The sequence below is a fragment of the Copadichromis virginalis genome, linkage group LG7 (genome assembly GCF_057382275.1).
Source record: "Copadichromis virginalis isolate Kocher_CV1m ecotype Utaka linkage group LG7, C_Virginalis_male_GT1.1, whole genome shotgun sequence".
Classification (NCBI taxonomy): domain Eukaryota; kingdom Metazoa; phylum Chordata; class Actinopteri; order Cichliformes; family Cichlidae; genus Copadichromis; species Copadichromis virginalis.
In genome coordinates, this window is record NC_140624.1 from 17,406,141 (window position 1) to 17,649,670 (window position 243,530).

The 243,530-nt window shown below is 40.3% G+C and overlaps 9 protein-coding genes and 1 long non-coding RNA gene across 15 annotated transcripts; 3 read left to right on the forward strand and 7 right to left on the reverse strand.

Moving 5' to 3' along the window:
- The first annotated feature begins 4,835 nt into the window (after positions 1–4,835).
- Positions 4,836–14,173, forward strand: ucmab (upper zone of growth plate and cartilage matrix associated b). The gene is made up of 5 exons (XM_085465149.1): positions 4,836–4,983; positions 5,107–5,169; positions 5,264–5,359; positions 13,236–13,334; positions 13,411–14,173. Exons 1-5 carry the CDS (start codon positions 4,926–4,928, stop codon positions 13,506–13,508), a joined length of 414 nt encoding a protein of 137 aa, XP_085321275.1. The 5' UTR covers positions 4,836–4,925; the 3' UTR covers positions 13,509–14,173.
- Positions 14,174–14,354: 181 nt separating this feature from the next.
- On the reverse strand, positions 14,355–41,153 carry camk1db (calcium/calmodulin-dependent protein kinase 1Db). The gene is made up of 11 exons (XM_085462250.1): positions 40,377–41,153; positions 28,787–28,918; positions 26,529–26,603; positions 23,609–23,747; positions 22,907–23,033; positions 22,575–22,650; positions 21,053–21,165; positions 18,983–19,061; positions 18,170–18,257; positions 17,897–18,059; positions 14,355–16,339 (listed from the first exon to the last, which is right to left on the reverse strand). The coding sequence occupies exons 1-11, from the start codon at positions 40,469–40,471 to the stop codon at positions 16,188–16,190; spliced, it is 1,239 nt and encodes a 412-aa protein (XP_085318376.1). The 5' UTR covers positions 40,472–41,153; the 3' UTR covers positions 14,355–16,187.
- A 5,525-nt stretch (positions 41,154–46,678) lies between these two features.
- On the reverse strand, positions 46,679–71,098 carry dhtkd1 (dehydrogenase E1 and transketolase domain containing 1). The gene is made up of 17 exons (XM_085462251.1): positions 70,614–71,098; positions 70,198–70,350; positions 62,707–62,918; positions 62,426–62,620; positions 61,997–62,266; positions 59,585–59,756; positions 57,542–57,740; positions 55,270–55,582; positions 55,096–55,180; positions 54,851–54,990; positions 54,623–54,773; positions 54,414–54,520; positions 52,490–52,654; positions 51,826–51,908; positions 51,499–51,665; positions 47,567–47,652; positions 46,679–47,478 (listed from the first exon to the last, which is right to left on the reverse strand). Exons 1-17 carry the CDS (start codon positions 70,783–70,785, stop codon positions 47,377–47,379), a joined length of 2,772 nt encoding a protein of 923 aa, XP_085318377.1. The 5' UTR covers positions 70,786–71,098; the 3' UTR covers positions 46,679–47,376.
- On the forward strand, positions 65,239–67,034 carry LOC146704836 (uncharacterized). The gene is made up of 3 exons (XM_085465083.1): positions 65,239–65,822; positions 65,947–66,229; positions 66,363–67,034. The coding sequence occupies exons 1-3, from the start codon at positions 65,491–65,493 to the stop codon at positions 67,032–67,034; spliced, it is 1,287 nt and encodes a 428-aa protein (XP_085321209.1). The 5' UTR covers positions 65,239–65,490.
- Positions 71,099–77,341: 6,243 nt separating the features above from the next.
- LOC146704837 (CUGBP Elav-like family member 2) lies at positions 77,342–108,804 on the reverse strand. 4 transcript variants are annotated; one of them, XM_085462254.1, is made up of 14 exons: positions 108,579–108,804; positions 94,625–94,821; positions 91,158–91,240; positions 89,379–89,427; positions 88,823–88,957; positions 87,817–87,896; positions 86,431–86,592; positions 84,435–84,498; positions 81,764–81,901; positions 81,053–81,181; positions 80,767–80,943; positions 80,473–80,616; positions 79,050–79,229; positions 77,342–78,105 (listed from the first exon to the last, which is right to left on the reverse strand). In XM_085462254.1, the coding sequence occupies exons 1-13, from the start codon at positions 108,689–108,691 to the stop codon at positions 79,102–79,104; spliced, it is 1,599 nt and encodes a 532-aa protein (XP_085318380.1). In that variant the 5' UTR covers positions 108,692–108,804; the 3' UTR covers positions 77,342–78,105; positions 79,050–79,101. The 4 variants fall into 4 exon arrangements, with proteins under 4 accessions (XP_085318380.1, XP_085318379.1, XP_085318381.1 ...); XM_085462253.1 differs by having other exon boundaries at positions 80,473–80,619; XM_085462255.1 differs by lacking the exon at positions 108,579–108,804 and adding an exon at positions 105,983–106,300 and having other exon boundaries at positions 80,473–80,619.
- Positions 108,805–113,289: 4,485 nt separating this feature from the next.
- On the reverse strand, positions 113,290–122,016 carry taf3 (TAF3 RNA polymerase II, TATA box binding protein (TBP)-associated facto). Its single transcript, XM_085462257.1, has 7 exons — positions 121,645–122,016; positions 121,047–121,289; positions 118,791–120,625; positions 118,605–118,687; positions 117,496–117,769; positions 115,272–115,378; positions 113,290–113,925 (listed from the first exon to the last, which is right to left on the reverse strand). The coding sequence occupies exons 1-7, from the start codon at positions 121,808–121,810 to the stop codon at positions 113,811–113,813; spliced, it is 2,823 nt and encodes a 940-aa protein (XP_085318383.1). The 5' UTR covers positions 121,811–122,016; the 3' UTR covers positions 113,290–113,810.
- Positions 122,017–127,850: 5,834 nt separating this feature from the next.
- Positions 127,851–160,868, reverse strand: tasor2 (transcription activation suppressor family member 2). 3 transcript variants are annotated; one of them, XM_085462259.1, is made up of 22 exons: positions 160,309–160,868; positions 159,859–160,007; positions 159,473–159,568; positions 159,310–159,382; positions 157,947–158,038; positions 157,723–157,860; positions 151,819–151,952; positions 151,682–151,698; positions 150,245–150,344; positions 150,042–150,136; positions 149,848–149,954; positions 149,520–149,592; positions 149,342–149,413; positions 147,095–149,191; positions 145,657–146,383; positions 145,050–145,509; positions 133,723–138,801; positions 131,667–131,789; positions 131,435–131,588; positions 131,233–131,338; positions 128,824–129,005; positions 127,851–128,620 (listed from the first exon to the last, which is right to left on the reverse strand). In XM_085462259.1, the coding sequence occupies exons 1-22, from the start codon at positions 160,340–160,342 to the stop codon at positions 128,523–128,525; spliced, it is 10,206 nt and encodes a 3,401-aa protein (XP_085318385.1). In that variant the 5' UTR covers positions 160,343–160,868; the 3' UTR covers positions 127,851–128,522. The 3 variants fall into 3 exon arrangements, with proteins under 3 accessions (XP_085318385.1, XP_085318384.1, XP_085318386.1); XM_085462258.1 differs by having other exon boundaries at positions 145,035–145,509; XM_085462260.1 differs by having other exon boundaries at positions 145,035–145,509; positions 145,657–145,951; positions 160,309–160,867.
- asb13b (ankyrin repeat and SOCS box containing 13b) lies at positions 159,058–185,270 on the forward strand. Its single transcript, XM_085462261.1, has 7 exons — positions 159,058–159,136; positions 175,199–178,459; positions 179,117–179,316; positions 179,439–179,589; positions 181,400–181,534; positions 183,732–183,923; positions 184,013–185,270. Exons 2-7 carry the CDS (start codon positions 178,417–178,419, stop codon positions 184,159–184,161), a joined length of 870 nt encoding a protein of 289 aa, XP_085318387.1. The 5' UTR covers positions 159,058–159,136; positions 175,199–178,416; the 3' UTR covers positions 184,162–185,270.
- A 6,466-nt stretch (positions 185,271–191,736) lies between these two features.
- LOC146704841 (neuroepithelial cell-transforming gene 1 protein-like) lies at positions 191,737–200,130 on the reverse strand. The gene is made up of 12 exons (XM_085462262.1): positions 199,808–200,130; positions 198,231–198,297; positions 197,325–197,384; positions 196,527–196,634; positions 196,282–196,446; positions 196,129–196,191; positions 195,954–196,050; positions 195,779–195,855; positions 194,222–194,479; positions 193,959–194,129; positions 193,681–193,867; positions 191,737–192,663 (listed from the first exon to the last, which is right to left on the reverse strand). Exons 1-12 carry the CDS (start codon positions 199,969–199,971, stop codon positions 192,329–192,331), a joined length of 1,752 nt encoding a protein of 583 aa, XP_085318388.1. The 5' UTR covers positions 199,972–200,130; the 3' UTR covers positions 191,737–192,328.
- A 1,595-nt stretch (positions 200,131–201,725) lies between these two features.
- On the reverse strand, positions 201,726–203,722 carry LOC146704842 (uncharacterized). The gene is made up of 2 exons (XR_014921222.1): positions 202,003–203,722; positions 201,726–201,909 (listed from the first exon to the last, which is right to left on the reverse strand). It is a non-coding gene; the product is annotated as an uncharacterized LOC146704842 (long non-coding RNA).
- Positions 203,723–243,530: the final 39,808 nt, after the last annotated feature.

Consider the following 243,530-nt stretch of genomic DNA (forward strand, 5'->3'; position numbering starts at 1 on the left):
TTACTAGTTGATCTGAGTGTGTCCTCTGCCAGCTGACGCTGCCTGCCTGCCACCACACTGCCGTGCTGTCGAGGTGTCAGCGGGGAAACAGCGACACTCGATGGTTGTGCACAGGAGAGACCGAAAGGCGGCCAGTGCAGAGCTACAGCGGCCCCTACTGGAGAATGTTTGTATAGCAGGCTACCTAAAGTAAGGGGGTGTCAAACACAAGGCCCGGGAGTCACGGATCGGCCCGAGAAAGAACCCAATCAGATCCACTGGACAGCTTTGGAAAAGGGCGTAATTCCTACTGATAAAGACCTTCGCCACTGCCATTCATAAAACATCATTGTAATTAAGCAATAGATAAGCAATAACAACTAAAGTTCAAAAAGTTCCTGTTTGTTCACTATCTATTGTAGAATTTATATTTTTTTATAAAAGGTCCATGGGGAGGAAGGGACATTTTCTGAGCAGTGAGCTACCAGAAGTTTATCTGTTATTATTTATTTTTCCTGACATATTTACTGCATTTACTACAGCAGCATTTCTGTATTGTACAAGGGGAAAACCAGATTTACTCATTTAATTGCACTTTTTTATTATAATCAGTTGGATTAAATATGTTAAACATCTTTACCCTGACAAAAAAAGGAGTTTTGCTTGTTCTGCATACTTAAAATCAAAGTGAGCTGTATGTAGCCCATATTGTAAAATGAGTTTTAAATCCCTGACCTAATCCATTAAAGATGCTTATTTCAAATTTGTTTATATAAAAATAATGGAAAAACTCAATCATAGATGTACTGCTGCAGGAATAAACCAGATCCTGCAAATTAAATGTGGAACAAAGAGTGAAAGGAGTTTAATAAATATATTTTTATTTGATTAAGACCTTCCATACCCCTGCAATAATCAAATACAGTGAGCATAAAGGGAAGCTAAAGTTCAGTAACCCAGTCATTCCAGTAACAAAAACTGCTGTTGCTGGTTTTTCTAATAGCCATTTGGTTTCCTCAACCTCAGTCTGCGACTGGGGAGAGTGCCCGCCCTATGGAAGACATCCTGCATCGTCCCGGTCCCCAAAAAGAACCGGCCCAATGAGCTGAACGACTTCCGACCGGTGGCACTGACGTCACATCTTATGAAGACTCTAGAGCGGCTCTTCCTCAACTTCCTCCGACCACAGGTACAACATGCCCAGGACCCACTACAGTTTGCATACAAGGCGGGTGTCGGAGTGGAGGATGCCATCCTGTACCTCCTACACAGAGCCCACTCACACCTGGATGGGGGAAAAGGCACGGTCAGGATACTGTTTCTTGACTTTTCCAGTGCCTTTAATACCATCCGGCCCTGTATGCTTCAGGAAAAACTGAACAGGATGGAGGTGGACCCCTGCCTGGTGGCTTGGATCTCCGACTACCTCACGGACAGACCACAGTACGTCAGGCTGAAGGACATCACGTCTGACACTGTGGTCAGCAGCACAGGAGCACCACAGGGAACTGTGCTGTCCCCTCTTCTCTTCACCCTGTACACCTCTGACTTCTGCTACAACTCTGAATTATGCCATATTCAGAAGTTTGCAGATGACACGGCCATCATGGGGTGTATCTGGGATGATCAGGAAGAGGAGTACAGAAGTCTGGTGAGGAACTTTGTCGCATGGAGTCACACAAACCACCTGCAACTCAACACCTCAAAGACTAAGGAACTGGTTGTGGACTTCGGGAGGTCCAGAGAAGGTCCACTGCCGGTTCAGATAGAGGGGGAGGAGGTGGAGGTGGTCAACAAGTACAAGTACCTCGGGCTGTGGGTGGACAATAAACTGGACTGGTCATGCAACACAGAGCACCTGTATAAAAAAGCCCAAAGCCGACTGTACTTCCTCAGGAGGCTGAGGTCTTTTAACATCTGCAGGAAGCTCCTGAGGATGTTTTACCAGTCAGTGGTTGCTGGAGTACTTTTCTATGCTGTGGTGTGCTGGGGGAGCAGCACCGCAAAGGAGGACTCATCCAGGCTGGAGAAACTGATCAGGAAGGCTAGCTCTGTGGTCGGCATGAAGCTGGACACTCTGGTGACAGTGGCAGAGAAAAGGACATTAAAGAAACTGATGGACATTATGGACAATGCTGGGCATCCTCTGCACACGGCCATAAACAACCAGAAGAGTCTGTTCAGTGACAGGTTGCTTCTCCCCAAGACAAGAACTAACAGACTTAAAAACTCCTTTGTCCCACACGCCATCAAACTGTTTAACTCCTCTCTGGAGGGGAGAGGGAGGGAAAACAGGAGGACAAAGGAGGGGGGAACAACTAAGCTGTAGTGCCTCTTCACCTCACTGTACAATACCTTGTGCAATACTTTTTGTAAATAGTCAACAGTGCAATAGACTCAATACTTGAAATGTGCAATTCACTTGTATTTTTATTTTTTATTCCTATTTATTCTATTTATCCCCTTTGTATATTTTATTTATATTTGTCTCTGTATTTATATATATGTGTGTGTGTGTGTGTGTGTGTGTGTGTGTGTGTGTGTGTGTGTATTTATATATATATATATATATATATATAACAATTCTGTAACTGTAACTTCGGTCGTTGCTGTGCTTTTTGGAAGTCGAATTTCCCAGAGGAACCCACCCGAGGGATTAATAAAGTTCTATCTTATCTTATCTTATCTTATCTTATCTTTCCTCCATCAACTGGCTCATCTCTTTTTGATCCACAGGTTTCTTGCATTATTTAAGAGAAAAAACAGACAAAATGATAAGCTCAGCGAGTAATCCTCCACCAGGTTCAATCAGTTGTTAAAAGTTTATAATGTCGCTGAAGTTCCTTTTATTTGCTGCAATTTTCATCATAATTCGCAGAAAACAGCTGTTAAATTGACATTCAAAGTGTTCACTGACTCAGGACTGAAGCTCCTGCATTAAGTAACTTCAATAAAAGAAAAAAAAAACACCCCACCTTTCAAACTGCACGTAGCTGCCGGTGTCAACATTAATGAGTACAAATAAAATGCTTTTATTTCAACCATTTTTTCATTTAGAGGAATAATTAGGAATAGTGTTGCTTTTTTCACATGGACACTTTATTTTATCCAGTGGTCACTGACCTGTATCTCACTCATCTGCTAAGGCTTTTCTTTCTTCCTGTTTGATATAAAACAGAGTAAATAAGAAATCCTCAGATATGTTTTCTTTTGATCTGCTTCCACGCTATTAAATTTACTGCATTATGCTCTTTATGGACATTCGGCACTGCTTATATCTATTTCAAATTAAAAGCCTTTAGTCTTTTACTGCACAGAAACACTTCATTTCTTAACTAGGCTCTGCATCAGGCTAGATCAACAGTTGAAAAAAAGAAGTGCCAGCATGGCTGCAAAGGCTCAACTATGTGCATGGAAGTGGGTGAACATGTGATCACACATAGCACTACATACCTGGACTTGATGTACAAAATGTGTGTGTTGTAATGAAGTGACATCTACTGAAGCAGAGCTGGAGCCAGGCTGTACTTTCATGCAATTCCACCCCGCACCACAAGATGGTGCAGTGAGATTTTTATTTTTGTATTTTTCTTAACCAGGCATGACATTATGACCATATTCGTATTTACAATAACAGCCCAGGAGCAGGAAGCATATAACTGAAAACATCTAAACACACATACTGGTAAAATTCTGCCTCCTGCTGGTGACAGCTTTAGTTACGGTCTGCAGAGAGTAATTAGAGAAAGTACCTATAATGAAATGAATGAAAATTGCCCTATGAAGTAATATCTTTTCACAGTTGCTCAGATATTGTAAAGGAAGGCGTGGAAAGAAACACAGACACATGTTTTTTTTTTTTTTTTTTTGAAAATATATTTATTTATTTAACAGGGGCGGTGCATGGTAATAAACATGAGTATAAAAATATAATGTAAACGTGCCAGATTGTTGCAAAATTAATTGTTTGCAGCTGTAGCCCCTGAGCAGGTCACAGAAAACTTTAAATTATTCAAGTCACAGTCTAGAAATATATAATCCAAATGCATGTATTATCAGCACACTGGGTTTTTTTCCCCTTATGCACTCACAGACATTGTTGTTGCTGTTTAATGTTGCAGTTTTCTTCAGTCCCTATGTTGTTCTGTTTCACACCTACCTGAATAAAATACACTCACCACATATCTTCTCAAAACCCTCACTCCAGAATCTCCGTATCTCTCTGAGCACCAGTCCCCCGACTCCTGGATTTTCCCTCAAAACAATTTAAACATTCACTCTTTTCTGGGGCCCGGCCAGAGTACAGGTTGGAAGAAATTCAAGCAAACAGAGGGCTGCATACTTTCCTGCACAACTCTTTGCCTAGCAGAGAGAGCGGCCTTGTTGAGGGGGCCCGTTTCAAAGGAGACATTTGGCAAGGAGTCCCTGCTCCGGCTCCCGGCCTCAACTGTTTTCTGTCACGTTTTAAAAAAAAAGAAACATCAGTATTTTTGTTGTCTCCCATCCATCGTCTCTGGAACAAATATTATCCAGGAAGCCAGAGCATAAGCAGCCCAGACTATAATTTTTCTGGTTACACCTACAGTATGTTTTCTCTTCTTTATTAATGAAACAGTTGCAAGTGTCACTGATGCAATAGTTCCATAGATTGTGTCATTTCAGGTCATTTTAATTTCAACTAAAATTCATAGAAAAAAAAGAGAGAAGCAGCATGTTTGCTGAGCTGAAATGAAACCCTCGGCACCTTCTTGTGACTTGGAAGCCCTCTGGCATGTTTGTTGGTTTCAGCCCCTTATCAGATCTGCACGATCACTCCCTCCCTGCACTGAGAAGCAGTCGATATCGCCCCAGGCGCCCCATCCCACCTCTCACATACGTCTTACTCCCCTCTCTCCCTCCTGCTCTTCTTCATCACTCACATCTCTCAGTATTTCAGAGTTTAAAAGATGTCCTGGACGTATGCAACCCTCTTGGCTCTCCTCACTGTGCTTTTTGCACTTTCATGTGAGTATGATGCAGGAGTGAGATTTTTTACCAAAAAAAATTGTCTTATTAGTTGGTTGCAGGCATGAGAAAAACTGGAGTCCTTTTGAATTTAGACCTTTCATGTTTTGTGCTTCGACACAGGGTCTCCGGAGGCCAGCTCTGCAGCTGTGCCCGGTAGCACAGGCAGCACCAAAGATCCTCAAGGTCAGGGGCTGCATCAGCTGCGTTTCTTTCCCTGCGTATCGCCCTGTGTATCACTTTACACTGTGAACTAAACTCCCTCCCGCTTCCACTGCAGGTCCACTGAAAAGGGTCTTTATGAAGCAGGCCGATGCCTCAAACTTCTTCAGAAGACGCAGCAGACGTGGTGTGAAGTCCCAGGATGAGCTGGACGGTGAGTTCACTTTGAGTCAGTTTGCAGTCATTTGGAGTCTGACATGGTCAGCCAGACTGTGTTTGCACGGTGAAGTCTGTTTGTGGTCAATTCTGGCATAAAATGCTAGAAAATGCTAGCTTTTACCTGTAAAAACAAGAAAAAATTACTTCTGCTAATGTTCTGCTAAATGTGCTTTAGGGCTGTACCTTTAATACCCACACACAATTCAAGATGTGACAGAAATAAGCTACAGTGTCATATGCTGTAATCAGATCTAAGAGGACGTGGACAGACAAATTACCGGCATCAACAGGTCCTTAAAGACTCTCAGAAGAGCTGTTTATGTGTTATGTCATGATTTAAAATCACGTTGGAACTTCTCAGAGAAGTTTAAATCTAGATGTGAGGGACCAAGCAGTGAAGGCATAGAGGACACAGGAAATACAACCTGAAGGTGGGTTCTATTTTATTTTACCCCAATAAAAGAGCTAAACTAAATATGATTCTACTCAAAAAATGACTTACAGAAAATTCACTAGGCAAAAAAAGTATACACAACTTAAACACAAAGACACAAGAGGGTAACTTGGATAGTGGTTTGGCCAAACTGTTAACATACAATAAGGGAAACAGAAATAAACACTAACTAAGCACAAAATAACCTAACTAGCCCTAAAACACCCCCTTGCTGACACGCACATAGTTGGTCCTGCTGAGCTGGCGTTGTACTTTCAAAGTCATGCCTTTTGCTTAGGCAGGAAACAGCCAAACCAGGTTGAACAAAAGAAAGAGAACCATGATATAATATACATTTAATTTGACAAAATACATTTTAGAAACCACACAGCGCTACTATGTGCGGACTTCATAATATCACTGTTAGGTTTAAGTGAAGAAATGAATGAATGACATTACTGAAATACATTTTTAACTGCAAAACCAAACCAATGAGGTGAGTGGACTGGTTTTTTACCAATGTGTGGCTGAGGCCATCACACCAGGTGTGACTGTAGTTGGTTATAAACAGAAAAATGAGCCTAGAAATGGGCTTTTTGTAAAGCTTTGAATATCTGATTGTTTAAAAGATGGTTTAATTGTCAAAAAGACAGCATGGGTGAAGTACAGGAACATGCAGAAGACTAAAAAGAGCAGGAGGAAATCTTCACTGTTACTTGAAGATTTTTATTTTTTTTTTTGGCACTGAAAGAAAGCCTGATACGTCAGGCAGATAAAATATCTCTGAGATCCACAAGCCTCAACATTCATCATGTGCAGAAGTGAAAAATGTAGTGGTGCCGAGGCAAAGATAATAACGTTTTACACATTTGTCATCCTCATCCTGAACATAAAGATGTTTGATACTGTGATGGGAACAAGTGTCAGAGTAAGATAAGATAAGATAAGATAAGATAACCTTTATTTGTCCCACACGTGGGAAATTTGTTTTGTCACAGCAGGAAGTGGACAGTGCAAAAGTTATGAGGCAAAAATTAGAATACAATAAGAATAAATACAGTACACAACTGTACAGAATAGAATAAAATAAAATACTATGTACAGTAGAATAAAATAAAATAAATATACAATAAGATAAAAATAGAATACAAATACAAATACTATATACAACTGAGTAAAAATACAACGATGACAGAAAGGATTATTGCACTTAGTATTATTGCATATGTATGGATGTGTGTGCTTGATCAGTTAAAGTCTTTATTATGGAGTCTGACAGCAGTGGGGAGGAAAGAGTATTGCTGAACCCCAGTGATGAATGTATTGAAATAGTTTTATTGTATTACTTGTTTTATTAAAAATGCACTTCTGGTGTCTGTATTAATGATGAGATGACTCATAGAGATGCAGCCCTTTTGTTTCCTGACTCTGCTGTGAGGGAACATGTTTATGGCAGCCTGAAGGATTTTATAGTCATGGCAGCCAGCAGCTGTTAACCTTATTGTGGACCTGGCATGAACTTAGACCATCCCAGACCTCAGTTTCCTGTCCTGGCGCTGCAGCAGGACACACGGGGCGGGACACACCAGTTTGCTCCTGTCAACGTATTCGCATTACTGAACAATGTGTGGCATTCTTGAGCGTTTTACCGCCGGCTGTTATGCACAGTTTTACCAGCAGGAAGGTGAGAGCGCACAACAATGTTGCTGTTCTGAACTGCAGTTGCATAATGTGCCGTACGTGTGATAACAGCGAGACACTTTGTGCAAAAAACCCCAGAAAAAACAGGAGGAATAAAATGAGCACAAAGCAGAGAACAGACTGAAAAGACAGAGATGGATGAGTGAGTGGGTGAGTGGTTGTGAGTTGAATGTGGAATGTGCCAACACACAGGCAGAAAGGGGTCAGAGGGGAAAAAAAGCAAGTACCAAGTGAGAAAAACAAGCTGCTCACTTTGAAGAGCCTCTCGTGCTGCATTAAGGCATTTACCTGTCCTGCAGTTGGATGAAATTTTGAAGGGAAGTATTTGATAGAGGCAGCTGTTTCAGCTGGCAGATATGATGACATATAGTTTCTAGACAGAGTTTTAATATCCAAAGATGGACATCGCAGTCCAACAAATGATGCTGTTTGGCTTTTGTGGGAGTAGGTCAGCAGTAATGTGCAGGGTGGATAAAATGATGGATGATTAGCTCTGCTGTGCAATTTCAATGGGGCGATCGTGGCTCAAGAGTTGGCAGTTCGTCTTCTAATCGGAAGGTTGCCGGTTTGAGCCCCGGCTTGGTCAGCAGAGATGGGCAGTAACGCGTTACTGTAATCTGATTACTTTTTTCAGGTAACGAGTAAAGTAAGGGATTACTATTGCAAAAACGGTAATTAGATTACCGTTACTTTCCCGTAGGAACGCTGCATTACTGCGTTACTAAAACCGTGATTTTTTTTGCGAGAATGTTTCATGACAGTGACGTAAGCGAGTGCGCCGTTAGTGACAACGGCTGTGTGCAGATCAACAATGGATCACATATCGATTGTGGGAGAGAGTATGAGCGTGCAGCGTTTAAAGCGTGGAAGTACTGACCTTACTTTGAGTTTGATTCCATAAAAAGTGACAAAAACATTAGCGTCCGTTGTGCGTGGGAAGAAAACTTCTTTTTACAGCGAAAAAAACCCTAAACAAGCACCGAGTGCGCAACGACGTAATGGAAAACTCACAGAGAAACTCGTGGATTCTTCCACTGACCGCTGCGGCACACCTGCACCAGGGTAAACCTCCGCCTACCGTAGTCCTGCTTTACAGGTGAAAATAGAGCAACAGGACCGCTGAGTCTTTGACTTTATTTATTTTCTGCTGTGTTTTACTTGCATCTATTTGAAAGACTGAGTGTAAACACAAAAATATTTTATTTTATGTGCTGGAATGTGCAGAAAATAGGTTTAAATATTAAACAAATTTCTTCCAGTCAGAGAATGTTGCATATAATTACATTTTTGCTTGATGCATAAAATTAAAAGGTTAAAACTAATAAAACAAGTTTAAAAAATTTGAATTTGATTACATTTTGTATGATGGATTATGCAGAAAAAGTAGAATTGGGCTGAAAGATCTATTGCTTTATTACCTACTCAGGTTGTAAATCGTGTTTTTAAAAAGTAACTAAGTAACTAAGTAATTAATTACTTTTGAAAATAAGTAATCAGTAAAGTAACGGGATTACTTTTTTAGGGAAGTAATTGGTAATTAGTTACTGATTACTTTTTTCAAGTAACTTGACCAACACTGTTGGTCAGTCTCGGTTGTTGTGTCCTTGGGCAAGACACTTCACCCATTGCCTACTGGTGGTGGTCAGAGGGCCCTGTGGCGCCAGTGTCCGGCAGCCTCGCCTCTGTCAGTGCGCCCCATGGTGGCTGTGGCTACAACGTAGCTTGCCATCACCAGTGTGTGAATGTGTGGATGACTGGATGTATAAAGCGCTTTGAGGTCCTTAGGGACTAGTAAAAGCACTATACAAATACAGGCCATTTACCATTCTGAAAGAGATAAAATATAAAACTAAAGTCAGATGACCTCAGTACTAACTGTGCTGAATAAACTTTCACATGCTGGTGACAGATACTGCTCTGTAAATTAATCTCTAAATCTTTTTCAGTTTGGTAATTTACAACTTGAATTCCAAGCAGCCGCACGTGTGCATGCCAACTTAAGCTGGGAATTCTGATGAAAGGTGAAAGGCTGTTCAACTTTTCCAGTGTGAGTGGTTCGTCTTTGCTGAAATTGTGGTTAGGGTGTGGTCATTTGTTTGTTGTCTGTCTACTTGCAGCGAGCAGACAGCTGTCGATGGAAACGGCGTACAAAGTATGCGGTATAACCGGTCTGACAATAGACGTCACAGCTAACTCTGCTGTCACCCCTTGTGGTTCAAAGTGGTATTACATGCAGGTCAGGCCATAGTTCTACTTCAGCTGATACCTCTTTAACACAATACCTAGATATTTTTGGACATAACGTCTTATTACAGCTCGCTTATCAACCAATCAGCTTTCAGCCAACACACAGTATCATCCACGTCCAGCAACATGCAGTTGTGATTGTGCAGGACTGCACAGAAATATGTCTGTGTTGGGTGAAAACCCTCCTCCTCTCTGAAGCCTTGCTTTGAGTGCTCAAGCAGGGCAGAAAAGCACTATAAAAGAACCAGTCCATTTACACTGTCTGCAGGAAAATACATACAATATGTCAACAGACACAGTCGTGGTATAAAATCCACATTACTTGCCCTACAGGAGTGTTTTCTTCATTGTCTACCTGCTGATCAAGGATCCAAGGAGGATCTCTTTGTATACTATTAGGAGACGTCAGTGAAAGTTTTAATTCTTCTAACTATCCATCTATTGTCTTCGACTTATACAATTCATACACAGTGTTTGCCTCACACTTCACAGGTCCTAGCTTCAAACACAGGCGTTTGACCTTTTCTGTGTGGACTTTGCATTTTCTCTTTCTTGTGCTTGATTTCTCCTGTTTGTCCTTCCATTAAAACACAATAGGTTAAAGGTACTTATTAGGTAATTATACTTGTCAGAATTTCAAGCGGTTCTTTTGTGGTTACGCATTTGTCTAACAAGTGGAAGATCCTTGTTTAGTCCCAAAAGGAGACACATATCTCTTTAGGGCATGCACAATCACACTGGATGGAAGGCCATCCAGTGTAAAAAATCCACCAAAGCAAACATGTGGAGCTATCTGCTGTGACAACCCTTGTAAATAAGGGAGCAGTTGAAAGTAACATTCAGTACTTGGCAGAATTTCACTAAAACATTTACCAGTAGGGGGCAGCATTTTACCCACAAAAGGGGTGTTTTGTTTTGTTTTCTTCTGATATGCACTGATATATTTTTTTTTTATTATTCTCATTTATTTTCTGATTTGTTTTAGCTACACCTAGGGTGCTTTCTGAAGGTAACTCCTATCTCCTATTCCTAACCTCTTTTCCTTGACTTGACTATAAACATCATCGAGATCAAGGGAAAGTGGGTAAGAGAACTGCTAAGGACTTAGGAAAAGAGAAACACCGTGAGAATTGGAACACTCTCACACTCGTCTCTCCTAACAATATGACATTGTGTTAAAACTACAATGTACAGAAGATGAACTACAAAACCCGCATCATATTTTGCCACAGTGTGTTCAAACGCTGTTGTTTTATGGGCGTCATATAAACGAGAACAGCCTGTGAAAAACAGGAGTGTTTTTGTGGTCTGCCTTATGGAATACGTATTTGTAAGAGGAGGAGAGAATATTCTCCTCATCACTTTCAGGAGGAGAATATTCAAATGTGTCACGCAAACGTGTCTGTGGCACACAATTTCTTGCAAATTGCACGCTGAAAAAAAATCCTGTCTTATGCCTGTTGTGGTTGTGATAGCTGCTACTAGGAGAGTTCATTTTTAGGAGGGCGAGATGTTATCAGAAGGAGTGTGTAATCAGCACTTTGCATGGATGGCTCAAAGCTCTTATCGCAGTGCCAAAATTTTGTCTCTGTCCTAAAACTCTTCACGCAGTCGTCACGCTGAGTGTTTAGAGGTGAACGCCACATATTGTGCCTCATGCAAATGCGCCTCATGCAAATGTACTGTTTATAAGATTGAGGAAACCTGCAGTCAGCTGAGACTGAATCACTTGGATGAGTGACAAAACGTTTTTCCCACGTAAAACGCTACATCCAGATGAACAGAATCAACTTTTGGGGATTTACTTACCTGGATGATTGAGCATGCATCAAGACATATTGTGCTTCAGTCACATGGGATTTTACTGAAACTGAGCAGAAAATAGGTTCTTTTTCTTAGCACTGCACACACAGCGAACAAATTTCCTCTGCTGCATCTGTAAAGAATGAAAGTGTTAGTGTATTAGATTATTGTTTGAGGAATCGGTCAATGACACACCTGCACCATCTTGTGGTTCTAAGTGGTATTACGTGAAAGTACAGTAAGGCCACAGTTTTCCTTCAGTTGACATCTCTTCAGCACAGTACCTAGATCTTTGTGGACATAAAGTCTTGGGTGATGGTTTGCTCACGTTAAACTGATAGCTTATATAATTTTGGCTTGCTTGAAAAGATTTGCTGGTTAAACAAAGGTTAAAAATGATGATTTATATGCCCAAGTAGGTTAAAATGTAAAACTGAATCGCTGCCACAAATCTTCATCCCCTGGATGAAGGAACAGCCCATTCCTCAAGTGATGCCAGTGTGAGAGCAGGCGATCGCATTTCACAGTCTTTGTTACAGAAATCAAACACAGCAGTTACATTCCAAGTCTTATTATTATTATGAAATTTCCTCTTTGTGCTTTTTTTCAAAGCTTCTTCTTCTTCATCTTTCTTTTTTGGAACATTGTAATGTGTGAATAGCGAGTCAGCGTGAGACTTTTAGAAGTCAGTTGGGGGCCTGAAATACAATACAGAAGTCTTCTGTCTCCTCTTCAGTGCTTTAGGCGTCTATAGCTCGTCCGTGTTTTCAAAGTGTCCCTGGACGCAGTGATTCAGTTCTGTGGATTTGTTTGAGGGAGCAGTTTTGTGATGTTTAACAGCTTGTGTGAGTGCGTGTAAAAGTATGTGAGCATTAAATTTAAACTGGTTCTCTTTTGTAGCTGCTGTATTTTTCTGCACTTGTACGCAGTGTACAACTTCATGCCTCTACTCTTCTACTTCCTAGCAGCTCCATCTTTCCAGCTGATAGGAAGGCATTAGTGACTCAAATCACCACTTGTTACAACAAAGGTATGCAGAAGAACATCTCTGAACACACACTACACTGTAACTTGAAGCAGGTTACAAGCTACAGCAGCACAAGACCAAACCGAGTCTACAATTTACACATACTCATCAAAATTGGACAAAAGAAAATTGAAAAAAAAAATGTTCAGTCTTGATTTCTGCTGTGATGTTCATCAAACAACATGAAGACAGCCTACATGAGTGTGGCTGTTGACTGCCTCCATCCTTTTATGACCCAGTTTGGGCCGACTTTTGTTTTTGTTCTTTAATATCACAATAATCGTCTCACTAACCTGCAGATTCATTTCTTTATCCAACTAGATGACTGGTGAGACACAACTGGACTAAAGTACCTAAATAAAACCAGCTCAAACCTCGACAAACGACATCATGCATCAACTGGGATTATTGACTCTTCTCAAGAATAAATACTTGTCCTTCTGACATTTTTGTACTTTGAAGTCACGCATTAAATGCAGCTCGTATTTCAAAGGAAACAGTCCAGATAGTCACACTGAAAACTGGACTCAAGTAAATGAGTGCTTCAGTAATTTTCCTACCAATTAATCATTTCCTTTTACATCACCTTAAACAAGATTTTGGCGTTCGTGCTTCTTACGCCTTGAAAACCTGACCATTTCATACTTGCTGTGCTTGCAGCTGAGCAGAGGCAGATTTTGGCTGCAGATGAGCGGAAGAGAGAGTTTCACGAGGAGAAGCGGAACGAGTTTGAGAGCTACGCTGAGGAGGAACATGACGGTACGTGGAGCATTTTCATCGGACGCAGGTGAAAAAGAAGAGTTCGTTCACTGAAATTCTCCTCCTCTACTTTCAGAGCAAAACGAGAGGAGCAGAGAGAGCACCGAGCAGTGGAGGGAGTTCCACTATGACGGGATGCATCCTGCCTACGAGTACAACCGTCACTCCACCTAAGAGTGATAAGAGGAGACGTGCGACTGCTACATAGCGATGCTTTTCCACACAAAATGTGACCGCTAACATAGTAAAGGCAACGACTATGCAATGTATTTTTCATTTTTAACTAGATTAATTATTAATCGATTAATCACGTGGTGTAGAAAATGTTAGAGAAGTGTTTAAAAATGGTCTGACAAAGTGGACAATGAAAACCAGCATAACAAGTTAACATCAATCGAAATGAAGAGCTTTTGGAAACTCATTTACCCCAATTTACAGCTGAGATCTCCTAGATCAGGGATGTCCAACTCATTCTACATCTAACCCTAACCCTGAGTAGGCTGCACAAACTAAACTCCCTTTTCTGTCACTGTAAAAAAGTTTAACTACCATTTAATCCTCAAGATTTCTTAACACAGGAAAGAAAGGTGTGTGATCTCAACAGTGCATCTTAGTTTTTCTACATGATAAAGACATGCTCTTTTAGTAAACTAAAGAAATCTGTCATTGGGCTAAAATTGTAAGAAATAAATAAAATCCAGTTAAAAGCCCAAATGTTTATTCTTTACTTCGCATTTCCCAGACCTGTCCCATGGGCCACATTCCTACAGCCCTATTCTGGCCCCTGTGCCTTATGTTTGACACCCCTGTTTTACATAAATAAAATAAATGTGCTGTACTGTGAAGAAATGTGAAGTGTTTTATTCAAAGTGTTCAACTTTTCTGGATGCCCCGGACTCCTGGATTATAGATAATGCAGTTGGGGGGGGGGGGGGGGGGGGGTATTTGCAGTATGCCATATAAACTGTACAGGCAATGGGTACAAAATCTAACTTAAAGAAAAATGACAACCACCACACATGCAAACAAGCTTCTTTTTAATGCACAAATCTCTACAACTCCAAAGCACATTTCAGTAATAATATGTAATACATGCATACTGAGGGACTTCCAGTGCTTTATAATTTGCTTTCTTTTGCCGATCCAGGAGAGGTGGTGGGAAATATAGGGAAGACCAAAATAAACACAACCCAAAGCTTGTTGAGATTTGTATTTACAGTAAGTAAAAGCTCAAAGTCCATTTTGATATTCACCACATTTTCTTCTCTTTTTTGGGGATAATTCAAGATTGCAAAACCCTCAAAACTGGAGATGCCGTCGTGAAGGGTTTCTTTCTTTTCTCCTTTCATATTGAGCTGGTAAAAATCCAGTGGTTATCACAGAGAAAAATACAAAGACAGATGCCTTCACTGCTCTGTGTGAAAGTCTGCAGAGAGCGAGCGGTAAGGGAGAGAAGGAGAAAGAGTCTTTCTGCTAAATTCAACAGGCTGGTATGAAAGCACAGTGATTAAACACAGAGTGAGTGAGCCGTTTTCAGACCAGCCACTTCACGAGCGGAAGCAGAGCACGATATTTCAACTACTCAACTGGACACCACTGATTGGATTGGTCTCGACTCCTGAATACATTCGCATTCATTTGTAATTTTTTTCATTTTTTTTAAAAACTACAGACATAAATTCACACGTCACTGGTCAACACTTTCTTTACATCCAAATATGATTCCAGGTTTTTAAAGGGAGAAAAAAAAAAAAAAACTATTTAGCAAGACTGCTTTAAAAGAAAGGAAACATCTCTGGCACATCAGAACAATATGCAGTATTTTAAAGGAATAACCTCACCATGTTCACCGAAACAGCAGAGCTTGATCACTTGGAGTTTGGTCAGCTTCACCTTCACGTCCCTGCAGATCCCTGAGAACTGGTCACAGAGCAACAACGTGTGGTCGCCCTCGTGTGGTTAAAGAGGACTTCACAGTCACGTCAATCAAGTCATCAAATAAAACAGCAATTACAAACTAACAACTAGTAGATACTGTATCGTACAATTCGGCAACTTCAGTTTGATTTAATAACACATTTACATGATTCTGCGACTGGTATTCTTACAAAAATTCATAACGTATTATAAGAAAATAAATATTCCAATACATTAGTGCAACGCAGTAGTCCCCTCAGCGATCGCCGCCATGATTGAAAACACACCGTCCTGCTTCACGTCCACTCACTGAAAAGCTAAAAAGGAACAACATCACTACCGTCAGGAGTTTACGATGCCGTGAGCCAGAAAAAAAACGAGAAAGTTCAGAGTGCAGATGATGTCACAATTAGTAACCACAGCTTGAAGCTTATATTTCACTTGCATAACACAACTCCACTCAGCAGCTCCAGGCAGGACATCGACACAAGGCATACAGTGGAAGGTCCCGTCCCAAAACAACAGAAAAGACAGCAGCTTCAATAAAGAGTTTCCTTTAGTGTGGCACTTCGAGACCAGACACTCTTTTATCTGCCAGGCAGCCCTGATCCAGGCTGAGCACGGCCTCCACACAGTAACACCTTCGGTCGAGAGGCTCCCTTCACCCCACCTCTGTGCTTCCAGGTCTAAATGACAATGTGAAGGGAAGCAGAGGGGGAAGCTGTGCTGATCCAAATGGAGCTGAGCCAGCGCTCCTTAAATTCCTCCCGTTTCTTGTTTTTCGTTTTGGCAGAAACTGATGGGAGGTGGCGGGACGGGCAAACTGGGTAACGACACTGAATCACGAGGCCTGGGATGGGTTTTTTTTTTTCTTCTTTACCCACCCAAGTCTCAAAGCTCCGTGGTCTCCCAGCTCACCTCCCGCGGAACCTGGCGTCATTTAGTCCCCGTGTGGATGACGGTAACAGTGGAGGGTCGTGGCCTGGGTGGCTCGGCCGACGCTGGTGGCTCCTCTCGAGTGGGAGAGGGGGCATCTGAGTCCTGATGGTACGCTTTAGCAGCACATGGCAGAGGATCTATAGGGTGACCTGTGGGAGAAAAAGATTTCCTTCAGCAATGAATCACATGCCATTAACTCTAAGATAAAGAAAGTTGCCAACAAATAATAATGAGCACGACCACAACTGCTTGCTAGATCTCCTGTAACAATTGAACCCTGTAGTTGTAAGTTAAACGAATAAATACTAAAATATTGTAAATACTGGATTATTTAGTCATCTATACATGTTAATCACAACCCACAGTGCAGCTGATTTTTGCGTAAACAGCCCTTGAAAAACAGATCTACAGATGCTTCAGAGAAACAGTGTTTGTGAGCCTCTCTGTACGCCAATAAGAACCCATCATTTTATTCAGCTTCTGCCTTTTTATGGCTACTTGAGCCTTTATTTGATCCTGGATCACATAAATGGTAAAACCATTGATAACACTTTCATGTTGTGCATTACAGCAGAGTGATTCAACTGACAGCGTTCCTGCTGGTTATTTTTATTAGCTTTTAATTTAAAAAAAAATAAAATCCTCACATTTGAGAAGCCGCATTGATTTTTTTCCCCTTTGTCAAAGATGTGTTTTTGTAAAAGTGGATCATTTTTATAATAACATGCAAAAGTCTTAAGACAATCTGGATTTCTCTATAATTTTCTACTTTTGGTAGCCATCAGCCAGCTTGTGGTACAAGCTGGCTGGACGCTGAACCACTCTTCTTTGCACAATTTAGATCATTTAAATGGGTTGGTTTCCTTAGTCCACAAATTTTCAATATGATTGAGGTCGAGGATTCAGGAAAGCCATTCTAGAAGGTAAACATTAGCTGTCTTTATGCATTACTACACTAGTTTTGATGCGTGTTTAGGCTCATTGTCCTGTTGGAACACCCAGTTGTGTCTAAGTTTCAAATAACTAGCTGGTGATTTGAGGTGAAGTTGAAGAATTTGGAGGAACCATACTGTTGTACCTCTAATTACTGATGACCATTTGAACCAAAAATTTTAAATTTGGATTAATCTGACCTGTTGCCACTGATTTTCAGTCCAGTACTTGTATAATGTGGAATACATCAGCCTTTTCTGTCCGTTTCCCTCCCTTAGATATGGTTTCTTAACAGTCACTCTTCTACTGAGACCATTTCTGATGCTTCAGCGAGCACTGGGCTGATCAACCGAAGCTTTGGTGGATTTTTTTTTTCAGTTTCTTAAGAACGTGCCTTTCAGACTGAGTAAAGAGCAGCCAATGTCCAAATAAAAACTCTGAAAGGCTTTCAGAAAGCCTGGAGAGCTAATGCTCACGACCACTTTCAAAATCACTCCTTGTTAGGAAAATAGAAAGAAATAGGGGGGTGGTGGCTCAAGACTTTTGCACAGTGTTGTAAGCGCTGACATCAAACTAAATTCAACAAAAAATTAAATTAGGACCACATTTCACATGTTAAACTCCATTTAGACTGTTTAATTTGAAAAAACTCACAGCTCGAGAGCTTGTTAAACAGTTGTCATTTAGCTTAATGAAGTGGGCAGGAGAGTGAAAAGGCTGCGCTGAGCGTGGCGCTAAAACTGAGACGTGGTCGTGTGTGAAATGTCACTCACAGTCCTTCAGGGAGAGCGGGGCGCAGTCCACAGACTGGCTCTTGGCTGGACCTCGGCTCTGAGAGCTGGACACGGAGCTGGAGCTGGAGATGCTGCTGCCAAAGCTGGTGCCCAGCTGCAGGCGTCTCATGTGGCGGATCACAGCGGTGGCGTTAAAGGCTTGCTGTGAAGAGATGTTGTAAACAGACAAGAGTAACCAAGACAGAGAAAATATTAGAATATAGTGTTTTTTTCTTTTGTGATATTGAACAACTGAGAAAAACGAAGTCTCACCCTCCATTTGCTTTTGGCAAAGTTTTTCCTCATCTGTCGACTCACTGACTCGTGTATGTTCTTACACAGAGCAGTGTCTCCAGCAATCCTGAAAACAAAACAAAAAAACAGATCAAATATAAAAGACAATACACACAAACCAAAACAGCATTACCCAGAGGACTTATATTTGTATGTGTAAAATCCTCATGCTGTTTTCCAATTTGCTGCCGTGATTTTTTTTCCCCATTCAGCGAAAACGTCTTTGATTGATGGGGCGATGTTTCAGCAGGTGCTCGCACACCGTATCACGTTCTGCCTCATTCATCACAATATCTCGGCATGAAATATCGTCAATGAAAGTCATTTCTCTCGGTTACGACACCTGTTACCGGTGTCACAAGCCACATATTTATATCAGAGGGACCACCTGCCCGAAACCTCGAAAATATGCATCGCTGGCTAAAGGACTTATTGGCCACCTCAGCTGGAGACAGCAGCCCACGCCATTTTTCTCGTTAAGCTCTGATGCAGGCCTGGGAAGACATCCCAATTGTTCATCAGAGTCCACATTCTTCGAGGATCCTTCACGACACCAGCCACTAATTGGCAGCCATTTATTCAGCAGATTTCTCTCCGAGGGCCGGCGATGCAGAGCAGAGGTGGACTCGCGGCTCGAAGCCATGGTGACAGATGACAGTGGGAGGACGAGCACCCCGTGATAAATGCGTAAGCCCGGCAATCTGCGTAACACTGCTGTGTAATCGCACCGAGATGTGTGGTTCCCTGTGATTGTCTGGATGGGACGCAGTGTGGCGACGGTCAGTTTCTCACCAGGGGTGCTGAAGGGCCTGATCGCAAGTAAATCTCTTCTCTGGATCCTTCTCCATTAGGCAGCTGATGAAGTCTTTGGCTGAGGAGGGAATTAAAAAACAAAAAGTCAAAAGTTCATCCAGATGAGAAAAAAAACTATATCATTCAGTAACAGGCTCCCACTCCTCCTGCGACCCTGAACTGGATAAGTGAATTTATATGATATTAATACAATTCTAGACAAAACGCATGTAATTAAATAGATAAAGAGAAACCAAAACTGCACAATAAATTCAGAGTTGAAGTCTCCAATTAAGTATTATTATTAGTCGACAACCATTAGAGTATTAATAGCGAATTGGTCCCAAGCCTGCATTCTTTCTAATGCCCAGCAGGTGGCAGTGAAAAGAAGTCTAAATATATGGAGGTCTATAGGAAAAATGAACTTCTGTCTCACTTGGTTTATGACCTCAGTAAACACTACCCTCATCAGTCTATGGTCTCATTCAGTAGTTTTAAGTCTTACTGAACTCAACGTGATGTTCATTTAGTAAATAATGACCCACATTAGAGTCAAAAGAGATGATGATGCAAAGTATGCTTTAAGCCGGGCCGGCATGAACATGCAGTGTCTTTAGGTTTCTTAGTTATTTCTGCCCTTTGCTCAGCAGCCTCCTTTTTTTTCCTCATGATTTAAGCCCTCATTAAACGCTTTCCTAATGAGTCTCTTGTCTCAATCCCTACTTTCATGCCGTCCATAGAGACTGATCATTTATGTCCCATTTAGAGTAAAATAAAGTAAACAATAACAAGCAGGGTATTCTTTATTATCTGGCTACCCAGATGGCTACCCCGTGGCTAACATGCTGCGACCATACGAGTGTGCAGCAATGTGGGTGTCTCTGTCAGATCCACATATTGCTTGTTCAGAGATAAGATGCAATAAGGTATGCAAGGGAAGCATTTCCAAAATTATGTGCTGTGGCCCCCTGGAGAGCTGTGAAGTTACTGCAAGGTGGCTGCAAGAAGTCACTTAATGACAAAAAGCTTTTAATTTGTTTTATACGTCTTCTCTATAGAGGAAGTAAAGCTTCTACAAATTTACAATGTACATGTACAAAGCAAAGAGTCTGTAGATTAAAGTGAATCAATGAAAACACAAAGATGGAGATCCTTCATAGTCTCACATGATGATCAGAGCTGGTATTATAGGTTTGGACAGATGGCAGAAGATTTTGAGAGATTTCAGTTCGGGAATGGGCCCATGAAAGTACAGTTCTTAGAGTAGATTCCTTTTTGTTCTAAGGCTGTCGCTAGCATCCCAGCTGATTTCACAAATACACCTTGGCAAGGAAACTAGCCAGCTTGTGCTAACATTAGCTAACAAGCTCAACACACCTTTCAAATTATCATTACACCCAGTTTCAACAGACAAAAATATCAAAACTGAAAACTCTGGACTTCAAAACACACACAGAACCTAAAGGTGGCCAATTTTGATATATACACTTAGTGGCCACTTTCTTAGGTATCTGGTTGGACGCCCTTTTGCCTTCAGAATTGCTTTAAGTCTTTGCAGCACAGATTCATCAAGGTGCTGGAGACATCTCTCAGAGATTTTGATTCATATTGACATGATAGCATCACACAGCTGCTCCAGATTGGTCAGCTGTACATCTATGATGTGAATCTATTCCACTGCACCCCAAACGTCCTCTGCTGCACATATATACAGTGACTGTGAAGACCGTTTGAGTACAGTGAACTCACTGTACTGTGCTTTGAGGGAAGGAAACAGCAACTGAAATGACCCGTTGTTACAACCAAGGTGCGCACAAGAGCATCTCTGAACTGAGCATCTTGTAGCAGATGAGCTACAGCAGCAGTAGACCACAGCAGTCAGCTAAGAACAGGAAACTGAGGTGATGCTATCATTTCTTCTATTTAGTGACACAATTTACATTTTTGGATTTGGCTAACCATGGTCTAGTTATTTCTTCTACATAAAATTTCTAAGTAAAGTACAGAATTCATGAAATAGAAATGTTACCATATTTCCCTCCAACACAAAGACTGACAGCTAAAACTCACCAGAGTCAGATATGTCGTCCCAATACGGCGCGTCAAACTCATAGTCTGCCTTGAGGATCTGCTCAAACAGCTTCGAATCGTTCTCATCGTAGAAAGGAGGATAACCACAAAGCCTGAAAAGATGAAGAGGGTGCGATTACACAACGACGGCCAGTGTGAAAGCCATCATCAAACTTTAACCCAAATCTAAAAGGATTTGCTGTGGTCCAATCTCATTTACAAGCAGTTTGATTTTTCGCATAGCACGCAACAAGAGGCGCCTCCGAGGGATTATGGCGAGCACATGAATACAGAGAGAGAACAGTCAGAGGCATTCAAATTACACATGTGCAACATGATTGGGAATTTTTGCATTATTATTATTATTATTATTATTACTAAACTTTTTTCTACAGCAAACATCAGGCAGAAGTGTCTTTTGTTAACATCAGAAACACTTAATGACCTTAAAATTCGCTGCACTTAAGGAAAAGATCATTACACCAGGGATCGACACCACTTTGCATAATTAGGTTGGCGGCTTTGTGTAACACTTTCTACTGAAAGCCTTCCAGGCTTTGAATTATAGGAAGAGCAGCTGTTTAGACTGCTTTTATATACTGCACTTTATTACTTTTCTTAAGATATGAAATCCTAATTGTCCCCAATTGCACTTATTTTATAATTTTATATACACAAGGTCAAGAAATGGCACCAATAGTCAGCCTGCAACCACTTCAGAGATCCGGGCAGTACAGGGGTGATTCCTAATAACTTAGTTGAATCACTTAACCGCTTTTCATCTTTGTCCAATTCTTGATCTGCTCAAAAATACCGGCTTCCTAGCATTTAGCTCGTAGCATTACTGCGCACAGTGCATCCTAATAGATCAGCTGACTGCATGACTAGAGAGACCGCCGTTTATCTTTCATTTTCAATCTCATTATCTATTTCATTGTGTTTGCTCACTAATATATCTCCCTTTCTTAATCAGGACACTTTGAGCAAAGAGGTTTTTAATCTCACTGAGGTTTTCCGCTCAGTTTCTGATCTGAATAAAGAGTTTCTGTTTAAATGGGGGCCTATTATGCTTATTTACAGCTCAAAGCTTCTTCTTCTTTTTAATTTAGGAACTTCACTAGAGGGGCTTTGTTTGCAAAAATCCCTACAGATTTTATGCTGGCAGTAAATAATCATTTTTAGCCATTTCGTCCCATTCACTCCTAATTGTCAAGGAATCCCCATGAGCACACTTTAGGGGAGATGCAGCTGGTTTTGGTGTTGTGGTCCATAAATAGGCTCTGTCTACTTGCTGGGTATCCCATGACTGTTGCAGATTTCCCTACATAAAAATGATAAATAAATAAATTTAAAAAAGTAGGAAGTAGAAAAACAACAAAGCTGTGAATCACAAGCTGATTCACTTTCTCATACTTTTACCTCTTTATTTGGAAGTTTGACCGTCTGTATAATAGGACAGAAACAAAGGAAAAGCATGCTCCCTGTATGAGAACTAAGGCAGAATTTTAAAATGATTACTCACAGAATATAAGCGATGACCCCAATAGACCAGCAGTCCACAGCTTTACTGTAAGGTTTCTGTGCTAAAACTTCAGGAGCTGCAACAACAAAATGTTCTTTTTTAAAAACATCATATATATTTATGCAGTAAAGCAATGCTAGCAGTTTTCTGCATGCACGACGCCACAGAGGCTGGAGGACAATGTGAATATTTGGTGGAGTGCCTGAAGCAGATGGCTAAGGTTAACCTGCAGCTACTGGCAGATTAAATTAGGTCACGTTCAGCCAGCGAGACCATCTAATTGTCTCTGAGTAAGTTTTCAGCAAAGCCAGGGCGTCAGAGGGCATCCTCACCGACGTATCCTGGCGTCCCACAGGCGGTGGCCATCACGCCACCTGTTCCCTCCATCTTTGACAGGCCAAAGTCACTGATCATGATCTTTGAATCGTCGTGAGGACTGAAATACAGCAAGTTCTCAGGCTGAAAGCATAAAAGAAGACAAAAGCTGAAACCTATGCATTTGCATGTCTGTCTGCGTTTAGTTAGAAGTCATGTCATGTGTGCGCTGGCAGCAGTTGTGGCAGTTCTTTGTCTACATTTTGCTACGAAAGACATTACTTAAGCTATTTTTAACAACTTTTTACACAGTCTCTAATTGGATTAAATCATAAAGCCGCAACATTTTACATCTAAAAGGTCAAGTCTGGACACACATGGCTGTAAACGTTAACTTGAGTGGTTGGTGGAAGGCAGCCACCAGATGATAATCAGATTCTTCCGATTAGACTGATGTTAGTCACCAAGACATTAAGATGTCAGGCAAAATGTGACATCCAGGAAGCTCTGACGGTTTTTCAGAAAAGGAAAATCCCTGACATTTAACCTTTGCGGGTCATGAGTACTGAGTATAATGGCACTCGCACAGGTTGAACAGCGGGGATTTCCTCCTTACAGGGTGACTGAAGAGGTTTCCTGGTTAAGCACTAAAAGTGCAGTCAGCTCATCAACACCAACAAAAAAAGAAGTTTGACTATGAATATCAAATACCGCAATACCTTTAGATCTCTGTGTACTATGCCCATGGAGTGCAAATAGTTGACTGCGTCCAAAACTTGCCGAATAAGCCGACTGGCATCCATCTCTGTGTAGAAGCCCTTTTCTACAATGCGGTCAAACAGCTCGCCTCCAGACACCCTGTCAGTCCACGCACACAACAGCAGAGGGAAAGGTTACATAAAACTGTATTTGCAGTGCTTTACAAAAAGCAGGCGTAAGGCAAAGAACGATTAAACGCATTACTGTTTTTCATTTTATGTATCACTGTTTGCTCTTTCTAATTTGATATTTCATTTTAACACCACAAATTCTTGCCTGCTTGCATTTTCCCCTTGAAGCTGCTGCACGCCTTACATGCAGCAGTGAATGAAAGGGCCCTTGCACAGGAAAAGTGTGGGCTTCTTTACTTATTTGTACCTGCACGAAAATCTCCAAACCAACACTCCGGATCGCTCAAACAGCCTTCCTGTTGAAGTTCACCCTCAGGGATTTCCTCTAAATCTCTACTGAAGCTCCTTGCATGCATTTCTATAGTTTAGTCACTTCTTGTATAATCCAATTTATGCCTGCAGTTTAAATTTGTTTAGCTTTTAGTCACTTCCCAATGTAATAGTTTTTTTTATTTGATTAAAATAAACAACTTATAAAACACAACAACCTGTAAGAAGGAAGGAAAGGAAGCTAAAAATAGGCATCTTCTTGTTTGCTTCATCTGTATGAAATGATCTACTTTGCGGCTATGAAATATTGCTAAAGCTCTAAAATACCTTCTTTTTTAATTCCATCTATGATGACTCATTATGCAGCAGTCGTTTATTATTGTTTGAAACTGATGAACCAGCTATTTTCAATGACTTTAAACTGCAGCTACAAAAGGCAAAACTCCCACCAAAAACACTGACTCATATTAAGTTAAGAATATGCGCTTTCATATAGTGCTACCAATAAGATTTACGTAAGTGAGACTTCGGAAACACTAAGCACCTTTGAGAGATACAAAGAGGCCGGGTAATGGATGGCTAAATTGCTGGTGCATCACTCACAAATGCTGTGAAATTATCCGGGGAGGGAAAAAGGTGTCAGAAATCATGAAGACGTGCAGTTTGCAGGAAAACGGCATAATGGCAAAGAAGAATTTCTGCAGAGTGCCTTTTATCCCACAACTTCACTCCACAGACAGCTATGCATGTGCTCCTCATTGTTGCTATAAGGATAAATTGATCATCTTTCTTGTAGACAATCGGATAAGAAGACTGATACCATCCTCCCATCTGTCCCCTAAAAGTGATTCTTAGCTGCACAGTGAGCTTAAACAACCGTGGAAACAGCCATACCCGACAATAAACACGAAAAATCTTATTAAGTAATTCATTCATGACAACAACGTGGAAAAATGGAAAAAAAAGTGCAGCTTAAAGGTCTGAGAAGTGATGGCAGAAGTGCCTTAAACCTGCTATTTTTTTGAGGAGGCTAGCAGTTAGCAACTTCTTTGGTTAGAAGTCTGCATAAATGTCTATGAGAAAATAAGCCTACTGTTCATTTGATCTACAGCCCCAGTAAACCTTTTCCTGGTGAGTCTGGCATCTCAGTAGCAAGTTTCACATGTTCATTCTGAAAATTACTTGTCCCTGTTACTCCTTGTCCCTGTTAGAGACAAGGAGGACAATATAGCAGGCTGTGCTACAATGTAAACATGAGTTATCCCTTGTTTGTTATACCCTCAGAAGCTACTGCTAAAATGCCCGAAACTTCACTTGAGGCTGGATCCAAAAGTCAAGTCAGTGGGCCCAGTTTTGGTGAATAAAACAGTAATAGCTTATCAGTCCACTACTTAGCATTTGTTAGCAAGTATCTCCTGCTGTGAGATGCACCCACCAAACCTGCTTCCCTTACTTCAGGGGTGTCCAACTCCAGGCCTCAAGAGCAGGTGTCCTGCAGGTTTTAGAGGTGTCCTTAATCCAACACAGCTGATTTAAATGGCTAAATTACCTCCTCAACATGTCCTGCAGTTCTCCAGAGGCCTGTTAATGCAATAATCATTTGAGTCAGGTGTGCTGACCCAGGTTGATATCTAAAGCCTGCAGCACACTGGTCCTTGAGGCCTGGAGTTGGAGACCCCTGCCTTACATGATACCGCTGCACTCTCATTCAAATATCGTATCGTTTAGCTCCAAAATAAATAAATCAATAGCCCGCAAGTATCCCATATGGCAATGCTGATGTTACAAAACAGTGACTATGTCCATCTTTTATATACAGTCTATAGCCACCATCCGATTTCAAAAACACTAATATGGCAACAAGGTCGATCCTCAGCACAAGGTCTGAAAAAGGCACTTCACTGACCAGCAGATCAGCTGTCACTGTGGTTACGTCCATCTTTTATATATAGCCTGTGGATCTATGCACATCTATCACATTATCTGTGATATTTGTTTCTTTCTTAAAAATAAAATTCAGTAGTGTCCATTATAAGCATGTAGCTCCTTGTAAAATCTTTGTAAAAGCTCATGCTTTTTTTTGCCTCTAAAGTTAAGCCAAGCTAGCTGTTCCCAAGTGTTTCCAGTCTTTATGCCAAGCCAAGATAACTCGTGGGCTCAGCTTCATGTTTACTGAACATATAAGGGAATGTCAACAATATACTGATTATTATCTCTGCAAGAAACACAAATGTGACCTAAAGTACTGCATGGAAACATACTCGTTAGTTGTTGTTGTTTTTTTTAAATTGCACTACTCTTACAGAAATGGACTCCTGTCTCTTTAAAGCATTGCTGCATTTACTTCAGCAAAGATGTCTCAAGGATATTAAAGACACTTACTCAAGCAAAAAAAACAAAGCAACAAAAAACCACATTATCAAAATGACAAGCCAAATGGGAAGCAAAGAGCTGACCAGTGGTGGCTTGATGTACTTACAGCTGCATTATGAGGTACAGGTGGTTTGAGCTCTCATAGATGTCCTCCAGAGCCACTATATTCTCATGCTTTATCCTGCAGAAGGAGAAAAGAAAATTCACTTTTCTTGCTGTCAGCTTCTGTTCATTTCAGCACAGGCTACAAATGAGGTCTAATTAGACTTTTCTTTGGTTAAAATGATGCCCTGTCGACTGAAAGCCCTTTTTGCTTTCCATTATAGAATGTGTGCACGTCCACAGTTACGAAAAATGAACCTAGTGTAATGTATTGTTCATACAGGGTGGGGGAAATTAAAAAAAAGCTTTTGTAAATGGCAGCGAGTGTGGGGATTCTTAGATGACACGGAGCGATGAGTCATGAACGGCAACCCCTGTTAGCAGGAGCACCTGAAGAAAATAACACAGATGCTGGGAGAGCCTGTGTCCAGGTAACCAAGATAGGGGAAAAAAAAGTGTGCAAAGGCAAGGTGATACACAGATGACAGAGCATCTTCAGAAGGGCCAGTGTGGGGGTGGAAAAAGAGGAGGCGGGGAGAGTCTCAAAGGACCAAACAATCTTCACAACTTCTCTCCTTTTCAAAGTCCAGAATGAAAATGAGGTTTCGGTCTGAGGCCTGTTAGACTAACACAGACGAGTAAAGGGTAAGAGGACGAGAAGGAAAATGGATGCGTAACCATGACAGGGAGGGGGGGAAAAAAGAGAGGAAGTCAAAGGATAGCAACTGTAACCAGGCACTCACTTCAAGAGTGAGTGATAACTGAGCTTCTTGCAGCAATTACCCATCAGGCCCTGGAGGAGGATGGAGTGTCACCTGGTGTCAGAGCAATCCTATCATACCCTGTAGGTGTGTGGGTGTGTGTCTATGTGTGTACACGTAAAATAAATCGATAGATGGGATTAGGTGAGGAAGTCACTTAAGCCCGACAATGACTGTTAAATAAACTGAGACTAAATAAACCAGCTCAGGGTTGCAGAGAAAGAGAAACAAGTTTCCCCAGAGGATGACACGAACCTTGCTAAACAACCCTGCAGCTGGGTCAACAAAGTTCCTCGAAAGGCCACTTGAGTCTCGCTTCATCATTCAGTGAAGTTAAAATACCAAACTTTAAATCAGAGATAAACATGTCACAGTAAAAACAATTTAACAGAGATTCTGCCAGGCTTCACTGACTTGGAGTTCAGCAATGTTAGCTTGAGATAAAAGGGTTTTTGTTTATTAAGGGCACCATCTGTCAAATATTTTTTTGTGTGTGGATTGTAAGCATAGACTGTATATAAAAGATGACCACAGTCATAATTAAATTACCCACTAGTGACTGCTTAACATTTTATGAACACCATCTTGGTGTTTTGAAACTTGATGGCATTAGCGCGAGGCAGCTCTAGCTGAGATTTTTATGGGGACAGAGCAAGTTCGTAGAGGGCCGTGAAGACCTGGTTTGGTAGCCCCTACTGTTCATTCAGCTGAATTCTATTATTATGCTTGCACTAAGCAATGCAGTTCGGTAATAATGAAAAACTTAAACATCCATCGCCTGATAAGTTACTGCAGTGCAAGTTTAATTTAATTATTTGGTTAACAGTAGCAATGTGCAGCAATCATGGTAACAAGCATGACGGAGCTGATGGGCCTGTGCAGCTTCAGCTTCTACAGCTACTTTTAAACCGCTGAAAATTGCAAAACAAATTAAATGTGTTGAGGACGTTGTGCGCTCACAGTCAGCTGTTCTAGTGTGTGGTGAGCTCATTAATTCACTTCTGCACCTAAACAACATCTCTCTCCTGTTCGCCCCCTGCTTTGCCTCTGCAATCTAGAAGATATTTTTGCACTTTTATGACTGCTACATTTCTTTATGAGTCCACTGAGCGTGTATGGTTGTAATTATGTTTAGCATGTCTGAATGGAAGTGCATTTTTCAGCTTTGTGGAATAGCAAAGTGTCTTGAGTCAAATGTCCCCCCCTGTCATAGCTAGCTGTTCGCCCTCTGTATACGCTCTGCTCCCAACCCTGAACCCAAGTCTGCTGTCTTTTTTATACAGTCTCAGTGATTGCACTGTCCTGAGGTCTGTGCTCCAGTTCTGGTGCATGAAATTCTACTTTATGAGTCAGGTTCTTTTCCAGATTAGCAAGTCTCTGTATCTGTGCAATGTGCAGTCTTCTCACGAGCTTGGAAGCATTAGCTGATAACTAGGGCACCGCATCATCCAAATAGGGTCACTTCTGGCACTTTTACATGCAGCCTATGTGAGGTACCTACTTCCTTAGGACAGCAATTTCGTTTTCAATGCTCGTCTCCTTCCCCTTGAGCGCTTTTTTCGGGATACACTTGATTGCAACCATCTTCCCCGTGGCCTTCTCCCGCGCCATCACCACTTCAGAAAACGCACCGCTGGAAGAAAGCAAGACAGAAAAAGAGAAAGAGTCCTGCTTTATATGCGCTCAGACAATATTGACACATCATCAGTGAGTAGATAGGGGGCACTCAGAGGCACACAGGCCAGAGTACACAAACGGCATATTGGGAATATTTACTGAGAACTGGCCAAGTCCCCGACTATGGCCAGCAGCCTTCTGTGCTGGCGTACGCTTGACGCTTGCGCGCAGCCAAAAGCACAGCAAACACTTTTAAAACCTCGAAAAACACCCATTTAGGATGGCAGATAGCGTGTCTTCCTCTGCCATCTGCTTCCATACGTGAGCGCCTTTAAAAACAAATACCAAATTAGGGGAATATTTGCTCAAGCAATCTGTATCTGTTGCCATGATACCACATAGATAATAAAGCTTGCTGAGCAGGAAGCGTGGTGACTTTTTTCCTTGTTTTTATTGCACACCTTCAGGATGGTTCGATGTCAAGCTCTTAAAGATTTACTGGGTCACGTGAGCTGGGCTTATTATGATCTAAAAGGCAGATTATTGATTAGCACACAGTCTTACAACTCTAATGTCTTTCATTAGGATTAAAGGATAACACAGAGGAATTATTATTCAAAAAGGTGGTGCTATAATATATCATGTAATTATTATAAGAAGACTCCTTATGACAAAATTACCGAGTTTCTTTTACTCAAGTTGCAAAATCAACCATCACATTTAAGCCCAAAATAGTTTGAAATATTTAGGTTACTTCCTGTATGTTCCTTTTACATCTGAAGGAGCAGACATTAGGGCTTCCTCTTGCAAGTATATCTATATTATCCACTTTTCCGGTTTCTACGTGCTTTTACATGTTGTTCTTATTGTAATGTTAGAGTATTGGTCGGTTCTCGGTTGGTGAGAACGGGTCTCCACCGGAAGATTCTGGCAGCAGATCCAGAGCACAGTAAAGACCACAGACACCAGCTGCAATTCAAGATAAAGGAACTGGAGTCTGTGCAACCTGCAGGATGAGCTCCTTCCTGGAGAGGCATCTGAATGATAAATGACTACTACTAAAGTACCACGGCCAGTAGGGCTGTGCCACATCATGTTACTGAATTTCCCGGAGGAACCCACCCGAGGGATTAATAAAGTTTCATCTATGTTGTCTGCAACAATACCAAGTTTAGCAACAAAATCCATCTACATGCAGGCTATAACGAAACAAGCCCAGGCATGTCTGAGACGGAGAGTCCATGTCCGCCTGACAACAGTTTAGTTCTTCAAGTACTAAATTGTTGTCACAGCTGCTCCAACAAAGCATAGTATGTTTCAAAATATGCAAGAAAACAGTTCCAGCTAAAGATGGAAACAAAAAAATGCTTCACAGAAAGAAAAATATCCACATCATTTATTACAACCAGGCTACCGAGGAAGAGCTGCTACAGCTGGCGACGCGTCACCCCAGGAAATAAATGTTTCTCTCGTGCATAGATGATGAGTATAGGCAGTAGGTTAAACTCCCTTCAACCCAACGCCATAACCTGATGTGCACCTCTCAAGAAAAGTAACTGCACATCGGGTTATGTGGACACAGCACGCTGAAGTGGTTTAGATTTCCCGCTGAAGCATATTTTTTTTCAGTTTTATTAGGTGACAGTACTGACAAGTTTTTTTTAACTATTGTCAAAACTGGAAACTTGTTTCAATAGAGTCACACTACTAATTGGGAAGTACGTGATATTAATGGCAGCTCATTGGAAAAGAAGGAAAATGCCCTTCGTTTATTACATTACTGGATCAAAATTAAAGTCTATGTGTGGATATACAGAAAGTGAAGATCTACAGTGTTCCCAAACCCAGTGCGACTAACATCAAAGGCTCCATTATGTTTTCATAGTGTAATCACCACCTCCCAACAGGCTGTAAACTCAGCGCCACTGGCTGCAGTAAGTCCCACCATGGCCATCAAATCCACGCTAATCCCCCATCCCTCCCTCTTACAGAGGGGGGAGGGTCAGTCAGTATCGTGGTACACAAACAGAGGCCTGTGTGGGCAAACGCACACTACTTTGTTGCAAAGCCATGCTCCAGGTGTGATGAGGTGGAGTGCACTCACCGCAAACAGAACGGTGAAGGCTGGAAGCGTGCGCCCTTCTGACTTGACCTCATTCTGACATATGATGTGGGACCATATGCAAATTCAAGGGCTTGTGCAGGTGAATGAGTTGGTGCACTACTTGCTGGCCTGTTACAGCACTATCTTCCCACCACAGCTGCTGCTGCCATTAAGGCAATGGGCGTCATTCTTATTCAGCACACGCCACCAATTTCCACAGCTGTACGGACATTCGAAGTGCAAAATTCCTCCGCCATCAGCACGCGCCGCCTGACAAGCAACTCTCGAGCGTGGTTTTTCAGAGCATGTGTTCTGCTTTCTGCAGCAAAGGAAACACAATGAAGAAAACCACAGGAAGCCTATGAACTCACTGAGAGAGCATGGTTAAGGGTGTATAACACGGTTTCGGTCCCCCTTGCTCACTAGACTGACAGGCAGCAACATCACTTCCTGTGAATGACAACTTACAATGTCAATGCATGAAGCATGACAAACTGTGCTGCAAGCTCTGACTCAATTAATTCTATTAGTTCATCATTCACAGGAAATAATACGTGTGATCTCTGCTAGAAGCATGCATATGGCAATGCTGCTGCCCACACACTGCGTGTGCACATGCATACACATGGATGCAGTTATGCAAGAATTAAACTGATCAGACAAAAACTAAGTTTGCCAAGTAAAAAACTATTAAAGCAAAAGTGATGAATATTTTCAAGCTCCATGTTTCAGATTTGAGAATTGACCTACTCCAATCTAGCAAGTGGAATTAGTTTAGTATTTTATAAGCTGCATAATTAACTGAGGAGTGACAATAATCATTAGCGAAAGTGCAACTTAACTAAACAGCCATTTGGGAGCAGCACTAAGTGATGAGAGAAAGAGTCATCGAAATTGGACCCTTTATTGAACCTTATCTCAATATATTACGCACAATGAAAATGACTGTATGCCTGCAAACTGTTCCTGACCCAGTGTCAAAGACTGCACAATCAAGTCAGCACACTGACTCAATAATGTCTGAATTTTAAGTTCCTCCCAGAGCCACAGAGCTCCCCGTTTCGCTGCTCTTGGATGACAGAACGAGCTGTGTGTGACAGTCTGCAGTCACACAACACCACCATGTGCAGATATCCAACTCAAACTGGCTGACTAATGCGAAATGTGGGCTGCTCTCTGTATGAAACCAGAGGCTGATGCTGCAGATGCAGATGCAAAGCGAGCCTCCTATCTCTCATCTAGAAGAAAAAATAAATAAATTCTAGGCCACGACCTCAGCTGGTTGTTCTTGGCGATTATAAAAATGCGGGGCAATTTTGACAGAGGAAGTACGTTCATGGAGGAGGTGGCGGGCTTTGACAACAGAGCCTTGCTTACTGATATTCACAGACGGTGCCTGCATTGTGTTACTGCGGGGTAATCACACTGATTCATCTTGTGTAAGATGCATTAGAGCGGGCAGTTACGCAACATATGGGATGGAAGAGTCGGAAGTCGATAATCCAGGTAAGGTAATACCTAAAGTCATTCCTGAAAAGTGAGGCGACACCTTTAAATCAGACACAGAAGCGATGATGAAACCTGAGTCGAGTTCGAAATCAGTTCAGGGAAACCTTGTGGGCTCCCTCATTAAGACTGGAAACCAAAATCTAAAGTCAGGCTTGTAGGATACAACATTTTCTCGCAGAAGGCTAAACTGCTACGATGGTGGCTTAATTTTACAAATTTTCAGCCACGATCCCTCAAAATCTGCTATCATCAGTGTGCAGTCTTTTATTGTCTATGTGGAACACATAAAGTAGTGCCCTTCAGCCATAAATGAAACCATAGAAAGTCTGGTGATTACGCTTCTCCACAAAGATGAGTCAGGCCTTGAGCACACAAACTTTCACAGGACCTGAAAATGCATTACAGAGAATGAACACACTACACAAGAATTTCTAAAGCCTAAATTGTTCATCAGTCCACAATAAGGCAACGTGTCCACAATGGAAATTCAGGAGTGTTACTCCTCTCCCTAGGAGTGGGTGTCCTGCAAAGCTCGCACCAAGAGAACAGCGTGTAATCCTGAACGAGGTGATAAAGAACCCGAAGTAACAGCTAAGCACCTGCAAAAATCTCTACAACTTGTTAAAAATCCCATTATTAGGGGGAAAAATAAAATTCTGAATAGAAATGATGTTAATGGAAGGACATGAATGTTCCACCAAACTTCTGGGATGTTCTGCAGGCAAGGTGAGTTAGAAGCTGAATATGGTACACTATGTTTGAAGCTTAGTTGAGGGAACAATGAAAAAGCAAGAACTTTTAGAGGAAAGTGCGATGTGAGGAGAGGTTGGCAGATGCAGATATGACAAAAATGACCTGAAGCAAACCACTGAACGGTCAAAAGAAAAAGACAAAGATTCAACATCATTGCCCTGATGTTAACCAATATGGGATGCTGTGGCAAGACCTGAAATAAGAGAAATTTTGATGATATCTGACTGTTGTCCAAGTCTCGTCAGCAGCTGTAGGACTCATCTAATGGAGGTTGGTGCTACTAATGGAGCATAAGCTGCATCTGTGAGCTTGCAAAATACATCCAGTCCCTTTAAAACTTCAAACTTCTGGGACTGATCTGGTCAGTTAAGCAGAGGGGTTTGTTAATCAGTTTCAGCTGCTTTGGTGTTATTAGGTAGTTCGGCTCCACCCGGATGGCATATCAATATGTGCCATCGCCAGAAGGTCTGCTGTGTCTCTCAGCACAGTCTCAAGAGCATGCAGGAGATTTCAGGAGAGGTAGTTACTCCAGGAGAGCTGAAAAGGGCCGAAGGTACTTAACCCATCACCAGGAACGGTATTTACTCGGTTATGGAAAGAGAAACTGGATCAGTACTGCCAGAGAACTACAAAATGACCTCCAGCAGGCCACTGATGTCAGAAACAGAGTTCATGAGGGTTGTCTGAAGGCCGACGTCCACCACTGTGGAACCCAACTGGCATTTACCATAGATTACCACAACTGGCAGGTCGACCTGTGAATAAACTAGAAATTAACAGTTTTTCAACAAAAATGAATCTGGCTGAATCAACTGACACAAGAGTTTGCCACTTACTGAATGAAGAGATTTAGCACTTTAGTAATAGAAAAGAAAAATGCAAAATATTGTCTGTAGTAGAGTAGGCTGAATATTTTAATGTTGGGTTCTGGTTTAAGAAATGCCAGTTTGCAGAAAAATAAATCAAACATTCCCTGCAGGAGGGGGATTTCTCTCCAACCAGCCAAAAATGGCTTTCTGCCTGTTAAACGAACTCGACTAATACATCCAGTGAAATCCAGCAGCTGTTAAGGTCCCTACAAGTGGAGCTGGGAGCCATTATTCTAATACCCTGTGGACCTCAGGCTACTTTCCAGTAATGTGCAATTTGAGGTCACTGGACTGATGATGAAAAAGAGAGCGATGGTCAGTTTACAGGCTGTTAAGAGCTACTGGTGCCCACAAAGAGCTGAAAAAAAAAAGGTTTCTGCCAAATATTTCCCAAGAGCACAAGATAATCTTCTCTGAAACCACAGATCAGTCTGTCAGATAGCAGCTGAATTATTTTAATAAGTGCAATTACATTTCCTGTGCTCTGATACAGGGCAGCTTTGTATCCTTCCAACTCTCCGAGTACACTGGATAACACAACATGGCTGTGCAGGCATTCACTGCGGTCAGAGGTGCCACGGATGCAAATGGAAATGTCTGTGCACAGTCAGTGTAGATGGAGAACAGCAGTGATGGTGGGAAGTGGTAAACAGTCTTCTTCAGGCAGAGCAACCAAGGTCCTCTATCATCCTAGTTGCCTAGCTTCCACTTTCACGGCATTCATGCAGCTTTCAAGGACCCAACTTGTTTCAGAGAATTATCAATGCACAGAGGCAACAACAGTCACTTCAAAACCAACAAGTGGGGCTCTGTGAGAGGACAGCTCAGTTTAATATTGGTATTTATTTATGAATGTCAAACTTAGAGAAAAAAAGATAATTTTCCTAAACTGGAAGCTAAGTGAGGACAACTTTGACACTGCAATTTCAGAATGTGGGATGTAGAACACATCACAAAACACTCAAAGCAGATGTAGTTGGAAAGCATTTTGGACTGCATTTGAGCCACAAAATGTAGGGAAATAAATAATGTTTTAGAAGATTTGCTTTAGTGAAGTACAGGTGTGCAGTGCTCTATGCAGTCCTGTGAAAGTGCTAGGCACACCATTACTGCTTCCACGGGAACTGATAGGGTAAGTAGCAGCCAAGAGCTGATAATCAAATACACTTGATTAACTGATCATCAGCAAGCGGGAGAACCTCTATAAAAGGAGAAGTTCTGGCAGTTTGCTGATCTGGAGCATTAAGGTGTGCATTAACACAATCCAAAGTCTTCCCAGGAGTGGACGTCCCAGCAAATTCACCCAAAAATCAGACCATGCAATGCTCAAAAAACTGCAAAAAAGCCAAATATCTGCAGGTCTCAGTTAGCATGGAAAATGTTAAAGTTTATGACAATATGATTACAAAAAGACAGAACAAGTCTGGCTTGACAGGACAAAGCTTCTTCTCTCAGAAGAACCTGGTAACACAAGTTAGCTTAGCAAAGTTACATCTGAACCAATCACTTCTGCAACAACGTCCTTTGGACAGATGAGACCAAACAGGAGATCTTTGCTCATAATGAAGATCAAAGCAAAGCATATCAGCACAAACACCTCATATGAACTGTCAAACACGGTGGTGGAGGGGTGATGATTTGGGTTTCTTTTACAAACACAGGACCAGAGGCATGTACGACAAAGCAGAATTATATCTTATCCAGGTAACTTTGTGGTTACCGGGGTTTTCTGTACTTACAAAGAACAATCATTTCTTACTAGGGTGCATCCCCCATAGTAACTTATTCTGCAAACCTAGCCTGCTCAAGGAGTTGAAAATCAACAGGTATGAAATCACCGACTATTGACCAATCAATTCTCTGGAAATCAGCATCACTAATCAGCAGCAAGATCGATTTTTATTAGTGTCTAAAGTTTTTGTGTTTCCCAAATGAACATCAGTAATAAATACAGATTCTTAGATGCTGTTTTCTTTCTTGACTTTTTCAACTTTTTTTTTTTTTTTTTTTTTACCAATAGGCTGTAAACAGTCTTGCTATTCAATATGCATCAATAGATGAATCAAGTCACCTATTTGTTCCTTTGGACTTTATATCAATCACAGGTAGACTAAGCCTACATTTGAATTCTGTTTTTGTATTTACATGCCATTAGAACATTAAACATCATTGGGGCTTTCGATGAAAGAATAAAAACTAATGGTCCAACGAGATCATAATCCATCAGATTTTCCCACAGTTGGCAAACAGAATAAATTTTATTAATATAAAAGTTCTTTTCCACTTTTACTGACCACAAAAGGAGATCGATCAAAACAAATAAATGTGATTGGTCAGATGATGCCAGCACCACCCCTTTCATGTGAACTTGCTCGTATCTAGATCAGGACAACCAGGGTTAACATAGCGAGTTGATAACACTGGCTTCACACAAAGCTGGTTAAGGTAAGTGGATCCAGGTAACTGGAAAAATACCCTCTGCATGTCGGGTTTTCCTTCATTGTACCTGGGCACGTTGCAGTCACCGAGTTAACCATGAACTCATCTGCATCCTAAAGTACTGTAAAGTGAAATGTGAAGCCATGTTTTCAAAGCTTGACTGAAAAACTGCTGAAAACAAAAAGAATCAAGGTGGTGCAATGGTCCAGTCCAAGCCCAGACCTCAAGCCCATTGAAATGCAGTGACAGGACATTAAGATAGCTGTGCATAAATAAATGCCAACAAACCTCAATGAACTGAAGCAGACAAGGGGGACAAAACTCCAAAATTCCTGCACAATGATCTGAGAAGCTGATGACGCCCCATGGAAAACAATTACTAAACATGCAAGCTCTAAGGAGCCTGAAAAGAAAGTGACTGGACTAATTTAAATTTCTTGAAGACATTTCATCTTTTATCCAAGAGACTTTTTCCAGTTCTAAAACCAAACGCTGGAGAGTCCCAGGTATTTAAACCTTATCGGCATTTAAGAACCTGTTCCTTAGACCACCATGACCTGGATGACTGAGAACCTACAGATTTACTAAACATGCAGTTTTTATATCCCATTGACCTCCGACAGCTATGGTTCACCCCTATTCATTTAGAAAGGGGTCCTCAAATAACTCCTAATAAGCATTACCAAAATGGCTTGCTTTAAAAGAACGGGTTCATTCTCAAGTCTCTCATAAAGTCGGGAGGAAGCTGCTGGTGGAGACCAAAACAGAACAATTAAACTGGGGTTAATATTAAGCCTCTGTTCATCAAGTGGACACAAACGTAACTCAACCTGAAGAGAAATGTGGCCAGTGTGTTAACAGTAAGTTCAAAATTTTAAGCTTTAAAGATAATAAACTATGTAACAGACACATTATCTATATCAAACTCATCTGTGGCATTAAATACAATCCAATTATCGGGTTGCTGAAGTGTCTCACCTCACTGCATCTTACATAAGACTCACTTATACAAGAAATCTTGCATAATGGACTTAAAATGTTTACACAATGGGGAAAATAGCGTGCTGACAGTCAGACTCTAGTATGTTAGTAATATCTCAGTCAAATACTTCAAAATCTCACAACTCTTCGCCCACTGGGATGTCTGAAGCTGCACTCGGGTAACGTCAGCTTACTTAACTTGCTCCAACAGGCTATCAAGCAGCTTAGGGGCCTAAAATTAGGCCAAAGTCGAGCAGAGCTGAAGTGATGAGGACTACCTTTCAGTGGTGAAGATCTCATTAAATCAACAACAACAAAAGAGCTGGGAGAGAAGAGCGGCCAAGACCATTATAGTGTCACGGCCACAAGCTTCCTGTTCTAAAAGTCCTATCAGTTTCTGATCAGCCGCTCTGGCCTCCAGCTACTGTTCGGATCTCATCTCTTTGTTCTCGTCTTGTTCGCACCGATGTGAACTTTCTTTGCAAGAGGGCATCCAAGCATCTCAGAAACAATGCGGGCAGTCGTTGCAAAGAAACATTCATCTCCTTTATCTCAGGAGGTGTGATCATTGCGGTGTGCGTTTGAGAACGATAACACATTCAGAGCGTTTCGAAGAATAAAGGTGACAAGGTTAAAATGCAAAGATCCACTCCAAGCATGAAATGCATGATTAAAGATCAGTAAAATTAACTTTAACAGGCAGAATAGCCATTAGTCCAATGTTACTATGCATCAGGTTCTTAGGTTTGCCATTGTAACATAAGAAGGAAACACTTGTGAAAAGCACATCAGAACAAGAGCACAGTAAATTTTTTAATGAGCTTTCCATGTTTTCTTTGGCAGCAGGACACTTCCAGAGGGATGATCCCTCTCGGACAGCGATTTGGAAGCCTGACAACTGAACCAACAGTTGAAAGGTGGAGCAAGAGGAAGAAGAGGAAGACAATCTGTCCCCTCCTTCGACCAGCAGCACTTCCTCTTCCATTTTAATCCCCAGCGAAAGCTGCGAGCTCGCTGGGCTTTTGTGCCCCAGGTGGCCTGTTGTGAACCCGGGAGTGCAACAACAAGCCACTTCCTGATTAAGACGCGTAGGAACAAGTAAAAATGGCCCTCACTCGAATTCAGCCAGCCAGGCAAGAGGAGTACACGCTGTACGGTGTGTGCCATTACAACCGAGTGCTGACGAACCAGCCCCGCAGATGTGTGCTGGGTCGTGGGCGGAGGGTTGTGTGTTCCTCCAACCTGGCCATTGTGTGGACAGTAAGTCTCAGTGAAGATGATGATGATGATGATGATGATGATGATGATGATGATGATGATGATTCACTGGTCTTATTCAGAGGCTCTTCACACACAAATGAAAGCCTTGCGGGGGGGGGGGGGGTGAAAAAAAACAGAAAAATCAGAATTGCCTCTAGGCAGGAATGTCTGACTGTTTAGTCCAGCAGCTGAAGTGTTGAGTGCGCTTTATGAATCACCAATCTCAGAGAATTTTATGATGCTGCTAGAAAAAAACCAAAAACAAAAGAAAGCACAGCAGTTTACACAAGGGGACGATGCTCCGAAGAACAAGCCACATAACCATAGTGACCAGAGACCTGTCTTTTTGTTTTTTTTACTGTGCTTCACACCAGTTTCAGCTAAATTAAAGAAAACAAACACGTTTCCTTGGGGAGACTCCATCCCTCAGCATCTCATAACAACATCAACACCACAATGACTACTTCTCAGGAAAGAGGAGGGGGAAACCATCTCTCTGGGGGGGGGGGGGAGCAGAGCAGCGAGAACTGCACTCTGTTAAACGTGTGATAACACCTAGCAGTCTATCACAAGGCTGCTTGGATCGTGTGAGCACGACCTGCTCTGGCTGTCTCCTGTCGCTCATTCACTCAGGCTCTTCTGTCTGTGCTGCATGACTTATTCAAAGAAGAAAAAGGCATGAAGTCAGGCAGCACTAACAGCAGACCAAAATAAACTGTGGAATTCGCCTGCTCTGTGGTCCAAGGGCAAGGGACTAAGTTCAGCCAAAGATGAGGGGAGTGGAGGAGTGGAGGGTGGGGAGGGGAGGGGAGGTTTCCCTAAAAACAAGTCCACACAAACCAGAGCACAGCAGTTTACTGTACAAACAAGAATCTGCCACAGTGACACAGATCCATAAAACCCCAGACGTGATCTTTCTCAGCTCAAATACATCCCTCTGTTTGGAGAAGAGAGTCAAGAGGCCGACAGAACAAGGCACAACACCCACTGAAGTCCTCACAGATGGCCCCCTTAATTTGGGGGAGCTGATTTCTTCATCATCATCATCATCATGTAATGCAAAAGAGGCCCCCGCTGTCTTTGTCACAGTTGTGCCGATAAATAAATGTCAGCCTTAACAAAGCTCTGGATACACGCGTCAGTCCTGGGAAAAAACATAAAAGCAGAAACATGCCGCAGTAGTTTCTGAATGAACCATGACATAACGGGGAGGGGGGGCATCACGCGAGTCTGACTTCACACATGATTAAGATCCCCTTCTCCCCCCCCCCCCCCACACACACACACACACACACACTGAACAATAAACTCATCAGGCTCCAGGTCTGGGTTTAAAACGCCTCTATCAGCGGGCTGTAAGTTTCTGCCTGCGTCTGTCACCGTCAACCAGTTAATTCAGCACACATTCAACAGCTGTCAGTCAGCGCTCATTTCCGCCAAAACCGCTACACTGTGGCATTGTTGTCTTGACACCAATTTGCACAAGTGGACACAAAGTTGTTGGTTTTCTGTTGTTGTTTTTATCCGCCCGCAAAGCCTGCGTGTATCGCGTTACTCACGTCCCAAGGACTTCCTTGAAGTCAAAGATTTTCTTGATGTCATCGACATGCTTTTTCCAAGATCCATCGCTGGACTCGCCGTTTTCTTTCGCCATTTCGCGCAGGGGTGGGGGGAGGAGAAGAAGAAGAGAGAGAGACAGAGAGAAAGAGAGAAAGAGGCTGCCGGAGGATCACCAGTCGTCTCACCCAACCCAGGAAAAAAAAAAGAAAAGAAAAGTAATGCACTTCTCTATTTCGCCAAGGGCTTCCTGGCTTTCTGTCAGCACAGTCTATCTTGCCTCCTGAGCCCTTGCATGCAGTCAGGCAAACCCAAAGGGGGTGTGGGGGGAGGTATGTCCTACTCCGAGAGGTTATGTCACTAATCTGTTTGACGTAGCGGATCCCAAGCCTGAGCTTCCCCGGTGCTCAGATCACTGTGACGGGGGAAACACAGGCTCTCCCCCTCCTCCTACCCCGGGCGGGATTCAGTCAGTGTTCATGCGGCGATGCTTTGAGCAGAGGACGGGCTACTTGCAGGAGGATGACACTTGGCAGTCGCATCCGAGCTGCTGTGCCATCGAGTCACACCGACCGCCCTGTGGTTGTTATAGCAATAGGAGGAGTGGGAGGTTGCTGCTCCCGCCTATCTATCTGACAGCGCAGGCAGCGATTTAAGTGTTCGCATTGCAGCAAATCACCGGCCCGCTGGAAAGTCCTGGAGTCATCGGTGTCAGCGTCCGTCTGTGCGGCAAAAATAGATTGTCACAGTTAACACAAGTCTGTGTTTCTGCGTCTGGGTGTTGCACATGTGCGTTGGATTTAGAGGCAGGTGCGTAGCTAGGAGCAATAAGGGTTCATGAGCAGCAGGGGATCCTTGTTTCCACCCACACCCCCATTTCGATTTTCTGCAGGGGTTTTTTTTTTTTGTCTTAACTTTTTTAAAAACCTAAACTCTTTTATAATGTCAATTGTTGGTGTCTCTACTGAAAGTAATTCACAACTTTTTTTGTATTCTTAATTGTTGAGGAAAGGTTGAAATAGTCGTCTGCAAGCAGAACTGCACCATGAAAAGATAAATATTTATGCTGTTTCCAAGTACACTAGCAGTCCAATCAGATCGTCTTTTACAAAGCAGGAAATGTCCTTTCTGTGTGGACTTTGCATGTTCTCCCTGTGTTTGTGTGGGTATTCCAGCTTCTTCCCAAAGTCCAAAGACATGCATTTAGTGGAGTTATGTTAATTAATTATTCTAAATTACCCATAGCTGTGAATGTGAGTGTGAAAGGCTGCCTGTCTCTCTGTGTTGGCCCCGTGACAAGCTGGTGACCTGTCCAAGGTGTACCCTGCCTCTTGTCTTATGGTCACTGGGATAGGCTCCAAACAGCCAGAAGACATTTTTAAACCATTTAACTTTTATCTGTAAATTCTATTACAGGTGTTGCCTCTTTGCCCCCGACATCAGCTTTATAACCTGCAATGCAATGGGCTCAGTGTCTGGATTAGTTGGCTCAGAAGGATAAGAATTAAACTCCAGAGCAAGAGGTCAGGAGTTTGAGAAGTGTCTCCTTCTTTGGGCCAGTATGATTTGTGTTTACAAATCAACAATTTTACAAACACAAAAGTAGTAGTTAACTAGGGCTGAGCTAAGACCAAAATAACAAACACCTCGACAACAGAGCTAGCCTAACCAAAAGCTTCCCCCCCCCCATCTTCCAAAACAAAAGGCATCTCAGCTCTACTTACTCCTTCAACCATGCACACAATTATAATTGATGTTACAAAAAATACTGGATTTGGAAAACAAACAAGTGAATGATCCTCTCTACAGACCGTGGCTATCTTGACTCCTTATGTAAGGTGTGGTCACCAGCCTCGAGCCAATCGTGTTTGAGCTGCACCTCCACATTTCAGCATATTCTACCTCTTCATAGAGGAAGGAACACAGCAGTTGCACACAATGACACAAAAATAACACAGCAGTCATAACAGTTCTAATCAATAAGACCATAATATAGATGAATTCTTGAAATTCAAGAAAGTCCTATAAGGATGTCCGGGCAACAGCGAGGTTACGTCTCTGATATCGGCACAGCTTTAATGTCGGAACTATTAGCACAACTTTTGGAACCATTGAACCAAGACATGAAGAAAAGAAGGTCAGCTGACGGTTAATCAATTTCTAAATGTTCGCCTGGTGGCCTGACATTGGCCTGTTGTTGTACATTTCCTGTTGTCAAGACAACCGTTCTCATTTGGCTCAACATAAGCACCATCTAACGCCATCCCTCAATTCAGACAAAGAAAAATATTTTTTTTAAATAACACTGACCTTTTATTTAAGTAAAGTAAAGTTTGGATCTTCAGTCATTAATTAATGATTTAGGAAAAAATAAATAAATACAAAAAATTTCTGGCTTTTGAAGTAGAGCATGCTCCACATCAGCAATCATTGTGGCCTTTTTTTCATCTTCACTAAACACAGAAACAGAGTTTCAAAATGACAGTTTACAACAACAGTCATCTTTGGACTCTCTACATTGAAGGGTGGGGATCTTAAAGTGTAATAGAGAGAACCTGGAGAATCCTCTGTGAACAAGAAAACAAAAAAGGGAAATCGTCCAGCAGAACCAGGCTCAGACAGGGTCAGCTTTCTCCCATGACCAGCTGGGGGTGAGAGGAAAAAGAAGAAAGAAAAGTGAAGCATAGAGAAAGAAGACAAAAAACAAAACTACAGGAGGAAAAAAGTTAAAAGCAAAAGCTGCATATAAAGACATCAGAAGTGAAAGAGAGGACAGTGGGGGAAACACCTCAGGGCATTGTGGGAAGTCCCCCAGCAGTCTGACCCTCTGCTAAGTGATGTTTCACGCTCGACTGATCCTGCCCTAACTAAGCATGAAATCACAAGCTTAAAAAAACCTTCCTTTAATGATGTCACACCCTCTATCACATTGCATCATATCCTGTCTATCTGGTAGTGTGTGTTAGTGTGTGCCACCCTTCTGGTCTGTGTGACAAAACCATTTAATCTTTCACTTACTGTATGTGATCAAGATTTCTTGTAAAGAAACATTTCATGATCATCTGAACGTGTATTAATTATGTTAGATTCTTGCATCCTTTCACCTTCAACACAATAAAAAAAAAAAAAAAAAAAAAAACCCCACCAAATTATGTCATCCTGGTTTATTTAATCCTGAACCCAAAATGGGAGATTGGCGGCCAGGACAGGGTACTGATAGCTGAAGGCTCCGCCTCCCATTCTAGTTTTGAAACCCCAAAATGCCTTTTGTTAGGATAACATTGTACTATGAGGTATTTAAGATCGATGGGGCATTGATGGAGTTTGTGTGTAGAGAGAAGGATTTGATTCTGGATTTGACAGGAAGCTAATAAGAAGTTGAAGTGGGAGAAATATGATTTTATGGCTCCTATTAATGCTCTTGCTGTTGTATTTTGGATCAAATGAAGGTTTTTCAGGAAGTTATTCGGAAAACCCGATGACATGGATTTACAATAATCCAGCCTAGAATTTATTCTGGAATAGCCAGACCTAATATACCTCCATTATGAAGTTTTTCAGATATACTGTAGCTTAGTCACTGAGAACTTTGTATGGGAAGAAAATCACTTTAAATTGTTCCCTGTTTTCAGTTGAACTGTTGAATACTGTAATTTTTTTTGAAGGATTCCTCCTCTGATCAATTGCGTAACTTGTTTGGGAGGACATTGTCGTTTTATTTAACTGAATGAACAATCAAGCAGAATAAACACAACTAATTAAATCAAGGTCATGACTTAAAGCTAATTTTCCTCATTGCTTTACACAGAGGTGTTGTTCCTTCAGTCTGCAGAAAAATCATCCACCCACTTTGTTTTTGGATTTTTGAATCCAGCCTCCAAAAGTATCGATTATCTCATGTCTTTCTTTAACTGGAAAACAGCCATTTAAGAGTGCGTCAGCCTTTATTGAAATCTCATGTAAAAAAATACGAGAAAAATATGAATGCAGGACCCAACAACTCTGGGTCCACTCTAACAATATCCTGTCTTAAGCTGAAGTATGGTTACGCAACTGTAAAATGGTAAATGGCCTGTATTTGTGTAGCGCTTTACTAGTCCCTAAGGACCCCAAAGCGCTTTACACATCCAGTCATCCACCCATTCACACACACATTCACACACTGGTGATGGCAGCTACATTGTAGCCACAGCCACCCTGGGGCGCACTGACAGAGGCAAGGCTGCCGGACACTGGCGCCACCGGGCTCTCTGACCACCGCACCACTGACAGAGGCGCCCCAGGGTGGCTGTGGGTAAAGGGATCTATTATACTCCTTTACAACTGTGCATTTTTACTGTTGCTGAGCATTATCATGCTGAGCCTTGGTGATGCCCCTCAGTTGAACCTCTGTCTGAAAAAATCTGCGTCACTTCTTTTCCCTTTAAGCCAGCTTTCATCTAATTTGCTCTCCGTCACATAATGGTTAGAACCTGTGTGCCAGATATGACCACATAAGTAATATTCACTGTCAATGACATCATACAGAAATAAGAGAAGGAAAAAAAATGGACATTTGTGAAGCCTAAAGTTACTGGCTCACAGTAATTCCCTGTACATATGTTAATTTATTTGAAACTATGCCTGCAGATGAAGTTCATCAGACCAAAGATATGTTGGAGTTATCTGGCTTCACTCACCAGAACATCATCAGGTTACAGGAAGGTGGTTATAAACTTGGTAAGTCAATCACAGGATTTCCCCAGTCTTATTACAAGCCATTCTCATTAGAGGGGTAACACTGACCAATCACAAACAGCAGTATTTGAAGCAAGGAAGGACAGGGTGTTTACACTGTGAGGATTATTTGACATCACCGTCACAGCTTTATCAGTAAGAAACTGGAGAACCACATAGATTACAAGTGTTATCCTTTTAATGTTTAGTTAATGTGCATAAAGACAGTTCATCCTTCCATCCGTTTGCTTGCACTTATCCACTTCAGGGTAGCAGGGGAGCTGTAGTCCCTGCAAGGAAGCGGGATTACCTGGTGAGAACCCATGCAGACTCAGGACCTGCTGCGAGGTAACGGTGTTAACCAGCATGCCCCCTGCATAAGGACAGTTTTAGTTTTTATTCCTTCCAGCTGCAGTCTTGGTGGCGTTTGCAACCAAGAGGGAAAAAGATATCCAGAAATAGGGCTGCATTATTAAGTTCTCTTTGATATTTGGTCTGATTGGGACCTGATGAATGTAAAAACAAAAAAATACCTGATTTTTTTTAACCTAAATTTTGTTTCTAAGAAAAATCAGAGCCATATATGAGGATATTCATTTTCGATACAAATTTCAATAGAACAGTAGCAGTAGAGTGTCCTCGTAAGTGGATATTAGGCCCCTGTACAGCAAAATTTAGTATTTTGGTCTAAATAACCCAAAATGTGATGTCCACATATGTGGATGCCAGGTCCTAGGAGGTTAAAGAATCTGTATTTCTCACAGATGGTGAGGGGGGAAAAAAAACCCTGTAGACCAGGGGTGGGCAACACCAGGCCTCGAGGGTCGGTGTCCTGCAGGTTTTAGATGTTTCCTTGATCCAACACAGCTGATTCAAATGGCTAAATGACCTCCTCAACATGTCCTGAGGTTCTCCAGAGGCCTGGTAAAGAATTCATCATGTGATTCAGGTGTGTTGACCCAGGGTGAGATCTAAAACCTGCAGGACACCGGCCCTCGAGGCCTGGAGCTACCCACCCCTGCTGTAGACCCTCCTTCTACCTGCTCACAGAGATCCGAGGTATCTTCCACAAATGTGTGGCTGTAGCTCAGGAGGTAGAGCAGGTCATTGACACGCTAAAGTATCCTTGGGCAAGATATTTACCCCTAGCTGCTCACCAGTGCATCCACCAGAGTGTGAATGTTAGACAGAAAGCACCTAAGCATAGAACAAAGTGCTTGTATGAATGGGTGAATGAGGCAAGTTGTATAAAGCACTTTGAGTAGAGTAGAAAAACACTAAAGAAGATTCAGTTCAGTCCATATGGTGACACCATTTCCCAGAAAACTGATTGGTCAGTAGGTGGTGATTTCATACCTGTTGATCTCTAATCTAAGACTAATCTAACCTGCTGTAATCTGGAGCAGGTTATGTCTGCTGCACAGCCCAGTAACAAGTGAAGCTGCCCTTTTAAAAATAAAAAAATAAAATCCAGAGTTAAACTGGAAGTTAGTGGAATAAGCACGAATCCTGCTTCGTGCTACAAACTTCAGGAGCGACTACTCTTATAGAACGAAGCACGTTATTGGTCAAAAAGAAATAGACACACTTACATGAAAACAGATTTATTTTAAAATATACTCTTTAATGCCAATATTCTGATTTGAAGCTTCAGTTTGGTAAAATGGTTAAAACAATTAACTTTAGTTCATATTTGTAAGATAAGAAATGAAACTGGTCTGATAAACATTCAACAGTTTCAATGGTAACTTCCTCCTGGTGATCACGACAGACTTTCAAATCTTCAAGTGTAATGCTAGTTTAGCACTCACATTCTTACATGTTTCAAGGTTAATGCACAAATACACTCCCACTACTTTATGATGTAAACAGTAACTCATGCAGCCTGTGTGCACGAGACAAATAAGCAGTTCCGATTCCTGAAACATGGAATCTGTAGATTTCCCCCTGACAGGCGTCCATCACAGTCACCTTGTAAATGCCGTCTGTAAGGCTTCGTGCCTCCATCCTTAAATACAGGCATGCTGAATGACAGGAGGGAACAGAAGTAGGCTTTTCATTAAAAACAAACACTTAAGAACTACAAGAGAACAAATAAAATCATTAACACTATCCTCTTTCACACATTTCTCTGATTTGATCTTCATTACTGAACAATTTGTTTAAAAACAGCCCATCCACGCCACGTAAGGGTCCCGCGTATCTGTAGTGCAGCAGATGCAGCATGTAGTGTTGTACCGATGCCTGCAAACTTGATATGTTTTGGTTTGCAGCCTTGTTTAAGTCTTAGGAGAAAGTAGCAGTGAGGATGGCCTCTTGCTGCTGATGATGAAGGGTCCCGATGCCGACAGCAGGGGCGGGCAGAGCGGGCCGGCTCACTAACCGGAGCTGACAAGGACAGAGGAGGAAGTCAATTCGAGTAATATAATTCACTGAGGTTCACAGTGTAGACAGAATTGTTTCAAACTGTGCTCACCTTGCAGGCCAGCTGCTTCTCAAACCTGGGAGCTACAAAAGACCAGGGCCCCATGTTCTGAGGCTCCTCCTGGCTCCAAATGAACTCTGCAAGAGGATTTTAAAAATGTGATTATAACCTACAGTGATACAGGATTTATGTAGGTTAGCACTTTGGTTGAAGTTCCTCTCTTGCAGTTCAGTGAAATTTCAGCTCAGTGTGAAACCAGTTTGCTATAGAGTATTTGGTGAGAACGATAGTACAGCAAACTGAAGTGAAACCTGAGCTTTGTTTCTCATCCACACACACAAAAATGACCATTCAGAACAACTGCCAATCTAAATTATGTCTCTCCGTTTTAATTAAAAAAAACCCCACAAACATACATGTAAAAAAATAAATAAATAAACATGTAGTCATTCGCTAAAGAAAATGTGCCATCTTTCATTTCTAACAGGATTGAATGAAATGTCACGTGGTCTTTATCGGGTCTTGAAATTATTTAAATATAACTTTGGCTGAGTGGTAGTAATAATTTGATTTCTTTTCTTTTCCAGTCTTTTTTGTTGTAGATCTGTTGCTCTGCTTGGGATCGTTGTCTTGTTGCTCGACCCAATTTCAGTCAAACTTTAGCCGTCACACAAAAGGCCTCACATTTGACTCTAGGATACTTTGGTATACAGAGAAGTTCACGGTTGACTCGATGACCTTAAACTACCCAGCTGCTGTGGCTGCAAAACAAAACCAAATCATCACTCCTTCACCACCGTGCTCGACACTTGGTATGACATGTGTGTGCTCATATCTAATTGCGATGCTGTGCATTAAGGTCACACATTTCCTTATCTGTCTCATCTGTCTAAAGGACACTGTCGCTAAAGTCTGGTGGTTTGCTCAGACGCAGCTTTGCAAACGTGCCATGTTTTTTTTGTTTCTGGTTTTTCGAGAGAAGACACTTTCTCCTGGTCACACACCAAATAAGCCATATTTCTTAAATCTTTTTTTCTACTGTCATGAAGTTTAGTATGTTAAATGTTAAATGTTGAGGCCTGCAGAATCTGACATGTAGCTCTTGGTTTTTTGCAGTTTCTTTGAGCATTGCACAGTCTGACCTCAGGGTAAATTTGTTGGGATGTCCACCCCTAGAAAGACCGGTTACCGTCTTGAATGTCGCTCACTTGTAAATAATAATAGTGAAAAACATTAGATGTAGAATGATAGGCTTCAAATTGTTTGGAAATGGTCTTTAACCCTTCCTGGATTGATGGGCAGCAGCAATTCTTTCTTTAAGGTCACTGCTGATGTCATTCTTCCTTGCCGTTGTTTTAACACACACCTGAACCAGCAAACTCACAGAACTCCTGCTTTTATGGGCACGATGCATTTGATTGTCAGCTATCAGCTCTTGGCTACTACTTATAGTTTAACTCCTCTCTGGAGGGGAGAGGGAGGGGAAACAGGAGGACAAAGGAGGGGGGAACAACTAAGCTGTAGTGCCTCTTCACCTCACTGTACAATACCTTGTGCAATACTTTTTGTAAATAGTCAACAGTGCAATAGACTCAATACTTGAAATGTGCAATTCACTTGTATTTTTATTTTTTATTCCTATTTATTCTATTTATCCCCTTCATATATTTTATTTATATTGTCTCTGTATTTATATATATGTGTGTGTGTGTGTGTGTGTGTGTGTGTGTGTGTGTGTGTGTGTGTGTGTGTGTGTGTGTGTGTGTGTGTGTGTGTGTGTGTGTGTATGTATATATATATATAATATTCTGTAACTCTGTAACTTCTGTCGGTGCTGTGCTTTTTTGGAAATCGAATTTCCCAGAGGAACCCACCCGAGGGATTAATAAAGTTCTATCTAATCTAATCTAATACTCACAATTCTTGTAGAAGAAGGGTATAGTTAGTTTAAGGGCACGGCACACAGACATAACGTGCCATGTGTCATAATTTGAGCAGTTTGGTCAAAAAGCTCCTCGTCATATACCTCAGTTACCATCTGAAGACCATTATCTGAATCATCAATTTTTCTTTTAAAAAAACAGAACAAATATTTCTGACTGTCCTTTGCTGTATTACTGTTAAATAATAATCAGGATCTTTGTAAGACCAGAACCTATGATTTATACCCCAAAATGTGAAGATATTTTCAGCCCCGTGTTTGAAGTCTTCTTATCCTCACAAGCTGCATTTAGCTTTAAAACAAAAGCTGTCTGTGCCTAAAAAGTAAAAAGAGGAACCTAAAAAAAGTATGCAAATCACTCACCGCTTTGAAGGTTCAAAGGCTGTGAGCACAGGGTAATAACAACATTGCTCAGAAAAGCAATTCAAGATTTTGATCTACTCTGAGTCCTCAGCTAAACTTTGCCAGTTGAACACACACGTAGTATTTGTACTGCTGTTTACATAAATGCATTCTTGTGAAACTAAACAAGTAAGGATGGTGTGAATAAGCAAAAAAAGACAATGTTGGCAAGGAAATTTTCTCGTGTATGGAAAGCATGTCCATCATGCCTTGAATGACGCTCACAGGGACAGTAAAGGATAAAGTGAGAGAAACCTGTGAGACAACAGCTGTGCAGTAGGTAAGAGTTTGTCAGATACTTGATGATCTGGCATTTCAACTAAACGGTCGAATGTCGTTTCTGCTTTCAGCTGGATCACATTTAAATTACTCTGACTCAGACTTCAGCAGTGCGCTTTTGTAACCCTCTTCTGTCTGGCAAAAAGTCATCCTTCTAAAGTTTTTGACAGATTGCTAAATTGTATCCGTTTTCTTGATTTTATGACAGGTGGTCTGTTAAATGTAATAATAATTTTAAAAAAAACCAAACCAAAAAAAAAAAAAAACCCAGTAGTTTGTTAAATAGATTTTATAGACCAACCCTTAAAGGTTAACCCCAACACTAACGTTTATAACTTATACAGAAGACACTTCATATGAGGTATGACCTCTCCTGGATGTGATGCAAGCCGTCACCTGTCTGGATCGGAATTACTCTCCATTCCTGAATGAGTGCAGCTGACAGCTGGCTATGCAATGGTCACTGGTTGTAGCTGCCTCTGATGAACGCATCCACCCAGGCATGTTCAGCAAGAAACACGTCAGGACTAAAGGAAAAGGCCAAGGAAGTGTCTGAGTACTCTCCTGATCCAGAAAGGCCTGCACTATTCTGGCGGTGTGGGAACCGGCACCGTCCCACTCAAGCAGCCACCACAGGCCTGGCACGATTACTCATCTCTGTTCCATGAGATTTCCACCAAGCTCAATCAGATGAGAGACTTTCTCTGATGGACATGCGAGGCTGCAGCAGCAGCAGCTCAGAACATCGGTCAGCCACATGGTGGCACTGATGAAAAAAACCGTTCATACACCATTTTTGTGTATACTGAAACCTCTGGATTGCAAATGTAGTAAATTGAACATATTCTGAGTTTTTTTCTACAAATAATCTGACTGAAACCAATCAACTACAACCAATATCTACTCACAGAACACGTTTGGATTTTCTAAAAGATTGATTTAAAATAATTTACAGAGAAATGGATTTCAAGCAGAGACTGGAAAAAGATTTCACGACAGAAAACTTGTGATTCTTATTCTGACTCATTAATAAAGTACCGTTGTAATTAAGTGGAAAAAAAGATATTTAGATTTGAGAACTTAAGTGTTTGTAATGTTTAAATGTATTATTGTACTGCTCTGAAAGGACAAACACCACCCGCACACCCTAACACTAAAACAAAACATTTTTAAACAACACAAACTAAAATGAAACAAACAAATCTACTCTGAAAAACGAAACAAAACTCATAAACTGATCTGATTAAACTTCAACTACGACTCAAAGCAAACTACTAGTGCACCTTCATCTATAAAGCCGGTGTGTAGCCGGTGTAGGCATGTAGGTGGGAAAACAGAGATTAGTGAGCGGTCACGCTACCTTTGGCTTTGGGGTATTTTTTGAGCTCCTGCTGCAGGGCATCCAGAGGGAACGGACACAGCTCCTCCACGCGGATGAGCGCTGTGTTCTGGTTGGCTGCTGATGTCTCCCTCTGTTTCAGCAGAGCATAGTAGTGCTTCCCAGAGCACAGCACCACCTTCTGGACACTGTGTGGAAAGAAAAAACACTGGATTGGGCTCAGGGTTTGGGCTACTTACATATGTGTTTTTATGGTTCTTTCAAAAATCTGAGCTCCTGCAGTTTCATTTAAACACACAGAAACAATCACACACCCACACTGCAGATTTAATATAACGTCTTCTCTACCTTTCTGCTGACACAGAAGTATCACCCAGCACTGGCCTAAAAGACGTTCCTGGTGCCATCTCAGTCAGACTGGACACGGCCCCCTGGGAAAACAGAATATGTCCTTCAAGCATCGAGATGGAAGCATCTCTGAGGAGCTGGATGTGTCAAATCTGTCCTAGAGACCGATTGGTGACTTCCTGGCAACCACTGGTCGCTAGGGAAAAAAAAAAATTATATTCCTGAACTGGTTGGCAAGTGGTTACTGGAGGCTGCTGGCTGTTGCTAGGTAAAATTGATTGCAAAGAGGGTGCTGCACAAAAACCCTCCTTGCGATTGCTTTGGTAGTTTCATGGAAGACTGCGAAGACTTAGCAAGTACTCGCCGAGCAGTAGTGAAACTCTGCTGCAGCCAACACCATTCAAAAGGTCCAGCTTTTACTTTGAAAAGTGCACACAGAGTTTTGGTTTTGGGTGTTTTTTGGTGCAGCACCATATACCTGTTTGTGACCAACTTCATTTTGCATCTTGGTGTGATTGGAGCTTTAATAGTCGATTTCACTGCAACGGCCAGCAACCTTCAAATACCACCCGCAAAAACAGTCACAGAAATTTTCGCATTTTTCCCTAGCGACCGCTGTTTTCGAGGCATTTAAGCCCGGCTGAGCGCGGCCTAAAGTACTCACGGAAAATCTCAGCAGAGTCTTGGGTCCCACAACAACGAGAGGTTTGCGGAAGTTTCGAACCATCTGCCTCCGAAGCAGATGGAAGTACTGAGCGGAGGTGGTGGGGTTGACCACTGACATGTTCACAGTATCGCCGTCCACACCCTCCTCCTTACTGTCGCACATCTGCGAGACAAAAAGAGGAAAAGTTAGCATTCATTTATATTTCAGGTAATGTGTAACTAAACATTAGCTTGAGTAGCTTCCACTCTTGTAAAGCTCTAACATGAATATGAATGATTTTTTTTTATACCTCACCTACCAAAGATGACACAAAGTAAGTGTTAAGTATGCAAAATTTCAATTTGGTGTTCAATAAATTGCGCCTATTATCGAGGAAATGATTTTAGAAGCAGCCTCAATCCGATGCAATTTGTCTGCTGATTGCTTGCAGCCCATTAAGAAACATTATCGGTGATGATTTGCCATTGATCAAATCTGTACATAATGTGCTCCTGACTACACAGCCTTCCTCTGCACCGAAGAAACCATCTGTAACTTCACACAACAAGCTTTTCATTTAGATCCTACGGGCTATATTAATGTTTAAAATCTCACTTATAGAACCTTTAATTCTCATTACGTGGTTACCATTGTGTCTATTTAAATTATGATATTATTCACGTATAAAGCTCTCTGCGTGACACTGCATTTGTTATTACAGTTCAACTCTACAAAGGCATGAGTGAAAAGATAATCTGTTTCCTGGCAGAGGTAAAAGATTAAACCTCCATGGAAACTATTCAGGTGTTTTTTTAATGTGTTGTCAAGCAACTGATGAATCTGCAGGATCTGAAATGATAGTCATGTCGTGACTGTTTCAGAACCAAAAGAGAGAAGTGGGATGTCTTTCTCCCATGTCTTTGACTTTAGCAGAGTTTAAGATTTTTTTATTACTGCAAAAGTTGTGTAATGGTTAGAGAATACTATGTGGTGAAATCTTTGCCCTATATCCGACTAACTTTGCTTTTCTCTGCAGCTGTTCGTTTGATTCATTTCAAACTTGGTGGGGTAAGTACAGTGCTGAAAACAAATAGTTATTACACAAAGATACCTGAACAACTACACACTACACTGAAGCACTTCTACCATTTTGGTAGTCACAAAAAAACTGTAACCCACAATCTGCTCATTACACACACACACACACACACACACACACACACACACACACACACACACACACACACGATATTATTATTGCCCTCGTTTCAAATCATCTTGCTTGCCCGTATACGACACATTTAAGGGATGTTTAAACTGTAGCTTTAACAAAATGGTTTCATAATCTATGTGAACAGGCTCTGCACTAGTATGATACACTGACAGAGCACTTGTTTATCACAGTATAACACAAAGTCTGTTAAGCTTCAGGGATATCACTGTGCTGTTATGAATCATAAACCATTCTGAATCCATTTCAGCTGCTTTGGTGCAAACTGAAGTGATAACACTGTCCTCTCTTCATCCCTCCGGAGTGATGGCTACAGGCAAAATGGATTCATGATAGTTTATGCTGACTTTGTTTTTACTGTTAGGATCAAGTGTTTCTTTAATTTTGTTGGTGCAGTGCATAAGGAATTGGTTGCACATCGGTGTTATTCCTGATAGGAATTGTCAGGAAAAACGTGTTCTGTGTGTAGACAAATGAAAGAGTGGTTGGAATAATGTAATGAAGAGCACAGACATTCAGCCTGAATAAAAGGCTTCACCTGGGCCCTCATATGGCTAGTCCATCAAATCTGAGCTTAAGTAGCTTTAAGACTGTCATGTCTTTCTGTAATATTAAGTAGCAGGTTAAATAAACAATAGTGAAATTAAGTGATTGACACTGATATGACACGATTGCAGATTAGAAATACCGACACAGTCCTGACTCACTGACCTGGAGGAAGCGCTCCATACGGCAGGAGGAGTGTTCAGGTCCAGCGCCATCGTATCCATGAGGCAGCAGGATCACCATCCCACACTGCAGCAGCCACTTGGCTTCACCTGGAAACACGACAGTTTCACCTCTGATGAAATAATCTTTCTTTTTTTCTTTTTTTTTGACCAAGTTTATTAGAAAATGCGGCAGAGGGGTGAGAAGCTCACCTCCCGAGATGAAGGTGTCAAAGACAATCTGCGCTCCGTTAAAGAAATCTCCAAACTGAGCCTCCCAGATGGGCAGAAGCTTCGGCTGCGCGATGCTCATGCCGTATTCAAATCCGAGCACGGCCTCTTCAGACAGCGGGCTGTTACACACCTAAACACAAGACACCACAATTTGTTGTGTTTTTCATGTTGACACTGATGGTTTTATCTGCTTTGCGAGGGCATTACCTCCAGGAAACCTGTCTGCTCGGGGCTGATGTGATTCAGAGGGATGTACATGTCGTTAGTGTCCTGGCACACAACCATGGCATGCCGCTGACTGAATGTACCTCTTCCAACGTCCTGTCCACTGATACGTATATTAAAACCTGCAGTGACAATAGCTCGAGTTTAAAGGAAACCCCAGGAATTCCCAAACTGGAAATGAGTCATTTTTACTCACTGCTAAAAACACCAGACAAAACGTGACAAACCTTGGCAGAGGAGAGAGCCGAAAGCGAGGGCCTCTGCTGTCGACCAGTCTAGTTTGGTTCCCTCTTCCAGTTTCTGCAGCCGGGCCTGAGTTTACAAAAGCAAAATAATTTAACTGCTGTGATGTTTGGACAAGGCAACGCGGCAGAAAGATTAGAAGCAAAAGATCCCGGTACCTGTACGTGGGTTTTTCCGAGGTGGCTGTGCAGCTGGATTTGCTCAGGGATATCCACAGATTTCACTCCCACAAACTGCAGCAGAGGAATGGGGACACCAGTGTCCCAGGTGGTGACTCTAGCCTGGGGTTCAACAAGATCCCCCCAGCGGCCCTGCAGGTTGGTGGGTGGAGGGCTGTACAGGGTCATGTTGGACAGCTTGTCGTTGAGCATGCTGTAGTATTTGGTTTTGATCTCGTCACGCTCAACTTCTGTCATCAGACCCTCTGAAATCAGCTGGTCTGAGTAGGCGTCTGGGATGCTCTTTCGAGACCTGCAAGGAGCAACAGGAGATGATCTGATTATTACCCTGTATTCTTTTAAATCAGACGCCCGAGATGGGACCGGGTGCAGACTCGAGCTTTAATTCAAGGGGTTCGACAAAAGCATTGCATTAACTGTTTGGGTATTACAGCCACCTTCAGATGCTCAAAACGAACTGGGCAGTTGACTAAGATGTTTATTTGTCCAGGTTAGGCCTGTTTATTAGTTCATAACAAAGTAAATAAATAAAAATCTGAAAGTGATTCAAAGTATACAAATTGCATTTGTAAATTTTTCACTTGACTTATTATGATGTTAAAGGAGGTTCAAGGAGATGCTGATGTAAGTGAATTATTATTATCATTACGGGCTGGAAAATTCAAATAAACCAATGAGAGAGATCGCAAAAACCTTTGGAGTGATCAAATCAAAATCCTGGTTTGTTCTTAACAAGAATGGCTATGCTGGCCAGCTCAGAAACACTAAAAGCTCTGAAGACAACTAAAGTGGATGGAGACATAATTCTTTCCTTGGTTAAGAAGCAGCCCTCTGCAGCACAGAGCCGAGTCAAGAACACTCACACGGAGGTAGGCGTATAATTGTCAAGGTCTAGCCTTGATGAATGTAATTACAGAGGGTTTACAACAAGGTGAAAAAACACTCGTTACAAACACAACAAGGCCTGATTAGACTTTGCCAGAAAACATCTAAAAGAAGATCGCACTGATGGGAAAAAAAAAACTTTTTTTGGACCTTTGAGTGATGGGAAGAGGAAATTATGAAGGAGGAGGGACAGATACAGAGATGATGTAATGGTATGGGGATGTATGATCGCCAGCGAACAGGACCGTTTCTGTGTATTAAGTAGCAGGATGAATTATGTATTGTACACAGCTGTACTGTCTGCTTTAACCACATGCTGCAAAACTGATGAGACAGAACTCCACAGTGCAAATAGATAATAACACAAAGAATACTGCAAAAGAAAGCAAGAGCTTCTCAAGACAAAGAAATGGGATATGCTTAAAAAGCCAAGTCGGTCACCTGATCTCAGCACAAACCGCATGTTTTCCAGTTACTGAAGACAAAACTGAAGGCAGAGACCCACAAACAACAGCAACTGAAGGCAGCTGCAGTGAAGGCCTGGCTGAGCATCTCAGTGACGGAAACACATCACCTCATGCCCAAGGATTTTAATCCCAGTAGTTCAATATGATGTTTATTTGTCCAATTAACTGTGAGCTTCTCAAAATTGGGACTTGTCTATTATAATGCAATTCCTAAACTGTTAAACCCCTTGAATTAAATCACATATCGACCGATTTAAAATGTATTGAGGTGGTGTACAGAGGCAAAATTAAAACAAAATGCATAAAAGAACTGACCCAAGAACTGCATCTTTAAAAAAACAAAACAAACCTAGCACCTTTTTTTCACTCCCCATGTGATTAAACAACACTCTTGCATTCACTTTAATCTCTCTCTGGCAGTTAATGATTTCTCCTCTTTGTTGTTCTTCATCCATCTTCTCTTCCCCCTCATCCTCCTAACCAGTCACAGTGTATTGCTTCCCACTCCCTGGTCATGCTGGAGGTCGCTTCCTATTAAGAGAGTTCTTTCTCGCCACGGTCGCCAATTGCTTGCTTTTAGAGGCTCGGCTAATTGTTGCAGTTCTCTCTTTAATGTTGCAGGGTCTTTAACATCCAAAGCAACATACTAAAATGACTGTTGTTGTGAGTTTTTATAGTTTCAAAGCACTGTAGTGGTTTAATAGTTGAAACACTACAATTCAAGTTATGCTTGCCTTTCACACAGAAATAAAAATTCCACAATTACCCAAATACACCATTAAACATCAGCCATTGCTACACGAGTAGACCCATCATGTAAATGCATCAGTGCACCTACAAGAATAATTCAAATCAAACTATCAAATCAAATCAAAGTAAAAGCGATAGCTTTAACTAACCGGATGATCTTGTACATTGCCGGATTGGTGAAAAAAGGCTCGTCCAGCTCATTGTGGCCCCACTGACGGTAACAGATCAGGTCCAGGATGACATCTTTCCTGAAGTGCCGCTGGTAGTCGACAGCCAGGCGAGCGGCTCGCAGCACCTCCTCGGCATCATCTCCGTTTACATGGATCACGGCAGAGTTCACCATCTTACCTGTAGAAGAAATCGCCCATTACACACATGATGAAGGTACCACTTTACAAAGTAAAACTGCACTAACCCTGGCTAATTTAAAAGACCTCTCAGATATCCTATTTCACCGTGTGTATCATATTAGACGCATACATGAAAATAATCCATATTCGAAACCCTCATGAAACTGTTTGACTTAGGCCTCAGGCTGCATGCTACACTCATTTTTAGCCCCATTACTTTGGATTTTTGCATAGAAACAAATGAAGCATCGTGTAATGTGAAGTGTTTTTTTAAACATTACTTTTTGGGCATTTTTGCCTTTATTGGATAGCGGAGCAGTGAAGACAGGCAGGTAGTTGCAAAGAGAGCAGAGGGCAGCAAAAGGCCACAGGTCACTCTCAAATACGGGCTGCTGAATTCTGTGGCCATGTGGTCACCCACTCGCCCACTGAGCTAAAGCAGCACCCCACTGATTCTTTTTCCTTCTCACCATTCATCTTATATGAAAACGTCAGGAGAAAAAAGGCTTTACTGGAAAGATTGCCTGACTAAAGCCTGCTATTTGATTAAGTTGAAACACAGTAGACACAATGTCAGGTCACAGGACATTTTGACATTCGCTGTACTAGGGCTGGGCGATATGACCCAAAATTCATATCTCGATATTTTTTAGCTGGATGGCGATATAAGATATATATCTCGATTTTTTTTTTAAAGCCATAAGTTAAGAACAAAAAGAGAGTTCTTAGTCACACTGTGTCCCAGATGTCACACGGGCACTTTTATTTACATACAGCGTAGATGTACATGAAGAAATTACTCAAAAATAAATTATCAGCATTTATTAAATAATCATGGTCCATAAATAAAAGAAAACAATGTTGTTTTTGTGCATAACAAAAAGCTCACAATTGTGCAGTCAAAATGTAAACTAATAGACGCTGAGCATAATAACAAAGAGACAGATTTCACAGCTGCACCACGTCTCTGAACAGGTGCCATTTGTGGTCCTTATACACACACAGTACGTATCACTCCACGAGGCTCCTCTTCGGTAGCCGTAATCCTCCGACAATCCATCAAGCGGTGCAGCTCCGTAGCTTAGCAAAGTCATATTAAAACATTTTTTGACAGATTGCCGAGCGCTGTGTACCACATAAAATCGGTTCGCGGTCAGTAAGCACAACCAGAATTCATACATAAGGCGCACTGTCGATTTTTGAGAAAATGAAAGGATTTTAGGCCGTGCAGCTCCTCCTGGCTGCATGTCGTTAGCGCGGTTAGCTCGCTAGCACGTTGACGCCGTCCAGCCCCACGCACGGGGCGATCCGCGGTAACTCGCTAACGGAGATTTTCCGCTTTCATCTTGTCATTGCCTGCAGGTGAAGCTATGGGGGAGGGGGAGTTGTGTTCAGTGAAGGAGAGGCGAGGCCGAGTAACGTTGCATAGAGACAAAAGTGGACGAAAGAGAGGCAAACCTGCTGCTCCACAAGTATAATTATAACGTAACATAGACTATATCGATATAAACGATATTGTCACATCTTATATCTCGTATGAAAATATATCGATATTTTTAAAAAACTCGATATATCGCCCAGCCCTACGCTGTACCTCTAATTGACACTGGTCTTGGAAACACTGGGTTTAAATACTTTAGAATGAGCTCCAAAAACTTTGAAGCTGTGACATTTTAAAAGTTTATATTTAGTTAATCTGCAACTCTCCTCACACGCTTTTTATCTCATGTCCGCCTATTCTCAAAGTCTTTTTTTATACACACAAAGCGCTTTCAAATAAATGACTTGCTAATAACGTATTCTCTCTGTACACGGGAATACTGATGAGAAGCTTTCACTGACCAACATCACTGCAGTACAAAGACGATCGTCCTCTTTCCGACGGGGTGGTGTAGCCCACTTGGTTATTCACGATGAGGTGGATGCTCCCACCCACTCTGTAGTGAGGAAGATTTGAAAGGGTCAGAGTTTCAGGAACGATGCCTTGACCAGTGAACGAGCCGTCGCCGTGAATCTGTGAAGAAGGAAGAAAGAAGAAGTTATCTCATCGTACAAACGAACATCATCTAACAAATCCTGCTTTTTTTATACTGACCTGATTAGCTATGATTCTTTGGTGTGGTGTGTGTAGTCAACATGCAGAAAGTACAATTATAAAGTTTTAAAATATGTCATATTTGACCTCTGACCTCTCCTTCAAGGTCAACATAATGATCTGAAGGTCAAATTGATAGCAATGCTATACAGAGCTATTTAAAACTATTATTCTTACCACCAGTGTTTGTGTTGACAATAGAGCTGGGCGATATGAGATTTTTTCATATCACGATATGTTTTTTTCATTTCAGGCGATAACGATATCTATCACGATATAAGCCAAATAACTATATTTGTAAGATTTAAATGTGCTGTTGCTCACAAGTAAAATGTGAAATAATCAGCAGCTTGTTTTTATTTAAATATTTATTTCCCATAATAAGTTCAACAGGGTAGATGTACTTAAGGAATATGAGACTTTTTCAGATAGATAAAGGCAAATATTGCAAACTACACAAAAGGCAGCCGCTAAAGCGTTTAAGTTTCAAAATAGAACAAACAAAACAGACTAAATTGTCAATTCCACTTAGAAACAAAATATTAATTCTAAAAATAAATCTTAGTTTGTTTTACAGAAGAACAGACAAAACTGACTAACTTTTGTCAATATCAAATAAACTGAGAACTAAAAGGAAATTCTCAATCTCTCCTTGTTGTATAGCTTAGCTTTTCAAACAGTTTTAACAGTTACTTTAGTCTGACAAAAGCCGAATGACGAATCAGCGCTTCCAGTCAGAGACTGAGGCTACGTCCACACGTACACGGGTATTTTTGAAAACGGAGATTTTCCGTTTTCGTTTTAAAAAGAATCCCGTCCACACAAAGGCAGAAATGAAGGAAAACGCTGCTATGAACATGCCAAAGCAGCAGGTGGCGCTAGATTCCTAACCGTGCAGAAATGTTGGCCAATCAGAAGTCTAGAAGCCTCGGTGGGAAAAAGTAAACAAAGCTGGGGCATAGAAGCAGAACCGAGTCGTATGTGTGGAGGGACAGTAACTGTGTGTATATGTAAGCATTTAAACACTGCAGAGAGTAGAATTAACAGTATTGTAGAAATTCATTTCACCGAAACAATAACGTGGCGCACAGTGTGACGCATGCACCAGTTTATTGTATTTCCAGACTTGCTTTCGGCACAATTTACAGTGCACGCTACTCTGTTTTTTGTCAGACTTGAAATAGCCGAAATACCTTCACACTACGGAGCTTCTATGGCTCTTCCGTTCGACAATCTCTCCGGTATTGGAACCATCATCTGTTTACTCTTCGGTCACGCTCGGTTGATTTTTCTAGTCGGCACACTCATTTCCTCCATTACGCGCTGGCTCCATTACCCGCTGGCTCCATTACCCGCTGGCTCCATTACCCGCTGGCTGCCTCCCAAACAAACACACGTGCGGCTTGGCACTTGTGCTGTAGTAACAAGTCACGCGACGTGACGCTGCGGCTGTGATTGGTTCGGCTCTGCGCTACTTAGTTTGGATTGGCTGTTCTTTTTATTTTTTATTTTTTATTTTATTTTAAGAGGACAAGAGCGGCGAGGTCTATCGCGATAGCTTAATTTCTCTATCGAGTAAAAGTTATATCGCGATACATATTATTATCGTTCTATCGCCCAGCTCTAGTTGACAACATATAGGCATTTATGGAAAGGGGATATGGGGATTCTAAATATTGCATTATAGTTATAGCAACCAAATATCATGTCCCATTTGACCTCTGACCTCCCTTTTACATTTCACATCTGTCTTTCTTTCAAGGTGACCCCAAAAAGCACTTTACCTTCAAAGAAAATGTTTTGAAGAGGAAGAGAATGAGCTTCCTGGTTGGTTAGTTAGTATAACATTATATAATAAGCACAAGTTAAAGTTGTGATGTCTGTAAGTCACAATATTAACATGAGGTAGAGCGAATAAATGTAAAATTGTCAAATTAAAAGTAATAATTGTTCTTCATTAATTCATTAAAGCATACAGTGATTTCTTAAGCATTTTGGAAGGGAGAGGGAATCTTTTTCAGCACACAGAAGTAAAACACTTTTTTATTTGTTCCAATAGAGCTATTTGTGTTCGTTTATGAAATTCCACACTAACAGACTCATCACTTTTTCTAGCAAGTTCTAAAATATGTCCTCATGCGTGCGTGCAGCTGTGATACCTGCAGACAGATGACTTGGTCCCCAGGTTGGGCGTCGTCTTCGGGCGAGTAGTCCCCTTCTTTCCGGAGCTGCTGCCTGGCTCTGGTTTTGCCCTGAGCCACGGGGTTGATGGCCTCAAGGTGAGATGGGTTGGGCAGCATGGTGACATGAAGGGGGTGTTTGGCTCTGAAATCTAACTCCACCGAAGAGGTGAGGTGGGAGAGGACGTCACCGATGGCCGGCGAGGTGTCGGGGAACTCGCTGAGGCCGCACATCTTACGGAACATAAGCTGGAGAGAAAAATGAGGGAAGCACAGCGTTATCCGAGACCGTCTCGCTTTTGTTTGTCGTGGCGAACAAAAGCTGTTCAGTGATGTTAAAGAAAATAAAAGATAATCTTGAATACCGTGACTAAAATGCAGTATACGGGTCAGATTAAATATCCAAACCTCAGGTGGGAACTTGAGCAGGCCTGTCAGGAGGTTGAGTCGGCCTCGGTGAGGCATGCCGATCACAATGTCAGTGACTCCACTGTGGGCAGACCGGTGGAAGAGCTCAAAGAAAAACCCCATCATGCTCTCTGCTCCCTCTCCTCCATAACGCTTCACAGTAGCAAACTTGGTGGCCAGAAAGTGGTCGAATTCCTGCAGGTCGAAAGAGGAATATTATGAAGTGGATGTCATTGAGATCACGTGCTACAATTCTTTTTTATTACTCTTCTGAAACCTGCCTGCGACTCTAGCATGATCTTGGCCAGCTGCCTTCTCTCCTCTGGAGAGAAATTCTCTCTCTTAAGCTCCTCGAAGCGGTCAGCGAACCACTCCCTCTCATCCAGACTGCTCAGCTGGCCGGGCTCCACTGACAGGTGGCCACAGTAGGCTTCTTCCAGGTAGGCCTGAACCTCTTCCACAGAAGCCTGCGCTTTCCCAAAGTGCCGCAAACCTGCAGAATCACATGTAACGAGTAAAGCAAGCAACACCTACCTGTGAATTGTAAGGGTGGGGGAGGGTCACAGAACAAAAACAGCCCTAATATGTATTTTTTTAGTGTTCTGTATTCACAGATGAATAAACACTGTATATTTCACAAATGATATGAAGCTAGATAACATGCTAGAAAGCAATGAGAACTAGGGCTGGGCTATATCATACCGTTCACTGGTGTAATTTTGGGCAACGATAGGAAAATGAAATATCGCGATAGAATATCGGTAAAACGCGCATGCGCAGTGCCTATATTTACATACGCACATGATGGCGACGCAGAATGAGGAGAGCGAAAGTGGATTCTTGAATGACACAGATGAACCAGAATTGGTTTGTAAAAATGCTGCAACTTCAGTGGTGTGGCACTGGTTTAGCTTTCGTCCGTCAGATACACAACAAAGCACTATTTTTGGTACAGCATGCTAGCAGGCCGTCGTTATTACCGTGTTGTTTGGAAACACTTAAAATCAATCCTTTGATTTTTCTGAAAATCGACAGTGCCCCTTATAATCCCGTGTGCCTTATGTATGAATTCTGGTTGTGTTTACTGACCTCCAAACGATTTTATGTCGTACACGGCGCTCGAAAATCTGTCCAATGTTTTAGTACGACTTTGCTAAACTACGAAGCCGCACCGCTTGATGGATTGTAGGAGCATTAGGGCTATCGTGGGCCTCGCGGAGTGATACGTACTGTGCTTCAACATAATATACACACACAATAGGTAATAACCTCTTTTTAAGTTTTGTGGATATTATACATGGTTATGCTGAGGACATGTCGGCCAATTTCCACTGGAAATGCCGTTTGGTTAAACTGTCAGCAAGGAATTTGCATTTGCACTGTTACATTTTTATATAACTTTAATGCACATAAAAAACAGCTGCTTGTTTAAGTGAAAATACATTGATGGGGTTTTTTGCACTAATAAAGTTGTGGAGTTGTAAAGCATTTTGTCTAGTGTCAATTATATCGTCAGTTATATCGTTATCGCAAATTTTCAAATGTATATTGTGATAAATATTTTTGGTCATATCGCCCTGCTCTAATGAGAACAAACTACATTTTAATAATAAAACTTGCATACTTTAAAATTTTACAGGGTTTTTTTCCAGGACTTTAACATGCAATCATTTTACTCTGACTTTACACTTTTAAACCAAGAATCGAAATTCTCAAATGTTGCATAAAATGTAAATAAAACAGAATGCACCTGTTTACAAATCGAATCCTAAGACTTAACGAGGTAACGACAAGCTGCTGTTACCGTGAATTACTGCGACTAGTCTGATCCATTGACACGCATCACTAGCACATAAGAACATGGGTGATGATTGAATGCAGTGGGTCACATGGTCACGTTCCCTCCCTGTAGGCCTGTGATCAGATGGGGTCTGTCCAGTCCAGCGCTTGTTGTTGTAACCAGTTCAGATCTAGACCTTTCAGCATGTGGCTCTAATAATATGGTTATCCTGGATGAAGAGGACGGTCCTTCAAGTAAGCAACACAAGACAGTTAAGGAAGCTGAATGTGTAAGTAAAAGTGGAACTATGTCTGCTGTAATGGTTTCCTTTAGGGATTTGATTTTTTAACGGTTATATACACTCACACGCCGCTTTAACAGGTACAGCCAAGGTTTTTATCGTTAACGAAAACTAACGAAATAACGAAAACTAGAAGTGAAAAAACATTTTCGTTAACGGAAATAAAAATAAAAACAAAAAAAGGAAAACTAACTAAAACTGTAATGAGTGTTCACAAAACTAAAAATTAACTGAATTTATAGCAAAAATGTGTTTAGTTTTCATTGATGTGTGCGTGTCATACAATAGTCAAGGGTGAAAATGAAGTTTAGTTTCCAGATTTTTTGCTTGCTGTCTCATTATGCCAGCAGGTGGCCAGTACGTTAGTCGAGTCGTCTGTGTTGCTGCTCCATCCACGCGCAGAATCATGTCAGGAAAAGTCGGGAGAAAGCGCCAGAGTCCAATAGAGATTGAAAATGTGACGTCGCTCAGGGGTAAAACCGCAAAGAATTCTGGGAACTCGTGGCAAGAGGTACTAGCGCACGCAGGCTTTCAATTGAAATCAGTTATACAGCGATAAAAAGAAACACAAAAAATGGCAAGAAGCTGTTGTATTACAGTTTTTCTCAAATGTTAAAACACAAAAGCCAATCCTGTAACCCAAATGACCAGTAGTCTAAACACATTTACTAAATGTAGCCACCATATTCCAGTACCATAAACACATGTCACATGAAGACAAAACACAAAACACAACCCTCTGTACTCATAAATCTAAACACATTTTTCCTTGCTAAAACACATGTTGCAAAACAACTCTGCTCATATTCTCAAATGAAAGCCCATGTGATGCAAAATGCTTGCCACAGTCACCAATCTTTGAACACAGGGAACACACCTGGCGTCAGTCACTACACACAACGACTCAAAATTGAAGACACCTGTTGCTAATGATGTGACCCCACCTATAAAAGCATAGTTTGGTGAAGATGCCAAACAATCACAATGGATGAAGGCATTCGAGCGTGCGGAAGGAGAAGAGCTGCAGGCCAAAGAGGAAGAGGGGTTGAGATCAGAGGAGGAAGAGGTGAAGGCCTAAGAAGAAGAGGAGTTCGGAGTAGAGGAGGAAGAGAAGGAGGCCAACAAGAGAGAGGAGAAGGTCCAGGTGGGAGAAGAAGACAACCTCGCACCATCATAACAGATGATATGCGAGCAACAGTAATTGATCATGTCATTGTCCATGGCATGACAATGGCTGAAGCGGGACGAAGAGTACATCCAAACCTGAGTAGGTTCACCGTGGCCACCATTATCAAGGCATTTAGACAACACAACAGGTGTAGTACGCTATTGCTTTCTTTGTCACACTACAGTTTTACAGGCCTGTGAAAGTGGTCTGTTACTTTACATGTAGTTTTACATATAAATCAGTCAATTGACAACACATGTTTCTTTCTTTAGAGCTGAAAGAATGCCACATAGAGGTGGGAGGGTTGCCATATTCACAGCGGCACAAGAAACCCTCATTGCAGATATGGTCCGTGAGAACAACTGCATTAGACTCCGAGAGATCAGAGACAAAGTCATTGCAGATAATGTAAACTTTGAGAACATTGATGCTGTCAGCGTGTCCACAATAGACCGAGTTCTCAGGCGCCAACAGATGAGGATGAAACAGGTCTACAGGGTTCCCTTTGAGCGCAACTCTGCGCGACACATAGAACAACGTTACGAGTATGTGCAAGTACGTATACATCCATGTCCACAGTACAGTTAGTGGACATACTGTGTTGCTTAGTGGCCTACATTACTTCTGGACAATACTGTGCTACCTGATTGACCGTTCTGAACACCTGTACGCTTTTCCATGTTCACAGAGGATAATGCAGTTGGACGCGATGGCCAGACCCCATGAGTACCTCTTCCTGGATGAGGCTGGCTTCAACCTCCAGAAACGAAGGCGAAGAGGCCGTAACATCATTGGCCAAAGAGCCATCACTGAGGTTCCTGGCCAACGGGGGGGGGGTAATATTACTCTTTGTGCAGCTATGGGTACGGAGGGGCTTGTCCACCGGCATGCTGTCCTTGGGTCTTACAACACCCAACGTCTCCTCACCTTCCTAGAGGAGCTAAAAGACATCCTCCTGGACCGTCAACAACACCATCCTAGGCTAGCACATCACATGTATGTGATCATTTGGGACAACGCCCGCTTCCACAAAACACACCAAATCAGAGAGTGGTTCACCACCAACAGTGACCACTTTTTAAACGTCTGTCTGCCACCCTTCTCCCCTTTCCTGAACCCTATAGAGGAGTTCTTCTCATCATGGAGATGGAAGGTGTATGACAGACAGCCATACACAAGAGAGAACCTCGTACGGGCAATGGAGCTGGCCTGTGCTGACATCCCAGTGGAGGCCTTCCAGGGATGGATTCGCCATTCCAGGGCGTTTTTCCCGCGGTGCCTAGCAAGGGACAATATAGCCTGTGATGTGGATGAGGTGATGTGGCCCAATGCAGCTCGGCGACATGATGCCGCACAGTGACTGTGTGTAATACTGTAAAAAGACCGTGTAGACAATAAAAAAGACTTCACACCCTGATCATTTTTCCGAGAGTACTGTTGTGTGCGATAGATTCTGTTTTTGCATTGAGTTGTGTTACAGTAGTGTACGTACATGCAGGATGTTTTTATAGATTTATAGTCTTCATGTGAAACTCACAAATCTAAATGCCTAATCCTCTGCAGGGTTCTATGACGATCCGTTACTGTACAGTTTATAAAAATATGCATTGGCAGTTATGAACCAAAGAACCTTCTCACAAATTGAGCATTGTGTTTTCAATTGTTTTGCTGTAGTGTGTAATGCTGTGTATAGTGTTTACAGTTTTGACAGCTTCGAGCTGCTCTCTTGGTGTGGGAGTTTGAGTTTTGCAGTGGGAAGGTGTGGTTGTGTTTATGTAGCTTTAGAGAAGGGTGTTGTGTTTGGACATTGGGGGACCTGGTGGTAACGTTTGTGACATGTGTTTTAGCATTTGAGAAAAACTGTATTAACTGCAATAGCCGGTCGCATGACAGCCACGGGAAGCCGACGGGTAAAGAGATCGGTTGTTATCGGATTATGTCGTTGAAGAGAAATTGTTCGAGCCATGTTTCCGAAGTAACAAAGAGGCGACTGGATTGCAGCCATTCAAAGACCAAATATAACGTCCCAGAACAATCCAGCTCACAGGTTAGTCTGCTCCAAGCATTCCCACAAAGGTCAGTCTGCTGTTGTAGTTAATGCGTCATTTTTCTTAACATAATTGGTGATATAGGTTACAAGCAAGTCTGGCGCTGAACAGAAATTGTCGCGCTATGCTCCTTTGTTTATTGTGCATAAATAGTGAATTGTCCTGACACAATATTGTGTTTCGCTTCTGTTATTATGGTACACTGACAAAAACATATACTTTTATTCACAGGATAAAACAGTTGTTTTGTATCACTAATTGTCCAGTACGATTACAGCATACAGTATTATTGTCACTGCTACATTTCTGTGATGCGTATCAGAAATTATTTCTACTACTAATTAATTACCATTGAGCTCAAAGGTCCTATTAATAAACGGTTAACGAATGTGTATTTATGAAGACGATTTGTGAGACTGGTAAACTTATATGTACGATGGTCTTTACTTTCTACACGGTGCATTTCAAAGTCCTGTACCCATCCGTCGGTAAACTGTACCTGGGCTTGTTGCAGTGACCTGAAGTTACTAAACTTCACGAGTGTATGCACTCACTCCAAGAACCGTATAATTATAAATATGAGCGTGGTGAAAGTTGGGCAGCACGCTAACGTATTTTGTCCCTCTGTGTACTTGTAAGGGTCTGACCCTTTCACTGGTTTGATTTTTTTCCTCGTATCTTTTCTTTGACTTTTCATTAAGTCTGTCTTTGTACGGACCGGCATTGTTCTCCTTCGTTTTGTACATACCTTTTTGGGGGGCAAAGAAAAAGCAAGAATTTATTGGAACCGAAGAATGAACGTTTTGCGGTGCTGCAAATGCTTGCATTTGATGCAGGTACTTGGATTGTTTTGCCACGAGTTACCGGCATGCAATGCGCGAAAGTCACGTGGTCTGTCAATCTCTATTTGGGATTACTTTGAATATGACTGTGTTTTGAATAAAGCAAGTGTCTTGTAGTGGAAAGAGACAAATTATGAGGGACATTTCTAAAGGGAAAAAATCCCACAAACCTTAAAGTGCACTTGAAAAGCTCACACAAGAAGGCTAACCTAGCTTACCTTGAGAAGGTAAGGGAGCACACTCAACCCTCATCCCCAGAAAACAGAAGCTAACCCCAGGCAAGGCAGCGTGATGCATCCCGAGACAACAGGACTGGGGTATCTACATAACTGTTTGAGTAAATTGCCTTCAAAAAGTTTATCAATTCACTTGAACCAAAATTACGAACACCCAGTGCTGCGAGAGTTAATAGTCTCATTGGGGCCAAGATATACATTTTATAGTTGCCTGGTATCAATGGTTGTTCATCTGCCTTCATTTATTTATTTAAAGAACCCATAGGTGGGAATGTGGGTTAGCCCTGCGACAGACAGGCGACCTGTGCAGGGTATGGTAGCTGGAATAGCAACATACCCAAGGATAAGCAGAAGAGAATGACTGATATGATGAAACTGGGATTTTGTTACACTTAATTATTGAAAACACAACTAAAACTATAACTGAAACTAATCAAAACTAAACTGAAACTAAGGATTTTCAAAAAAATAAAAAACTAAACTAGCAAACAATTGGTAAAAACTAATTAAAACTGATATAAAATTGAAAATCTGAAGTCAAAACTAAATAAAAAATAAAAACTAATGAAAATTGCAAAACTATTAAAACCCTGGGTACAGCTGCTTGTTAATGAAAATATTTAACAGGCCAGTGACATCACAGCAAGATGACCAGCTCAGGTGTAAACAGCCTGGAATAAAGAGCCATCCTGCCTTGCCCAAGTATTAGTGCTGACCACGTCCTTTTATGAGCGCCATGTAGACGTCTTCTGATGGCTCGTTGTGACTGGACAGCACACCATGTCAAAGTTAAAAAAACAAAACAAAAAACGTTTTGTGTTCAATGGATCAAATTTTGCTTCTTTACATAAGCCTGTAGAGAACTTTTAATTTTTAACCTCATAATTAGGCGTAATAATGGTGCAGTAACAGATGCAACCACTCAAATTTTGCATAACAAAACATAAAAACAACTTTATGTGCATGAACCTTAAAGAGTTCATGCTTTAGCATTAAGTCATGGATAAAATGGTGTGTGTCGTTTTGTTTTCTCCCCTACAGCCATTTTTGGACTCCTCACTTTCAGAGACAACTGATGATCAACCAGGTGTTGCGCAAGAATGGCACATGCTAACAAGTAAGTACAAGTTGTGTTGAACACAGAGTCCTCAGTTAAACATCAAAACTGGAGTGCAGCAAATACTGGGATGGGCAGGATTTCATAATGAAAGGCAAACGCCATATAAGTTTAACACTTTTTAAACAGCAAAAAGTAGAGAGTTGGACGTGATTAACACTTAAAAACTCAGAGTGAAATGACATTGTGGGTGTTATTTTTTCCCCCTCATAGTTTAAAAAAGGTAAACAAGTGTGAGTATGCTAACTTCAGGTGCATGCTTTCTGCAGGATTCCTTTACCTGAGGTGTTGAGTTGTCCACTCATGGTGCCAGTCAGCATGCTAATCTCCGGGACACTGTCAACAACAGGCTTTTGGGGTAGCAAAGGGTTAATTTTAGCAGCCTTGTGTCCGTGAGCTCTGTATGCCTCCACCAGTCTAGCTAGAGCATGATCTGAACACAAGAGAAGAGAACAACGCATGACAGCGAGCTCACATTAAATAAATGACGCGTTCACTGCACAGCAGTTAACAGCTACAACAGCTTCCAGAGTCAACGATAGGCCACCTAAACAGAATATCATTCAAACTCGTATAAAAATACCGCGGAATAAAATAACCCCACAAACAAGTGTTAATGCAACTGTCTTTGCGGAGCCTCTATGTTAAACGACGGTAACTTAAGGGGACCGTACTGCAATTTAACTCCATACTGACCTTGATTTAGTGCAGCCACCCGCTCGCTCTGCCACTTCTGGTCCCGCTCGGTGCTCTTGGGTCGGTACCCGTAAACACCTCTCTCGGTGTGATAACTGCAGCCGACAACCTGCCGAGCGACGCTCTGCGGCAGTCTGCTCAGCGAGCTTTTCAGCAAAATCAAGGCCGACATGTTTCCAGGTCTTTAGTCTCGCATGAGATAGCGGCACACATCTGAGAACAGGCTACAGGACGGCAGCCATACTGCCCGGAGGAGGGACACGTTAATGGGAGGAGATGTCGCATCGGCAGGCGATTGGCTGAAGCTTATCTGGTCGATATTTAAGTCGAGTAAATGGTATTTAATTTTACTTAAACACAAGGTTTGAATCTGTAGGGCACGAGGTTACATTTTTACATTTCGGGCCAGCGCTATGTTGTCTTTAAGATGGCTAAAAATCTCAGAAGCAAGTGAAGTAGCGCAACAGGTGTCCAAGCGACGACGATGTGCTGAGTTCAGGGACTTCTTAAAACATCGTAATTACCACTGGAGAGCAAGATTATTATAATTAACTGAAACTGAACTTAAAATTTATAAAAGCATGCATTTAAGGCATGAAAAACACTTTGAAATAACTAAAAAGAAAGAAAGAAAATAGGTGTGGGGAAAAAAATCAACAAAAACGTTTTATTTTTTTTTAAATACATTTTTTTTTTTTTTTTCGCTTTTGCGGGAAAAATACTTACAAAACGACTTAAAACAAAATATAGAAGACTTGCTGGGTTTTTTCAGTCGAATTTGTCACCACACCACGTGAAAAAAAGTTGTTTCATATATTTACAGACTGGAAAGTCTATAATGTTCTAACTCAGAAAAAATAAAAAGTGCATTTTTAAATCGCTGTTCTAACCTTCTTAAATATCCCATGACAAATATTTAACCATAAAATTATTTAAAAACACCAACACTAAAACTAAAAATATTAACTGGTAAAATCAAACTGTTGCTACATTTTATTTTTTTAAATATGCTGAGGCTGTTCTGAGGTCAAATGAATGAAAATGGTGGTTTTGGGGAATTGGGGGATTTTGAAACGGTGAGACAGTATGCCATGTCTGTGTGTTTTAAGGGCCAGTGGTGACAGAGATCAAGGTGAGCCTTGACGCTGTAACAATAGATGCCTGTGCTCCCACCATATGCCCAGACTCCCACACCTGCTGGTCTTTCATGGATCATGTAGGAATCTCCAAACAATGAAACAGCACCCGAACTCCCATTTCAGTGAGTGCATGAAACACATGCACAAGTCCCACACACAGGTTTCCTGCACCGAGCAGTTTGTAACAGGCAACTTTTGATGTTTTGTGTTAATTAATGTTAAATTAATAATGGCTAATAAGGACTGATCAACCATTCATTAGTCCAGGACACAAACTTCAGGATCTTCCACATAAACTGTGATCAGATTTAAAGATCCCAGAGCTCTGGAGTTTAATAACAGTGCATTTTATACACAGCCTAAATTTTTCACCAGCACTATCAGATTATTCGAACAGCTCATAGACCTGGTTTACTTTACAACAGAAGAACCAACATTTTCTGATAGCTGAAGCGCAACCAAAGCACGATTGAAAATGTAAAGTTTAATTGCAAAGTGTTAAGCTTATTAAATTTTCCCTTATGTTCTGTATTAATCCAAAATGCCAAAGCATCTTTATGTATCGTCTCACTGCCTGCCATTTTCTGCAGAGGGATCTCCACCACTGGGTGGCGCTATTGTACTACCTTAAGTTCCACTTTTAAACTCCTCAGAAGTTCATGGTTAAATAGAAAAGACCTTTGCTACACTGTACAGAAAGTGCTTTCCTAAGTCACATAACGTCTCAGCACTGTGACGTGTCACATCCTACTTCCTTACATCCTGTGTGTTTGATGACTGAGAACATGGAAACGCCTGTACATGGGAAAAGATGCCAGTTTCTCCTCTCACACCATTTTCGCAACAGAACAAGTTGGATCTTGAGGTTCTTTGTATGCCTTTAGACTGCTAATGTAATGCTGCTAAATCCACTCCCTAACACTCTGGGAAATAAACGTGTCCTGTTACTAAAGGAGGATTTAAGATGTGACCTTTTATAGATTTGGGGGAAATCTTAGAGATGAGACTTTTTAAGAAACAATAGCTTTGGTCTGTGGTCAATTCTTGTTTATATTTACTAAAAGGAGATACATTCTAGAAAAAAGTCAGTATGTTTTAACTTAGCCTCAGGTATTTGTCTTCTCAACTACCAGAACATACCAGGAAACAGGAAAATTCCATGGGTTCATCTTCAAATTGGATATTTTGTCCAATAGAACACCAAATCACATACTATTGTTGGTCACTTGATTAGGTACACCTTGCCACTACCAGGCTGGACCCCCATTTGATTTCGGAGCAGTCTCAGTACAACAATAGACTTGACTTAAGTTGCTGGAAACATTCCTCAGAGATTTTAGTCCATGTTAGCACCACATTGTGCAGCTGCTGAACTTTCATGATGCCAAGCACCTGTTCCATGACATCAAAAAGGAGTTGTACCAGAATGAGATCTGGAATCTGTAGAGGTTATTTAAGCACAGTGAACATCAGCAAAAAATAAATGAGGTCTGAAGTGTGCCAAGAAAATATTCCCTACATAATTACACCAACTGTAGCAGCAGCCTGAATTGTTCATAAGAGGGGAAGAAGACATCTATGCTTTTAAATGTTTATGTTAAGTTCCGACCCTACCATCTGAATGTTGCAGCAGAAATTAAGACTCATACCAGGCAACATTTTTTCCAGTCTTTTATTGTCCATTTCTGGACAATCAGCTTCTGTTCTTAGCTAACAGGACTGGGCCTTGGTAGGGTCTTCTGTAGCAGCCCCATCTGCTTTAAGGTTTGACGTGTTGTGCATTCAGAGATGCTCTTCTGCATACCTTTGTTCTAACAGGCGGGTGAACTACAGTTGCCTTCCCTTCATTGCAGTCTGGAAATTCTCCAATGCAGTTTCACCCAGGGAACTGCCTCTCAATGGATAGTCTATTTTGTGGACCACTCTTGGTAAACACTGGACATGTTTGTGTGGAGAGAAAGTATATTCATTTCAAATCAATATAAAAGCAGAGCAGCAAATAACCCTCTTTGGAGAACCTGTAAAAGAGGGGACAAAACTAGATTTGCATTTATCTCAGGCAAACTGCTTCAGATCTTTGCTTTTAAGAACTGAGCTCATTGATGTTCTGCAATTGTGCATTTTTAAAAATTATAATAAAACAATCAGTTTAACGGGACTTGCTCATTCTTTATACCACAACATCTGAGTTTGAACTGATGTTTTGTGCAAATGCAACTAAAGTGCCTGCATTTCTTTGGCTCTTGGGTGCAGGGTCACAGATCAGTAGTACTTTTACCGATAAAACCCAATACAATACGATATGGCTCGTCCTGCCCACCCCACCTGTTACAGCTCAGGTAAAAGCAGAAAGAAGCGCAACAAAGAGAACAAGTTAGTGAGACATGACACACTGGGGAAGGGTGGGTGGAGGTTTGTACAATGCCTTTACAACACTGGACAAGCACAACACACAAAGACACACAGTCCATATTAGGGGAAATGGTTTAATTCGGAGACAGAGGCAAAGAAACACACCACACAAACAAACATCGACCCAAAAAAAAGAAAAAAAACAGAACAGTCTTTCAGCTACGCACTCCACTATGGGAAAGAAAACTACACACAGGTAAAAAGCAAGGCTCAAATTAAACAGTTACCTTTTCAACTAAGACAATTATCCACACAAGTTGTCAAAAATCCTGATGACCATTAAAGTATGTGGACAGCACAAATATACTAACATGAAACTTACCACAATTTAGAGGATCCTAACCCCACCCCCTCCCCTGAAACTGATTCATGAAGTGAGGGACACAGAGATCCAAGGGGGATAAAGAAGATCAAAAATCAGGCATCATTTAGTGGCAAAAGCAAGAGAGAAGAAGAAGAAAAAAAAAAATTGCTTGACACCAGCAAGAGGCCAGACTCAAGACCTGGTCAAGGCAAGGCCACATTGATAGGCCAGACAATTTTTTATTTTTTTTCCCCCTCCCCCAATATAGATTTTTTTTTTCCTTTAATTTCCAATATAAAAAGCTTCACGGGTACAAAATACATATGAACCACCAGTTGTAGAAATTGGACAGCCTGTGTATGTCTTTTTTTGTCTTTTGTCTTTTTCAAATCCCACCCAGTTTCAAAAATTTGTAATTGAACAGAACGAAAAATATATATTTATATATAACTGTACTGTGTGTATAATACAGATTACATCAAGATGCACTCACTTTGGCTTTCATCAAGACAAGACAAAAAACATCTATTAAATTATTGGTGGAACATGAACAGAGTCCTACCGATTATCAGACAAGAAAAATAACAAAGTTTTTCTCTACTCTTTTTCTTATAGATCAAGACGATATCTATAGAGATGCAAAGCTACCACACTGTCAAAAAAAAAAAAAAAAAAAAAAAAAAAAAAAAAGCACTTCAGAATATGAAAACCAACAGAAGAAACCGTGATTGTTAGAGCTTAATCAGGATTTGTGATGGAAGCCCCTGAAGTGAGTAGAGTTCCTGTTGGGACTGCTGTGGACTATACATTGTGCTTTATTCCCCCCCTTTAAGTGTTTTAAACTATATTCACTCATAGTAACACTTCACCATGCACTGCACCACCACAGACCTGCAGTCATTTCAGTGGCCGACACATGGCACCCACACTGACTCTTCTGCACTGTACCTCTGTTTTATTAAATTCAAAAATATCCCACCACCACCAAAACACGCGTGATCCCCCACGGTTTGTATCGCCAAGTGTCACACGCGCTCGCACTCACTAAGAAAGACGTTTAACCTTCAAATGTATAGGGAAGTTTATTGTTTATCTACAAGGTTTTAAACCAACTGTTCAAATTGAGTACATCACAATACACATTTACCAATAACTCAACACAGTAAAGGCAAAGGGGAGACATTAGCAGGTGACAAGAGCTTTCATGACACTGGCATAAATAGACCCAAAAGAAAAAACAAACCCAAAACAAAATAGAAAGGCGAACTGCAGCAATCTCTAAACCAAGGCCTAATAATGTGTAGGCAGTTTCTAGACGTATATATGGCACTTTGAATATTGTATTGCATTTGGATAGAAAACAAAACAAAAATACTGTAAAAAGCACATGCCCATATTAAAAGAGAAATCAGTGGTACCTTGGAAAAATTTGGGATTGTAACCACACATACACACGACATTCTGCAAAAGTGATTAGCTCCCACAATTGTGCTTAACATCTCCTTACAAAACTATAACACCCCCTCCCCCCGCACCGGTTCAAATTTGGTACCTTCCTTTTGTTTAGGAATATTTAAGTTTAGAGTAAAAGGGGAAAAATCCCAACTGAAAAGAAAGTCAAATGGTGGTTAACAGTGCATTTTGTGTGGTAATCCTGCGTCAGTGTCTAGTTTCCCCCCCCCCACAAGCACACACACACAAAAAAAAAAAAAAAAAAAAAAAAAAAAAAGAAAAAAAAAAAAGAAAAAAAACAAAGAGCCCTGAGCTGACAACTCTTTAGCGCCATCAGGTACGCAGTTTTAGGGAACCCTTTCTTTGGGGGAAGGGGAGGGTGAAGTGGTAGTTTTACCAGGGTCGTCACACAAAAATGCCACCCTGATAAAAAAGTGTAAACTTTCGTGCTGAGAAAAATGGAATGTTATTTGTAAACCAACACTACTGTGGTGGATTAAGTCGATTTAATGTGCTGTGTGACTTCTTGAGCATCACACGAGTGCATGTTTTTAAAAGAAAGAGGAAAGAAAAACAAAACGTGCAGAGACCCACAGGTTGCGTGTTGTGTCCGAGTTCTCTCCTCTTCAGGGGCTCCCACATTTGCAACCACGAAAGAGTGTTTGTGTGTGTTTGCATGTGTTGCAGCGTGTGTGTGTGTGTGTACAGACAAACTAGGTAATATTACAGCAAACAAAGTGGTGAGTTTTTAAAAAAAGCACAAGAAATATTTGACACATGGGCACTTCAACAACAAAATCCAACAGAACAACATTGTCTGGCATCTGTATGATTAACAGACATTGTAAATCATCTCTCAACGAGGCATCCAAACAAAAGCAAAGTGAAAAATTCATTAATTAAATTAGCAAAGAGAAATTCACAGAAAGTTGACAAGATGTACGTACCATGGAAGTTTAGCAGGGATATTTAAAAAAAAAAAAAAAAAAAAAAAAAAAAAAAAAAAAAAAAAAAAGGGGGGGGGGGGGGAAGGCTCAAAATATGACCCTTTAAAAAAAAGAAAAAGAAAAAAAAGAAAAAAAGAAATTAAACCAGAAAACAAAATTACAATTAAAGCAGAGGAATTTTGAACTTTTTAATTTACTAGAAATGACCCTCAAATGGTCATGCTGATCAAACAGATTTTTAGTCCTCTTTAAAAATGTAGTACACTGAAGACCCTCCCGCCCCTGCCCCCCCTCCCTGCCCAAACACAGATGACATTACAACGTAATCTACAAAAAACCCAACGTTTGCCTGGGTTCTGTTAGTTAAACTTCTATAGATTCAATGGTATAAAATATAGTTAATCTAAGTGTGCATTTAAACCACAGATTGTCTATTTGTGAATCAGTTCTAAAAAAGTTGACTCATGTAGGTAGTCATTTCTCTCAACAGAGCAATGTACCTTTTATTGTGCCATCAATAGTTCAAAAACAAAAAACCCAAAAAGAAATCAAAGAAAAAGAAAAACACTGGATATTTTTATAAATGAATTTTTCTTTTTCTTTTTTTAAATAGCCTTGGTGTAAGTCTTCACGCTGCCTGCAAAATGTAGAGATCATTACAGAGCACTGAGAGGGATTTTAATGGTCAGACTTTCAAAAGTGTTGGAAAGTGGTCTGTAGCATTTTTTTTAAGAAGCCAACATATTGCTAATGGCACCAAATAGCACAGCTGTGTGCCAATCCCTGTAATCAACTTTCAAGTGAGCTTTACTGAGAGAGGTAAAAAGAAAAAACATTAAAAAAAAAAAAAAAAAAAAGTCCCACAAAGCTAAATTAAAAGTAAGAAATCCCACAGGTTTTTTCTTTTTAAAACATTCGCAAAAAAACAAAAACAAAAAACAGGTCACTCAAATGAACTTAACCTAGGTAAAGTTTTCACATTGATTTTGCTTGACCTCTCTCCCACCCGTCACATTTCTATACAGAAAAAGCAAACGAAAACAAAAATGAATATACATGCAGAAAAATCAGGTTGAGCTAAGGTCAAGGTCAGTGGGTGGCCAGGTATTGGGGTCAGGCGAGCTTAGAGAGACATCACAGACAATGGTGGGATGATGTGGGCCAGGAGTTTGGCTTGTCTTTCAACATCATGAAGACATGCTAGGCTAATGATGAGCAAACAGGCATGGAGATTTGTTCTAAAAAGGAACAAAAACACAAAAGGAAGAGAGGAGAGAGAGAAAGAGAAAGAGAGAGGACAAAGAGGAGAGAAGAGAAAGTTAGGGGCACAGCACAAGAATCATTTAGCCATGAGGCACAAAAAAACAAAAATAATGCCAGTCACCACATATACAGTAAGGACAACAGGGGGGACGGGCAACCCCCCCTCCTCTCCCAACGCACAAAAAACAAAACAATAATACACAGATTTAAGGAAGTGACACCACCAGGACATATGGCAGAGACTCCAACATGCACAAACTGTATACTTGGCACCCAAAGAGATCCATCTAGAGCCAGTCCCTTGTGGGAGACTTGGAGGATGGATGGAATGACTGGAAGAGGTTGTTAATAAAGACGCAGAGAGGTAGCCTAGCTCAACATGGCTTAGATAATGAAAGATGACAGAGAGAGAAACAGAGGGGAGGGGGTAGAAGAGAGGTGTGGTGAAGACTGGAAAATCTAGCGTAGAAAAGAGTTTCACATTGACAATGATACGGATGAGACAAACTGCACGTAAACAGCCAAACACAGGCTAAAGCTCTGGGCTCGGGGGTCCTTGTGACCTAGCTTCAGAAACAACAACTGATCCTTAGTCAACCTGTCTAGCTTGACCTGAAGGCAATGAAATGGCATGGAAACATCTGATGCTCTCCACTAAATACAGTGACACAAAATACCTCCAGCGAACACCGACTCCAGTGATAGTCATAAATAATCATATACATTAAAATACTAAATCAGACTCAAATTACATGACAAAACCGCAGGAATGAAATACAGCAAAAATGTGGAAAGATCATTGCAAACATTTTTTTTTCTTTTTTAAGGAATAGGCCGAGTCTCCCTCCTGTGATGGGCTTCTGTCCCCTTGCCCCACTGAGTCTCTGCTGTGGTGACCTTGGCTGGAGGGTGAACTTACCCTAGCAGTGCTAGCTTTAGAGCTGGGGAGGGGGAAGGCCCCGGGGCTAGGATCAGTAGGGTTTGCTGTCGTTCTTGGAGCGTTTCAGCTGAACCTTCAGCCTCTTCATGCCAATCTGGAAACCATTCATGGCCTGGATGGCAGCTTGTGCAGACACAGGATTGTCATAGCTGACGAACCCTGAGAAAAAAGAAAAACTAAACTGAATACATTACAAAACAGCAACTTAATGCCAACATTTCATTTCCATATCACCAGGCTGACCATCACCCCCTCTCCTTGGCATCTGCCTTCCTGTAGCCAGACAGACTCCATCTTCACCATCATGGATTGCACATGGTGAATGTAGTTCTTTTTCTGCTCTAGAAATCCACTAAAAGTTTAAGAGCCACTAACCAGAACCTCCAGCAGGTGGAGTACTGGTTCACGTGCCTCTATATCAAACGGACAGCAGAGCAAAACAAGGACTGCAGTCACTACCTGCAGTTCACAACAGGAAAGCTGGAGCCCATCCACAGGATGAGGAAGTGACTGGAGAGGTTGCAATCTTTCCCTTTAAAAGCACAAACCATGAAATAACTACCAGAAAAATCTAATTTTAGCTAAACTGAGTGTTTAGTGAACCTTCTGACAAAATGTACAAAATAATTTCCATATCAAAGTTTAAATGTGAATCATATTTGCTGCATTGGGTGTTTTCGTAATTTATACCTCAAAAGTGTATTGTGTAATTTATTTTGGTTTTAAGGGGAAATTAAACAAGATGACTCATCAGTTTTACACATATTTGGACACCATGTGGCTGGACAGGCTGCAGAGGAAAGCCACATGGTGTTTTATTTTTCTCTCTGCCAGTTAATGTCAGAGAGAAGGGTCACAACTATAAATACTGCCTTGTGAATCTGAGATTTAGAGGGCAGGAAGAGCAGCATGTCCAACAGACTGCTGTCTCAAACCTGCTCTGACAGAGAGACTGACGACCTTCTGTCCCCAAGGCCATAAAACTATTCAGCTTCCCTCAACTACAGTCAGAGTTACCTTTATTCTAGCACTTTGATAGTGAACTGCGACTTAGCCATGTTAACGTAATGCACAAAAGCATGTGCATTATTACATACTCCTCTTCAATTTTTGCACCATTTTCACTCACTGCTTTAAATTTGCATTTGAGGTGGTGTTACATCACAATACTGGTGTACTGCTTGCACTCAGTAAAACACTAATGCAAATGATATTTAATACCACCTCCGGTCAGACATACATGCATGCATCTAATCCATTTACATAGAAAATACAAGTATCAACATGTTCATCTTTACAGAGAACTTAGACTCCATTTAAACTTTAAATCTGCAGTGAAACAAAGCTGCTATGCCATTAACTGATGTAACCAGGGAAACGCCAGCAGTGTCACCACACTTACCAAAGCACTTGCTCAGATTGGTCTGTTTGTCAATGAAAACTTTGGCGGAGACCACATTTCCAAAAGGCATGAACATCTGCAGAAGATCCTGGTCCCCACACTCCTGGGGCAGGTGATAGATGAACAGGTTGGCGCCCTCTGGCCCTACTCCATTTGGTAAGAAATTCAGATACTCTAGTTAGACGTGAATTCAAATGCACACAAAACATTTACTGTAAACATAAAAGTTCATTGCATTTAGGAAGAAACTTCTGAAAATTCTTATTGAGTGATGTGTGCCAGGGATCTTCTCACCTTCCTTCTGACTGCCAGCCACACTCTGCTGAAGGAGAGACTGGCTGTAGAGGGCGGGCAGGGCAGACGCTGTGTACTGCTGCATCCCTGAGTAGGCCTGGGTTAGGGCATCCATAGAGCTGACTGCTGACCCGTTGGCCATGGAGGCTCCCAGACCCCCGTTCATGGCCCCCATACCTGTAAGAAGCAAAAGTTTAAAAGTACCCATTGAGCATGGGGACCCAACATCAACATGCATCTTCCTTTTTTTGGCTTGTATCCAGTTTTTAAATAAGGAGATTCTCACCACTGACGCTGCTGGTGAGAGCGTTAAGGTTGTTGAGGCCCACAGAGGTCCCAGTGAGACCTTGCAGAGTCCCCAGAGATGCCAAGGGGTTCACGGCAGCGGCAGCACTGGACCCTGCTGTTGACCCAACTGTTGACAAATGACAAAAAAAAAAAAAGAAAAAAAAAGATATTCTTAAAACCTTACATCTGCCTCACATTGTTATGGTTATAGAGGAGGACATGGCAGAGATGAGGCAGTTAAAAATCTGTCTCACAGAGAGGAGCGGTCATTAGTAAAGCAGCCATATGTTAAACTTAGACAGATGGAGCCAATGTATATTTACACAGATTGAAGGGAAATGGGGGCTCTCATAAAATTTTTATATGTGGGTGATTAACTCCCATAAAGTAAATGAGGAATGGCTGAGGGCTGTTAGGCAAATAGTAGATGAGGGAGATTTGCAGAGGAGAAGTGGCCCGACTGTGGACATGCACTGTACACCTCAATCAGCGAGAGAGTGAATCTTTATACTTTAGTTAATATATTATACATGAATTAGTACACAAAGAGCAGAGGTGGCGACTCAAGCAATTACAGCCAGGCCATGCCAAAACACACCCCTAACAAAACTAACTAGTCATGATGCTGCCATGGGGCTCGACTCACAGAACTGTTGTATGTATTGTACAGGCAGCATTCAAAATTCATCTCATGTTTGTGTTTAATTACCTGGACTGGCAAGAGCTCCCAGGGCACCGCTGCTGGTAGACAGAGCGCTGGTGGAAGTTGGGCTGGCAGAACTCTGAGCTGCAGCTGCAGCGGCAGCTAATGTGGCCAGGTTCTGCAGCTGAAGTGGATTCACACCCGCTGAGAGTACAAAGACACGCGAATTATCAAAGACTGAATTTTTCTGCATACAGCATAAATTTGAAAGTAGTCATGGAAGAAATACATAGATTTTAAAAGCAAAAGAACAAACAATGAATTTTTAAAGTTTAAAATAGGATGTGCTGCCATTCATTTAAAAGCTTTCCTCTATATTAAACTGCTTGGATATTGGGAAATTTACCATCACCAAATCACATTCTCAGATCTCAGAGAATGCAAGATGGACACGGCTGTAAAACCTCATATTTTTCTTCCATTTACCATTTTGGAGATTTAAAACCAGGATGGCTCTGACTTAGTGACAAATGTCATCCTCATACAGTGGCTACTTGTCAATTACAGGGTAGGGCCACATTAAAAAAAAACAAAAAAACAAAACGCCTTGCTTTTTGAATGCTGGCACAATAAATTGACAAGAGAAGTCGCCCCCCACTGGTCATGAGGGAGAGTGCAAATTCAAGCCACTTAAACCTGGATCGGGAAGCTATTTTAACATTTTAAATACAGTATATTACTTTAGCATGACCAACAAAAGAAGCAGACTTGATCTATCAAATCCATCTAATATGAATTCCAACTTGAAGATTTATCATTCGTTTTAGCACCCCATCTGTAGTTTTCAAGCTCTTCACATTGGCTTTTAATATGACCAAGGCAGAGGGATGAGCAGTTTGTCTTCAAGCAGCCGGAATAGGCTGAAAATAGCATTATTGGTAATTAGCGTGCCACTGATCTGAAAAGAGTAATGTAATTTAAGGTACTTAAAAGCATGTGGGCGAAGCGCAGCGAGACAGAGGGCTGGTGACATGAGCAGCACAGCTTGTAGGGGTGGGAGATAGAAACGATATAAATTTGGCCAACAATAGAGATTTTGACTATATCGCTCTATCACGATTGCGCATGTTGATGTCATCAAGCTGCGCCTGTTTTGGTTGAAAGCATCGCAGCGGCTACAACCATTATCATCTGCACGTCATAGACACCTCACCTCCACTACTGGAACTTCAACATTATGCACTCCATACTGTATAGTAATGCCACTGTTTTGCACATGTCTCAACTCTGTATATTTTTATATATTTTATTTATTGACTATTTAATTTGTAAAATATGTGTACACACACACACACACACACACACACACACACACACACACACACACACAAAAACATTTAGTATATACATCCAGAATTTTTTTTTTTTGGCATATACTATTATATATTGTACATATATTTATTAGTTTCAGATTTAGCCATTCGTATACTTTGCCTGTTTATGTTATTGTATTTTGCACAACTCTGTTGCTTGTGAAGCTCGCACACAAGAATTTCACTCGCATGTGCTGTACCAATGTACCTGCACATGTGATATGACAATAAAAAAGTGATTTGAGTGATTTGATTCAAATTATGCCCGGCGACAGTGATAGCAAAGAGATGAAGCACTTTTGAAATATGGGGAAAGCCAAAAACTGCGCTTCCTCCACTTCCATAACATTGATTCATTAATGTTGAATTCTCTCGCAGCTGTTCTATTCCCATGTTGTTGCAGTATATTAATAACTAACCTTGTATTGTGGATGAATAATCTTAATTGTTCTCCTGACTGAAGTTTGGCCCCTGTATAGCATCCCGCTATGCGATTGCATTTGTCTCTAACCACCAGAATCCCTCACGTTAACTTTTATCGAGTGGAAAAAAAGTTGGCGTTCATCCTCCAGCTTCACTGTGCTAATGTTATGCTAACATAGCTGTGTCGCTAGCAATCACGTAGCACAACATTATATACCAGGTAGTCCAACTTCAGTAACCCTGCAAACGCCACTCCTGTTTAGTTTTCTGTCTTCATTTATGTTGGAAGTGGTAGCAGAGCTGTACGTTTTAATTAGTTTAAAAAAAAATCTCTCAGTCAGAACATGGCATGTCATGTTTACGTGGAAACTAGCGAGCTAACTTCCTGCTAACTTCTAACTCTGTTAAAATTAATAAATTCTGTTTTCATGGATGCCTGGATGTTAAACTTAATTGTTACACCCGATAAAGCAGCAACGCTGATGATTTAATTAAAGATGAAAGAATTTAGACCGTTTTTAACTCAATGTTCGTTTGACTTTGGGACCTGAAGTGGACGGAGTTTTGGACCCAGATTACGCCGCAAAGCTCCTCACTACGGCAGCCATAATGCTCTGACAATCCATCAAGCCGTGCAGCTTGCCAAAGTTGTACTAAAACATTTTTTAACATAACGCCAAAATCGGTTCGAGGTGAGTAAGCACAACCAGAATTCATACATAAGGCACACTCTCGATTTTTGAGAAAATTAAAGGATTTTAAGTGTGCCTTATACTGTGGAAAATACGTTATACAGAAGAATAGAATATCGTGATATATATCTCGTTACCGCACGTGCTTCAAATTATATCGCGATATGAATTTTAGGCCATATCGCCCAGCCCTAACAGCTTGTTCTTTTTGCATTCCTACGACTCGTAAACTGATCTTCTGAAACTCACCTCCTAGCCTTTGAATACCATTGAGACTGCCTTGGTTACTGAGAGAAGTGGCCTGCTGGAGCAGCTGTCAAGATATGAAAGAAAACAAAAGTCAAATCTAGAAAACAAAATTAGATCAGACATGATAATTAATATTATTTTATCCTAACATTATTAAATCCTCTTTAAATTTGGGGACTAAACTATTCATCCATCCATCCATCTTCATCCGCTTTATCCGAGGCCAGGTCGCGGGGGCAGCAGCCCAAGCAAAGAGGCCCAGACCTCCCTCTCCCCAGCCACCTCCTCCAGCTTATCCGGGGGAATACCAAGGCGTTCCCAGGCCAGCCGAGAGATATAATCTCTCCAGCGTGTCCTGGGTCTGCCCCGGGGCCTCCTCCCGGTGGGACATGCCTGGAACACCTCACCCAGGAGGCGCCCAGGGGGCATCCTTGTCAGATGCCCGAACCACCTCAGCTGGCTCCTTTCGATGTGGAGCAGCAGCTGCTCTACTCTGAGCCCCTCCCGGATGGCCGAACTTCTCACCCTATCTCTAAGGGAGAGGCCAGCCACCCTTCGGAGGAAGCTCATTTCTGCCGCTTGTATCCGCGATCTCGTTCTTTCGGTCACTACCCACAGCTCGTGGCCATAGGTGAGGGTAGGGACGTAGATCGACCGGTAAATTGAGAGCTTCGCTTTTACACTCAGCTCCCTCTTCACCACGACGGACCGGTGCAGCGTCTGCATTACTGCAGCCGCAGCCCCAATCCGTCTGTCGATCTCCGGCTCCCTTCTCCCATCACTCGTGAACAAGACCCCGAGATACTTGAACTCCTCCACTTGGGGCAGGAACTCATCCCCGACCCGGAGTGGCCACTCCACCCTTTTCCGGCTGAGAACCATGGCCTCAGATTTGGAGGTGCTGATCCTCATTCCCGCTGCTTCACACTCGGCTGCGAACAGTTCCAGTGCGAGCTGGAGGCCCTCACCCGATGAAGCCAACAGAACCACATCATCCGCAAAAATCAGAGATGAGATTCTGAGGCCACCAAAGCGAAAGCCCTCCGCCACTTGGCTGCGCCTAGAAATCCTGTCCATAAAAATTATGAACAGAACCGGAGACAAAGGGCAGCCCTGGCGGAGCCCATCACCCACCGGGAACGAGTCCAACTTATTGCCGGCAATACGAACCAAGCTCTTGCAAGGGTTGTATAGGGATCGAATGGCCCGTAGCAAACTATTCACTGTTTGTCTAATCTGTGGAAAATTATCTGATGCACAGGAACAACTCGGGACCAAGATTTATACTCCATGTCATTATTTTGACAATGTTAGCAAGAGGCAACACATTTTGACCAGAAGGCAAAAAGTTATGTGAGGTTTAAATTAAATAAACGGCACGACAGCTTTTACAGCTTCATGCAACAGGCTCAATGTCTCATTTTTGTCCCAGAAACATAAAACGCCTCAGCTGTTGCCATCTAAGTCACATGTTCTTTGGCTCTGAATTAGAGAAGGCATATGCAAGTCACATGTCAGTGTCCTTTAGCCAGAAAACAGTTCGAGGAGGAAGATTATTCTACTCTGAGCCAAGTTTCAGTTTGTACTTTTGGTCAAAGTATTGTGCAATATTCAGCTTACACAATGACCTAATACATTTTCAGCTTGCAACAGATTATTTTATTACTTAGAACAATATGGTTGGATATGTCATACACAAAATGGCAGCTGTGTTTCCAGCTAGAACAGTCATTACCAAAACTTAACAAAAAAAAAAAAAAAAAAAGGGATCACCTGACCTTAATATCCTAACACAGGAACACATTCATAAAGCTTGGTGATAAAATTCTTACATGCACGCTCACACACCCACTCACCCACCCACGGGATAGATTGATAATTATCAGGTGGTTCAGTGCTCTCTACCAAGTGTATTCTGTACACTCAATTTAAACAGATAAACTATAAAGGTTTTAGTACATTAAGGCTAATCTGTGTGTTCTTTAATAAAACTCACAGCCAGGTACTGCGGTGAAAGAGTCCCCAGCCCAGCCAGGTTTCCCCAGGTGGAGGCGCTGTTGAGCTGCTGAATCTGCTGTACTAGCTGCTGCTGCAGGCGTCGCTGCTCCTTATCTCTCTGTGTGTCAGCAAACTTCACCACCAGAGGTGAGGAACAGCCCTGGAGCGGTGAAGAGTTAAGAGATGTTAGACCGGTTCAAAAGCACACCAAGTTTATTTACCCATGCAAGGACAGTCACTGCATAGGGATTTTTTTGAATTCGTTTTTTTTTTTTTTGTTTTTAAAGGGGAGTGGGGTGGGTTTGGTTCCTCTATGCCTCAAGATAGTTGTATGCCTGTTGCATTCATATCAAAGCTAAAAGAGAGGACATGTGCCATGCATAGCTAAACCAGGCCACATTCCAAATAAATAAAAGCACAGGACAATGGTGCAGACGGTGAATCATTTAAGCACGTTAAAGAGTTTAATCGAGTCCACAAATAGGCAGACAACAGATGGACAACATTAACAATAAATAACATTCAAACAGGGATATGTCAGACATTAAGAAAAATGCATTACAATACGGAGACTCTCGCAAACAGACAGTCACATGTTCAGACAGACGCATGGACAAGGCATGCGGTGCAAAAGTATTTTAAGAGTTGAGAGCCAGATGGGGACCAGGCTGGTTAGGGAAAATGGCTTCTGCACCAGCAGCAACTCCCACAGCAGCTGAGAATCGGGGAGTACGTGATTGTGGGGGCAGAATAGGTGGCACTGCTACTGCCCCCCCCCCCCCAGAGTTTAATCTGGTAGGAGGAGTGTTATGTTTGGTTGGACTCCTAATTAGACTTGGTCTGATGCTTCACTGGGGAGCCTCTGACCTGCTAGCTGTCAAATTACCACTGCTCTACTTCCACAAAGACTCCATTGGCTATATGAGTACACAGACCCACTTTTTAAGAAGTCTAAAAGGGGAGCTGTTTCAGTCTAATTTTTTTCCTGATAACCTATATTTGATAGTGTGGATTCTTTTCCCCTGTAGTCCAAAATACAGACTAATATAATGGCACACTAATGGGTAGGCTCTGTTATCAGAATCAATAAGTGAAATGCATTTAGTTCAGCCCAAAATAAAAGATGACAGCACTTTTTGTGTCCTGTTAGTTCTGAACTCAGCAGCTATGTAAAAGGCAATGTTTCGAGTTTTATTCAATTATTCTGCAGATGACAATGTAATTTTGTAATTAGCAAGAGTGGTTTTGGAAATGACTCATGCTTTGTGATGAATGGATGCCATCTGCTTGGACAGGTTCCTCATCTTTCAACACAAGGGGGCAGCAAAATGTATGGGGAAGGGGGGGGAGGGAAATGAGAAATAGGTGCTAAGGGGTACAGTACCTCCATAGTTTGAGAGTGATGCATGGTTTTGATTGCATTCTGTGCCATTGCCCTGGTAGCAAATGTGACAAACGCACAGCCTGTAGGGGGGAAACAATAGGAGAGGGGGAGGGGGGGGAGGGACAAGAAGAAACAAAAACAAGACAAAAGGTTTGGACAACTCGTTATGAACCCCAAAAAAAGACATTACAGTACAGAGAATGGCAACTCCCAAGCACACAGAACCACCCTCACTGGTTAGCACATGAAGAAAGAACAACAAGGAGAACAGTAACACGTGTCAGATGAGCGGTGATCGACAGATTAAATTGCCACCCAGAGAGGCTTGACTACGTGATGTCATGGTGAGACAGTCAACGTGATTATATACACAGAAAATGCACACATAAATACACACTGAAGGGCTTTGATTTACTAAAATATGCAAGGCCTGCAAACATCAAAGGCTAATAGGGCCCGTTTCAAATTGTAGGAACACTGCGTACGTATACTAGAAAAAGAGCAGAAATTCATAGCTAGCTGTGTCTTCTGTGGGATTTAATCGTATATAAGCATCGACGCTAGAGCCTCGTGCTGCCTGCTATCTGAGGCTTTATTCAGCAGAGTGCTATGTAGGAGATGCGATGACAGGCTAATTCCAGCCTTTGTAGAGTGTGATGAAGGAGGCGGTAAAGGAGGAGCTGAGCTGAGCCGCCTGCCAGCTGAGCCTACGAACACCGGCAGCCAGCGGTTGCCTAGGCGACGGGCCATTGTGGCGGACAGCAAGTGCAGTGGCCCTTCACTGCGAGTTGTGGAGGCAGAGTGTCACAGTAATGGGAGGATACACTATGTGGACAGAAAAAGTGCCACTGGAGGTGAATAGCACTTGATCTGAGGGTGCCGGGGTTGCAATGAAGAATCAGGGAGGGGCCCTGCATAAATACTTGATGAGAATATGTACTCTGGTGTGCTGAACATGGCGGATGCGCGGTGCTGAACATCATGTCCACACCGAAGGCACGCTTACCTCTGCTCTGACCATCCGGTCCCCGAAGTATTCGGCACTCTTCGATCTGTCCGAAAGACGAGAACATCATTCTGACCTCGTTCTCACCGTATTTCTTTGAAACCATGCCGACAAAGAGTTTTCTGTCTTCTACCGCTGCAGGAAGACGAAAACAGGAAGGCTATTTAGTGAAACCCAAACAATTATGGCGCTGTGAAAGCAGCACTTACATCAGGTGCGAAAATCTTGCACCCCTCTCTTTCTTGTTCAAGCAAGCGCTCTCTCTTTGTCATGCTGCCACATTTTCTGCCTCTCACTCAGAGTGCCAGCCTTTTGCACAAATCTCTGCGACTTGCCGCTTTGTTTTCCTTCTGTCTACTTCTCTAGACACAGAAGTATATCATCCTGTACCAGCTCTGCTCTTAAACCACTGCACTATATAGATGCTGTGTACTGCTGTCAATTTTACCCTTTTCAAATCTCACACCCCATTTGCCTTTACCTAATCCTTCTCCTTACAGGTTTTCCTCAACATCTCCATCTCATGGCTTATGTCATCCTGCATGAATCCACTTACCACTTGTTTTCTCACTGTCAGCGGGTTTCATCTGGATAGGATGATGCATCTAGGGGGGAAAAAAAAGAAAATGTAGGGAAACCATTCACATCTGTCACCATTATAAACTCTGTTATCTCTCATCATAAAGGCCTCATGTCTTCACTCATCCTTCCATCTTCGAGCATTTCTCCCCATCTCTTGTTTTGTTCTTTTGCTGTAAGACCATCATCCCTCACCGCCGCCAGATTCAGGAGGAAGTGTCTAAGAGTTGCTGGTAAGGGATCAAATTCTCCGGTATCCAATTTCACTTCTCGCTGTAATGTAGACTCGCGATTGAACTTATCGATTGCTACTGACAACATCCCTCATCTTCTATAGAAGAACTCTGTTTGACAAGCAAGCTTCTTTGGTATTGCTTTCGAAATGTACAGTGAGCTTCAGGTTTTGTTTCTTTTTTCCCTTCCTCCAGATACAAGTCTGTCAACACCCAATACACTATTGGATCACATACAAATAGAACAAGGTGTGGCAAATCTGAGCTGTGAAAAATCTCATTTCAGTCAGCATAACATCTCTGAACATGACGCTTGTTCTCAAGCTTGTTATGTGAGAAAGTGGTGGCAGAGCAAATGCTGTCATTTCATGCCACTTAATGAACAATTTTCTCCAAGAAGACTGAACTTCAAGTGACTACATCTATAGCACACTGCATGCCATGTGACGTGAAAGAAGAAATAAATCTAGCCATGAGATGTCTGAGCAGGTTGTACTTATGAAAAGTGGTGGGTTTGTTTTTGACAAGCACTAAGGAGAAGCAGACAGATGGCCTGCTCAGTGTGGGGACTGGCTAGCGTCACTGACCAAGTAGAGAGAGGCACAGAAGGGAGAGAAAACAAACAGGGAAACAAGCTTTTCCTCTATCACGCAAATCAAAAATCAGTCAACTGCAGTCAATGCCAGTAACAGTAGGACTCAGGAATGGGATTTGAGAGCTGAGCCGTTAGACCACACTTTGTTTGAAATGTCTGCCTGATTGATAGTCTTCCAGAGAAGAGAGCTAGGACATTATTCTCAGCCTGTGAGACTCATTTATCAGCTCGGTTCAATATTTACCTGCAAGCGCACTGACAGTAGCTCTTTTTACTGAAAGACTGGACTATTGGTTTCATCGACAGCTGGGGTTGTTGGGTATAGATTAAATTGATTGGAAAGCTGGCAATACAGAATGACGTATAGACAAGACAGTTTTGTGGATGTTTAACAAGCCACTGCACTTATTCCAGTTGGCTGGACTTTAATCTCACTAGAAGATCGGGTTAAGTATTAGGGGACCACATTCTGTCTCACCGGGCTGCATTGTTAAAACGGGGGGAGAGAGGGAGGAAAAAAAAAAAAAAAAAAAAAAGGACGAAAAGAAAGCCTTCAACTTGCCTTCAGCTCCTTTCCTGCTTCTAATTTTGGGGAATAAAAATGTAGATGTGCATCAATAATTCATGAATACAAGCATTAATAATTTGTTCCACTTTGTGGCAATCGGGTCCTGTGTCTCAGTGAATAACCTGCAGCCTGGTCAAGCAGGCTTTACCCGATACCTGCACGCTTAGCAATTCAGTGTGCCGAGGTTCAGGCCGGTCCTAAGTGTCGCGTAAGTGATAGTGGGGGTTGAGACATTTCTCAGGCTAGACAGGCGTTCAGTGAACCGAGAGCTCATTATCGGCCAGCGTACAGCTCACAGCCTGCATAGGGGATGTAGTGGGGCTCAAGCAGCTAAAAGCAGCCCATGCTGTGCCTACTCACCCCACTTAAGGTCTTTATGTTGTGCAGTGCATTCTGGGCCTCCAGTGCAGCTTTTCTTGTATAAAAAGTTACAAAACAGCATCCTGCAGAGTGAAAAGAAAAAATAAAAAAAAATAAAAAAATAGGGACAAACAATGGGTGGAGGGAGGGAGGAGACAAAACTGCATTAAAAACACAGCACACAGACATTAAATGTAATACCATGACTGCTGCAGAACAGGAAAGATGCTAAATGGATGAAAGTACTTTCACAACATATCATATTTTAGAAGCACGTGACAGGATATTCTTAGCGCCAACTGTTAGATGGTGCACATACACCATGTAGGAGCTGGCAGCGAGGACAAAGGAGTAATGAGACAGCTGAAGGCTGTGACACAACCAGAGAGAGTACCACAGGGTTAGACGGCTGTCAGGAGGCACTGATGTGCAGTCGGCAGGTCAACTCAGCCCAGGCCAACACATTACATTGAGTATATTGCTGCATTACATAAGAATCCAGTCCCATACATGTGTGCATACATATAAACATGAGGCATGAAAACAGCACAAAGAAACAAGAGGGAGTGGGAGAGAGCAAGGAAGAGAAACCATGGGAGGAGAGAGTTTGTGGGGGAGGGGAATGAAGAAAAGAGCGTTAGGAGGGGAGGAGAGGGGAAAAAAAAAAAAAAAAAGCCTCTCATCCTTCCGTCCCAGTAGACCGCCAGTGGCGTTCCAGCCTGTCAGTTTCACTGGGCTGGGGAAGTGGAGCACTGCAGCGTCTCTGACCTACATAGTGTGTATTATGCTGTTACTGGAGCTCCCAGGCCACGGGGAGGGCTGTTGAACTCTAATATGCATCAAGCTGCACTCTCCTATCCCTCCCTCTCTCTCCTTCTCTCTCACAACCAGCTGAGCTCTCCCTTTCTCTACTGCTAAGCCCGTTCTCTGATATACTGGAGCTAAATAAACCATCCGGAGAGGCGTGATAGTCATCAGATGATTTTTTCATGACCTGCAGTAGGCATGACCTAAAAAAATTAAAAAAGAAAAAAAAAAAAAGAAAAAAAAGAAAAAAAAAATAGTGCAAATCTGGTGATTTGTCAATTGATCTGCACCAAAGTAAACAAGCAAAAATGGAAGTAGGATTACAGCACTTTCAACAAATAAATTAAACAAAAGCAACATGATTATATAAGAGTTGGTTGGAGAGTGGCATTGTGTGGCATGCAAATAAACAACAGCCAGACTATCAGTAGGTCATTGATGAAACTGCAGTAGGAAACAAAACTACTGTGAAAGGAGGCCTACAGTGAAACTGAGTGTAGAGGTGTTGTTGCAAAACACATTCAACTTCACTTGGCTGGGTGAAAAACCTCCTGTGATCAGGCCTGATTATCTAATAGAATACATTAACATGTCCATAGGCCATCACAGCTGACACTGCATAGAGCAGGGGAGGGGTGCTGCTTAAACAATAAGGAGCTTTGAACTCTTCAGCCTCCCAAATGAACTGCACAGCGTTGTGTGTATATTTATACACACACACACACACAGCATTATAAGAACCCTGGGGACTTTCTGGTACACCTGTAAACACTCGTAGGATTATTTAGTGGTGTTACATGTGTGTACATCTGTTCCAAGGCCCTTATCATGGGAATTCAAATGCTCTCCTGGTGGCATGCTGTCCAGCAGTTTTGGCCTTGACACAATAAAGTCAGGGTTTGAAACTCGCTTTAGTCAATGGGCCACGTACAGCCCAATTTGATCTCAAGTGAGCCAGACCAATATAACCACCCTTTCTGTTAATTTAAATAGTATTTATATTTTAAGGTAAGACATCTATTCAAAAAATAAATAAATTAAAAATTAACACAAACAGATAAAGTGATAAGTGCAATTTCTAACATGTAGAAAGTTACACATTTCACTGCAGTTGTTGCCAGTCAAAAGATATCCATGTCAGGTCACATGTTTGATACTCAAGGCTCTTTCAGAACAAATGGTGAAATTGTGATATGTCTGAATTTAGTGCAGATATAATAAATGCCATGTCACAAGTTTATTTTCATCTATTTAGCATCTTTCCTGCTCTGCAAGCTTATTTTGTTGCTATATTGCTCTGAACCCAGAAAAAACACAAGACAGGATAAGTTACACTCATTAATTAAAAAACCCACTTCTGCAACGAATTGAGACAGAATGTCTGCACATTACAAGATAATATAACCTTTTTGTTTTTAAATTACAGTTGTGCAGCCGATGTTTACAAGAATACTAGAAAAGGAGATCCCAGAAAGACATTTATCTCTCCAGACGGTGCAACTGTTGTCAACCTGTCTTTGGCTTGTTAACAGCAACACACACACACGATCAGCGAGGTAGTGTCAGTGATTCATAACAAACACCTCACAACAACTACATCTGGCCTGGATTGCCAGGGCGGTGTCTGGTAGCACAAATATGGTTCCTTTTAGACTCAAGCTTAGCATCAAGTATATTCCCACCACATTAAAAGCCAAGAGTGGTTTAGCGCCTTTAGCTACAGCGAATCATCCAACCATCAAGGGAACTGAGATTTGGGTGACCCAGGACAGTTACATCAAGGAAACTGTCGTTACTTTATTCACCTGCAGTTAGTTACGGGAGACTGAGCACTTCCAGTGGCACTTTGCAGCTCTCTGCAGACAGCAGGCTTCCACTTCACCGTCTCCTCTAATTGCAGCCTAAACTGAATCGCTCAACTCGAGCACCATTTCTAAGGTGAGCGCATCGATGGATGTCTTAATGGAAAATTGCAGTCAAGTAACACTCCCTTTGTACAATGCTGCTTCTAAAGCTGCATTGTACAAAGAAGAGGAAATTTAGAATATATGAATATTTAAAAAAAGATTATTTAACCCTGAAATAAAAAACTGCTTGCATATGAGGTGATCTAACACAAACACAGCTGCACTGCATGTGCAGACAGGCAGTGCATTGCCTAAGTGCTAAAATCTGAAAGCAGATGAGGAGAGAAGGGGGTTTGCACCAACTAAGAGACCAAGTTGTTTTTATCTATGAGCAATGAAGGTTTTCCAGAAAGTTTCACACCTAATTAGTGTCCATCTCTTATTAGAGATGGTATATAGAGTGAAAGTGAACAATAGAGAAACTGAAAGTATCATCTGAGCTTTTCAGTTGTGTCACTTCATTTAAACAGATTGCAATGCACGCCTCAAATACCTGCAGACTGCTGTTAGCATGCTAGATGCTATACTAGTTTTCCCCACTAGCAACTGGTGCACTCCTCACATATGGCAAAACAAACAAAACAGGATTTTAAAGATAATCTGGATGGATACATAATCCAATGTTTTCAATTAAAATAAAATTATTATATGCCAGATCGTTTATATTGAAATCTAAATCACTAAGGAGAAATTTTGTCTGCAAGGTAGTAGAACAAATTATTCCTGAAAGTGAACCTTTCACCCAGACTGTACCTTTGCTCTGAGGAGGATTCTGAGTGCGATCACGAAGAATGTTTATCTGGTGCACGGCTCCAAAGGGCTCAAATAGCTCTTTAAGTTCTGTTTCTGACCAGGAGCGGGGGATCTGTCCAACAAACATCTTGATGGAGTCAGGGTCTGGCTGGTCCAAGTGCTCCAGCGACCCGTTCATCTTGCTGCTGCTGCCGTTGCTAAGAAGAAAAAGAAAGAGAAAAAAAAAAAAGAGAGAAAGAAATGAAAAACAATTTTTGTAATGTGTATGCCAGAGGTTAAACAAATTTAATATCATAACCATACTGCTTCAGTAGGTCACGAAAAGTAAAGGAACAATTACCATTATCTGGTTTAGAACTACTTGCACTCACATCTAAGTACTGTCCGGTTTGGCAGCTAACAATTTCATTTCATTTTCATGCTTAGCTTAAAGGAATGAGTCACATAATGATAAATGGGGATGGGAATTAAGAACAGGTTCTTGCAGAAAACCGGTTCCTAGTAGTCCCATTTCTTGGAATTGTGTGTTCTTCCCATGGATCCCCCTTATCTGCTCTCACACTCACTACAACCAGCTGATTTCTGTTTGCAAGCAATAGTGACACTGTCTAGAGCAGAGGTTCCCAAAGTGTGGGGCCCGCCCCCCTGGGGGGGGGGGGGGGGGGGGGGGGGGGGCAGTAAGAAAAAACTAAAATGAACCCTTGGACACTGCTAGCATCATTGACAGGTTTTTGACGGGGCTCCCACACAAACGGAAAGCTGGAGATGAAGCATCGCCAAATATGTTTTCAAACCAACTTACTTCCAAGCCAAATGCTAGAAAATGTGATGAAGCACATCTTCCCTTTGGCTTCACCTACACAAGTGCCAAGGTAGGTCTCTGTGACAGAATTAGTTTCCCTTGCGTCGGGAGCACGCGCTGGGCTCTTCAAATCACGGACAAACAGTATCCCACATTCTTGATTTTTAGTTCACAAACACTTCTTGTAAAGACTAACTACTCCTGACATTTTGGAGATGTGAGCTCTTTATACAGTAAAGTTAGTGGGATCCAAATAATATCAGGCTGATCCTGCCACGATTTGTTCCCCCAGTTCAAATCACAGACTAACAGTATCCCACAGTTGTTTATGTTTTTGAACCCATTTTGCACAGAGAGGCATTTGAGAAATGTATCGATAGCAATGTTGAATATTATTACACAGGGGAAAAAACAAAAAAAAAAAACCCACGAACATTTTTCGTGTAAAACAAAGGGGGGGGGGGGGGGGGGCAGCAAAAAAGGTTGGGAACCACTGGTCTAGAGGATGGATATGCACCTTTTTTTTTTTTTTTTTTTTTTTTTAAATTGCACGAAAGGACAAGATAAATGGTGGACAAATGTATGCAGGACTGAAATAACTGCATAATACTGCTAACACAACTTTGGTTCTTTGCAAGCATCTGCCAAAACAGCATGCTATTGCTAAGCTAGCCAAGAACCCATAGTGAAAGCCGAGTGAATACCTACCCCAGCTGCCAGACCCTTAGCTTCAACAGGCAACAAGCACATGAGCAGCCTCCCTTTCTACCCGTTCACGTTTCTAAAGCAGAATCACTTTGTATTCTATTAAGAGAAAAATCTTAGAGATGTGCCCTCATTACAGATTTGTATTGGTGTGTGGGGTTGTAGCCTCAGGTTTGTATTGTTAAATGGTGATTATGAAACATTAAAATAGCTGAAATGCACTGAGTAACATGAAAGTAATGTAATCAGTTGTATAACAAATTACTCTCGGGAGTAATTAAGTAATGTACTGCATTACTTTTAAGAAAAGTGTTCTGTGTAATATGTGTAACAATGACGTTTTTGAGTAAAGACTCCAACACTGATTACAAAGAGGAAATACCTCTTTGAACATTTGACCCACATCATGTAATTAAGTTGCATGAATGTAATTTCTTTATTGCTGCTTAAGCAACGGTTTTCACTCTCAAAACTAAGCCAAAGAGAACCTGATGACAATCAATAAGGAATCTAATTAGTGATATCGATAGTGGAATTGCTAAATTCTTATCAATTCCCATCCCTACAATAAATATCTAATGCAAATTTTAGAGTGGCACAGAAAGGGCCTGAGCAAATGATCAGCTTCAATGAGTTATTCTTCCAGAAAAAAGGCAATGTCACAATAGTGCCAGTAGTTCAGGCAGATTTAAACAGCCATAATGCTGCTTTCTTCTAGAGGCTGAAGTTTAGAAAGTCATTAAGGTCATTTAATTTAGAAGCACGTGACAGGATATTCTTGGCGCCAACTGTTAGATGGTGCATATACACCATGTATGTATATCTGTTTATAGTTTTTTTTTTTCCTTTTTTTTTTTTTTTTTAAAAGAAAAAGAAAAAAAAGTTACACCATCTCTTTTATTTTTTTAACATTCACCTAAACATACTGAGACAAAACCAAGATTTAATAAATAGGTTACACTGTGTTTTTAGTATTATAAATAAAAATAAAAAATAAAAAAAGTGTGTATTGCATTTTCAGAATTCCTACCAAAAAGTCAAATGATTTTGCAGTGTGACCGTTTAAACACGCGTTTACTCAAGTGCAAGCTGAAACAATATATCATTTACAAATTATTGCCAGCTTCCTCTGGGGAAAGCTTTGGGGACAGAGAATCAATACCCACCAGTGTACCTGTGACTACAGCATCTTTGTCTCACTCTCACACAGAATCAAACACACAAACTGTTCCTGACAGGGGTAGAGGCGCTGGAAATTATGAATGAGGGTGAAGTAACAGCCCTTCACAGGAAAAGAAATAACTTGCAACAGGTTAAGACTTCCAACGCACACTACAGATATGTAATATTTCAAACAAGGGGGGGGGGGGGGGGGGGGGGGGGGGGGACAACACCGTGGTACTAATCTCACAAAAAAGTATATGAATGTTTGCACATTTAAAATAACTATTTTGCACACAAACCTCTGAACACGAGTCATCCATCTCTTGCAAAATGAACCCAGCCGTTCAGCAGAAACACCAAACTCCTTGAGGGACTTAAATGACATGCTAACAAATCACACTTCTGCTCGTGTTCCTCCCGAAATCCAACTCCACACCTCCAAATTAGCCCTTGCCCCTTCCCTCTGAAGGCTTTCAATACATTTGAATGATGACAAACAATTTTCCCAGAGGGAAAAAAAAACAACAAACAAACAAAAAAAAACAAAAGGAACTACTGTGAAACAAAAACCTCTTCTCCAAAAGAGGGGATAGTGGCCCCTCCCACTAGCATGTAACAGCTACTCAAAAACAGCACCGCAAAGCTCTAAACTTCCAAGAATCGGTGGTTAGCAGGCCGAGATTTTGCAGTGCATCTCCTCCTCAGGCGCTTTGGCGATGGTACAGAGAGTAACCTACAGCTTCTTTGCCACAGCAGGGGAACAATCACATATTGTTCCCCCATGCCGGAGAACACTATTCACCGTTCCTCTGCGGCACAATGGACCAAGTCATACAGACGCACTGGAACACGTCGAAGGCTACGTCTGCTAAGGCCACAGTACTGGTGTGTGACACCATTTGTCCATTTCTGCCAGTGGCATTCCGACGCCATTTTGCCATGGGCACTTTGCTCAGATCTCACAGCACAGAGAAAACCTCACTTGAAAATACTGGATTTGTGTCAGAATTCAAAAACATGAAGGCTGCATATGACACCGTCTCCTTTACATTCATTAAACTCTCAAAGCCACTGCAGCTGTGCATAGCTCTTCTGCTATGCGACTGTGAGAATACATTCTTCAGGCATGATTCTGCTGCATTTTTAGTATACACATTAGGACATTATTCAAGGAAGTAAAATTCAAGTAAACAAAATCTATTATGAAACTGTCTGCTTCAAGATGATGTTGCATCATACAGCATAACCGAGCTGACAACTGTACAGTCACCTATGAATATTACAAAGGTGACTGCTGCGAACTAAGTATTTACATTTGCACGTATAAACCAGTTTAAAGTGGTGTCATATGCTGCAGAGCTGTTTTGCAAAACAAAAACCTGTTGGTATAAAACCCAAATAAACATGTAGCTGATATCCATTCACCGTGGGTCCAATAAGGTCAGAAGAACTGGGGCATTAAGTAAAGACATACCACTGTTGGCATTTTTTTCCTAAATGTTTTTTTTTTTTTTTAAAAACAAATACATATTCAAATTTCATCAACTTTACTGTAGTGGGAGCAACACCAGAAAAATCAAGACATTCAGACAGACTTTGTAACTTTAATTACTGCTATCGGTATGACAGGCACAGCAACATTGTTTATACCATGCTAATTAAGGTTGCTTGATTATGGCAAAAATTAAAATCATGATTATTTAACACAATTATGCTATCAGAAAAAAAATAGCATAATTTTTTCCATTTAAATAGTCATTCAGACAATTTGGGCCCTGGGAGCAGCAAAAAGTGGGGCACTTGAAGACCAAACAAGACCATACTTGTTAAACCGAATGTGACAATAGGCATTTTAATCCCAATTACCTTGTTTTAATACTGACTGAAAGCCAAAGAAAACAGTAACTGGAGTTAAAATTTGATTCATTGGGCAGCTACAGCGTCAAAAATAAAAACGCTTTTAAATGTAGATTTTACAAGGATGTGCCATTTTACAACTTACAAATGGTAAATAGCTCTGAATTTGTCAGAGCACCCAGAAGAAGATCATCTATCTTAAGCTGCTCTTTAACCATGTTGTGGACAGAGACAGGTGCAGACACAGATGAGTGGTTATTCCTGTTATACTCCTTTGAAGTCCACAAGAAATATGGATGAAGGGTAAACGCAAAGTTGATGCAATGCCACGTACAAAGAGCAAGAGCCACGCGCTCACCTTATGATGACAAAATCTACAGCAAACACCATTATCTACAGCATATCTACATAAGCAGCTGTGTTTTCCCACTTATTGATCACATCATCCAGCCTGCTTTAGATTACAAAGTGTCAACCTGAACACTGACCACCCCAAGATCAAAAGTTTCTCAGGCTCATTGTACATTTTGATTTGTGTGAATTGCCAAAACTCAAGTTTTTTCAAAGCTACTGCAATTTGGGTGGTGCAGCTGTCAGCCTGCTGCAAAGCTTTTGACAGTTTTGAAGATTTTGGCAAATTAAACAACTTGTTTAACATGCACTGTTGCCACACAGTTTTAAAACAAGTTGGTTGTTGATAGAAGGGAAAAAAAAAAAAAACATTTTTTCCCACTTCTGTGTTGCACAGCTTTAGATTGTGAAAACGGGAAACAATCTTTGTTTGCCGTCTCAAGGTTGCAGCTCAAGTGTAAATTGCACCTATGACGCCATCATCTTTGCTGTTATCTGTGTGTTTGTTGAGACAAGCAGAGGCTGAGCTGAATTTCACTAAAATTTATCAAGTTCAAAACATGCAATATAAGACAACGTTGTGGGTGTTGTTGACTTTGTCATGTAGTGATCCCAAGCCTCAGCAGGTGGACCACCTCAGGTATGTTGTGTGGAAAAATTTAATCAAACTGGGACAAGACTAAATTCAAAGTCCTTCACTGTATATATTCATTTTATTTAATTTACCAAGTACAAAGTTTTATTTTTCTTCTCAGAGTCAAGTTTCTATTTTGATGCCTTTTCAGACATGGTTTCGGTTTTTGGCTGTAACTATAATAAGCTAGTTATGTCAGACACTTAAACATTGTATTAAACTATTAGACCTACACAAAATGTCGATACTTTACTCCAAGTGTACCGGTTAAAATAAATACTGCAATTGATTCTGTCAGTACTGCCCAGCTCCGCTCCCAGCACCACCTGCCAGAGTATTCCCAGACGGCAGTGATGAAGTCTTTTGCTGAGCTTCCACAAACAGCCCTGCGTTGTGGCAGCTCGTCGCGCTCCAAGACACCCTGCAGCAGCTGACGAGCCATCCAGAGCCACGGCAGTTGCATGCCCACTGCTGCGCCACCCATAAAAACAGGTGATTTATCTAGACCATGTGTCTGTCCTGTTGGTGAGCTCTGACCGCGCAAGTATGCCAGCGACACCTTTTCCTGTGCCCATAATAGAAGGCCAGCCAATTTGCCTGGTTATACTCGTGGTTGTGGACATTACTCATTCCAAAACCCTCAGGAGGGTCACAGCAACACCAAATGTCACATGATGTAGAGTTTTTTCCCCCCCACCATTGCTGATGGAAACCAATCTCACTACCTGCTATTATCAATCATTAAAAATAAATACCAGCTAGCATTTTATCATTACTAGAAAATCACTAACGTGGTACATTCAATGTCAAACTATCACAATGTTGCTTTAATAAAAATATTGATCAAGTCTTACTAAAGACATGTTACAAATTGCCATGAGTCTCTTCCCGTTTAAATGACAGACCAAACTCATTTCATCACCTGGTAATCAGCAGCATGCCACTTTATTTTATCCCCAATAAAGTATTAAAGTCAAGGTTCACACAAAGAACATGCTGCGTCAAAGAAAAGAGAGAAATCAGTCGACTGAAACAGCTGTTTGCTAGTAATACCCTTAAAGAAAAAAAAAAAAATCGTGAGCCGTTTTTTCCTTTTAGGAAACCAGTGGCCTTATAAGCTGATTCAATGAGACACAGAATGCCTCTAATGCCTCAGTAATATCTCTGACAGCTGTCAAGTAGAACAAAGTCTCTCTCTCTCTCTCTCTCGCTCAACTCCATTTATTTTCCCTAACACTAGAAAGAAAAGAAAAAAAAAAAAAAGGCAGAATATTCTTTGATAGCTTCAATAAAGTATAATGAGCCTGGGGGAAAAAAAATAAAAACTCCTGACAGCTTGAAGATGCAACTTAAAAGACTGGCCACAGACAACAGGATTTACAGAATAACTGTTGTTATCAAAAATCAATACAACTCCTTGTTTTTGGTCCCAAACAAACAAAAAATTGTTTTACAACTTCAAGGCAGAAACAGGAGAACTGTGTGTCATTTGATTTCCATACCAAGTGGCTGACCTAATCAGCACACTGTGGTTCTGATGAGAAAATTATTGAAATCTTTTTTTTCCTCCTGGCATTAACTCCAATTCATCTCAAAATGGCCTAATTTCATTGTTGCATTTGCCCTGATGAAGACGGACGTGTTCAATCAGCCTCTGAGTGGGCTGCGTGTTAACAGACGGCCAGCATCTGATGACAAGGCCCGCCCCATTAGCTACATAATCACACCAAGAGTCCCCAGCGGTTATAGATGGCGATGCTAAAGTAAAGCTTGCATGAACAGTCAAAACGAGCAACTACAAACTCTCCTCAGTTAGTGTCAGACAGAGCGTCAGCAATTAGTCTCAAGTGAAGAGACCAACAGCCAACTAAATGCAGCAATCAAGCACAATCAATTTGCCTGAATGTGGTGACTTACTCTGACATTCATTACACTAACCTGTAACAGAAAACAGAACAGCTTTGATTGAGATAAAACTCGTTTTAATTATCCAACCTGTTCTTTTTTCTTTTTTTTTTAAATTATCATCATCATCAAAATAGAGCATAGAAGGTCGAACACAAATGCACTGCTACTACTGATGTTCCTGCTTACGTGGGATGGGGAATTACCCGTTCAGGGTTCTTCCTTGTTCAAAATGGGCCTCTGAGGAGGAGCATGTAAGCTCAACCGTTCCACATATAGATAAGGCATTGTTACCTTTGCTGGGACAAGACTATCTTCCTGTTATTTCTAGCTATCTGATAAACAGTTACCAAAAGCCCATAACTGAAATGTGTGTACATCAAAAGCACACATGTCAGATTAGTTACAGAATATAGTCACATCAATTTCAGTGGTTAGATCAGGTCACTGACAGTCCGAGTACAACTGCTCATTTTTTAAATTAAAATACTGCTAAAGCTTGGGAGAAAGGTGCCAGCGTTTGTCAGGGCTGTCCCGAGATGTCGGAACATGTCTGAAATAACAGATATTTGCCTTGGTACCAGAAATGCTAGTCTGCTTAACTCAGCTTTAGCTTATTTATGTACAAACTAGCCAGACGTCTTTTTGTCCCACACTTTAATAAGTCCTCCTTTTGGTTTTAAGAAATTTAGTCAGTGTGATAAGATAAGATAACCTTTATTAGTCCCACACGTGGGAAATTTGTTTTGTCACAGCAGGAAGTGGACAGTGCAAAAGTTATGAAGCAAAAATTAGAATACAATAAGAATAAATACAGTACACACAACTGTACAGAATAGAATAAAATACTATATACAGTAGAATAAAATATACAATAAGATAAAAATAGAATACAAATGCTATATACAACTGAGTAAAAATACAACGATGCCAGAAAAGATTATTGCACTTAGTGTTATTGCAATAATTGCGATATTTTCCACCAAAAATAGTTCCACACTAAAAGCTGATCAGATAAATCCATTATTTTTCAATGCTTTACTTTTTCTTTTTTTTCTTTTTTTTAACTGCAACAATAACTGGAGCAACTACTGTACCATTGTGGCCCATACCTTGGTTTGGGGATGGGTGAATACGGCTTTTTTGTGTGTTCTCATGAACTAAAAAACAAAAACAAACCCACACACGCCATTAATGTAAACATTTCCACTTCAGTAATTGTGGAAATGATCTTGAAAAAAAAATAAATAAATCACAGCTTTCACTAGTATGGTTTAACTAATATTAATAGCACTATCGTTGTACAATATTGCAGACGTGTTTCCGTTTCAGTCTCAGTTTCACCCCTACAGGCTCCAATGGAGAGTTTGCAGAAAATACTGCACATTGAAGAAACAATACTTTAAAACAAGGCTTCCAATTATGCACAAAATTCAAACTTGCACTGTGATCACTGATAGATCAATCATTAGCTTATAATTTATCTAAAGCACAGATACTCAATGCTATGCAAAAGATGAGGGTTGTACCAAATGAGGGTTGTAATTCTCAAATGCCTTTAATCTAATCCATTACTCTAACTAATCCCATAGTTTTCTGCTTAAACAGACCTCTTACCTCTTTGTTAATCACTTCAGAGCCAACTACTGATAGAGTCATGGACATAGTGGGTGACTGTGGTCTTATGCAACTCACTCTGTGCCTCAACGTCTTTTGTTTGCAAAGCTTGCAGAAGAATTTGCTCAACCTTCGATCACACCACCCCACAGTGGAGATAGAGGATCTCACTGAGTGTTTTGTGGCTCCAGGACAGACAGGCTTGCAGTTACTGTCATGCTAAGGCAAGCAGCAACAGCAGCAGTAGCAAAAAAAAAAAAAGAAAAAAAAAAAAAAAGGAAAAAGTAACAATCCAGATCAGAGTGGTCCTTCTTTTGGCCTTTAACATCTGGCTACAAGGGCATTCATCCACCAGCACCCTGACAGCAAGGAGAGTGAACAATTGGCCCGAGCAGCCATCCAACTCAGCGCCAAGATCCGAGACTTCACACAGATCAACAACTCCCTGACCGCAACAAAAAGGGATCACTGTGACACTTAGCTAACTGACATAGCACTATGGCAGTGTCGGCTGCCAAAGGATCATGCTTAAGCCCCGAAAGCCATTCTCGCTGTCAACAATTAGACAAAAATCAGTCAAGATGCAGTCAACATAGTCACAAAAGACAAACAAAAAGAAGAAGAAAAAAAAAAAAGAAAAAAAAAAAAGGCTGAACTGGTTATTTCTTATCATATCCCTGGTCATTTTCCTTTGGCACAAGCCCAGAATGGATGGAGGGAAATTTATTTAGTGGGGGAAAACCCCTTACAATATTCACACATTATTTTACACAAGAAAACAGGATATCAAAAAGGTGGAACTACAACGATCACTGTCACATAAATGGCCATTGATCCTCAGTATATCAGTTTAGTTTATATAACACACAAAGCCACAAATGTAAATATTTGCAGTTTACTGGCACGTTTAAAAAGTTTCTAAAAGCTTAAAAGGCCACTTAATATGAAGCGTTTTACAACCCAATCAGCAAATCATTTAGAAATAGTGCAACATTTTAGACTAGAAGCAAAAATATTTTCTTGTTTAATCTTTTTAATTTATAGTTTGCTCTAGAGCAAAAAACAAAAAGCACAACAAGCAAAGGATAACGTGATTAAAACATTTAAAGAATCCTTGTTCAGCTGTTGAGTTTCCTCATTTGTGAGACCATGCAATAACAGCCATTTTGTTGCAAACTACAGAGAGCATTGCTGGAATTGCAAACATTTAAATGTTAAACAGTGTCGTAAAGCAGGCGGTGATTTTGGAAATGTTTTTGTCAAACAGGATTAGCTGACTTTGTGTCGATACTACCTTCGGGGTGGGGAGTTATATATGGACCTCTGTACTTTATAAATACCTTTCCTCCCACTTGTTTACATGCCCCGTCACAAGATTTCCATTAATGGCTCAATAATGTAGCAAACCACGTGTTTTCTATCGTTAAGTCAGCACTCTATAACCAACATGGACGGGAGGAGGGGGGTACAAATGCATGTGAGCTGCAGCTAACCATGTTAGCAGGCTCGGCTGCTAGCAAGAGACACAGGGAGGGACCGGGAGTAAGTGTGCCGTATCCTGCCTGCAAACAGGCTCACGCACGCTGCTGGACTTTAGAAACTGAAGTCACATTAGTAACGGCTTGGCAACGACATATAGTGTTATGGAACTTTAAAGCAACTTCTCACACTTCGTCTGCTAAAAGCGCTTGTTTTCAAAGCCCGACAATTGATCGTCTAAACATCCACCGTTTGTTTCGATCGACCGCACTTCAAATGAGAATTTGATCAGCTGTAACGAAGTAACCCGAAGTCAGAGCAAAAACAAACAACCAAAAAATATGTCTGTGCCATTAATGCAACGTAAAGGGCACAAAATGGGCATCATGTTTATTTATTTGCATATTTTTTTAAAGCTACGTGGTTTCTTTTTCTGGACTGATACTGAACGTGATCTCCGGAAGCACATGTCACTTGACTATTGTAGCGCGCCCAAGCGTCGGGTACCGCTGTTAGCAAACTGCGTTTCCACTCAAAGTGACGAGATAAGAGATTAGCAGCAGGGCCACACTTTACTTAACTACAATTTATTGTGGTCACATGCCTGTATTACCCAAGTTAAGCTAGCAACTTAAACTCCAGGTGAGCGTATCCTCACCGCTTGCGTGATTAGCAACGTTAGCATCCCAGTTTGCTCGTTTAGCTAGCGTTAGCTAACTCAACTAGCCCTCAACTGTTTTGTTCGCCTCGCCTGCTTAAAAAAAAATAAAAATGCCAGTCTGTGTTTACGATGTTGAAGAGGCGAGGCGAGAACTCGGCACATGTCTTTAGCTGATTTACTTACATTGTGTCGCTCGAAGTCATTAACCGACTTTCGGTGAGAGGGAGGAAATCCAGGTTGTACGCCGAAGTCATGCTCCAAAAAAAAAAAAAAAAGAACAACACACACAGCGTCTAAACAACGAAAAGCGACGTCCACTCAACTCCTGTGAGACGGCGAGAAGACGAAGCAGAGCAGGTGCTGGGAGGGGGCGTCTTCTTTAAAACTGCAGAGAGGGAGGGAGGGAGATATATAGAGAGAGCGCGAGGGCACCGGTATCCGCCTTATTCCTTCCTTCTTGTTTCTCTCTCTCTCTCGCTGTCTCCGAGCGAAATAAATTCAGGCGAGCCGCCGTCAACACTGCACACCGAGCTGCAGCAAAGCAGAGGCGTGGCCTCGTCAACAAAAGTCCGAAAGACACGCTGCGTGTTGCTCAACAATCTAAATACCCCTATCTAAATGACTGCAATGTCCCTTTAGAGACCACACGTGGTGCCCTATGGAGAGTTTACTAACCTGTTTTCTAGTTTACGATCTTTTATCTGCTCTAGCATCGCCATTGCATTCCAATAATGACCCACATTCTGCAACCCTTTTACAAAAAACAAAAAAACGTATTAATCAGATCATGTCGAGCCTTATTGTGAAATGACTCTATCTGAGAATGAATCAGTGATCTAATAATCACAATTGGTGAGCGATTTAAAATGTTTAAATATAGTATCCAGGCTATTACTATCAATCACACTAATGCCACTCCTGTTTCCATATCTTCCCAGCACTCTAAATTAGGCAACCGGGCCTTTTGTTTTTATTGGATTACTTAAATAAATAAGATTATTTCCAGGTTGTTTATTGCCTTGCACTGCAGATCGGTCCATAAATCAATTCCCAGTCAAAAAGTTAGATGGGTAAAAATGTAGCTGTTCTTGTCTGCCTTCATCCATTCTTCCCTTCAGGGTCATAGGTCATATTCCCCCTTTGTGCTGGACTGTTATCTCCTAGAAGGTGGGGAGAGGGGGGAGGGGGAGCCTATCTTCCTTTGTTGTGCCGGACTTACAAGGTGAGGCCTCTACACGTGGAGGGAAAGGTAAACCCGGGGGGGGGGGGGGGGGGGGGAGGTGGACTGTTGTCAAGTGCTGTTTGAGAGACGAGTTGGGGGGCTAGCCTAATTATCAAACCACTCATTACTGCTTCAGCAGCTGCACAGTCCTAAAATATTCTTCATAGTGAGCATTAAGAAACATCCTATTTATGAAATCCTACTTAATCCCTGTATCCATAGCAATTTCAAGGCAACCTGGCACCAGTGTCGGGTCTGCTCTATTAAACAGTGCCTGAAAGAGGCTTGTGTGCATAATGTGATAATGCAAACTCTTTTTCCATAAGTGCGGACGAGCCCACTGTGCAACATGCATCACCTTTAGCTTAAGGGGCTGATATCAAAAGGTACGCTAAACCTCTCTGAAGATTCGGGTTTCATTAAGACGGAGGCATCTGCAGCATCCAACACATTTCAGCTGTGTTGGTATGTACTATTTGTTTTTTCTAAAAAGATGTTTAATAGATTGGATTTTACATGCCTAGTGTCATGTCTAGTTGCTGGCACCTTCTAATACTAGACTGTCTTTCTTAATCTCAGATGATTACTACTCTAATCCTATCATAATCCTCCACATGTGCCATCCTTTTGTTGTTTACATCAAATGTTTTCTCCCTCATGCAGTGGGAGCTGAAGAGCCCACTCACCCAGCATTTAAATGTGCACCTTTTCGTGATAAAAAAAAAAAAAGTACAAGGTGTAAAAATAGGCCAGCTTCAACTAAAAACAAAAAAGAGGCCACATCGTGTGTTTTTAAGCAGGACGCCTTTAACTTGAAAGTGCACTTATTCTTAGCTCTGCCTTTCATGAAATCATTTGTCGAATGGCCGACCAGCTGAAGTGCTCTCAAAATGGAGAGAGTGAACTTCATCTTATCTTTCCTTTGCAGAGGAAATCAACTGTTTCAGGATGTACTAAATAAATATAGCGCTGCCTTATCAGTGTAAAGTTCCACTGAATGTATGCAAATGCACATGTAAATGTTTCCTTTTCTTGCATTTAAAGATAATTGATATCTTCAGTTGTGTTTGACTGGCTCAGCACAGTGAGGCCTGGGCAGCTTTCAGCAGACATCCAGTCACTCGTACTGCTCTTCTTCAGTGGGCCGTGCAGTTCGAAGACAAACACCTACATCACTGACACCTCCACCTTTTTTTTAAACATTTATATTTCATGCAAATCTACAATTCCTTGAGGAAGTTTGAAAAAATAAAGAAGGGAGGTACATTTTTATTCAATTTTAGTGATACATCTTTCTTGGGAAGTTGAGGAGACATAAACTATAAAATGCGTTCAATTTAAACATGGCTTCTAGATTCCTGTTTAAAAAGAAAACCATATAGGCGCACCAGAGGAACACTACCCTGCCCACAGGCACACTCTCACAGCATGGGAGAACGACTCAGCTGGAAACAATACATCCTATGACAATATCCAGCCCAGACAAAGAGGCAGTCCAAATACGGGCTGCTCCACAAAAGCTAGCCCAAATTTGAATGAGGGGCCAACCCAACGTACCTCATAGGCAGGTCCTCATTCCTGACTGAGATCCCGGCCGCAGAGGGGGGACAGCGCATGCTGTTGGCATACAGACTCTGCACCAGGGCCAGCTCAGAAGAGTGTTCCAACATCGGTGCTCTGGAAAAATCCACCCGGTGTAACGGACACTTTCTTCTCTTTCCCTCTTTCCTCGGTGTGTCTCTCTCCCTTTCTGTGTCTCCCGCCCACTCTTTCTCCTTGGTTTAGTGCAGCAGAGCGGTGCCCACCCCCTTCGCTGGCTGTGGTGGCTGAAATAATCCTCTCTGACAGCTCATCGTGCGCTAATGCATTGTGCTGCCTGCGGCAGCGCAGTTTGCAGGCTGTAAAGCTGTGTCCACAGCACTCTTCGACTAATTGACACCCATATTAGGGAAACTTCAGAAAATTGGACATGAATGATTTATTCCCATTGTCACACTAGAGGAAATTAGATGAAACATCAACACAGTTGACACAGAATTTCATTCTGTTCCAGTCCTGATTTTGTAGCATGTTTTTTCCCCTTCTTTTTTTGGATTTTGCCATGTAGTTCAGTCAGTGAACTGCTTTAAATAAAAGCCTAAACAAGGCCAACTGGTTGATCAAGCCTAGCATCCTACACCTGCGCCCACCACAACTCATTTTATCAATAAATGCTCTGTCTGAGCACCTGCAGATACTAGAGATAAACAGTATAACCACTCTCCAGGCAGTGAGAGCATGTGCATATCACACTATGCATGAGTTGTCTGGTTACCGACCTGTTTGTGACAGCGAGAGCGCTTTCTATGACAGCCTGACATCATTACTATAATTGAGTAGATAGAGATAAAGATAGGCTGCCAGAATATAAGCAAACACTTAAGTAAGTGTGGGTACTTGTGAAATAAGGACAGATGACATTACTCCCCTTATTGTCCACTCCAGGTACTGGAGTGTACCTCCAGTACCTGGAGTGTTTGAAGTTCACTGAGCAGCCCAAAACTGTGGTCCTACTGTGTTTTAGATTATAACGCAAACACCGATGCACAAATGACATGTGCCGGTATGTAATTCTACAAAACAAAGGTTCTCCACAGTCGATTTAAAAACCAGAAACCCCAACCATGAGAATTAAGAGCATGTTGAAAAGACCCAGCAGCTTTTTATCAAAAGTGTGTAGTTTTATCATTTGCATGGCACAAAGTTCACTCCACTCTGCTGGGAGCCATCTAGATAGGAAAATGAAGAAGTCAAGGCAGCTTTTTTTTTAAGCTCCTGCACACATTCTCTCGTACTCTCTCAGCCAATGTTTGTGCTGCCATGGACCAATCAGGTGAAATATCTGAAACTAATTTACTGCAATATTCTTTTCACCAAAACCCAGGAGGAACTCAATCTAGGTCTTCCCCTCCCGTAGGTGTTGTGTCCCGCTTGGGTAATATGACATTAAGTAGGAAAGTCATCTGAAACAGGGTCATGCCAGTGTGTGCTGATATCACAGTCGAGTACAGCAGCATGAACGGGCTCTCTGCTTCTTCTGATCGTGGCACGAAATCCTCTTCATCTCAGCCCCGCTCCTTCTGCTGAATATTTTAAACACTTGTGCTGAAATCCAGGCCTTTATGATGCCATGCTGCTTAGCGTGACTAGTCAGAGCCGCCGAGCACGAGGATAACTGAAAGATTTTCTTGCTGCTCTGCTATGAACACCTACAGTAAGCGTACAGTACGATAACGCCTGCGTGCTAATCGCTGACAACTGAAAAGAGGTGACAGAGGTGTAGTAATATGGCATGGGAATGATATATGAAACAAGGAGTATTGCTCTGAAAGGGAGCGTTATTGGGTTTCAGTGCATTTTGCGGCTGAAAAACAAAATGCATTCATGCCTGACATGTACTAAGTTGAATAACAGCACATGGTGAAAGCACTGCAGGTGGCCTGAACAGTGAAAGCAACCTCAACTTTCATTTTTTTTTCTTCTTCTTTTGCCACTTTTGGCCTCCCTCGGGACCATTTGCACAGACAAATTCTGTCTGTGTTTTTGCAGGTTAAAACTGAAACTGTCACAGCTCGGTGAACACTGCTCGAGTGCAAACACCACACGCTGGCAGCATGACTTTAAAGTCACACTTGACACTCAAATTTTCAAACGGTTACAAGCGGGCACAGCTTCCCCCCCCCTCCCCCGGCATCATAACTTGTTTGTTACCTATTCACCACGGTTAAAAATTTTAATATCTAATAATAAGAAATAGAGATTTAGGCCTTTTTTTAATAGCAAAATTCTGTGTTTGCAGGCACTGGGCAATAAAATTTATGATCCAACAGATGCTAGCAACAGGCACTGACAGCAAGAGACCTGACACCATCTTGATGAGGGAAAGAGACACCCAAAACCTGAGTGGAGTTGACGTTTTAGCACCAACAGGCTGAAGGCAGACACTGTTAATGAAATTCCTATTCATATACAGTCTGATCTTTTGATTTTTCCATCTCAACAATCACTTTTTATTTTTTTTTTCAGTTTGACTACTTTGATTTTACAGATTTAGCACACATCAGTTCTCCTCCCACAATGACCTGCATGACTGGACGCGCCTGGTGTGATTAAAAACGCCATACCACATTGAAATGTCAGCTTATTTTGCATGGACAGAAGTAATTTTACTTCCCTTTTCTTCTGTCACGCATCATTTTTTCCACTTCCTCTTTCATTCTATGTTATCGGAAGATGTTGAGTAGATTTCCAAATTTGGGAGTAAACAAGAAAGAGAAAGGAGTGGATAAGTAGGAGGAAATATTCGCACGTTTAAAGGTGAATGAGTCAGGTTTGCTTTCTATGTCCACAAAACATCAAGGATTTAAAGATTTATACGCTGTTTGAGTACAGTGTACAAAGCTTCATTTGCAGGAATAATTTGCAGGAATGAGCAATCTGCAGATGGGTACATTTTGGTCATAAAGGGATGGATATGGTCAGCAACAGTTGTCAGGTAAGCATTTAAACAATGTTCAGTGGGAACTAAGGAGTGATGGGTGTACTAAAAAAACATCCCCCTCTCTATTACACCACCATCAGCCTCAACCATTGATACAAGGTGGGATGGATCCATAGTTTCATGTTTGCAGCAGAAGTTGAGAGTCATCAGACTAGATGACCAATGCTCATGGTCTGTGTGAATTGTAGCCTCAGTTTCCTGTTTTTAGCTGACAGGAGTGGGACCCAATGTGGTCTTGTGCTGCTGTAGATCACGTGCTTCAAGTTTTTACTTGTTGTGTGTTCAGAGATGCTCTTCTAATGTGTGTAGCACTTTCTTCTTCACTTAAATTAGGACTGAACTGAAATATTCAGTCTATGAATCAATCGCAGATGCTAAACAGAAATGCTGGGGTATCCACCTCAAAAACACAGCCTTCATTAGCCAACTGCCAGCACAATGCTGAATAAATTTTTTTTAAAACTTACTGAACTCAGACCTCAGAATTTCTCTACGCCCTTTCAAAGGTTTTCATATACTATTACTTTTCTGTAAAATATGACCTGTGCACCAAAATGCCAAGGACAGCACTGGTATTGCTTGTTCCCAGAAATATATGATGCAGAAGCACATTACAGCAGATACGTATGAAGATGTTTCACATCTCAGTATATAAAGTCATTGATGACTGGTAATCCGCTTCTGCTACATATGTTTCCTCCTCCTTCAGAGGCTTCATTGCAACGTTTAATTTCAAAGAATGGAAAAAGTGACACAAGACAAGCAGAGCCCACGTTCTAAAATTACCATCCAATGATAATTCTGCAAAGGATGTTTTACTACCTGCCCCCCCCCCCCCCCCCCCTACAGAAACCCACCTTAATAGCTTCTGAATGGCTGTAAATGTTACTGTCATTTATAGGGTGTCTTACAAGGGACAGTGCTTTTAGAGACGATTTCCTTTCAAGGCATGTTTGAGAAGATCCCAAATGCATTACCTAAGAGAGCAGTTATAGCTTTTTTACATTTATGATGTGGTGGAACACGGTTTGCACGAGGCTGTCTCGTCGTCCACGCCTTATGAGCAGGGCGCCGGTTTCTGTGCACGAAGATTGACACCGTGTGGTCATTCGAGGAAAGGCAGCAAGTCTACAAATATCCCCATTTGTAGCAGACAAACTGATCCACACAAAATCGCTCAGGTGACCTTCAGTGTTCAGTGTAACGGTAACAGTAACACAGCTGCAAGGGAGGATCCTGGATTAGTGAATTAACACGGACAAAATTCAACATACGAAACTGGGTTTGATAAAATATTTCCAATCTATTTCTTATAAAGCCAATGCAAAAAAACCAACCCCAAAACAATTGAAAGCGTGCACTCGTCGAACAAAAAAAAAAAAAAAAATCAAGGATGCATGGATGGGTTGGACAGGTGAGTTGGGTAAAGTTTTGATGGTAATGAGATTGACATGTTAAAGTCTGTGAGTACACAGACCATTCATCTTTAATATTCAAATCTCAGTGAAATTAATTACATTACAAGCACAGCTACAGTATAACTCCAGGACTACTCCATATGAAGGGAAAGGGGGGGGGGGGGGGGGGGGGGGGAGAAATAAAAATACAAACTTTAAATTTAAAAAAAATGTACAGAAATTACAGAAAAATCAGTAGATTTAAAAACCAATATCTGAAAATGGATTTTTGAGTCAATAATCCTAAGAACAAAATGCACTTGGCTTGGAAGTTGGTATTTACACATTTATACATGCCTGATGCAATCATTTATATACATGACATTTCAGTGATACTGCAGAAAATTGGAAGAAAGGCTTGACACAAAGGTCATGCCATTTCTTGGCAACATGAGGGAAAACAGAAAAAAAGACAACAGCTGTTCTTCTTTCTTCCACTTTGTTGAGAAATTTTAACTCTGATTTGACAGAAACTGCCATGGTCTCCTTACACAGACAAGATCTCCAAGATTGGACAACCAAAAGCAACAAATAAACAATTTATAGGCAAAAAAAAGGGGGGGACCACATGAGAACTAAGGCTGATTATGTGCTGGTTGAATCCTTTTTTTTTTTATCCTCTTACCAACTCACAATGAATCGTGGCTGACATCTTTAAAAAAATCCTCAGAAGTTTGCATCAGCCATAATTTTAGCTTTCTTTAGCTTTTTTTTTTAAATTTTACAGCAGTGCCATGAGTGTTCATTGATGGCTTTAGTCCAAAACAGTCCAAAATGTGCTTTTGCATAGTCTCAATGCGGTTTGTGTTTCCTTTTCTTGTGTTTTTTATCTTTCTTCTTGCTGGAACATTTAACGCAGAACCACTGCTGGTCCTCAGGGGGCGCTGTGACGACCCCAACACAAAGCCTAAGGACATTACAGAAGAAGAGAGTTGAGGTTAGTGAGGAAATGGTGAGAATGCAGTCATATTCCTATGAGGCTTTAGCCCCATTTGGTTAGAAGACATTATGTTTGACACTGATGTCAAATTAAAAGGAACACACATATTGTTTATTTAGGCCTCATCCTGTCAGGTTTCTGGCATTTAATAAATTCAACCACCTACAGACTTCCCAAGGAGATGTGAGGGGATGCCATTCATTACTGGAAATCAGGTCATTCAGTCATTGTTGTACTTTTTGATAATAAAAGATGCATTTAAATTACAAAAAAAAATCAGCAGCTCACTGACAAACATATTCAGACTGATTATGTGTTTCATATGTCTGAAAAAAATTGATCTCGAATTATCAGTTGACATGAAAGATACAGTGCTTCTGTTATTTTGTATGATTATAAATGTACCGTTAGCATTTAGCACAATTTCCTGGATTTTCACAAATCAAAAACAGATGATACAAACACAGAAACAACTTTCCCCCTACTGTAATGTGGACCCAGGCCCATTAATTACATACGCATTCAACTACCTATTCAACTACTCATTAGCACAAATTTCTAATCGGCCAATCAGGTAGCTGCGACTCATTGCATTAAGGCATGTAGACATTGTTAAGATGACCTGCTGAAGTTCAAATGGAGCACCCGAATGCTGATTTTAGTGGCTTTGAATGTGGCGTGTTTTTTGGTGACTGATGAGCTGGTCTGAGTATTTCAGAAAATGTAGATCTACTGGGATTTTCCTACACAAGCAGGATAACGTGTCATGTCACAAAGCTCAAATCATCTCAAACTGGTTTCTTGAATATGACAGTGAGTTCACTGTACTCAAATGACCTCCACAGACACCAGATCTAAATCTAATAGAGCACCGTTGGGATGTGGTGGGGAGATAAATCTGTTGGGAGACAAATCTGAGGCAACTGTGTTATGCTATCGTGTCAACATGGATCATAACCTCTGAGGAATGTTAGCAGCAGGACGAATGATTCAACAGCAGCAACAACTTTTTCTGTTTTTTACGATCCCAAACACACTATGTCTCAGTCATACAAATACCTTTAATCAGCTGCTGTAAATCATACACAGTATTTGACAGATTTTTAATGGGGCTGTGCTGATATTTTTTTATCAAAAGGTCCCATTACAGACGCCCAGAAACCACATTTCCCCAGATTAACCAAAGTGACAAGAGTGAATTACATATAAATGCATTAAAAATGCAAATAAGAACCCAGAAGTGGAAGAGCAGATTAAGAATTAGTACAAGCACCCATCCTTGTCATGAAAATACAGGGTTGTAAAGCTCTTACCAGTGATACCAGTCGTCACAGCCATCACATCCTATCATGGGACTGCCATCATCAGGTTTGTTACATCCAGGGCAAATCCAGATCTGGTTTCCCCACTCATCTCGAATCTTGATTGTTACACACAGGAGAAAACTTTAGTGACATGTCAAAGGCAATCAAATGAAAAAAAAATATAGTTATGACACAAACAGATAATGAAAAAAATCCCCCCAAAACGCTGAATAACCCAACAGTCTGTTTTATCTTGAGTGTAACTACCTTTGCCAAGGAGGATGTGTGTCTGGTTAGTGGGGTTCATCAAAAAGACAGATTCATGAAAACAACAGACGGTGCTTAGGTAACATTAGAAGAGCTTTTAGAGCTTGTGGAGTCCATAAAATATTTTTAAAGCCCTCTTTAATATTTCAAGATCAAACTGAAAAAACAAAAACCAAAACAGGAGCAACATCTTTATACTCTTAACCCTTGTATGGTGTTCGGGTCTGTGAGACCCGTTTTCACTTTTTTTCAAAAGAAAAATGAAACAATTAATTATTTTTTCAACCTGAAATTCATTGGCTTTGGCTTATTTTCTGTGAAGAACATAAATCCGAACTAATTTTCAGTGACCTCATACTGTACCTCCCCCCACGCATTTACATTACATACAAGGTGTTCGGGTCCACTGGACCCAGGTCTAATAAAAGTGTTGAAAGTGAAGGTCCTGTGTTCCCACACTCTGTCTTCCTCCTTTCTGGTGCTGCTGATAGTGTTTTCTTCCCCTCCTGCTCCCGCACAAAGTTGCAACATTGTTGTCTGCTCTTACATTCCCACACATTTTACCCTCTTTCTTGAGGGATCCAAATTTTATTTTCTCATTCCCTGTCCCTCCTGCTAATTAGGGGCATAATACTATAAATAAGACTTTGCCAGTGTGGTTCTTTATCACAACTGATCAAGATGGCAAAAGATTATCTGCTGCGAGGGCCATCCAATTGATTTTGGAAGAGAGAGGGGCTTCGGATGATGATGTTGACAAAGAGGTTTCAGAATATTTCACATTTCTGAAAATTCAGAGTCTGACAGTGACTTTGAAGAAGAGGATGAGGTTGAGCACCATTTAGTAACAAAACGAAGACGAGTACCCCATCTGCAGCCAGCTCCAGGACCAGAACAAGCCCACCAGTCAGCAAGTGAAGAAATATGGATGTCAATAACTGGTGAAATTGGATGGTCTTCTTGCCCAAGAAATGCAGAGCTGTTACTGTGATAAGCCAGGGCCAACACGGCTGACAGTTACTCATGTGCAGGACATCAAGTCTTCATTTGAGCTTTTCATCCCAGATTCCATCCAGAAAATTATTCTGGATTGCAGTAATCTAGAAGGAAGGTGTGTTTTTGGAGAGAGGTGGAAGGAGATGGACCAAATTCATCTAAGAACCCCAAAGGCCTACTTTGGGGTTCTTATCCTTGCAGGAGTTTTCAGGTCCAAAGGGGAATCGACAGAATCCCTGTGGGATGCAGAAACCGGTACGAACCTTTCCGTGCATCAGTGTCTCTGGAAAACTTCCACAAAATTTCCAGGATTATCCGTTTTGATAACCGAGATGACAGACCAGCTCGACGGCAGAGAGACAAGCTAGCTGCCATCAGGACAGTGTGGGATAAGTGTGTGCACCACCTCCCCCTGTTTTACAACCCTGGGCCTAATGTCACCATTGATGAGCAGCTGATCCCATTTAGTTGTGAAACATATTGCTTCACGTGTAAATGTGTTGTGTCTTTCCACTCACTCCACTTGATTATAACTGATTTTTTTATAACATTTTATAGAAAAACAAAAAACGAGAAGCACATTAATTCATAAATATGATCTAACAAAGGTAAAGGGAAAAAATTAACCATGTTTGCTGTTCATATGGTTTGTAATTGGGATGAAGTGAACATCTGTTGAGTAATTTAACATAAAATTGTTTGATAGTGTTAATTTCAAAAGCCAAAACTCTAGCGGGTCCACCAGACCCATGAACACTGGCTGAGTAACAAAAATATGAACACCACACAAGGGTTAAGAAACTTTCATGAGCTGGATCCAGGGATTCAATTCATATATAGATTTTGCAGCCTGATATTCAGGTATGTAATTTCAGACTGTTCTTGTTAATGTGCATGTCATGGACACTAAACAAAGACTGGTGAAGCTAAAGCTCTTAAATGCACAAATATTTTTATCCTCGACACTTACCACGTAAGTACTGACGGTCTCAGTTACCACGCTGCGGACCGGTGTTTTGACGGAGGCGGCAGGAGGGAGTATAGGGGGCGGGGAAATTAAAGACGATGATGGGGGTGGAGCAGGTGGAAGGGGCGAGGGAGCTGGCGGAAGCGTGGGTATGACTGGTGGCAGCATTGGTGGTGGCGGCGGTGTCCGAGGGCGATTGCCAGGTCCTGACTTGGTAGCAGGGGTCTTGGGTGCTGGCGTGCTGGGCTCTGAATTTGGAACCACTTTGCTGATGACACTGTTGATAGAGAGTTACAAGTTAGAGATGTCTTCTGTTCATACTGTCTCTTTTTATAAGAGTCTTCTTTAAGGTAGAACTAAATTAATTAACTCAATGTGATCATCAAAGGTAAACAGCTGCAGCTGTGAGCACAGCGGCCCACCCACCCAGCTGATAAAACTTCATCAAACAGAATTTATATAATCAAAAATGAGACAATGGACAAAAAACATGAATAGATCTTTAACAGATACCTTTCAGGCAGTACCAAAAAGCACTGAGGCCAGAAAAAGTAAGATTTCATAGGTCAAGAAGTACAGTCAACACAGGCCTATCCGCGGTTCAGTTTGCACAGATTGTTTTGCGGAAAGTAACTCCCAAATATTCCCAGAGAATTTACCTATTCATGGATTTTTTTCTGTAGAGCGTATTTAAAATATTTCTCATTTATTATTATTATTCAATTATTTTCGTGACTAAATACATTTTTATATGAATGAAAAAAAAAAGAAAAAAAAAAAGAGTATATTTCTCTGCATGGGGAAATCTGCATCGCCAGACACGGAAGCGGCTGCGAAATGCCTGAGACCTTCATAAAAGACTCGTTGTAAGATGACTTTGAAATGAAGTGTTTTAGGATGATAGTTTAAGGTATACTTGGTGTTTTAACTAATAAAATTGGCAGTTATAAACGTTTTTAGAAAGGATTTGAAGTATTCATGGATTTCAGCTATTCACGGGCAGTTGTGGACCCTAACCCCCATGAATACCGGCCGTCAACTGTAAAGACTCTTTGTGTGACATAAAAACACATTATCAGAGGTAGCACTAGAAAGCTTTAATCAGTACTTACATTTTGTCTTGACCTGCTCCCACCCTGAGCGTCAGTCTGGGAATGACCGGAGACGGTAAAGGTGCTGGAGTGTCTATTTTGACCTAAAGAGACACAAAGGATAATAGAAATATTTGTGGCGCCAACATACAGAAAAATCAAAAAAACAATAAACAAAAGGTATGCTAGACGTAAATACAAACTGACCTTTTCCAGTCGAATTCTCTCCTTCTCTTTCTCTTTTTCCTTTTCTCGTTTCTCCTTTTCCCTCTCCTTTTCCTTCCTCTTATCCTCTTTTTCCCTTTCTTTTTCTTTGGCCTTTTCCCGCTCCTTGTCTTTCTCCTTGTCCTTCTTTTTCTTCTTCTCTTTCTTGTCTTTCTTTTTGTCCTTCTCCTTGGTTTTTATTTCCTTCTCCTGGAGGATTGGGGCCAAAGGAGGCAGCATTGAGGGCACGCGCAGACAGGTATGCGGGCTAAACAGTGGCGGGACATCACCCAGACCAAAGGGGGATAATGTAGATTGTTTCTGCTTGTCGTCCTTGCTCTTATCTTTCCCCTTGTCCTTCTTATCCTTGTCCTTTTTACTTTTTTCTTTATCCTTCTTTTTGTCTTTATGTTTCTCCTTCTCCTTTTTAGAGCTGTCCCCATCTCTTGACTTCATCTTGATTGAGCCCTCAGCCAGGGGGAAGTCTCGTGGAACAAAAAGTTCCTCGTCCTTTACCCCAAACTCCTTCCAGGGCATCTTCCCATCTTTAGAAAACTCCTTGTTTTTATCCCTGTTCTTGTCCTTATTCTTCTCTTTTAGCTTACTCTTATCTTTTTCCCTGTCTTTATCTTTCGGCTTGTCTTTCTCCTTCTTCTTCATCTTAGTTTTAAGCTCCTTCTTTAGCTTCTTCTTGACATCTACTGATGACACAATCTTATTTTTCTCCTCAAACACCTTGAGGAGTGGTTCAGGGGTAGGTGGTGAAGCCGATCCGGATGACACGTAATCTGCTGCCGGTTGGGGTACAGCGGGGGCAGATGGCCCCCCCTGGTTGGCCTTTCGAATCACCTCGTTGATTGAATCATCCATCGTCCAATTCCCCAGGCCTATGTGTGGCAGAGGGTGAAGTGGTGTTGACGTGTCTTTTAACAAGATGCCGGCACCAATTGGGCCTTTAGGTGTAGACGGCTCCATAATAGTCAGTCTCCTGGGACTGGAGAATCCATTGCTATCCGAATCAGAGCCCGAGGAGAACGCGAATGGATCGGGTTTCCGTTCAGCACATGCTCTAGCTATCACAGCGTCAATCGAATCCTCAATTGCTCTATTATCTGGCTCTAATTTCTTGAAAGGGCCTGCAGTTAGCTCCCTTTCTTCTATGTTCTGACGCAAATGAATATTGTCTTTGCCCATGCTCTCACTCGGTGTGGACAACGGTAACTTTTGCATGACATCTGGTTTGCTCTGAGGTTGGGGGGCTTTAGCTGAGGCCATTTTAGGGCTCTTGGGACTTTTAGGACTCTTTGTCTTGCCTGGAGACTTTTTCTTTTCCTTAGATGGTTTTGGTGAATTTATGGGACTGCCAACCACCGGAACAGGAATAACCCCTTTAGGAGACTTAGTCCTTTGTCTGCCAGGGGAAGACACCTTAGGCTTTCTTGCTGGAGCAGTGAGGGCCTTCTGATCAGAGTGTTTTGGTATTACGGGCTGAGGTCTAAAAGAAGGCAGGGTACCAGATGGCATTTCAGGTGACAGGGGGTCCAGGCTGTCATGAGAAGGTAGAATGCCTGGACTAACACGTTGAGGGTTGAGAGACGTAAGAGGCTCCCTGGGCTCAAGACCCCACTCTGGGCTGAGGCCAGGGTACATCCGAGGCCTCTTGGAGGTAGGCATCATGCCCATAGCTGCATCAGGACTATCCAGGTGCCTCTTTAGTGGATGATTTTCATCGTTGACTGTTTCATCTTCATCTATTTCCTCCTCATCCTCTTCCAGTGCCACCTGCATAGCTTCAGCTGAAGTACCCATATCAGGGGGGACCTCTTCCTCCTCTTCTTCTAGAGTAAAGGAGATAAAAAACAGAACTAAGAACTTTGACAATCACAACATGACATTTACAACATAAACGTGTGATTTTAGTTTGAACTTTTGACTTTAAATATATTTGGGTATTTAAAAAAGTATTTCACTTTGTGTGAATTGATGCATTTACACTTATTTTTAGCAACTTAAAATAAAATTTACAACACAATAAAATGTCTACAAAGTAAAAAGATGATTCGTAAAAGATTATTTTACAAATCTGCTGTGTTACATCACAGTCTAATGTAACAACCCTGCAATAAACTTAATTATAATGCTATATTATTTGCATAGGATTTAGAGAGGACTTGATTCCACTTTGCTATCAACTTTCAGCCTGTGCACACTAAAAAGTAATGGTCATATAGCTAATACTATACAAGTTATTATACTGACCTTCTTGTAAGGAGACCAGAGGTGGCATATACTCTGGAATGTAATCTTTCCTTTCCTCTGCATCTCGAACTCCAGGTTGGGGAAACTGCAGGACATTGTTTTTGCTAACAGGGTAGAGCGGTGTTTGGTGGCTGAAGGGCACAGGCTCTAGGTTGTTGACATAGTCCTCCAGTTCACTCAGACTCACTCCTAGCAGTCTGAAAGCCTGGCTGACATCGTCCAGGACTGGATCTGTTCTTCCATCTGAAATGGATCAAAAATGTTGTCATTAAACCACAGCACTCACTCTGCACACACAAGAAGTGATGCTCAACAGGTTTACAGTCGGCACGCGACGTTATTTTATAGATTATACAGCAGTTAAGTAACCAATACTCGTGAGATCGGCTACTTTTAACACTGAAAACAGATGCAAAGCAGCATAGCCCCAATAATAACAATACAGGGGAAGTCGCTTTGCTGTGTTCCTACTGTACTTTCTGACATATTAACTGCTTGCTAGGGGGCGCCAGCTGCAGAGTCAGTTAACAACAACGTGATCGACTACTTTGAGTTTACAGGCTAAAAAAGTAATAAGAGAACCAAACAAAACACTTACACAACTCAGAGTATCGATGACAGACCCGAGCCAACTGCTGGATGTACCGATGCAGCACATCGGACAGCAGATCACACGCAGTGAGCTGAACCGCATCCCAGCCCAGAGCCTGGCAGATCTGCGCCACCGAGACACGCAGCAGCGAGCGGGCATAGCTCTCGCACATCTCGCTGACTTTGTTACGATATTAATCCCGGTCAATTCCTCTTGGAAAACATGCTCCCGCTCGTCATGTTTCGCGGAATGCCCCGAAGGGCTTGGGAAAACCCACTACCACGGTTAAATATGGACATCTACTTCAGTAAATATATTGGCGCTTTTGCCAGAGTCGCCATCTTGTTTCCATCGATAGACCCATCCCCGGAATCTAGTCCGCGCATGCGCGCCAGTGAGCCTCCGCCTACACGGCTCTGCGGAGTTCGAGCGGATCGTCGACTGTCTGCACAGGCGCAGGAGCTCTGTGGGTTTTACAGGAAGCTACATTTTACTCAGGCTGGGGCTGGTTACTAGTTTGGCTAGTGAATGTAAACTGGATACCGTAGATGAAACGTGGCTTTAAATTAGAGCCATGACTCAACTAAACTGAGCTATGCGCGTTTTTTGACGCTGCAGGAACATTCACAACTTTGAGGGCACGCCAGCAGTCAGTTTCGCTTTTAGCTTCTCACCGCCGAGTGACGCCGAAGTAACTGTTTCTCACTCCCGGCCCAAGTAAAAAGTAGAATATTTCAAGAAAAATATACCCAGTGTCTGAGAAAAAAATCCAAATTGGCAGGGTGGCTTTTTAAAATTCGTTTTATCAGACTAAAGCTAATTCTAGATGACTCTTAAATTTGGAAAGCTACCGTAAACTTTACCACATGAGTTTGTGTGAGAAATAGAGCGTGGTTTGCCTGCAGGTTTAATTCCCCACACTGGGTGGTGCTGGATTATTAAAAATGATCACCGCCTTGCAGCTGTAGACCTTTATTAACCAGTCGAATTTCACTTCATGTCCATATATTTCCAGACTCGTGTAACAAACTGACAGTCACATCAAAGGAAAGCCAGTGTCAATGTGTCTGGTCACCATGTGCCCACCAGAAAAGCTTCAGTGCACCTCTACAATGATTCTCCTAAGTTACTGGATCCCTTAAGGATCATTCTTGAAAAAAAATCTTTCTTGGTTCTGTGAAAATGGTGCTGTAGTTGGCTGTTTAATCCAAAGTCCCAAATTCTATCATGGGTCTCAAAACTGGTTGTAGATTTGGTGATGGTGAAGCTTATTAGTTGTGGCGAATGCTGGAAATGTCAAATGTGTCTGTGGAGGTTCTCAGTCAATCCAGAAGTCTTGAATGCTGGAAATAAGTCAACTGGACTTCTCTAGCTTCTCAAAGACGTTTCGCCATTTTATTCAAGAAGCTTCTTCTTAACCGTTGGAGAGTCTTCGGTATTTAGCCCTTGACTGTCCTGTCCTGAGAGTCACTTACCTACCTTTGTGAATGGTTATTTGATTGGATTCCAGAAAGTTGATTCTCTTCACCTCGACTTTGTGTTTTCAGAGGGAGAAACGCTTTGTCACTCCTCCAAGGAATGTCTTAAGTCTCAGCTGACTGCAGATTTCCCAAACCTTTTAACATTACATTTGCATAATGACTGAAGCTAGCCCCAGTGATTAATGATGGTTGTGAGGTCAGTTTGATGATCATTCATATGCAAATGGTTATCACCACTGATCAATGGCCTTGAGTACCATTCACAGAGAGTCGGAGAAAGGGTGTAAGATCGTGAAAAATTGTACCTCTGATCTGTTCCTGTAGTCACTCCCTTTTTACATGAATGGCCTGCTTGTCTCCCCACTCAAGACCAGTGTTGCCAGTGTACATCTCAGCCTAGAAAGAGTTGCCACTGATCTATAGGTGTAAAAAGTCCTGGCCTGTTCAGGTAGCTGGTTTGTGTTGTGCCATCTGGTTGTTTGGTTCACTTCACTGTGGCTCTTCACTATGTACACTATATTACTTTGTCTGTTCTGGGGGATCCAATCCTTGACGTGAAGCAACTTTTTTGCCGTAGTACTTTTTGGGGTTTGAATGGCACAGAGACATTGTGTTTAAAGAAAATGTTTCTCATCTGTTCGGATGCTCCTGACATTGGGGATCACTAAAGGTTTTCATTTAAGCAGCAGTTGTCCTTTACTCCTGGATTGCCTGGAGCAAACGACTTCCTTACTTGGGATTTTCTTACCTAGATAGTTGAGCATGCATCTAGACATTGTTTGCTTCATTTCATTGGATAGCTTAAGCTGGGCATACACTGTGCGATTTTTTTCAGTCGCATTATTCAGCTCCTGCTCAGACTGTATGATTGAATTGCAGGGGTTAGAAGTTTGTAGGTCACGATGCATGGTCTCACACTATACGGCCCAATGCTCTGATGTAACCTGAGTGCTCACACTGTGCGTCCATTAAGTGAAGTGATAACATTAAGCTTATAACACAAAATCTGTCTTTTGATCTCCCTCTCTCTCCCTCTCTGTCTTTCACTCACACAGACACACACACACACACCACCATCAACTTTGCTAAATTGCTAATGAAAAACATTGACCAGGCAGCTGCAATTGAGCAGCAATGTCCATCCAAGTGTTTTCACAGTTGTTGTGATTGTTTTAATTTTGTGAAGCCACATCGAAAAGGCTCGGATGAGCTTGCCAAAGTTCTACAAGTTTGGCCTCCATCGCTTGTGTCCAGATCACACACTGCACTGCCATGCTACTCCGTCTTTTTCACTTCCATTTCTGTGTTTGCGCATGCTCAGTGTGAGAGGTTGCGTTGATACCCTCACGAGGGGTGATCAGGATTTAAAACAGGTTTGATTTTCTTGCGACCATACGACTGCTGATCGGGAGTTGGTCGTGAGGTGTTAATCGCTTCTCGTTACCCCATATATACCATACGATGCACAATGCACGATTAAGGTAAAACTCAGGCCGATCCCCAAAACGGTTGCACGACTGAAAAATCATCTCAAAATGGGCCAAAAAATCGCACAGTGTATGCCCAGCTATACACTATGGTCTAGAGGTCTGGTGGAAATGCAGAGTTTTGGGGCAGTAACTAAAGGCTTTAAGTCCCATGGTAGTCAGGCAAGTAGATGGAACAGACAAAAGAGAAGCTGAAGATGAGCTGAGTGTATTGGGGGGAGAGCAATTATGGAGAACATCAGACAAATATGGAAGGTCAAGGTTATAAAAGACTGAAAGTGTGAAAGAGGATCTTGTAGTTTATGCATAGGTGAACTGGACACCACTGGAGCAGTACCAGTGACAGATTAGATAAAACTGTTGCACACTGTATTGCATCAAAAAAGCAGTGTATTACCAAGACAGTATTTCCAGACAGAGTAGAGGTTAAAACCCTAAGACTCTCTACTTTTGTTTATAGAACTGAATAACCTCTTGTATGAGAGGTGAAATGTCTTCAAAAAGCTCCCCTTTTCAACCTCCCAAGACTACATTTATGTAACTTCTGGTTCTGAAAAGTGAAGCAAATGCAGTAGTCCCTTAAACCCAGCTCATTTTTTTAAATAGCCAGCAGAGGGCCTTCTCTGTTTGCAAAAGAAAAAATAAGGGGAAGAATACTTCTGGGGATAAAGAAGACTACAGGAAACCAGCTCTGGGACTTGTTACTGTGAACACCTTCCTGTTGTGTTTATGGCCTGGTTAATCGCTTGTCAATCCCAAATGTTCTGTACCAATAGAAATCATTTGAAAACTGGCTATAAGTTCTGCAAGACTGAATAATGTTAATTGTTGACAGGCCACTGTTCTCCTTAATTATGCTTTAGGGAGCTTGGCTTCTCATAACAACATTAAAGCACAAAATTCAACTGCTCAATAACTGACCTAAGAGCATGCAATCATCTGGTTACAACATAACTTTGAAAAATAATATTCTCTCATTGAGTAGCAGCAGTAAAAAAATAACCTCTTACACACTGTGTAAAGTTATCTTTTGAAAAGTTTTTGGTCTAAGACACTATGAGGGATATGAAGGGAGACCAACTTTCCAGAACTTTAATACATTCTGTTTCGCATCTATAATTGTGAGTCCTTTCACTGCATATGATCATGCTGTTATCATTATATAATTATATTTACTCTTGCGCATTGTGTTTTCCTACAAAAAGGTGATCCAGACAGGTCAGGCTTCCCAGTTTCCACCCTGCTGGGAGACCTGTTGAATAGTAGTGAATTGGGGAGGGTCTGCCATGCCAATACCATGCACCTGGTTTCATCATAGGACAAAGCACCATTTGCCTTTTAACAGCTGGGAAAGGCTGGAGAGAACAGAGAAAATGGGTGGATTGTTTTGATGTATTTCAGGCTGGAACAGGCTCCAGTGCCTGTGGAACTCCACCTGGATAAGCAGCCAAGCAAATTAATCATATTTCAACAAATTTGATGTTGTTGCTTCACCAAATGTGCAGTCTTTGATTGATCTGTTCAACATCCGCTTAATTCAACAATTTGAAACCTGAGGTTTCAAATTGTTGAAACCACTCAACCTCAACCGTCACTACTGTCTGTTTTAAGACCCTTCCCTTAGGTTTGGCCCTCTCTCAGTTTAACAGTCATACCTCCATCCATGTACTCTTACATTTCCAAATCAAGAACATATTAATAAACCCAAACCTTCCAGTTTTCTCTCATGTCAGTTTTAATTTTTGGGAACAAGGCTGAACAGAAAACAAGGCAGTAGAAAATCCACAATAGAAGAAATTGCACTATGTATGGAACAGTTTGAAATGATAAGGTGGAGATGGGAAACCAACATTTTAAAGCAATTCGTTCAATGGTTGATTTTCATTAGAAAACTAAATATTTTTTATTCATGTTTAGTACAGACAGTGCATTTGCTCATTTGAGATGACTCTGTTTACAGGAAAATAGAGGCCAAACTCTTCCTCAACATGAGCACAGTGCCGAGGGTCTTATTGCTGTGGGAAACACAATGTAGCGTAGGTACCGTATTTTCACGACCATAAGGCGCACTTAAAAGTCTTAGATTTTCTTCAAAAAGTGTGGCGCGCCCTATAGCGCAGTGCGCCCTGTGTGTTGTAAGGAGGACGTAGTAGAGAACACCATGAGAACGCTAAAGGGTGAAGTGTGTGCGTTGACTTTATTGCACATACCTGTATAAAAGAACAGGTATGTGCGTTATGCAGGACATCGTTGTTTTAACAACCCTGAAAATGGCAAAGAGACACGCTTACGAAGCACAGTTTAAACTGAAGGCCATCAGCTACGCGGAGGAACATGGAAATCGAGCAGCGGCGAGAGAATTTAAGATTAATGAATCGATGGTTCGCAAGTGGAGGAAGCTGGAAAACAAGCTCCGGCAGGTCAAGAAGACGCAGCTGAGTTTCCGCGGACATAAGGCGATCATCGAGCAAAGAACGAGCGGGAGAAGCGTTTCGACGGTCACCATTCGGCTAAAAGCAGTTTCACTTTCACTTTTTATGAAACGGTGCCATTTTTCCATCCGGACCAGGACTACGGTAGCGCAGCAACTTCCAGCGGATTATAAGGAAAAGCTGGCCATCTTCCGCTCCTACTGCAGCAAACACATCGGCGACAAACACATCCAGCGATGGATGACCGATGGAGACCACAATTTAACCAAGAGTGGAAACCAGCGCCGGGCGAGTTACGCCACAATTTGCCAATGGATTGTAGATGCTTGGGCTAACATGTCTGCTGGCACTGTTGTTCGAGCTTTCGCAAAAGCCGGCATCATTTCCGAGGAGCCACACGGCACGGAAAGTGACTCTGACAGTGAAGAAAGTGAACCTGGCATGTTTGATGAAGATTTAGCGCAGCTGTTCAATTCAGACACAGAGGATGAGGACTTCGATGGGTTTGATTGATGATAAAAATGTGAGTACCAAACTTTGTTTTGCTCCTGCTTTATTTTTAAATACGCACACTTGTATGCTTGTGTGTTGTTGATGATGACGATTACTGGTAATAAAAATGTGAGTAAGGTACCGAACTCAGGTTTGCTCCCGCTTTATTTTTAAATACGCATACGGTACTTGTATGCGCCCTATGATCCAGTGCGCCTTATGTGTGTGTTAAATACAGTAATGGCACACATAACTGAGACTGCGCCTTTTAGCACAGTGCGTCTTATGGTCGTGAAAATACGGTACTCAGGACCATCAACTATGTTAGTTGATTTGTGGATGAAATCTCTTTATTTTCAGTCAGTTTGCTGTACAGAATACAACCAAAACTAAAGATAATTTACTTAGCATTAACTAATAACATTAAACTGCTGTACATGTGTATACTATAAATATATAACATAGCACTTGAAAACAGCCTAATTTAGCTTCATCTGAAGCCCCAGAGCATAACAACAGCTGGTCAACTTTTTTGCCTGAAGCCATCAACAAACTGTTATACTCCCAACAAACAAACACTATGCTGATTGTGCTGCAAATGTATAAGGCCAGAAGTGTGAGGAAAAAGATAAAATAGTCACAATGTAAAACTCACTTGTTAACCAGGTTTACAATACACTTTACAATAAAAATATGATACAAAATCAACACACAGCACAGCTGCTGGTATACTGGCACTACTGCCACCTCTATCCATAAACTGAATGAGAACTAGGTTTACATTTGAACAATGTGGGAAAAAAATAATCAATAATTATTGTTGCATACAAAAACAAAGAAGAAAAAAACTGGTGGGACTGAAGAATAACAATGTAATACACGTAAAATAGCAATTACTGGTGTATTACTGGGTTCTCTTCACATTGAGTGAGTTTATGAGTACATCCTTTAATGGGCAAAACATCAGTTCGTCCAGCTAACTTTTTTTTAGGTCACACTGTAAACATTTCACTTAAAGGCTTTGTTAAGAAAGACTCCGTAGTCATTGCCAAGATCCCATTACTCTCAAAGGCGCCGTCTGTTGCTGTATCTGTAAAAAGAGAACACTACGTTATTCCTTTACAAATGGACTTCTGTCCATTTAACCTGGACATTTTTTGAGGCCATTTTAGCATCTTAATGAATACTATATTTATAAAATCCTCTGGAATACAACTTCAAAACAAGCATATAATGCAACAGCACTCGGTGAATGTCACAGTGAACATAAGTATTAGTATATTCATGTCTCACCAGTTATAAAAACAAGGAAGCGAGATGATATTTTCTGAACCTGCTGGCGGACCAAACATGTGAGATAATCAGGCTGATCTTTTGACATCTGGTCACAGTCATGGTAAGGCAAAACCTCCAGGATTCCAGCCTCCTGGCCCCAGTACAGAAAGTGTTTCTTTTCCTTTGACTCTGCACTCAACCTGGATTTGAGAGGAACAAATTTGATGTTCAGGAAGTTAAGACTCCAAATGAAAACAGATGTTGCAAATGGCTGAGGAAAAAAAAAATACAAATGAGCAAATTCTGTCTGATGAAATATGGTCTCAGTTTCCTTGTATTTAAAAATAAATAAATAAATTGAAAAGCACAGTTTCATTCTGCATCCCAACCAAATATGTTGTTGGCCCTTTGCATGCCATCAAAACAACTGGCATGGCTCACGACTGTAGCGCTCTGTGGAATATAGTAAGCTCAGTAACTCATAAACTTGAACTGTTACTGGCTGTGGCAAACTAGTGCATCTAAGTCCACCAAGGATGGTCCCAAGCCTGGGTGCAAAAAAAGGAGGGTAGTCGCCTGCTGAAGCGACCACAACCAGGCGACTGGAGAAATGAGGCATGAAACCATATGGATCCAAACCGATCAATGTCACACGTTGAAGCTACTGCATCCAGGGGAGCCGATGCACCAGCATTGGGGACCCAGGATGCTGGCGAGAAATGGACTACTGGCCAAGGTAACATTAGAATTTCACAGATCAAGTGACAATCAACACCAGCGTATTGAACATCTAGATGAGACAAAACATTGACCAGACAGAGATCATCGAGGCTAATGGGAACCACAAAGAGGCCGCTAGGAAGGCTCAAACCACCAAATACTGCAGAGAGTAAGGCAAGTCCTGAGGAGTCAGCTGAATGGGATGAACAAGAGCCAGGCAATTAACACCTATGCCCTGCCGGTGATCAAATACCCTGCGGGGATAATAAGCTGGCAAAAGGAGGCAATAGAAGTCACTGGAATCAATACAAGAAAGCTCCTTACCATGAATTGAGAGTTGCACAATGAGACTATACACTAAGTGAAAGGAAGGAGGCCAAGGGCTAGAGAGTGTCAGAACCACTGTCCAGGATGAGACGACAAACATCCATGAGTACATCAGGAAGATAGCCACAAGTAATCGTGTGCTTGTTGAATACCTCAGGCAGCACAAACCTGAGAAAGAAGAGGAGCCAGGAGAAGAACCATAATGGAAGGACAGGCCCCTGCATGTATGTATTAACAGCAGATAGAAGTAACAGCACAGAGTAACTAATCGTGGCAGCACTGGAACAAGCTCATAGAGATCCATAGAGGTTGGTGTCTACCACACCAGGTAAAACCCCATGTGCAAGCTGTATAAAGACTCCCTTCAGAAAATCCAGCACATAACAGCAAGGTGCAAGATGCTAGCAGTTAGGGCATACATGGGACCAAGTGGTCGGCATAGTATACAGGAATATCTGTGCCAAGTATCAAAAAGGTCAAAGTGGAACATGCCCCCTAGGGTGGTTGAGATTGACCTAGTTAAGAGCCTGTTTGACTTCCAGTCTTTTTTAAGTTGCATTGTGTTGAGTTTGTGAAACATATTTACTGCACAGTTTAAAGCAGTTCTTAATTTTCCTGAATATTGAGGGGGGTTTTTTGGTGGTTACACCTTAATGTTGTACCAAAAAGTTGATTCTGTTTATCTGGACACAGTGTTTTTATTTATCCAAGTGACTTCTTCTGTCTCAGGTGATTGCAGGTTTTCCCAACCTTATGAACAGTACTTTGCATAATGACTGAAACTAGCCCACTGACTGAAAAATGGGTTGTGAGGTCAGTTTATTGATCATTTTGCCCTGCTGGATGATCAAAGCCCATTGACCAATGATCAAAGACCATTGTAGTAGACCTCCTGCTATTTTAGTTGCGGACCCCTGATGTAGAAGGTGAACACAACAGTGGTCCCAGTAATAATTCGAGAACTCAGTGCATTGACCCCCAAGCTGGGGAAGTTGCTCCAGCAGATTCCAGGAACAACACCCAGGATCTCTGTCCAGAAGAGTACAGTCCTAGGAATAGCAAAGATACTGTGCAGAACCCTCAAGCACCCAGGTCTCTGGTAGAGTCCGTAATTCTATTAGTTCACTGGTTTGTGTTATATTACTAGTACTACTTCTATGTGCCCATTTTTGTTTGTTCTCATGTTTCTTCATTAATTTCATGTTTTATGCCATTTTGTGGTGCATTATTGCATTTTATCTTTTTTTAGAAGGACTATATAAATAAATAATATCTTAAATTTTAAACAAAGAGTGAAAAAGAAAGAAATTCATCTTGTGCAACTGAGATATACCAAACTGGAAAGTTTTATTTAGTTATTCTTTGTGGGCTGGTCCTTACCTTGCATTTTCCTTTAATCGACGGCTGTCTCTGTAATGCAACATCCATTTCCATTTTCCCATTTTGCTTAGCTCTAGCAAGATTTCAGACACCTTTTTCATGTTACCTACAAATTCATTCAAGGTTCAAGCAATTAGTTAAATTAATAATAATGAAAATACTCCAAACACAGAAAACTAGTGCCCAATAAAAGTGCACATACAAAGGCTGAGAGCATCCAGCGCTGTTCTGTCAAACATTATAAAACCACCCTGCATGAAGAGTTCCTGATGTGTGAGATTCAAAACATCATCTGGTTCATCAATTCCAGCAAACTGCACATGCCGTGACTTCTTCAGCTCAAGCAAGTGTGGGACCTGAAAAGCAGAAAGTTGAGTCTTTAATAACTTTTATTTAAGTTTTGTTGTGATTTTTTACACCAATAGAACCATTACCTCACAAATATGCTCAGCAATGTCTTCATTCTTGAGGATGATGATCAAAGATGAAGAACAATCATCACCAGGGAAGAATTCAGATGGCTGTACAGGAGTGTGGCCCTCTGCCTCTAACTGTGCCTATTGAAATAAAATTATTACTCAGTGAGAAGTTATAAAATATATGGCAAGTTTATATTTTATATGTACAAGGGTTATGAAAAACAGCTTAGATCCTTTACTGTCACACCTCAATAATGGCTACTATAAGCACAAGCTTGTGAGAAATAAACAACAATTCATTTTAAGTTGTATAGATATTTTGTTACATTTGAATCTGACCCTTACCTTATGCACTAGAACCACCAGAGGGTTCATTTTGAACCATTTGGCATTTTAAAATCATGTAACTCAGTTACAAACCCCACAATCTCTTATTTCATTACTTTTTCTAAATTGACTTATTCCTCATATAATAAATTTGGGGATTTAAAGAAAAAAAATTACCACCATTCATACCTGGAACCATCAATAGTTATTTACCCAATCAACACAATGTTGATGTTCAAAGAAAACAATGTAATATGCTGCAGTCAACAATCACTGTATGGAGGGTACATACTTTTTGATATGAAGGCATGCGTTTCATAAATCAGAGACAGCTACATGAGATGGCTAGATGAGTACTATATGAGTACTATGGGGAGTACTATGGGGACTATAGTTAGATTAAAGACAAGGTAGGGTAAAACAGTGATGAGATATTAGGCAGAGTGGAGCAGAGTGCATGCATAATGAATGTTTGAGAGGCCGGCAGTTTGATGTTGGTGCAATGGGGAAAACCTTAGCTGAACTGAGTCCAGAGTCTGTGAAAACAAATCCTAGCAAATAAAGAGCAAAATCCAAATTGGATGGGTTTCAGTCCAGAATAGGTAAGGGGCTGTATACTGGGGTGGATCAGTGTAGATGCTGAATGAGAGAGAGGAAGATACGGTGAAGAGAAGATATCTGCCTCCGGTCACTATGTTTATTCCCTGATAGGTTGGTGAGTGGTTACAGCTGTTGCTAGGCTAAATTTCTTGCAAAAGACATACAGTGCTACACCAGAAACTCTCAAACTCTTGTGACTGATTTGGCTGTTAGCAGAATGCCAAAGTTGCCTGAAGTCTTCACGGAAGATGTTGACTTGTCAGCAAACATTTGCTAACTAACCACTGAGAAGTACTAAAACTTGAAAAAGTCTGACACAAACAGGAAACCTTAATGCTAAAACCCAAGACATTTCAAAAGGCCCAACTTTTACTTTGAAGGCAACCTGTTTCTGTTGTCTGTTTGCTTCACACTTCACAGTTTCACAACCGTTTAGCAAGTTCCACACATACCACAGGCAACCTGCTACACCAGAAGCATTTGCAAGTGGTTTTGGTTCAGATGTCTTGATGCATGCTCAATCATCCAGGTAAGTAAATCCCACTGGGGTTTAGCAATCAATTTCAGAGCAACAGCCAGCAACCACTTAAAACCAGTCAGGGAATAGTCACCCCCCCGTGACAGGGCTTTATAAGTCATCCCCCAAGTGGTCTGTAAGCCTCTGTGACCGACGTCTTAATGGGTTCTAAAATATGTTTGACCATTATAATCTGTAATGAATGACTCCAAATTATTTCCAATACTAATAAAATATATTTACAAAAAAAGTTCTGTAAGAGAGGATTTCTTTGCCATTGCTGCTACTGTTCCAAGCCAGGTTCAAAACAATCCTTTTGGTGGTTCTGTTTAGTTTAAATGGGTTAGGGTGGTATTCAGCCATAGTCTGAAGGAAATATGTGAAAAACACTGAACATACTAATGGAAATCATATAAACTGATTATACTGAGGGAGTAGGCCCAGTACTTTACACCAACATCTGTCTTGACTATTGTATTCAATATCTATTTCTGACCAATGACTAACTTTTTTCTTGTACCTTTCATATACAAGCATCTTGTGTAATTGAATTTGATCAGACATGTCTGAGATATAGCTTATAAACATTATATGGCTGAGAACACTATTTTAAAAAAAGTGTTTTACCTTGGTTTGTTCAAAGAAGACATCTTCTGACGTTGCTAGCATGTAGAACCTATACTTTGTTCTACAGGACTTCTTCACAACTGAATTTAGATTAGTCCGGAACGTTTTATCCATTTCTTTCTTCATTTGTTCACAGAAGTCAAAATGGTTACTTGGTTCAGTCTTAGTGCAACTCCTTCGGAAGTGTTTGGCTTTAGCTGAGACTTTTTTGAAAGCACAAACATCTTGCATTTTTGCTTCATACAGTCTGGCACATTCCACAGTCACATCAGAAACCCAGTCATGTTCCACAGTGTTATCTTTGCCTTCAGAAAGTTCTCCAGGACAAATCATCTTTTCTTCATTTTTGTCAGTTGCATCCTTCCTGTTGGACAGGTCTACCTTAATTTTTTGTCCAATAAGAGAGGTTCCCAAGTGATCCAGTGAATCCTCTTGCTCGTCTAGATTAGAGAAGTTGATAGTCAAAGGACTAGTGCAAGACAGCCTTATTTTGTCATGACTGTCTTCTTGGTGGGTGGGTCTCCTCTCACTCTTTTTCAAAGCCTGTTTCATTTGCTCTGAGAAAATGAGGGATTCTTGTTCAACTGACGCCTGAGTGAGATCATCTTGAATGCACCTCCGAGAAACTTGTTCCAGAAACGAATAAGATCTCTTCTGACTATTGTTATAGACTGTGCATACAAGTGAGCTTTGAGGCCCCAAGACCAGACTTTTATCTATGTTGTCGCTATTTATTTGATCTATAAATGAAGCTGCTGCACTGGAGGGGTCTTTGAGATCCATCTCAATATTTTTTCTAACAGTTTGCTCAACTTTCTGAGCTAAACCATTTGTTAAGAAACCTTGAATTTCATCAACACGTTTTGAGGAACTTTTTGCAGATTCAAAAGACTCCATAGGTGGTGGCAATGACAGATTCATGTCGAATTTTGAAATATCCTTTCTCTGGTACTGATATGAGGGAAATGAATTTGATCTACTATTACCAACAACTGGAAGCCAAGTAGTTTTGAAGGAAAGTTGACTGGCATCCTGGTTATCATTTAGTCTTTCAGAACATCCTTTAGATTTTGCATTTGTCCTCTTTTCTGAGAGCACAGATGTTGGCTTGCTATATTCCAGTCTAGGGGTTTTAGGTGGGTTGTTTTTGAGAGAATTTTCAATTTGTGTATCTACTAAGAAGTAATCTGCTTGACATTCATCATTCTTCGATGGTTTGACAGCCAAGACAGGACAATGATTGTATGCACGGGATTCCTGATTTACATTCGACTGCAGTGTTGGTTTAGGTCTCTCTTGGTCTAAACTTGGTTTAATGACTTGGAACAACTCGGATGGACAATTTCTGGGGAACTGGCCATCCTGCCCTATCAAGGTTTCTTGTATACCGACTCTTTCAAAATATTCCTGAGGAACCGAGTCAGTTTTCTTTATATTCAACTTGACACCAAGCACTTCTTCCAATTTACTTTTAAAAGGTGATACAAGTAAGTTATCTGATGATTCTATGTGCAGATCCTGTGAGGTAGAAGATGACACAAGAGCTGACTTTTCATTGCCTATTTTCTTATCCTTAAAGTCAACTGTAGGTTGGTCAAAGGCTAAAGAACTTGGGGTACATTTGCTACTAGGTTCAGGGGATTGAGCAACAGACTCTTTCATTTTAGGTGTTTCGATCTGACAGGACTTGTCAATGTGGTTTGATTTGGACAGGAACTTGTCTATACTTTGTAGAACTCTTAGAGTCCTTGCTTCAAGATCAGGATGGAGAATCTGGTGAAGGCTGGAATCAGTCTTAACAATGGAACTGTGACAAAGTTTTTCCTCACAAGGCAGCTCACCATTTACAGGTGCTGAGCTTGTGTTGAGGCATTCACGATTCAAGTTTTTGCCAGTTATACTACTACTTAATGCAGAATTGCTTTTGCCTGGGCTAGAACAAGATGGGTACCCATATGGTTTTTCATCTATAGTTGGAGTAGGGCATCGGTCATCTGACTCCATACCAAAGTCTACTGGCCCGTAACTTTCATTTATATCAAGAAGTAACATTTTGCAAGGTTCTTCTTTTTGACTACATGCTTGAGATGTACTACATATCTCACTGGTCAGTGCAGCTTTAGAGTAGCTAGAGTCACTGATGAATGGAATTTCTTCCTGGCCTTGTACCACTTCTCCAGACTTGCCTTGGGGGTGTGAGCCATGTAGATGTACACTAATCTTTTCTGAGGAATCTATTCCAATAAGAGGAATTTCAACACCACTGCAATTTTTATCCAATCTCTCATTTGTTTTGCACTCTGCTCTGAGATCCATTTCTTTAGTGAATGTAACTTGTGCCTCAAATATTTTTGGAACTTCAGACAGAAGTGACTGAGGCTGGCATTGAAATTGTTCTTTGCCAGTTGCATTATCAACTTTCGCCAGTACTGCATCCTTTCCTGAGGCATCCATTCCAATACAAGGAATTTCATCCTCAGTGCAACGTTTGTCCAGTCTATCATTTTTTTTGTCTCTTCCAACATCTGTTTTTTCTGCAAATGCCATGTTTGCCTCACACATTTTTGGAATCTTCCACCGGAGTTGGCGTTGAAATGTTGCTGTGTTATCCTTTACCTGTACTATAAGTTCTTCTGATCTATCTAGTCCAATAAAAGGAATTTCAACCCCAGTGCAACTTTTGGTCAATCCCTCATTTGTTCTGAGGTCTGTTTCCTTAGTAGATGCCACTTGTGCCTCACATATTTTTCGAACCTCACAAGGAGGTGAATGAACCTCGTGTTGAAATTGTTGTTTGAGATCCTTAACTTCCTCTGTTGACACAGTTTCCTGATCTTCATGATCATTGTTACTTTGACCAAATGTGTTTTTGTGAATTGCACTGTCATCCTTTACTTGTACTGTTACCCTTTCTGAAGGGTCTCTTCCAGTAAAAGGAATATCAATAGCAATGGAACTTTTGTCTAGTTCCTCATTTGTTTCATTAGTCCTAAAATCTGCTTCTTCAGTAAATGCCACTTGTGCCTCACATAATTTTGGAGACTCACATTTGGGTAAATGAGGCTGGTGCTGAAACTGCTCTTTGTCATTCTTTACTACGTCCTCTGTTGACATCGTTTCCTGGTCTTCACAATCCCTGTTACTTTGACCAAATGTTATTTTGCTTATTGCACTGTCATCATTAACCTGTACTCCAACCTTTTCTGACGCATGTATTCCAATAAAATAATTTTTAATTCCAGTGCAACCTTTACCCAATCCCTCATTTTCTTTGTTTGTTATGAATTCTTCTTCTCTGAGGCTTTCTTCCTTAGTAAATGCCACTTCTGTCTCACATCGTTTTGGAAACTTACACTGGGGTGAATGAGGCTGGGGTTCAAATGTTTTTTGTAAGTTGTCATCCACTGGCCCTACCTTTTCTAAATGATCTATTTCAGTAAAAGGACTTTCATCTGAGATGCAGCTTTTGTTCCATCCCTCATTTGTTTCATCTGTCCTGAAATCTGTTTCTTCAGTAAATGCCACTTTTACCTCACTTGCGTTTGGAACCTCACACAGAGGTGAATGAACCTGGTGTTGAAATTGCTCTTCCTCATCCTTTACCTCTTCCTCTGTTGACTTAGTTTTCTGATCTTCATGATCATTGTTACTTTGACCAAATGTGTTTTTGTGACTTGCACTGTCATCCTTTACCAGTACTATAACCTTTTCTGAAGGGTTCATTCCAGTAAAAGGACTTTCAAATGCAATGCAACCTTTGTTCAGACCCTCATTTGTTTTATTAGTCCTGAAATCTGCTTCTTCAGTAAATGCCACTTGTCCATCAGATGCTTTTGGAGCCTCACACAGCGGTGAATGAACCTGGCACTGAAATTGCTCTTTGTCATCCTTTACCTCTTCCTCTGTTGACTTAATTTTCTGATCTTCTTGATCATTATTACTTTGAACATTGTTGCAGTCTGTTATTTCTTTGTTTTGGCTCTCCATTTCAAAACTGTCTTTTACCAGAGGCATAGGCGAGCTTCCATCAGATACAAGTAATACTGCTGATTGAAATGCCTCATCTCTCAAATAATTTTTTTGGGGGGAGATTTTCTTAGTTGCAGGCTTCCTGTATTTGGATTTAATTCCCAAAGGAGTGTGAGAATTATTTTCTGAAATGAAATAGCCATCTGCCAGTGCAATACCATCTGCACAAAGCATCGGAGGTAAGCCATGGCAGACATTGTTGGTGTTGCTTACTACTGGTGGTTGCTCGTTCATTTCTGCTTGATGATTACTGCGTGTAATGTAGTTGTTGTTTACCAAGTCTGGACCATTACACATTACAGGTAATGGCTGATCAGTCAAATCCTTTCCAGCAGACATGCAGTTTTCTTTCTCATATAGTCCATTTTCTTTAGAGTGACCATATTCTTTCATCACTTTAGCCTTATGCTTTAGGTCACAGGCCAGAAACCCTTTAAAATGTCCGCGATGTTCTTGTGAGACTCCTTTATGCTCCTCCTTTGATAATAGCTTCTCACTTTCTACACAATTTCCATTGCAGGCAATAATATCTGATTTCTTTCCAGAATCATCACCTGCATGACTAACCTTTTGAGATGGCTCTGCATTACCTTCTTGGCTTGGGTGTTCCTTCCTTTCACACATTGCCAGTTTTTTCAATTTGTTTTTTTCATGCTCATCTGTCTGAACCACACCTTCTACTTCCATATTGAGGTCTCCTTTTTCAGGTTTCACAAATGAAAAGGAATCCATTGCACCTTGTTTCACCAAGTCCATCTCTTTAGCTCCTAGATTTTTAGTGCTCTCTTGCATATTTTTCCCCTCTTCACCGCATCCAAGTAACACTTGACCAATTCCAAATTGTGCCACAGCAGTGGTGACCTTGACAGATGCACTTTGTGCCACTTTTTGAAGAGGAATGGCTATTCCATCACCTCTAATAGATGGAAAATCAATCTTCTCCAGGCAGATAGTTTTACTGTGAGGACTGGTCTGCTTAGCTTCATGAGGCTTTATGAAATTTTTCACGTCAGTCACAATCGTTTTGGAATGAACCATGTTTTCAGAAGGCTGAAAAAGAAAGAGTTAACAGAAAATATAAACAAATCACACTAAAATATCAATTTAATTCATGCAATATGTTAATTGAACATTTCAGACTGAGTGGTTTGTATTTAATGTCAAAACATTTTATACAAAACAGCAGATAGGGCTGGGCCATATTATACCGTTCACGGTAATACCAGTATAATGTTAGGCAACGATAGGAAAATGAAATATCGCGATAGAATATGAGTACAACGCGCATAGGCAGTGCCTTTGTTTTCATACGCACATGGCCGATTGTTGAGTGAAACAGATGAACCAGAATTGGTTTGTAAAAATGGTGCAACTTCAGCGATGTGGAACTGGTTTGATGTTTGTCCGTCAGATACACGACAAAGCACATTTTTTTGCAGAACATGCAAGCGGCCGTCGTTATTGTCGTATTTGTCGGACTAAGATGCTCTTAAATCTGGGAGTAATCTGGGTCCTAAACTCCGTATGCTTCAGGTCAAACGAACACTGCAGCATCACTGAGAGTTAAAAACTGTCTAAATTCTTTCATCTTTAATAAAACGATCAGCATTGCTGCTATACCAGGTGTAACTATGAAGTTTAACTTCCAGGCATCCATGAAAACAAAATTTATTACATTTAACCAGAGGCGGAGCCAGACATTTGAAACACCTGGGGCTTAGCCCAAAAGGGTAGTATGCATGTGGGATTTTTTTTACTTTTTTTTGGGGGGGGGGGGGGGGGTAGAAATGACTGAAAGATTAATAGGCTCTGTTTTGAGTTTTGTTCAAAGAAAGAATGACTTCATATAGGGAAAAATATATATCACATGTGCAGGACACCTTAAACTAGTTTTTTAATTAAGCAGCAAGGCAGAACAAGGTCAGGGCTGTATCAAGACACGAGGACTAAACCCCAATTCAACCAGACCCAGAACTGATCCAGAATTAAAACAGGACTACAACAGTTCAAAATCAGGACTACTTGGGATTTAACCAAGACAGAACCACAATCAGAACTAGATGAAAGTAGCACTAAAAATCATCATATACAGTGGGGCAAAAAAGTATTTAGTCAGCCACCGATTGTGCAAGTTCCCCCACTTAAAATGATGACAGAGGTCAGTAATTTGCACTAGAGGTACACTTCAACTGTGAGAGACAGAATATGAAAAAAAAAATCCATGAATTCACATGGTAGGATTTGTAAAGAATTTATTCGTAAATCAGGGTGGAAAATAAGTATTTGGTCACCTCAAACAAGGAAAATCTCTGGCTCTCACAGACCTGTAACGTCTTCTGTAAGAAGCTTTTCTGTCCCCCACTCGTTACCTGTATGAATGGCACCTGTTTGAACTCATCATCTGTATAAAAGACACCTGTCCACAGCCTCAAACAGTCAGACTCCAAACTCCGCCATGGCCAAGACCAAAGAGCTTTCGAAGGACACCAGGAAAAGTATTGTAGACCTGCACCAGACTGGGAAGAGTGAATCTACAATAGGCAAGCAGCTTGGTGTGAAAAAAATCAACTGTGGGAGCAATCATCAGAAAATGGAAGACATACAAGACCACTGATAATCTCCCTCGATCTGGGGCTCCACGCAAGATCTCATCCCGTGGGGTCAAAATGATCATGAGAACGGTGAACAAAGATCCCAGAACCACACGGGGGGACCTGGTGAATGACCTGCAGAGAGCTAGGACCAAAGTAACAAAGGTCACCATCAGTAACACACTACAACGGCAGGGAATCAAATCCCGCAGTGCCAGACGTGTTCCGCTGCTGAAGCCAGTGCATGTCCAGGCCCGTCTGAAGTTTGCCAGAGAGCACATGGATGATACAGCAGAGGATTGGGAGAATGTCATGTGGTCAGATGAAACCAAAGTAGAACTTTTTGGTATAAACTCAACTCGTCGTGTTTGGAGGAAGAAGAATACTGAGTTGCATCCCAAGAACACCATACCTACTGTGAAGCATGGGGGTGGAAACATCATGCTATGGGGCTGTTTTTCTGCCAAGGGGACAGGACGACTGATCCGTGTTAAGGACAGAATGAATGGGGCCATGTATCGTGAGATTTTGAGCCAAAACCTCCTTCCATCAGTGAGAACTTTGAAGATGAAACGAGGCTGGGTCTTCCAACATGACAATGATCCAAAACACACCGCCCGGGCAACAAAGGAGTGGCTCTGTAAGAAGCATTTGAAAGTCCTGGAGTGGCCTAGCCAGTCTCCAGACCTCAACCCCATAGAAAATCTGTGGCGGGAGTTGAAAGTCCGTGTTGCTCGGCGACAGCCCCAAAACATCACTGCTCTCGAGAAGATCTGCATGGAGGAATGGGCCAAAATACCAGCTACTGTGTGTGCAAACCTGGTAAAGACCTATAGTAAACGTTTGACCTCTGTTATTGCCAACAAAGGTTATGTTACAAAGTATTGAGTTGTATTTTTGTCATTGACCAAATACTTATTTTCCACCCTGATTTACGAATAAATTCTTTACAAATCCTACCATGTGGATTCATGGATTTTTTATTCACATTCTGTCTCTCACAGTTGAAGTGTACCTCTGGTGCAAATTACTGACCTCTGTCATCATTTTAGGTGGGGGAACTTGCACAATCGGTGGCTGACTAAATACTTTTTTGCCCCACTGTACCTGCACTACACTTGTTTTTTTAATTCTACCAAAGTACACTATTTAGATTGAGAAAAGTTTATATAATTATTTAGCCTTGTTGTGCAAACAAGCCTGCATAACTTAATAAATATAGAATTTGAAAAATAACAAACCTAAAAAGAAACACTAGGTACGAGATACATGAGTACCTATGATACGGTGATACTTTTGGTAAACGACCATTTGACTAACATGTCTGTCTCACCTGCTCTTGTTCCATCTCTTGTCCTGTGGAGGTGGCATGGCACAACACAGAAGAGCCACCTCCACAGGACAAGACTCAGCAGTCCATCTGCATCTTAAGGATAAAGGACACTCTTTCGAGGATGCCAATGTTCACATTTTGGACAGAGAGGACAGATGGTTTGAAAGAGGAGTGAAAGAAGCCATCTATGTCCACTGTGAGCGACCATCTTTGAACAGAGGCGGGGGTTTACGACACCAACTCTCTGCCATCTATAATCCAGTTTTGAGATCCCTTCCCAGACGCCTTAACGCCCACTCACATCCTGGGCCATCTGACCTCAGGAATTCGCATGATAAGATGGGGCCAGGTTTCACAATGAACACACCCGAAACTCTGGCTGATTGGGACCCACACCCAGGAATAGAGCAGCTGCCAGAGAATTCAACATTAATGAATCAATGGTACAGAAGTGGAGGAAGCAAGAAGAATGAGTTTACCGTATTTTCACGACCATAAGGCGCACTTAAAAGTCTTAGATTTTCTTCAAAAAGTACGGCGCGCCCTATAGCGCAGTGCGCCCTGTGTGTTGTAAGGAGGACGTAGTAGAGAACACCATGAGAACGCTAAAGGGTGAAGTGTGGGCGTTGATCGTATATACCGGACAATCGCACATACCTGTATAAAAGGACAGGTATGTGCATTATGTGGAACATCGTTGTTTTAACAACCCTGAAAATGGCAAAGAGACACGCTTATGAAGCACAGTTTAAACTGAAGGCCATCAGCTATGCGGAGGAACATGGAAATCGAGCAGCGGCGAGAGAATTTAAGATTAACGAATAGATGGTTTGCAAATGGAGGAAGCTAGAAAACAAGCTCCGGCAGGTCAAGAAAACGCAGCTGAGTTTCCGCGGACATAAGGCGAGGTGGCCCGAGTTGGAGGAAAGACTCGAGCGGTGGATCATCGAGCAAAGAACGAGCAGGAGAAGCGTTTCGACGGTCACCATTCGGCTAAAAGCAGTTTCACTAGCTGAAGAGATGAACATTGAACATTTCCAAGGAGGTCCGTCTTGGTGCTTTCGTTTTATGAAACGGTGCCATTTTTCCATCCGGACCAGGACTACGGTATCGCAGCAACTTCCAGCAGATTATAAGGAAAAGCTGGCCATCTTCCGCTCCTACTGCAGCAAACACATCGGCGACAAAAACATCCAGCCCAGCCACATCACAAACATGGACGAGGTCCCGCTCACTTTTGACATCCCGGTGAGTCACACTGTGGAGAAGAAGGGGACCAGCACGGTAGCGATACGCACAACGGGGTATGAAAAGTCTTCTTTTACTGTTGTGCTTGGCTGCCATGCTAATGGACAGAAACTGCCGCCTATGGTGATTTTTAAGCGAAAGACTTTGCCTAAAGAGAAGTTTCCAGCAGGAATCATCATTAAGGCAAATGAAAAGGGCTGGATGGATGAGGAAATGATGAAAGAGTGGCTGAGGGAGGTGTATGTAAGGAGACCAGGTGGTTTTTTCCACGCATCACCATCGCTCTTAATCTGTGGCTCTATGCGTGCCCATCTCACAGCCGATGTGAAAAAACTAGTGAAACAAATTAACTGTGAGCTTGCGGTCATTCCGGGAGGCCTGACAAAGGAACTCCAACCGCTGGACATCGGTGTGAACCGCCCGTTCAAAGTAAGGCTGCGAGCGGCCTGGGAGCGATGGATGACCGATGGAGACCACAGTTTCACCAAGAGTGGAAGGCAGCGCCGGGCGAGTTACGCCACAATTTGCCAATGGATTGTAGATGCTTGGGCTAACATGTCTGCTGGCACTGTTGTTCGAGCTTTCGCAAAAGCCGGCATCATTTCCGAGGAGCCGCACGGCACGGAAAGTGACTCTGACAGTGAAGAAAGTGAACTTGGCATGTTTGATGGAGATTTAGCGCAGCTGTTCAATTCAGACACAGAGGATGAGGACTTCGATGGGTTTGATTGATGATAAAAATGTGAGTACCAAACTTTGTTTTGCTCCTGCTTTATTTTTAAATACACACACTTGTATGCTTGTTTGTTGTTGATGATGACGATTGCTGGTAATAAAAATGTGAGTACCAAACTCAGTTTTGCTCCTGCTTTATTTTTAAATATGCACACTTGTATGCTTGTGTGTTGTTGATGATGACGATTACCGGTAATAGAAATGTGAGTAAGGTACCGAACTCAGGTTTGCTCCCGCTTTATTTTTAAATACGCATACAGTACTTGTATGCGCCCTATAATCCAGTGGGCCTTATGTGTGTGTTAAATACAGTAATGGCACACATAACAGACTGTGCCTTTTAGTACAGTGCGTCTTATGGTCGTGAAAATACGGTAATAAAGTTTGATTTATCTGACTGCTTTGTTTCGCTTAATGTGCCTTATAATCCCGTGCACCTTATGGTCCGAAAAATACGTACTGCACACTGCAGTTTAATGTTGCAAAGCACCTCTTTTTAACTTCAGTGGATATTATACATGGTTATGCTCAGGATATGTCAGCCCATTTCTACTGGAAATGCCTTTTGGTTAAACTTTCAGCAAGGAATTTGCATTTGCACTGTTACATTTTTATAAAGCTTTAATGTACATAAAAACCAGCTTCTTGTTTAAGTGAAAATAAATAGAAGGTTGTCTTTTTGCGCTAGTAATGTTGTGGAGTTGTATTTTGTCTCGCATCAATTATATCGTCAGTTATATCGTTATCGCAAATTTTCAAATATATATCGTGATAAATATTTTTGGCCATATCGCCCTGCTCTAACAGCAGATACTGTTAGCCTTTTTCTTTGTTGCTCCAAGGTAAGAGCTGAAATGTCCTTGTTTCGCATCATCCAGGTATTTGAGCTTTATGAGTGTAAAGATATGTGGAAACTTCCCAAGAGACTGAACACAAATACCACTTCATGATCTATACATTTGGTTGTATTTTGAATTCAGCAACATAGGAGGACAAATTTAGACTAAATGATTAGAGTCTTTCCCAGGCCATCCAAAAGACGTAGACAGATTTATGGCTTTTCTCAACAACAATGCGCCATTTGATGACAAATAGCCTCATAACATTTAGGACACAATTTACTGGCACTGGGTATTAATTAAAATTCTAACAATTAGACTAAATGACTAGTAAGCCTGATACTGATTAGTGACAATAGTGACAATTAATCAGCTAGTTGACTAGTCACACAGATCCCTAATCCAAACATCCTAGCTGTCTAGACCTAAAATTTCTGAGGTGTAGCTGAAACTGGAAAACCATTTAATTTTAAAAGAAATTAATTCATATATTATTCATATTGTATGTTTGAAGTAATAGTAATGTTAGAACCAAACCTGAAATGTACTTGCCTCATGAAGCTCTCCCAGTGGCTTTAAAGAATTCAGTGTTTCACTGGGTTCTTTCTGTTCACTGGAATCAAGCGACCCTTTTTTGTGGATTTGTGGATGTGAAGTGACTGACTGTAGACAGGTGCTGGAATTTTTCAGTGACAAATCCAAAACCACAGAATCTTGATTCAATATGGTGTCATCCTTTTGGCTGAGGTCCAAAGCATTTGACAACAAAGGGTCTGAAGTGTCTGGTACACTTGGGCAAGAAGCAGCAGTGTCTTTATGCTCAAATATAGTTAAGCCAGATACAACTGCACTCGTCATTCCCAATGAATCATTCTCTTCTGAGCAGGAGTACGCAAAATTTGACTCAACGTGAAAAAGGCGTGGTGTTGACCGACTGTAAAACAAGCCTATCCACATGTGGACAATTAGCCGCACCTCTTCATTAGTGTCTTGAATGGAGAAATCCCATGGCCTGTTGAAGATATCAAATTGTACAAAGGTTAGCTACATAACGACATCTGAAGTAAATGTCAGCGCTATCAAAATAAACAAGAATAACTTTTGTCAACATGTTTAACTTTATGCTGACATATTACTGGATAAATAACTGTGTACATACCCATGCAAAGCTCGAACAATAGTTTTGTCTTTTGGATCGCTTGTAAACTTGCTGTCCAGATTAAAGTCATAGTTTTCTTGCCAGTGTCTTGTGATCTTTATACATCCTTCCATATTAACAAAAGTACGGGAGTATCTGAACTTTTGTCTGCAAGCCATGCGCTTTTTCAGATATTCTGGTGTCCTGTTGTATTCACTTCTGTCTTCTTGACCAACAGAGGGCTGTAGTGTTTGAAATCCATACATTGTCTGGTCATGGTGCAGAAGTCTCGAAGAATCACTTACAAGGGATGTACCTGGCAAACCCAATAGTAGAGAGGAAGATGGGGGCAATGAGTAAGCATGTTCTTTAGATACCAAACCAACGAGTTCACCGTTTACTACAAGGTGGCTTGGTGCAGGAGACTCATGTGGCTGAGTGGATCTATCAGCAGGCTGTCTAAGCAGAGCATGAAGAACTGACTCTTGTTCAGCACTGGTAAGGTCTTTTTTAAGGTCAGACTTCTTCAAACTTGTCTCAGGTTTTCTCTCAAATGATGGGTTTGGTTGTGGAGGGGCCTGGTCATTATTGGCACTGAGTGCCAAGTCAGCAAGTAAGTTCAAAGCATCTGCAGGTGAGTAAGCCCTGTTCATTTTTTCAGTCTTCCTGACAGAATTATCGCTAGTACAGTCTTTGTTTTTGAGTTTTTCACTGGCAAAACAAGCTGGAGTTTGAAAGTGCAACCACCCTGTGAAGACAAAACAGAGAAGAAACAAGAGAAACAGCATGAAAATAAAATGTAGCACATTGAAAGCACTTGAAATATACCAGTCTATTATCATTACGAATTTGTCACCAACATATTAAGTATGCCATTGTTTAGAACAAAGGTGTTGGTTTATTTAGCCAATAATGTCAACCCTCTGGAGATTGATAGGGCTAGCAAAAATGCAGCACAAGCAAAAAGGAGCAAAAGCAAACTAGCTGTTTTCACACAATTCCTCAATTAAACGAAGCACAAAGGAGGAAACATTCGCATCAACTGCATTCTCACTACTGTGGTTTATACACTGAGGTGCCCAAGTACAATGTATAAGAGATAAAACACAGGGTGACCACTTCCTAGCTTTAAATTCCCCGTATTATTATATACAGATATCGCATTAGGCACCTGGCAGGTTAAAGATTGTTTCATGTTTCGTTACATTAAGCATTTGTGTTCTCACATGCATTTAAACTAGGTAATTGTGACAAAAGTTCAAGGTTGCTGTGTATGTGTGAAAACAGCTCACAAGTTAGCAAAGGCTTTGCAAAGTGCAGAAGTAGCATGCAGAGGACAGTTATGGGAATGACAGAGTCAGGAAAGGGGTTAGTTTGTCCTGTACATGACAGAAGAGATTGCACATATCAGACAAAAAACAAGCGTTCCACACTTTATAATTACAAAAACATAACTTACATTTCTTTTTGATACATTCTGCAGAGATGCTTTGGTGCTTTTTGAGTGTTTTTATCCTGCCCCGTCTTGTAAAAATTGATGAAGCCCTATGCAAGATTTGAGGTTGCTTGTCCTGAATCATTTGTTCCTGTGTCTTTGCTGTGTCCGTCTTTTGCTTGGAGTCCTGATCCTCTGTTTTTTTCAAGTTCTCCGGTATCACTTTAGGGGTCAGGCCAAGGGCAAACGCAAACAAAGGGTCAACTGGCTGCACCTTTTGAACTTCCGTGACCACAGCATTGGTGGTTGGGGTATTTTTATCATTACATGTCAGCGCCTCAGACTCAGTGTCCGCTCCTTTGCTCTTCTTGAGACAAGGCTCAGTGTCCCGAGGAGTATTTGGAGCTGTGTCCTCTGTCACAAGATCCGTTTTCCTCTTTCCTCTTAAAAGTACTGATTTTAGTTTCCTCAACAGAAATTCACTCTTAGTTGGGCACTTTTCAGGGGAGAGGTTCTCAGAGTGTTTTTCCTGAACTGCTTGTGACGAAACACTGTCTGTGGGTTCATTATTTGAGGAATTACTTTCTGGATTCAAAGGCAATGAACTATTACCATAATTTGACTCCCTTGAAATTTTCTTCTCAGGATTAACATCACTAACAGTGACGTTCTGAAGATCATTCCCACCCTCCACTATGTTAGCAGCCTGCATGTCTTCCACTGCTGTCTCTGGAGCAGTGCAAGACTCTGGATCCGATTTGACCACGTCATCAGCATTCACTGGGGCATCAAGCAACATTTTTTCAGAGCACTCTTCATTTTTGTTAGACTGGAGCTTATCCTTCAAAGATTTAATTTGATCAACAAAGTCTGTAGAGCCGTGAGGCACCAAAATCTTTCCACATTCACTGATGATTGGTTTAAGGTCCCAGCGCTCGGTTTTCCTTCTTAAAGGGCAATGCTCAGGATCTGTTTTTTTCTCTTCTGCTATGGGTAAAGCAACCATAGCTGATCTTAGTTTTCTATTTTTTGGAGATAGTTTTCCACATTTGCGCTTACGCCGTTGTAATTTCCTCCAATTTGAAGGATTACTCAGCTGTGGGTGATCTGGTATTTCCTTGGTGTGTTCATCCTTCAGACTGTTTACATTGTCATTCTCCACTGGTGTTTTGACTGTCTGTAAAGTAGACGGCACAACAGAAGCTTTAGATGCTTTTTTCAATCCCCCAGAACCTCCTGTGTGTAGTTTAAGTTTTGTTTCTGTGAAACTAGTGACCTGAGGTATATTCAAAAGCTTTTGAGTATAGCCAGTCTCATCACAGAGAGAGTTTACTTCTGCTGCTTGTAATTTTGCTCTTAGATTTAGAGTCTCATTGCTGACACTTTGTTCTGCAGAAGTGATGCTGACAATCAGCTCTGCAGGAAGGTCATCTGATGTAGGAGGAGTGAGATTATTTGCCACCACATCATCAGTTTTGTTCAGTTCACTGAGGTCACTGGATTTTTCATTGTCTTTGGAAGAAGCTCCCAGTTGCAAATCATTTGGAACCACATTATGAGGCACAAATGCTAAATCATCTTGTGCTCCGGTACTTGTTGTAACATTGTCTACAGATGTCTCAACATTTTCAGAAGATTTCAGGTCTGATAATGTGTCTTCGAACACTGTATTAACAGGGTCTGTCAACTCCTGAGGTGCCTCCTCAGGAGACGATATACAGATATAGACATCATCATCAAGATCTTCTCTCCTCCGCTCCTCTTGTCCAGCTGCAAGAATTTCTGAAGCTCTAGATACTGGCAGTTGGAAGGAGGTTGGTCTGCTCAGATATGACCTGAAGCTCTGCATTGCCCCATCAGTCCATTCAGGGGACGAGTACAGGTGGGTATCCGGCACATCATACTGAAATGGAAACATGCTGACTTCCCGAGAAGGACTTGACGTCAGACCAGGATTTATCAGTGCAGTGTAACTCTGCATATGCTGAGCCAAGACTTCACACAGTTCTTCACTTGGGTCGATGGGCGTTTTCTCAGCTTCACCCTCAGCATAGCTTAGTACTGGCAGAATCCGGAGGATTTCTGATGTCATAGAAGGGTTCTTCTGTCCAAATTTGGTATCTGCGAGAAATCAAGCCAGAATATTTGTTTAGTATCTGCTCTTGTAATTAAACTGCCTTAATGTCAAATTAAGCTCTAATAAATGCTAGTTACAAAATTTAGAATGATTTAATACATTTATATTCAGTGTTTAATAAATGTTACAATGACCTCTCATTACAACTCGAGGATCTGGAAACACAAACAAGCCCTGCAGGACTTCACTTGCGCAGGACCAAGCATCTAGGGAAGAAAAGAAATTTGTGCATGATATGTAGCTTTCTAAACAAAGACAAAATTTTGTTATGCAACTGACAAAACAGTATACTTAAACCATTTTAAGTCTTACCATCATATGAGAGAAAATGGGACGAGTGCAACAGGATAAAAAATCCACCATCTCGCAGCAAAACAACGAGAGCCTATGTGTAAATAAGTAATGGTTTTTGGGTGTTAGGTAAGTCACACTCAACCACATACTGTCAGCTGCATATAAGAGAGCCTAATATTTTATTGCACTGGAAATTTCCACCGATGAAATCATTCACAGTTTAGTCTATCAACAATAAAATAGTTTGTGAACAGTTTAGCGCTCAATTAATTGCTTTAGTTGTTTCATAAAGAGTTTGCTTGGTCCTCTGTGTTTCATATTAGATTGATAGTAAACAAAAACTCACAAGATCTTTCTCTTTGATGTCCCACAGAAGCTGAACAAGTGAGTTGGTTTCTTCTGCCTCAGTAGAAACCAACTCATACAGACTGCAGTACAAGCCATCCAGAAAGACTGAAAGACAGCAAAATGCCACATTTATTAATATGTTTACTTCCCCAAGATTTTACCTTTAAAAATAAAAAAATAACAACAGCACACCTTCACCAGTGAAGCAGGTTTCAAAAATAGCCCTTGGTAACAGCTGTCGTAGATCTAACATCGAAATCACCCAGTCAACGTTCACCACTGGTGGTCTTCAACAGAAAAAAAAGTGAAAGCACATAAAATAGCTTAATGAAATCTAAATGTTCAAAGCCAAATAAGAATTAAATCTCCCTTTTCTATGTGCACATTGAACTTACAGCTTGGCAGGTAGTAAGGCCCCTGCTTTAGACCTCAGCCCAACATTGCATAACTGCCTGCCGATCTGAAGCTCACCTCTCCAAGGCAAGTAATGAAAAACTGAAATGATTTAATACAACAGCAAAAATGTTATGCATGAAAAAAAAAATGCAATTTTCAGTAATGATAACAAAACAACAACAAAAGCACGTTCACTTGAAAATTGCAATAAATATCTATTATGTATTTAGTCATGTATGAAAAAAATATAAAAAAATAACAAAAAAGATACACCCTCCGTCAATTATAAGGTTTTCATAATAGAAATATTATCTAGGTTAAGTAATTAGGTTGAGGTGTTTTTCCGCCATTTTGTTGTAGATTTACTGTTGTACTTGTAGTCATTGTCCTGTTGATTGACCTAAGCTTTAGCTGTCCGAAAAGTGGCCTCACAGCTGACTCAAAAATTATAATCCTGCCACCACCATCCCTGATAATTGCTAATAAGGTATTTGTACTGAGATGCTGTGTTGTTTTTTCATTTGATTATGGCTAAACATCTCCATTTTTATCCATGTCCCAAGGACAATGTTGCAGAAGTCTCGTAGTTTGTTATGCTACCACGCTCTTTTGAAAGAGAAGAGGTTATACTGGTAACTCTTCCAAACAAGTCTCTACTTGTTTTTTTCTAATTACACAGTCACAACCTTAATAACATTTAACTTGCTATCTGAGGCCTGTAGGGTCTGCGATGTAACTCTAGCTTTTTTTTGCAGTCTCTCTGACCATTGCATTGCCTGACCTTGATGTGAATTTGCTGGAAAGAGTCCACCACTGGAATGACTGCTCATTGTCTTGAATGCTTCCCACTTTTGAATAATCTTTCTTAATGTACAATTGGAAATCACCTTAAATCCCTTCCCAGAAAGATGGGAAGCAAATAATCATCATTGCTGATATCTTCTCTGCATTATGTTAAAACACATTTAAATGTTTTTAAGGCGTTAACACCTTTTGTCCCTTTAACATCACAAGGTCTAAAGACTAGTACCCTTTCTTGTCCTAATGTCAAAACTTATGATGCGATTGCATTTAAGCTACATCCAGATGAACAGAATCAACTTTTGGAGATTGCATTTATGCTCTAATTTATGGTCTTTTGTGAGTGTGTCTGTATACACTGGATCTTACAGTTTTTTAATGTTCTTATTCTGTGACCCTCCTATTTTATGTACAGCACTTTGGTCAACTCTGTTGTTTTAAATGTGCTCTTAAATAAGGTTGGTTTTCATAGGTGATTTATATGGGGATATAAATGGGGTAGGTGAACTACATAAATGTAAAATATATGTAACAAAACATATTCTACAAAAACTAAACAGAACCCTCATAAAAGTGACCCTCCAGCTCCTTGAGAATCTAAATTACGTGTAATCATAATCCCAGCCTTTACTTACATAATTTTTTCTCCTTGCTGAAAAGAAGAAAAAGAAAAAAGTCAGTATGATTTTAATAATCTCACATTGCATGGAATGGTATCGGACTAGAACATGAAGATTTAAAAAACAAACATGTATATGTGATAATAAAATACCATTTCTCCTGAGGTGATGCTATTGTTGCTTTGGTATCCGTATATGAAAACAATACAATAGCAAACGGACAAGCAGCACTGGGAGATTGTGCTGTAGCATTGCTTCCACCATCTAGCAACTCATACATGTAACACTGCAAGACAGAACAAAAAAGGTACTTGAACAGCCTGGTATGCTTTCATTTTTCTTTTTGAACATGCACTTATTCATAAAAGGAAGTAACTAAGCAAGGTTAAAAAAAAAGAAAACAACAACAACAAAACCACCCCACCACCGGAATGCTACAATACTAATAACAGAGGACTTGTTAAGTTGACATTTATCAATGATATACCTCAGGCAAATCAATTAGCAAATGAAAAGTTTTTTTTGAATGTGCTCCATAACCCCCCCCCCCCCCAAAAAAACAAACAAACTCATTAAATGAATATCTATATAGATAGGGTAATGTGTAAGGAACAAAGGGATGCCACATCCTTTGATGGAAATGAAAATTATCAACCAACAGACTGCTAAATTCAAAGACACCCCCAAAAGTGAAAAACTGATGCAACACACTCTATACATTGTATGACCCCCACACCCTTGCATGCCTGACAATGTTGGGGCATGCTACTAATGAGAAGATGGGTGGTATCTTGGAGGATGTCCTCCCAAACAAAATGCTCCGAAATGTTGTTCTATTAGACTTAGGTCAGGCGACCCTGTGGGCCACCTAATGGTATCAATTCCTTCATCTCCAAAAACTGTCCACATACTTTTGGCACGAGGCCAGGCATTGTCCTGCACTATGGAAAATGCCAATTGGTGAGCCCAATTGGCATAGAATACCAACACTGTGAGCACAAGGCCCACTAGAGAAAATTCGGGCCTTCTTGGGATTGTGCTGGAGGAAAAAGCAAATGGTAATGGCATGTATTGATGTGCCATCCTGAAAGAGCTGGACTACTTGTGCAACTACTGTGGGATCCAAGTATCACCTCATGCTGCCAGTAGTGCCATTGACCTATCCTAACCCAAAAAAAAAAAAAAAAAAAACAGTCAGAAAAGATGAGGAGGGGAAAAACATCAGTGGCCTCCATGTGTAAAACCATTCCTCTTTGCGGATTGTCTCGTAGTTGCCCCTCTAGTGCACCTGTGGTTGATTTCATTAACGCCTAAGCAGCTGAAACTGATTAACAACCCAGATCAATAGTTTAATTGACTTGATGCTATATTCTGATTAAAATATAATATATATCCTTCAGTGTGAGATAGATAGATAGATAGATAGATAGATAGATAGATAGATAGATAGATAGATAGATAGATAGATAGATAGATAGATAGATAGATAGATAGATAGATAGATAGATAGATAGATAGATAGATGCCATATTATACCGTTCACGGTAATACCGGTATAATGTTAGGCAACGATAGGAAAATGAAATATCGCGATAGAATATGAGTACAACGCGCATGCGCAGTGCCTTTGTTTTCATACGCACATGGCCGATTGTTGAGTGAAACAGATGAACCAGAACTGGTTTGTAAAAATGGTGCAACTTCAGTGATGTGGAACTGGTTTGGTGTTTGTCCGTCAGATACACGACAAAGCACATTTTTTTGCAGAACATGCAAGCGGCCGTCGTTATTGTCGTATTTGTCGGACTAAGATGCTCTTAAATCTGGGAGTAATCTGGGTCCTAAACTCCGTACGCTTCAGGTCAAACGAACACCGCAGCATCACTGAGAGTTAAAAACTGTCTAAATTCTTTCATCTTTAATAAAACGATCAGCATTGCTGCTTTACCAGGTGTAACTATGAAGTTTAACTTCCAGGCATCCATGAAAACAAAATTTATTACATTTAACGGAGTTAGAAGTTAGCAGGAAGCTAGCGGAAGTTAGCTCGCTAGTTTCGCTAGTTACCTAAGCATGATATAGCATGTTCTGACTGAGAGATTTCTGAAAAAATTCAAACGTACAGCTCTGCTATCACTTCCAACATAAATGAAGACAGGAAACTAAACAGCAGTGACGTTTGTAGGGTTACTGTAGTTGGGCTAGCTGGTATATAATGATGTGCTACGTGATCGCTAGCGACACAGCTATGTTAGCATAATATAAACAGTGAAGCTGGAGGACGAACGCTAACACTTTTCCACTTATAAAAGTTAACGTGAAGGTTCCTCATAGTTAGAGACAAATGCAAGCGCATGGCAGGATGCTGTAAACGGACCAAACTTCAGTCAGGAGAACAACTGAGATAATCCATCCACAATACAAGGTTAGTCATTCATATACTGCAACAACATGGGAATAGAGCAGCTGCCAGAGAATTCAACATTAATGAATCAATGGTACAGAAGTGGAGGAAGCAAGAAGAATGAGTTTAATAAAGTTTGATTTATCTGACTGCTTTGTTTCGCTTAATGTACCTTATAATCCCGTGCACCTTATGGTCCGAAAAATACGTACTGCACACTGCAGTTTAATGTTACAAAGCACCTCTTTTTAACTTCAGTGGATATTATACATGGTTATGCTCAGGATATGTCAGCCCATTTCTACTGGAAATGCCTTTTGGTTAAACTTTCAGCAAGGAATTTGCATTTGCACTGTTACATTTTTATAAAGCTTTAATGTACATAAAAACCAGCTTCTTGTTTAAGTGAAAATAAATGGAAGGTTGTCTTTTTGCGCTAGTAATGTTGTGGAGTTGTATTTTGTCTCGCATCAACTATATCGTCAGTTATATCGTTATCGCAAATTTTCAAATATATATTGTGATAAATATTTTTGGCCATATCGCCCTGCTCATTCATTCATTCATTATATATATATATATATATATATATATATATATATATATATATATATATATATATATATATATATATATATATATATATATATATATATATATATATATATATATATATATACACACACACACACACACACATATACACAGTGGGGCAAAAAAGTATTTAGTCAGCCACCGATTGTGCAAGTTCCCCCACTTAAAATGATGACAGAGGTCAGTAATTTGCACCAGAGGTACACTTCAACTGTGAGAGACAGAATGTGAAAAAAAAATCCATGAATTCACATGGTAGGATTTGTAAAGAATTTATTTGTAAATTAGGGTGGAAAATAAGTATTTGGTCACCTCAAACAAGGAAAATCTCTGGCTCCCACAGACCTGTAACGTCTTCTGTAAGAAGCTTTTCTGTCCCCCACTCGTTACCTGTATGAATGGCACCTGTTTGAACTCATCATCTGTATAAAAGACACCTGTCTACAGCCTCAAACAGTCAGACTCCAAACTCCGCCATGGCCAAGACCAAAGAGCTTTCGAAGGACACCAGGAAAAGTATTGTAGACCTGCACCAGACTGGGAAGAGTGAATCTACAATAGGCAAGCAGCTTGGTGTGAAAAAATCAACTGTGGGAGCAATCATCAGAAAATGGAAGACATACAAGACCACTGATAATCTCCCTCGATCTGGGGCTCCACGCAAGATCTCATCCCGTGGGGTCAAAATGATCATGAGAACGGTGAGCAAAGATCCCAGAACCACACGGGGGCACCTGGTGCATGACCTGCAGAGAGCTGGGACCAAAGTAACAAAGGTCACCATCAGTAACACACTACAACGGCAGGGAATCAAATCCCGCAGTGCCAGACGTGTTCCGCTGCTGAAGCCAGTGCATGTCCAGGCCCGTCTGAAGTTTGCCAGAGAGCACATGGATGATACAGCAGAGGATTGGGAGAATGTCATGTGGTCAGATGAAACCAAAGTAGAACTTTTTGGTATAAACTCAACTCGTCGTGTTTGGAGGAAGAAGAATACTGAGTTGCATCCCAAGAACACCATACCTACTGTGAAGCATGGGGATGGAAACATCATGCTATGGGGCTGTTTTTCTGCCAAGGGGACAGGACGACTGATCCGTGTTAAGGACAGAATGAATGGGGCCATGTATCGTGAGATTTTGAGCCAAAACCTCCTTCCATCAGTGAGAACTTTGAAGATGAAACGAGGCTGGGTCTTCCAACATGACAATGATCCAAAACACACCGCCCGGGCAACAAAGGAGTGGCTTCGTAAGAAGCATTTGAAAGTCCTGGAGTGGCCTAGCCAGTCTCCAGACCTCAACCCCATAGAAAATCTGTGGCGGGAGTTGAAAGTCCGTGTTGCTCGGCGACAGCCCCAAAACATCACTGCTCTCGAGAAGATCTGCATGGAGGAATGGGCCAAAATACCAGCTACTGTGTGTGCAAACCTGGTAAAGACCTATAGTAAACGTTTGACCTCTGTTATTGCCAACAAAGGTTATGTTACAAAGTATTGAGTTGTATTTTTGTTATTGACCAAATACTTATTTTCCACTCTGATTTACGAATAAATTCTTTACAAATCCTACCATGTGGATTCATGGATTTTTTTTTCACATTCTGTCTCTCACAGTTGAAGTGTACCTCTGGTGCAAATTACTGACCTCTGTCATCATTTTAAGTGGGGGAACTTGCACAATCGGTGGCTGACTAAATACTTTTTTGCCCCACTGTGTGTGTGTATATATATATATATATATATATATATACCGTATTTTCACGACCATAAGACGCACTGTGCTAAAAGGCGCAGTCTCAGTTATGTGTGCCATTACTGTATTTAACACACACATAAGGCGCACTGGATCATAGGGCGCATACAAGTACCGTATGCGTATTTAAAAATAAAGCGGGAGCAAACCTGAGTTCGGTACCTTACTCACATTTTTATTACCAGTAATCGTCATCATCAACAACACACAAGCATACAAGTGTGCGTATTTAAAAATAAAGCAGGAGCAAAACAAAGTTTGGTACTCACATTTTTATCATCAATCAAACCCATCGAAGTCCTCATCCTCTGGGTCTGAATTGAACAGCTGCGCTAAATCTCCATCAAACATGCCAAGTTCACTTTCTTCACTGTCAGAGTCACTTTCCGTGCCGTGCGGCTCCTCGGAAATGATGCCGGCTTTTGCGAAAGCTCGAACAACAGTGCCAGCAGACATGTTAGCCCAAGCATCTACAATCCATTGGCAAATTGTGGCGTAACTCGCCGGGCGCTGCCTTCCACTCTTGGTGAAACTGTGGTCTCCATCCGTCATCCATCGCTGGATGTGTTTGTCGCCGATGTGTTTGCTGCAGTAGGAGCGGAAGATGGCCAGCTTTTCCTTATAATCCGCTGGAAGTTGCTGCGCTACCGTAGTCCTGGTCCGGATGGAAAAATGGCACCGTTTCATAAAAAGTGAAAGTGAAACTGCTTTTAGCCGAATGGTGACCGTCGAAACGCTTCTCCCGCTCGTTCTTTGCTCGATGATCCACCGCTCGAGTCTTTCCTCCAACTCGGGCCACCTCGCCTTATGTCCGCGGAAACTCAACTGCGTTTTCTTGACCTGCCGGAGCTTGTTTTCTAGCTTCCTCCATTTGCGAACCATCGATTCGTTAATCTTAAATTCTCTCGCCGCTGCTCGATTTCCATGTTCCTCCGCGTAGCTGATGGCCTTCAGTTTAAACTGTGCTTCGTAAGCGTGTCTCTTTGCCACTTTCAGGGTTGTTAAAACAGCGATGTCCTGCATAACGCACATACCTGTTCTTTTATACAGGTATGTGCGATAAAGTCAACGCACACACTTCACCCTTTAGCGTTCTCATGGTGTTCTCTACTACGTCCTCCTTACAACACACAGGGCGCACTGCGCTATAGGGCGCGCCGTACTTTTTGAAGAAAATCTAAGACTTTTAAGTGCGCCTTATGGTTGTGAAAATACGATATATATATATATATATATATATATATATATATATATATATATACACACACACACACACACACACACACACACAGAAACTTGTTTACCTGGGTTCTCTCAAATGCAAGGAAGGAGCTGGTTTGTGCAGATACTGAAGGGAACTGTTCGGACACATGGCAGTCCAACCCCACAGTGGGTGCTGTGAAATTCTGGGTATAGTTTTCTGAAACCCTTTTAACTTTACCCTGTTAATAACAGAGAATAACAACATTTTTGTGTTTATAACAGCAGGAACAATCCTTCTAGAAACATCCATTTCTTTTTTCAGTACCTTTGTCAGCCTGATGATGGCGATGTAACCAGATTTCCCATGATACCAACGATTCAGATCCAAACAATCAGAGTACATCGATATGTAAACACCTTTAAATACACAGAAAATTTAAACTTAATATGTTTTCAGTCAAAAATAAACACAGTGAGGTTCAATTATTTGTAATAGGACTTCATAGACAACTATCATGGTGAAGTCATAACTCTGAAGTCGCTGTCTGTCACTCCCAGAGTAATACAACCACACCTAGGAAAATGAATGTCTCACACTTCCAAGAACACACCTCATTGAGCAACAGTCTGACTGAATTACCTTAGGTACTGCAGTAAACACTAAATTTCAACAGACCATAACGGTAACATTTATCAGTTTAGAATAAAATAAAATCTAGTTACATAGTTAAAATGCAATAACATGCGTTTTCCTGCTTATGGTACAAGTAACTGAGTCAGTTTTGAAAAAGAAAAGAAAAGAAAACTTCATAGAAAATGCTTGAAAAATAGTGACATACTCAAGAGCAAGTTATAAGGCGAGGTAGACAGCCACAAACTAGTCTAAGAAGTCTGTTCCGTCTTGTACTTTTTAGACTTTTTTAATTAGGAATGTCAAGTAACAAACATGTCGAGAATTACAACATTTATGAGAGAAAGGTCATGAAAAAAAACCTATTGCACAACTGCAAGTCTGCACAGGATGTGCAGCAAAAAAAACAAACAAAAAAAACCACTGGCTGAGTCGATAACATGTGACACACTGAAGCTGTTGTTTTAAAGTGTCAAGCCGGTGCCATTTTCTCCTACAGTTCACTGCAAAACAGCTCCATAAAAACTGACTTTGACCAAAGTTTGCTCTTGATAACTGCTACTCTTTATCACAGTCCGTACTGGGCCCCGTGGGTGTCCCAGCAGCATTTTAAACTGGGAGTTTTAAGGCTAAACAGAGCTAACAAGAATACAACTCGCAGTGCAAAACAGAAAGAAATGCCACAGTCTTCCTTAAACACCAATATCCCGAAAACCTCATGTAATGTATAGTTTCTGTTTCACACATTCTTTCACTTTCATTTGTATACATTCGGGGCTTTAATTTGCTTTCACTTTCAAAACAAGGCAGCACTGGACAAACAACATGGACTATTATTAGCTTGATCTGCAAACATGAAGGACAACTTATATCTGGCCTTTAAGGTAAAATCCTGCTTATTAGTATTGTTATAGGTTTACAGCTAAGGAATTTATTAGAATAAGATTTTAACGTTGAGTTTTAACACATAGATATCATATGATATCAGGCTCAGACTGAGGGAGGGAAGGACACGGTGGAGGATAAAAAATACATGTATATATATATATATATATACCTTTAGAAGGATCTCCCAGAGTTGTACATGTGCTATTTCCAGTGAGCACACCGGTTTCTCGGAGTGCGTTAGCCTTTAAAACAAAAAAAAAAAGGAGCACGGTATGAGGATTCGGTTGATTGTGTGCGTTTTCTCAGCTGTGTCTGTGACCTCCAGTCTGTACCTTGTTGACATCGTCAAAGAGCAAAAAGCCATAGGACTCCTCTAGATCCTCGTCTGAATACCCAGCGTCTCTCCTTTTTGCTCGGAAGGCATTGTACTGATACAAAACAAATTTTAAAAAAAGAAATAAGGAAATCAGAATAAAGGCTGTGCTTCATGTAAGAGCAGTTCCTGTTTCAGGCATGAGAAATTTTACCCTTGTGGGATTTCTTATGAGCTCAAAAGAGGGGAAATCTTCAATATTATATGTATAAAAGAGAAACAAAACCCACCGCATGTGTATAAGATACCATCTGGTGGGGTTTAACGACCACGTGTTATTTAAATGTGGTTATACTGGGGCTATATAAAAATCTACTTAAATGCTGGGGAAAGACTTAGACTAACCTTTTCTTCCAAAGTTGGATTCTTTACCAAAACAGCAGACTTGTATCTGAAACACTGCTTCGACTCATCATACAAGTATGCACGTTGAAGTGGAGCCAAGATACTGTTTTTAAAGATGTCAGAAGAGTCTGGCACAGGTATCAAGACACCTAAAGAAAGTGGACAGAATGCAAACATGAGCGCAAAATCCACGAGAGACTGGAAAATTACAGGCAACTGCGGATTGGATTTCAACCAAGGGGAAAAAAACTCTCCGAGCTGTTTCTCAATCCTGGAACAGGCTGTCCCCATTGGATATCCTTATCTACGCATTTATTTTCAGTTTTAACACATAACATTAGCAGGTGTCGAGTAAAGCAGGAGAAAAATCTCCCACCACACGACTTTTTTTTTTTAAATCTTGAAGTGAAAGTCGTATAAGTGGTGCTGGTGGGGGAAAGGGCTCATCACCTTTACTCGAGGCACCACCATTCCCACTTTCCATTGCTTATGAAATCTGTCGGCCTCCCTTTTCCTTTCGCTGAAAACTGCTCTCCCCGGATTCAAACATCACAACTCGGTAATTAGATCCCATGTATCCCACGTCAGATAAACCTTTCAAAGTCACTCGAGCTCCTGTCGCCGCCGTTTCAATAGACATATTAACACGAAAACCAGGAAGTTAGAAAATAGCTGTTTGTCCACAGCACGTAGAAGCAAAAATATCCACGTAGCTTCACGTTTATCGTTTCATAAACAACGCGTCTGTTTACTCATGAAAGCCCCTCAGTCCTCCACATGCCTCCTCGCGTGGGGACTCGGCGTTACTGTCGTCGGTTTCAAAAAGGAAACAGAAACCTATCGAGGCGAAGCATCCATCTTGAAAGTCTACACCGAACTGTGTTCGCAAGGCAGCTGCTGAAGCAATGCTGAAGCTAGTTTGCGCCTGCGGCTCACTTCTCCTGTGTGTGTGCGTGTCCGTTTTTTCCTGTCCCTTTCCCTCCTCCTCGCGAAGAAATACTGATTTATAACAATAAACAAGCTAACACCGTGGGGTTATATTTGAACGCTAACTCGTTATCAACTGGTTTGATGGGTTATATGGCTGATTGAACACCGTAACACGGTTTAGATAAACTACGGGAGGTGCGGGGGGAGTTATGGAGATTAGTGCTAACACGTCTTTAGCACGTTCCCATGAAATTTGGTTTCCTGGAAAATCCTGTTTACCAAATGCACAGGCATACTCACGGTAACTTAACTAATCGCTATAAAAACTAGTGGAAATGTGCAGCTGCCTGTTTAGTAAAAATAAATAAAATAAAGGGGGGGGGGGGGGGTCGTGTTCTGCATGAGTCTATTTAAAAGGTTTTCTCTGTATAGACTGCTATGTTATGGTGGGCAGCTTCGCCTATATCGCTATCAAAGGTTACAGCACCTAACTAATAACCTGGTTTGAGTACCTACTTCATTGTGATTTTTTTTTTTTTTTTTTTTACATGGAGTGGGACATTGCTCTAAGTCCATAGTTCACCCTTTGAGACACATGACAGCCTAGTTCCTCTGCACATCTGTTTGTTCCTCTCATTATGCTAAGAGCATGTGCAGTGCAAGTTAACACTGTGAGCTGAACAAAAACAAATATTTGATATGTTCCTTTATCTCGAAATAGCCTTTCTGCATACTGGACAAAGACACAGCTTCCTAGTTTGAAGAGTCAAGCCAGTGCAGACGTGCTTCGAACCTGCATTCTTTTTAATGGCCACCTGGGGTGATAGCTGTGGTTCCAAAAAGACTTAGACTATTCCAAATAACTTGGATCTTAGATGTCAGAACTCGGGAATGGCATCAATCCTGAGTTAGCGTATTCCAGAAAAAGTGAGAAAAAAACAGTATTTATTTTTCCAGATATCACAATAAATATGGCATAATACTTACTTATGGGCGACCGTGGCTCAGGGGGTTGGGAAGCGTATCTGTAACCGGAAGGTCGCCAGTTTGATCCCCGGGCTCTCTGTCCTGGTCGTTGTGTCCTTGGGCAAGACACTTTACCCTACCGCCTACTGGTGTTGGCCAGAGGGGCCGATGGCGCGATATGGCAGCCTCGCTTCTGTCAGTCTGCCCCAGGGCAGCTGTGGCTACCCTGGGGCAGACTCCACCAGTGTGTGAATGAATAGTGGCATTGTAAAGTGCTTTGGGTGCCTTGAAAAGCGCTATATAAATCCAATCCATTATATTATTACTTTTTACTTAAAAACACTGATGCATGGATAGAGCCTGGTTTTACAGTTTTGCTACTGTTTATGGCCCATGCTACCATGTTGGATTGTTAACGTCAGGTTCAAATTTTGGTTGGGAACTCAGAAATTCTGACTTCTCACATCTGACCATTGCAACATCTCCCTCTGTATAATCTGTAAATCTCTGAGCTTCTGTTCTGATATAGAATTAAAAAACAGTGTTAAACACTGATACGGCTTTACAGCTGTGTCTTCAGCCAACCTTTGGTTGCAGCAACACAACATGCCAGGTTGCAAAAATTGAGATATGCAGCACTGGCAGAAGTTGTGGCTTGTGACAGTGGATGCGACGCCAATCAAGTATGCACACAGGCCTAGAGGCCTATCTGTGACTTCTTCCTCTTTGTGTTTAACGGCGGTTGGCAACCAACGTAAAGGAGCATTACCGCCTCCTACTGTTCCGGAGTATGGGTCAGACTTACAGCTTAAGATAACCTTTATTAGTCCCACACGTGGGAAATTTGTTTTGTCACAGCAGGAAGTGGACAGTGCAAAAGTTATGAGGCAAAAATTAGAATACAATAAGAATAAATACAGTACACAACTGTACAGAATAGAATAAAATAAAATACTATATACAGTAGAATAAAATAAAATAAATATACAATAAGATAAAAATAGAATACAAATACAAATACTATATACAACTGAGTAAAAATACAACGATGACAGAAAGGATTATTGCACTTAGTATTATTGCATATGTATGGATGTGTGTGCTTGATCAGTTAAAGTCTTTATTATGGAGTCTGACAGCAGTGACTTACAATCTGTATCCAAAAAAACAATACAAAACCAAAAAAAAAAAGACCCTACACTCTTTCATAAACACCTATATCCTTCAGAAACCCCACCAGTTCCCTCACCTGTGCCCTACTACCCTCCAACACACAGATTAAATTCCTCAATTCCCCGCTCCTTCAATCTATTCTGCAGAACTTTCCTCTCCACATCATAACCCTTGCACCGCAGTATTACATGCTCTACCATCTCCTCCTCCTCCTGGCACACTCCACAAAGCCCTGTCTGATGTTCTCCCATCATCTGCCTCCAAACAATACCTTTTGCTTCAGATCCGCTGCTTTTAATTTCCATCTCAGTCCTAGTTAGTCAACGCTCCTTTTGCCAACCTATCCACCTTTTCATTTCCACTGATTCCTACATGAGCTGGCACCCAAAGAAACTGAATATTGCCACCACAACACCTTATTCTGCTTATAGTCTCCAGAATAGTATACAGCATACCCTGCCTTGTCTTCGAACAAAATGATTGTAGACTTGAAAGAACAGCTGCCGAGTCAGAACACACTACCACCTGCCTGATTTTTGAACACTCTACCCATTTCAATGCTACCAAAATTGCTACCATTTCAACCGTGTACACTGCCAGTCCATCCGGAGTGCGTCTGTTTATTTCAATATTTTTTGACAGAACTGCTATTCCAAACCCTGTAATTCCTGTATCTGGACTTTTAGCATCATCCGTGAACACATGAATACACTCAGGGTATTCATTCAAGCTGTGAAAATGAAATGCTGAAACAAGATCGACTCTTCCTTTCAATTTTCTCTTCAGATCCAGCAAGTACCAGTGCACAGGAGGGGTCTCCAGTAACCATGAAGGAACCACAGGGAACACTCCTGCAGGACATATTTTAAGTTCATACACTTGACACTCCTTAGCCCACTGATTCCCCACCTTTCCAAAATGATCCTTCTGACTTCTTCCATACTCCCAGAATTCCAAAAGTACCTCCTTTGTGGGATGTGCGTCACCATGACCACCAAGATGAACCCAGTAATTCACAGACACTTGCGTCCTCCTAAGATGCTGGACATTATGAACAATGCTGGGCATCCTCTGCACACGGCCATTAACAACCAGAAGAGTCTGTTCAGTGACAGGTTGCTTCTCCCAAAGACAAGAACTAACAGACTTAAAAACTCCTTTGTCCCACACGCCATCAAACTGTTTAACTCCTCTCTGGAGGGGAGAGGGAGGGGAAACAGGAGGACAAAGGAGGGGGGAACAACTAAGTTGTAGTGCCTCTTCACCTCACTGTGCAATACCTTTGTAAATAGTCAACGGTGCAATAGACTCAATACTTGAAATGTGCAATTCACTTGTATTTTTATTTTTATTCCTATTTATTCTATTTATCCCCTTCGTATATTTTATTTATATTGTCTCTGTATTTATATATATGTGTGTGTGTGTATATATATATATATATATATAATATTCTGTAACTCTGTAACTTCTCTCGGTGCTGTGCTTTTTTGGAAATCGAATTTCCCAGAGGAACCCACCCGAGGGATTAATAAAGTTCTATCTAATCTAATCTAATCTAATCTAATCTAAAGATCTAGGGGCATTTCTCCCATCTCCACCTGTAGGGCACTGACTGGAGACGTTTTAAAAGCTCCACAGCACACTCCAAGGGCTTCCGATTGCAGAACATCCAAACATCTCAACACAGAAGGAGCTGCTGAACACCCATAATCGAAGACCGATCTAATTAATGCCTGGTAAAGTCTTTTCAAAGCAGAAGAGCTCGCTCCCCAACCCCTCCCAGCTACACACCTCATAACATTAATAACTTTTTTGCATTTGGTTTCAATCTGGTTAATATGCTCCCTCCCTTCATATCAGTCTTGAATCAAACACAACACCTAAGTACTTAAAAGAGCTCACTTTCCCAATTACCTTGTCATACAGTTTCAATGTCAAAGTCTCACTCACTTTTCTTTTGGTAAAGAACATCATTTTTGTTTTTTCCACTGAAAACCTGAATCCCCAGTCAAATCCCCACTCAACCACCAACAGCCTCCTGAACCTTGCCCACTAGGTGCTCAATATTTCTTCCTTTTTTTCCATAACATACCATCATTAGCAAACAAAGACCTCCTAATTCCCTCAGGAACATCAGAAAAAACATCATTGATCATTATAACAAAAAGCAGGGGACTAATCGCACTGCCCTGTGGCGTTCCATTCTCAACCGTGCACTGACTAGAAATTGTAGACCCAATTCGCACTTGGATCTTCGTACCAGATAAAAAGTCTTGGATCCAATTGAATGTCCTGCCACCAATACCCAACTTATGCAACTTGATTAAAAGCCCATCCCTCCACAACATATCATATGCCTTTTCTATGTCAAAAACACTGTCAAAACAGACTCTTTATTGGCCTGCGCTTTCCTAACAACATTCCCAAGTCTAATAATAGCATCAGTTGTGTTCCGAGCTGTCCTGAAACCACTTTGGTAATTGGCTAAAGCCCCTTTTCTTTCCAGCTCAAAGGACAGTCTTGCATTATCATACGTTCCATTAACTTGCACACATTTGATGTAAGAGCGATTGGTCTGTAGCTATCTGGTTTAGATGGATCCTTCCCAGGTTTTCTTATTGGCACAATAACAGCCTCCTTCCAAGTACTTGGGAGCTCACCCTTAATCCAAACTGTGTTAACCAAACACAGCAGTTTATTAAGCGCTTTCGTACCAAGGTTCTTCAAAATTAAATAACAATTTTGATCCTTTCCCGGGGCTGTGGGCTTCGTTTTTTGAAGTGCTCTCACCATTTCCTCCCGAGAAAACACTGCATCCAAACTACTGTCTATGTGTGCCTTTCTTACTAAATCCTCCAAATACCGTGTTTTAGTTTGGCACATTCTGTCTTTTCCCAACACTGATATGTTATCAGAGCTATGAATCTTAGCAAAAGTTTTCACCATAACCTCCACTTTTTCCTGAGCTGTTACAAAGTTCTGTTGGCCTGAAGATAGAACTGGGTAATCCCATTCCCATTCTTCTGACCATGCCCCAGACCTCCCCCACTGGAGTGGTTCTTCCTATTTTAGAACAGAACAACCTCCAACTGCTCCGCTTTGCTTGTCTCACTGTTCTTCTGACCACTGCCACTGCTTTTCTGTATGCAATCAGAGCTTGTTAAGGTTTCTTTGGAGAAATTTAAACGCCTTGTTTCTTTCCTTTACAGCAATTCGACATTCCTCTGTCCACCATGGCACCTAAGTCCTACTTTCCTTACCTTTACTGGTTGGGATTGAGGCCTTGGCGGCTACCATAAGTACTTCAATAAACTGATCATTCATTTGATCAACGCTACCAGACTCATCAACCTTGTCAATCGTTTCCTCACATAATTTTTGAAATTTTGTCCAGTCAGCCCTATGAAAACTCCACTTCTTATGCACCTCTCTTAGAGATACCTGTATCTTCCCTCCAACATCACAGAAAGCAGGATAATGGTCACTGCCTATGGTAGTGTCTGTTCTGATGGTCCACTGACTTATTCCTGCAAGGACAGTTGAGACTAGAGTTAAATCCAAAACTGACTCTGTTCCATTAACAACATTACATCTGGTCCCCCTACCATCATTCAGGCACACCAAATTGCATGTATCCATCAATTCCTCAATTACCTTACCATTTTTATCTGTGTGTGTGCCTTCCCATACTCTGCTATGGGCATTAAAATCCCCACACCAAATAACTCTACGACAGTCACTTCCTTCAATTGAACGAAGACACGGCAGCTCCAATCTGGCGCAAGGATTGTAGAAATTCACAATAAGATTTGGTTCATTCCTGTACCAAACGTCAATAGCAACATACTCCAAATCATTGCCTTTACCCAGGAGTCTATATGGAATGTCTTGTTTGACAAACGTTGCACACCCTCTCCCTCCACCACGGTCCCTGTCATTTCTTATTATCTTGTAACCATACAACACAAAATCCAAAGAAGATTTAAGCCAAGATTCCTGTACACAAATGACATCTGGTTTAACATCAAGTAGTTTGATGAAATGCTTCAACTCTTGGCCATTGACCTACAGACTCCTTGCATTCCATTGAAGAATAAGTACCACGATTACGTAAAAGAACATCATGTTTCCTGACTTGACTGATAATTGAGGTTGTTCCTCACTTCTTCCCATGTCAGTCCTACTAACCCCAAGTGGTTAATTGCCGCCTTAACAATGAGCTGAATTTTCTCCTGCTTAGATCTCACATCAGCTGTGGTGTTTATCACTCCTGCAATGAATGTAACCAATGCCATCTTATCAATAACCACACTATTTGTGTTGATCCGGGTAACTCTTTGATCCCGAGATGCACCCTGTCCTGGGTTGACGTTGACCTGTTCACTCACTCTCATCACCCTCACTGCTTCAGGATAGGAGATCTTCTTCTCCACCCTCACTTTTTGAATATGATTTTCTTGTTTCATTCTCTCACATCCAGCATACGCAACACTGTGACTCCCACCACAACTACAACACTTTGGTTGAACTCCATCTCCACATTTCCCATATTTGTGATCTCCACCACACTGAGCACATCTCCTCTTTTCCTTACAGTTTTTCGCTAGGTCTCCAAACCTTTGACAGTTAAAGCACCTCAGAGGTTTTAGGCATTGCTCCAACCAATTTTGCCAGCAGACGCCACTGCCATCCGTCCTCTCTCCTTGATCCACCTCCCCTACCAACAAAACACCCTCCAGCCCTCACAGTATCACAAGCTTTCAAAATCAATCTCACCTCCGCTCTTGCGACAACATTTCACCCACTCTATCTGTGACTTTCTGGCAGCACCCACTCATGAGGGAAGAATGAGTATTTCCCAACTGGCTGGAAGAAATCCTCCTTGTTAGCATATTGCTGTTGTCCCAGTTTGCATGGGAGTAACAGACGTGTCTACGGACACGTTGCAAACCAGTTGTGCCTTTTGAAACAAACTGGTGGCAGCACTGAGGAACAGCTTTTACTCTGAAGGTGAACCTTTTACATTTCTGGTTTGCGTTAAACTTTTCCACGTTTTACTATTACTGGACTAGTAGTTTTCGGGGGTTTTTTTTCTTCCAAATATTTGTAGTACATGAAAAACTAATGGCAACCACGGTTATGTTACTCTCTCATTTTGGGAAAACATAAATAATTTTGCCATTTGAAGTGCTAGAAAGTATATTGTCCAAAATATTGTCATGAGCTAATGATTTGTGATTGACAAGTCATTAGCCAATGCAATTTCAGTCTGATGTGCCCTTCTTCATAACATAGGGTTTCAAAACAACAAAATGGCAAAAATGCTCATCAAAAGGCTTCAAAACAAGACTTCACTAACCAGTTTGCAGCTGCAGAAGTAGCTGTCTTTTATAGATAAGATAAGATAAGATAAGATAGAACTTTATTAAACCCTCGGGTGGGTTCCTCTGGGAAATTCGACTTCCAAAAAGCACAGCAACGACCAAAGTTACAGTTACAGAATTGTTATATATATATACACACACACACACACACACACACACACACACACACACACACACACACACACACACACACACACACACGCACACACACACACACACACACACACACATATGTAAATACAGAGACAAATATAAATAAAATATACAAAGGCAAGGCAAGTTTATTTGTATAGCACAATTCAACAACAAGGTGATTCAAAGTGCTTTACAGAGACATTAGAAACAAGAACAAATAAAAAGCATGATTTAAAATTGATTAAAACAAGCAAATAAACTAACTAACTAATTAATAAACAAACAAACAAACAAACAAACAAACAACAGTATATAAAATCAAAACAGATAAAATCAGAGATAAAATCAGTAGTTAAATGTAAGTTTTGAAATTTAAGCTTAAAGTGTGGATTTGGTGCTTTATTCAAATGCAGCTGAGAATAGGTGAGTCTTCAACCTGGATTTAAATAAACTGAGTGTTTCAGCTGATCTGAGGCTTTCTGGGAGTTTGTTCCAGATATAAGGAGCATAAAAGCTGAATGCAGCTTCTCCGTGTCTGGTTCTGACTCTGGGAACTGATAAAAGACCGGATCCAGATGACCTGAGGGATCTGGATGGTTCATACTGGGTCAGGAGGTCACTGATGTATTTTGGTCCTAAACCATTCAGAGCTTTATAGGCCAGCATCAGAACTTTAAAGTCTATCCTCTGACGGACAGGCAGCCAGTGTAAGGACCTCAGAGCTGGACTGATGTGGTCCACTTTTTTGGTCTTAGTGAGGACTCGAGCAGCAGAGTTCTGAATGAGCTGTAGTTGTCTGACTGATTTTTTAGGTAGACCTGTAAAGATGCTGTTACAGTAATCAAGCCTACTAAAGATGAATGCATGGACTAGTTTTTCCAGGTCCTGTTGAGACATCAGATCTTTTATCCTTGAAATATTCTTGAGGTGATAGTAAGCTGACTTTGTTATTGTCTTAATGTGTTTTTCTAAGTTTAGGTCTGCATCCATCACTACACCCAAATTTCTCGCCTGGTTTGTGGTTTTTAGATGTATAGATTGAAGTTCTCTGGTGACCTGTAATCGTTTTTCTTTGGTGCCAAAGACTATTACCTCAGTTTTGTTTTTGTTTAGCTGGAGAAAATTGTGGCACAACCAGTCATTGATTTCCTCAATGCATTTACCAAGAGCCTGTACAGGGCCTCGGTCTCCTGGTGACATTGTGATATATATTTGTGTGTCATCTGCATAGCTGTGATAGTTTATTTTGTTGTTGTTTATAATCTGTGCCAGTGGGAGCATGTAGATGTTAAACAGAAGGGGTCCCAAGATGGAACCTTGGGGAACTCCACATGTGATACTTGTCTGCTCAGATGTGAAGTTACCTATTGATACAAAGTATTTCCTGTTTTCTAAGTATGTTTTGAACCAGTTTAGTACAGTTCCTGAAAGACCTGTCCAGTTCTCCAGTCGTTTGAGTAATATGTTGTGGTCAACTGTATCAAATGCTGCACTGAGATCCAGTAAAACTAAGACTGACATTTTTCCACTGTCTGTATTCAGACATATGTCATTAAACACTTTGGTCAGAGCGGTTTCAGTGCTGTGGTTCTGTCTAAAACCTGACTGGAAGGCATCGTAGCAATTATTCTGTTTTAAGAAGTAACTGAGCTGTTGAGAAACTGCTTTTTCAATGATCTTACTTAAAAACGGGAGATTTGAGATCGGCCTGTAGTTGTTCATTTGTGTCTTGTCAAGATTGTCCTTTTTCAGTATAGGTTTGATTACAGCAGTTTTTAGTGGTTCTGGAAACACACCTGATAATAAAGAAAAGTTGATGATCTGTAACAGGTCTGACTCTAAAGTCTTTGAGACCTTTTTGAAAAAACTTGTTGGCAGGACATCTAAACAGCAGGAGGAGGAGTTCAGTTGACCTAAGATGTCCTCCAGGTCTTTGCTGTTAATAGGTTGAAACTGTTTCATGGTGTTTAAACAGTTTTTTGGTGGACATCCTGGATCTGCTGTTGATGTACCAATTGCTTGTCTAATTTTTTGGATTTTTTCAGTGAAGAATTTGGCAAAGTCATTGCAGGCCATGGTCGAATGAAGTTCAGCTGCCACTGACACAGGGGGGTTTGTTAGCCTGTCAACTGTAGAAAATAAGACCCGAGCATTATGGCTGTTTTTAGTGATGATGTCAGAGAAGTAGGACCTCCTTGCATTCCTCAGTTGTAAATTATAATTGTGAAGTTTCTCTTTATAAATGTCATAATGAACCTGGAGGTTTGTTTTTCTCCATCTGCGCTCAGCTTTCCTACACTCTCTTTTTTCATTTTTCACCAGTGTGGAGTTTCTCCATGGAGACTTTTTCCTTCCAGAGATAACCTTCACCTTAATGGGAGCAATAGTGTCCATTACATTTAACATGTTAGCATTGAAGCTATTGACGAGCTCATTGACTGACCCTCTGGACAGGTCAGGTGTTAATGGGAAGACCTGGTTAAAAATTGCACTACTGTGTTCAGTTATACACCGTTTTGTGATCACTGTTGTTGATATATTTGTGTGGGCTGAGATTTTACTTTCAAAGAAAACACAGTAATGATCAGACAGGCCCACATCAGACACAGTAACCTTTGAAATGCTCAGGCCCTTGGAGATCAGTAGGTCAAGAGTGTGTCCTCTATTATGTGTGGCCTCTGTTACATGCTGAGTCAGCCCAAAGTTGCCCAGAGTGTTGCTCAGATCTTTAGTCCCTTTGTCCTGAGGGTTGTCCACATGAATGTTAAAATCCCCAGCAATAATTACACAGTCAAAATCAACACAGATCACAGACAGCAGTTCACTGAGGTCATTAAAAAAGTCTGTGCAGTATTTGGGAGGCCTGTAAACATTAAGAAACACAACTTTGGATGGGGCCTTCAGCTGTAAAGCCACATATTCAAAAGACTGAAAACTTCCAGGAGATAGCTGCTTACATTGAAATGATTCATTAAATAAGACAGCAACCCCTCCTCCTCTCCTGCTCGCCCTGACCTCACTGATAAAACTGTAGTTAGGAGGGGTCGTCTCGATGAGAACAGCTCCACTGTTACTTTGGTCCAACCAAGTTTCAGTTAAAAACATAAAATCAAGGCTGTGCTCAGTGATTAAATCATTAATTAAAAATGTTTTCCCAGCTAGAGATCTAATGTTTAATAAAGCCAACTTAAGTGTTTTAGAGGTATTACTTGTCCCCTCGTGTTTGGGAGCAGTCTGTGGCACACAAGGTATGTTTACTATGTTTAAAGATCTTTTAGAGTGCAGCTCTCTGTGTTTTGACCAGGCCACATGTCTCCTGTCACCTAAAAGTACAGAAATTTTAAAACCTTCTAGTAAACAGGGTCCCAGCTTCTCCTGGGAAAAGTCATCACTGCCATAATCCTCACAGCCCGGACCCTTCACACATCACGCATCAGACTGCGGAGACAGGGCATGAAGAGGAACTAAGGGGGGCGAGGCTGGGCAATGTGACTTCGATTGCTCTGTTGAGGGTGGGGCTCGATGGCGAACCTTTGGCCGCTCTGGTGGGGGGTTTATGGGGGACAAAAAGGGATTGGGACGGGGGGTAGATCTGAGCCCAGCATTGACCCGCTCCATCATCTCCTCAGTGAATTTCAGGTGTGGGGAGGAGGGAGAAAGGGAGGGGGAGGAGGGTGATGGCCTGTCAGGGGTTTGGGGGACTGGGGAAGGTCGTGGTCCCTGGTCCTGGTCGTTGGTGTTGTTGAGAGAGTTGGAGGCAAATAGGGACCCCTCTTCTTGCCTTATATGTCTCTCCTTTCTGAGGCTCTTCCTCAGATGCCATGGATGTCTCTCCTTTCTGAGGCTCTTCCCGGGTGGGGGCAAATGGAGCTCCTCCTCAAGGTTTCTGCTGGGCTTTGTCTGTTCTTGGAGTACTGTTTGTTCCTCTTTATGAGATAACTCCTCGTTTATCTCAGCCTTGGCACCAAGCACGGATGGATGACGTATGGAATAAAACAAGTTGGAGGTGAACAGTTTCACCCCTGACTTGTTAAAATTAAATCCATTTGCTTTGAACAGATGCCTGCGTTCCCAAAAAATATTAAAGTTATCGATAAAATGCACTGAGTGGTCAGCACATGCTGATATAAGCCATTTATTCAGTGTAAACAACCTGCTGAATCTCTCGTCTCCTCCTCTGACCGGCGGTACAGGTCCACTGATGAATACAGCTGCATTCAGAGAGTTTGCAGTGTTTAATAATCCAGTAAAGTCCCGTTTCAGAACCTCCGACTGTTGTTTGGACACATCGTTTGACCCTGTATGCAGAACAATGTTTGTCACAGTTGGATATTCATCTGCAATTTGAAGAATTCTCTCCTTCAGGTTGTTGACCATATCGTTAGGATAAGGGGATAAATAGAATAAATAGGAATAAAAAATAAAAATACAAGTGAATTGCACATTTCAAGTATTGAGTCTATTGCACTGTTGACTATTAACAAAAGTATTGCACAAGGTATTGTACAGTGAGGTGAAGAGGCACTACAGCTTAGTTGTTCCCCCCTCCTTTGTCCTCCTGTTTCCCCTCCCTCTCCCCTCCAGAGAGGAGTTAAACAGTTTGATGGCGTGTGGGACAAAGGAGTTTTTAAGTCTGTTAGTTCTTGTCTTGGGGAGAAGCAACCTGTCACTGAACAGACTCTTCTGATTGTTTATGGCCGTGTGCAGAGGATGCCCAGCATTGTTCATAATGTCCAGCAGTTTCTTTAATGTCCTTTTCTCTGCCACTGTCACCAGAGTGTCCAGCTTCATGCCGACCACAGAGCTAGCCCTCCTGATCAGTTTCTCCAGCCTGGATGAGTCCCTCTTTGCTGTGCTGCTCCCCCAGCACACCACAGCATAGAAAAGTACTCCAGCAACCACCGACTGGTAAAACATCCTCAGGAGCTTCCTGCAGATGTTAAAAGACCTCAGCCTCCTGAGGAAGTACAGTCGGCTTTGGGCTTTTTTATACAGGTGCTCTGTGTTGCATGACCAGTCCAGTTTATTGTCCACCCACAGCCCGAGGTACTTGTACTTGTTGACCACCTCCACCTCCTCCCCCTCTATCTGAACCGGCAGTGGACCTTCTCTGGACCTCCCGAAGTCCACAACCAGTTCCTTAGTCTTTGAGGTGTTGAGTTGCAGGTGGTTTGTGTGACTCCATGCGACAAAGTTCCTCACCAGACTTCTGTACTCCTCTTCCTGATCATCCCAGATACACCCCATGATGGCCGTGTCATCTGCAAACTTCTGAATATGGCATAATTCAGAGTTGTAGCAGAAGTCAGAGGTGTACAGGGTGAAGAGAAGAGGGGACAGCACAGTTCCCTGTGGTGCTCCTGTGCTGCTGACCACAGTGTCAGACGTGATGTCCTTCAGCCTGACGTACTGTGGTCTGTCGGTGAGGTAGTCGGAGATCCAAGCCACCAGGCAGGGGTCCACCTCCATCCTGTTCAGTTTTTCCTGAAGCATACAGGGCCGGATGGTATTAAAGGCACTGGAAAAGTCAAGAAACAGTATCCTGACCGTGCCTTTTCCCCCATCCAGGTGTGAGTGGGCTCTGTGTAGGAGGTACAGGATGGCATCCTCCACTCCGACACCCGCCTTGTATGCAAACTGTAGTGGGTCCTGGGCATGTTGTACCTGTGGTCGGAGGAAGTTGAGGAAGAGCCGCTCTAGAGTCTTCATAAGATGTGACGTCAGTGCCACCGGTCGGAAGTCATTCAGCTCATTGGGCCGGTTCCTTTTAGGGACCGGGACGATGCAGGATGTCTTCCATAGGGCGGGCACTCTCCCCAGTCGCAGACTGAGGTTGAAGACTCGTTGTAGCGGCTCCCCAAGTTCAGCAGCACACGCCTTAAGCATCCTAGGACACACCTTGTCTGGGCCTGCTGCCTTTCTGGGGCGAAGCTTCCTCAGTTGCCTCCTGACCTGATCCACTGTGACACTGGGAGATGTTTGGGAGGAGGGGAGGGGGGGGGGAGATGTCTTGCTGCTGAGAGAGGGATATTGCCTATGATCAACTTATAAGCAAAGACTGATCTGAGCTGCTAGCCAATATAATAACCAGACTATAAAATAAGTGTGTAAATGGGTTTTTACACAGAAAGCAATTTGGTTGCCATGCATCACTTTGTCACAGAGGCTTCATTGCTAGTGGGCATTCAAGACTTTGGTTGCCTAGCCCTCTATTTTATTTACCACCGTGTCATATGACAACCTACATAGTATAACATTAGACCCTAGAAGTAGGCAGATGTTGCAAAAGCTTCATTGTTAGATACTGAATATAAAAAGCAGAGAAGCTGTATTAACCAGATGGAAACTTCCAAGGCTAAAATATGAAGCTAATGTTAAAATGGCCAAAGCTACAGTTCTTTTTGACCACTAGCTTGCTAGCTTCTCATACTTACAGAATCTCTACTGTAGTGCTGACATTACTACAGAAATACCTCTTTACAGCCTGATACAAGCACAGTTTTGGTCTCTGTACCTCATTTTCCCATATTGAAAATGTGAATTTTTGGTGATTCTTGATCTTGGGCTTAGAGTTTCTAGTCAAGCTACTGTTGACTGCAAATGTTTAAATGTTTTAAAAAAAAGTCTTTAAGAATAATCTTCCCCCACGTTGCAACATTTGTGATTCAAGGGTTCTACAGGAAATAAACAGTCATATTTACTTCCTCTCTTGTGTTGATTTATTTTTTGTGTTCTGCTTGTCTTCTTAGACATGACAAATGGCTTGAAAGCGGCCAGCAAATGCAGAGCTATGGCTAGTGATGTGCAGAAAAGCATCTATGCACGTTTTTCCAGGTAAGTAACCATGACGGAATCTACATGCTACAAGGAACAAACAGAAGCTTCATGATGAACCCAGCCTGTGAGTGGATAGGAGAATGACACAATTGGAGAGGCTATGCCTTTGTTATGACTGTCACTTGTACCTTGTTTAGCTAAGCTAATTGTGGAATGACAAATAAAGAAATGCTTGAAACACAGTATAAAAGCTGACCTCCAAGATCAAGATGGACTGGTATCTGATTACAGCACTCTGTAAAGGTAAGTGGCTTCTATAGCCAGAAACCATAACTTTGGAAAAACAGACCGTAACAAAGTCAAAAGATATTAAATATATATTGACAAATAACAATGCTTCTAGAAGAAAATTGTTTGGATAGATGAAACAAAATGAGAATCTTTTGATAAGTGAAATTACGTTTTTGCTCACAGAAAATAATAAAGTAAAAATAAATGCACAGCATGGAGATGAAGAAAAGAAGAGTGATATTAGAAGTGTATCAGCTCATTCTGAAGAAAGACATGCAGTGTCATAATCACAGGACATGGTTGCACAAACAGGATAATGACATGCATCTAAAAACAGACATGAAATAAGCAGAATCTCACAGGCATTTGGCAAATGTGATCCATTAAGCCTGAGAGGAGGTGACAAGTGTTCTGAAGAAGACTCACACGATGGTGAGAAGTGTACATGTCTGATAAACGGCTTCAAAACACACTGCTGTGTGGTCGCTGATTGATGCTTATGGTTTGCTTGTTTAAGGAACAACAAGCGCTGACAAACATACACTGCCACAATGTGTGTGTGTGCTCATGGTCTTAAAGAAGACAAGAACTGGAGGCCTTGTCATTGCAAGCTGATATAATGTTGCTTCTCCGTCACATCATCATTCATGTTGGTTGGTGAATGATTGCAGTGTCATTGCATTGTCTGGCAATGGTAAACACAAACACTGATAGCTAATTTGTAATTCCATTTATATTACAATAGAAGCTCTGCCGTTAGATATAAAGTGCAAGTATGAGAAGCTAGCAAGCGTGCTCACTTCAGCAAAAATCTTTCCAACACAGTTCACCTGGAGTCAGATCTTTTATTTCTTCAAATTTTGTTGATAATTTTTGTTTAACCTTGAATGCTTAAGGCCAAAAATCTTACATGTTGCACCTTTACTACAACCTCCTGTGTAAAAGATTTGCAAGGCTTAGTTGTTAATGCTCAACCCAGCAGCCTACAGCAAACGAGGACACGCAGAAGGTTGGTGTGACAGAAGACGATGCTGGGGATCCGATAGGATCGAGAGAGATGAAAGCTGAAAGAGGAAGTTTAATTTTTAATGCTTCATGAGGGTGTCTCCAGAAAAACAAACAAACAAACAAAAAAACTAAAATCTAAAAACATTGGTTAAATGACTTTTCCCTTTCCATTGAGGGGAAGTGGTAACTGGGTGGCTAATGGTTAGTCCTGTGGCCATACAAATAGCTACCAGAATGAACTCACCAATAACCACTGTTACCATGGATCATGAAATAGGGTGGAATCCATCCCACAGTTAACCTGTTTACTTAACCTTATCTAACCTAGGAGTTGCAATTGAAATATAAAATAGCACTTAAGTGACATCATGAGTTAATGTGTCATGCTAGCTAAAGCTCGCCAAGCTAGCTCTAAACAGGCACATGCCATAACCAAATGAATAAAAAACAGTTCTTTACATACCACATTATTGACAGCGATGTAAACCTTTTTTATTTGCTGGTTAAAGTCATTAGATAAAGTAGAGAAACTGAAAAAGGAAGCTAACATGGAAGTGTGAAAAACTGGGGTTGACTCCAGAAGTGATGTGATTCACGCTATGTTAATACACCAATTTTTAAAGGATTACAAAACATGTTTACACTTTGGTACAAAAAACAATTTACACATTTTTATAAGTCATCCAACAGGATAATGGATTGACAGGTGTCATGTTATGATGTAAACAGATATTAGTCTTGTGTTTGTAAACTGTTTCTTACTTTTAAGAAACCCCTGATTAGACACAGTGTCAGCCAAAAGTTTCCTGGATGAGGAACCGAGGCAGAACAGTACACTGTATATTAACAATTTGTGCATTAGACACAGTTCAATAAATTGCATTTTTTGGGATACAGTGGGTGGAGAGATATTTGCAGACAGTGACACTAAGATGACAAACATCTGAAATATGGGAAAGTCTGGTGGTTCCTGATTGCATTATTGCTTTTGTGCTCAGCCGGTGTTGTGCCAAAAAGTGATTTCCAATGTTTCCGTGTTTTGTTTTGTTTTAAATCTTTGCTTATCGGCTGTAGTCAACAGGAGTTGTGAAGGGGTTGTATAAAAAAAGAAGGTAAAGGAATTATATGTTTTTTGTTCTCTGTGTTCTACATTATAGTCAGTCAAAAGCTACAATCAAAAAAAAATGATTGCAGCTTCTACAATGTGTCAGGAATGTTCTTTCTGGCTCAAAATGACTCATAAGACTCATAAGTATCTCATAAGATACATTTGACACAATATAGATCAACATTTTAAATATTTACGGATTCTTTGTTTTTTGTTTTGTTTTTTGGCAAAAACCAGAGTACACTTTCTATCACGACACTGGGATTTGGTCTACATCTTTGGTGGACTTTTTCATGTTGCATCACAAGTAGCAACTTCTGCTTCCAAAAATGAAAAATACCAAGGCTTCAAAATAGGTCCAAAACCCATTGCTCTGTCCGTCTTTTATATACAGTCTATGCTTTGAATCCACACAATGGATTTTAAAAATGTGCTACACAAATAAATACATATGTCCTATTATTCTGCATTACTAAAGAACCACAACATATACAATATATATTTATTTTTATATATACATATATAAATGTGTGTGTGTGTGTGTCCTTTATTATTTTCATTTATCTGTAATAATCATAACCCTTCGCCTACATATCCCAGAATTCCCCGGCGTTGTTTATTTAGGCGAAACCTCAGCTGCTCAGACTCTGCACAGGGTTGCACGGTGTGTGTGGTAGTACTCGTAGTAATGCAGTCCTTTCGATTTTTGTTGCTTTGCTTCAAAATGAAAACCATGCTCGGCTAAATCTGCGTTGCTGAGAGAGACAAAAACAGGAACATGAAATGGAGATCACACGGGCCAGACCGTCCTTGTATGGAGAAATCGGTAAGTAGCTTAGAGTTGGTGACTAACAGTAACCGAGACGGCCGTTTCAATAAGGAGTCTGGCGGTTATTTTCCCGATGATGCCAGCAGATCCTAGATTTATTAGCTTTTCATTGCCCTCCTTTCATCTTTCTTTGACGATGCTGATTAAGGCTAGCCTTAAGCCAGCATGGTATCTTAAACTGGTTGACGTTCGTCTGAGAGCATGACGTCGCGCTTTAAGCTCGTTGCTGAAACCAGCAGGCATTGAACTGCCTGTTGTGCAACTAGTTCAGCAGTGGATCCATTATAACGCACACCTCACACCATGTAAGACAAATACATGTGCTATTCAGGTGGGTTGGGCCCTGCTGCACACGTGCAGAGCACTAGTGTCATTTGTGTTTAGGTTGTGCGAAACCACTTTCTCCCACTTTGTCATGTTCCCAAACCTCTTCTCCTTTCTGCGCATTTGTCATCCCTTTATGTTATTTAATGGGTAACTCTATACAAAGTTGTCTTGACATGGGATTAAGAGCTGCATGTTTTATGAGGAGAAGAAACACTCTGGCTTTTCTTTTAGAAAGAAGTAGTATAAACGCTCATACATCCCCTCAACCCCCTTCCCTTGACTGTGAATAGATGCTCTTAGGTTTTGTTTGGTTTCACATCTTTGCAGCACACGGCCTTGGATTCTGGACAGACCGGTCAGCAGTGCACGAGGCTGCTGCACAAGGCAGGGCCTTCCAGTTGCAGCAGCTGATCGAGGGAGGTGCCGCAGTTAACATAGTGGCTGTGGACTCCATCACCCCCCTGCACGAGGCCTGTATACAGGGACAGGCCCAGTGTGTTAGACTGCTGCTGGATGCTGGCGCACAGGTGAGGAGGTTTTGTGGTGCTACCTGACTTCGGCACGTCACTAGAGAATCAAGCACAGTTGGTGGCTTAGGTGGTAGCTCAACATGGTGCATGTGTGCTGTCATTACGGCCCTGTCCTTCAGGTGGACGCTCGTAACATCGATGGTAGCACGCCGCTGTGTGATGCGTGTGCAGCTGGAAGTCTGGATTGCGTCAAGCTGCTGCTGGAGTATGGAGCAACTGTAAATCCTCCCCTGTTCACCTTCTCACCTCTTCATGAAGCCTGCATGGGAGGTGTGTGTTTTCCAACACAACATTGTGCATAATCATATTTTAAGCCATGTCAGTTGATTAAAATACACTATACTGCCAAATGTATTCAGTCACCCTTCAAAATCATTGAATTCAGGTGTTCCAATCACTTTCGTGGTCATAGGTGTATAAAATCAAGAAGCTAGGCATGCAGACTGCTTCTATAAACATTTGTGAAAGAATGGGTCACTCTCAGGAGCTCAGTGAATTTGAGTGTGGCACCCTGATAGGATGCCACCTGTGCAACAAGTCCAATCGTGAAATATCCTCGCTACCAAACATTCAGCAGTCAACTGTAGTGGTATAATAAATAAGTGGAAGCAACTCAGCCACAAAGTGGTAAGGCCCGTAAAAATCGCAGAGCAGGGTCAGCGGCTGCTGAAGCGCATAGTGCGCAGAGGTCGGCAACTTTCTGCAGAGTCAGTCGCTATAGACCTCCAAATTTCATGTGTTCTTCAGATTAGCTCAAGAACATGGTGTAGAGAGCTTCATGCAATGGTTTTCGACCCCAGTTGGGTGTCGGCCCTACCTGTTGCGACATGACTGCGCACCAGTGCGCAAAGCAAGGTCCATAAAGACATGAATGAGCCAGTTTGGCGTGGAAGAACTTGACTGGTCTGTACAGAGTCCTGACCTCAACATGATAAAAGGCATTTGGGAAGAATTCGAGTGGAGACAGTGAGCCAGGCTTCATGTGTCTCTCACAAATGCACTTCTGGAAGAATGGTCAAAAGTTCCCATAGACACCTAAACCTTATGGAAAGCTTTCCCAGAAGACTTGAATGGTTATAGCTGCAAAGGGTGGGCTGACATTATATTAAACCCCATGGATTAGGAACGGGATGTAACTCGAATTCAAATTGGGTGTGAAGGCAGATGAGCCAACACTTTTGGCAAGATGGTCTCTCTAGTGGAGAAACAGTGCAGCTGTATTGTAACAGAGACCTTTATGGCTCCGGTGGTGAATACAATGGGAATCAGTGTACTTAAAGCTGTAGCTCCACCTGCACAAATCCTCTCCATTGTATTTAAAACAAAAAACCAAAAAACTAGACGAGCAGGTTCACCGACTCTCGCTGACCAGTGTTAAGACAGACGGTGATTGTGGGCGCAGCTTTGCAATGATGTAAATGTCTACGTGACTGAAACTGCATCCAGGGCCTGGGGCTTGGTGCTTGGTTTGTGACATACTCGTTTTACAATAATGACTACAAAAGTGACACAGAGATGTTTGTTTATTTATTTTTTTGTTCTTGTGGAATTTACTATGTTCCCGGTCCATCTGTCATAGAATCACCAAAGCTTCAGATAGCACACCACACAGCCCAAGTCAAAAAGATAACCGTATGCATGCACAGCTTCACCTGTTAAAGATATATAGTTCATATGGATCGGAATGACTGGAACATGTAGGACAAAATTATTTGGAAAGCAGTCCTGGGAAAAAAGTCTTTGTGCCGACCTTCAGGTTCTCTGTAGAAAGATGGAAGGATGCAGAACAAACCACTTACAGACTGTCACCTTGAGTTTCACAACTATTTTCAGCTTAATATTTATAAGAAAAAAGTTCTTAAAGTCCAGCTGTGATTCTCTTAATGGCATTACACATGGTTACAAATGCATTGAGAGGGACACCGAAAAGGACTAATTCTTCTGATACTAATAATTATTGCTGCCAAAAATTCCAAATGTACCTACCTGCATCGCCAACATTTGCTCAACTGCAGAACTTTTTAGGTTTATACAACTGGAATTAGTTATTTTCTGTGTTTGTTTTTTTTGTAAATATCAGGGAATTCAGATTGTGTTCAGCTCATGATCAATCAAGGAGCTCACATGGAGGCCCATGACTGCCACTATGGGACACCGCTCCATGTAGCCTGTGCCAGGCAACATTATGACTGCGCCAAAGTTCTCCTCAACGCAGGTGAGTCCAGAAGCCTGTACCACAAAGCAGGATTTGAGCTTTTCAGGGAAATTTCAGGGTGGTTCACTTATTACCAGGTTATATCGCCATGCTAACTTAACCTGTGAACCTGAATTCTCTGAGAATAGCATCACATTAGTGGAAGATTCATCAATCAGACCTGTGTGCTCATATAGTAGGAGGGTCTAAATTTTGTAATTTTTACTTTATTTTATGGTATATCTTTTTTTGTTTCCCTGATGGATTCACAAAATCTATAATGAGTATAGATTATTGAATCCAACTTTATTTCTTGACATTTTTCCAGTTATTTTTAAGGTTCTGTAGCTTTAGCAGTAATCTGTCGTTCTACAACAGAGCACCTCTTTGTACTTATGGACTTTATATCACATTTGCACAGATTAAGCCAGTGTTTGGATTCTATTTTTATATTTATTCTTTACTCGCAGACCATTAAACACCACTGGGACTGCAACTCTCTCTTACACATTAGTTTAATGAAATTCGTTAATGTGACTAAGTCTTGGGCTATTCCTTATTTCTTTATATTTTTCTGCCAATTAGGCGGATATTCTTGTATTATCTCTTTGTAAAGTGGTCTTAAACAATAGTTCTCCAGGCTTGCCAAAGACCTTTCAAAGTGTTTCTTTGGATATTGGTTGCTTTTTCACTCATATTCAGCCCAGTCCTTGTGTCTGACCTTTTTTATGGGAATATTTTCTTGCTTAAACCACTGAACACTATGAATCATTCAAGCGTAAAAAAGACGAAACAGTGTCCAGTTAGCCCTGAAAACTTTGGTATCTTTAAGGACTTTGTTACTGGCACATTGTTGGGTAAAACGAATCTGTGTCAAATGCTAAAGATAAAAGTTTGACAGACATAATATAGTATTTCGGATGTGAGAGATGCATCTGGCCTTTCAGGTGATCAACTTTTTCAAATTGGGGGCAACAAGTCTTATGGAGTGATAATTCCAAATTGGTAATTTTTGGTTTGAATCATGAACATATACAGAGGAGGTCAGGAGAGAGGCATGACAGTGTCTACAACCATCTGTAAAACACGGTGGAGGCTGTGTCACGGTTTGGGTTTGCATTTCAGCCAGTGTTGTTGGAGATTGTTTTGAACTTGATGGATTTATCAATGCAATAAATTACCATCAGATTTTTAGCTCACACAGCTACTTTGTTTGCTCTTGATGTATTATTACTTTAGTATAGTTGCCTCTCTGTAAAAATGAGCTGACTGGCTGCCTGTCCATAACAAGGTTCGTGTGACTGCATATCTTGTCGATATTAAGATTAAGCGAATTCAAATCACTGAAAAGGATCTCTGGCGTTTCCTCTGCGCACCACGGCTAATGAAATTTACAGTTATGATGTACTATTCAGTCATCATGGATTAGAGATAATTTAGTGTGATATGCTGTCTTATCTGTGCTTCTTTAAAAAAAGAAAAGGACTAATAAGCTGTTTTTAGAGCAGAAACAAAACATGCTGCATTACTTAGTAATGACAGCATTATTATAACCATGATATCATGGCTTGTTCCATAATAAAATCTCTTGTACATGGCATGTATGTAACTCTCAGTCTAAAACTTAAAATGGCATGGCATGCAGGGTACCGGCATTTTTAAACTTTTTCTGAATAAGACGAAAAATAATTTTCTGTACAGTCAAGTTTTACCTTCACAGCTTAACTACAAACAGGACACGTATTTCTAAACATCTAAACACAGGAAGTTGACTTCTCTTCATTGTTATGCGTAGCACTTTAGACTTTGAGCGTGGACCTCGTCTTTCAGTATCCTCTATTAATAATTGTATCAGTGGATCCATCCACAGTTTCACTGTTCCAACGTCTGTCAGTAGTAGCAGCTACAAGCATACCCCACTGGATCTGAAGCTTCCTCTCTTATCTGTACAGAGAGCTAGCTCAGTCGGTTTTTTTATAATACATTTAGGCTAAAAAGGTCAGCAAACAACATTGATAGTAATGGACTTACTGAAAAGGACCTGCAGCCATTACCAGGATATATGTATATAATATATTTTTTTACTGTAATATTTGGTGTCAAATATATTTCTTGCTTTATAAAGTGATTATGATGTTTATAATTTCTATTAAAAACACAACCTTGGGCATCAGCAGCGCTTTCCTCTCTCTTAGAAGTTTGTTTTCCTTTTTGAAAGGGGCAAACGTGAATGCTGCCAAGCTCCACGAGACAGCTCTTCATCACGCAGCCAAGGCAAAAAACACAGATTTGATTGAGTTGCTTGTGGAGTTTGGGGGGAATGTGTACGCCACGGATAACCTGAACAAGAAACCTATCCACTACACCACTCTGGGATCCCCATCGTATCTCTGCCTCGAGTTCTTTGAGAGTGAGTATCCACCTAGAGTACATCCTGTTTATTTTAGTCCATCAAGAACACTAGTGACGCATAACTTGAGATGGCTTTTTCTGTCTTAGAATACCCCCTGAGTTTACAGCAGATCAGCAGGGTGGCAGTGAGGAGGATTCTCGGCACAAGAGCGCATAAAGTTGTTTCTAGGCTGGACTTGCCTAATCGTATCATAAGCTTCCTGTCTTACATTCCGGCTCCAGTCATTGAAATTTAATCGCTGGTTGCAACGGCTGTTCCTGTGGCCCTTTCTTCTGAAAATCATGTGACAGGATGTTTGAGCTGACAGTGATACCACACATTTCCCAAACTAGATGGGTGTATAGATTTTTATTTTATTTTATTTTTTTCAGTTAAATACAATGACTTTTTGTCTAAGCAAACTGAAAATGGGATTTTTTTTTTTTAAGGTCATAGCTACAGCAACAAATTATTCTGACAAACGGAAAGAAAACCCTGCAGTATTTAGCCTTGACGTTTGACGTAGTTGGCAAACCTTAGCCTCTGCATCAAATGAATGTTAGGTCAAATGTTTTTTAATGCCCTTTTCCTCTAATTTGCCCCACCCAATACCGAGAAAAATCTCCGCACCTTCTAGTGTTTAGGGCTTTGTTCCTTGGTAGGTTGTGCACAATTTAGGCAAGCAATTTGCTGCTCTGTGCGAAGACCGAAAGATTAATTTTTGCCTTTTAAGGCCATGCACAGCAAGTGTCAACCTTACACAGGGGGTTTCCATATTTTAGATGTCCTTTGAGAACTGTGGTGGTGTGTGCCGACTTGTCTGGCACATTCCCGGTGTGTATTTGTTGCAACAGGCCAAGTTCCACCTTTTAATATCCATTATTAGTAGTTTTGAATTCATGTACTCCCCCCCCCCCCCCAACCCCCACCCCATACTGATACCAAGTCCTGAATTGGTATCAGTATCGGAGCGCACCTGTGTGTATTCAGAGGCTTTGGGAGCACCACTCATCATTTCACATTTCTTGGAATAATTTGTGTTGATATAACACCGTTTGCTTTGTGGAGTTTGAGATGACAAGAAAATACTTGTCTTGTGTCAAGAACAAGACAAGTATTTTCTTGCTATACTTGTCCAAGTATGTGTGAATGTAAGTTTGAAGACCAAAAAAAACTAAAACCCTGCAATATCCTGTAATACTACATTAACTGTTTTGGCAACATGTGGTTTGATTACTAGGACTGCATATGAATATGAATTTGTATATATTCTGTAAGTATTTATTTTTAATGTAAATTTGTACATAATACAGATGGTTCTACCTCTATCAAATCTGTGTAAATAAATACCAGATGACTACCACATGAATTTAAAAATAACTTGGTGTTGTTTTAATTGGACTTCAAGCGTCATTTAAAAAAAAAAATTTTTTTAAACACCCACAAAACTGTTTTAGATTTACAGGTACTTCATTTCCTTTGGAATTGACAGACTGCGTGAAATGAATGGAAAGTTCCACTGGAAAAAAAACAACTTAAAAAACATCCACTTGAAAAAACAACAACAAACCCCTATAGTTCCCTAATGGGTTTGGGAACCAAGCTTCACCAGTTGGCAATGCTTAGCTGGAAATGATCTGAAATTGCGTTTTCAGGATCTAATATTGTGAAAGGTTATACAGGGAGTGCAGAATTATTAGGCAAGTTGTATTTTTGAGGAATAATTTTATTATTGAACAACAACCATGTTCTCAATGAACCCAAAAAACTCATTAATATCAAAACTGAATGTTTTTGGAAGTAGTTTTTAGTTTGTTTTTAGTTTTAGCTATTTTAGGGGGATATCTGTGTGTGCAGGTGACTATTACTGTGCATAATTATTAGGCAACTTAACAAAAAACAAATATATACCCATTTCAATTATTTATTTTTACCAGTGAAACCAATATAACATCTCCACATTCACAAATATACATTTCTGACATTCAAAAACAAAACAAAAACAAATCAGCGACCAATATAGCCACCTTTCTTTGCAAGGACACTCAAAAGCCTGCCATCCATGGATTCTGTCAGTGTTTTGATCTGTTCACCATCAACATTGCGTGCAGCAGCAACCACAGCCTCCCAGACACTGTTCAGAGAGGTGTACTGTTTTCCCTCCTTGTAAATCTCACATTTGATGATGGACCACAGGTTCTCAATGCGGTTCAGATCTGGTGAACAAGGAGGCCATGTCATTAGTTTTTCTTCTTTTATACCCTTTCTTGCCAGCCACGCTGTGGAATACTTGGACGCGTGTGATGGAGCATTGTCCTGCATGAAAATCATGTTTTTCTTGAAGGATGCAGACTTCTTCCTGTACCACTGCTTGAAGGTGTCTTCCAGAAACTGGCAGTAGGACTGGGAGTTGAGCTTGACTCCATCCTCAACCCGAAAAGGCCCCACAAGCTCATCTTTGATGATACCAGCCCAAACCAGTACTCCACCTCCACCTTGCTGGCGTCTGAGTCGGACTGGAGCTCTCTGCCCTTTACCAATCCAGCCACGGGCCCATCCATCTGGCCCATCAAGACTCACTCTCAAGGTTTGGAGGCCTATCTCCACCCACCACCACTTCCCCTGCCAGTGGCGGACTCCCTCAGGTGTCGGTGCGTTGGTGGTTCTTTGTGTCTGGGGGTGGGCGTCCGGGTACACACCGGCTCACTCCTTGGCGGCCGCTTATCGGGGCCTGGAGCCTGGGGCTCGCTCGGGCCACTTCGGAGGCGGGGTGCCCCCGGCCTCTCGGCCTGGGGCTCGGTCACTCAGGCACAGCTGGCTGCCGGCGGAGCTCACGGGCGCGTCACTGCAACTCCCCCTGGCTTCTGCTCCGCGGCTGCTGAGTGAGCCCTCATCTGGGACTCTCCTCAGCTCTTACTGGGACAGTGGCGCGGCTGCCCCTCTGTTGGTCTTCCTTGGTCTCTTGTGTTCTGGGGACCTCTGGATGTCTGGAGTTTTGATCTCCTCCATACCTGCTTCATACCCTGGAGGACGGGGCTGTGGCTCCCCACACTCCCTAGCAGATCGTTACATGGAGAAACCTTTGGAATGCAAGCATGCTGATCCACACAGGTATGCACACAGGTGTACACACGGGTGTTCACAGACGCGGACTACAGCTTTCTTGGCTGCTGCCTCAAAGCACATTGTGCGCTGTCTATCTTGCGTGCTGCACAATATCGTTTATTATTTAGTATCTACTGATATCTACTGCTAGCTAGTTTATTGTGATGGTGCCGTTTTTTTTATTATGTTGCTCTTTGTTGTTTGCTTTCTCTTCTGTTTTTTTTTCTCCATACAGGTGACCCAGGTGGTTTTTTTTTTTTTTTTTTTTTTTTTTTTTTTTTTTCCTTTCTTCCCCCCTGTCTCTTCTCCCCTTTGGTTTTCTTTCTCTCCCTCTCTTTCTTTCATTCTTTCTCCCTGTCCTATCCCCCAGTCATGTCTGTCCCGTTTGTAGGAACTGAAAATAAAATAAATTCATAATTATAATAAAGGTCAATCAAATGGACCAATATGGCAAGGCCATGATGATCCACTTGGTAAAATAAATCCGCTTGGCATCTTTCTTGGCCTTAAGACAACAATTCTGATGGCTAAAGATCCAAACGGGACACAAAAAAAAGAAAAAAAAAAAAGACTCACTCTCATTTCATCAGTCCATAAAACCTTAGAAAAACCAGTCTTGAGATATTTCTTGGCCCAGTCTTGACGTTTCAGCTTGTGTGTCTTGTTCAGTGGTGGTCGTCTTTCAGCCTTTCTTACCTTGGCCATGTCTCTGAGTATTGCACACCTTGTGCTTTTGGGCACTCCAGTGATGTTGCAGCTCTGAAATATGGCCAAACTGGTGGCAAGTGGCATCTTGGCAGCTGCACGCTTGACTTTTCTCAGTTCATGGGCAGTTATTTTGCGCCTTGGTTTTTCCACACACTTCTTGCGACCCTGTTGACTATTTTGAATGAAACGCTTGATTGTTTGATGATCACGCTTCAGGCGCTTTGCAATTTTGAGACTGCAGCATCCCTCTGCAAGATATCTCACTATTTTTGACTTTTCTGAGCCTGTCAAGTCCTTCTTTTGACCCATTTTGCCAAAGGAAAGGACGTTGCCTAATAATTATGCACACCTGATATAGGGTGTTGATGTCATTAGACCACACCCCTTCTCATTACAGAGATGCACATCACCTAATATGCTTAATTGGTAGTAGGCTTTCGAGCCTATACAGCTTGGAGTAAGACAACATGCACGAAGAGGATGATGTGGACAAAATACTCATTTGCCTAATAATTCTGCACTCCCTGTATATAGATTGCATCTTTCAGTCACATAGCAGACTCAAGTACATCATTGGTATCTTAACATGGAAACTTTTTGAAAGACAAATATTTTCTTAATGGCAGTTTATTGGTTTATGTGCAAAACTGTTTAAAATGGGCTCAACCAAAACACGTCCTTTCAAAATGGCACAACTGCAGATAAACAACGTGTAGGTGGTTGGACAGCAATCATTCGAATAGCACCCTATCCCTTTAAGTCAGTCAGACTCTAGGGTGGGACAAAAAGTGAATGATTAAATGTGACCATAAAGCACAAAGGAAAAGTCCTCTCTGCAGCTCTGATAACATGGTTTTTATTCTGGTGAAGACTAGAAAAGAAGCCTGAAATGAACCTGAAACCTACACCTACGCTCAGACAATAAAAGCATTCATTATGCCTGACTTGCACTAAAGCATGACTGAACATGAGCTTGTGTTACAGAGCAGCATGGGTAACAAGTACAAAGCAGCTAATATTCACTGTAAAATCCTTCCTTTTTTTTTTTTTTTTTTTTTTTAACCAACTGTTTTTACAGCAAAGATTAGTACAAATACAAAGTATGTTGTCTGTGGACTGAGCCAAAAACTCAGCTGGTGTAGTCACAACTTGCTTGGTGGAAAGTTTGGTCGTCAGTGATAAACAAATATATATTACTAACAACAAAGATGACATGTGAACGTTCATCTGGAGGATGTAAAAACCAGAATGTGGAAAAACTAGAACAACTGCCGTGAGATGGAGAGATGTTAGCAACCAAACATGCAAACAGTGAGCAGGAAGTGAAAAGAAAAACCAAAACGTTAACTGTAACCTCAGTGCATCTGGAGACAGCTCAGTTAGGGCCAAAGTGTCAATGCGAATTAATGTCCTTACCCACAGTTTGAGTATTTTAAGCTCGCCGTGACACCACAGCTTCTTCCTGGCTGGACGTGCCTTGTTTTTGTAAGTTTACTCTCTAACTTAAGAGAGTACAGTAACCTGCAAAATTGGTTTCTTTCTGCTCAACAATACCAGCATGTTCTTCACTCTGGAGATGGTCAACACACGCCAACAACTGCATGATGGTGATGACGTTTAGTGAGCTGTCACGGTCTTCTGAATCCAGAACTGATAGTTCCAAAGTTAAGCGACAGGATTAGAAGAAACGTTTTTGTGAACCCTTTAGAATCAGCTGCATTTCTACTCTGATTATTAATAAATGTGGTCGGATCTTCATACAAGACACATTAATAGATGTGTTTGGGTTTTTTTAATTTTTTTTTATTTTATCACACTGAATAATAAGAATAAGAGTCTGGGTTTGAAAGTGCATATGAATGAATTTGTGACCAAAAGATGAATTGGTTGGAACCTTGCCTCAAGCACAACTTAGGACCTCAGAAGAACCATTTTAGAGGTTCATAAAGCTCAGAAAAGACTACAAAAGCAATTCTAGAGCCCAGTCCAGGATGTCCATCAGTCTGCATTAAGACACAATGTCTCATTCATAAGGTGTTACTGCTCTCCCTGGGAACTAACATCTTGCAAAGATTATACCAACAAAAAGACACGTAGTCCTGAAAAAGGTGATGAAGCAGCCAAAGTGACAGGAGAACATTCCAATAGCAAAAAATACCAAATAATAATCAGGTAATAGAACGAAAATAAGAAAACATAAACCAAAACGGTGCCGCCTAAGATCAAAGGCTAACTGGATGATCTGGAAAGCATCAGGTATTCTTTGAACATATGTACGTTATACTTACTGGGAAGCATGGCAGAGGAACCATCAGGGTTTGAGCTTATTTGCTTTCCTGATGCATGAATGCACTGAAACTGGGGGGAACAATGAATGGTGACTATAAGGGCAGCAATACCTGACATAAAACCGGCGGAGCACACAAATGAATGGACAGCAGAACGGTTGCAAAAGAAGAAATTCATGTTTTGGAATGAACAAACCAGAGTCGTGACCTCAACCCAATTTGTAATGTTGTAGCGCGATCAGAAGAGGGCTTGTGAATCTCGTCATAAACTGAAACTGATGCATTTTTATTTTTTTTTTAGGAGGAGGAAATGTGCAAGTTATAAACGGTTGCAGGAAACATCCCCTGTTCTCGCTGTACAGTTTTTTCCAACCTGGACTGTTAATGTTCAATCTGTGTGCTTAAAGATTTGAACAAACATTTGAGTGTTAGTTCAGTCAGACCGGTTTTTCTTAATTGCGACTTAATAAAGATTAATACAATGACCGCCTAAAGCTGTGGATATCCTTTTACCTTCAGCAGACAGTTAACAGTGAGTCATTATTTAATGAAAGGTTTAGTCCTGAGCATTCAAAACTTTTTCCACTTCCCCAAGCCGGCCATTTTATCTTACCCAAACCTCAGCAGCTGTGTTCAAGGGGAAGCAGGTGTTTGCCGTGTAGGATTGTGTTATCAGGGCAACGGTCAAGTCAAATAAAAGGAGGCGTGACAGCTTATCCTTAAGCTTTGCGCAGACTCCTGCTTTCATAACTCTCCCAGAAAGAGTACATGACGCTCAACATTGGCAGTTGTAAGCATCTTTGAGGAAGAGGGTTTCGGTTAGGCTGTGGTGAAGCATCTCATGCTGGTGACACATTATCAGCTATAAATACTACTGATCAAAAGCTGTATAAGAGGCCCCCCAAGGGTTTTAGTGGAAGTAAAATGTGTGCAGATAAAGCTGCTGTGTGGCCGTCTAATCGAATTGAAACAAAACATCCATCAACAGAAATTCCAATGATCCTTCGAGCATATAAAAATGAAAAAGAACTTAAGAAAGTCTTTCAGGTTCCTGTTTTTAAAATAGTGAGTGAAGAATCGGTTTAACGAGATAGAGGAAGTTGGCAATGCGATGAGCTGTTCTCTGACTCTTTATGACAATATATTTGAAATACGCTTTGTACTGACGCTTGTTTCCCTGAATGCTATGAATACATCTAAGTTTTGCAGTGATGCTCTTTTCGATGACTGTTTAATACTGAAAATTGACGTACACCTTATCTAGAGTCACACTGTGTCAGTTGTATGTTTTACAGTGAAAACAAACGCAACAACAGATATTGAGGTAAAATTTTCATACATGTAAATCAGGCTTTGCAGGTGTGTAAAGACGTCATTTTCAATTTTGGATTTGGCCTGAAGAGCTACGATGGGCATTTCACAGCAATTAAAACAAAACAAAAGTCAAACTTGCCTCTGAACTCAAAAGGATTTATCCATAACCTGTCTTTTTTTACATTTCGCCTTTTCCAGTTTGATATATTTGAACAAAAATACATGAACAAACGTGCTAAGAGTCGTTTTTTGAACACTAATTGGAAAGAAACCAGTGTCTAGTTTTTTTAAGCTTCTGTTTGCTTTAAAAGTGTTGCAACACTGTTGAACTGCCCCGTTAACAATAAAGGGAAGTGACTGAGAACTCAAAGTACAATCAAGAGGATCTTAGTAACCTGCAATAAAAAGTCTCAAACTCAGTTTTACTAAATGTTTTATTTTTTTCCTTTTTGATTAACAAATTTCCTCTGAATATGTGATGAATTCTTGATGTCCCTCCTTCCCCCTTAAAAACAATTCTTTATACATCTGTGGTCAGTGCTCTCACACGTGTTCTGCTCCCTATCTTGACACTGATCTGAAACACTTTGAGCCTTGTTTCCTTGGTAGACAGTTTCTTGGTCCCTTATCTTGGCACAGATGACACTTAAAACGGACAGCTTCACACTTGTTGCTCGTGCTATAGACACACAGTCACATCCTGATCATAGCACAAGACAGAGACGGTTTAAAAAAACAAAAAAAAAAACAGCCTTAACCAAAAACCAAAGCTGAAAAAGTTTTCAAAGCAACAAGACAGAAAACTCTGCTTTACAGCTGCTGTAAACACATATGCAAATAGCACGCTTTTTTTTTTTTGTAAACTAATTACACATTTTTAAGGGCTACAGTTGGATTAACATTTGGACGGTGATGATTGGAGAAGCCTTTTCAGTGCAGATGGATAAAAAAAAAATGTGACTAAACAGGACACACGTCAAATACATGTAAGAGGAACCCTCTAAATAGCTACACTCCAGTTTCCTTCCTCTTCAGTGATCCCTGTAACTTCTGGTCCAGTCTGGTTTTGGAGAGCGTCTGAGGCCTCAGTTTGGGGCCAGAGACAGGAGGAGGACAGTTCTCATTTTCCTCTTCGTCACAGACTGTGGTTGAGGACACAGAGGAGTGGCTTTTTGCTGGGATGGTTTCCCCCCGCTGAACTCTAGCTGGAGCCCCCTGCTGTTGGGACATGGCGGTTCGGAGGCAGTTGAGCCACTGCTGCTTGTGGTAGACGTCACTCACATGCAGTGTGTGGGTCTGGCCGTGAGAAGGATCCAGAGAGCTCACGCGGAAAACATTCTTAGCTAGAGAAGAAGAGAATAAAAGTGGCAGTCAGAAAAATAATACTGATGCTTTGAAGCTACAGGATTCTGGAAAATCCTTTTTAATGACACTCAAAAAAGAAAAAAAAAATTCTTCGCCAGTTCATTCAGCATTATAAACACCAGTCCTATAAGAATCCATAATCTCCCACCTCACCCAACCTCCTCTGCATGTTTCTTCTAAAGAGTAAGTCAACACAATGGTACAGACAACTTGTGAGCAAATACAAAAAGGGCCGCCAGTCGTGGCAAGCCAAGTGTGAATTATAACATGACTCAGCAGGTTCACTCTGGTGTGCAGTGTGCTTTAACCCCGTAAAGCCCAAACTATTAAATATTACCAGAGAACTCGAGTGTTTATTGAACTTACAGACCAGTTAATTTATTTTGTTAAATAAATATTAATTAACATCACTAATAATTATGAAAAAGAATATCAATTAAAAATAAAGAACGCCCATCAATGGATGTTTTTGGAGTATGTTGTGTGGTTTAACATATCAGTCCAAAATTTCCCATCAAAAACTGGTAAAATGGATAAAACCTGACGTAAGGATGAACATGTGTAATTAGGTCATATCAGGTTAGTGTGACTGTGTATTGCTGCTCTTGGCTTCACCATTTTAGCGAAAAGCATACTTTGGAAGTGGACCACTACTAAGCCCCCCCTTCTTCTAGCAGGAGAATATGACTGAGGTTTGTAAATGAAAGTTGGCGAGAGAAGAAGCAAGACGCAGCTACTGACTGGATTCATGCATCCATGCATGCTGAATATTTGTGGAGTTACAACTAAGACATTTTCAGTTATAAAGGTATTAGTTTTACTATAAAAGATGCATTTCTAATAATTTAGTCTACAAAAATTAAGCACAGAAAAAGAAAGCGTCCAAAGTGACATCTTATAATTGTTTTGTCTGATGGTCTAAAACTCCAAAACTCCTCATGTTTACACTGATATGAACTCCCGTCTATTATTGAAGCCATCAGAAGTCAACCCACCTTTCTCTCCACTGGTGAAAGCCCCTCTGAAGGACCCGCCCATGCGGATCTCTCCATCCTGCAGGTCCTCCATGGCCAAGTCTCGAACAGGGATGGGCTGTCGATACACCTGGAAGCAGCTCCTCTCGTTGCGTGTCACCGGCCGAGTCAGAACGAGCAGCTCAGAGAAGAGGAACACGTGCAGCCTCTGAAGCAGCACAGTAACAGAGCGTGAAACTTCAAAACGACACGAACGGCGTGCAGCTACTGTAACAGCGAGAAGAAGCATCCATTCTTACCGAGCCGCTCTTGTTCCTCAGCTCGCCGTGACACAGAAGTGTCTTACACTTATCTATGAGGGGGTCCCGCTGCTTATCGTCCAGAAACTCCAGTTTGTCAATGTAATACTGGCACTCAGACTCCCCCTTTCTCACGTTGATATCGGACAGGATCTCCTGGATTATAGTGATCTGGATAATAAAAAGTTATCATAAAATGATGGTGTATTTTATTTGCAACAAACATGCAAATTGCCAGATTATGTGGCACGCAGGTAACGTACTGCTGTCTCCAGACTGGTCACGTCTGGGTGATCGGGAGGAGTGTGTCTGAGGATCTCTCGCAGCAGCAGCGGGTATTTTACCAGACGTGAACGAGGGATGTCAAGGAAGCTCCAGAGGTCCAACTTCCTGCTGAAGGGTGACTCCAAACAGCGCTGCAGGAAATCCTGCACCCGCCTGTCCTGCTTTTTCTGGTCCAGCAGGGCTTTGGCGGCAAGCTGGTTGCTGCAGTAGTTTTTGTAGGCATTCAGACGGGGCAGCTGAGAGAAAAACAGTCGGAGGCAAAACATTTACACGGTGCACTTTTCATGTCGTTAAAAAAAAAAAGAAAAGAAAGAAAATATCCAAAGGCTGCTTGTCGGATTAGTTTTTTAAAAGGATTTTCAGTTTCCTCAAAAGCATCTTAAATATGAATATTAGCTGATGGCAGGCTGTGAAGTTTCAGTCAGCATCATCAGTTCTAAAGTAAACGTGATCTCTACTGCCACCATATGAAGACTATTGTTAAAAAAAAAAGGTAAAATTAGAGTGAGAGAATAAATTAAATAAGAATCTGCAACCAATTTACTCATGCAACATTAAATATACAAATTATTGTCATGTACAGCCAACTATTAAAAAAAATGATATAATAAGTACCAATTCTAGCAAATAATATTTTAACTTTAGTGAGTTTAGCAAGAATTTTTATAATATAATATTTGTATTAAAATGTCCTAACTTGGCAAAGCCTTATAGGATAAACATCCACTAAATACACTCACTGCTAAATTAATGAGGTACAAATTATGGGCTCTTTTTGTAGCACAGATTTAATAAAGTGCTGGAAACACTTATGATAACAATCATACAGTTGCTGCATATTTGTTGGCTACACATCCACAACAATAATCTCCTGGTCAAACGAATCCAATTTGAGCCGATCTGAGCTTTGTGGTGTGACTTGACATGTTTTCCAGCTGGATGGGCATATGGTCATAAAAGGATAGCCATGGTCAGCAACAATACTCAAGTAGGCTGTGGTGTTTAAACAGTGTTCAATTGATACTAAGGCAACCAAAGTGTGCCACAAAAATATTCCAACACCATTATACCACCACCACCAGCCTAAACCGGTGATACAAGGCAGGATGGATCCATGCTTTTATTTTGAAATTGAGACTCGTCAGACCGGTCAACATTTTTCCAATCTTCTGATGTCTAATTTTGGTAAGTCGTGTGAACTGGGATCAGTTTTCTGCTCTTAGCTGACAGGATTGGCACCTAGTGTGGTCTTCTGCTGTTGTAGACCATCTGCTTCAAGATTTTACTGTAGCTGCAATGAATGGCTAAGTTACTTTTGGCTTCCTATGAGCTCAAAGCAGTCTTGCCCTCTCTTCTGACCTCCAAACTTCTCCAGAGTGGTCACATCTGGGTGATCAATGCAGTGCTTCTGAAAATCGTCTTGACCGTGTCTACTGGGCTAAATGCACTGATTTGATACCAAGTGAGTGGCCGATTAGATATCTGTGTTATCAAGGTGAGTGTATATTCTCAGGATAATGTTACTGTATTCATACCCAGTCTATCACTATCTGCCCGATCTGTGCTACTGTTCCATCAGAGCCAGTTCCCTCCGTCAGCTTCACCAATAACTCTGCAGAATGTTAAAAAAAGAGAGAGAAAAAAAGAGACACATTTGTTAGCGAAAAACAAACAGCTTCCAGTTTTATATCCAAGTTAGCGAGAGCTCACCTTCGTGTAGAGGGATATATGCATCCAAGTCGCCAAAGATGTGAGCCAGCTCCTCCTCTGTCATGATGGAAAGCTTTAGCATCGGATCGTGGTACGCCTAAACACAAAAGCAGCAGTTTGAGTAAAAAAGGAAGCTGAAATTAAGCTTCTATTTTTACTCAAATATTCTACTAACCTTTCGGGCAAGTTGAAGATCTTCGATGAGGTCCTGCTCTCCCCTGTACAGTTCATAAATTGCCTGAGAATAAAACAAATGCCGGAGAGGTTACTTTCTCAGCTCTCAGCACATTTAAGATCCTGCTCCTGACTTAAGGCTGAGCTGCACAACCTCTTGTCTCTTGATCTCTTTTGTTGAGAACGTGCTCTTCTGATGGACGTCCAGCGTCTCCGACCACAGCGTGCTGTTTCTCCGTTTCGTGGGGGTTGGACCTGAAGCTTTGCTGCCAGCTTTGAGGGACATCCCTGGTGACTTGGTATCACGTGATGACATTGACTACAAAAAAACAAAGGCTGTTGTTATTGAAGATGGTACGGGGTAAGTGTTGTTTTTAAGTGTCACAGCACAGCGCTCACCTGGATGGTCTGACCAAAGCGCCGCACTGCTCCATTCTTTGAAGGAGATATCAAGTTGACGAGGGATGAAACTTTGGCAAGTGATCTGACACGCTTGTTACTGGGTTCCTAAAAAAAGAAAAATACAATTATAATAAACTAAAACTGTAGGATTTATTTATAATTGAAGCTATTGGCATTTTTAAATAGCCTCACACACAATTTACTCATATTCCTTTCATCTATCTTCTTAAATGCTCTATTTAGCAACAGCAGTAAAACACCTGGATGACATGAAACTGATCTGCTCTCTTAACAGTTTCAGTTTAGTCTCAGGACTGTTTGCTGTGCAGATGTATTTATGTTGCACTTAGATCTACAGTCTGACTATGTGATCTCCAGTGAAACACACACTGAGAAGTTATATCCATGAACAAAGTGTCTGCTTGGTTAGATCTCTTCTTGTACTTCATACGGTTCTCCTACACATTTGAGGGAGAATTTCAGCTTTCTCAGCTCTTCCTTTCAAATATCCGAGTAGAGGAACTTTGCTCCTGCTTCTACAGCACAGAAACATAGTGTAAATGCTACGGTGATGTGCTGAACTGAACCCTGAATTTATGACAATCACAGCACCAAGAGACGCACTGCTTGTATACTCTTTCACAGTTATTTCCTCAGCCGGTCTGAGGCATAGCAGGATTATCCTCAGCCTGCATGATTCAGGCTGTCTGTGATGACAACCCGAGTCATGCAGAAGGATTAAAGTTTATGGTAGAGATGCATTCAGGTGCAGAAAGGAGGCTTTCCGACTCTCACCTTGAGGTCGAAGCTGGACAGGCTGACGGTATCATCCTCCTTCTCTTTGCGCTTTCTTTTCTGCAGCAACAAAACACAAGATAGCGGTTACTTTTAAAGACCCGATGAGTGTTTAAACAACAGATTTAAAGCAGCATCTCTTATATGAACATAACAACGACAACAGTCCAAAATGTTATCCTGCTACCCATGACCAGATGCAATACGTATATGGGGGTTTCCTGTCTCAGATTGGGACTTTGACGGGAGACTACCCATGGCAGTGTTCTCTGTCGACACACAATGAGTCCATGTTGTGTTATTATTTGGGTGAAAAGTATGCATTTCTCCATTATTTGTGACAGGTGTAAAAATAAGCCGCAGCACAACTTTACTAAAAATTGAACTAGCCTTTTACAGGCTCAAACCTTATGGAGAACTACTAGAACTGATTTCACATTCTTGAATGTTAAAAACACAGTCGTCGTCCCCCCCCCGTGTATATTGGTACAGAACGTCTCCCTTCTCCGTCTGGATGTAACACTCCCTTTTATCTCCTAGAGCATTTACTTCCGAGCATTCAAACCGCGGACAGTACAAAAGTTCAACCCTTTCAGAATCAAAACACTGGAGGGTGGTTGGCTGATCTGGTATCTGTGTAAAATGTGCAGGTGCGGACAAAGCCAGGGGGGCTGACGCACACTGTGTGCTTGATTTTTTTCTTCTTAAATGTTATTACTGTGATGCTCGTGATTTTTAATGCTGGATAAAATCACCAAAAACCTCTCAGGCAAAGGTTTTGGAAAACCATACAAGCCATATAAGACATGGATCAAGAGAGCTGTTCAGTTTACAAAGAGATAATTGTGTGAGGGCCTGATCGCTGTAATAAAACATGATGCCGTTGCATATCAAACATGAACTCACTAGGCTGAAATCCCACGGAGTCCCAGGAGTGAGGAAGGTGAAGGAGCTGCCTCTCTGCAGTGGTGGTCTGTGGGAAATTAAACAAATCATGTTTGGCCTTGCACAATGAAAACACATTTATAGCATGGTCGTTACACAATGGCAGCTTTTCATTTTCTGGTATCTTATCAACATGGTCAGCAACAATATGCGAGGCTTACAGTATAACATGGAAGCATTTTTGTTACCCTTTACGTTGCAGTTATGTTTCAAATATGTGCTCTGGGATGACTGAGGCACAACAAAGCCATTTAAGGAGCTGTGCGGTTCTGTTGTGCTACTTGTCAATTTTGGCGACAAAACAATGAAACTACACAGTTTCTGTCAGGGTCAAGGCCAAGGGGCAGCTGCACCCACTACAGCAAAATCCCACTAACAGTGCTCATGACTCTGAGGAATGAGTAGAACCAGTACTGTAAAAGTTTTGTTGAGAGTCATGAGATCTGATTTACTGACATCACGTTAACCATTGTTAACAGTCACCACTTTCTGGGAAAAAACAGTTGGAGCCAATCACATTTTTTGAAATCCGTATCTGATATTATACGGTTTGCATTTTTTGAAAGTCTGCAAGTACAAATACAGGTGCAGTGCATGGCCATCAAATTAAAGCCACAGTACACTAATCAAAACGAAGCATTATAAAGCAGGGTGATCAAATAACAACAGTGTTTTATAACATAAACATCTATATAGTGTTTATAATGCACATATAATATTAGCCTTAAATGATTTGGGGAATGTTTTTTTTTTAATTAAGCCCAGTTTAATATTTAGAATGTAATGTTATGACCAAAAGATGTAACCTCATGAACTCGTGTGGGCTAACCTTAACCCACATGTATGTTGTTGGAGGGTGTATATGCAGTTGTTTTGGGTCACTTCTGTTTGGTGAGAATGACTCCCACGTAAGGAAAAAGGTCAAAAAATTTGGAGATTCACAGAAAGTGCATGTTGCAAGCCTCAATGAGATGTGCTGTATAAAGCGTAGACTAACTGCAGCTTTTGCAGTCTACCAAATGCACATATTGCAATTTCAACTTGAAAAAATTATTCAACCCTAAATGATACAACAAATAATGTTCTTTTTGCAAACTTTTGCACAGGTCTGATTACAACGTCTCTCCACCTGTAGTATTTTGATGGTAATTTGCAATAAAAGAAACGAACAACCTGTAAACAAAGTTTTGTTCCCTCCCCACAACAAATAAAGATGTATTTTACAGAGGATGACATTATTACAGCCCTAATATAAAGATGATGTCTACTGCACAGGAAACTGTACAAATCCTAAATCACACACACATATGCATGTAAAAATTAAATTAATTATCTCTTTATTAAAACAAGATAAGCAGACATATGTGTATTTTCAGTCGATTGGTTGGCTTCCGAGGTGCACTTGAAAGCACCTTTTGCCAGTTACAATACCAGCCCTGCCCGTCACAGTTGGCCGACCGGGTAATGGATAAAATGTTTGCTGTAGTATACTGTACTATATTGCAAAAGTTCTGTCGAATAAATAATTATGCTATCACCTTTTCGTAGCTACGTGCTTCTTAGAGCTGTTTCTCCGTAAGGTTTGAGGCGAGGGCTCCGCAGCGCTGATCATACTGGTCGTAGACGTCCTCGATGACACCCTGCGAAGTTTGTGTCTTTTGTTTTCCGTCGTGCTTCCGCTAAATTCTTCGTTTTCTTCCATTTCCCGTGGCTATACGTTGTGAGATGAGTTATACCCGAAATTATTTATGACTAAGCGAGGAAGATAGAAAAGCCAAACGTATGAAAACTGGCCCTATACGTACAAAGAAAACAGAAGATCGATGACAACAGAAGACACAGCACGGCGGAAGTTTGAATATGGCGGATTCTTGGAAATGGACCAATCAGGATACGTCTCGGAGCTCCGCTGCTAGACTAGGTGGGAGGAGCCAGTCTGAGCTCGTCCGCGTTTCATAACGAAAGATAATGAAAACCAGCCTATCAGAGTTAGCGGGGTGCACAAAACCTGCAGTATGAATTGACTGGGGACAAGACAACACTGATCCATTCTGATCCATCAAAACTGATTTATGCTTTGTTTGTTTGACTGTCCACTCCGTGCAAGGCAGAAAGCCTACTCACGCAGTCCAAAGACATGCTAATTAGATTAGCTGGTTATTCTAAATTGGCCAAAGGTGAACGCTTGTCTGACTCTCCATGTTAGCTCTGTGATGGACTGGCAAAGTGTCTGGGGTGTGGTCAGCTCAGATAACCTCCAGTGACCCTACACCTTGTATGGAGTCATTTTTGACAAACTTTACACTATCAGAAATGACACTTAGGGAAAATTGAAAACTTGCCACAGAAAACATTACCAGCATTAAGTATTCTCAGAACAGTTTCAGAATGAAAGCAGGGATGTAGTTCTTTATCGTCTTCAGGCAGAACAAATTTGACTGTTAAGTAGAGTTAATCATATTAACATATATTATTACATAGGACTCTCTTTTCTTAATCCACGTTTATGGTGTCAGGACGTCTGTGTTCAAATAAAATCACTAGAATTGACTGAATTTTCAACCACTTTTGAAAATAAATTGAGTTTTGGACACCTGGAAATGGCCCTCGACCCCCGAGTGTATCTCTAGTACAGTGAAAAACAGGAACTTTTCTGTCCTTTCAGTTTTTATCTATTACTTAACTACTTTAGTGTAGTATGAAAGGCAGTGTGTTTCTTTCTTTTAAGTCACGGGTCTTTTGGACTTGTAGATTTGGAATCTAAAACTGGGTACTTGGAAACACTGAAAACATATGCAATTTGTTCCTTTGTTGATAATACTCATAATGTGTGAAGTAAAGAAAATTCTTATTTGGTTTGCTGACTTTACTTTATTTTTCAAAAGATGAGCCACGACATTCACTTTGATTCAGATTAGCGTTTTGACTCGAACTGGCACATACTCATGAATCAGGTGACCATTGTTCTGATCATACTGACACAAGTGATGTGACTCAGCCACATGACTAGAAAAAGAGCATCTCAACTGAAGGATGATCTCTGTTCTTTTTATAGTTCAAGATAAAAACATTAGCTGTGAAGGCAGAATCAAACCATTCAGCGCAATCAAATTTCTGCACTGTTACTAACATAAAGACAGCAACTAAAGTTATTTTCATTATTCATTGACCTAGCAGGTATGCTTCAGATACGATCTTCTCACAAAATAAAGTTCCACAAAAATAGATTTTATTTGCACAGATATATTTTATTTGGATCCAAATACATTTACAAAAGACTTAGTTTTGTTTCATTTTACATTAAAAAAAAGTTTTTAAACTTGAAATACTATTCAGTGATGCTGGTCTCACCTACAAGACAATCCTCTGATGCTATTAAAGTAATACTATCAACAGAAACGTTGGGACATCATGATAGATGATGAATTGGATTTAAACTATAAAAACTCATCTAGCAGCATAACAAACCCTTTTTTATTCAGAATAGTCCAATTGAGGAGTCACTGATTTTGAAGAAGTCACTTAGGTGAGTGACAAAATGCAGTACAGAATGTCCAAAAGGTGAAAAGGCAACTCCAGGCACTCTTCTTCCCACACCATGACTCCACTCCCATGAGAAAACGTGCTCTGCTTCCAGCTCCTGGAAAGACACAAACAGATACACACAATGAAAGGGCAATACACTGAAGCGAGGCCTTTCATGCACATTAGTCTACAGTAAAATAGTGCGCACCAAAAGCGGCCCTCAGCTGAAGCTAGCGACGGCTGGTGTGGCAGCATCCAGTGCGGGAACACTTAGGGACTTACGATCCCTCCGGCAACCCAAAACTTCCATGAGCTCACATAACCACAGGCAGGGAGATGGAAGAAAAGGGAGAGAACACAACCAACATTATAAACAGAAGACAATACAATCAAGAATCTTGGGCCAGAGGACCTGTGAGGATTGTCAGCGCGAGAAAAAAAAATACACACACAAGCCCTGAATCACCAGACACAGATTGTGAACAAATAGTAAATGTAGCAACATCTGTGTGTGAAACACAACATTTCTAATATGATTAGATCAAATTTGCTCTGTCCTGAAAAAAGAGTGACACATCCAGTTGTATAAAACCTTTTTCTATAGACATTAGCACACACTCCAACAGGTTTTCATCCACTTGAACCCAAAAAGTCATTGCTCAGGACCCCAAACTTTCTAAATGTAATGCTTCCTTTGATAACAACAATGTTTTTCAGTTTCTGAAATGCAATTGCAGAAAACCTGAGCTCTGCTATTTTCATCTGGAATGGCTTATTCTTTGTAGAAAGGTTTTTCTACTCATATATTATCCATCTGATCTGATAAACTTGGATAAAGAATCACAATCTAAGATTACAATATACAGGAGTGATTGTTAGTAAAAGTGGGTTTCTTTACAATGAATGATTTGATCAAAACTATCTGTGAAAAAATGTTACTGATAAACTTGAACAATAAAAGTAAATTTGACATTAAAATCAAGAACTTTTCTGACTGACCCCAAACTTTTGAGCAGTAGTGTGTATTGTATGCATGTATGTAACTGTGTCTGATCAGGATTTTGTCACCAGTTTATAACAAAGAGTGAATTTTTAAAGCGTATTTGTTAACAAATATTGAGTTGAGCTATTCCAACGCTAAAGGTAAACTCTCCCTAACAAGTCCACTTTATTGTGTGTTGATAAATTTTCTCTTATTAGTGGCTCATGGTTGCTTAAAGCCTATGTCTGCACTTGAGCACAGAGGCAGAGCATCATTCATCCTGCCAGCTGCCTATCCTGGTAGCATTTCAAGGACGACCGACTCCACTTTCTCTGCAGCAGAACAGCTCATGACTGTTTAACAGTCTCTCCCTGTCCTGATACTCTGATACCATCTGCTGTCATCAAAAACCATACAGCTCAAAAGTTTGAGGAGAATCGGAAACGTCTTGTTTTCTAAATACAGTCAAATTTGATTTGATGTTTAGTCGCTCCTAATTATGTCAAGAAATGTAAATGTTTAACAGTAACATTGATCATAAATCATGAATGAGTTTGTATGGAATATCTACACAGGTGCACAGAGGCCCATTTTCAGCAGTAATACCTCCTGTGTTACAGCGGTACATTATCTTATCTAATGTTACTTTCTCATGTGTACAGCCCAACTTCTCAGTCAAAAAACCTTTTTACAAAGATATTAGCACAGATTAAAACAACTACAGTGATGAAAGAAAGAATCAGTTTTGCATCAATAGTGTCTGAATCATCAGATTTTCTCTTCCTAATCTAACTGGACCCATCTGGATGTAGCGTTTCCAATGGGAGAAACGTTTCGTCACTCATCCAAGTGACTTCTTCAGTCACTCAGGCCGAAGAAGTCACTTGGATGACACTGAAAACGCTGCGTCCAGATAAACTCTGTGTATATAGTGTATTATCTTACTTATTTTATATTGGTTTGTATTTATTTGTATTTCTTGTATTTTCCTTCTGCTATCTGTACCTGAGCTGAGGTAACGCAAAATTTCACCGCTGTGGGATCAATAAAGTCTTATCCTTTCTTATCTTATCTTATCTTATCTTATCTTATCTTATCTTATCTTATCTTATCTTATCTTATCTTTTCTTTTCTTTTCTTTTCTTATCTAACAGAATCAACCTTTTGGGATTTAGTTACCTGGATGATTGAGCATGCACCAATACATAACTGGACCCAGTTTGCACTTTTGTTCAAAGGGAGTTACACACCACAGTGTAAGAAATCTTCAGTTTGTGTTCCAAGTTTCATACATAAAAACCCTTATCCTTCTACAAAATATTATACTCGTTCCAAAAATAGTAAATATAGCCACATCTGTGTGTGAAACACAACATTTCTAATATGATTAGATCAAATTTGCTCTGTCCTGAAAAAAGAGTGACACATCCAGTTGTATAAAACCTTTTTCTATAGACATTAGCACACACTCCAACAGATTTTCATCCACTTGAACCCAAAAAGTCATTGCTCAGGACCCCAAACTTTCTAAATGTAATGCTTCCTTTGATGACAACAATGTTTTTCAGTTTCTGAAATGCAATTGCAGAAAACCTGAGCTCTGCTATTTTCATCTGGAATGGCTTATTCTTTGTAGAAAGGTTTTTCTACTCATATATTATCCATCTGATCTGATAAACTTGGATAAAGAATCACAATCTAAGATTACAATATACAGGAGTGATTGTTAGTAAAAGTGGGTTTCTGCATAGCTGTGTAGATATTTCCTTAAACATCAGAAGTCATTTACAATGAATGATTTGATCAAAACTATCTGTGAAAAAATGTTACTGATAAACTTGAACAATAAAAGTAAATTTGACATTAAAATCAAGAACTTTTCTGACTGACCCCAAACTTTTGAGCAGTAGTGTGTATTGTATGCATGTATGTAACTGTGTCTGATCAGGATTTTGTCACCAGTTTATAACAAAGAGTGAATTTTTAAAGCGTATTTGTTAACAAATATTGAGTTGAGCTATTCCAACGCTAAAGGTAAACTCTCCCTAACAAGTCCACTTTATTGTGTGTTGATAAATTTTCTCTTATTAGTGGCTCATGGTTGCTTAAAGCCTATGTCTGCACTTGAGCACAGAGGCAGAGCATCATTCATCCTGCCAGCTGCCTATCCTGGTAGCATTTCAAGGACGACCGACTCCACTTTCTCTGCAGCAGAACAGCTCATAACTGTTTAACAGTCTCTCCCTGTCCTGATACTCTGATACCATCTGCTGTCATCAAAAACCATACAGCTCAAAAGTTTGAGGAGAATCGGAAACGTCTTGTTTTCTAAATACAGTCAAATTTGATTTGATGTTTAGTCGCTCCTAATTATGTCAAGAAATGTAAATGTTTAACAGTAACATTGATCATAAATCATGAATGAGTTTGTATGGAATATCTACACAGGTGCACAGAGGCCCATTTTCAGCAGTAATACCTCCTGTGTTACAGCGGTACATTATCTTATCTAATGTTACTTTCTCATGTGTACAGCCCAACTTCTCAGTCAAAAAACCTTTTTACAAAGATATTAGCACAGATTAAAACAACTACAGTGATGAAAGAAAGAATCAGTTTTGCATCAATAGTGTCTGAATCATCAGATTTTCTCTTCCTAATCTAACTGGACCCATCTGGATGTAGCGTTTCCAATGGGAGAAACGTTTCGTCACTCATCCAAGTGACTTCTTCAGTCACTCAGGCCGAAGAAGTCACTTGGATGACACTGAAAACGCTGCGTCCAGATAAACTCTGTGTATATAGTGTATTATCTTACTTATTTTATATTTGTTTGTATTTATTTGTATTTCTTGTATTTTCCTTCTGCTATCTGTACCTGAGCTGAGGTAACGCAAAATTTCACCGCTGTGGGATCAATAAAGTCTTATCCTTTCTTATCTTATCTTATCTTATCTTATCTTATCTTATCTTATCTTATCTTATCTTATCTTATCTTATCTTATCTTATCTTATCTTATCTTTTCTTTTCTTTTCTTTTCTTATCTAACAGAATCAACCTTTTGGGATTTAGTTACCTGGATGATTGAGCATGCACCAATACATAACTGGACCCAGTTTGCACTTTTGTTCAAAGGGAGTTACACACCACAGTGTAAGAAATCTTCAGTTTGTGTTCCAAGTTTCATACATAAAAACCCTTATCCTTCTACAAAATATTATACTCGTTCCAAAAATAGTAAATATAGCCACATCTGTGTGTGAAACACAACATTTCTAATATGATTAGATCAAATTTGCTCTGTCCTGAAAAAAGAGTGACACATCCAGTTGTATAAAACCTTTTTCTATAGACATTAGCACACACTCCAACAGGTTTTCATCCACTTGAACCCAAAAAGTCATTGCTCAGGACCCCAAACTTTCTAAATGTAATGCTTCCTTTGATGACAACAATGTTTTTCAGTTTCTGAAATGCAATTGCAGAAAACCTGAGCTCTGCTATTTTCATCTGGAATGGCTTATTCTTTGTAGAAAGGTTTTTCTACTCATATATTATCCATCTGATCTGATAAACTTGGATAAAGAATCACAATCTAAGATTACAATATACAGGAGTGATTGTTAGTAAAAGTGGGTTTCTGCATAGCTGTGTAGATATTTCCTTAAACATCAGAAGTCATTTACAATGAATGATTTGATCAAAACTATCTGTGAAAAAATGTTACTGATAAACTTGAACAATAAAAGTAAATTTGACATTAAAATCAAGAACTTTTCTGACTGACCCCAAACTTTTGAGCAGTAGTGTGTATTGTATGCATGTATGTAACTGTGTCTGATCAGGATTTTGTCACCAATTTATAACAAAGAGTGAATTTTTAAAGCGTATTTGTTAACAAATATTGAGTTGAGCTATTCCAACGCTAAAGGTAAACTCTCCCTAACAAGTCCACTTTATTGTGTGTTGATAAATTTTCTCTTATTAGTGGCTCATGGTTGCTTAAAGCCTATGTCTGCACTTGAGCACAGAGGCAGAGCATCATTCATCCTGCCAGCTGCCTATCCTGGTAGCATTTCAAGGACGACCGACTCCACTTTCTCTGCAGCAGAACAGCTCATAACTGTTTAACAGTCTCTCCCTGTCCTGATACTCTGATACCATCTGCTGTCATCAAAAACCATACAGCTCAAAAGTTTGAGGAGAATCGGAAACGTCTTGTTTTCTAAATACAGTCAAATTTGATTTGATGTTTAGTCGCTCCTAATTATGTCAAGAAATGTAAATGTTTAACAGTAACATTGATCATAAATCATGAATGAGTTTGTATGGAATATCTACACAGGTGCACAGAGGCCCATTTTCAGCAGTAATACCTCCTGTGTTACAGCGGTACATTATCTTATCTAATGTTACTTTCTCATGTGTACAGCCCAACTTCTCAGTCAAAAAACCTTTTTACAAAGATATTAGCACAGATTAAAACAACTACAGTGATGAAAGAAAGAATCAGTTTTGCATCAATAGTGTCTGAATCATCAGATTTTCTCTTCCTAATCTAACTGGACCCATCTGGATGTAGCGTTTCCAATGGGAGAAACGTTTCGTCACTCATCCAAGTGACTTCTTCAGTCACTCAGGCCGAAGAAGTCACTTGGATGACACTGAAAATGCTGCGTCCAGATAAACTCTGTGTATATAGTGTATTATCTTACTTATTTTATATTTGTTTGTATTTATTTGTATTTCTTGTATTTTCCTTCTGCTATCTGTACCTGAGCTGAGGTAACGCAAAATTTCACCGCTGTGGGATCAATAAAGTCTTATCCTTTCTTATCTTATCTTATCTTATCTTATCTTATCTTATCTTATCTTATCTTATCTTATCTTATCTTATCTTATCTTATCTTATCTTATCTTATCTTATCTTTTCTTATCTTATCTAACAGAATCAACCTTTTGGGATTTAGTTACCTGGATGATTGAGCATGCACCAATACATAACTGGACCCAGTTTGCACTTTTGTTCAAAGGGAGTTACACACCACAGTGTAAGAAATCTTCAGTTTGTGTTCCAAGTTTCATACATAAAAACCCTTATCCTTCTACAAAATATTATACTCGTTCCAAAAATAGTAAATATAGCCACATCTGTGTGTGAAACACAACATTTCTAATATGATTAGATCAAATTTGCTCTGTCCTGAAAAAAGAGTGACACATCCAGTTGTATAAAACCTTTTTCTATAGACATTAGCACACACTCCAACAGGTTTTCATCCACTTGAACCCAAAAAGTCATTGCTCAGGACCCCAAACTTTCTAAATGTAATGCTTCCTTTGATGACAACAATGTTTTTCAGTTTCTGAAATGCAATTGCAGAAAACCTGAGCTCTGCTATTTTCATCTGGAATGGCTTATTCTTTGTAGAAAGGTTTTTCTACTCATATATTATCCATCTGATCTGATAAACTTGGATAAAGAATCACAATCTAAGATTACAATATACAGGAGTGATTGTTAGTAAAAGTGGGTTTCTGCATAGCTGTGTAGATATTTCCTTAAACACCAGAAGTCATTTACAATGAATGATTTGATCAAAACTATCTGTGAAAAAATGTTACTGATAAACTTCAACAATAAAAGTAAATTTGACATTAAAATCAAGAACTTTTCTGACTGACCCCAAACTTTTGAGCAGTAGTGTGTATTGTATGCATGTATGTAACTGTGTCTGATCAGGATTTTGTCACCAGTTTATAACAAAGAGTGAATTTTTAAAGCGTATTTGTTAACAAATATTGAGTTGAGCTATTCCAACGCTAAAGGTAAACTCTCCCTAACAAGTCCACTTTATTGTGTGTTGATAAATTTTCTCTTATTAGTGGCTCATGGTTGCTTAAAGCCTATGTCTGCACTTGAGCACAGAGGCAGAGCATCATTCATCCTGCCAGCTGCCTATCCTGGTAGCATTTCAAGGACGACCGACTCCACTTTCTCTGCAGCAGAACAGCTCATGACTGTTTAACAGTCTCTCCCTGTCCTGATACTCTGATACCATCTGCTGTCATCAAAAACCATACAGCTCAAAAGTTTGAGGAGAATCGGAAACGTCTTGTTTTCTAAATACAGTCAAATTTGATTTGATGTTTAGTTGCTCCTAATTATGTCAAGAAATGTAAATGTTTAACAGTAACATTGATCATAAATCATGAATGAGTTTGTATGGAATATCTACACAGGTGCACAGAGGCCCATTTTCAGCAGTAATACCTCCTGTGTTACAGCGGTACATTATCTTATCTAATGTTACTTTCTCATGTGTACAGCCCAACTTCTCAGTCAAAAAACCTTTTTACAAAGATATTAGCACAGATTAAAACAACTACAGTGATGAAAGAAAGAATCAGTTTTGCATCAATAGTGTCTGAATCATCAGATTTTCTCTTCCTAATCTAACTGGACCCATCTGGATGTAGCGTTTCCAATGGGAGAAACGTTTCGTCACTCATCCAAGTGACTTCTTCAGTCACTCAGGCCGAAGAAGTCACTTGGATGACACTGAAAACGCTGCGTCCAGATAAACTCTGTGTATATAGTGTATTATCTTACGTATTTTATATTTGTTTGTATTTATTTGTATTTCTTGTATTTTCCTTCTGCTATCTGTACCTGAGCTGAGGTAACGCAAAATTTCACCGCTGTGGGATCAATAAAGTCTTATCCTTTCTTATCTTATCTTATCTTATCTTATCTTATCTTATCTTATCTTATCTTATCTTATCTTATCTTATCTTTTCTTTTCTTATCTAACAGAATCAACCTTTTGGGATTTAGTTACCTGGATGATTGAGCATGCACCAATACATAACTGGACCCAGTTTGCACTTTTGTTCAAAGGGAGTTACACACCACAGTGTAAGAAATCTTCAGTTTGTGTTCCAAGTTTCATACATAAAAACCCTTATCCTTCTACAAAATATTATACTCGTTCCAAAAATAGTAAATATAGCCACATCTGTGTGTGAAACACAACATTTCTAATATGATTAGATCAAATTTGCTCTGTCCTGAAAAAAGAGTGACACATCCAGTTGTATAAAACCTTTTTCTATAGACATTAGCACACACTCCAACAGGTTTTCATCCACTTGAACCCAAAAAGTCATTGCTCAGGACCCCAAACTTTCTAAATGTAATGCTTCCTTTGATGACAACAATGTTTTTCAGTTTCTGAAATGCAATTGCAGAAAACCTGAGCTCTGCTATTTTCATCTGGAATGGCTTATTCTTTGTAGAAAGGTTTTTCTACTCATATATTATCCATCTGATCTGATAAACTTGGATAAAGAATCACAATCTAAGATTACAATATACAGGAGTGATTGTTAGTAAAAGTGGGTTTCTGCATAGCTGTGTAGATATTTCCTTAAACATCAGAAGTCATTTACAATGAATGATTTGATCAAAACTATCTGTGAAAAAATGTTACTGATAAACTTGAACAATAAAAGTAAATTTGACATTAAAATCAAGAACTTTTCTGACTGACCCCAAACTTTTGAGCAGTAGTGTGTATTGTATGCATGTATGTAACTGTGTCTGATCAGGATTTTGTCACCAGTTTATAACAAAGAGTGAATTTTTAAAGCGTATTTGTTAACAAATATTGAGTTGAGCTATTCCAACGCTAAAGGTAAACTCTCCCTAACAAGTCCACTTTATTGTGTGTTGATAAATTTTCTCTTATTAGTGGCTCATGGTTGCTTAAAGCCTATGTCTGCACTTGAGCACAGAGGCAGAGCATCATTCATCCTGCCAGCTGCCTATCCTGGTAGCATTTCAAGGACGACCGACTCCACTTTCTCTGCAGCAGAACAGCTCATAACTGTTTAACAGTCTCTCCCTGTCCTGATACTCTGATACCATCTGCTGTCATCAAAAACCATACAGCTCAAAAGTTTGAGGAGAATCGGAAACGTCTTGTTTTCTAAATACAGTCAAATTTGATTTGATGTTTAGTCGCTCCTAATTATGTCAAGAAATGTAAATGTTTAACAGTAACATTGATCATAAATCATGAATGAGTTTGTATGGAATATCTACACAGGTGCACAGAGGCCCATTTTCAGCAGTAATACCTCCTGTGTTACAGCGGTACATTATCTTATCTAATGTTACTTTCTCATGTGTACAGCCCAACTTCTCAGTCAAAAAACCTTTTTACAAAGATATTAGCACAGATTAAAACAACTACAGTGATGAAAGAAAGAATCAGTTTTGCATCAATAGTGTCTGAATCATCAGATTTTCTCTTCCTAATCTAACTGGACCCATCTGGATGTAGCGTTTCCAATGGGAGAAACGTTTCGTCACTCATCCAAGTGACTTCTTCAGTCACTCAGGCCGAAGAAGTCACTTGGATGACACTGAAAACGCTGCGTCCAGATAAACTCTGTGTATATAGTGTATTATCTTACTTATTTTATATTTGTTTGTATTTATTTGTATTTCTTGTATTTTCCTTCTGCTATCTGTACCTGAGCTGAGGTAACGCAAAATTTCACCGCTGTGGGATCAATAAAGTCTTATCCTTTCTTATCTTATCTTATCTTATCTTATCTTATCTTATCTTATCTTATCTTATCTTATCTTATCTTATCTTATCTTATCTTATCTTATCTTATCTTATCTTATCTTATCTTATCTTATCTTTTCTTTTCTTTTCTTTTCTTATCTAACAGAATCAACCTTTTGGGATTTAGTTACCTGGATGATTGAGCATGCACCAATACATAACTGGACCCAGTTTGCACTTTTGTTCAAAGGGAGTTACACACCACAGTGTAAGAAATCTTCAGTTTGTGTTCCAAGTTTCATACATAAAAACCCTTATCCTTCTACAAAATATTATACTCGTTCCAAAAATAGTAAATATAGCCACATCTGTGTGTGAAACACAACATTTCTAATATGATTAGATCAAATTTGCTCTGTCCTGAAAAAAGAGTGACACATCCAGTTGTATAAAACCTTTTTCTATAGACATTAGCACACACTCCAACAGGTTTTCATCCACTTGAACCCAAAAAGTCATTGCTCAGGACCCCAAACTTTCTAAATGTAATGCTTCCTTTGATGACAACAATGTTTTTCAGTTTCTGAAATGCAATTGCAGAAAACCTGAGCTCTGCTATTTTCATCTGGAATGGCTTATTCTTTGTAGAAAGGTTTTTCTACTCATATATTATCCATCTGATCTGATAAACTTGGATAAAGAATCACAATCTAAGATTACAATATACAGGAGTGATTGTTAGTAAAAGTGGGTTTCTGCATAGCTGTGTAGATATTTCCTTAAACATCAGAAGTCATTTACAATGAATGATTTGATCAAAACTATCTGTGAAAAAATGTTACTGATAAACTTGAACAATAAAAGTAAATTTGACATTAAAATCAAGAACTTTTCTGACTGACCCCAAACTTTTGAGCAGTAGTGTGTATTGTATGCATGTATGTAACTGTGTCTGATCAGGATTTTGTCACCAGTTTATAACAAAGAGTGAATTTTTAAAGCGTATTTGTTAACAAATATTGAGTTGAGCTATTCCAACGCTAAAGGTAAACTCTCCCTAACAAGTCCACTTTATTGTGTGTTGATAAATTTTCTCTTATTAGTGGCTCATGGTTGCTTAAAGCCTATGTCTGCACTTGAGCACAGAGGCAGAGCATCATTCATCCTGCCAGCTGCCTATCCTGGTAGCATTTCAAGGACGACCGACTCCACTTTCTCTGCAGCAGAACAGCTCATAACTGTTTAACAGTCTCTCCCTGTCCTGATACTCTGATACCATCTGCTGTCATCAAAAACCATACAGCTCAAAAGTTTGAGGAGAATCGGAAACGTCTTGTTTTCTAAATACAGTCAAATTTGATTTGATGTTTAGTCGCTCCTAATTATGTCAAGAAATGTAAATGTTTAACAGTAACATTGATCATAAATCATGAATGAGTTTGTATGGAATATCTACACAGGTGCACAGAGGCCCATTTTCAGCAGTAATACCTCCTGTGTTACAGCGGTACATTATCTTATCTAATGTTACTTTCTCATGTGTACAGCCCAACTTCTCAGTCAAAAAACCTTTTTACAAAGATATTAGCACAGATTAAAACAACTACAGTGATGAAAGAAAGAATCAGTTTTGCATCAATAGTGTCTGAATCATCAGATTTTCTCTTCCTAATCTAACTGGACCCATCTGGATGTAGCGTTTCCAATGGGAGAAACGTTTCGTCACTCATCCAAGTGACTTCTTCAGTCACTCAGGCCGAAGAAGTCACTTGGATGACACTGAAAATGCTGCGTCCAGATAAACTCTGTGTATATAGTGTATTATCTTACTTATTTTATATTTGTTTGTATTTATTTGTATTTCTTGTATTTTCCTTCTGCTATCTGTACCTGAGCTGAGGTAACGCAAAATTTCACCGCTGTGGGATCAATAAAGTCTTATCCTTTCTTATCTTATCTTATCTTATCTTATCTTATCTTATCTTATCTTATCTTATCTTATCTTATCTTTTCTTTTCTTATCTAACAGAATCAACCTTTTGGGATTTAGTTACCTGGATGATTGAGCATGCACCAATACATAACTGGACCCAGTTTGCACTTTTGTTCAAAGGGAGTTACACACCACAGTGTAAGAAATCTTCAGTTTGTGTTCCAAGTTTCATACATAAAAACCCTTATCCTTCTACAAAATATTATACTCGTTCCAAAAATAGTAAATATAGCCACATCTGTGTGTGAAACACAACATTTCTAATATGATTAGATCAAATTTGCTCTGTCCTGAAAAAAGAGTGACACATCCAGTTGTATAAAACCTTTTTCTATAGACATTAGCACACACTCCAACAGGTTTTCATCCACTTGAACCCAAAAAGTCATTGCTCAGGACCCCAAACTTTCTAAATGTAATGCTTCCTTTGATGACAACAATGTTTTTCAGTTTCTGAAATGCAATTGCAGAAAACCTGAGCTCTGCTATTTTCATCTGGAATGGCTTATTCTTTGTAGAAAGGTTTTTCTACTCATATATTATCCATCTGATCTGATAAACTTGGATAAAGAATCACAATCTAAGATTACAATATACAGGAGTGATTGTTAGTAAAAGTGGGTTTCTGCATAGCTGTGTAGATATTTCCTTAAACATCAGAAGTCATTTACAATGAATGATTTGATCAAAACTATCTGTGAAAAAATGTTACTGATAAACTTGAACAATAAAAGTAAATTTGACATTAAAATCAAGAACTTTTCTGACTGACCCCAAACTTTTGAGCAGTAGTGTGTATTGTATGCATGTATGTAACTGTGTCTGATCAGGATTTTGTCACCAGTTTATAACAAAGAGTGAATTTTTAAAGCGTATTTGTTAACAAATATTGAGTTGAGCTATTCCAACGCTAAAGGTAAACTCTCCCTAACAAGTCCACTTTATTGTGTGTTGATAAATTTTCTCTTATTAGTGGCTCATGGTTGCTTAAAGCCTATGTCTGCACTTGAGCACAGAGGCAGAGCATCATTCATCCTGCCAGCTGCCTATCCTGGTAGCATTTCAAGGACGACCGACTCCACTTTCTCTGCAGCAGAAGAGCTCATAACTGTTTAACAGTCTCTCCCTGTCCTGATACTCTGATACCATCTGCTGTCATCAAAAACCATACAGCTCAAAAGTTTGAGGAGAATCGGAAACGTCTTGTTTTCTAAATACAGTCAAATTTGATTTGATGTTTAGTCGCTCCTAATTATGTCAAGAAATGTAAATGTTTAACAGTAACATTGATCATAAATCATGAATGAGTTTGTATGGAATATCTACACAGGTGCACAGAGGCCCATTTTCAGCAGTAATACCTCCTGTGTTACAGCGGTACATTATCTTATCTAATGTTACTTTTTCATGTGTACAGCCCAACTTCTCAGTCAAAAAACCTTTTTACAAAGATATTAGCACAGATTAAAACAACTACAGTGATGAAAGAAAGAATCAGTTTTGCATCAATAGTGTCTGAATCATCAGATTTTCTCTTCCTAATCTAACTGGACCCATCTGGATGTAGCGTTTCCAATGGGAGAAACGTTTCGTCACTCATCCAAGTGACTTCTTCAGTCACTCAGGCCGAAGAAGTCACTTGGATGACACTGAAAACGCTGCGTCCAGATAAACTCTGTGTATATAGTGTATTATCTTACTTATTTTATATTTGTTTGTATTTATTTGTATTTCTTGTATTTTCCTTCTGCTATCTGTACCTGAGCTGAGGTAACGCAAAATTTCACCGCTGTGGGATCAATAAAGTCTTATCCTTTCTTATCTTATCTTATCTTATCTTATCTTATCTTATCTTATCTTATCTTATCTTATCTTATCTTATCTTATCTTATCTTTTCTTATCTTTTCTTATCTTATCTTATCTAACAGAATCAACCTTTTGGGATTTAGTTACCTGGATGATTGAGCATGCACCAATACATAACTGGACCCAGTTTGCACTTTTGTTCAAAGGGAGTTACACACCACAGTGTAAGAAATCTTCAGTTTGTGTTCCAAGTTTCATACATAAAAACCCTTATCCTTCTACAAAATATTATACTCGTTCCAAAAATAGTAAATATAGCCACATCTGTGTGTGAAACACAACATTTCTAATATGATTAGATCAAATTTGCTCTGTCCTGAAAAAAGAGTGACACATCCAGTTGTATAAAACCTTTTTCTATAGACATTAGCACACACTCCAACAGGTTTTCATCCACTTGAACCCAAAAAGTCATTGCTCAGGACCCCAAACTTTCTAAATGTAATGCTTCCTTTGATGACAACAATGTTTTTCAGTTTCTGAAATGCAATTGCAGAAAACCTGAGCTCTGCTATTTTCATCTGGAATGGCTTATTCTTTGTAGAAAGGTTTTTCTACTCATATATTATCCATCTGATCTGATAAACTTGGATAAAGAATCACAATCTAAGATTACAATATACAGGAGTGATTGTTAGTAAAAGTGGGTTTCTGCATAGCTGTGTAGATATTTCCTTAAACATCAGAAGTCATTTACAATGAATGATTTGATCAAAACTATCTGTGAAAAAATGTTACTGATAAACTTCAACAATAAAAGTAAATTTGACATTAAAATCAAGAACTTTTCTGACTGACCCCAAACTTTTGAGCAGTAGTGTGTATTGTATGCATGTATGTAACTGTGTCTGATCAGGATTTTGTCACCAGTTTATAACAAAGAGTGAATTTTTAAAGCGTATTTGTTAACAAATATTGAGTTGAGCTATTCCAACGCTAAAGGTAAACTCTCCCTAACAAGTCCACTTTATTGTGTGTTGATAAATTTTCTCTTATTAGTGGCTCATGGTTGCTTAAAGCCTATGTCTGCACTTGAGCACAGAGGCAGAGCATCATTCATCCTGCCAGCTGCCTATCCTGGTAGCATTTCAAGGACGACCGACTCCACTTTCTCTGCAGCAGAAGAGCTCATAACTGTTTAACAGTCTCTCCCTGTCCTGATACTCTGATACCATCTGCTGTCATCAAAAACCATACAGCTCAAAAGTTTGAGGAGAATCGGAAACGTCTTGTTTTCTAAATACAGTCAAATTTGATTTGATGTTTAGTCGCTCCTAATTATGTCAAGAAATGTAAATGTTTAACAGTAACATTGATCATAAATCATGAATGAGTTTGTATGGAATATCTACACAGGTGCACAGAGGCCCATTTTCAGCAGTAATACCTCCTGTGTTACAGCGGTACATTATCTTATCTAATGTTACTTTTTCATGTGTACAGCCCAACTTCTCAGTCAAAAAACCTTTTTACAAAGATATTAGCACAGATTAAAACAACTACAGTGATGAAAGAAAGAATCAGTTTTGCATCAATAGTGTCTGAATCATCAGATTTTCTCTTCCTAATCTAACTGGACCCATCTGGATGTAGCGTTTCCAATGGGAGAAACGTTTCGTCACTCATCCAAGTGACTTCTTCAGTCACTCAGGCCGAAGAAGTCACTTGGATGACACTGAAAACGCTGCGTCCAGATAAACTCTGTGTATATAGTGTATTATCTTACTTATTTTATATTTGTTTGTATTTATTTGTATTTCTTGTATTTTCCTTCTGCTATCTGTACCTGAGCTGAGGTAACGCAAAATTTCACCGCTGTGGGATCAATAAAGTCTTATCCTTTCTTATCTTATCTTATCTTATCTTATCTTATCTTATCTTATCTTATCTTATCTTATCTTATCTTATCTTATCTTATCTTTTCTTATCTTATCTAACAGAATCAACCTTTTGGGATTTAGTTACCTGGATGATTGAGCATGCACCAATACATAACTGGACCCAGTTTGCACTTTTGTTCAAAGGGAGTTACACACCACAGTGTAAGAAATCTTCAGTTTGTGTTCCAAGTTTCATACATAAAAACCCTTATCCTTCTACAAAATATTATACTCGTTCCAAAAATAGTAAATATAGCCACATCTGTGTGTGAAACACAACATTTCTAATATGATTAGATCAAATTTGCTCTGTCCTGAAAAAAGAGTGACACATCCAGTTGTATAAAACCTTTTTCTATAGACATTAGCACACACTCCAACAGGTTTTCATCCACTTGAACCCAAAAAGTCATTGCTCAGGACCCCAAACTTTCTAAATGTAATGCTTCCTTTGATGACAACAATGTTTTTCAGTTTCTGAAATGCAGTTGGAGAAAACCTGAGCTCTGCTATTTTCATCTGGAATGGCTTATTCTTTGTAGAAAGGTTTTTCTACTCATATATTATCCATCTGATCTGATAAACTTGGATAAAGAATCACAATCTAAGATTACAATATACAGGAGTGATTGTTAGTAAAAGTGGGTTTCTGCATAGCTGTGTAGATATTTCCTTAAACACCAGAAGTCATTTACAATGAATGATTTGATCAAAACTATCTGTGAAAAAATGTTACTGATAAACTTGAACAATAAAAGTAAATTTGACATTAAAATCAAGAACTTTTCTGACTGACCCCAAACTTTTGAGCAGTAGTGTGTATTGTATGCATGTATGTAACTGTGTCTGATCAGGATTTTGTCACCAGTTTATAACAAAGAGTGAATTTTTAAAGCGTATTTGTTAACAAATATTGAGTTGAGCTATTCCAACGCTAAAGGTAAACTCTCCCTAACAAGTCCACTTTATTGTGTGTTGATAAATTTTCTCTTATTAGTGGCTCATGGTTGCTTAAAGCCTATGTCTGCACTTGAGCACAGAGGCAGAGCATCATTCATCCTGCCAGCTGCCTATCCTGGTAGCATTTCAAGGACGACCGACTCCACTTTCTCTGCAGCAGAACAGCTCATGACTGTTTAACAGTCTCTCCCTGTCCTGATACTCTGATACCATCTGCTGTCATCAAAAACCATACAGCTCAAAAGTTTGAGGAGAATCGGAAACGTCTTGTTTTCTAAATACAGTCAAATTTGATTTGATGTTTAGTCGCTCCTAATTATGTCAAGAAATGTAAATGTTTAACAGTAACATTGATCATAAATCATGAATGAGTTTGTATGGAATATCTACACAGGTGCACAGAGGCCCATTTTCAGCAGTAATACCTCCTGTGTTACAGCGGTACATTATCTTATCTAATGTTACTTTCTCATGTGTACAGCCCAACTTCTCAGTCAAAAAACCTTTTTACAAAGATATTAGCACAGATTAAAACAACTACAGTGATGAAAGAAAGAATCAGTTTTGCATCAATAGTGTCTGAATCATCAGATTTTCTCTTCCTAATCTAACTGGACCCATCTGGATGTAGCGTTTCCAATGGGAGAAACGTTTCGTCACTCATCCAAGTGACTTCTTCAGTCACTCAGGCCGAAGAAGTCACTTGGATGACACTGAAAACGCTGCGTCCAGATAAACTCTGTGTATATAGTGTATTATCTTACTTATTTTATATTTGTTTGTATTTATTTGTATTTCTTGTATTTTCCTTCTGCTATCTGTACCTGAGCTGAGGTAATGCAAAATTTCACCGCTGTGGGATCAATAAAGTCTTATCCTTTCTTATCTTATCTTATCTTATCTTATCTTATCTTATCTTATCTTATCTTATCTTATCTTATCTTATCTTATCTTTTCATATCTAACAGAATCAACCTTTTGGGATTTAGTTACCTGGATGATTGAGCATGCACCAATACATAACTGGACCCAGTTTGCACTTTTGTTCAAAGGGAGTTACACACCACAGTGTAAGAAATCTTCAGTTTGTGTTCCAAGTTTCATACATAAAAACCCTTATCCTTCTACAAAATATTATACTCGTTCCAAAAATAGTAAATATAGCCACATCTGTGTGTGAAACACAACATTTCTAATATGATTAGATCAAATTTGCTCTGTCCTGAAAAAAGAGTGACACATCCAGTTGTATAAAACCTTTTTCTATAGATATTAGCACACACTCCAACAGGTTTTCATCCACTTGAACCCAAAAAGTCATTGCTCAGGACCCCAAACTTTCTAAATGTAATGCTTCCTTTGATGACAACAATGTTTTTCAGTTTCTGAAATGCAATTGCAGAAAACCTGAGCTCTGCTATTTTCATCTGGAATGGCTTATTCTTTGTAGAAAGGTTTTTCTACTCATATATTATCCATCTGATCTGATAAACTTGGATAAAGAATCACAATCTAAGATTACAATATACAGGAGTGATTGTTAGTAAAAGTGGGTTTCTGCATAGCTGTGTAGATATTTCCTTAAACATCAGAAGTCATTTACAATGAATGATTTGATCAAAACTATCTGTGAAAAAATGTTACTGATAAACTTGAACAATAAAAGTAAATTTGACATTAAAATCAAGAACTTTTCTGACTGACCCCAAACTTTTGAGCAGTAGTGTGTATTGTATGCATGTATGTAACTGTGTCTGATCAGGATTTTGTCACCAGTTTATAACAAAGAGTGACTTTTTAAAGCGTATTTGTTAACAAATATTGAGTTGAGCTATTCCAACGCTAAAGGTAAACTCTCCCTAACAAGTCCACTTTATTGTGTGTTGATAAATTTTCTCTTATTAGTGGCTCATGGTTGCTTAAAGCCTATGTCTGCACTTGAGCACAGAGGCAGAGCATCATTCATCCTGCCAGCTGCCTATCCTGGTAGCATTTCAAGGACGACCGACTCCACTTTCTCTGCAGCAGAACAGCTCATAACTGTTTAACAGTCTCTCCCTGTCCTGATACTCTGATACCATCTGCTGTCATCAAAAACCATACAGCTCAAAAGTTTGAGGAGAATCGGAAACGTCTTGTTTTCTAAATACAGTCAAATTTGATTTGATGTTTAGTCGCTCCTAATTATGTCAAGAAATGTAAATGTTTAACAGTAACATTGATCATAAATCATGAATGAGTTTGTATGGAATATCTACACAGGTGCACAGAGGCCCATTTTCAGCAGTAATACCTCCTGTGTTACAGCGGTACATTATCTTATCTAATGTTACTTTCTCATGTGTACAGCCCAACTTCTCAGTCAAAAAACCTTTTTACAAAGATATTAGCACAGATTAAAACAACTACAGTGATGAAAGAAAGAATCAGTTTTGCATCAATAGTGTCTGAATCATCAGATTTTCTCTTCCTAATCTAACTGGACCCATCTGGATGTAGCGTTTCCAATGGGAGAAACGTTTCGTCACTCATCCAAGTGACTTCTTCAGTCACTCAGGCCGAAGAAGTCACTTGGATGACACTGAAAACGCTGCGTCCAGATAAACTCTGTGTATATAGTGTATTATCTTACTTATTTTATATTTGTTTGTATTTATTTGTATTTCTTGTATTTTCCTTCTGCTATCTGTACCTGAGCTGAGGTAACGCAAAATTTCACCGCTGTGGGATCAATAAAGTCTTATCCTTTCTTATCTTATCTTATCTTATCTTATCTTATCTTATCTTATCTTATCTTATCTTATCTTATCTTATCTTATCTTATCTTATCTTATCTTATCTTTTCTTATCTAACAGAATCAACCTTTTGGGATTTAGTTACCTGGATGATTGAGCATGCACCAATACATAACTGGACCCAGTTTGCACTTTTGTTCAAAGGGAGTTACACACCACAGTGTAAGAAATCTTCAGTTTGTGTTCCAAGTTTCATACATAAAAACCCTTATCCTTCTACAAAATATTATACTCGTTCCAAAAATAGTAAATATAGCCACATCTGTGTGTGAAACACAACATTTCTAATATGATTAGATCAAATTTGCTCTGTCCTGAAAAAAGAGTGACACATCCAGTTGTATAAAACCTTTTTCTATAGATATTAGCACACACTCCAACAGGTTTTCATCCACTTGAACCCAAAAAGTCATTGCTCAGGACCCCAAACTTTCTAAATGTAATGCTTCCTTTGATGACAACAATGTTTTTCAGTTTCTGAAATGCAATTGCAGAAAACCTGAGCTCTGCTATTTTCATCTGGAATGGCTTATTCTTTGTAGAAAGGTTTTTCTACTCATATATTATCCATCTGATCTGATAAACTTGGATAAAGAATCACAATCTAAGATTACAATATACAGGAGTGATTGTTAGTAAAAGTGGGTTTCTGCATAGCTGTGTAGATATTTCCTTAAACATCAGAAGTCATTTACAATGAATGATTTGATCAAAACTATCTGTGAAAAAATGTTACTGATAAACTTGAACAATAAAAGTAAATTTGACATTAAAATCAAGAACTTTTCTGACTGACCCCAAACTTTTGAGCAGTAGTGTGTATTGTATGCATGTATGTAACTGTGTCTGATCAGGATTTTGTCACCAGTTTATAACAAAGAGTGAATTTTTAAAGCGTATTTGTTAACAAATATTGAGTTGAGCTATTCCAACGCTAAAGGTAAACTCTCCCTAACAAGTCCACTTTATTGTGTGTTGATAAATTTTCTCTTATTAGTGGCTCATGGTTGCTTAAAGCCTATGTCTGCACTTGAGCACAGAGGCAGAGCATCATTCATCCTGCCAGCTGCCTATCCTGGTAGCATTTCAAGGACGACCGACTCCACTTTCTCTGCAGCAGAACAGCTCATAACTGTTTAACAGTCTCTCCCTGTCCTGATACTCTGATACCATCTGCTGTCATCAAAAACCATACAGCTCAAAAGTTTGAGGAGAATCGGAAACGTCTTGTTTTCTAAATACAGTCAAATTTGATTTGATGTTTAGTCGCTCCTAATTATGTCAAGAAATGTAAATGTTTAACAGTAACATTGATCATAAATCATGAATGAGTTTGTATGGAATATCTACACAGGTGCACAGAGGCCCATTTTCAGCAGTAATACCTCCTGTGTTACAGCGGTACATTATCTTATCTAATGTTACTTTCTCATGTGTACAGCCCAACTTCTCAGTCAAAAAACCTTTTTACAAAGATATTAGCACAGATTAAAACAACTACAGTGATGAAAGAAAGAATCAGTTTTGCATCAATAGTGTCTGAATCATCAGATTTTCTCTTCCTAATCTAACTGGACCCATCTGGATGTAGCGTTTCCAATGGGAGAAACGTTTCGTCACTCATCCAAGTGACTTCTTCAGTCACTCAGGCCGAAGAAGTCACTTGGATGACACTGAAAATGCTGCGTCCAGATAAACTCTGTGTATATAGTGTATTATCTTACTTATTTTATATTTGTTTGTATTTATTTGTATTTCTTGTATTTTCCTTCTGCTATCTGTACCTGAGCTGAGGTAACGCAAAATTTCACCGCTGTGGGATCAATAAAGTCTTATCCTTTCTTATCTTATCTTATCTTATCTTATCTTATCTTATCTTATCTTATCTTATCTTATCTTATCTTTTCTTATCTAACAGAATCAACCTTTTGGGATTTAGTTACCTGGATGATTGAGCATGCACCAATACATAACTGGACCCAGTTTGCACTTTTGTTCAAAGGGAGTTACACACCACAGTGTAAGAAATCTTCAGTTTGTGTTCCAAGTTTCATACATAAAAACCCTTATCCTTCTACAAAATATTATACTCGTTCCAAAAATAGTAAATATAGCCACATCTGTGTGTGAAACACAACATTTCTAATATGATTAGATCAAATTTGCTCTGTCCTGAAAAAAGAGTGACACATCCAGTTGTATAAAACCTTTTTCTATAGACATTAGCACACACTCCAACAGGTTTTCATCCACTTGAACCCAAAAAGTCATTGCTCAGGACCCCAAACTTTCTAAATGTAATGCTTCCTTTGATGACAACAATGTTTTTCAGTTTCTGAAATGCAATTGCAGAAAACCTGAGCTCTGCTATTTTCATCTGGAATGGCTTATTCTTTGTAGAAAGGTTTTTCTACTCATATATTATCCATCTGATCTGATAAACTTGGATAAAGAATCACAATCTAAGATTACAATATACAGGAGTGATTGTTAGTAAAAGTGGGTTTCTGCATAGCTGTGTAGATATTTCCTTAAACATCAGAAGTCATTTACAATGAATGATTTGATCAAAACTATCTGTGAAAAAATGTTACTGATAAACTTGAACAATAAAAGTAAATTTGACATTAAAATCAAGAACTTTTCTGACTGACCCCAAACTTTTGAGCAGTAGTGTGTATTGTATGCATGTATGTAACTGTGTCTGATCAGGATTTTGTCACCAGTTTATAACAAAGAGTGAATTTTTAAAGCGTATTTGTTAACAAATATTGAGTTGAGCTATTCCAACGCTAAAGGTAAACTCTCCCTAACAAGTCCACTTTATTGTGTGTTGATAAATTTTCTCTTATTAGTGGCTCATGGTTGCTTAAAGCCTATGTCTGCACTTGAGCACAGAGGCAGAGCATCATTCATCCTGCCAGCTGCCTATCCTGGTAGCATTTCAAGGACGACCGACTCCACTTTCTCTGCAGCAGAACAGCTCATAACTGTTTAACAGTCTCTCCCTGTCCTGATACTCTGATACCATCTGCTGTCATCAAAAACCATACAGCTCAAAAGTTTGAGGAGAATTGGAAACGTCTTGTTTTCTAAATACAGTCAAATTTGATTTGATGTTTAGTCGCTCCTAATTATGTCAAGAAATGTAAATGTTTAACAGTAACATTGATCATAAATCATGAATGAGTTTGTATGGAATATCTACACAGGTGCACAGAGGCCCATTTTCAGCAGTAATACCTCCTGTGTTACAGCGGTACATTATCTTATCTAATGTTACTTTCTCATGTGTACAGCCCAACTTCTCAGTCAAAAAACCTTTTTACAAAGATATTAGCACAGATTAAAACAACTACAGTGATGAAAGAAAGAATCAGTTTTGCATCAATAGTGTCTGAATCATCAGATTTTCTCTTCCTAATCTAACTGGACCCATCTGGATGTAGCGTTTCCAATGGGAGAAACGTTTCGTCACTCATCCAAGTGACTTCTTCAGTCACTCAGGCCGAAGAAGTCACTTGGATGACACTGAAAACGCTGCGTCCAGATAAACTCTGTGTATATAGTGTATTATCTTACTTATTTTATATTTGTTTGTATTTATTTGTATTTCTTGTATTTTCCTTCTGCTATCTGTACCTGAGCTGAGGTAACGCAAAATTTCACCGCTGTGGGATCAATAAAGTCTTATCCTTTCTTATCTTATCTTATCTTATCTTATCTTATCTTATCTTATCTTATCTTATCTTATCTTATCTTATCTAACAGAATCAACCTTTTGGGATTTAGTTACCTGGATGATTGAGCATGCACCAATACATAACTGGACCCAGTTTGCACTTTTGTTCAAAGGGAGTTACACACCACAGTGTAAGAAATCTTCAGTTTGTGTTCCAAGTTTCATACATAAAAACCCTTATCCTTCTACAAAATATTATACTCGTTCCAAAAATAGTAAATATAGCCACATCTGTGTGTGAAACACAACATTTCTAATATGATTAGATCAAATTTGCTCTGTCCTGAAAAAAGAGTGACACATCCAGTTGTATAAAACCTTTTTCTATAGACATTAGCACACACTCCAACAGGTTTTCATCCACTTGAACCCAAAAAGTCATTGCTCAGGACCCCAAACTTTCTAAATGTAATGCTTCCTTTGATGACAACAATGTTTTTCAGTTTCTGAAATGCAATTGCAGAAAACCTGAGCTCTGCTATTTTCATCTGGAATGGCTTATTCTTTGTAGAAAGGTTTTTCTACTCATATATTATCCATCTGATCTGATAAACTTGGATAAAGAATCACAATCTAAGATTACAATATACAGGAGTGATTGTTAGTAAAAGTGGGTTTCTGCATAGCTGTGTAGATATTTCCTTAAACATCAGAAGTCATTTACAATGAATGATTTGATCAAAACTATCTGTGAAAAAATGTTACTGATAAACTTCAACAATAAAAGTAAATTTGACATTAAAATCAAGAACTTTTCTGACTGACCCCAAACTTTTGAGCAGTAGTGTGTATTGTATGCATGTATGTAACTGTGTCTGATCAGGATTTTGTCACCAATTTATAACAAAGAGTGAATTTTTAAAGCGTATTTGTTAACAAATATTGAGTTGAGCTATTCCAACGCTAAAGGTAAACTCTCCCTAACAAGTCCACTTTATTGTGTGTTGATAAATTTTCTCTTATTAGTGGCTCATGGTTGCTTAAAGCCTATGTCTGCACTTGAGCACAGAGGCAGAGCATCATTCATCCTGCCAGCTGCCTATCCTGGTAGCATTTCAAGGACGACCGACTCCACTTTCTCTGCAGCAGAAGAGCTCATAACTGTTTAACAGTCTCTCCCTGTCCTGATACTCTGATACCATCTGCTGTCATCAAAAACCATACAGCTCAAAAGTTTGAGGAGAATCGGAAACGTCTTGTTTTCTAAATACAGTCAAATTTGATTTGATGTTTAGTCGCTCCTAATTATGTCAAGAAATGTAAATGTTTAACAGTAACATTGATCATAAATCATGAATGAGTTTGTATGGAATATCTACACAGGTGCACAGAGGCCCATTTTCAGCAGTAATACCTCCTGTGTTACAGCGGTACATTATCTTATCTAATGTTACTTTCTCATGTGTACAGCCCAACTTCTCAGTCAAAAAACCTTTTTACAAAGATATTAGCACAGATTAAAACAACTACAGTGATGAAAGAAAGAATCAGTTTTGCATCAATAGTGTCTGAATCATCAGATTTTCTCTTCCTAATCTAACTGGACCCATCTGGATGTAGCGTTTCCAATGGGAGAAACGTTTCGTCACTCATCCAAGTGACTTCTTCAGTCACTCAGGCCGAAGAAGTCACTTGGATGACACTGAAAATGCTGCGTCCAGATAAACTCTGTGTATATAGTGTATTATCTTACTTATTTTATATTTGTTTGTATTTATTTGTATTTCTTGTATTTTCCTTCTGCTATCTGTACCTGAGCTGAGGTAACGCAAAATTTCACCGCTGTGGGATCAATAAAGTCTTATCTTATCTTATCTTATCTTATCTTATCTTATCTTATCTTATCTTATCTTTTCTTATCTAACAGAATCAACCTTTTGGGATTTAGTTACCTGGATGATTGAGCATGCACCAATACATAACTGGACCCAGTTTGCACTTTTGTTCAAAGGGAGTTACACACCACAGTGTAAGAAATCTTCAGTTTGTGTTCCAAGTTTCATACATAAAAACCCTTATCCTTCTACAAAATATTATACTCGTTCCAAAAATAGTAAATATAGCCACATCTGTGTGTGAAACACAACATTTCTAATATGATTAGATCAAATTTGCTCTGTCCTGAAAAAAGAGTGACACATCCAGTTGTATAAAACCTTTTTCTATAGACATTAGCACACACTCCAACAGGTTTTCATCCACTTGAACCCAAAAAGTCATTGCTCAGGACCCCAAACTTTCTAAATGTAATGCTTCCTTTGATGACAACAATGTTTTTCAGTTTCTGAAATGCAGTTGGAGAAAACCTGAGCTCTGCTATTTTCATCTGGAATGGCTTATTCTTTGTAGAAAGGTTTTTCTACTCATATATTATCCATCTGATCTGATAAACTTGGATAAAGAATCACAATCTAAGATTACAATATACAGGAGTGATTGTTAGTAAAAGTGGGTTTCTGCATAGCTGTGTAGATATTTCCTTAAACACCAGAAGTCATTTACAATGAATGATTTGATCAAAACTATCTGTGAAAAAATGTTACTGATAAACTTGAACAATAAAAGTAAATTTGACATTAAAATCAAGAACTTTTCTGACTGACCCCAAACTTTTGAGCAGTAGTGTGTATTGTATGCATGTATGTAACTGTGTCTGATCAGGATTTTGTCACCAGTTTATAACAAAGAGTGAATTTTTAAAGCGTATTTGTTAACAAATATTGAGTTGAGCTATTCCAACGCTAAAGGTAAACTCTCCCTAACAAGTCCACTTTATTGTGTGTTGATAAATTTTCTCTTATTAGTGGCTCATGGTTGCTTAAAGCCTATGTCTGCACTTGAGCACAGAGGCAGAGCATCATTCATCCTGCCAGCTGCCTATCCTGGTAGCATTTCAAGGACGACCGACTCCACTTTCTCTGCAGCAGAACAGCTCATGACTGTTTAACAGTCTCTCCCTGTCCTGATACTCTGATACCATCTGCTGTCATCAAAAACCATACAGCTCAAAAGTTTGAGGAGAATCGGAAACGTCTTGTTTTCTAAATACAGTCAAATTTGATTTGATGTTTAGTCGCTCCTAATTATGTCAAGAAATGTAAATGTTTAACAGTAACATTGATCATAAATCATGAATGAGTTTGTATGGAATATCTACACAGGTGCACAGAGGCCCATTTTCAGCAGTAATACCTCCTGTGTTACAGCGGTACATTATCTTATCTAATGTTACTTTCTCATGTGTACAGCCCAACTTCTCAGTCAAAAAACCTTTTTACAAAGATATTAGCACAGATTAAAACAACTACAGTGATGAAAGAAAGAATCAGTTTTGCATCAATAGTGTCTGAATCATCAGATTTTCTCTTCCTAATCTAACTGGACCCATCTGGATGTAGCGTTTCCAATGGGAGAAACGTTTCGTCACTCATCCAAGTGACTTCTTCAGTCACTCAGGCCGAAGAAGTCACTTGGATGACACTGAAAACGCTGCGTCCAGATAAACTCTGTGTATATAGTGTATTATCTTACTTATTTTATATTTGTTTGTATTTATTTGTATTTCTTGTATTTTCCTTCTGCTATCTGTACCTGAGCTGAGGTAACGCAAAATTTCACCGCTGTGGGATCAATAAAGTCTTATCCTTTCTTATCTTATCTTATCTTATCTTATCTTATCTTATCTTATCTTATCTTATCTTATCTTTTCTTATCTTATCTTATCTAACAGAATCAACCTTTTGGGATTTAGTTACCTGGATGATTGAGCATGCACCAATACATAACTGGACCCAGTTTGCACTTTTGTTCAAAGGGAGTTACACACCACAGTGTAAGAAATCTTCAGTTTGTGTTCCAAGTTTCATACATAAAAACCCTTATCCTTCTACAAAATATTATACTCGTTCCAAAAATAGTAAATATAGCCACATCTGTGTGTGAAACACAACATTTCTAATATGATTAGATCAAATTTGCTCTGTCCTGAAAAAAGAGTGACACATCCAGTTGTATAAAACCTTTTTCTATAGACATTAGCACACACTCCAACAGGTTTTCATCCACTTGAACCCAAAAAGTCATTGCTCAGGACCCCAAACTTTCTAAATGTAATGCTTCCTTTGATGACAACAATGTTTTTCAGTTTCTGAAATGCAATTGCAGAAAACCTGAGCTCTGCTATTTTCATCTGGAATGGCTTATTCTTTGTAGAAAGGTTTTTCTACTCATATATTATCCATCTGATCTGATAAACTTGGATAAAGAATCACAATCTAAGATTACAATATACAGGAGTGATTGTTAGTAAAAGTGGGTTTCTGCATAGCTGTGTAGATATTTCCTTAAACATCAGAAGTCATTTACAATGAATGATTTGATCAAAACTATCTGTGAAAAAATGTTACTGATAAACTTCAACAATAAAAGTAAATTTGACATTAAAATCAAGAACTTTTCTGACTGACCCCAAACTTTTGAGCAGTAGTGTGTATTGTATGCATGTATGTAACTGTGTCTGATCAGGATTTTGTCACCAGTTTATAACAAAGAGTGAATTTTTAAAGCGTATTTGTTAACAAATATTGAGTTGAGCTATTCCAACGCTAAAGGTAAACTCCCCCTAACAAGTCCACTTTATTGTGTGTTGATAAATTTTCTCTTATTAGTGGCTCATGGTTGCTTAAAGCCTATGTCTGCACTTGAGCACAGAGGCAGAGCATCATTCATCCTGCCAGCTGCCTATCCTGGTAGCATTTCAAGGACGACCGACTCCACTTTCTCTGCAGCAGAACAGCTCATAACTGTTTAACAGTCTCTCCCTGTCCTGATACTCTGATACCATCTGCTGTCATCAAAAACCATACAGCTCAAAAGTTTGAGGAGAATCGGAAACGTCTTGTTTTCTAAATACAGTCAAATTTGATTTGATGTTTAGTCGCTCCTAATTATGTCAAGAAATGTAAATGTTTAACAGTAACATTGATCATAAATCATGAATGAGTTTGTATGGAATATCTACACAGGTGCACAGAGGCCCATTTTCAGCAGTAATACCTCCTGTGTTACAGCGGTACATTATCTTATCTATTGTTACTTTCTCATGTGTACAGCCCAACTTCTCAGTCAAAAAACCTTTTTACAAAGATATTAGCACAGATTAAAACAACTACAGTGATGAAAGAAAGAATCAGTTTTGCATCAATAGTGTCTGAATCATCAGATTTTCTCTTCCTAATCTAACTGGACCCATCTGGATGTAGCGTTTCCAATGGGAGAAACGTTTCGTCACTCATCCAAGTGACTTCTTCAGTCACTCAGGCCGAAGAAGTCACTTGGATGACACTGAAAACGCTGCGTCCAGATAAACTCTGTGTATATAGTGTATTATCTTACTTATTTTATATTTGTTTGTATTTATTTGTATTTCTTGTATTTTCCTTCTGCTATCTGTACCTGAGCTAAGGTAACGCAAAATTTCACCGCTGTGGGATCAATAAAGTCTTATCCTTTCTTATCTTATCTTATCTTATCTTATCTTATCTTATCTTATCTTATCTTATCTTATCTTATCTTATCTTATCTTTTCTTTTCTTATCTAACAGAATCAACCTTTTGGGATTTAGTTACCTGGATGATTGAGCATGCACCAATACATAACTGGACCCAGTTTGCACTTTTGTTCAAAGGGAGTTACACACCACAGTGTAAGAAATCTTCAGTTTGTGTTCCAAGTTTCATACATAAAAACCCTTATCCTTCTACAAAATATTATACTCGTTCCAAAAATAGTAAATATAGCCACATCTGTGTGTGAAACACAACATTTCTAATATGATTAGATCAAATTTGCTCTGTCCTGAAAAAAGAGTGACACATCCAGTTGTATAAAACCTTTTTCTATAGACATTAGCACACACTCCAACAGGTTTTCATCCACTTGAACCCAAAAAGTCATTGCTCAGGACCCCAAACTTTCTAAATGTAATGCTTCCTTTGATGACAACAATGTTTTTCAGTTTCTGAAATGCAATTGCAGAAAACCTGAGCTCTGCTATTTTCATCTGGAATGGCTTATTCTTTGTAGAAAGGTTTTTCTACTCATATATTATCCATCTGATCTGATAAACTTGGATAAAGAATCACAATCTAAGATTACAATATACAGGAGTGATTGTTAGTAAAAGTGGGTTTCTGCATAGCTGTGTAGATATTTCCTTAAACATCAGAAGTCATTTACAATGAATGATTTGATCAAAACTATCTGTGAAAAAATGTTACTGATAAACTTGAACAATAAAAGTAAATTTGACATTAAAATCAAGAACTTTTCTGACTGACCCCAAACTTTTGAGCAGTAGTGTGTATTGTATGCATGTATGTAACTGTGTCTGATCAGGATTTTGTCACCAATTTATAACAAAGAGTGAATTTTTAAAGCGTATTTGTTAACAAATATTGAGTTGAGCTATTCCAACGCTAAAGGTAAACTCTCCCTAACAAGTCCACTTTATTGTGTGTTGATAAATTTTCTCTTATTAGTGGCTCATGGTTGCTTAAAGCCTATGTCTGCACTTGAGCACAGAGGCAGAGCATCATTCATCCTGCCAGCTGCCTATCCTGGTAGCATTTCAAGGACGACCGACTCCACTTTCTCTGCAGCAGAACAGCTCATAACTGTTTAACAGTCTCTCCCTGTCCTGATACTCTGATACCATCTGCTGTCATCAAAAACCATACAGCTCAAAAGTTTGAGGAGAATCGGAAACGTCTTGTTTTCTAAATACAGTCAAATTTGATTTGATGTTTAGTCGCTCCTAATTATGTCAAGAAATGTAAATGTTTAACAGTAACATTGATCATAAATCATGAATGAGTTTGTATGGAATATCTACACAGGTGCACAGAGGCCCATTTTCAGCAGTAATACCTCCTGTGTTACAGCGGTACATTATCTTATCTAATGTTACTTTCTCATGTGTACAGCCCAACTTCTCAGTCAAAAAACCTTTTTACAAAGATATTAGCACAGATTAAAACAACTACAGTGATGAAAGAAAGAATCAGTTTTGCATCAATAGTGTCTGAATCATCAGATTTTCTCTTCCTAATCTAACTGGACCCATCTGGATGTAGCGTTTCCAATGGGAGAAACGTTTCGTCACTCATCCAAGTGACTTCTTCAGTCACTCAGGCCGAAGAAGTCACTTGGATGACACTGAAAACGCTGCGTCCAGATAAACTCTGTGTATATAGTGTATTATCTTACTTATTTTATATTTGTTTGTATTTATTTGTATTTCTTGTATTTTCCTTCTGCTATCTGTACCTGAGCTGAGGTAACGCAAAATTTCACCGCTGTGGGATCAATAAAGTCTTATCCTTTCTTATCTTATCTTATCTTATCTTATCTTATCTTATCTTATCTTATCTTATCTTATCTTATCTTATCTTATCTTATCTTATCTTATCTTATCTTATCTTATCTTATCTTATCTTTTCTTTTCTTATCTAACAGAATCAACCTTTTGGGATTTAGTTACCTGGATGATTGAGCATGCACCAATACATAACTGGACCCAGTTAGCACTTTTGTTCAAAGGGAGTTACACACCACAGTGTAAGAAATCTTCAGTTTGTGTTCCAAGTTTCATACATAAAAACCCTTATCCTTCTACAAAATATTATACTCGTTCCAAAAATAGTAAATATAGCCACATCTGTGTGTGAAACACAACATTTCTAATATGATTAGATCAAATTTGCTCTGTCCTGAAAAAAGAGTGACACATCCAGTTGTATAAAACCTTTTTCTATAGACATTAGCACACACTCCAACAGGTTTTCATCCACTTGAACCCAAAAAGTCATTGCTCAGGACCCCAAACTTTCTAAATGTAATGCTTCCTTTGATGACAACAATGTTTTTCAGTTTCTGAAATGCAATTGCAGAAAACCTGAGCTCTGCTATTTTCATCTGGAATGGCTTATTCTTTGTAGAAAGGTTTTTCTACTCATATATTATCCATCTGATCTGATAAACTTGGATAAAGAATCACAATCTAAGATTACAATATACAGGAGTGATTGTTAGTAAAAGTGGGTTTCTGCATAGCTGTGTAGATATTTCCTTAAACATCAGAAGTCATTTACAATGAATGATTTGATCAAAACTATCTGTGAAAAAATGTTACTGATAAACTTGAACAATAAAAGTAAATTTGACATTAAAATCAAGAACTTTTCTGACTGACCCCAAACTTTTGAGCAGTAGTGTGTATTGTATGCATGTATGTAACTGTGTCTGATCAGGATTTTGTCACCAGTTTATAACAAAGAGTGAATTTTTAAAGCGTATTTGTTAACAAATATTGAGTTGAGCTATTCCAACGCTAAAGGTAAACTCTCCCTAACAAGTCCACTTTATTGTGTGTTGATAAATTTTCTCTTATTAGTGGCTCATGGTTGCTTAAAGCCTATGTCTGCACTTGAGCACAGAGGCAGAGCATCATTCATCCTGCCAGCTGCCTATCCTGGTAGCATTTCAAGGACGACCGACTCCACTTTCTCTGCAGCAGAACAGCTCATGACTGTTTAACAGTCTCTCCCTGTCCTGATACTCTGATACCATCTGCTGTCATCAAAAACCATACAGCTCAAAAGTTTGAGGAGAATCGGAAACGTCTTGTTTTCTAAATACAGTCAAATTTGATTTGATGTTTAGTTGCTCCTAATTATGTCAAGAAATGTAAATGTTTAACAGCAACATTGATCATAAATCATGAATGAGTTTGTATGGAATATCTACACAGGTGCACAGAGGCCCATTTTCAGCAGTAATACCTCCTGTGTTACAGCGGTACATTATCTTATCTAATGTTACTTTCTCATGTGTACAGCCCAACTTCTCAGTCAAAAAACCTTTTTACAAAGATATTAGCACAGATTAAAACAACTACAGTGATGAAAGAAAGAATCAGTTTTGCATCAATAGTGTCTGAATCATCAGATTTTCTCTTCCTAATCTAACTGGACCCATCTGGATGTAGCGTTTCCAATGGGAGAAACGTTTCGTCACTCATCCAAGTGACTTCTTCAGTCACTCAGGCCGAAGAAGTCACTTGGATGACACTGAAAACGCTGCGTCCAGATAAACTCTGTGTATATAGTGTATTATCTTACTTATTTTATATTTGTTTGTATTTATTTGTATTTCTTGTATTTTCCTTCTGCTATCTGTACCTGAGCTGAGGTAACGCAAAATTTCACCGCTGTGGGATCAATAAAGTCTTATCCTTTCTTATCTTATCTTATCTTATCTTATCTTATCTTATCTTATCTTATCTTATCTTATCTTATCTTATCTTATCTTATCTAACAGAATCAACCTTTTGGGATTTAGTTACCTGGATGATTGAGCATGCACCAATACATAACTGGACCCAGTTTGCACTTTTGTTCAAAGGGAGTTACACACCACAGTGTAAGAAATCTTCAGTTTGTGTTCCAAGTTTCATACATAAAAACCCTTATCCTTCTACAAAATATTATACTCGTTCCAAAAATAGTAAATATAGCCACATCTGTGTGTGAAACACAACATTTCTAATATGATTAGATCAAATTTGCTCTGTCCTGAAAAAAGAGTGACACATCCAGTTGTATAAAACCTTTTTCTATAGACATTAGCACACACTCCAACAGGTTTTCATCCACTTGAACCCAAAAAGTCATTGCTCAGGACCCCAAACTTTCTAAATGTAATGCTTCCTTTGATGACAACAATGTTTTTCAGTTTCTGAAATGCAATTGCAGAAAACCTGAGCTCTGCTATTTTCATCTGGAATGGCTTATTCTTTGTAGAAAGGTTTTTCTACTCATATATTATCCATCTGATCTGATAAACTTGGATAAAGAATCACAATCTAAGATTACAATATACAGGAGTGATTGTTAGTAAAAGTGGGTTTCTGCATAGCTGTGTAGATATTTCCTTAAACATCAGAAGTCATTTACAATGAATGATTTGATCAAAACTATCTGTGAAAAAATGTTACTGATAAACTTGAACAATAAAAGTAAATTTGACATTAAAATCAAGAACTTTTCTGACTGACCCCAAACTTTTGAGCAGTAGTGTGTATTGTATGCATGTAACTGTGTCTGATCAGGATTTTGTCACCAGTTTATAACAAAGAGTGAATTTTTAAAGCGTATTTGTTAACAAATATTGAGTTGAGCTATTCCAACGCTAAAGGTAAACTCTCCCTAACAAGTCCACTTTATTGTGTGTTGATAAATTTTCTCTTATTAGTGGCTCATGGTTGCTTAAAGCCTATGTCTGCACTTGAGCACAGAGGCAGAGCATCATTCATCCTGCCAGCTGCCTATCCTGGTAGCATTTCAAGGACGACCGACTCCACTTTCTCTGCAGCAGAACAGCTCATAACTGTTTAACAGTCTCTCCCTGTCCTGATACTCTGATACCATCTGCTGTCATCAAAAACCATACAGCTCAAAAGTTTGAGGAGAATCGGAAACGTCTTGTTTTCTAAATACAGTCAAATTTGATTTGATGTTTAGTCGCTCCTAATTATGTCAAGAAATGTAAATGTTTAACAGTAACATTGATCATAAATCATGAATGAGTTTGTATGGAATATCTACACAGGTGCACAGAGGCCCATTTTCAGCAGTAATACCTCCTGTGTTACAGCGGTACATTATCTTATCTAATGTTACTTTCTCATGTGTACAGCCCAACTTCTCAGTCAAAAAACCTTTTTACAAAGATATTAGCACAGATTAAAACAACTACAGTGATGAAAGAAAGAATCAGTTTTGCATCAATAGTGTCTGAATCATCAGATTTTCTCTTCCTAATCTAACTGGACCCATCTGGATGTAGCGTTTCCAATGGGAGAAACGTTTCGTCACTCATCCAAGTGACTTCTTCAGTCACTCAGGCCGAAGAAGTCACTTGGATGACACTGAAAACGCTGCGTCCAGATAAACTCTGTGTATATAGTGTATTATCTTACTTATTTTATATTTGTTTGTATTTATTTGTATTTCTTGTATTTTCCTTCTGCTATCTGTACCTGAGCTGAGGTAACGCAAAATTTCACCGCTGTGGGATCAATAAAGTCTTATCCTTTCTTATCTTATCTTATCTTATCTTATCTTATCTTATCTTATCTTATCTTATCTTATCTTATCTTATCTTATCTTATCTTATCTTATCTTATCTTATCTTATCTTATCTTTTCTTATCTAACAGAATCAACCTTTTGGGATTTAGTTACCTGGATGATTGAGCATGCACCAATACATAACTGGACCCAGTTTGCACTTTTGTTCAAAGGGAGTTACACACCACAGTGTAAGAAATCTTCAGTTTGTGTTCCAAGTTTCATACATAAAAACCCTTATCCTTCTACAAAATATTATACTCGTTCCAAAAATAGTAAATATAGCCACATCTGTGTGTGAAACACAACATTTCTAATATGATTAGATCAAATTTGCTCTGTCCTGAAAAAAGAGTGACACATCCAGTTGTATAAAACCTTTTTCTATAGACATTAGCACACACTCCAACAGGTTTTCATCCACTTGAACCCAAAAAGTCATTGCTCAGGACCCCAAACTTTCTAAATGTAATGCTTCCTTTGATGACAACAATGTTTTTCAGTTTCTGAAATGCAATTGCAGAAAACCTGAGCTCTGCTATTTTCATCTGGAATGGCTTATTCTTTGTAGAAAGGTTTTTCTACTCATATATTATCCATCTGATCTGATAAACTTGGATAAAGAATCACAATCTAAGATTACAATATACAGGAGTGATTGTTAGTAAAAGTGGGTTTCTGCATAGCTGTGTAGATATTTCCTTAAACATCAGAAGTCATTTACAATGAATGATTTGATCAAAACTATCTGTGAAAAAATGTTACTGATAAACTTCAACAATAAAAGTAAATTTGACATTAAAATCAAGAACTTTTCTGACTGACCCCAAACTTTTGAGCAGTAGTGTGTATTGTATGCATGTATGTAACTGTGTCTGATCAGGATTTTGTCACCAGTTTATAACAAAGAGTGAATTTTTAAAGCGTATTTGTTAACAAATATTGAGTTGAGCTATTCCAACGCTAAAGGTAAACTCTCCCTAACAAGTCCACTTTATTGTGTGTTGATAAATTTTCTCTTATTAGTGGCTCATGGTTGCTTAAAGCCTATGTCTGCACTTGAGCACAGAGGCAGAGCATCATTCATCCTGCCAGCTGCCTATCCTGGTAGCATTTCAAGGACGACCGACTCCACTTTCTCTGCAGCAGAACAGCTCATAACTGTTTAACAGTCTCTCCCTGTCCTGATACTCTGATACCATCTGCTGTCATCAAAAACCATACAGCTCAAAAGTTTGAGGAGAATCGGAAACGTCTTGTTTTCTAAATACAGTCAAATTTGATTTGATGTTTAGTCGCTCCTAATTATGTCAAGAAATGTAAATGTTTAACAGTAACATTGATCATAAATCATGAATGAGTTTGTATGGAATATCTACACAGGTGCACAGAGGCCCATTTTCAGCAGTAATACCTCCTGTGTTACAGCGGTACATTATCTTATCTAATGTTACTTTCTCATGTGTACAGCCCAACTTCTCAGTCAAAAAACCTTTTTACAAAGATATTAGCACAGATTAAAACAACTACAGTGATGAAAGAAAGAATCAGTTTTGCATCAATAGTGTCTGAATCATCAGATTTTCTCTTCCTAATCTAACTGGACCCATCTGGATGTAGCGTTTCCAATGGGAGAAACGTTTCGTCACTCATCCAAGTGACTTCTTCAGTCACTCAGGCCGAAGAAGTCACTTGGATGACACTGAAAACGCTGCGTCCAGATAAACTCTGTGTATATAGTGTATTATCTTACTTATTTTATATTTGTTTGTATTTATTTGTATTTCTTGTATTTTCCTTCTGCTATCTGTACCTGAGCTGAGGTAATGCAAAATTTCACCGCTGTGGGATCAATAAAGTCTTATCCTTTCTTATCTTATCTTATCTTATCTTATCTTATCTTATCTTATCTTTTCTTATCTAACAGAATCAACCTTTTGGGATTTAGTTACCTGGATGATTGAGCATGCACCAATACATAACTGGACCCAGTTTGCACTTTTGTTCAAAGGGAGTTACACACCACAGTGTAAGAAATCTTCAGTTTGTGTTCCAAGTTTCATACATAAAAACCCTTATCCTTCTACAAAATATTATACTCGTTCCAAAAATAGTAAATATAGCCACATCTGTGTGTGAAACACAACATTTCTAATATGATTAGATCAAATTTGCTCTGTCCTGAAAAAAGAGTGACACATCCAGTTGTATAAAACCTTTTTCTATAGACATTAGCACACACTCCAACAGGTTTTCATCCACTTGAACCCAAAAAGTCATTGCTCAGGACCCCAAACTTTCTAAATGTAATGCTTCCTTTGATGACAACAATGTTTTTCAGTTTCTGAAATGCAATTGCAGAAAACCTGAGCTCTGCTATTTTCATCTGGAATGGCTTATTCTTTGTAGAAAGGTTTTTCTACTCATATATTATCCATCTGATCTGATAAACTTGGATAAAGAATCACAATCTAAGATTACAATATACAGGAGTGATTGTTAGTAAAAGTGGGTTTCTGCATAGCTGTGTAGATATTTCCTTAAACACCAGAAGTCATTTACAATGAATGATTTGATCAAAACTATCTGTGAAAAAATGTTACTGATAAACTTCAACAATAAAAGTAAATTTGACATTAAAATCAAGAACTTTTCTGACTGACCCCAAACTTTTGAGCAGTAGTGTGTATTGTATGCATGTATGTAACTGTGTCTGATCAGGATTTTGTCACCAGTTTATAACAAAGAGTGAATTTTTAAAGCGTATTTGTTAACAAATATTGAGTTGAGCTATTCCAACGCTAAAGGTAAACTCTCCCTAACAAGTCCACTTTATTGTGTGTTGATAAATTTTCTCTTATTAGTGGCTCATGGTTGCTTAAAGCCTATGTCTGCACTTGAGCACAGAGGCAGAGCATCATTCATCCTGCCAGCTGCCTATCCTGGTAGCATTTCAAGGACGACCGACTCCACTTTCTCTGCAGCAGAACAGCTCATAACTGTTTAACAGTCTCTCCCTGTCCTGATACTCTGATACCATCTGCTGTCATCAAAAACCATACAGCTCAAAAGTTTGAGGAGAATCGGAAACGTCTTGTTTTCTAAATACAGTCAAATTTGATTTGATGTTTAGTCGCTCCTAATTATGTCAAGAAATGTAAATGTTTAACAGTAACATTGATCATAAATCATGAATGAGTTTGAATGGAATATCTACACAGGTGCACAGAGGCCCATTTTCAGCAGTAATACCTCCTGTGTTACAGCGGTACATTATCTTATCTAATGTTACGTTTTCATATGTACAGCCCAACTTCTCAGTCAAAAATTATCTTATCAGGACCCCAAACTTTCTAAATGTAAGGCTCCTTTTAATGAGAACAATGTTTTTCAGATTCTGAAATGTAATTGCATAAAACTTGAGCTATGCTATTTTCATCTGGAATGGCTTCAAGGGCCCGGCAACCTGTTGATTAATTTGCAATAGCACAGGTGTGTCTTCCATTTATAAAAGCTGACGTTTAAATCGACTAACAGATTACAGCATTAACAGTCCCATTAGTACTGAAGGAAGCTGCGAAGTTATTAAACATTTGACACACTAAGTATTTGAGAAGAAACAAGAAACCTCTCTTCAAATTTCTGTAGTATTTGCCAAAAGCATTGTGCTGAGTAAGAAACAATCACTTTTCTTAACATTAATATTGGGATCATCCTATTTTAGGGCGTTAAAATAACTAAATGAATTCTTCTTTTTATCAGCACAATAGTTTTCAGGCTTGTCAATGCACTTACCGAAAAGATGTTTCTAATGACAGATTAGCCTTTTTCACAGCAGTGTGTTATGTCTTTGTGTACTCACGGTTTTTAAGCTGCCCTCTTGTACTCTTTCTTGATACACAGTTACCTCTGCTCCATCTTTCTGCCGTCTTCTCTCTCCTCATCATGCCCCACCACATGTCCTGTCTTCTGATGCAGTGCCACCAGCTGCCTTTCTTCTGCTTCAAGTTGTATTAGCAAAAATCACAAAGGTGAAATAAATCAGGAAACTGTAAACAAAAGCCTAACACACTTTTTCACATATTAACAAAATGCACTGTGTGCAAACATTTTTTTTCTTTTACTTACCCACTAAAGTATCAACATCAACCCTTCAGTCAAAATACTAGCCTGAGTACCACAAAGGAAACCCTTTTAATTGCACTATGTAGACACATAACATGTACCAAGTGTTTTTTTAAAAAAAAGATTTACAAATTAAAGCTATCTAGTGTAAGAAAAAACAACTGATTTGAAAAAAAAACTGACAAGTCTCTGAAAAAATCTCAACTGTTTTTTAGTAACTAAAAGAAAAAATCACTTTACTGAAGAATTAATGTTGGGAAAGTAATTTTAGTCTTTATCTAGCATAATATAGGAAGATTAAACAGAAAAAAGATAGGTAAAAACAATTTTATGGTCTTACCTTTCCAAAGGTGGTTGAAGATCTGCGATCAGAATTCTGTGCTTCTGCAGATGCAATAAGCTTCAGCTCCATGGTGACGTCAATTTAAAGATAAACATCATCAACATAACTCTGTTGATGATGTTTATCTTTAAATAGACCCTCTCTGATCCTGCAAAGTAACCTCTTAGCCGCCATCACTGTAGTTCATTCTGCACTGGAGCAATGGTCACAGTGACTGATATATGTAGTTTCAGCACTTTTCATCCCATAGAAATCAGCTGATCTTCAATGTGCCTCTTTGACATATATTTATACCTTCACACTTTACAGGGTGCAGGAGCGGGCTGATTAAAGCTTTTATTCTCACCTCATTCTAAAAATAATATGTACAAGTGGACTCAAAAAAGCAATGTGATGAACAGCTGTCTGCACTGAGTTTTACTGTTTAGTCGTATATATGTTTACATCGTGTGTGTGTGTGTGATGGCCTCGGGGTCTCTATCTCCACTTCCAGGTCTTTATTTGTTAATTGCCTCGTTGTGATTGGTTTTGTATATTATCACTGACAGCAAAGAATAAGTTTAGAAGAATCATTTTACAGGATGGTTGTTCACAGGCTGAAGAACAATGGTCACTACAACAATTCGCTTCTCCAAAGGCTCGTGCCTCTCTGTTGCTGTACCCCAAGATTTGATTCAATGACCCAGTACAAGAAAACTTGAAAATCACTTTGATATCTCGCAAATTAACTCTACAAGATCAAAAAGGAGTCAAACAGGTTTCCTTTATTAAACGAATCATAAATGAAATCACATTTATATGAAATTCAAAGAAATATCCTTTACATACTGTCTGTCTCTCTGTGAAAGTCCATGTTGACATACACTACTTGAATGCATGCCTAAAGGTGCAAACATTAAACTAATGCAGATTACAGATATTCAGACAGCAGGCCAAACAAGAATGCTAATGACATTAAATTAAATATTAATAACTGATTTGATTAGCAAAAGGCTTAGAAACACATTAAAAGTTCAAAATTGCTATATTGTTCATGTATTTTGAAGCTGGAGCTGCACTCATTAATTAAAGCGCTGCAGCTGGGACAGGCAAACAGGAACTATGATACAGACTGGAACAACTTTAAAGAACAAATAAGACTAACAGGCAGCAGAACGAAATTGTGGAATGAAATAAATGGAATAAAAAACAAATGATCTGGGTGGACAAGATATCATAATGACCTGAAAATGGGGTCATCTTTTCCATTGGGTGTTTTCACCTCTTCCCCGCAGGTGCTACAAACATATCACTGCTCCTCTTTGTGAGCTCTCGTGTGTCTTTTCAAGTTTGAAATCTTTACTGAATTCTCTTCCACAGTTGCTGCATGAACAATGCTTCTCACCAGAGTGGACTCACTGATGTATTATCAGTTTAGCTTCACACCAAAAAGCTTTTCACTTTCCACAGCACATTTTGCAGGCTTTTCACTCGCATCAGCTTTACTCTGGCTCTCTGACACAGGAGCATTTTCCACTCTGCTGCTGTGACTTCTGTTTCCGTCACGTTTCCTTTTCTACAGCTCTGCTTTTAGAGATGATGCCGAGCCCACAGACTTTCTTTTTTTCTTTTTTTGGCTCTCTGGTTTGGGGGATTTTCCAGACAGGGTCCGGTTACAGTTTTGCTCTTCATCTCTGCGAACGCGTTCTTTGTAAGTAGGAGTCACCATAAAGGTAGAAGTCGGCTGCCACACTGCAAAGCGCTCTCCCTCCTGACTGGTGCAAAGTTCCTTCTGTTTCTTTTTAATTGGCGGCAGGTTTGTTTTCTGCTGGTACAGACTGGACCTCCTTTCATGGTTACAGAACTGTCGTCCATGTCGGCCTATCTTTTTCTTACAGACACGCTTTTGTGGGGGGTTGGAGGAGACAAATGGAGAAAAATCCCCAAAAAAGGTTATGGCAGAAAAACACACATCTGTGTGTATGAATGCATATTTTGGAAGCATACAAGGTCTTAAATAATCAGGCCCCATGTTATCTTAATGACCTTATAGTACCATATCACCCCATTAGAGCACTTCGCACTCACTCTGCAGGCCTACTTGTTGTTCCTAGAGTATTTAAAAGTAGAATGGGAGGGAGAGCCTGTAGTTTTCAGGCCCCTCTTCTGTGGAACCAGCTTCCAGTTTGGATTAAGGAGACAGACACTATCTCTACTTTTAAGATTAGGCTTAAAACTTTCCTTTTTGCTAAAGCATACAGTTAGGGCAGGATCAGGTGACCCTGAATCCTCCCTTAGTTATGCTGCAACAGGCATAGGCTGCTGGGGGACTCCCATGATGCACTGAGTTTTTCCTTTTCAGTCACCTTTCTCACTCACTATGTGTTAATAGACTTCTCTGCATTGAATCGTACTTGTTATTAATCTGTGGCTCTCTTCCACAGCATGTCTTTATCCTGTCTTCCTTCTCTCACCCCAACCGGTTGCAGCAGATGGCCGCCCCTCCCTGAGACTGGTTCTGCCAATTTCTTCCTGTTAAAAGGGAGTTTTTCCTTCTGAGTGCTGCCAAAGTGCTTGCTCATCGGGGGTCATTTGATTGTTGGGTTTTTTATGTATTATTGTAGGGCCTGCCTAACAATATAAAGCGCCTTGAGGCGACTGTTGTTGTGATTTGGCGCTGTATAAATAAATTGAATTGAAATTGAATTGAAGCGTGAAAGAGCCATCCAGGAAGAAAACAGACCAGTACCTGATCTCACTATGACAGGTTATAGCAGTTTTTCCTCAGCAAATCCTGTTTCTTTAATAGTTTTTAGTGGAGGGGACAAATGCATGATGTCTAAACATTGTGGGGACATGCTCTCTCCATCTCACTGATAGCTTTATGCCTGTTTCTCTTCTAAATCAGGCTTTTCAGGGTATGGGGAAAATACCTTCTGGAAAATAAAGATGGTGGCTGTATCCCAATTCAGGGTGTGCAGCCTTAAAGGCCGCATTTTAAGGCCGATTACGTCACAGTGGCGCGCCGAAGGCTGTCCCAATTTGAAGGCTGCTCGAAATGCATCCCTCAAATGTGTCCTTCGTTTCCCTGAATTTTAAGGCTGTGGCAGTGTAGACTTTGTGGCCCAACATATCCCACAATTCATAGCGCGGCAGTCGGTGTGGATAATTTTGCCGCAAACGGCAGAAGCGGAGCGGCCGAAGAGTAAACTGTGAAAAGTAAGTACTAAATATTATGTCACTTATTTATGTGCAAATGTTTAATAATGAGGAACATTAAAACATTACTGTTGGCCACAT

Bases quoted from the DNA above. Each gene is read 5' to 3' on its own strand.
- dhtkd1 (XM_085462251.1), bottom strand. From the start codon at position 70,785: ATGTCGGCCTTGATTTTGCTGAAAAGCTCGCTGAGCAGACTGCCGCAG. The intron at 62,267-62,425 runs GTTTGGATATTT...TTTTCTCTCCAG, and splicing joins TGCTCAAGTTCCCACCTGAG to CTTATGTTCCGTAAGATGTG. The intron at 51,666-51,825 runs GTAGAGAAGACG...CTTTCCACACAG, and splicing joins ACTTCTGTGTCAGCAGAAAG to TGTCCAGAAGGTGGTGCTGT.
- taf3 (XM_085462257.1), bottom strand. From the start codon at position 121,810: ATGTGCGAGAGCTATGCCCGCTCGCTGCTGCGTGTCTCGGTGGCGCAG. The intron at 121,290-121,644 runs GTAAGTGTTTTG...GATCCATTTCAG, and splicing joins TCATCGATACTCTGAGTTGT to ATGGAAGAACAGATCCAGTC. The intron at 117,770-118,604 runs GTAAGTACTGAT...CTCTATCAACAG, and splicing joins GGAGCAGGTCAAGACAAAAT to TGTCATCAGCAAAGTGGTTC.
- LOC146704836 (XM_085465083.1), top strand. From the start codon at position 65,491: ATGGATGAAGGCATTCGAGCGTGCGGAAGGAGAAGAGCTGCAGGCCAA. The intron at 65,823-65,946 runs GTGTAGTACGCT...TTCTTTCTTTAG, and splicing joins GCATTTAGACAACACAACAG to AGCTGAAAGAATGCCACATA. The intron at 66,230-66,362 runs GTACGTATACAT...CCATGTTCACAG, and splicing joins AACGTTACGAGTATGTGCAA to AGGATAATGCAGTTGGACGC.
- camk1db (XM_085462250.1), bottom strand. From the start codon at position 40,471: ATGGCGAAAGAAAACGGCGAGTCCAGCGATGGATCTTGGAAAAAGCAT. The intron at 23,748-26,528 runs GTAAGTACATCA...GTGGACTGACAG, and splicing joins CTGTACCTCATAATGCAGCT to GGTGTCTGGAGGCGAGCTGT. The intron at 19,062-21,052 runs GTGAGTTTTAGC...TTCCCTCCTCAG, and splicing joins GGACGACATATCTGACTCTG to CCAAAGACTTCATCAGCTGC.
- LOC146704841 (XM_085462262.1), bottom strand. From the start codon at position 199,971: ATGGAAGAAAACGAAGAATTTAGCGGAAGCACGACGGAAAACAAAAGA. The intron at 196,051-196,128 runs GTTAGTAGAATA...TTTTGTGTTTAG, and splicing joins ATCTTCAACTTGCCCGAAAG to GCGTACCACGATCCGATGCT. The intron at 192,664-193,680 runs GTGGGTTGACTT...CTTCTTCTCTAG, and splicing joins TTTCACCAGTGGAGAGAAAG to CTAAGAATGTTTTCCGCGTG.
- LOC146704837 (XM_085462253.1), bottom strand. From the start codon at position 108,691: ATGTTGGAACACTCTTCTGAGCTGGCCCTGGTGCAGAGTCTGTATGCC. The intron at 88,958-89,378 runs GTAAGTGGATTC...GTCTTCCTGCAG, and splicing joins TGACAGTGAGAAAACAAGTG to CGGTAGAAGACAGAAAACTC. The intron at 80,944-81,052 runs GTGAGAATCTCC...TGCTTCTTACAG, and splicing joins TCTCACCAGCAGCGTCAGTG to GTATGGGGGCCATGAACGGG.
- ucmab (XM_085465149.1), top strand. From the start codon at position 4,926: ATGTCCTGGACGTATGCAACCCTCTTGGCTCTCCTCACTGTGCTTTTT. The intron at 5,170-5,263 runs GTCAGGGGCTGC...CTTCCACTGCAG, and splicing joins CAGCACCAAAGATCCTCAAG to GTCCACTGAAAAGGGTCTTT. The intron at 5,360-13,235 runs GTGAGTTCACTT...CTGTGCTTGCAG, and splicing joins GTCCCAGGATGAGCTGGACG to CTGAGCAGAGGCAGATTTTG.
- asb13b (XM_085462261.1), top strand. From the start codon at position 178,417: ATGGAGATCACACGGGCCAGACCGTCCTTGTATGGAGAAATCG. The intron at 181,535-183,731 runs GTGAGTCCAGAA...CCTTTTTGAAAG, and splicing joins CAAAGTTCTCCTCAACGCAG to GGGCAAACGTGAATGCTGCC. The intron at 183,924-184,012 runs GTGAGTATCCAC...TTTCTGTCTTAG, and splicing joins CTGCCTCGAGTTCTTTGAGA to AATACCCCCTGAGTTTACAG.
- tasor2 (XM_085462258.1), bottom strand. From the start codon at position 160,342: ATGGAAAGTGGGAATGGTGGTGCCTCGAGTAAAG. The intron at 158,039-159,309 runs GTATATATATAT...GTGTATTTAAAG, and splicing joins TCTGGGAGATCCTTCTAAAG to GTGTTTACATATCGATGTAC. The intron at 157,861-157,946 runs GTACTGAAAAAA...TGTTATTAACAG, and splicing joins CCATCATCAGGCTGACAAAG to GGTAAAGTTAAAAGGGTTTC.